Source organism: Melopsittacus undulatus, chromosome 19 (assembly GCF_012275295.1).
Source record: "Melopsittacus undulatus isolate bMelUnd1 chromosome 19, bMelUnd1.mat.Z, whole genome shotgun sequence".
In the NCBI taxonomy this organism is placed as follows: Eukaryota; Metazoa; Chordata; class Aves; order Psittaciformes; family Psittaculidae; genus Melopsittacus; species Melopsittacus undulatus.
In genome coordinates, this window is record NC_047545.1 from 1696225 (window position 1) to 1964429 (window position 268205).

The 268205-nt window shown below is 56.4% G+C and overlaps 25 protein-coding genes and 1 long non-coding RNA gene across 45 annotated transcripts; 14 read left to right on the forward strand and 12 right to left on the reverse strand.

The window, feature by feature from the left end:
- Nucleotides 1-1585: 1585 nt before the first annotated feature.
- CRLF1 (cytokine receptor like factor 1) lies at nt 1586-9024 on the forward strand. 4 transcript variants are annotated; one of them, XM_034070786.1, is made up of 8 exons: nt 1586-1736; nt 5799-6077; nt 6470-6599; nt 6964-7133; nt 7323-7480; nt 7781-7949; nt 8146-8324; nt 8443-9024. In XM_034070786.1, exons 1-8 carry the CDS (start codon nt 1664-1666, stop codon nt 8464-8466), a joined length of 1182 nt encoding a protein of 393 aa, XP_033926677.1. In that variant the 5' UTR covers nt 1586-1663; the 3' UTR covers nt 8467-9024. The 4 variants fall into 4 exon arrangements, with proteins under 4 accessions (XP_033926677.1, XP_033926678.1, XP_033926676.1 ...); XM_034070787.1 differs by lacking the exon at nt 1586-1736 and adding an exon at nt 2263-4638; XM_034070785.1 differs by lacking the exon at nt 1586-1736 and having other exon boundaries at nt 5506-6077; nt 8146-8328.
- Nucleotides 9025-9176: 152 nt separating this feature from the next.
- Nucleotides 9177-11443, reverse strand: REX1BD (required for excision 1-B domain containing). Its single transcript, XM_034070788.1, has 5 exons — nt 11409-11443; nt 11003-11085; nt 10157-10361; nt 9986-10074; nt 9177-9702 (listed from the first exon to the last, which is right to left on the reverse strand). The coding sequence occupies exons 1-5, from the start codon at nt 11409-11411 to the stop codon at nt 9630-9632; spliced, it is 453 nt and encodes a 150-aa protein (XP_033926679.1). The 5' UTR covers nt 11412-11443; the 3' UTR covers nt 9177-9629.
- Nucleotides 11444-11545: 102 nt separating this feature from the next.
- On the reverse strand, nt 11546-12456 carry UBA52 (ubiquitin A-52 residue ribosomal protein fusion product 1). The gene is made up of 5 exons (XM_034070841.1): nt 12394-12456; nt 12159-12278; nt 11994-12080; nt 11790-11892; nt 11546-11707 (listed from the first exon to the last, which is right to left on the reverse strand). Exons 2-5 carry the CDS (start codon nt 12259-12261, stop codon nt 11614-11616), a joined length of 387 nt encoding a protein of 128 aa, XP_033926732.1. The 5' UTR covers nt 12262-12278; nt 12394-12456; the 3' UTR covers nt 11546-11613.
- A 178-nt stretch (nt 12457-12634) lies between these two features.
- On the reverse strand, nt 12635-14294 carry KXD1 (KxDL motif containing 1). 3 transcript variants are annotated; one of them, XM_034070833.1, is made up of 5 exons: nt 14130-14294; nt 13800-13907; nt 13568-13720; nt 13296-13342; nt 12635-13005 (listed from the first exon to the last, which is right to left on the reverse strand). In XM_034070833.1, the coding sequence occupies exons 2-5, from the start codon at nt 13892-13894 to the stop codon at nt 12770-12772; spliced, it is 531 nt and encodes a 176-aa protein (XP_033926724.1). In that variant the 5' UTR covers nt 13895-13907; nt 14130-14294; the 3' UTR covers nt 12635-12769. The 3 variants fall into 3 exon arrangements, with proteins under 3 accessions (XP_033926724.1, XP_033926726.1, XP_033926725.1); XM_034070835.1 differs by lacking the exon at nt 14130-14294 and adding an exon at nt 14044-14066; XM_034070834.1 differs by lacking the exon at nt 14130-14294 and adding an exon at nt 13995-14035.
- A 153-nt stretch (nt 14295-14447) lies between these two features.
- FKBP8 (FKBP prolyl isomerase 8) lies at nt 14448-19578 on the forward strand. Of its 2 annotated transcripts, none has more exons than XM_034070940.1 (9): nt 14448-14535; nt 14755-15042; nt 15148-15317; nt 15405-15493; nt 15752-15969; nt 16041-16213; nt 16321-16398; nt 18464-18601; nt 18803-19578. In XM_034070940.1, the coding sequence occupies exons 1-9, from the start codon at nt 14463-14465 to the stop codon at nt 18887-18889; spliced, it is 1314 nt and encodes a 437-aa protein (XP_033926831.1). In that variant the 5' UTR covers nt 14448-14462; the 3' UTR covers nt 18890-19578. The 2 variants fall into 2 exon arrangements, with proteins under 2 accessions (XP_033926831.1, XP_033926832.1); XM_034070941.1 differs by having other exon boundaries at nt 14521-14582.
- Nucleotides 19579-19999: 421 nt separating this feature from the next.
- Nucleotides 20000-66743, forward strand: ELL (elongation factor for RNA polymerase II). Its single transcript, XM_005139620.3, has 12 exons — nt 20000-20164; nt 39762-39809; nt 45054-45175; nt 45468-45631; nt 48454-48707; nt 51430-51554; nt 54300-54396; nt 57357-57852; nt 60382-60448; nt 62298-62469; nt 63313-63357; nt 64213-66743. Exons 1-12 carry the CDS (start codon nt 20030-20032, stop codon nt 64315-64317), a joined length of 1830 nt encoding a protein of 609 aa, XP_005139677.1. The 5' UTR covers nt 20000-20029; the 3' UTR covers nt 64318-66743.
- A 2-nt stretch (nt 66744-66745) lies between these two features.
- On the forward strand, nt 66746-74845 carry ISYNA1 (inositol-3-phosphate synthase 1). 2 transcript variants are annotated; one of them, XM_034070636.1, is made up of 11 exons: nt 66746-67473; nt 71722-71846; nt 72024-72185; nt 72382-72511; nt 72585-72778; nt 72867-73016; nt 73093-73308; nt 73383-73547; nt 73620-73733; nt 73840-74057; nt 74495-74845. In XM_034070636.1, the coding sequence occupies exons 2-11, from the start codon at nt 71733-71735 to the stop codon at nt 74706-74708; spliced, it is 1677 nt and encodes a 558-aa protein (XP_033926527.1). In that variant the 5' UTR covers nt 66746-67473; nt 71722-71732; the 3' UTR covers nt 74709-74845. The 2 variants fall into 2 exon arrangements, with proteins under 2 accessions (XP_033926527.1, XP_033926526.1); XM_034070635.1 differs by lacking the exon at nt 66746-67473 and adding an exon at nt 71252-71351.
- Nucleotides 74846-75715: 870 nt separating this feature from the next.
- On the reverse strand, nt 75716-84407 carry SSBP4 (single stranded DNA binding protein 4). 2 transcript variants are annotated; one of them, XM_034070811.1, is made up of 18 exons: nt 84278-84407; nt 83611-83683; nt 83401-83462; nt 82599-82683; nt 79457-79546; nt 78575-78640; nt 78394-78453; nt 78214-78283; nt 78024-78094; nt 77741-77808; nt 77619-77664; nt 77492-77527; nt 77356-77410; nt 77185-77255; nt 77001-77079; nt 76487-76515; nt 76167-76268; nt 75716-76040 (listed from the first exon to the last, which is right to left on the reverse strand). In XM_034070811.1, exons 1-18 carry the CDS (start codon nt 84331-84333, stop codon nt 76011-76013), a joined length of 1149 nt encoding a protein of 382 aa, XP_033926702.1. In that variant the 5' UTR covers nt 84334-84407; the 3' UTR covers nt 75716-76010. The 2 variants fall into 2 exon arrangements, with proteins under 2 accessions (XP_033926702.1, XP_033926703.1); XM_034070812.1 differs by lacking the exon at nt 78575-78640.
- Nucleotides 84408-86260: 1853 nt separating this feature from the next.
- Nucleotides 86261-87559, forward strand: LOC117437224 (leucine-rich repeat-containing protein 25-like). The gene is made up of 2 exons (XM_034070915.1): nt 86261-87171; nt 87439-87559. The coding sequence occupies exons 1-2, from the start codon at nt 86261-86263 to the stop codon at nt 87557-87559; spliced, it is 1032 nt and encodes a 343-aa protein (XP_033926806.1).
- On the forward strand, nt 87068-88002 carry LOC115945870 (uncharacterized). Its single transcript, XR_004080066.2, has 2 exons — nt 87068-87171; nt 87439-88002. It is a non-coding gene; the product is annotated as an uncharacterized lncRNA (long non-coding RNA).
- A 789-nt stretch (nt 88003-88791) lies between these two features.
- GDF15 (growth differentiation factor 15) lies at nt 88792-90905 on the reverse strand. Its single transcript, XM_005139911.3, has 2 exons — nt 90584-90905; nt 88792-90041 (listed from the first exon to the last, which is right to left on the reverse strand). Exons 1-2 carry the CDS (start codon nt 90903-90905, stop codon nt 89254-89256), a joined length of 1110 nt encoding a protein of 369 aa, XP_005139968.2. The 3' UTR covers nt 88792-89253.
- A 5949-nt stretch (nt 90906-96854) lies between these two features.
- Nucleotides 96855-110422, reverse strand: PGPEP1 (pyroglutamyl-peptidase I). 2 transcript variants are annotated; one of them, XM_034070814.1, is made up of 5 exons: nt 110364-110422; nt 108530-108582; nt 103780-103896; nt 103081-103313; nt 96855-102465 (listed from the first exon to the last, which is right to left on the reverse strand). In XM_034070814.1, the coding sequence occupies exons 1-5, from the start codon at nt 110395-110397 to the stop codon at nt 102273-102275; spliced, it is 630 nt and encodes a 209-aa protein (XP_033926705.1). In that variant the 5' UTR covers nt 110398-110422; the 3' UTR covers nt 96855-102272. The 2 variants fall into 2 exon arrangements, with proteins under 2 accessions (XP_033926705.1, XP_012985183.2); XM_013129729.3 differs by lacking the exon at nt 110364-110422 and having other exon boundaries at nt 108530-108760.
- A 269-nt stretch (nt 110423-110691) lies between these two features.
- LSM4 (LSM4 homolog, U6 small nuclear RNA and mRNA degradation associated) lies at nt 110692-117348 on the forward strand. Its single transcript, XM_034070902.1, has 6 exons — nt 110692-110746; nt 110919-111005; nt 111110-111151; nt 111570-111668; nt 113894-114077; nt 116003-117348. The coding sequence occupies exons 2-6, from the start codon at nt 111003-111005 to the stop codon at nt 116089-116091; spliced, it is 417 nt and encodes a 138-aa protein (XP_033926793.1). The 5' UTR covers nt 110692-110746; nt 110919-111002; the 3' UTR covers nt 116092-117348.
- Nucleotides 117349-120811: 3463 nt separating this feature from the next.
- Nucleotides 120812-122042, forward strand: JUND (JunD proto-oncogene, AP-1 transcription factor subunit). The gene has a single exon (XM_034070820.1). It carries the CDS (start codon nt 120860-120862, stop codon nt 121817-121819), a length of 960 nt encoding a protein of 319 aa, XP_033926711.1. The 5' UTR covers nt 120812-120859; the 3' UTR covers nt 121820-122042.
- Nucleotides 122043-123833: 1791 nt separating this feature from the next.
- On the forward strand, nt 123834-125398 carry CIST1 (colon, intestine and stomach enriched 1). Of its 3 annotated transcripts, XM_034070875.1 has the most exons (3): nt 123834-124746; nt 125099-125244; nt 125349-125398. In XM_034070875.1, the coding sequence occupies exons 1-3, from the start codon at nt 123876-123878 to the stop codon at nt 125379-125381; spliced, it is 1050 nt and encodes a 349-aa protein (XP_033926766.1). In that variant the 5' UTR covers nt 123834-123875; the 3' UTR covers nt 125382-125398. The 3 variants fall into 3 exon arrangements, 1 of the variants encoding a protein (XP_033926766.1); XR_004550398.1 differs by having other exon boundaries at nt 123834-125244; XR_004550399.1 differs by having other exon boundaries at nt 123834-125235; nt 125349-125373.
- A 4569-nt stretch (nt 125399-129967) lies between these two features.
- PDE4C (phosphodiesterase 4C) lies at nt 129968-134567 on the forward strand. 2 transcript variants are annotated; one of them, XM_034070664.1, is made up of 14 exons: nt 129968-130103; nt 130177-130213; nt 130316-130380; nt 130486-130529; nt 131008-131123; nt 131233-131326; nt 131404-131582; nt 131655-131753; nt 131823-131987; nt 132058-132157; nt 132253-132407; nt 132497-132619; nt 133205-133387; nt 133468-134567. In XM_034070664.1, exons 1-14 carry the CDS (start codon nt 130072-130074, stop codon nt 133990-133992), a joined length of 1917 nt encoding a protein of 638 aa, XP_033926555.1. In that variant the 5' UTR covers nt 129968-130071; the 3' UTR covers nt 133993-134567. The 2 variants fall into 2 exon arrangements, with proteins under 2 accessions (XP_033926555.1, XP_033926556.1); XM_034070665.1 differs by having other exon boundaries at nt 131011-131123.
- A 1077-nt stretch (nt 134568-135644) lies between these two features.
- RAB3A (RAB3A, member RAS oncogene family) lies at nt 135645-139051 on the forward strand. Of its 2 annotated transcripts, none has more exons than XM_034070666.1 (5): nt 135645-135688; nt 136537-136764; nt 136868-136986; nt 137104-137228; nt 137639-139051. In XM_034070666.1, the coding sequence occupies exons 2-5, from the start codon at nt 136537-136539 to the stop codon at nt 137827-137829; spliced, it is 663 nt and encodes a 220-aa protein (XP_033926557.1). In that variant the 5' UTR covers nt 135645-135688; the 3' UTR covers nt 137830-139051. The 2 variants fall into 2 exon arrangements, with proteins under 2 accessions (XP_033926557.1, XP_033926559.1); XM_034070668.1 differs by having other exon boundaries at nt 135649-135686; nt 136530-136764.
- MPV17L2 (MPV17 mitochondrial inner membrane protein like 2) lies at nt 138992-142222 on the reverse strand. 3 transcript variants are annotated; one of them, XR_004550385.1, is made up of 7 exons: nt 141995-142222; nt 141394-141561; nt 140694-140864; nt 140541-140617; nt 139818-139946; nt 139571-139743; nt 138992-139127 (listed from the first exon to the last, which is right to left on the reverse strand). XR_004550385.1 is itself a non-coding variant. In XM_034070669.1 (6 exons), the coding sequence occupies exons 1-6, from the start codon at nt 142056-142058 to the stop codon at nt 139717-139719; spliced, it is 636 nt and encodes a 211-aa protein (XP_033926560.1). In that variant the 5' UTR covers nt 142059-142222; the 3' UTR covers nt 138992-139716. The 3 variants fall into 3 exon arrangements, 1 of the variants encoding a protein (XP_033926560.1); XR_004550386.1 differs by lacking the exon at nt 141995-142222 and having other exon boundaries at nt 141394-141648; XM_034070669.1 differs by having other exon boundaries at nt 138992-139743.
- Nucleotides 142223-142267: 45 nt separating this feature from the next.
- IFI30 (IFI30 lysosomal thiol reductase) lies at nt 142268-145048 on the reverse strand. The gene is made up of 7 exons (XM_034070943.1): nt 144887-145048; nt 144300-144479; nt 144142-144216; nt 143724-143819; nt 143209-143361; nt 142560-142628; nt 142268-142418 (listed from the first exon to the last, which is right to left on the reverse strand). Exons 1-7 carry the CDS (start codon nt 145016-145018, stop codon nt 142353-142355), a joined length of 771 nt encoding a protein of 256 aa, XP_033926834.1. The 5' UTR covers nt 145019-145048; the 3' UTR covers nt 142268-142352.
- Nucleotides 145049-145372: 324 nt separating this feature from the next.
- Nucleotides 145373-163501, reverse strand: PIK3R2 (phosphoinositide-3-kinase regulatory subunit 2). Its single transcript, XM_034070942.1, has 16 exons — nt 163399-163501; nt 157755-158471; nt 153443-153535; nt 153019-153081; nt 152109-152240; nt 151220-151421; nt 150895-150980; nt 150484-150589; nt 150278-150376; nt 150003-150183; nt 149687-149812; nt 149294-149436; nt 148940-149116; nt 148700-148771; nt 148237-148407; nt 145373-148070 (listed from the first exon to the last, which is right to left on the reverse strand). Exons 2-16 carry the CDS (start codon nt 158092-158094, stop codon nt 147878-147880), a joined length of 2184 nt encoding a protein of 727 aa, XP_033926833.1. The 5' UTR covers nt 158095-158471; nt 163399-163501; the 3' UTR covers nt 145373-147877.
- A 2035-nt stretch (nt 163502-165536) lies between these two features.
- MAST3 (microtubule associated serine/threonine kinase 3) lies at nt 165537-181705 on the reverse strand. Its single transcript, XM_034070916.1, has 27 exons — nt 181620-181705; nt 177476-177564; nt 177172-177244; nt 176975-176995; nt 175947-176025; nt 174913-175070; nt 174085-174160; nt 173781-173990; nt 173600-173701; nt 172593-172725; nt 172073-172140; nt 171681-171766; nt 171357-171565; nt 171013-171151; nt 170665-170797; nt 170389-170554; nt 170039-170140; nt 169644-169766; nt 169213-169322; nt 168930-169066; nt 168371-168603; nt 168063-168263; nt 167757-167983; nt 167537-167659; nt 167257-167393; nt 166907-167088; nt 165537-166811 (listed from the first exon to the last, which is right to left on the reverse strand). The coding sequence occupies exons 1-27, from the start codon at nt 181703-181705 to the stop codon at nt 165817-165819; spliced, it is 4398 nt and encodes a 1465-aa protein (XP_033926807.1). The 3' UTR covers nt 165537-165816.
- Nucleotides 181706-188809: 7104 nt separating this feature from the next.
- Nucleotides 188810-193112, forward strand: IL12RB1 (interleukin 12 receptor subunit beta 1). The gene is made up of 15 exons (XM_005140790.3): nt 188810-188866; nt 189063-189177; nt 189293-189462; nt 189531-189682; nt 190174-190210; nt 190331-190441; nt 190514-190596; nt 190665-190890; nt 190970-191140; nt 191237-191338; nt 191422-191568; nt 191663-191806; nt 191934-192030; nt 192204-192285; nt 192376-193112. Exons 1-15 carry the CDS (start codon nt 188815-188817, stop codon nt 192748-192750), a joined length of 2064 nt encoding a protein of 687 aa, XP_005140847.2. The 5' UTR covers nt 188810-188814; the 3' UTR covers nt 192751-193112.
- An 8290-nt stretch (nt 193113-201402) lies between these two features.
- On the reverse strand, nt 201403-213002 carry ARRDC2 (arrestin domain containing 2). Of its 2 annotated transcripts, XM_013130270.3 has the most exons (11): nt 212780-213002; nt 212271-212374; nt 211645-211896; nt 209984-210705; nt 204807-204873; nt 204528-204675; nt 204117-204219; nt 203562-203818; nt 203162-203321; nt 202782-202933; nt 201403-202700 (listed from the first exon to the last, which is right to left on the reverse strand). In XM_013130270.3, exons 4-11 carry the CDS (start codon nt 210228-210230, stop codon nt 202647-202649), a joined length of 1188 nt encoding a protein of 395 aa, XP_012985724.1. In that variant the 5' UTR covers nt 210231-210705; nt 211645-211896; nt 212271-212374; nt 212780-213002; the 3' UTR covers nt 201403-202646. The 2 variants fall into 2 exon arrangements, with proteins under 2 accessions (XP_012985724.1, XP_033926586.1); XM_034070695.1 differs by lacking the exons at nt 209984-210705; nt 211645-211896; nt 212271-212374; nt 212780-213002 and adding an exon at nt 205582-205919.
- Nucleotides 213003-213035: 33 nt separating this feature from the next.
- PEX11G (peroxisomal biogenesis factor 11 gamma) lies at nt 213036-216121 on the forward strand. Of its 4 annotated transcripts, none has more exons than XM_031054605.2 (5): nt 213036-213129; nt 213746-213964; nt 214047-214225; nt 214890-214937; nt 215061-216121. In XM_031054605.2, exons 1-5 carry the CDS (start codon nt 213064-213066, stop codon nt 215284-215286), a joined length of 738 nt encoding a protein of 245 aa, XP_030910465.2. In that variant the 5' UTR covers nt 213036-213063; the 3' UTR covers nt 215287-216121. The 4 variants fall into 4 exon arrangements, with proteins under 4 accessions (XP_030910465.2, XP_005140849.2, XP_030910463.2 ...); XM_005140792.3 differs by having other exon boundaries at nt 213049-213129; nt 215058-216121; XM_031054603.2 differs by lacking the exon at nt 213036-213129 and having other exon boundaries at nt 213136-213964; nt 215058-216121.
- Nucleotides 216122-217631: 1510 nt separating this feature from the next.
- Nucleotides 217632-220713, forward strand: LOC101867949 (ectoderm-neural cortex protein 1-like). The gene has a single exon (XM_005140783.3). It carries the CDS (start codon nt 217788-217790, stop codon nt 219555-219557), a length of 1770 nt encoding a protein of 589 aa, XP_005140840.2. The 5' UTR covers nt 217632-217787; the 3' UTR covers nt 219558-220713.
- A 4631-nt stretch (nt 220714-225344) lies between these two features.
- Nucleotides 225345-247997, reverse strand: ARHGEF18 (Rho/Rac guanine nucleotide exchange factor 18). The gene is made up of 19 exons (XM_031054607.2): nt 247600-247997; nt 246711-246823; nt 246446-246586; nt 245753-246003; nt 244954-245079; nt 243203-243320; nt 242550-242798; nt 241660-241736; nt 239335-239513; nt 238842-238933; nt 238357-238545; nt 237562-237699; nt 236862-236983; nt 236382-236438; nt 235667-235714; nt 234645-235112; nt 232208-232535; nt 230368-230490; nt 225345-230278 (listed from the first exon to the last, which is right to left on the reverse strand). The coding sequence occupies exons 1-19, from the start codon at nt 247980-247982 to the stop codon at nt 230118-230120; spliced, it is 3363 nt and encodes a 1120-aa protein (XP_030910467.1). The 5' UTR covers nt 247983-247997; the 3' UTR covers nt 225345-230117.
- Between the last annotated feature and the right edge of the window lie 20208 nt (nt 247998-268205).

Consider the following 268205-nt stretch of genomic DNA (forward strand, 5'->3'; position numbering starts at 1 on the left):
CCCCATCCCACAGCTCCGGGTCCTGGTGCTGCTGTGGGACGGGGAGGGCGACGACCCCGAGTCATGTCCCAGGTGTCACCAGTGGGGACCGGTGACAACACCACTGCCCCCCATGTCCCCCCGGAGCCTCCAGCACAGCCTCAAGCCACCTCCCGATGCTCCTCCGCTGGAGCCGCCCATGTCCTCTGTGCCACCACCAGGGCGGGTGTCCCTTCTAACCCCTGGGGGGGGATCCCCCTCTCCCTGCTTCCCACGTTATCCTTGGCTCGGGCTGGAAGCGGAGGGGCTCTGGGGGGGGGGCAGCAGGAGGCCGGAGGCAGCGGTGAGGGCAGCGCAGGTGGGCAGCCCCCCCCGCAGCATCCAGGGCTCGCTCCCGTGGTCGGGACGTGCGGGCGGCCTCGGCCCCCGGGGCTGCCGTGATTCAGCCTCGCAGTTGGGTGGCTCCAGATCCGGACGTTTTTGGGAGATTTCAACAGAAAAGCTTCAGAAGCTTCCAAACAACAGGACGATGGGAAAAGCTTTGTTCGTTCTGCCTCCCCCCCCCCCCCCCCCCCCGTGCTCCGCTTCCAATCCCTGCCGTCCCAGCGGCTCCAACAACCCCCATGGCTGCGGGGCTCAGCACCCCCTGGAGCAATGGGGCAGGGGCTCAGCCACGGTGTCACCCATTGGGGTCACCCTGAGCCACTAAGGTGTCCCCTGTGTTCCCCACTCTCTGCCCCCTGCACGGAGCCGTGTCCCTGTTCTCACAGCCATGGGTGCAGGGTGCGGAGCTGGGACAGGGAAAGCCACGGGACAATGTCCCCATAGACTGCAGATGCCCTCAGAGTCCCCCACAAACCTCAGCCATGGCTGCGGTCCCACATAGGGGTTCCCATCCCTATGGGGTCAGGGCCACCACGTCCCTGCATGTCCCCTCTGTGCGCGGGGGGAGCATGACCCAGGCACCCCCCAGCATTGGGGTGCTCTCAGGGCACCCCATCCCGCACCCCAAGGCTCAGGGGACCGCGGGGACACCCAGCTGAGGACATCCCATGTATGGGGACAAGTGGGAGCCCCAGGGCTCTGCCCCTCACCGGGGGGGCTGCAGAGCTCCGGTTGCCACCGAGCCCCCGGGTGGGGGCACGGGGAGAGGCCCCGGGCTGGGGAGGGATGCCCTGGAGACAAACCCAGCCCCAAGCCTGGTGCTGGAGCCACGTGGAGCGTTTTCCCCCCTTTATGGTGGGTGGGAACCCAGAGTTGATGCTTCCCTGGGAACATCGGGATTTTGGGGCAGAAATCCCTGTTTTCACCCCTAAATAAGCAACAGGAGGGCTCTGGGCTCCTGAATGCACTTCCCATGGGAGACCCCCCGGGGGGTCCGACCCCTGGAGCACGGGAGGGTCCGTGGGGGCCCCGCGTGAGTCACCGGCCCCGGGGCTGCTCCTCCTCACCTACCGCGGGGCTCGGGGCAGCGGGCGCCGGGGGTGGGCACCGGGGCCGGTACCGGAGCAGCCCCCGGGGCCGGTGCCTTTCTGCCCCCCCGGGGGCGGGCCCGGGCCGGGCGGGGCGGGGCCAGGGCGGCAGCTGGGGCTTGGGTAACCGGGGGTTGCTCAGACTTGCTCGGGACTTCCCCGGCCGCCGGTGCGCTCCGAGCCCCGGGCACCGACGGGCACCGGAGCCGCCCATGGCGCCGTTCCCGCTGCTCCCGGCGCTGCTCCTGCTCTGCCCTCGGCTCCTCCGCTCCGAGCCGCTCGCCTGTGAGTACCGGGAGCACCGGGCGGCTCCCGCAAGGTGGGCGCGGGGGGCGGCCGAGCCCCGGGGGTCCCGTCGGGGCCGGGGCGGGCGCTGCGCGGATCCCCCCCCCCCCCCCTCCCGGGGCTCCCCGGGGCCGGTCCTTGCCCTGTGCCCCCCCCTCCAGACCGCGGGGTGCGGGGGGGGCATCGCCGGGCGCACCTCGGGGCTGCGCTTCGCCTCCCGTGACGGGTAACGGGGACCCCCCCATGGACGGCAGCCGGGACCCCTCGGGACCCCCCTGCAGGCAGCCGGGACCCCCGGCCCTGCGCGGCCCCGCAGCCCAGCCGGGACCCCCCCTCCCCGCAGAGAACAATAGAGGAGCCTTTCTTGCTCCCCCCCATCCCTGGCAGCAGCTGGGACCCCCCTGGCCCCCGGGAGCAGCCAGGACCCCTGTTCCCATGGACAACAGGGACCCTACTCCCAGGAAGGGTCTGTCCCTCCCTGTCCCCCCCCCTCGCCCTGCAGCCCCCCCCTCCCGGAGAACAATGCGGCTCCATTCCCCACCCAGGACAATGGAAACCCCCGTCCTCCTCCGTCCGGAGAACAATAGCGAGCCCCCTCCTCACCCCCTCGGGAGCCGTGATCCCCCTTTCTCCTCCCCAGAGCCTCTGAGCCCCCCCTCCTGCTGGGAACAACGGGGACCCCCTTTTCCCCCGGGACAGCCGTGCCCCCCCCGGCCCAGAGAACAATGAATTCCCTTTTCCCCTCCCAGAACAATAGGGAGCTCTCTCCCATATGGAGAACAATGAATCCCTCTACACCCCCCCCAGAATAATACCCCCCCGGGGGGGCTCCTCACTGGTGCCCATTGGGGGTCCCACCCAGCAGTGGCAGGTCCAGGAGGTGCCACCTGTGGGCAGCCTCAGCCCCACAGGAATCGGGGTCCCCCCGTTGCCATGGTGGGGGGCACAATGACCCGGGAGGGTCCCCCTGTCCCTGCAGAGCCCTAAACCCCAATTAGCCACCGTCCCACCCGTCGCCTCGTTTGCTTCCCTGCGGCCCGAGCGAGATCCCATTCCCTGCAGCAGGAAGTTTGGCTTCCTCCCTATGATGGGAATTTCTCAAGGCGATGGATGTTTGCTCCGATGCGCAAACGGGTCCCACCGAGGGAAGCCACCGCTCGGCAGCTCCGGTGGCACCGCCACCGGCCCCACAGCCCCTGCCCCCTGCGTGGCGTCCATGGGGAAGCCTCACAGAGCGTTCAGTGGGGCAGGAACGGCACAAGTGTGGGATAGGGGAGGAAAAACGCTCCAGAAATCCCTTTAGGAGCCATTATCGGCAGCTTCCAAACCCGGGCGGGTTCTGGTGCTGAGCGGTGCCCATCCCGGTGCCTTCCTGCTGGCCAGAGGGGTTGATCCCACCCAGGACAATGTGGGGCAGTGCCTGGACCCCTGCTGGGGCTGACCCCGCTCCTCTCACCTCGCCCTGGTGTGGGGTCCCTCTCACAGCCTCCCAGGACCCCCATTTTACCCCCCATCGGGGTCCGGTGCTGCCGGCCGGGTTAAGTCCTCACCCCATGGCCCCTCGACGTGCGGCACAGGGGGATGGCGAAGCCAAATCTCCTTTTAGAGAGCGAAGGCTTCCCCTCGGCTCGGCCGCGCTCATTGGAATGCTGGGGCTTTTTATAAACCCCTCCTCGAGCTGCGGGATGGGCACCACAAACAGCACTGGGAGAAGGGGAAAAGAGAGTGGGAGAGAGGGATAAAGCATTCCCAAGCGGCCGTGAGCCTCCTCGCTTGAGCTATCGAAGGGCTCTCAGTGGATGGGTATGCTCTGGATGGGTATGCTTGTCTCAATTGGCTTTCCCTGCAGGATTCGGGGCTGCCCACGTTTCCTTTTGTTCTTTAGGACAATTATCCCTGGTTTCCCCCTAACCCCCTGCACGTCTCCATAAAGCTCTTTGGAACCGCGTGAGCTCTGACACTTATCCGAGGGGGTTTTGCCTTTTTCTCTCCCAACTCCTTCAAACCCCAGTATCAAACCCAAATGAAATCCGGCCCTTAGAAGAAAGGGCATAAACGTTCCCGACACCTTGGAAATGTGGTTTTACTTTATGGCATTACTTAGCACCTGATCAGCGTTTTTGTTGGTGCAATAGGAAAGCCATAAAAGCCCCGAGCAGGTATTTTCCCTGCGACTCGCACATTCCATAGCCTGCCTGCGTCTCTCTGGCCCTTTCCTCTCGCTTGGAAAACTTCACACTTTTCCCTTTTAAAACACATGTTCGGGGAAAGAAATGCGAGGGGGGGGGGGGAAAAAGGGGGAAAAAAGGCAAAAATTGGCTCATTTGGAGGCTCCCGCTCGGAGGAGAGAAAATCAAGGGGAAAAATAGAGGAATTGGGATAAAATCGACTTCTCGGCAGGGTCCTGCTCGGAGGACGGGAAACGTGTCTGGTTTACGGCGCTCGTGGCTGTTTCTGGGGCTGTTTAGATTAAGATTTAGGAGAATTAGGGCCCGAGCAGCGGGTGTGCAATCGGCAGAGCTGGAGCAGCCCCGGCTAATGGAGGAGCTGGTGCATGGTTGGGATGCGTGTGTTGGAGGCCTCATTGGTGATCCAGGGGTTGGATCCCCCCCGGGAAGGGTTTGCTTTGCTGGGGGGGGTGGGATGGATCCGTGCCATGGCCGTGGGTTCTTGCCATCACCCATGGATGTAACCCCGGGGCTCCATCACCACCGTGTCCCAGATGCTCTCACACCCACGGCAGCAGCATTCCCGGGGCACCGGCAGGACCCGCGGGTGGATCTGCAGGGAAAGGAGGATCTGGAGCATTAATGGTGCCGAGGTGGGAGCCGGGCGGGCGCTGAAAGCCGAGCGGGGCCCCGGAGGTCGGAGGGGATGAGGAGGTCGCGGCACTTTCCGGGAGGTAATTTGGGATGTGAGCCTGGCGCGTGCGGATGGAGCCCATGAGGGTGATGGATGTGGGAGATGGGCTCGGGGGGAGCCTGCGCTTTGAAGCCTGGTGGCAAAGGGGTCCCAATGTAAAGCATTGGGGGGGGGGAACTTTGCCGTTATAGGGGTGTCCATTGGGACACAGGGATGCGTTGAGGTGCGAGGGATGGGTTTGGTGGCACGCGGATGGGGCTGGGTCGGTCCTGGCTCCATGGGGAGCTGCCGGTTGGTGCCATTGGGAAAGGGGTGGGATAAGCACCCCAAGACCTCCCTGGATTTGCTCTGGAAAACCTTTGGTCAGGAAGCATTCCCAAAGCCACAGCCCAACCCCAGGAGCCCCAACGTGGCCAAGGCCCCCCCAGCCTCGTGCTCCACATTCCCAAAGGCACTTCCCAGCCTGAATCCCTCTGGATCTGCCGAGGAGCCCTCGAGCTTGTGGCGAGAGCTTGGCTGAGCTCTGGCCCCTGCTGCAAGGGGCTGAGACGGGATAAATACGAACCTGAATGCATAGGAAAGAAGCATTTCAATAGATACAGATGTAAAATGTGTTTAAATGGAGATAAAATCGGTAGAGAATACATTTAAACCAATAGAAAATACATGGAAATTGATACAAAATATATTTAAATATATGTAAAATAAGCGGAAATGAATGTAAAATAAATATAAATGGATAGAAAATATATGTAAATGGATAGAAAATATATGTAAATGGATATAAAATGATACAAAAAGTACTTAGATATAAAATATATTAAAATACACAGAATGTATATAAAAGAATTCCAGTTTATATAAAATTTATATTAGATGTATTTAAATGGATCTAAAATAGATATAAACTGTATTTAATGGTAAAAACCGTATTTAAGTAGCTATCAAATGTATTTAAGTAGTTATGAAATGTATTTAAATAGCTAAAAATAGAGCATATATTTAAATAGTTATAAACCATATTTAAACAGATGCAAAGTAGATTCACCCTGTATTTAAACCCCCCATCCCTGGCAGTGTCCAAGGCCAGGTCAGACACAGGGGTTGGGAGCAGCCTCCCAGCCCAAGCCCTCCACTGTGGATACAACCTCCCCTCAATGCAATGTCTTCTGCCCCCATCCCTTTGTGTCTCCATTGCAGACCCCGCTGTGATCTCCCCCCAGGACCCCACACTGCTCATCGGCTCCTCACTGGTGGCCACATGCACGGTCAGCCCAGACTTCCACCTGGGAGCCGAGGACCTGTACTGGACACTCAATGGCCGGCGCCTGCCCGCAGCCTCCTATGCCACGCTCGGCCCCACCACGCTCAGCGTGGCCCTCGCCCACCTCAATGGCTCCAAGCAGCAGTCGGGGGACAACCTGGTTTGCCACAGCAGAGACGGTGGCATCTTGGCCGGCTCCTGCCTTTACGTTGGACGTACGTCCCGCGCCGGGTCCCGTCCCCGTGCCATGGGATGCGCCGATCCCACCGGGATGCGATGGCTGCGCTGCCCTCACCTCCCCGGTGCCCCATGTGCCGCAGGGAGGCTGTTTTGGCAAAGCTGCGGCAAAATTACTCTTGTCCGAATCAATAATCGTAAGATTTTATCTCGGGCTATTTTAAGGACGATGCCACGTCCTAGGAACACAGGAACTGGGAACACGGCTTGGATTGGGGCTTTGGGCTGCTGCAGGGAAACAGCTCCTAAACCCCTGCAGCAACCACATCTGCAGCCCCCCGGCTGTGGTCCGAGGGGCCCACGAGCTGCATTTACTGCTGCACCTTTTCCTCCCCTTCTGTTTCTTACTGGTTTCTTTTTTCTCTCCCAGTACCCCCAGAGAAACCAGTCAACATCTCGTGCTGGTCCAAAAACATGAAGGACCTCACCTGCAAGTGGGCGCCGGGGACTGAAGGGGAGACCTTCTTGCACACCAACTACACCCTCAAGTACAAGCTCAGGTGGGCTGCCTGCCCTATCCCTGGTGTTCCTTATAGTGGGATTGGAAAGCTGGGAGGGAATGGGGAGCCCGATGCCTTCGGGTGCTGGTGCCTGGTGTGATGGTTATGGTGAACTTGGCAGGCCTGGGTGAAAGGTTGGATTTGATCTTAAAAGGTCTTTTCCAATGTGATTGATGGTGTGAGTCTGAGTGTGCCTGGGTCTTGGCTGCTGTGAGCAGTGTGCCGGGAAGGAGGAGGGTGAGGACACATGCCCATGGTGTTGATGGGCCCCAATGGGAGCATCCCCTCTGGGGATGGGGGAGCATCCTCAGCCGGACCACGGCACCCGGTGGTGCCGGTACCAGCACTCAGCGCCTGCCCACAGGTGGTACGGCCGAGACAACACGTGCCAGGAGTACCACACAGCCGGGCCCTATTCCTGCCACATCCCCAAGGACCTGGCCCTCTTCACGCCCTATGAGATCTGGGTGGAGGCATCCAACCGGCTGGGGGTGGCCGTCTCCGACGTCGTCATGTTGGACATCCTCGACGTGGGTGAGCGATGGCAACGCTGTGGTGTCCCCACGGCACCGGCGACCTCACGGTGGGAACCGGCAGCGGGTTCATGCGCTGGGATGTGGGGGGGGCAGCAGGAAACGGGTGATGTGTGAGCAGAATTGCTCCTAATCGAGTTAAGCTGCTTCCTCCCTCCGCATCTGCGGCTCCTTAACCCTGTCCCTGCAGTCACCACCGACCCACCGCCGGACGTGCACGTCAGCCGCGTGGGGGACCTGGAGGACCAGCTCAGCGTGCGCTGGAGCTCCCCACCGGCACTCAAGGATTTCCTCTTCCAAGCCAAGTACCAGATCCAGTACCGGGTGGAGGACAGCTCGGAGTGGAAGGTGGGGTTGGCATCACCCGGTGCTGGCAGGGGAGCACGGTGCCGGATGCAGGAGCGCGGTGCCGGGTGCGGGAGCGCGGTGCCGGATGCGGGAGCACGGTGCCAGATAGGGGAGCATGGTGCCAGATGCAGGAGCGCGGTGCCGGGTGCAGGAGCGCGGTGCCGGATGCGGGAGCGTGGTGCTGGATGCGGGAGCACGGTGCTGGATGCGGGAGCGCAGTGCCGGATGCGGGAGCACGGTGCCGGATGCGGGAGCGCGGTGCCGGATGCGGGAGCACGATGCCATCTTCTCCCTCTCTAGGTGGTGGATGATGTGGGCAACCAGACCTCGTGCCGCTTGGCCGGCCTCCGTCCCGGCACCGTCTACTTCGTCCAGGTTCGCTGCAATCCCTTCGGCATCTACGGCTCCAAGAAAGCCGGAATCTGGAGCGACTGGAGCATCCCCACTGCCGCCTCCACCCCGCGCAGTGGTGAGTGCCACCACCATCCTTTGCGGGGCAGGGGATGCCGGTGGTGCCGCGCTCCCCATCCCCGGCACACACGGGATGCACAGGGGGGTCCCTTCCCTGCTCCATACCCAACACCTGCAGAAGAGCCCATTTGGAGCTCGGTTTCCCAACCCTGCTGTGTTTCCTCTCCCCCAATGACCCCCCCATGTCCCCATAGAGCGAGCGGCCGGGGGCTGCGACCCCAAAGGTGGGGAGCAGAACACGACGCTGCGCCGGGAGCTGAAGCAGTTCTTTGGCTGGGTGAAGAAGCACGCCTATGGCTGCTCCAACCTCGGCATCAAGCTCTACGACCAGTGGCGCGTGTGGCTGCAGAAATCGCACAAAGCACGCAACCAGGTAGGTAAGGAGCCTTTCACTCTTCTATCCCTGCCCTGGGGGGGGCAATGGGGGGCTGGGGGGGGGTTATGTGGGGCACGGACCCGGTGGCTACGCGGGGCTCCGTTCATCTCCGCAGGTGCTTCCCGGAGATAAGCTGTAGCCCACGGGGGCCCGAGCGCCGGCAGCACCACCCGGGGCGCCCGGTGCCCACCCGGGGCCACCCGCGGCCCCCCCGGCGCGGGGCAGGAAGGAGGCCGGGGCGAAGCGCGGCTCCGGGATGGGGGCAACGGGGGGGACCGGGCTGGGGCAGCCCCGGCAGCCCCTCCTCATGGGCTGTGGGGCCGGTGCCCCCCGTGCCCCACGGTGAGGGGAACCCACAGCCCTGCCCGGCCGGGGGGGGCACGGAGGCTCTGCTCCATAGCCACCAGCCGGAGCAGCCTCTGGGATGAAAGGGGCAGGGGGGGCTCCTGGGTGTCCCCCACCCTCGGTGCAGCCCCCCCCAGCCCTGGGAGGGGATTTGGGCTCTTTTCTCCCCAGTGACCCACGTGCGAGCGCATGGGGGGGTCCCGGCCCTGGGGAGCCCCATGGGCTGGGTTGAGGCTGCTGGGGTTTGCCCAGTGCCTGCTCCAATGTTGATTCAAACCAGCCTTATTTTGGTTCCATTTCAGTCAATTAGGAACAGATTTAAGCTTAATGCCAATAAACCTCTGAAACCCCACCAGGGTCTGCGTCAGCGGCAGCAGCGCGGGGATGGGGATGCAGCCGCAGCCAAAGGGGACCCGTGTCCGTTGTCACCCCATGCCCAGAGACCGAGACAAGCTGGAGGGGGTGGCACTGGGGGACACAGAGAAGCCTGTTAGACCACACAGCTCAGGCCAGCTCTATGGGGCAGGTTTATTTTGGATGACCATAGAAAGAGCGCTATTGGGGCACTGGACCTGTGCCGGGGCTGGGGGTGCTTTTGGGGGGCTGCTGCCCCTGGGGCTCCAGCTGGCAGTGAAGGCAGTGCCCATCTCCATGGGGATCCCAGCACTTGGCACTGCACGTTGTGGTTTTCCTTGGTGCAGCCGGGAAGCAGAACCAGCCCCACACTGGTCCCCTCTGCTGAGGGATGCTCAGGACTTAGGGGGACCCCACTCCCCCTGGATAGATGGGGGTGTTCTTCATCCCTTCCAGCCCGTGCTCAAGGAAAGGGGCTGGGGGAAGGTGCCCACCTTGCAGGGTGCTGGGGGTGCCCGTGTGGCTGCGCCGGGGGCCGGGAATGGCGCGTGGGGCCCCCATTGCACTGCCCGGCCCCTCCAGCCGTTCCCACGGGGACATCCATCACTCGGCTTCTTCCGAATCGTACTTGAGGTCCTGGAGAATTTCGCTGATTGCCTCAATGGTTTTAATTAGCCTACGAGAGCGGATGGAAACTATAAATAAAGCCCATATGGAGTGTATTATGTGGGCAGCCTCGCCTTCCCCATGCTGTTTATGAAACACTCAGCCCGGGGAGGCCGAGGGGACCGCGCAGCATCGCCAACCCCTCACCGGGGCTGCGGCCCCGAGCGCGGCTCAAGGCACCATCTGGGCCCCCCCCCGGGCCAGAGGGGGGGAAATGTGGGGAGGGGGGGCTCCTGTCCCCATAGGGGACGCTGCCATCCCGAAACAGGGGGGAGAAGGAACCCATCACCTACTTGTGCTTGAGCTCCTGCACCTCCTGCTGATGGGCATCCACGTGGGGCTGGTCCTGTGCCTGCTGCTGGGCCAGCTGGAGCTGCGCTGTCTGCACCGGGGACACAGTGGGAGCTGGGACCCCACAAAGCAGCCCTTGGATACCAGTGCCCCCCCATAGGCCCTACACTCACCAGCTGCAGCTTCTCCTGCTCCCGCTCCTGCAGCAGGACCAGGTGCTGGGCCAGGTCGGGGCGGGCGAGCTCGTCCTGTAGGCACCCGGTGATGCTCAGCACCTCACGGGAGATGCTGCTGAAGGCCACGGTGATCTCGTGCACCAGCTGCCGGTAACGGGGGAAGTCGTAGTGTGGAGCACTGCGCAGGTAAGCACTGTGACCCCTGCGCACCGGGAGGAGGCACAGTCACCGCGGGACAACAGGATGGCAACAGCCCAAGGTACCCATCCCTTTGCCATGGGCAGCGCCAGGAGGGTGTTCATGCCATAGAATCATGGAATGGGTTGGGTTGAAGGGAGCTTAAAGCTCCTCCAGCTCCAACCCCTGCCATGGGGACCCCTTCCACTGGAGCAGCTGCTCCAAGCCCCTGTGTCCAACCTGGCCTTGAGCACTGCCAGGGATGGGGCAGCCACAGCTTCTCTGGGCACCCTGTGCCAGCGCCTCAGCACCCTCACAGGGAAGAGCTTCTGCCTAAGAGCTCAGCTCAGTCTCCCCTCGGGCAGGTTCAAGCCATTCCCCTTGGCCTGTCCCTACATCCCTTGTCCCAAGCCCCTCTCCAGGTTTCCTACAGCCCCTTTATGGAGCTGCTCTCAGGTCTCTCCTGCCCAGCTCTGGCAGCTCCACCCCTCACCCAGGGCAGCTCCGTCCGCCCCTTTGTGTGTGTGTGGGACAGGATCCTCTCCCATTCCCACCCCAGACCCTGTGTCCCCTCAGTCCCCCCCATCCCGATGCTGCCATGGGACACAGGTGCCCCCCACGGGCTCAGCAGCTCCGGTTCGGTGCTGGGGCTCCCCCGGTACTCACTGCTCCAGCAGCCGGTACGCCTCGGCCCGCTCGCCCTGCAGCGCCCGCAGCCGCCGCAGCAGCGCCTGCACGGGCTCTCCCGTCTGCGGAGAGATGGGGACGGTGGCGTCGGGGGACACCGGAGCCACCGGACGGCTCCGGTGCTGAGCGTGGCCCGTCCCGTGCCCCCCGACGCCGGCCTTAGGGCGCCCAGCGGCAGCGCTCGAGCTCAGTCCGGTACCGGGGGCTCCTCCCGGCCACGTGTGCACGGCCCAAACCGGCGCCGGGACCCGGCTCCACCGCCCCTGCCCTTGCACCGGCCACGTGTGCACGGACCGGCCCCGGGACCCCCTCCAGCGCTCCGGTACCGGTACCCCCCCCCCCCGGGTCACCCGGCTGCGCCTTGCGGCCCCCGGCCCCCGCTCACCATGGCCCGGTCGGACGGCGCAGGCCCGGCGGAGGGCGGAGCGCGGCTCCGGCGCCCCCTGCAGGCAGCGACCGGTATTGCGTCTCTCGCCGGCTCCCACCCCCCCCCCCCTTCATTTTCATTACAAAACACGCAGATTTGAGCAAAAACCAGGCGGGGCTGAGCTCTTTATTATTAGCAGGGCACGGGCCGAGCGGCGTCCGCTCTACTTGACCTTCTTCTTGGGGCGCAGGTTGTTGGTGTGGCCGCACTTCTTCTTGCGGCAGTTGACGGCGCGGGGGTGCAGGCGAGCGTAGCACCTACGGAAAGGGGGGGGGGTTACCGGTCATCAGAGGCCCCATGGCGGCGGTGGGGCCGTGGTTAGGGGGCACGGGTCCGTACTTGCGGCAGATCATCTTGTCACAGTTGTACTTCTGGGCCAGCTGGCGCAGCGAGGGCTCGATGATGCCCCCCCGCAGGCGCAGCACGAGGTGCAGGGTGGACTCTGCATGGAAACGGAACGGTCACGGAGGGGACGAACGTTCCCCCCCCCCCCCGGTCCCCGGTCCCATCCGTTCCCCAAAGGCAGGGGCCGCCCGGGGGCACCTTTCTGGATGTTGTAGTCAGCGAGAGTCCGTCCGTCCTCCAGCTGCTTCCCTGCGAAGATCAAGCGCTGCTGGTCCGGGGGGATCCCTGCGGGCGGACACGGGGGGGGGGTGAGGGCGCTGCGGGCACGGAACCCCCGGTACCCCCCCCCCGGTCCTCCGGTACCTTCCTTGTCCTGGATCTTGGCCTTCACGTTCTCGATGGTGTCGTTGGGCTCCACCTCCAGGGTGATGGTTTTGCCCGTCAGGGTCTTCACGAAGATCTGCATCTTGGCACCGGCGGCTCCTGCGGCGTCAACACCGGTCACCCCCAACCCCTCCCCCTCCCCCACCGACAACCGGACCCCCCCCCCGCCCCCCCCCCCCCGGTCCCGGTCTCCCTCCCCGGTCCCCGCACGCACCCACCCGCGGCCTCGCTGCTGAGAAAAGGGACGACCGGAACCGGAATGCACGCGCGGGCCGCGTCACCGCCCCCCCCCCCCCCCCCCCCCCCCCCGCCCGGTGAGCCCCCCCTACCGGCCGCTGCGTGCAACGGCACCGGGAGCCGCCCCGCAGCCCACGGGGCCGGGGGGCACACGGGAGGATCCCCCCCCCCCGACGGAGCCCCCCCAAGCGGCTCCGGAGCGCACAGACGAGACGAGAGGCGTTTGAAAGCCACGTTTACTGCTCTGCCCCCGGTTCACCGGGGCCGGAGGACCCCGTCCGGCCCCCGCCTGCACGTCCCTATTGCCACCATGCTATGAGCACGGCACACATAGTTCCTTAGGGATCCGCTGCCTAGTCCAGGCCATCGGCTGTGTCCTCGTCTGTGAGACTCTGTCCGTTCACGGCCCGTAAATCATAGTGGCCTTGGGATAAATCCTCAAAATCCTGGCTCGTGGTGGGGGAGATGACGTCGGGGCTGGTGTCGCAGGACTCCGTGCTCTGCTCCGAGGTAGCGATGGTGGTCGTGGTGCTCTTCGGGATGGGGTCAAAGTCGTCATCGTCCTCCAGGATGGGAGACTCGTGGATGTCTGCAAGGGAAGGTGCAGGCGTTGGTTCTGCTGCCCCATCGGGACAATGGGCTCGGTTCTAAGGTGTTGTCTGCCCACGGGACCAATACATAAAGTGATGCCGCGTCAGTTCGCGGCCGTTTGGAACACCTCCTAAACGCCTCTGATATGATCAAGAAGACTTTGAGCACAAGTGGATGTCTCGGTGGCTTCTCCCGACTCCCACAAACCACCCGACGCATCCTTATGGAATGGGATTCTGGCATGGGAGGGAAACCAAAGGGAAACCTGTGCCGGGAGGATTCACTCACTGCTGAAGGCCTCCGGGTACTGCTTCGCCAGCTTCCCCTTCAGTGTCCTGGGGAGAGGAGGATGAGGTGAGGCTGCAGAGGAGCTGCTCATGGATATCCCAACCCTCCCCACCACCCCATCCCAGCACATGGGGTGCTCCAGGTGCCAGCTCCCTCCCAGTGGAGCACAGCCAGCCCCTCGCTGTTTGCACCTCCAACACCATTCCATGCTCTCCCTTCCACCCCTCCCAGCCCACCCGGACCCGCAGCACCGCTCCCATCCCTCTGCCCACCGGATCCTCCGGAAGATGCCGTCCAGATCCTTCTTCATCTCCACCAGTGTCTTGGTGTGATGGAGGAAGCGCTCGCTCATCTGCTGCATGCGGATGCTGGACAGGTTGTTGAAGTTAAGCAGCATCTCGTTGGTCTTCTCAAACCGATCCAGCCTGCGCGGGGGAACCGGTCGGAGCTCGGCACGGACCCCGGGAGGCTCCCGGTGCCGGTGCCGCTTCCCCCGGGACTCACATGTTCTTCTGGGCCAGGATGATGGCGTTGACGTCCTCGGCGTTCACCATGCCCAGCACCCGCCCGCAGAACACCTGCGAGGCCGTGGGCTCCATCGCTCCTGCGGGACTGCAGGGGGGGGGCTCAGCACCAGGAACAGGACACCCCCGTTAACCGGGCCCCCCCTGGACCCTGCCGTGCCGGTACCGGACCTACCCCCCGTTCGCTGCCGCCGTGCCCAGTCCCGGGGCAGCTCCACACTCACCCACCGACGGTACCGGGGTCCGCAGCCTGCCCCCCCCCCCCCCTCCTCCCCCGGTCACGGGGTCCCTGGGCTCCGGTGCCGCGCACCTATGGGAGCCGCTCCCGCTGCTTCACATGACGGGAACGGCGGCGGCACCGGCGGCCGCACCTCGCTTCCGGGTACCGGGTCACGTCGAGCGCAACCCCGCGGCGGCAGCGTGCCCCTGCGTCATCGGCGCCGAGCCGGAAGTAGCGGCGGTTGGCGGAGGGACAGGGCCGGGACCTCCCCCCCCTGCGCCATCCCCGGGACACCGCGGGGACCCCTCCCCCACCCCGGTACCGGGACCCCCCCTCCGTTCCCACGGAACCACCCGCAGCGGCCCCTTTAAGGCTGCCGCAAGCCCCGCCCAGCGCTCGGCTGACGAACGTCCTCTCCAGCCAATGGCGTCAGCGCGGTGGGCGGGGCGGGACCAATCGGAGCCGAGGGGCGGGGCCGGCGGGTTCGCGGGACCGGGTGGGCGCGCGGCGGCCGTTGCCAGGGGGGAGTCCCGGCACGTGACGGTGACGTAGGGAGGGGTCCCCGCGGGTGGCGGGAGGGCGCGTGGTGGTGGGGAACCCCCCCCCCCCTTTACCCGCGGTTACCGGACTCTCCCCGCCCCCCCCCCCCCCCGTCCGGTGCTGCCCGGTCCCGGTACGCGCATGCCCGAGCCCCGTCCTCCTCTCCCCGCTCCAGGTTGCTCCGCGGCGATGGCTTCGAGCGGGGAGGAACCGGGGAGCGGTGACCCGGGCCCGACGGGCAACGGCAACGGGAACGGCAGCGGCAACGGCAACGGCAACGGCCCCGACCCGGTGCTGGACACGGCGGAGGAGTTCGAGGTGCTGGAGGAGGAAGAGGAGGAGGAGGAGGAGCTGAGTGAGATGCCGCCGCTGGAGGACGTGTCCCGGCCCCCGGCCCCGCCGCCGCCGGAGCGGACGGGGATGGAAGCGGCCGAGGAGCCGCAGGAGTGGTTGGATGTGCTGGGTGAGAGCCGGGGGCTGAGCGGGGCTGTGGGGGCTGAGCGGGGCTGTGGGGGCCGGCTCCCCCCTCCCCGGTACCGGTAACGCGGCTCCGGTTGTCCCGTCGCAGGGAGCGGGCTGCTCAAGAAGAAGACGCTGGTGCCGGGCCGGGGGGGGGACACGCGGCCCCGCAAGGGGCAGGATGTGACCGTGAGGCTGAAGGCAGCGCTGCAGGACGGCAGTGTGGTGGAGGAGAACCCGGCGCTCACCTTCACACTGGGGGACTGCGACGTGGTGCAGGTCCGGGCTCCATCCGTGTGTGTGGGGCAGGAGCGGGGCAGCCCCTCTGCCTTTGTGCTCATTCCCTCCCTGTGATGTTCCCTTCAGGCTCTGGACCTGTGTGTGCAGCTCCTGGAGATGGGAGAGACGGCTTTGATCGTGTCAGATGCAAAGTACTGCTATGGAGCTCAGGGCAGGTGAGTGGGGAGGGCACCGGAGGGCAGGATGGGTCTGAAAGCTGTGCCCTGCTCTCCCAGTGCCAATCCAGCCACCACGGCACCGGTTCTGTGGGCACGGAGACCCTGCTTGTGTCCTGCCTGGGAGGAGCAACTTGCATCATGCCCCGTCCCAAGGAGCTTTCATGGCTCTGATTCCGTGTCTATGGTGCTCAATCTCCCTGGCACAGCCCCTGTGGCACTGGTGGCAGTGGTGCCATGGGTCTGTGTCCTCCACAGGAGCCCGGACATCCCCCCCAACGCAGCCCTCACCCTGGAGGTGGAGCTGCTGGAGGCTCGGGATGCCCCAGACCTGGAGCTGCTCAGTGGGAAGGAGAAGGTGGAGCTGGCCAACCGCAAGCGGGAGCGCGGCAACTTCTTCTACCAGCAGGCAGACTACGTGCTGGCCATCAACTCCTACGACATCGCCCTCAAGATCATCAGCTCCAGCTCCAAAGGTACCTGCCTCCTGCAGCAAAGGGTGTCCCGGTTCCCTTCCCACTGTAACCTGCCCCTGGGGTCGTTGCAGTGGATTTCAGCCCGGGCGAGGAGGCTGAGCTGCTGGATGTGAAGGTGAAATGTCTCAACAACCTGGCGGCTTCTCAGCTCAAACTGGACCATTACGAGGCAGCTCTCAAGTCCTGTAACCTCGTCCTGGAGCACCAGCCAGGGAACATCAAGGCTCTGTTCCGCAAGGGCAAGGTGAGGCCGGGTGCGTGGCCGGCGCTGGTGTCCTTTATGGTGTGATGGAGAGCAGGACCGAGGGACAGGCGTCACCCGTCCTGCTTAAGCCGTATCCTGCTTTCCAGGTCCTGGCTCAGCAGGGCGAGTTCAGAGAGGCCATTTCCATCTTGAAGGCAGCATTGAAGCTGGAGCCTTCAAACAAGGTAGGCTGGTGATGCTGCTGAGCTGCGTGTCTGGGATGCTCTCTTCTTGTCCATGTCCCTGCAAACCTCATTGTCCCCATGGAAAGCTGAAGCCCCCATAGCTGCTCCCAGATTCCTGCAAGAAGGGAGGCTGGAAATAGCCCCGAGCCGGGGGGTGATGCACCACATGGTGCAATGCCTGAGCTTGGCTGGGCTGGTGGCTCCCTTATCTCCATATTGCAAGCTCCTTCTTTGCTCTTTGGTCCCTGCTGGCAGGACTCCCTGCTCCAACCATCCATGTGTGCATGGTCCCGGCTGCTCCGGCTTTGCCAGGTGCTGCCATTGGCTCGTGCTGTGGCTGCGGGAGGTGGAGCAGAGCTGGGTCCCTGCAGACTGGCTCAGCAGCCCCAGGGTGATTCACTGTGTGCTGGGAGCAGCCTGGACCTCACGCCAGGCCAGGGTCAGGAATTTCCTGTGGGTTAATGATCAGCTGCAGGACAGGCTCCTTGGCACAGAGGAAAAGCCAGTGCCAGGAAACGGCCCCAGCCTGGGGCTGGTTCTACCCATGGGCTCCGATCCCAGCCCGGTCTGGTGGCTCCTCCACTTTGGAACCGGAACACTGTGGTTTGTGCCATGATCCCATGCGGGATGGGATGCTGTGAGAGCGAGTCTTGGTGGTCCCACAGACCTCATGGTCTGACAGCACCATGGGGAAGGGTGAGCAGGATGGTGAACGCTCTGCTTCCCAGCAGGGTTCGGATGAGCAGGGAGCCAAAGGACCCGGCAGCACTGGGAGCAGCATTCCCAGTGCATCCCTGCACGTCGCTGCCGGGGCGGCCGCTCTCCAGCCCATCCCAACAAAGTGCTTTAATTGGAGAGGGGTGGAAAGATCCGGATGGCCGGTAGTGACGTGACTGGAACCACAGGCACAGCAGGCAAGGGGCCTCTGCTGCCGGTCAGTGTTAAACACACACCAGTGACTCACGGCCACGGCTATGGGGTGAGAACACCCCAAAACCGCCCGGCTCCACCTGGTGCTCTGGGGCCATCAGCACCTCCTGCCTGTTGTGAACCATCACAGACTCAGCATCACCCAGGGGGAAATGACCTCCAAGCTCATCCAATCCAGCCCTAACCCATGGCACTGAGGCCTCATCCCCACGCTGTGTGCACACTCACAGGGCCGGTGCCTGCAGCCCTGCCCTGGGCAGCCTGTTCCAATGCCTGAGCACCCTGTGGGGCAGGAATTGTTCCTCAGCTCCATCTAAACCTGCCCTGGTGCAGCTTGAGGCCGGTTCCTCTTGTCCCATCCCTTGTTCCTTGGGAGCAGAGCCCAGCCCCTCCTGGCTCCATCCTCCTGCAGGCACTTGGAGGGAGCCATCAGGTCCCCCCTGAGCCTTCCCTTCTCCCTTCTCCTGTCTGCTTGGAGCAGGAGATGCCAGTGTTCGTGTCCATCTGGGCTGGAGCTGCTGTGGGGCACGGGGAGGTATCGGAGCCACCCGGAACGTGGTGTCCCCAGCAGAGGGCACAGCACAGCCGCGGTGCTGGGCACGGTGCTGCCGAGGCAGTGGCCGTTGTGCCCCCGTGGGCTCAGGGCTCAGCTCAGCACCACCTCCTGCATCATACCTATGGATGCAGCCATCACCACTGCTCGGCACGGCCGGGCAGGTACCGGCGTGTTCCGGGTCCTGCTGCAATCCTGCTGCCCACCTTCCTCAATCCCACTTTCCCAGCCTGCTTCCAGACAGAGGAGTGGGAGCACTGGGGCACATCTGTGCCCCCGAGGCAGGCGCTTCCCTGTCTCCATGGCAGGATAAAACCCTTTTCCCCATGTCTGGCATCAGCCCTGGGCTTTGCCCCCTGCTGCTGGGCAGGGAATGGCTCTGGTGGCCCAAAGAACACGGACATGCTCAGCCCCACAGGGTGTCCAACCCATCAGTGTGGGGCAGTGGGGCAGGATCAGGCCATCAGCCCCCCCTCACTGGCTGCTTCTGAGCTGTCCCACAAAGCTGGCCCTGGGGTGATGGGGCCCATTGGTGGTGGCCCTGTGGTCCCCATGCCCACAGCTCCACGCTCTCCTCACCAGACCATCCATGCCGAGCTATCGAAGCTGGTGAAGAAGCACATGGACCAGAGGAACGTGGAGACTGAGATGTACAGGAAGATGCTCGGGAATCCCAGTGCTGCCGGAGCCCCCGGGAAGTGCAAAGACAAACTGCGTTGGGTAAGGGCTGGGGCTGCACCCTGGGGTTGGCACAGGGGACATGTGTGTGCCCCAAGGTCCTTGGGGTTGCTGCGGTGCTGATGTTAATGTGGGGGCCTGCGCTCCGGGACAGTTGGATCCCAGTGATTCCAGCAGAGGGATCCCACTTGTTCCCAGTGGAAGCGCTGCCATCCCCTCACAGCATCCGTGTCTCCTCCTCAGTCCATCCCCTGGAAGTGGCTCTTTGGTGCAACAGCCATCGCGCTCGGTGGCGTGGCCTTGTCCGTGGTCATTGCAGCCAGGAACTAAGGATGGCAACGGGGTGGCCCCGCGGCACAGGACCTGCACCGGGATCTGCCTCTCCCCTGCCGGGGCCTCACCGACCCCTTCCCATGGACTCGCAGGAATACGATGCTTTCTCTGCCGGAGGTGCCGAATCCCCCTCCTGCCGTCCCCCTGCATCCCTCCCGTGGCACAGCTGTGGGGATGGAGCCGCAGGCAGGGCACAGCCCCCCTGAGCCCCTGCCTGGCAATGGGGGGCTCAGCCCCCAGCCCCGAGTGTGTTGGAGGGAGCAGGAGCTCCTGTGCACCGGTACAACCGTGGCTGTCCCCAGACAAGCGAGCCCCGGTGGGTGCCACGGTGCTGCTGGCACAGCGAGACGGGCAGGGGGAAGCACATGGGTATGAAGGGGCACAGTGGTCTCTGCAGGGTGCGGATGTGCTGTGGGGCACATGCAGTGCCATTCCCCATGTCCTGGGGGGGCACCAGCACCCGTTCTCCTGCTCAGCACTTCCCCAGTGTCCAAAGGAAGCCAAAGAAGGGGCAGGATGTGGGATGCAGGGGCAGCGCCGGATGCTCTCTGTGGCTGGTTCATGCGGGTCCAAGCTCCTTGGGGTCCTTGTGTTCCCTGCGGCTCTCTCCAGCCCCCGGGGGCTGTAGCACTTTCCTCCCACCCCAGACCCACTGTGAACATCCCAAATAAAGGACAGTTCCTTCATGCCTGTGCCTCGTCCTTGCCATCCCCAAGGATGCTCCCCTTGGCTCTCGCACACACGTGTGGCTGCGGCATGGGATGCTCGGTACCGGGGTACGGGGGGTGCATGGCTCCGGAGGGACCCGCTGAGCACCGGGGGGGGGGATCCCGGTGCCTATGGGTCCCTAAGGCTGTGACCGGGGCTGTACCGGGGGTACCCCAGCCCACCCTTCCCGCGGTGCACCGCGGGTTTCATTTGCATATCCCCACCCCTTCCTCCCATCTCCCAATCCGGTGCAACGCCCGGCGCAGCTCGACCAATCAGATCACCCGCTGCCCACCTCCTCGCCCCAGCAACAGGCTCCCCCAGTGGGCGTGGCGTCAGGCCCGGCAGCTCATGAATGATGCATGAGCGGGGCGTGGCCTCGGCGGGAGGCCCCGGCGGCCCAGGCGCGGAGGGGGAGACGGTCCCAAGATGGCGGCGCTGCAGGCGGAGTGCGGGTACGGGCTGTCCTGCGGCCGCCTCGGCCGCGGCACCCGCGTCTCCGTGTTCCACGTGAAGCTCACGGAGAGCGCCCTCCGGGCCTTCGAGAGCTACCAGGCCTGTAAGGTACGGGACGGGACGGGGCCGGCGGGCACGGGGGCCGGCGGCCGCCACGAGGCCCCGGCCGGAGCCCGGTGAGGGGAGGCCGAGGCTGTGGCTGTGGGACGGGCGGTGTGAGGCCCTCCCTGTGAGGGGCTCCCGGTGTCCCCTGTGTGAGGAACCGGGGGCGGTCCCGTTGGGGGTGTCCCCTCAGAGGGGCCTCTGTGCCCCCCCCACCCCGGTAGGTGACCGAGGAGGCGTCATGATCCTCCGGTAAGTGCTTAAGGGGAGCGGGAGGTGTCGGTAGCCCCCCCGCGGTAACCGGTGGAGGGACCACATTGTCGTCCCCCCCACCGGGGGGTGATTGAGGGACCCGGGAGCCGAGACCTCGGTGCCCCCCCCCCCCCCCCGTGGCCGGTAGCTGCCGCCGGTCCCCGGTAACTGGATTGAGGGGGGGGGGGGGATCTGTGTCCTCGGTGACCGTGACGTGGGTTCCCAGAACCGGGGGGGGGAGGCAGATGTGACCCCGGGTTCGTGTCCCCCGGTGCTGGCATCCGGCACTGGGGGGTTCCTCTCCCTGCAGCACCCGGTTCTGCCCCCCCCATCGGTCGGTGGCCTCCGTGGGGCTGCATTTGAGAGCCCCAGGTTCTCTTTTCCTCGCCATGGGCCCAAGTGCTTCCTAGCCATGGGAATAGGGGATAATGGCAGCACTCGGCCTCTGGTGCTGGGGGGGGGTATAAAAGTCCCCTTTCTGTGTCCATTCCCTATAGATTCCTCTTTCCTCCTGCTAGGAAGCACTTCTGGCCCTCACCTTGCCGGGGAGCTGGAAGCTGAACCCGTTTGCCATCGGGAGCGTCCTGCCTGCAGCTTCTGTAGGATAACCCATATGTTGTCACAACACTATTTTTAATGTCGGGTGGTGGTTACATCACATCCCCGAATTGGGCAATCTCGGTGTGAGGACGAAGGGAATTGCTGGACCAGGGTTTATCCCCATGGATTTTAATGAGTGTTTATCAGCATTAGGAGAAATCAGCAGCGAGAGGTGTCATGGAGAGACAGGGTTATTGGCTCTTTTCCCCTCTGAAGAAGGAGAAACCCAGCATCCTAAATGCCTTCCTATACGTTCGGAAGCGTTTTCCTTGGAGGGAGGGAGAATAGGAAGACTGCAGGCAGCTGCGTTCCACATTTTGGGAAGTTATTCCCGGTCTGTGTCACACATGAATAGTGTTTATTTGCTAAATGAAGCCTGCTGTGGGGATTGTTTGGTGGCCACCGGCCACTAATGAACTCTGCTTCCTTCACCGCCACCCAAAAGAGAAGTAGTCAAAGGCTACTGGTGATTAACTGGGCAGGAAGGGATAAGGGCAGAGGAGCTCACTTGTTTGTACAGTGAATAACGCAACAATTAGTGGGCTATTAAACACACATGCTCATTCTGCATTTGTTCTATAAACAGTTTCTGCAGCGTGGTGAAGGTCTCTGCTGGCTCTGGAGCCCGATGCCAAGGAGTGACTTTCCAGCTCACCTTGGGAGCGGGTGCTTGGCCAGGCTCTGGGGTAATGCTGGCCTGCAGTAGGTAAATGGAAAAACTTTGCTAAGGCTCCTGGTGCTCGCTTTGGTTCTCAGTGTGGCAGAACTGACGGCAGGGTTGTGTAATGTGTATAATGGCCTGGAATCCAATACTGCTGTTTGTGTTACCTGCAGCCCGACATGTGCAGTCTGACCTGTTCTAGGCACCCGGGCAGCACGGCGATTCCTGCGACAAGGCTCTTGGCCAGGACAGGAGGGGAATGTCTTCAGTTGCTTGAGTTTGTTCTTGGGCTCCGAATCATGTCTGGGGATTACACAATCCAACAGTGATCACCCAGCTGGGCAAGCTGCCACTTGGTTTGAGTGTCCCTGGTGCCAGGGCAGTCGTGTTCCGGGTGTGGAGCTGGGCCATGTGTGCAGCAGGACTGTGGACAACCAGATCTCTGCTGTCTTGAGTCCCTCCAGCTTGGGGCTCTGGCTAAATTGTCCATGGCCTGGTGGGGAAAACAGTCATGGGTCTGTATACTGATGCCCAGCTCTGTGTTTCAGGAAGCTGTAGCATACAGAGATCATGGAGAGGTTCAGGTCCCAGAGCTGCTGGCTCCTTGAGAGGATTTCTTTCTCCAGTAGCTCACTGGCTCCATGGAGGACACCTTAAGATGTCACCTTGCTACCCCTGGAACTGCTTCCATGCAGTTGTGAGACCGGGTGCTGAGCCCCACTGCCGAAGGCTGAGTGGGGCAGAGCGTGGCCCAGGTCAGTCTGTCCCCTGGTGAACAGGCCAGTGGTTCAGCCCACAGCAGCTCCTGCGTCTCTGAGGAATAATTTGATGTTAGCTTGGAGTTTTGTGCGTTCCCTTTGGGGGTGTGTACTGCTCTTCCCACCCCCCATAGAAAAAGCAGGGCATGGCTTTGCCCCGGGGGCAAGAGGCTTCCGGCTCTCCTGCCATCCATGTTGAGGTACAAAGGATCTCCTCGTGCCCCTGCCTTGTTTTCCTCTTTCCTTCGTTATCTTGGACCCTGGCCTCTGCTTGATGATGAGATGTTGTATCTCTCCTCCCCTAAACCACATGGATGCCCCCATCTGTGGCATTCATCCTTTGCTTTTCACACTCTGGGCAAGCAGTGACCTTACCCCAGCATGGCAGCCCTGGGTGTCACTTGGCAGTAGGTGCCTGTGCTCATGCTGTGGGTGCCAATGGCACATGAGCAGTGTTAGGGCTGTTCCTGGAGCCCTTAGCTGGGAATTTCCCAACTTCCACAGGTGTATTTGAGCTCTCTGTGGCATGAGGAGCAATGCAGTGTGGTGTGAGAACAGTGTGCCTGCACTTGCACACCTCTCTCTGGTACCTGGAGCTTACGTGTTGGCCTAAGCAGAGCTGATGGAGGCCAGGCTCAGCCCAGCAGCCCTAGTCCTGGCCTCATGGCAGCCCCATGAATTTAAGAGGATGTGAAAGGGTTGTAGCATCCTTGCTTTGGTTGGTGCATGATGAACGGGGCCTCCTGTGCCTGTTGTACCTCTCTGCCCCTGCTCCGCAGAGTGTTTTGAACTGAAGCCACTGGTTCATTCACTGGTGAACTTTGGTAGATGCACAAATATTTACTGGGGGCTAAGCTGAGATAACCGAAGCACATTGCCCCTGTGCTCTGCTACCTCACTGCATTTTGGAGCCGTGCTCTGATAGATGTGGCTTCACAAGTCACCTTCCCTGTGCTTTCTGTGCTCAAAGCGACCGTGTCAGAAGGGATTTCTCAAGGGCTGGGGTTAAAGTGGCCCCTGGTAGTCACAATGGTTGAAAGAACTTTTTCAGCCTTGGCTTTTAAAGCAGGTTCCCTTCATCTCGCTGTGTTTAAAGCACAAGACACAAAATGAAGGCTCGTGCTGTCATTGCAGGGTCTTTAGGGTCGTGTGCATTCACACTGACTTGGGAATTGAAAGCTGCTTGCAGGTGTCAGGAGGAGAAGAACAATCCGGCTTTCGAATCAGAACTCATTGAATTATCTTGAAGCTTTTTGCATCAGTCCTCCTTTCCTGTAACCTGTTTTTTCCTGTCCCATTAATTCACTGATGCTGTAGTCCGTCAAAATTGAAGCTATTACGACATCGGGAGCATGAGTCGGTGACATGACTGCATGAATCAGAGGAGGCTGCTGGAGAGGAAGCTCTTTGTACACGTACATCTCCTCCCCATCAGCAGAAATGGGACAGGATATGCAGAACACACCGAACTGCTAAACTCCTGCTAAATGGTCTTAATGTTCACCTGAATGTGGTACCTCCCCTGTGAAGGAAGGGGACAAAGAGAGGGTTTAACATTGTGCATGAGGAATGTTTTGGCCTCTGGCAGTTTCCTCTCAGCCCTGTACCATTTGGATCTGCTCAAATTATAGATTCATCTCTAGTTTTCAAATTGCACGGGCAGGAATTGTCTGTAATTTCCAGCTGAAGTGACGTACAGTTGCTATGGGACTCGGTGGCAAATTAGAAACCCATTCTGCTCTTTTCTTTTACACTGGTGGTAGCAGGCTGGAGAAGTGGTTCTAATGGGTGCTGTGCCAAGGGAGCATAGGAGGCTTCTGACAGTATCCCCGGTGCTGTTCTTCAAACCTGATCTGCTGCTTATCAGCAGACTGTAGGCAGCATGAATTGGAGGAGTTGAGTTTGGCCCTGAAGAACTGCTGTGGAGCTGTGCTGGGGCAGCGAGGCTGCACATTAACCCTTCAGGCTCTGTTTGAGGTGAGGTTGTGGTGTTTTGTTAAAGATAGGCAAGTGGGGTCTTCTGGCGCTGCTATCGGTGCCTCCAGCAGCTGGATCCCGGTGATTGTATTCCTTACCAGCAAGACTAAACCCTTGCTCCTCCTTTCTCAGCCTCTTCTAGAGCTGGTTTCTTATTCCACCGCAACAGCAGCAAAGGGAGCAAGGCAAGCTGTTACAGTGCTGGGGTTTGCTGCTGTTGGCAGCGTATCCCACCCAGCACAGGGTGCAGGCACATCCCCTTGGACCGGCTTCTCTCCCAGTGCCCTCTTCCCTGGGCAGCCTGTGCTGCCCTGGCCGTGGGGCGAGGAGCCCCTGGGTGATCCTCCAGCAGCAGGTTTCCTCCTGAGCCTGGTGAAGTGCTCTGGCCTGTTCAGTTGGGTTTTGTCATCGTGCTGCTTGGCAGAGGGATGGTGGCTGTTGAAATAGTTCCCTTGCATGGTGCCGGCTGTTGGGCCAGCAGAAGAGCCTTTATCAGCGGGCAGGGAGGGAGGGGAAGGTCTGTTTGAGAAAGCATTTGAGGTTAGGAATCCAAGGTGTTATCTCCTCGGCAATTTACACATCTCAAACGATTGGAACTCGGCTCTGCCTTCAACTTGTAAGCATGAACTTGTGCAGCGTCTCCAAATCCCTGGGGTTTGTGCATGTTGAAAACGAGAAGGGACAGACTGCCTGCGTCACTCCCGTGCTGATCTGTGCCAGCTAATCCATGGGAGAAGAATACATTTTGGCTGACTTAGTGGTTTTGCTGCTAATGCACAAGAGAATGCATTTGAATGGATGGAGTGGCTGCACGGGTTTAGGTAGGTGTTGAAGGGGCACTGTGTGTCTGAGATCCCGGACCAGATACCCTCATTTGTGAGCACAGTCCTGTAACACACTGGCTTGGTTTGGGGGACAGAGAGAAGTTGAGGGGGGGAAAGTGGTCCTCAGGTCAGCGCTGTAGTGTCAGGAAGGTTGAGATCAAGTTACCTCTGAATAATTAAGGTTAATGCTGTGTCTGGAGGAGCCATTATCTGGAGTGAGCTTCATGCTAATAATAAAGGAAAGCCTGATAACCTGAACGATGCTAATACTTTATACAGGGTGGATACGGAGGAGACAGCCCCAAAACCAGATTCTGCATTCAACGTGCCTTAGCTTGACCTAGATGCATTATCCAAGAAAGGAGCTTGGATTTGCTGATAAGAGTTTTCTATAGTAGCTCATGTGTTGCTTGGAAACATCCCATGCACATAAAGCAACTTTTGCACACCGAGGTAACCCACTCTGGCCTTTTGACTGGGGGCTATGGGTTGTTTTGTTAGGGGGTATTCCCAATAACCTATAAAGCGAGGAGCCTGCTGACCCCCTGAGCAGCTGCTTGCAGGGTGTCTGTCACTGGGAGAGCAGCTTTCTCAACTCCAGTCCTTTGCTGCAGTGAAAAGGCAGCCCAGAAAAAACACTCCAGCGAGCGCTGGGTCTCTCCTTTCTTTACCTTGGACTTGTGCCCCTTCAATTTAAAGAAACAAGCGTTTGCTCAGCTCAGGAAGAGGTCACTGCTTGTGAGCTGGGCTTGACTTTGCTGCCCACCTCCACCCGCCTTGAGGCTTCCCTGCTCTGCTACAGCCTCACAGCACTTAACCCTCTGTGCAGCAGGACTTGGCTTTGCTTATGCAGGAGGGTTTGCTTTAGCCCAAGGCTGGCATGAAAAACCAGGATCTTCTTTCTCAGTCTCTTCAGGCCAGCCACCACCACCAGTTCCTCTTCCTTCTTCCATGCAGAACCTGCAAGCATCCTGGGAGGCCCTGGGCATGGACAGTCATAGGGAGAAGGCTGGAGACAGTGTCCTGAGGGACCATCTGTGTGTAGCACTGTGAGCAGAGGCTTGAGCCCAGTCTAGACCATGGCAGACACAGACTTTCTGCTTTAGGTTGACATCCATGCATGGTGGGGTTTAGCAAGGGACGCTTCCTGAAGGCAGGGAGCTGCTAAACCTTTGTAGTATTTAGATTTCATCAGTACAAACATCCTCTTGACTACTTGGCTGGGGTATGTGGTGACCTGTGGCGTTGAGCTGATAGGCCTGGCTTTGATAAGAGCAACACCTGAGGCCCAGGCAGCTCCGTCCTGCAGCACCAGTGCTGTCAGGAGAGCTGGTGCTAATTGTCATTATTTAGCAAGAGCAAATGTGTTACTTAGAAGCCCAGCAGGATGGAAGAATCCATATCACTATGCCCAAAGGATCCATATTTTCTATAACCGAGGTTGGAAGATGCTAATTTAATCTTCTTTCTTTATTCTTACCCGCTGAGGGCCTGTTTCGTGATGGGCTGCAATCGATACATTATGTGCCAGTTGTGGTTATTTGAATCATATTTCCACATTTCAGTGTCTAGACTTGATGTTTGTGTGAGTTTTTGCTGTACCTTTCCAGCTCCAGCACTGATTTCAGTTGGTTTTGGCTCCTGGTTTCTATGAGAAAATCAAATAGGCTGTTTCTGCCTTTCCCAGTGCCTGAAAAAGAAGGGAGCAAGGGAAGGATCTGAGAGGGGTTTTAAGCTCCTTTGCCACCATTTTGCTCTCTTCTGAGAGGATCTGTGTGTGGATGAGCAGGGTTCTGCTGTTTGGTGATGAGCAAACACAAACCACTGATGGCTGGAGATAAATCTCTGCCTGGTTCTTGCAGTGAGAAGCATCTGCTGGGGAGATGCCTCGATATGGGCAGTCAAGGCCAGCAGCAATGACTAGGCACACCTTTTAGAAATGAACTGCTAATCCACAAAGTAAGAGCATTTGTTGGGTATTGACTTCACTTCAGCCAGCAGCTTTCTTGCCCTCGCCCTGTGGATGTGGCTGTATTCGCAGCGAACAGGAGGCTTGGTCTGTGTTTGTGAGGTCTGAGGTTCTCTGTGATGCTCAGAGAAGCTGATAATGACAAGCACCCAGGTGACGTTAATCTGACTGTGACCAGCAGGTAGGACAGGCTTCCGTAGCATTAACTGCCAGAGGAAGCCCTGGCTTGTGCAGAAAATAGTGCCTAAACCTGAGCTGAGGCTCTTCACTTGGTGCTGGAAACAAAGCTCCTGCTCTATGGCAAAGTGTCTTGTGGATAAATCGGTGAAAGGAAATAATGTTCCCAGCTCATCATTAACTTGCTGCCATGAAATTTAAAAGGTTTACGTGCATCAGAGTAGCAAGAAATCCTGGTGTGCACAGAGCCAGAGCTGCAGCTCAGACTTCTCCATGCGTCCCTGCCTGCGCATCAGCCCTGTGCTCCCATTCCTGCCCGGTGCTGGAGGTGATGCTGTTGCTGGAGCCGTGGTGGCTTCACCTCTGCAGGGAGCTGAGAGTAAGTTCTTCCATTCCTTTTGGATCCAGGGTTCCGAGCCAGGCATGGGCGGAGGAGGGAGGAAGCAGATTTTCCAGCCAGCCTCAGCTTGGGCAAGCAGAAATGGAGCCTTGGGAGCCATGGAAGGGAGTGGGTCGGCTCCTGCTGGGCTCACCTTCCCTGCAGCAGGCTGGGGAGGGAGCAGCCCTTGCTCACAGGGAGAGCATGAGCTCTGCTGGGCCTTTGAAGCTGCTCCCTGCACATCTCACACTGCCCGAGGTGTGTGGCCTTATTTGGTCCCAGCAACTCAGTAACTCCCTGACTCGTGGGGCTTTAACATCGGCCCAGAGCCGAGGCGTCAACTTGTGATTCACAATGAAACTGCTATAAAATGACTGGGAAGAGGTTGGGGCTGGTCAGAGAGTGGAGCAGCTTCTCTCCATGTGTATGTGATGCTGCAGCAGGCCGGGCTGAGCAGGACTTTGCTCTGAACCCAGCGTTCCTATGTCATTACAATAGGTTTTTGCACATGCTGATGGCACCTGTGGGTGCTGAAGCCCCAACTGTGACCTCTGCTGCTGCTCCTCACAGAATTAACAACTTCTGCTCCCATAAATAGTCTCCTAAGCAGCGCGTAGGAGCTCTGCTGCCCAGTTCCTGTTCAGAGGTGCTTTGAGTGCAGCTGGGTTTGATGGGAGCGTGGGGGTCCTGTCCATGGCTCTGCTTCCTCCCCTTCGTTCCAGTCACTCATTCAAAGAGCCTTTAGTGGATGTGTGCTCTCCGTGCTCAGGTAGGGAAGCTGCTGGTGCTTCTCCTCATTGCTGAGGGGGAATCCCAAGCACAGCTCTGCTAAGGACCAGCCTTTTGGTTAATGTCTAGGAACAGATGTTGGATGGGTTTGAAGTGTGCACGTTGACACAGAGCGTGGGGTGGTTCAAACCCCTGGCCACCAGCTTGCGAGAGGCCTGATTCTGAAATGGTTTATGATTTAATGCAGGGTTTTGTCCTTAATGCAGTGCAGTGGTGGTCACTGCATTACAGGCCAGGACACTTTCTGGTTGGGTTTCTTACCATGAAGGAAAACCAGATTCCTTACCTGGGAGGTTTGGTGTTGCAGTGAAAGGTGTTTCCATGGCCTTCCTGCTGGATCTCTGCAGTCTGCACTGGGGATGTAGCTAATGTATGTGTGTATTTTAGCTCCCTCTTACAATTAAGGCCATTTAACTCCATATAAAGCCCTTTTACTTGTCATTAAGACTAAATTTTATGGCCGCTGACTGCGGGAGCAGCACACTTTTATTCTAACCTCAGATGGGCTCAGTTAAGGAAGCAAAGCCTTTTGGCTAATGAGAACTTGCAGGATTGTTATATTTAGACCAAAACCTCTGGTGAGACAATTCAGAGCCAGCCCAGTGGCCACACCACTGCTTTTGCATGTAGGAGTTGGGTTAAGGCCACCACTCACCCTGTCCTGCAAGAGATTCTCTGTCTCCATGGATGGAATCTGTGGGGCCAGGGGGGTCTTTGCACAGCTCTGGGGCCAGGATCATTTCATGGCTTTGCTGTTCTTATTGGCATGTTTGGGATGTTCATCTGTGGGATTTGCTGGGGCTGGAACGTTCCCAGGGGTGTCTGCAGAGGGTATGGAACACGTGAGGTTGGAGAATGCAGTGGGCTTGTCTTGCTCCATGCCTTCAGCTGGATCTGGTTTGCACATCTGCCCTTGGGAACAGGAAAACCCTGGTGTTTGTGGTGACTTTATCCCTCACCCCCCATGATATTGATAGGAAACTTCACTGGTGTCCCTGTTGAATGAACCCCGTTGGGTTGTGTACCCCGAGTCCTGGTCTGGAGCTCCAGGCTTTGCTTGAAGGCCAAAAGAAGCCGTGTCTGAGCATCTCATTTTGGCTTTTGAGGTTGATCTGTCTGGGGGGGGGGGGGGAAGGGTTGGTTGGATTTCTGTGGGATTCCTTTAGGATCCAGGCTCTGCTCCCTTTGGTTTGTCATCACTTCGGTGTGAAGATAGTCTTCAGTAGAGCTGTGACAACCCACTAATTACCCTTCCCTGCGAGTGACAGTAGGATGGAGTTGGGCCCAAGGAGAGAACTGGTCCGGGCTTGTTTTCCTGGGCTCAGCAGTGCGTGTGCTCCGGGATGGTTGAACGGGTTCCTCAATCTCATCTCCAAATTGCTGCTCTCTATGGGATTTTCTTCCTCTTGCAAGAAAAGCAGGGAAGCCGTGTGGCAGATAAGGATCGCAGCGATGCTTCAGCAGCTCCTTTAAGCCATTTTATGAGCACATAAGCAAGTGAATCAGCCCTGGTGCCTTGATATGCCCTAAAATGAATTAGACTTTGGTAAGCACATTCGCTGGGTCACAACTGCTGTGTTTTCCTGACAGGATTGCAGTGGGGAGAATGCTCTTTCCAGTCCAGCCTCGGGGTTGTGTTGTTCATTAACTGATAGTCCCTCCTGTTTACCCTGCCTGATAAGCACGGCACTAAGAGTGGCCAACAGTGGTGATGCCGTCAGAGCTGCCCTTCACAGTGCTCCTCAGGGGCTTTATGGCTTCTTTTACTGACAGGTGGGGGTTTGGAGCTAAAATGCAAACAGGCAGAACATCCCTCTTGGAATCATGGAAACCAGCTCCCCCCCTTGTTCCTAACAGCCTGGAAACGCTGCTCTGGGTCCAAAGGGCATTTCAGAGGGACATGACAGACCAGCAACATGCTGCTGCTTAGTGAGGCTTAAAGCCAGTGCGTGGAGGGATGCTGGAGCAGCAGAGTGGAGCTCTTCTTGCTCACCTGTAATGGGGTTTGAATTCGCTGCTGTTTGACCCCATGTGCGGGTTCCTGGATGAAAATGCTTCCCAAACACATGTTTTCAGTGCTGTCTTCCTGTGCTTCACAACGTGGTTCCCCCCTCGCAGCCTTGGCCTCCATAGCCACCATTCAGTGTGATGCTGAGGAGGGCCAGCAATGCCTTTTACTTCATCACTGCCTTGCTTAAGCCCTCGCCTCCCTCCTCCCCAAGGGGTCACTTGACATTGGACTAAAGCTCTTGAACCTTCAGTTCCTTGCTCTGTTGGTTTGGATGTCTGAGGGCTTCTGCTCTCATCCTGTTCCCAGCACTTCAAGCTCCAGTACTGGAATTGCAGCACCTTCAGCCTCGCCTCGGTCTTTTCGGCTCTTTGACTGTTCTCCAGTTAAAACTAGGTCAGAAACAACTGTCAGCTTCTGATAGTTCACTATTCCTGTTTTATAAGTTGTAACCCGCTGTTGCTGGCTTGAAATGTCTCCTCTTGCTCTGCCTGAGCAGCCTGACGCAGAGCTGGGAAAACTGCTTGGAATAAGATCTTGGCTGTAAAGCACCTGGATGGGTGTGAAGAGGTGAATTGTCTCTTTGTTACACACGATGCCCAAGGTGTCAAAGGGAGAGGCTTTTCCCACAAGCTCCCAGTGTGCATTTGCAGTCAGCCTGTGCACAGGCAGGTTCTAGCTGTGATGAACCAGCTTCTTCCTCCTCCTTAACCTGATGGGTGAAGGGAAAATAGCTCAACAAAGACCTGGAAACGCTCAGATGGGTGAAGGATACAGGCAAGTGGGTGCTGGAGGTCATTGCAGACATGCTGTGTGAGTTCTGGCTGGCTGTACCCCTTCAGCATTGTGGGAAGGCTGTTATCAGAGGGGTGCTTGGTGTTTGAGCTGGGATGCTCCATGGAACCCACCTGGTGTAACTTCTGAGAAGCCTTCCTCCTTTCTTTGAGCAATAATGGAGTCCTTGGGCATCAAAGGGACTTAAACTCAGTGAAGCTTATGGAGACCACTCTGTTCAGTTGTACCCATACCCATTGAGGATGGGAAGAGTCCAGGATCGAGGTGCTGGGTAGCTGGAAGTTCCCTCTCCTTTCGGAGGAAGCACCGAAGCCTTCATCCAAGTGATCTTCTACTGGAGGAATGGCCTTTAAAGCATTCATCTGAGAACACCTGGGATTTGCAGTCTCGAGGCAGAACAGGACCTCTCTTTGGAGGAGTTTCTTGTTGCAAACAGGGCTTCCAAGCAGACCCAAGAAAACAAAGCTGAGGCTTTGCCTGCGCTTTAGAAATCCCAATCTTTACCTTCCTTTTCCCTGCCCTCTCTTTAGCTTCCAGTCTCTGCCAACAGATTTAGCACTACTAAGAAGATACCCAACATTTAACTTCCCCCCTCCAGACAATTCCTTGTAAGTAGCAAACCAACTGATTTCAAAGCTTTGTGCTGAAGTTGCCAGCACAGCATCGTCTTTGTACGAGTGCTTTGGGAACTGGGCTCTCAGCTTGGTTTAGGCTTTCCTGGATTTACCTTCCGTTGCTTTTAGTCTGAGTTCCAGAAGCAAAAATCCCTTCAGGAAAAAGGTGGTAAAACAGCTGTTTGTGTGCAATTGTGCACAGGACCAGAGCCTGAGATAAAGGTAATGGGGTCTGAGGGACAGTTGTGATTCAGGCATGCAGTGCTGACTAATGGTACTCAATAGGTGTGAGGGCTGCTGGCTCTGGAGCAGCCTTTTGGGAGCTCCAGGAACACCAACTGAAACTTCCTGTTCAGAGAGATGAGAGAATCGTGTCCAAACGCTGAGGAGGGAAGGAAACCTCCTGTGTTAGTGCACTGACAATGGGCACAGTGGTTTCTGAGCTGCTAATGCTTCCTAATTGATGAGCAGACTCCGAACAGTTGTACTGGATACTGGGAATGTGAAGGGGTTTTCTTTCTCCAAAACAATCAGCCCCTTTGGAAGTCGTGGGAGTTATTTCCTGACACAGACCCCACCGAGTAGCCCTGCCTTGGTAACAGTGAAACTGATGGGATCAAACTGCACATAATCATCCTTTAAGCGCTCGTGGCAGTCTGGTGTCAGGCACAAAGAGCTGAGCCTTTCTGGTTACTGCTTCTCTTGCTGCATTTAATGAGTGGGTCTCCCTCAGCTCCCTGGAAAAGCAGAGATGAAAACACAGCAGAAGAAAGCAGTGCTGTTCCATTGGGAAACCTGGATTCCCAAATGAGGCTTCTGCATCAGTGCTCAAGATGTGTAACTGTGGTGGATTAATTGGGAGCCGGGGGCCGTGATGCCACAGACCCCACTTTGTCTTCTGGTTCTCACCATACACGCTCCCTTTGACCCCAGCTACAAATCACCTCCCGTTGGGGTGTGGATTTGTGCTGCAGCCACCTGGTACCAATCGCATCGACCTGAGTTGGGAGTCCTGGAAATAGCAGAGATGGGATCCAGTCACCAGCAGGCCATTGGAAAAGAGAGTCCGCAGTGCCCCATCCCTGGCAGTGCTCAAGGCCAGGTTGGACACAGGGGCTTGGAGCACCCTGCTCTAGTGGAAGGTGTCCCTGCCCATGGCAGGGGGGTGGAATGGGATGAGCTTTCAGGTCCCTTCCAATGCAAACCACTCCGGATTTAGAAGTGTGTGGCACTTCAAATGAACTAGGCTATGGCTGTATCTGTCCCCAGAGCTTGTTCTCCTCTTGCAGTGTCTCTCTGCAGTAACCTGTCCCCTAACAGGTGAGCCTTTTGCTGCAGACAGGTAGAACTCTTCCATGTCCTCTGAAGTCACAGGTTTGTTGTCTGCAAAAGCAAAGGTTGTATTTTCTTTGGGGACAGACCATTGTGTCCTTGCAACATCATTTGTGAATGTGTGTGTGTGTGTTCATACTTATCACAGATCAATTCTGTACCCATCTCGGTGCTCAGGAGAGGGAGTTGCTCCATTACTGTATTTGTATTGCCATGGAAATACAGGGATTGCAGGAAGTCATTTGGTGCTTCCTGCTCTTGGGGAAGAATTGGTGCTGCTCTGCTGGAGCCAAGTTCTCCTATGGCCAAACGAGGTCTCCTGCTCTGCAGTGACCTGAGATGCTCTGTATCAAGTGGCAATACCTTAATTATTTCTCCAAGGAATTGAGCCTCCTTTTAATTCTCTTCCTGAAAGGCATCTTCGTGGCTTCCCTTCCAGTGGAAAACTACTGTGCCTCGTGCTGGCCTGATGATGGGAGCAACGTGTGGCTTGCCCAGGGAGCTTTCAGCCTATGCAGCAAGTTGGAGCTCCCTCCCCAAAGCCACCTTCATGGGACAGGTGCTGGGAAAGCCAGGATCTGCAAACTCCCATCCTTTAGTTCTGCGCTTGGGAAGCTAAAGACTCCTTTGAAGCATGGCTGGAATGTTGGACTTGATGTTAGCAAGGTGAAACAAGCAAATGTCACTGGGCTGGAGCCTGAAACTTCAGCTGCCCTTGATGGCAGATACGATGGGGGTGAGCTCTGCCTGGGTTGTTCAGTGCCGGGGAGGCTTTCAAAGGTGAGACCCATCAGGGAGCTTCAGACCTGGGACAAGGGAAGAAGGATGGGTTTGAGGAGCTGGGTGGTTTATGCCCAACCCTCAGGTCAGCCTCTGCTCCCCTGAGTGCTGGGGAGCCCATTTGTTCCCATAGGTGCTATTTCTCTCTCCCTTCCCCTAGTTCCTTACAGAAAGCTCCTTGGCCTGTGTCCCAAGTGCTGGGCAGGAAGGGTTCCTCCTTGCCTTGTGTCACTGCCTGGGGCTCGGGTCTTGCAATTTAAGTTTCCAAAAGAGTCCTACAGTGAAGAAACCGATGGACAAATGCATTGAGTTTTACTCAGGAGGCTCTTTTGAGCCTGGATTAGCCAAGCTCAGGTGGTCCAGGCATGCATGAGAGAACGGGTTCCATGGGCAGCTCAGCTTTCGGGCCCGTGGGGTGGCATCTTGATGACAGGGGACTTTAATTGCTTTCTGCTTTGCTGATACACGCTCTTGGCCATGCTGGGGCCGAGGTTCTGCTTTACATCGCAGGCACAAAGCGTTCTAAGTTGTGTTTTGGGGGGGTTTGTTTCATTTCTTTACCTTACTTGTGTGTCTCACTCTCCATTTCCTCCCAGGGTGTCTCAAGTGGGACAGCATCTTTGATGCTCGGATGCTGTTGTGATGCTGCGCTCACGCTGCTTCCTGTGAATGCTGAAATCCTGTAACTCAGCCACACTTTCAGTAATGGCAGGAAGCTTTGGCAGGTTTCAGCTGACGTTTTTAATAACACTCCTTTCCTGTTTGATCAGGAATTGCTGCGTTTTGAGCCTGGAAAGGTGAACTCCTGAGGAAGCTGCATTTGTGCTGGAGTAGGCGCTTCTTATGATGCAGTTAGCACCAGGGAAGCCAATGTGTGTTTTGCAGCTTAGCAATTAAACACTTTCAAATGCACAGCTTGGCCTTTCTGGCTGACATTAAGAGCTCTTGAGCATTTTATTGCTGCTTGCTCTGTGTTCTCCCTGGGAGTTGTAGGTGCTTTAATGCTGCAGTGACAATCTGCAGCCATTAATGTGTATTAGGAAAGCGATAAGCCAGTTCAAAGAGTCATTGGGAAGTCTCCAGCTCCTAAACCTTCATTCAAAAGCACCTTCTAAAGAATGATTTGTGCTTCTGCCCCACATAAATGCTCATTTTCAATGCTGAGGAGGGGGAATGGGGTAGAAGAGGGATGGGTCCAGAAAGAGGTGGTTTTGTTCTTTGCTCATGGAAGTCACAACCAGGGTGATGTTGACTGAGGAGCAAACGTTCCTGCTGTTGTCACTGGCTGCTGGCACCTCTCTTTGCCTTCACCAGCTGTGGATTTACGTGGCCTTTCCTAGGCTCTCTCCCTGAGAAGGTTGTGTTTGAATGGCAGAACTGTAATTGCCAGGTCCCAGCAGCCTCGCTCCATCTCAGTCTGTGTCCTCAGCATCAGATGAGCTTGTTGGGAGGCCTTCAATTGCAGATGGAAATGGTGTTGCAGGGAGATGGTTTGATTCCATAAGTAATAGATGTGACACTAAAAGGAATATTCAGGAGGCTTCTTACTGCTGTGTTTCTGGTGGGAGGCAAATGCAATAGTGGAATGTCTTGGGAGAACTCTTTTGTCTCTACCTAATGTGTGGTGCTTCTCTCCTGGGCCAGCTTTGGCTAATGACTACCAGGAAGCTTCACATACAGGCCCTGGAAGTTGTGGCTATATTCAAAGGTATTTCTTTCCCCTGGGGTTTATCTGTCTTGCTACTAATGAACTTTGGGACTCGGAGGTGTCCCTTGCGAGTCTGTCACAACGACACACTGGATGTACTTGCTTTGGGTTTGCTCTGTTGGACATTGCAGGGTGGAGGTGGTGCATTTATAGTGAACATGTAAGGGGAAATGAAACCCCGAAGCTCTGTTCAGGGCTGCTCAACCCAAGCATCCTCCCGGATTGGGATCTAGCCCTTTCTGTGTCAGCCTTTGCCCAGCTGTGTGGGGAAGCTGGAGGAAGCAGGGGAGGGAGTTTGCCTATGCTTGGACCCCACTGCGTGGGCACCAGGAACATGAACCAGTCATAACCAAAGCCTTAAAGAGGAACGTTGAGTTTGGGCAAGTCTGAGATGTCTGGATTGGAAATGAGTTCTGTTTGTCCTCAGTTTTGCATCTGGTTTCTGAGATGCAGCAGCTTTACCCAGCTGGGGACTGCACATGAGTGTCCAAAGCACCCCGCTCGTCTTGGGGCAGCAGGATTTGATGGTTTCTATGTCTATTTATTGGAGTTCTGGCTACTGATTTGAAGTGTTACATTGTGGAAATCATTCCCTTGTTCCTGCAGAAATAAGGGGAAGCTTTCATGTGCTCCACGGTTTGACTCTTGAACCATCAAGAAAACAAGCAAAGACACCGGTCAAAACCCCAGGCAAAGCCTATGTATAGACAAATATTTTCCATAGAACACTGCCTCCAGTATGAATTCCAGTAAATGCAGAACAGGGCTTCTCGAAACAACATCTTCCTGACTGCTCTGTGCTTCCCTGAAGAAATGGGGAGGTTTCCAACTGCTTACTTGACCTCAGGATTTCAAATGGCATTCCTGCTCCTCTGCAGGGAGAGCCCATCCAGCTTTTCCACTCTAGGGTTTTAAAACCTCAGGTCAGCTTTGCTTATACCCAATAATGTAAAACTAATGAAATCCTTTCAATTCTTGGGTGTTTTGGGGACACTTTCTTGTTCCTTCTCCTCTTTCCTCAAGTTTCCATGTGCCAGATGTGGAGTATTTCAGTGTGAGGAGCAGTTTGTGTTTGCCACCCTCTCTCGAAGCCCATGGTAAGGGTTACAAGCTCTCCTCTAGCATGGGAAGCTCCAGGCTGATGAGTGTAACACCATGCTTATAAAAGCCAAATGGGTTTGTGGGAGCTCTGGGGATGAGTGGCTTTCTGGTTTGATCTTATGACTTCTGCAGTAGTGTTATGTATCTGGAGCTGGGGCTGTGGGCTTGGATTGCTGTTGAGCTGTGTGCCCAAAGGATCCAGCAGGAGCTGGGGCAGGCATTGATCTGGGCACAGAAGCAGGGAAATGCTCCTTCCAGAGAGCACAGAAATGAAGTTTTCTGGAGAGGAGTCCTGGGTTATCACTGGACATAACCAGAGTCTATTCAGGCTCCTTTCTGAGGGTCAGGTAGGGATGCTTGCAGTCTGTTGCAGTGAGATGGGAGGAAGCTTTGATGCTCTTTACCCACAGCCCCACTGCAGGAGGTCCTGCATCAGGAAGTGGTAGTGAGCACCCAGCAGGGATAACCTGCATGTCTCAGGTGTGTTCAGAGCAGCTTTCCTTGCTCCTGGTGTGCACAGCATCGAGGAGTTCTTTATTCCTGCATGGCACTGGCGTGTTTCCAGTCCCACGCTGCTTGGACCTCTCCAGCATCACTGGCACTGTGATGGATGAGTGTTAAGCACAGAGGTGAACATCTGGTACCTGCTGCCCTGCCAGCAGCTCATCCAGAACACTTGAACTGTTCCCTTTGCCTTTATCCTCAGCTGCTCCCAGGATCTGCTCTCAATACAGTGAATCTTGTGGAGGAATAGAGCTGGGATGTGTTAGCTGGAGGCTGGTGGGGCTGTGCAGGAGGCCCCACTGCTCAGAACAGAGGTGAGGTTTCAGCAGCAGCCTTGAGTTACCAGAGATGCACTGAGCCCTTGTTCAGCAAATCCCCTCCTGAACTGGGTTTGGGTGTTGCGTGTTTCCTCTTCCATCAGCATTCCCAAGCAACCTTTAGCCAGGGCACTGGGCATGAGCAGGAGGGAAGTGATGCCTGTGTGCAGGTACAAGGTGGTGGTGCTGAGGAGCCAGGAGCCTTCCTCTTCTCTCCCTAAAAGTGGGAACTCAGACAGTGCAACAGCTCTTCCCTGGGATCCCTTCTGTGGAGCGTGGTGGGAGTGATGCTGTTCCTATGGAGCAGGGCACCAATCCCAGTGGTCCCCATCACTGATGGCTCGGGAGCATAGGGATATTTTGGAGGTTCAAGGAAAGAAAAGCTCAGGTTTGCCACTGAATTCCCATTGAAGTTGGAGATTGCACATTTACCCTGGACCATTCTGGCTGTGCTCAGGGAACTTGGTGGCTACAGCCTGCCCTGCTGTGTGCAGCAGTACTTGTGTGCTGTTACCACCTCGCTACTCCCCTTGCCGTGCTCCGTGTTCCCTTCTTCTTGTGCTGAAGTCATTTCCCAGCTGGAATTGCAGCACCTCCCGGATCTGTAATGAGCTGGCCAAGATCCACATGGAGTTCTGTGGAGTTTCCCTCTTCCAAATCCCCATTTTTCCCATGTTTCAAATGCCTCTTTGCTCCGGTATGTTCCTGTGGATTGCTGGCCCCGCTGCGCCCTGCACGCTGACACCGGGATGCAGTGCTGGCCAGGAACAGTGTGCTGTGGTATGCGGTGTCGTGGCACTCCAGGAATCCAGGCATCTCTGTATGGAGAGCAGGATGGTGTTTATTGTTGCTTTATAAAGGTTGGTTCGGGTCTATAAAACTCGCTGTACAACACGGAGCGGGTGCTGTCGGCTTCGAGCATATTCTTGCTTTACTCACTGCCATAAATATCTAGTAACTATTTAGGGTGTGAGGCAGAGCTGCTCAATCGCATTGGATGGGCTCTGAAGTCTGTGTCTCGCTATGAGCTTACTCATCTGGGCTCCAAGGATGCTTTCCTGCGAGGGAATGTGGTTGTTTCTTTGTTCCTGTCAGCCTGTCGTGGCTCAGATCCTTCACTCCTGGCCTGAAAGCCTTTGAAAGGGGTTTTATGAGAGATGATAAACTCAATGGGCTTGCAAGCCGTTAACTCCTGGGCTGCCAAAAGTGTTCCTGTAATCTCATGGAAGTCAGTGTGATGCTTTCTCCTGTCAGGATATACGATAGGGACAATGGACGTTGTCTCCTCAGCCCTTCGTGGTGGTTTTTCCTTATGGAAAAGTCTCCTGTAGATGTGGCAACACAGTCACTTCTCAATGGCATTTAACCTACTCATCCATTCTTGTGGCTCTTTGGAAGGCTTCCCAGTGGGATCCACGTGCAGTTTTCCCACCCTGTTTGCTGTGCTGCAGGAGGGGGTCTCTTAGCACCCCTTGGAACGCTCTGTGTGACTGTAGGAAACCAAACCAGCACAGCCACAATCCCCCTGGAATACCAGAAGTAAAAGCTTGGTGGATTGCAGGGGATTTGGGGCTTGCAGGAGTCTGTGAGGATGGAGGGTTGCAATGGGCAAGGGAACAGCAGGAGTTTGCAATGAAGCTGCAGTTTGCTTTTCCAATGGGCTGCTGGAAAAACCCATGCTGAAAGCTCCTGGGCCCTACAGCTGGAACAGATTACCCCTCAAATACCCACTGTTTAACCCCCAGCTTACACAGCTGAGCTGCTCCCTGCCGGGCAGGAGGGAGCTTGGTGTTGCCCATCAGGTGGCATCTCAGAGCTGACAGGAGGGACCATTGGGGATGTTACAGATTGATCCTTGTTTCTACATCCAAATCACTGTTTCAGCATTTTGTGGGATGTTTTTCTTGCTTGGAATATACTTCCCCAAAGCTTTTCCCATTGAAAACAGGCAAGTGAAAAGCACAGGTGACAACTGCAGCCAGTGGGTTTTGGCAGCGGAGGTTGGAGCTTTAACTTTCTCTAAGGTAACATCTTCTCTTTTTCCACTTGTTTTTATAGGATGCTGTGACATCAAAACCAGTAATCCAGTTTCAAGGAAGCCAAGGGGTAAGTTCATGTGTGAGTTGCCTTGGGAAGTTCTTCACCATTAATCCAAGTAAGGTGTGTGTTGTGTGTGTCTGTCCTGGCCCTGTTCACACAGGGATGCTCTGCTTCCTGAAAGGGAGAGGTGCGAAGTTGTTTTCTCCTTGCTCCATCCCTCGCAGCAGCAGCACTTGTGTTGCTGATGGTGGAATTCTGGGTCTATAAGGCCGTGTTGTTGGGTAAGAACAAGGAGGGTTTGCTGGTGGCAGCACTGTGGTGGGTGCAGCAATCCAGGGAAACCCCATTGTGCAGAGGAAAGGCACTAGTGCACTAGTGCAAGACTTCATGGGTGCCAGTTCCTGCCGGCAGTGCTTGGAGGCTGCTCTGAGTGAAGCCTTATGCAATACATACATCTAACCACCCATGTCATGTTGTGAGTACCACAAGTATTGTATATTGAGGAGTTTTACTTCTCTGACTTCTGTGCCAATGATTGAACTCCTCCAAGGTTATTTATACTTGAAAGTGTCATGCCAGTCAGTGACAGCACTGAGTCCTTAGTGAACTGATCCTTAGTGAACTTTAAAATGTCATTTATACACCTTTTAGCTACAAAAGGTGCATGTCTACCTTTAGTGCTCTGCATGAGAAGCCTGGAGAAGGGCTTTAGACAAGGGCCTGCAGGGCCAGGCCAAGGGGAATGGCTTGAACCTGCCTGAGGGGAGACTGAGCTGAGCTCTTAGGCACAAGCTGTTCCCTGGGAGGGTGCTGAGGCGCTGGCACAGGGTGCCCAGAGCAGCTGTGGCTGCCCCATCCCTGGCAGTGCTCAAGGCCAGGTTGGACACAGGGGCTTGGAGCAGCTGCTCCATGGAAGGGGTCCCTGCCCGTGGCAGGGGTTGGAGATGGAGGAGCTTTAAGCTCCCTTCAACCCAACCCATTCTGGGATAAAGAAGGTGATTGTTTTGTTCTAAGGAATCTGAACTCAGCTGTAAATAACTCCTGAATTTATTATAGTGGTGCAATAAACCTTTCAAAAAGGCTTGAATTAAGTAAGCACTAAAGCCTAGCACATTTGTCCTTGCCCATATTTTACCTTGGGGTATTGGTCTCACTAATAGTACTTTGCCTCCTAACAAAACCTTGCAGGAAAGACATGATTGTTATCATAGGTTAAGAAGAAAAATCCAAACTTTCTTGTCCTGGGAAATAAAACAAGGAGCAATTTCCAGGTTTCTTTTGCTTTGTTGACAATGAAACTTCCCAGAGAGCTCAGCAGGAAAGCTGAGATTAAAATCTGCAACTGCACTTGGGCAAAATGAGAAGCGAGTGACAAGGGAAACCTTTAAGGCTGTGTGATTTGTTGTTATTAGATGAGCAAACAGCTCTGCGTGTAATGAAGGAGCTGCAAAGCTGCTTCCCTTTCCCTTTGTAGAGCACCTTGAGAGGATCTGCATCCAACTCTTCCTGTCAAACTGCTTCAGTTCGAGAAATGCCTCTTCTCTTGCTTAATCTTCCTCCTGGAAGGAAATGTAAGAGAATGAATCAGAACAGCTTAAAACACTGCCGTGCCTCAGCCCCGGCGCACCCCATGCAGTGGGGCTCACACAGAGCTGAGATCCAGGGCTGTCAGGTCAACCCAAAGAAACCCTGTTGGAAATGATGCAGTTACTTCATTAAAGAAAGCTCCAAATCCAAAGCTATTGAATGCACTGAGTTGTGTTTGAGCCCTTCACTGCCAGAGGAGCGTGGTTCTGGTCACTGGTGCGGTTACATCCCATGTGCCATTTGCAGAGCATCAGGGGTGAAGGAGGATGCTGGCAGCTCAAGCTGACCTCTGCTTGCCTCATCCTCAGCTCTTTCATTAATTGCCCTGTGGAGTAAAGGGCAAAGGGAGAACATTGAGGGAAGTGAGCTCCAGCTCAGCAGGGGCTGACAGGAAGATCCATGTCCTTTTAGTGTTATTTTTACTGGCTATGACAAGAAGCTGTAGCTCAAAACCATCTGGGGTTGAAATGTGCTCGCATTGGTCAGGATTGTGCCCTGCTTTGAGGAATTAGCACTGGGGCTTTACATGCTCTCCAGTGAGCCCCCAGCTGTGGCACTGGGAAGGTAATGTCAGGGATCTAACAAGGTCTCGGATGCAGATGATGACATTAAAAGACATTTGCTGCTTGGTTTTGGAATACACTTTCTTCCACTCTACCTTACTCCCCCATTTTGTTGCCTTCCTGCTTTGTTTCCTAGGAAATTGCTATGGATATTTCCCATTAATTCTGGGGGGTGGCAGGTTTTGTGTGTGACTTCAAGCAGTGGCCAGCGATAGGAGATTTCAATAGTGGGACTGTTCTGTGCATGTACACCCCTTGCAAGAAGGGAAAGCTTCAAGTACTTGGTGATTAGGGGAGGCAGGACATAAAATAAGAGTTTAAAACAAACTCCTGCTTATTTTAATCCTCTAAAAGCCTTTAAATTACTGTGTCCATGTCTTTTTGTTACCTGTTCCCAGTGTTTGAGGAATGCTGTCGAGGATGCTCTCAGCTTCTAAGACACAGGCTAATACTCAGTTAACCAGGGAAAGGAATTGCTTGGGAATAAAGCAGCAGGTCAGGGAGTTGGCAGCTTGGCCAGAGGAGCACGTTGGTGGCTCTGCCCCCTCCAAAGAAGCTGTTTCAGTGCTTGGATCCTGCTCTCCTGCATGGATCCTGGTCTGGATGGAGGCTGGCAGGAGTTCCTCAGCTGGGGATGGTGAATGAGCTGTGCCTTGGGATCATTTCTTCACAGCACCACTGGTCTCATTCATGACTTCTGGTGAGCACAATAACCTGGGCAACAATCAGCATTTCAACAGTAGGAATGGGGTTGTCATTAGCAAAGTGTTGCTGTGCTCTGAGCCGCTCAAGTGGAGCTCTGTAGATGGGCCTGAAGAGCAGCACCTGCTTTTCTTGGATAGTTCTATTCAGTTTAATGCGGTCGGCAGCATTTGGCTCGTCTCAACGTGCATGCAAATGAGAAGGTAAGAGTTGGGGCCCCAAAGCGTTCCCACTAGTGATAGATGGTGCTTGTCACCATGCAGGAAGGGCTGGAGGTGCTTGTGTTTCAGTAGAGCACGTGCTGGGTTCGAGCTCAGGTTGGGTCAGGTTTGCAGGTGCTTGTTGGGAGAGGGGAGCTGAGATGGAGAGAGAAGAGAAAGAACTGAACTGGGGCTAAAAAACCCCTTCAGGTGCCAGATGCATGTATGTTCATGCAGCTCTTAAACAGGAGTTAGGAGCAAAATGCCTTAACGTGATGTGATTGGAAAATGTGACGTTTCCCCCCATTTCTTGGGGTGCATTTGTGCTGGTGTGGATAGAGGAAGGGGAAATGGCCATTCAGAATGAGCCTGTACACAGATGAACGTTGCTGGAAAGAAGAAAAGCAGAAGTCACATCTGTACGGAGCTATTTTTAAGTGTCTATGGTTACTGGTGTCCTCCTCAGCACCAGAATTAGGGCTCCTTCAAAGCAGTTACCATGGCTTGAGAAACCTTCTGCTTCAGCTAAAAATAATACCTAGATAAGGGCCAGTTTGCACACCAGAGGCTTTCCAGTATGGACACTGACGTGGCCACCGGATGGGAGCTGGGCATGAGCTCTTAGGCACAAGCTCTTCCCTGGGAGGGTGCTGAGGCCCTGGCAGTGCTCAAGGCCAGGTTGGACACAGGGGCTTGGAGCAGCTGCTCCAGGGGAAGGGGTCTGGGTGCTGGATGGTCCCTTTCAACCCAAACCATTCTGTGATGCTCCCACATGTGTCTTTTACATCCCTTGAAGAAGCTGCAGAAACTCTACAGAAATGCCCAAATTGGGGCTCTGGGAGCAGCTGCTTTTCACAGCAGTAAACCAGGAGCTAGAGGGAAGTTACTTTATGTGAATATAGGATTTGGTTGCATCCTCCAGGTTTTATTGGGCGAACCCACGTTGTGATCACAACTCCCTCGGAGCAGGATGAATTCATCTCAGTTAACCACTGGGTGAATGGTGCTGGTTGTGAACCCCCCCAATCTGCTCTCCACATCCCTCTGCCCTGCTGCATGTTCCCTAAAGCACAAGAGCATCTTGCTGCTTGTGGCTGGGTGGGGGCAGAGGGTGCAGGGCCAGATTAAGGGCTGTGGTGTGTGTTTGGCTGCGTTGATAACAGGGCTCCGAGTCCTTCCCTGATCACCACCAAATCTGCTCCCAGTATTTTTAGCCACGGACCTTGGGGGATAATTTGTGCTCCTGTCTCCATGGGAAGTCTGGTTTGAGGCTGGTCTGCAGGGAGGGGACATGGAAAAGGGCTCAGCTCGGCGCAGGTCACACAAGCCCTTTCTGAGAGCATCCCTGTGGTTTAGCATGGATGCTCTGGGCTTCCAGGCTGCTGCAGGCAGCTGAGGGCATAAGGAAACCACCTAGAAGCCCTTCTGCACCAGTAGGCTTCTTTTCTGGAGCCCAGTCATACAGGGATGCCACAGGTTGGTTTGCTAGGCGTAGGTATTTTGTGCATATATGTGGCCATCTGGGTAAATATAAATGTGTGTGGTAGAGCAGAGCCTAAAATAGGTTGAAGCTGATGTTCTTTCTGCCTCGCTTTCTGGAAGCCATCTTCATTCTCCAGTATTGATGTGACAGTAGAGCTCAGCTGCTGAGGTTGCTGTTGGCTCTCGAGTGCAGAGGGAAACAGCTTGCTTCCCTTTGGAGCAAGGGATGAGCAGCAGCACAGTGTCTGTGGAGCACGCTTAGTGCTGGATGAACTATTGGATGTGGCAGCAGTGGCACGCTCTGCTGGGAGCCAGGAGCTCTCGGTATGGAATTAGAGTCTCTTCCGAAAGGATGAGCATGTTAGCTGGTGACCTGGCGTGTGCTGCATCACTCACTCGAGAGAGCAAGCCTCAAGTGCTTCAAATCAGATATAAACACTGGTCCAGAGTCTGTTTTGAGCCTGAATCGATAGATTTGGGTCAGATTCTCAGAACAAGGTTACTGGGGGCTCCACTTTGAAAAGCAGCAAGCTGCCAGCTTGGATCTCTGCTCTTACAGTCTCTTTAGCCATTCTGTACATCTCTCTACCCCTTACCTTATCTATTATGGGCATAGGGCTTTACAAGATTGAATCCTTAGAGCTCCTTGCTCAGTGCAGCAGTCCCCATGCTCGTAGTGTGTGGCCAGATGGCTAAAAGCATAGTGACAGCAGGACAGTTGGATCTGGGGTAGTGTGGGCTGCCCAAGTGACCGGTATCTCTCCCTTCCCAACCAGCACATCACGATCCCGAGGCCGGATCGCCCTACAGAAGTACGGACCTTCACGTTCTATCTCTCCAATATTGGCAAGGACAGCCCGCAGGGCAGCTTTGACTGCATCCAGCAGTATGTATCCAGGTGAGTGGGACATCAGGAGAGAACCCAGCCTGGGGTTTGCCTTCTCTCCTGTAGAATCTTTTCCCCATCAGACCTGAACCAATGGGAATACCTCTTCTGTCTTTCTAGTGTCTTTTTAGTGTGTTTCTGGGTATTTTGGGAAAGGAGGGACTCGCAGAAGCATCTGTTCACTTCTCAGCTTCTTTCTGCCCTCTCCTGTATTTAGATAACGCAACCTCCCTTATTGACCAGTGGCAAAGGTGTTCCCATTTGCAGTGTTGGGAGTGTCTTTTCCATTGCCTTTCTTTTACAGCAATGGCAATATCCATTTGGATTGCCTTGGAAGCATACAGGATAAAATCACTGTGTGTGCTACTGACGATTCCTACCAGAAGGCAAGGCAAAGCATGGCACAGGCAGAAGAGGAGACTCGCAGCCGGAGTGCTATAGTCATCAAACCTGGGGGGAGATACGTAGGTAAGCAGCAGCTGGGCTTGGGGTGTCCTCACCAGCATCTGAAGTCAAATGCTGACCTTCATGTGACCATGGAAGTCTTTAGTAGTTCCTAATGGGAAGTGATTTAATAGGGTGTCCTTCTGCTGGGATTGTGGCTTCCATCTTCACCCTGGAGCGTGTGTGGCGGTGTTTGTGTGGCCTCTGAGGGCTGTCTGTGTGCATTCATGTCGTTCTCTGGTGTTGTTTCCTATCTGGTGCTGAGAACATGCTGCTGCTCCACCAGCAGCATCTGTGCTCCTAGAAGAGTCAGCTGCAATGTGCCCCTGCTGTTGTCACACATCTGGGTTGTGCCTGCACTTGAGGCTGTGGGATGCAACATTTAGGATGCAGATACAGTGCCCTTGTGTTAGGAAACAGATTAAAGCAGTGCTGCTCACTGCAGCCTTAAACAAACCATCTTTAGTGTGACAACAACAGGAGAACGTTAGGGGAGGGAATAAAACTGTGGCAAATAGCAGTGGGTTCCAGAAGGAGCCTGCACAGACCTAAGCTTGGGCTCAGATCCCTGTTTAACCTGAGTCTTCTCAAATATTTAGGGCACAAATACTAAGCAGGAAGCAGAATTTCAGGCTGGTGTGTTCTGAGGCAGCTGTTTCTCCTGCAGCCCATGGCATCTGTAGCCAGTCTCTGTGATGAGAACAGTGAGTTGCAAAATGTTAAGCTGACCCTGACTCATTGTTTTATCAGCCAAGCGCTCAAAGCTGAGAAATCAGATAGTAATCAGGAAGGAAATGCATCGATTTCCTGTAGACCAGAAGATGATTTTGGTTAGCTTTCTCTCTGAGAACATTACAGTAAGTGGATGGAGTTGTTGGGCTCACGAGGGAGAAGATTCCCAAAGCAAATTGCTTCCCGGAGAGACAGAGCAAAACTTGTGATTTAGAAATCCTCTTGCTAAGCCATCTCCTGCTCTGCAGCTGAGGCACAGCTCTGTACATGGAGACATGCTGCACAGAGCAGGTGTCAGTGTTCCAGCCAGGAGATGAGCACTGCTCCAAGAAGGAAGAGCCTGAGCAAGGGCAGTTGTCTGGTGGGATGTGCACGTACCTGGTGTGCCAGGGGCTTGGTTCCCCTGCAGGCTGGGCTCTCCCATTGCCAGGGTAGCACAGAGCTCAGCACTCGAGACCTCGGTGGGGTCATTCCAGGCAGCTCAGATGTGGAAGGGTTTATATGAAACTTGGAGACAACAGAACAGTGTAGATGGGAACTAACGTGGTGAATATATATATATGTATATATATGGAAACAGCTGATATACCTGTAGGGGATGTGTTCTGCTACACACACTAAGTGCATGTGTGTACATCTGTCTATATGCACATGTTATAAATAGGTTAGGATTTCACATTCTGCCTTAACTGAGCGTTCTCTTCTCCTCTCATTGCACATTTTGGCTCTCTCCTCGAGTGGCAATGTCCCAGTGTGTTTTTGCTGTTCAGGACCTGGCCAGAGCAAAGCTGATGAATCTTGGCCCTGTTGTGGCAGTGAAGTCCACCTGGTCTCTGAATGCAGGGGTGTTTAACATGTGAACTGTTGTTGTTCTCCCTCTGTGGTAGCTCAGCCCCACCACCGGTGGGTCCTGCTCACTTGCATCAGTGCGGTGCGTAACAGGGAGCAGGAAATGGGACTCAGTTGTGCAATCTGCACTTCAGTAAAACAAACACTGCACACAATCACCAGTATCTTCAGATGACTCAGTTGAGAACTGCTCCCGAGCAGGGAAGAGCTGCCTTGCTCCTAAACCTCCCAAATTCCAGCAGTAAATGCTGGCTGTTTGTCCCAGTGAAGGTCACTTGCTTGATCCAAAGGGGTTGTTGATTGTGTGTCCCTGGGTTAGACCTTGGAACCTACACATCTGCTTCTTTTGGTCTGCTTGTTGCACCTTTGGTAGCAGGAACTTTGGGACCTGTTTCTGTGTTCACAATAGTAAACCCCTTTCGTTTGTGTTTTCCCAAGGGGTGTGAGACTTGGGTGAAGGGCTTTAGTTTAAGCTGGTTTTCAATAGGAATGGGGCAAAATGAGTTCTTGTAGGATGCTACCAGAAACCAAGAACCACATTTGGGAGAGAGTTGAGGAAACTGCTTCTGAGGGCTCCAGATGAACTCTTTGAGACATCTTTATGTTCTCACGTGTACGTGAATGTACCAGAGGGCAAAGCAGTTGTTACTACAGTGTCGAAGGGTTTATTCTATTAGACCAGACAGCACACTAATGAATAGGCTAACGCTGAATGTATCAGTGTTAGACCCCATTCATGGGGCTGTGTTTGGCAGGGGGAAGGGAGGTGGACCCAGCCCCATAAAGTTCCTATTGTTCTAAAAGCAGAAACATCTGCTGGAGTGGCGTTTGTGCTGAGCTCAGCAGCAGGGAGCCTGCTCCATCACCGGCTCTGCTCTTTCCACTCCACATTTCCACTCGTCTACATAATAATGCAGAATTTTCTTCTCATTGGGAGGGGAAAAATGGTCAGATTAAGCATGGGGATACTTGCACTTGGGATAAATGAAAAGCTGGCAAACAAAGAGAGCTTTATATAAGCTTGTGGCCAATAATACTCAGGTTTCCAGAGCTTGGTGCTGCTGTTTGCTTGTTAGAAGCTTGTCGTGAGCCATGAAACTCAAGGGATGCTTGTTGCGGGAGCGGATGGAGTGTGCTGGTTGTGTTTGTCCTTGGTTGCCATCGTCTGGCACTGCAGGTGGTGTGATGAACTCCCCATACGTGTTGATAGACCACCGGCCTCTGCAAGGTGACTGCTGCACTTCACTGTTCTCATCTCATTTTAGGCAAAAAGGTTCAGGTGCGTAAACCTGCACCAGGAGCTTCCGATGCTGTTCCCTCCAGGAAGCGCCCAACGCCAGTCAACCTTGCCAGTGCAATAAAGAGAGGCAATAGTGCCATTTCTCAGAGACCCTTCAAAGATAGGGTTGTGCACTTACTGGCACTAAAGCCTTATAAGAAACCTGAACTTATTCTCAGATTGCAGAAGGATGGACTTTCTCAGCAGGACAAGGATTTGCTGGACAACCTTCTGCAACAGGTTTGTACTCTGATGGAGGCAACCATTTAGGTAGAGGGAAACAGTGGTACCTTCTGTGTCAGTCTGACTGTAACCTGTGTGTCTCAGAGCTGCAGGCAGGTGTTCCTCTGCAGGCTGTGACCAGCAGAAGTTCACATGAATTGTGTGTACAGTACTCGTGTGTGTACACCTTGGGTTAGGTGGCTGCAACGAAGCTGTATGATGGCAGTGCACCAGATCAGTTGTTTGAGAGGAACACTTGGGGTTGGTCACGGTGAGAATTGCCTAACAGAAGGTATACAAGCTGTTTGGGTTGTTATAACCTAGAAATCTATGTGTTTTGATTAACATGGACATAAAGGAGCAAGTTCTGTCTCAATCACGTCATGTTTCCTCTGGGAAGGAAAAACTCCATCCCTCTCCACAAAGCTTTACATGTTCTTTGGATTGTTCAGACCTTTCCTGCTTAGAAGTGCAACTGGTTAGGTGTGAAGATCATGCAGCTTCTTGCAAAGCATATTATTTGTATGTCAAGTGTGAAAGCTGTCTCCAAGCTGAATCAGTTCTTAACACTTTGAGTCATGGTGAAGGTGCCATTTTAGGAATTGCAGTAAATACCTTTAATGCTCTTGCAGTGCAAAACACATCATGGGGATTTATTGCAGTGCTGCAGCTGCCCTCTTCTGTGCTGGATGGCTTTTACCTCCTCTCCTTTCTGAAAGGCAAGCTGTTTGCCCAAGGGCACAGGGCAGCTCGTGTTGGAAACGGAGTTCTCGCTGGCACAACTTGGCACCTTCCCCCTGTTGTTCACCCAGCAGTGCTGGCGTTCTCCTGAGCACCCTTTTAAAGCTAGAAATAGCTTTGGGACTGGAGCTGCTGTTTCTGATAATGACCCTTCAGTGATGCTCTGGCACATGGCAGCGTGCTCGGCAGCACCCGCGGTCCAGCCTGTGGGGCTGAATGCTGATCTGGCTGTAAATGTGATGCTTGTAAACCTCATCTCCTTTCAGTGCTACCGGGGCTCCCATCCACCAGCAGGCCCAGATAAGCTAAAAATTACAGGCTGCATTAAAGCTGCATGTCTAAATACGTCGAGGTGTGGGTTTCGTTGTGCTCCTGCATCTCCCTCAGAGGACTCTGTGTTCCTGCTGGCCTTTTTGCCTCGTTTTGCAAGGTTTCTATTTTTGGGAAGCCTGGGGTGGAGCTTGCACAGTCCCACAGCAGCAAAACAAGGAGGTAGCAACCCTCAGCCTCTGTGCAGAGCAAATGTGAGGAGTTTCCAGCTCCAGGCCTTGCCGAGCAGCAGCAGGAAGCAGAGAGATTCCCAAAAGGCTTTAGCAAAAGATCCCGACTTTGCCTCTGTCTCTTGGGCATGTTTGGGATATCTGAACCACAGCTCCAATGCTGCCTGGATTTTGGCTCAGGGTTTTGGAAGGGTGACAGAACTGAAAGGAAAAACAAAGTGTTTGTCATGTAAACTGATAAGTGCTTTCTATTTTTCGCTTATCAGGAGGACTTTGCTGTGTGAGTTCTGGAGGTTGGATATTGGGTCCTAGCCTCCCTAAAGCAAAAGCAGAATTAACAGCATCTTTGCTTAATTCAAGGCTTTTCACTCCTTCCCTCGCTTTTCTCAGTCTTCCTGCAGCAGGGATAACAGAGATTCCTTAGCACAGCCACCTCCTGCATGGGCCCAGTGAAGGAGAGCACTGATCCTTCCCCAGCTGCACAGCACCATCCAGTTTCACGTTGCCAAGCAGGGCGGCTGAAGCAGGGAGCTTGGAATGCAGGTTTCCCAGTTGATAGCCCAGCTCCAGGCACAGCATTTGGCACCTCCCTACCCCTTCAGAAGCATCAGTGTAAGGCTGTTCCCTGCACCTGCAGTGCTCCCTTTGCTCCTGCTGGATTTATCAGCCATGGAGCCAGCAGCAAGAAGTTAAGTTCTCAGTCAAGCTGTGGAAAGACTGATCCAAGTGGGATAACTCTTAACAAGTAGTTTCCATTCTAATACCCTTCTGCTGCTTCCAGCAGTGTTTCCAATCCATGCAGGCACCACGCAGGCCTTGGTAGGGAAACTACAAGTGATAGAGCTGGAGGAAGTGTCAGGAAGCTGCTGGTGCAAGTGCCCTGAGCGAGCTGCAGCAGGGGATTTAGGGCCAGTGTAAAAACCCTGCCTTCTAAGCTGGTAATCCCAGGGTTTGCTCTTGCCCTGAAGTACCTTAGCAAGGTTCTCCTCTCTGGATCCCAGTGCACTGAACCGCACGGTGGGATCTGCAGGCTCCCAGGGCACTGTTTCTACAAGGCCTTGGCTTCACTGCTGCTTAAGAAAGTCCCTTCCTGGCCCTGTTTTGCTGCTTGCTCAGGAGAGATTATCTCTGGCAATTGTTAACTAAGCTGTTGCCGCAAGAGTTCCTGCATCAGCTAATGGACCGCTGCAGCCGGGTTATGGGGCAGGGCTGAGAAGGGAACTGCCTGTTCCCAAGAGGGGTTATTTCCATAAACTGCTGTTGGACTGTTCCAGACTATCCAAGCTGAATAATCTGTGGAGGTAGGACTTGTTTCTCAGTACACGAGGGCAATGCCAGGCACAGTTTGATAAAGTCATCTAAATAATGAGCAAATGCAGTATCAAACTTCTCCTTGTTCTCTGCCACTGCAGTGTTGCTACACCCTTGGTCTCTTTTGTTAGAACAAGTAAGAAATGAAACCCTAACAGGCTTTGGTTTTCACCTTCCTTTCCTTTCAGGTGGCAAATTTGAGTGCCAAGGACAGCACTTTCACACTGAAAGACTGTGTATACAAGGAAGTGCAGAAGGACTGGCCTGGCTACTCTGAAGGAGATCAGCAGTTGCTGAAGAGGATACTTGTTCGGTAATTATTCCATCTTCTCTGTAATGGCATCTGGAGCTTGAAAGTTCTGGGCCAGGTCAGTTGCTATAATCGGGGTGACTGAAGTCAGAGCAATGGTAAGTTGAGCGTTTGACTTGGTTTAACATCAGGTAAATCTCTCTGTCATGCAGGCAGCTGCAGAAGTTGACTAAACTCGACCCTCAAAGGGCATTCACTCCTCAGCTCATCCTAGGTTGCCTTTCAATCATGATACTAGAAACTAAGGGGAAAACATGGATGGGGAGCAAAAGAGATCGCAGTTCAAGTTAGTGGTGAATTAAGGCAAATGTGTCCAGCTCAGCTCCCCATTGAAACTCTCCATTCCTTTTTCCATATCTTCTTGCACATGGCTTCCTGTGCAGCCTGCCACAGGTGCTAGGGCAAGGAGAGAGACGTTGCAGCCACATCCCCCATCCTCAGCTGCTCTTTTCCAAGGGATGTCCATATCCCCTTTGAGCCTTTGTGTGTTGCACATGCTATTAGTGCCACAGTCAGCAGGCAAGAGTCAGCACCTGGCTGAAGGAAGGGATGCATGAGAAAGCAAGAGGTGGCTCTATAGAGATAACATCCCTAAAACACATGCTGGGTGTCCTGCTGCCCGTGCAGCCTAATCCTCTCTGTCCAAAGGATGCTTTTTCTCATGTTCCTTCCTGAAAGTCGCCTTTACCAGAGGGAGTTGATAGATTTGTCTATTAAGTGATGATTTTTTTCCTCTACATATATTTTTCCTTAGGGGAAGCCTGCAAGCTTGGAAGCTTTTGGCTGGCAGGCAGTAGGGAAAGAGAGCAGATCTCCCAGCTTTCTAAAGGAGAACTCTGCTCTGAGCGGTTCCATTGCCCTCTCTGGGGTTGTAGTGTGTTTGTACTGACTTGGTACAGATTTTAGCATGCAGATAGAGACTGGACTTGGTTTTGAGCCTCATTTCATTGCGCTTTGGGTGAAGCTGAAGTAGAGCATGCTCTGTTTGAACAGCTTCCATGATCTGAAAACACAATTGTCTTGGAGATGAGACTTTGTTAAACCAACAGAAACTCGCACTTTAAGCTCTTTGCTGTGCTAAAGAGAAATCAGACTCATTTCATGGCCTGGATGTTGAATTAGGATGAAAAAGAAGCATCTAAATGCCATGCAGTCCTTATGGCTTCCACCAGAGTGAATTCCTCCCTGTCAAAAGCCATGTTTACTGCTTCTTTTCTAGAATTGTGGCATTCAGTTATGCCCAGGTCTAAAAATAGCCCTTGGAAAGGATGTATTCAACTGTGCAAACAAAGCCCCGCTCAGGCAACGCAGGTAATGAGGCTCCAGAATGGAAAAAACATGTAGGGCTGAAGACAGGCTCAAAAACACGCAGAGGAAAGGGCACAAGCCCCAGACACAGCCTTTACGTAGCTGGTTGCCTGGATCCAGCCAATTGTTAAATGGCCTCTTGGTTTGCAGGTCCACTTGCTGCTTCAATGGCCGCAGCAATCAGCACATCTGCCAACGTTAAACCCCTCTCACAGTGCTCTTGGTAAAGTGGCTCAGTTTCTGCTGGTGCTCTCTCTTCTGGGCTGTTAGAGCTGCTGGATTGAAAGGAATGGTCTTGATTTGCTCCTCTTTAAATCCCCCATCGTTAACACACTGGGAGATGTGACAGGATTGCTCAGTGTGCTCAAACAACATCCCCAAAGCCACTTTCACTGCGGTGTTCATGGGCGATCACTGCTTCCCTTCCTGTTCTCACAGTCTCCAAGGACTTCCCTTGAGTTGATCCCTGGCTGTTGAGGTTGTTCCAAATGACATGAAACCAAGCAACCAAAGGCAGAGCAGTGGTGAAGCTGCGGCCATGAGAGCGTTGCTGCAGCACAGCCAAAGGTTCAAGGCCAAGGAAACCGTGTCAGGTGTGGGGCTCCATGGTCACAGTGACTCTCATTGTGCCTTTTTTGCTATGAGAGGTTCCTGTTGTTTGGTCAGGATTGCAAATGCAGCCCAGAGTAGTGCTGTTTTGCAGGGTGCAACTTAAGAGTGTTATTATGAAGCCCTAAATGGGAATCCCAGTGGACCAATAATACCATAACAGTTCCTGTTAGAATCCTGCTTCTCCTGGAGCCAGAGGGGCTTGCTTCTAAAAGAGGGCTGCTGTTCCTGTCAGGTGCTGGTTCAATGGTGCTAATGAGTGGAAGAACTTACTCCTCAACACCTGAACAGGACTTTTGGTCCCTTTCCACCATGCTTGCATCCCCCATGGCCTTGTGAAGTCAGTTTTAACTGGGGTTAGTGCCCGTTCTCAGTATTGTCCCTATGGATTGTTTTGCTAAGGTTGTAATTCATTTGTTCTGATCCACTCCATCACCAGCTGCAGAGCAAAGAGGTAAAACTGTCAGGAACCAAGTTCCATTCCTCGGTAAGGAATCCTCTTGTGTGTCCCATAGCTCAACCTGCCTCTTCCCTCCCTGCCACAGCACAGCCCAAGGTGCTGCCTCCATCCAGTTGCAATCCTACAGAAAGGCAAGAGGGAGACAAGCAATTCCATGTGGTGTTGATGGGCATTTCCCTGTAGTGCTTCCTCCTTCCTAGATCTTGTCCAAGATCGAAGTTGTAAGTGCCTGAATGAGCCATGTTCATGGCATCTTCAAGCAGGCAGGATGTGAGCCCACAGAAAGGCTCTTTGCTCTGGAGGAAGACTCCAATGGCATCTGTTGGCTTTGTCAAGCAGGGATGTGAAGAGCCTGGAATTGTGTTTTTCAGGAAGCTCTGTCAGCCCCAGAACAGCAGCGGTTTCCAAGGAGAAGCCCCTTCCCTGAGCCCACCCAAGGACACCGTGAACTCCAGCTCTCCTCCTCAGGTGGGTCATCCATCTACAAGGGCTGCTGGGGCTGCTTGAGCACAGAGCAAGCAACTGGCCCCATCTGCTCTCAGTGGGGCTGGCTGCTGGCCTTGGGTCCAGCCTGGCTGCACCCTGTAATCACCTGCTGCTGGGTCAAGAGGTGGCTGGGCTTTAGTTCTGGTTTAGTAAGTTAAGAGTCTAATTCTGGGTTTCCTCAGCATCTCTTTCTCCTCTGGATGTGGTTCAGCCTATGGGGAGGATCTCCCAGGGTGTCTTAGCTTCAGTTTTCAGGGCTGAGTTTTTGTCACAGCACCTACATCCCTCTTGGAGTTTCCTGGGAGCAGAAGCTTGTGTTTTCCTCATTACTAATAACTGACTGGAACGAAGCAGTAATAAGCAGCTCCTAAGTTATTAAAACCCTTGACCTTTTGCAACCTAATTGCTGTGGCCGATCAGGGGCACGTTGCTCTGCTCCTTGACTTGTGCAGATGCCAGGGCATGGAGCTGGAGAAGTGCCTTTTGAGGGCTCTTCCAGGATGATAGCCTGTGAAGGAGCTGCCTTTGCTTGGGTGTGAAGAAGGGCCTGGCCCCACTCTTCTTGCTGTCTCTTAGCACAGGCATTGCTTGCTAGCATTGTGAAACGCCAGCTTCCCTTCTCTGCTGTGGGTCAGCCCAGACAAGTTGAGTATTTATTCTCCTGCTGCCAATGGAATGTGTAATGCCTGCTTGTCTGGACAGACGCGCTGAGGATTAGTGGCAAAGAATATTAGCAGGTAAAGAAATTATGTGCTTTCTGGCAGCGAGAGGGAGGCAGTTCTCTATTGAGAACAAGAACTGTGCAACTCCTTTGCCAGGTAGCCAATTCCAAGTCTTCTCCTGCTAACTCTCCCGTTGGAGCTAGCTTGGGAAGCTGCAGTGCTCTGGTGCTTCTCTTAACCTGAGTCTGACAAAACGAGGTCAAAAAAGCCTCTGGCTTCTGGCTGGCTGTGGTTTGAAAGGCACAAAGGTCTGTAGGGGGTGTTTGTGGTCTCCTGAGATGACCCCATTGAGTGGTTGCTTGGTTTGGATCTAGCAGAGACCAATGAAACAGGGGCCCATGGAATAGAAGTGTGTCCAGCAGTGCTTTTAACATGGCTCGTGTCAGGCAGCAAACCACAGACAGCTTCTTATTGTAAGCATTCACATCCTAGAGCTAGGATACTCCACAGCTGTAGTTCCTGTTTAGGGAAGGGGGTGTCTGCTGATGGCTGCATCCCAGCAGAGGATTGGGATTTGGTAGTCTGGAATGGGAAAGCTCAGCTATGGAAGGAAGGCAAAGCAAAGATTGGGAGGGAGCAGAGCAGGGATGGGGCATGTTCCACCTCACAGCCAAGGGGCTGAGGTTGGTGAAGCTCGTGTGTGCTGCATGTAGAGACAGGAGAGTGGGAGATGGCAGCTCTTGGAGCTGCAGCCGAGGGGATGGCCCCTCCTTTGGGAGATGGACACTTGTGCTGGGGAGGATGTTGCAGAGCCGGTTGGACGCCTGTCCCTGCCCCTTGAGCCCTGTGGCAGCATGAGCAGCTCCTCTGTGTAATCACTGATGGGTGGGAAGGATTCCTGCTGCCGAGTGTGGCCTGAGACCCTGGGGAGCAAAGAGCAATAGGAATGGGGGGAAAGGAGCAGGTTGGTGGCTCCCTGGGAGAGCAGCCGTGTTCCATCCGGTTGCTCTTCCCTGTGAGGGTGCTGAGGCACAGGGTGCCCAGAGAAGCTGTGGCTGCCCCATCCCTGGCAGTGCTCAAGGCCAGGTTGGACACAGGGGCTTGGAGCAGCTGCTCCAGTGGAAGGGGTCCCTGCCCTGGCACTGGATGAGCTTTAAGGTCCCTTCCAACCCAAACCATTCCATGATCCAGCTGCACTTCTGTGACAGAACAAACTTTCCATTTGCAAACCCATCCCAGTCCTGCCTGAGACACCAAGAAAACAATACAGGAGCCAAAAGAAATAACCAAACTATCGCTTGTTTTCCTCTGGGCACTAACTAAGCTCTGCCCAGAGTTCCTGCAGCCCCGTGCAGGCACCCACCACTGCACTGATGCCTCTCCAAGGTAATTCTTGGCTGGCTCCGGCTGGCCTGAGCCCAGTATCCGTAGCTCTGGCTCTGCATTGAGCTGGTCCTGCTGACGGATGGATGGATGCGTTCTGCCACAGCGCAGCTTCCCCAGGCCAAGCCGCAGTCTGTGAGCAAAGGTATTGGCACATGGAGCTTCTCCAAGTGTGAGTGGCCAGGTGGGGCAGATGGGGACACTTGGGATCTGCTGCTCTCTCTACTTCTGCTTTAAAAAGGGGGTACTTTGGGTCACGTTGGCTTCTGAAAGTGCTGCAGATGTCCTTTTGTTGCCTTAAATTCTGAGAACATAGCAGTTGACACTGTTTCCTCTTCCTTGAGAAGAGGAAGGAGTGCTATTCCTAGGTAAAACTGAGTACAGAGCTGGTAAGATCAGCTGGGGATAAAGCAAAGAACTTGTGCATCCCTCTGCTCCAGAGGTCTGAGCACATCCTTCCTTCGCAGGGACTTGGAGAGGCTTTGAGTGTCGTGCCATGAGCAGGATGAGTGAAGGACAGGGGTCACTTCTAAGGGGGGCTGCATTTGACATCAGATGCTAGGAGAACAGGCTGGGTTGCATGGCCTGTGTATGACTGGTGCAGATCAGTAATTGCTGATGTGACTGGGGTGGTCTGAGCTCTTCCACCAAGCCCATGGGCTCCAGAGCGGCTTTTCAGGAAGGGGCTTGGGATGCATCAGCTTCTGGAGGAGCTGGTGGTGCTGGAGCCTGTGTGCAGGCCCAGTGGACACTCACTGGCAGCATTCCTGATGGCACAGCTCTTTCTCTGCGGATAATGCTCCTTGGTTCTCTGTTGTGCACTACCACCTAGTGGTAACAGCGCCCAGAGCCTTCGGTACCTCAGAATGACTTTCCTTTCCCTTTCTCCTTGCCCAGAAACGATCCCAGCCTCTGGAATTCATCGACCCCCTGGCCAACAAGAAGCCCAGGATCTCGCATTTAGCTCACAGGACTCAAGCCACGTTCAATGGGAAGCTGAGCTCCTCCAACGGGAAGGATGCCCCTGCCCCTGCGCTGCCACCGGCGCTGCCGGAGGCTGTGAGCTCCAGCTCCAGCCTCCCACTGCTGGAGCTGCCCAGACCTCACGATCCCCTTTCGGATGTCAGCAATGACCTGGCTCACAACGGCAGAGACTGTGAGAACCCGGAGCCGGCTGACAGACTCACTCACCCCCTGCCTACAGACTGTGCCCAGAGCAGCAAACACAACTGCGGCTCCTATGTAAAAACCAAGAAGAAATCCAAAAAGCACAAAGAGAAGGAGAAGGAGAGGAAGGAGAAGAAAACCGAAGAGAAGTGCAAAGAGGAGAAGCAGAACTGTGAAGTAATTAAACCTGCTGACTTAGGTAGTGTTCCCCAGGAGCAGGTCCCAGGTACGTGCACTCCATAAGGGTGGGCTTAGCTCTGGGTGGTTTGTGCTTGGGATCTAGTTGAGGAAAGAGGTTGTGTGTCCACTGGCAGAGTGGGTGAGTGAAACACCATCACTGCCCCTACCTACAGCCCGACAGACATGCTTCCTCTCTAAAGGGATATCAGGTTTTTCCTGTCTAACCTTTCGTGCTGTTTGGAAGTGCCTCTGAGCGTGTCGTGTTTCTCCTTGTTAAAGCTGTATGGATATCTGGGATGAAAGGCAGGCATCAGGATGTGGTGGTTGGAGCAGCAGCGCTGCCTGGTTCCTTACGGCTTGCCTTTGGTGCTCTGATGACTCTTGGATTGATTTTGAACTCGGTGATGAAACCTTAGTCATGGAAGCTTGGAATGTTGGATAGAGCAGAAGTGACGGCTGAGTCCTGGGATAGACGTTGTTAAAGCAGGGCACAACCAGCTCTTCCAGCCTAAAAGAGCTTCCTTGCTGTAGCCCATTATTACTCTGATCTCTTCCTTTGTGGACTACCACAACAGTGAATCTCTTGCCCATGAGATGCAGTGAAGATGTTTTCTCCCAAACCAGCCTATCTCTAAGTCAGTTCTGCAGAGTCTTAGAGCAGAGAATACACATTGGCCAATGCCAGTCCATCACCTTGCCTGCTGCTTTCGTGCTTCCTGCTGTTTCACTGGGCTTCCATAGACTCCCAGAGCAGTTCCCTGCAGTCCCCATCTGATGTTAAATGTCTTTTTGCATCCATCTTGTTTCCCCTTCCCCCATTACTGCTTTCCAAGTTCCTCTTCATGCTTGGTGCATGGAAATGGGCCCAGTTTGGCTCACAAAAGCAAGTAACTTGACATGGAAACTGATTTGTTGAATTCCTGGGAAGGGAGAGAGCTTCATGGGACATTGGGGTTAGTGTCTTCCTTTCCATGTACCTTGTGTCTGGAAGGTGCTGGAAATACACCCCCACCTTCTGCCTGTAGATGGGTATCTGTCAGTGTTCCTCTACACCACAATACCCTGAATCCTTTGGGAATTTGCTGACCCTCTACCCCCTTTTCTGCTTGACAGCCCTTTGTTCATGAGCGGCAGTTGGGGTTTGTTCCTGCTGCACCCTGATGGATGGGAGGTAACAAATCCAAGCTGGATTTGGGACCGAGCATAAACAGGATGTGGTCAGTGAGTGGCTGCTTGGACCTCGTACAGCCAGCTCGCATCTCAGCTGGGATCTCTTCCTTCTGCGCCTTACTTCATGCCGATAACGTGGGCCTAACCCTGCTCCTTTGCTCTGCAGCCAAGGGCTGACGCCTTCTCCAAGCTCCAGGGAAGTGGAGTTTCCCCAGGGAAGTTTGTTCAGGAGGCTCTGGAGGGACCTTTAGGCTCCTTGCAGCAGTCAGTAGGTGGCACTCACAGGCAAAATAAACCTTTTAAAGCTCCTTGTTCTCCCATTCTCCACGATCTTCCTTGTCCACATTCTGGCTCTTCCTTGCCCGTGTTCCGGCTCTTCCTTACCCATCTTCCTTGCCCCTATTCCGGCTCTTCCTTGCCCATCTTCCTTGCCCCCGTTCCAGCTCTTCCTTGCCCGCATTCTGGCTCTTCCTTACCCATGTCTGCATCTTTCACACTGGTCAGGTAAGGACAAAAGCAGAGTTGGCTGCAGTAGGAATTTGAGGCTTTTCTGCCATTCTTCCCTTCTCTTCAGGAAAACCCTTTCCATGGGGGAAATCAGCTTTTAAAAGGCTAGAATTAGGCTGTTGCTTTTACCTGCCTGGCTTTACTCCTTGGGTGCTTCGTGCTCCCTGCAGTTCCTCTGGGTAATGACTGTGCAGTGCAAGTGTAGGTGATGCAGGGATGGGTGAGGCGTGGGGCTCACATCTCCCTTTCCTGTGCATGTGGGGCGATGGAGCAGGCAAGGTTCTGCTTACTCTGAGTAGCAGGCTTGGAAAGGAGAAACAGCCTTCTGCAAAGCACAGTTGGTGGGAAATAGCACTTTCAAACCTGTATTCAACTGCTTTCTTCCTCCAGGCTAATAATCCAGTGTCTGCATTGTGTTGAGGGATGGGGTTGGGTTTAGGCTCACATTCAGAATCCTGTTCCTCCCGAGGTCTTTGATCCATTCACTTAAGCTTTGCTTGATTCGTGTTCCTTCTGCTTTAGAGAGCAGAGAGCGCTTGGATTTGCCTACAGGGCAGGTGAGGAAAGAGCTGCCTGCTTTAGAAACCTCTCTGTTGTACCCTATGGAAGTCTGGAGCATTAGGAGTAGGAGTCTGAACCTGTCTGTTAGTCGTAGGGATCTACACAATGTGCAATCAGTGTGGAATCCCTGCACCTTGCTCAGCTCTGTTCTGCTCATAAACCTGTGGTGCACTTCAGCACTGATGGGGTCACTTCTCCCACCCTGCACACAGGGTTTAGGAACTTGGCTTGTGCTAAACTGTGCATTGCAGCTGAGGTTCTGAATGGGAAGTTGAACTGTGCAGAGCTTTGAAGTGTAATGCTGTCTATAAACCAGTTTTCCTTCTTTCCCCCCCAGGTCTAAATGGAACATGCAATAATTCTAGTGTACCAACATCAACTTCAGAAATGCCAGATTATTTATTGTAAGTATATTTATCAGTCATTCCATCACTTTGGGGTCGTGGTTCAAGCTAAAAATCACAATACTGGGGATTTGTGTTCGACTTCATTGTTTCTTGATAGAACTCTAAGGTTCCATCAAGAGAACCTATCTATGAGGTTATGCATTTAAAGAGAACGAGTACCTGCAACTTTGCAGGTAGTTCCTTAGACTCCACTTGATCCCAGATCTGTTCTTTACCTCCTTGTGGAGCTCAGTGTTATCTTCCCATGAACTGGTTTTAAAGTACTTCAGGAAGCATCCCGTGCCTTGAAGGGGTTTGGAAGGATTAAACATCTCCATGTTCCAGGTGGGAGCTTTGGGAGGAAATGATCTGTTTTCATGTTGTGGAAGACAGGATTGTGAGAGGTTGGCTCTTTCCTCCCCTGTTCAGAGCCAAGATCATCTCCATAAAGCAATGAAATACTCGTCCCAGCGAGGTTCCAACCTGTGTGTTGGGATGGGAGTTATTTCACCTCTTGACTTCTTAATCAGATCCCCTTGAGGTTAATTAAATACACTCATCTGCTGGAGCACAAAAACCTGCATAAACCCAGCCCTGTTACAGGCAAAGCTCCGGTGGTGAGGAGGTGAAGCTGGGGCTGATACTCCCTTGGGCACCTCTCAGCCTGGGGTTTTAATGCCATCACTCAGGGAAGAGGTAGAGGAGAAGGAGGTAGAGGAGGCCTCCATCCCCTCTGCTCTGCAGGCACAGTCACTGGAGCTGACTGGAGGATAGATGGGGTTCCTGTGTGGTTGCACAACTGTTTGCTGGTCAAACAGCCGCTTGGAGGGGACATTTCCAATGCCATTCAGAAGACTGCAGATGGCTGTTGGTATTTTCTTGCAACAGACATGCAGATCCCTCCCTTAGAGGGATATTACAGCTCCTTAGTCCACCTCCAGAGGAACAGTGTGAGGTTTATGGCCTCCTGCAGGGTCTGTTGTCTCACCTTTTGGTACCATCTGCCTAGTTTGAGGGTCAGCTTCTTACATTATAAGAGCTGTCACTGCTGTCTTGGTCATGGAGGCACAGACAGAGATGGAGCTGGGCTTATTCAGCCTAAATCCCAGCTTGATACCAAGTTAGCTTGTAGGTGTTCACGCACTGAGCTGGCAGGGCTGCAGGCAGTGAGGTGGCACGTTAGAGTCATCACATAGAAGCTGAGGTTTCCCACCAGAGAGGACTGCCTGCTGGGCCTCGTGCAGCATTCCAGGTTTAATGGCTTTTTGTTGTGCTGAAGAACTTCCAAAGGGCCTCAGAGGTGCATCTGTTAAACAAGAGCTCTTGTGTTCAGTTCACGTTGGGTATCTTCAGAAGGTAGAGGAGATACAGTCAGTCTATTCAGCGTGGCTGCTTGTCGTGTCCTTGCCACATAATCTTCCTGTGAGCATTTTGCAATGATAGCTGAATGCTTTTTGTGTTCCTTTAAAGACTTAGCACTGGAAGCATCGTATTCCTGCTGTTCCAATGGCTGGCACAGATGCAGAACTCCATGTTCTGCAGGACAGCGGGAGTTAGAAAAGCTGTAGCAGTGCTATCTGAATGTCCTCCTACACCCTCAGCTGCTCCCAGGCTTTGCTGTACCTGCATATTCCACACTTATCTGGTATAGATAGGAGATTTGGGGAGCAAACACTGTCTTGTTGTGCACAGAAGTCGAGGCAATAATCCCAATGGTTACTTTCTCACTTCTGTAATGCAAGTTGCAGAGGTTGTACTTTGTGTTCCGATGCAGTCACCTGCTGGACTGCACCTGGGCTGCCCATTGCAGTGTTCACACTGTGAGAGCAGCTTTCCTAAGCCAACAACTCCCTTATTCTCCCTGCAGAAAATACGCAGCCATTTCCTCCTCGGAGCAGCGTCAGAGTTACAAGAATGACTTCAATGCAGAGTACAGTGAGTACAGAGACTTGCACGCCCGGATAGAGAGGATAACACGGCGCTTCACGCAGCTGGATGCCAAGCTGAAGCAGCTCCTGCAGGGCACTGAGGAATATAAGGTAGAAGCAGCAATGAAAAGCCACTTCTACAAGAGGCAACGCTGCCACTCGGTGCAGTCACTGTGGATGTGGGGCTCTTGGGGCTGGGTTGGTGGCTGCAGAACGTGCACGCAGCTGACAGCTCTGAGGACTGTGCTTAAAACAGCTCTGTGTTCTTTCGGTTTCAGGCTGGAGCACACATCATGGTACTTGTTGACAAGGAAAGGCCTCAGTGAGACAATTGGTGTCTTTAGCCAAAAGCTGCTGGAAGCTATTAGTGTATCCCAGCCAGAAAACTCATACTTGCACATATGGTAGCATATCGGGGCTGGAAGGGGAGTTAGCACGGGGTCATCTGTTGCTCTGGAATCTTTGATCTTAATAATGGAGCATTATTTGACTTGTCAGGCTGATTTTGAAAGAGCTTCAGCTATTCATTATCTTGAGAAAGTTAAGTCTCACTGAGTATAATAAACAGACTTTTACAGAGCACCTATTGTGCTAAACCCCTTTTCCTCCCTCCAACGTCCTTCCCCTCTCTGAGTTCAGTGACTCCTCACTGAGTTATCTTTCTGTCTTGGGGAAGAAGGAGTCTGGAGTTACTGGAGGCAATGGCAGTTATCCTGCACTCCAGGTACCTGTAACAGGTAGTTGCCATGGCTGGGGAATGGGGCTGATCCTTCCAGTACTCATGGTGTCAGCACCAGTATAGTCATGGAGTCATCGAGGTACCGGCTCTCATGGGAGGGAGTAGGTCTGAGTCATTATTGAGAGGAAACATGGACATTGAGCCATCAGGGAATGGCACCAACTGCAGCAGGGTGCAGGGCTTTGAAAAGTAATCGGTTCTCTTTTCCTTTCTAGACCATCCATGATCAAATTTTACAGGAATACCGGAAAATTAAAAAGGTAAGGAAAAACAGCCACAAAAAACCACCCCGGGCTTTTGGGTGGTGCCTCTGGTGTGACTGAAAGAGATGGGCACTTGCCAAGTGCAAATCCCAGTTCTGAAGCCATTCTAGCAGATCTTTGTTCAGCTTGAGCCTGTCCCAAAAGTGGTCTTTTCCTGGATCAGAAAGGGTCTGGGGGGAGCTGGGACTGCTCTGGGATCCTGGGAAGCATTCAGCCTTGTTAGTGGTGTGCCAGCACAAGAATGAATGTGTTAAATTAGGGCCTTTATCCCATCAAGTGAAAGAACAGCCTGTATTTCAGAATGCCCAGGCTGAGTGATAACAGCATTCAACAGGGTCCTCCAAATCCTTGGGGTCTATGGGGAATGGGCTGAGGAATCACTTGGGTTCTTAGCCCACTGTGGGGAATTTTGGTGCATGCAGAATGCTTCCCATCTCTGTATGTAAAGCATCCATACAGCAGGGGTGCTTTGTTTTCAGTCTATGGATACAGAGCCCTGTTCTCCTGAGGGATTTAGGAGCTTTTTGAAGAGATTCCCTGTGTGTTGCAAGTCCATCTTTGTTGTAAAGCTCCCAGGCTTGCACAGCTTGGGCAGGTGATGGAAGCTGAAGTGTGTCCAGGTCAGGCTGAGGCCCTTTGAGGAGGCTCCTGGAGCTGGATACTCATGAGAAGGGATTTTGTCCTTTGCCTTGTTTGGCCAGAGTGGGTTCATTTCAAATAGCATCAGCTAGAAAAGCTTCAGTCCTTGGTCAGCTGTTGATGCTCTGAGGTCTGGGGGCCTGGGGTCAGCATGGGTGTCACTGAGTTGGGAAGAACTGCCTCCCATCAGTGTGTTTTCATTTCTCTTTACAGACTAACCCCAATTACAGCCAAGAGAAGAACCGCTGCGAATACCTCCACAACAAACTGGCTCACATTAAGAAACTGATAGCAGAGTATGACCAGCAGCAGTTTTAGCTGGCACTGATCTGGACTGGGGAGGGCAAAATAAGAGTCACCCGGATGTTCCGTTCCCTTTTGTACAACTAGAGCCCTTTCAGAGCGTTAATTCCTCCTGGTTGAAGAAGTTGGGGATGACTTGTGATGATGCTGAAGCTGCCCCGGCCACGTCGGAGCTGGGTTGCAAACCCCAGTGCCTGGCATGAGCCTGTTGGGTTTTAGCCTCTCTGAATGTTGGAATGTAACAAGTGACAAAACAGAAAACACATAAACCCCCCCTCTGCTTATTGAAGCCAGCGTTTGACACTTAAGGGAAAACTGACCTAAAGTGACCGAAGCTCCCAAAGGTTAAGAATCAGTAGTTTTCATGGATTAAAGTTTGGCATGAAGTGTAATTACCCAGCTCCACTGGGTTACAGTCAATTGTCCTTCAAATGGTGAGGAACTGGAATGCTGCTAGGTGACCTCCTGCTCTGGCACCTGCGACTGTTCATATGCAAGCTGTCTGCTCCACATGGCACCGCGTTAAATACACCAAGTACCCAGAGCTCTCGTTGTTTGTTCCTGCTTTTGTCATCTCCGCTGTGTTCTCTCTTGAGGTGGTTGTGTCAGGAGGAGGGGATCCCTGCTCTGTAAATCACAGCCCCTTTCTCCTGTTCTCCGCTTGTGTGTCTGGAAGCAGCGGGTGGAAGTGTCTTGCTGCAGCCTCCCCAGCGTGCCTGCATTCACCTGCACGTCCCAGGGCTGGGAAGATCGAGACCTGGCTTTGACTTTTATAACTTTCTACCAAGGCAGCCAATTTTCTTAATTGCTGATGAGACTTTGGTCTATTTTTGTATGGAAAAACAGAAAAAAAAGACAAAAATGAGCATCTTTTTTCTAAATCTGTGCCTCCCTTTCAGGCCGAGTGTTTCAGACCCTTTTCCTCTCTTCCAAGCGCAGTATTACTGGAGCTTCCCGGATAGTGTCCCAGAGAGGTTGCCACCTGTACTGACCCATCCGAGCGGAGGAGGTGGGAGGTGGGACACACACGATGCTTTCTTCTTCTGCTTTTTGTGTCTTTCCAAAGAAGCAGCAGCAGAAACTGAGAACAGGCACCGGAGCCATGAGAGCAGTAAGGTAGCACTTTCCCATGCGGGTCACTGCCACTCTGGTGCTCTATCAGCCAGCTTCTGCTGCAGGCTTTCTTCTTGATCGTTGTGGTTTTGTTTCTGGACTTGAAGGGAACATTTTGAAGAGTATGGCCAGGGTGTGAGAAACACTCCAAAAAGCACAAAGGTGGCCTTTAACTCTGCTGTTTCTTTCTCTCCCCTCTCCCCTTTTAATCCTGCCAGCCTGCGTGATTTGACTTCTTCCCACTTCCGTTTATCTCAGAGTAAAGGATTCCTTTCCCGTGGCATCTCCTTCCCTTGGAGGTTGCACTGAAGAGTCTTTCACCCTTTGAAGGAGCGGAATGGCAGAGTTAAGGAGGGTTCTTACACAAGGAGGAGTTGATCCTTTTCCTGCTCTCCCCAAAAACTGGGTCCATCTGCTGGATTGGAAACAAGAAGAAATAATTCCTAACAATTCCATTCTGGCTGGATGGGTTTTGCTGCATCATCCAGCCAGAGCCACCGCTTTGCTTTGTCACATGCAGTGCCCTGAGTTTCTCTCCCTGTAGCATCACCTCAGCGTTGCCCAGGACTTTGCCATCCCATTCTCCAAGCAAAGCCTGCGCCTGAGCCCCTCGGGCCGTGGTCCATGGACTTGCACAGCCACTTTGTTCTGCTGCTCTGCAAAACCAAACCCACTCAGAAGCGGGGCAGTGAAGGAGAGGAGGGAAGAGATGTGATGCCCAAGGAGCACTGTGGGGTGAGCACCCCAAGAGCCTCACTTAGGGATGTCCCAGTGAGCATCTCTGGGCTCGGGGGATGCTTTGGTTCCATCTCTTCTTCTCCAGCTAAAGACAAGTGGAGGGGAGGGAGATGCTTCTCCTGCAGCTCTTCCCCATCTGTGGAGTGCTGCTGCCTCCTGTGCTGCTGCTCATCAAGGAAAACTGGAAAATGCACATGAAAGGCAAGGAGCTTTTGTCCAGAAGACTTTGTCCCCTGCTCGGTGGGGTCTTGCCATGTGCTCGGTGCACAAGTCCCTTGAGCAGTAAGTGATGGCTGGTGCCAGTGTCCAAGCTCCCATTCCAACAAGGCTCCCTGTGCACTGAGGTGGCTTTCCCTGTGCTGCAGGGATTGGGATTCACCGCACACCCCAGACCTGCGGTTCCCATGCGGTGTTCCTGCTTTTCCCAGCCTGAGCCGTGGGGCTTTGACCTCCAAGTGGTGCTTGAGGAGCTCCGGTGGCAGAAGGGGCAGCAGCTGCAGCCCCAGGATGAGTAAATCCTTCCATGGAAACACTTCTGATCCTTCATATTTTGAATGGGGTTTTCTTGTTGCTTTGGGTCGGGGGGGGGGGGGGATAGAGATGGATCCTGATCTTTATACATCTGCTATAAGATATTTTTGCAAACAGAGTTGTATACAGAGCTGTATTGTGTACATTGACATGTATATTCTGGAACTTCTAAAATTTGAATATAAAAAAGAGAAACCCTGAAACTATTTAATGAATATCCAAACTGTGAGCCCCAACTGAGCATCCACCACCTTCCTGCTTCCCTTTTCTTTGGCCTGTGTTCAAGAGCTGTAGTCAAATCTGCCTTTTCCTTTCTTTTTCTTTCTAGAGATGATGAAGCTAGGCAAATTTTGTGCTTTTTGGGTTAACTAGAAACCAGTTGTAGGTGATTTAAGTATGATCTTAACTTATTGATACTGTGTTTTCCTTTGTAATATTGTACTGTGGATAAAAACTATATTGAGCCATGGAGTTGGAGTTTACAAAAGAGCTTTTCACTTTGCCAAATGTTACAGTTTAAAGGCAGTGTAGTCTTCAGCTTTCCTAATCTTTTCTTAAGAGCTGGTGTCTTTTTTGTACACTGAGAAGCTGAATGCTGATTTTGCAACATATAATAAATTCACTGTATTGGAAAACAAGCAGACAATAAGGTTGTGTCTTTCTTTTCAGTGCTGCTTAACTGGGAGGAAACTCGACAGGGAAAGGTGATAAATGGCTGGCGTGGAGTTGGGAAGCAGGAAGCTTAAAGGAACCGAGGCAGTTGAGGGAGTTGAAGTGTCAGAGCAGGCGGTAAGAAACAAGAGGAAGGTGCTTGCTGTGGGCAAGAGCAATGGGATCTGTCCCCTTCCCACTGGGATCGGCCTCTCCATCCCATGCCAGGAGCTGGGGTGTTCTCCAGCGGAGGGGCCTGCAGGCTTTCAGAGGGGCACGGAGCCCTGGTGCCAGGGATGCACTGCTTCCCTCGGGATGGATGCTGGAGCTCCCTGGGCTATGGAGCTCTTCCTGGCAGCTCCAGACCTGGTTCTCAGGTGCCTCCCTCCGGCTCCTGGAGCCGATGGCAGCCTGCAGCCCCTATGGGCACCCTGCAGCCCTTATGGGGCTATGCAACCCCCTCGCTGCCCCTCCCTCCACGCTCTGTTGGGTGAATCACATCCATGGGGAGCTGGGATGGGAATGGGCTGGGTGAGCCTGGCACAGCCACTGCCTCCCACCTCTACCCCCGGCCCTGACTCATCCTGCTGGAGCTCAGGATGCAAACAGCAGCAGTGAGACCCTGTCCCTTCCCCTGTGGGCACAGTGGCTGCTTGCTCTGGTCCTGGCTCTGCTGCTGGCTGTGCCTGGACCATAAAACCACTGGGTACCAAAGTCACCTCTGAGCAGCTTCTGGTTTCCTTCTGCTTTAGGGCCCTCTTCTCTTAGCAGGGGGAGAGGCACAGGTTCACTGGGCTGGAGCCCACAGGTGATGGCAGAGGATCCTGCTTGATCCACCCCTATCCGCAGTGAGCCTGTGCTGTGTTCAGTGCAGGGCTCCAGGTTCTACCTGCAGACAGTAACAATCCCAGCCCGATTTGGGAGGAAAGGGGCCTTAAAGCTCCTCCAGGTGCAGCCTGAGGGATGTCTTGGCTGTGTTTGAATGGGGATGGACAGGGAGGTCTGTGCTTAGTCCTGTCCTTCCCCTTGGAGCTGCCACAGCACCAGGTGATGCTCCCTTGGGTTACAGAGCTCAGAGCTGACCTGAGCATCAGCTTCCAACTGGAGATGCTGCTGCTGAGCCCAGACCCCCTCTCCCCACCTTTAACTCCTCGCTGGGGTGTTCAGGCTGGGTCCTGGGATGGGGCCGCTCTCCCTGTCCCTTCCCATCCCAGCTCTCCTGGGGAATTCCTCAGCTCCGGTCGGGTCACGCTCGGAGCTCATTAACTCGGAGCAGCCCCAGTGGAAATTTACTGGCTGCGTTTGCTGTGCCAGAGCCAGGCACTGGGAACTGCAGCCAGGCCATGGGAGCAGCAGCTCCTGGAGCCTGTGGCCGTGTCCCACACCCCGAGCCCCGGGCTCTGATCCCGCAGCATCCTCCATCCCCGGAGCCTCCGTGGGGCTTTTCCTTGCGCACCCTTTGCTCCCGGCTTGTTTACAGGAGGAAGCTCATCGGGATCATCTGTCCCTGCCACGCTCCGATGGAGCCGGTCCCTTTGCCAAGCAGCTGCTGCACCTCCAGCGCCCAGCAGGAACACCCGCATCCCTCATCCCTCTGTCCCTGTCCATGCGTGGGTCCATCCTTGGGCACACAGGGATAGGGAGGGAAGGACATGGAGCTGCCAGAAAACAAAGGGGCACAGCCTGGGAATTGCTTTACACAAGGGGAAAAACCCAACTGTGAACCAAGAGCAGGGAATGCACAAATGTGGGGGTGCTTGGGGTGATAAGGGGGGGTTATTGGGGAGATAAGGGGGGGTCCGGCCTGTGTGCCCTCCCCCCCCCCCCCCACTGATCCCAGCGCTCAGAGCATCCCTGCCAGCAGAACCAGGCTCTGAACCTGCTTGTGATGAACCACGGGGGCTCCGGATGCCCATGGGCTGGGATGGGGCTGGGGTGGGCTGCGGGGGGGGCACCATTGCCAGGCGGTCGCTATGGTTCCGCGGCTCCCCGCCAGCCCCCGGGCTCCGGGCCCATGGACACGATGGGAGAGCGGGGAACAAGGGAGCCCTGCTCATGCGGTGCCGAGTGTGGGAGGAGTGGGAAGGGAGTGTGGGAAGGAACAATGGTGGGAGTTATGGGAGGGGGGCAAAGGGGGGGGGGGGGAAGGAAAAGCAGTGGAAAAATACCAGTTGTGGGCCCCTGGCAGCGCTGCAGACCCCCCCGCCCCGGATTATTGTACAAAGAAATGTTATTTTTGTTTCAATAATTCGCTGAGGCATTGGCATTCCAGCGCAGGGCTCGGTCTGCGCTCCAGCCCGCACCAAGGCATCATTGTTCCTCCATGGTCCCCGTGTTCCCCCCCCCCCACAACCATCACCCCGGACCCCGGCCCCACCGCGGCCGGTGGCAGGTGCCCCCCCCCCCGGGGGTTGTCCCGCTTGGGTGCATCCCAACGTGGATCCCCCATCCCCGGCCCCGAGGCGCTGGGTGGGAAGGGGCCGGGGCCGCTCGGGCGTTGCTCCTGCTCCGGGGCTTCCTTTGAAGCCCATTGAAAGGCAGCGGAGCCCCCGGGGGCCGCGGAGCGGGGCCAGGCACGGCCCCCGCTGCTGCGCTGCCCTTTACGGCCCCCCCGGGAGCACTTGTGGGGTGCAGCCTCCCCGGCAGCGCTGCGGGGCTGGGGGCGATGGAGGGGGGGGCAGCGAGGGGGTTGCATAGCCCCATAGGGGCTGCAGGGTGCCCGTAGGGGCTGCGGGGTGCCCATAGGGGCTGCAGGCTGCCATCGGCTTTGGGGCGCTCATAGCAGCTTCAGGGTGCCACTGCCTTTGGGGTGCCCATAGGGGCTGCAGGCTGCCATTGCCTTTGGGGCGCTCATAGCAGCTTCAGGGTGCCACTGCCTTTGGGGTGCCCATAGGGGCTGCAGGCTGCCATTGCCTTTGGGGTGCCCGTAGGGGCTGCAGGCTGCCATTGTCTTTGGGGTGCCCGTAGGGGCTGCAGGGTGCCATCAACTTTGTGGTGACCATAGGGACTGCAGGATGCCATTGCCTTTGGGGTGCCCGTAGGGGCTGCAGGCTGCCATTGCCTTTGGGGTGCCCGTAGGGGCTGCAGGGTGCCATCAACTTTGTGGTGACCATAGGGACTGCAGGATGCCATTGCCTTTGGGGTGCCCATAGGGGTTGCAGGCTGCCATTGCCTTTGGGGTGCCCATAGGGGCTGCAGGGTGCCATCAACTTTGTGGTGACCATAGGGACTGCAGGATGCCATTGCCTTTGGGGTGCCCATAGGGGCTGCAGGCTGCCATTGCCTTTGGGGTGCCCGTAGGGGCTGCAGGGTGCCATCAACTTTGTGGTGACCATAGGGAGTACAGGATGCCATTGCCTTTGGGGTGCCCATAGGGGTTGCAGGCTGCCATTGCCTTTGGGGTGCCCGTAGGGGCTGCAGGGTGCCATCAACTTTGTGGTGACCATAGGGACTGCAGGATGCCATTGCCTTTGGGGTGCCCATAAGGGGCTGCAGGCTGCTATTGGCTTTGGGGTGCCCATAGGAGTTTCAGGGTGCCATTGGCTTTGGGGTGCCCATAGGGGCTGCCGCTGCCGTTGCCTTTGCGCTGCCCACAGGTGCTGCCGGTGCCGGTGCCGGGGCAGCACCGTGGGAGCGGCCCCGTGCTCCGGTGCCCGTGGGAAGCCGCGGGGCTCCGGAAGCCGCCGGCCCCGGGCGCTCAATGGCCGGAAGGCGGCACCGGGACCCCCGGTCCCGGCCCGAGCCCCGGTCCCGCCGCCGCTTCCCCTTCCCGGGTCAGCGCCCGCTCCCCGCACCTCCCGTTACCCCCCCCCCCCGCACGTGCCTTGGGGCCGGGACCGGGGCAGCCCCGGGGGGGGGGGGGTTGTGGGGGGCGGGTCCGACGGGGGGGGCGGGTCCGGTGCGGGGGGGGGGGCGGGCCCTGGGAGCCGATTAAGCGGCGGGGGCCGCGGCGGCCGCAGCCGCGATCGCATCGATCCCCGCGGGGCCAGCACCGGCACCGGCTCCAGCGCCCCCCGGTGAGTGCCGGGGGGGGGTCCGGAGGGTACCGGGAGCGGCCCCGCTCCGTGCCCCCCCCATGCTCCGGTCCCCTGGTCCCCTCTCCCGTCGGGGGTGCGGGAGGGATCCGGGTCCCCTCTGCCGCTCCAGGGGCAGCTCCTGTGCCCTCGGGAGGGGGCAGCGGGGACCGGACGGGGACCGGAGCCCCCCACCCGCTCCATGGGGCTCAGGGGGGTCCTGGTGGGCGCTGGGTGATGACTCCCGTGTGCGCCCCCCCCCCCCCGTCCTCCATGTCCCGGTGGCAGCGGGACCGGGAGCTGCGGTGGCACCGGGGGGGGTGTCCCGGCGTGCCAGGCCCCCGGGGCTCACACCCGTTTCCTTCTATTCCAGCTGCAGGAACAATGGCAGAGACATTCCTTGTGGAGAGCCCCGACGTCACGTACAGCAAGGACTTCATCGAGGCCAAGTACACGTACAGCACCGTGCACGTCTGCCGCGAGAACGGCGTCACCAAGGTACGGTGGGGCCGGGGATGCATGGATGGGGGGTCTGGGGGGGGGCTTGGGGGGCTGGTTGGGGTTTGGGGGGAGCTCAGAAGGGGTTTTGGGGGGTGTTGATGGGGTCTGTCAGGGTTTGGGGGTGTCTGGAGGGGTTTGGGGGTCCCCCCATCCCCACGTGTCCCCATCCTATAGGTGCGTCCGTGCTCGACCCGGTTCACGTTCCGCACGGGGCGGCAGGTCCCACGCCTGGGGGTGATGCTGGTGGGCTGGGGGGGCAACAATGGCACCACGGTGACCGCGGCCGTGCTGGCCAACAGACTGGGGCTCTCCTGGATGACCAAGACCGGCCGCAAGGTGGGTGTCCCCTGCCAGCACCCGGGGTCCAGCATCCTGCAAGGATCGGGGTATGGAGCTGGTCCCTCTGTACCAGGGTCCTGCACCACAATCCCTGCCCCTGCAGAGGTGGTCTGAAGCCTCAGCACCCCACGCTGGGGGTGCTGGGCACCCCTTTCCCTGCACCAGCAGCTCATCCTCCCATTCTCCATCCCAGAAAGCCAACTACTACGGCTCCCTGCTCCAAGCCTCCACCGTCTGCCTGGGCTCTGGCCCCACCGGTGATGTCTATGTGCCTTTCCGGGACCTGCTGCCCATGGTGCACCCCAATGACATCGTCTTTGATGGTAGGTGGGATATGGGGGGGGCATCCCCATCCGTGGGGCACCCTGAGCGGTTAGGTCACCCCTTGTCCCCCAGGCTGGGACATCTCATCCCTGAACATGGCCGAGGCCATGCGGCGCGCGGAGGTGCTGGACTGGCTGCTGCAGGAGCAGCTCTGGCCCCACATGGAGAAGATGAAGCCTCGACCCTCCATCTACATCCCCGAGTTCATCGCAGCCAACCAAGAGGAGCGTGCGGACAATGTCCTGCATGGGTCCATGGCGGAGCAGGTCCTGGTGCTGGTGATGGGGACACAGAGATGATGGGGGGGGGGGGAGATGCCCCCATGGTGACGTATCCGGATCGGTGCTGTCCCAGGTGGAGCAGATCCGCAGGGACATCCGTGACTTCAAGGAGAGCAGTGGTGTGGACAAAGTCATCGTCCTGTGGACGGCCAACACCGAGCGGTTCTGTGACGTGGTACCAGGGCTCAATGACACCGCCGACAACCTGCTGCGTGCCATCGAGGTCAGGGCATGGTGACGGCACAGGGGGGTTGGTGCCGGCAGCACCGGCGGTGCTGAGCTGCCCCATGTCCCCCCAGCGAGGCCTGGAGGTGTCCCCGTCCACGCTCTTCGCCGTCGCCAGCATCCTGGAGGGCTGTGCCTACATCAATGGCTCCCCCCAGAACACCTTCGTACCCGGTGCCGTGGAGCTGGCGGCTCAGCACCGAGTCCTTATCTGTGGTGATGACTTCAAGTCCGGGCAGACCAAGCTCAAGTCAGTGCTCGTGGACTTCCTGGTGGGCGCCGGCCTCAAGGTACGTGGGGATGGGGCAGCACCGGGGGGGGACCTGTCTGTGATGGGGGTAACCTGTGCCCATCACCCCCCCAGACCACATCCATCGTGAGCTACAACCACCTGGGCAACAACGATGGGAAGAACCTGTCGGCCCCACAGCAGTTCCGCTCCAAGGAGATCTCCAAGAGCAACGTGGTGGATGACACGGTCCAGGCCAACCCCATCCTCTATGGCCCCCAGGACAAGCCCGACCACTGCGTGAGTTGGGGGTCAGGACCCCCATGGTGAGGACGAGGGGGATGTGGTGGTGATGGGGACATTGCTTTGCAGGTGGTGATCAAGTACGTGCCCTACGTCGGGGACAGCAAACGAGCACTGGATGAGTACACGTCGGAGATCATGATGGGTGGCACCAACACCATCGTCATCCACAACACGTGTGAGGTGCGTGCTGGGGGGGCCATAGGGGTGTCCCCACATAGGCTGTGTCCCCACACAGGCTGTGTCCCCACATAGGCTGTGTCCCCATCTCACCCCCTGCTGCCCGCAGGACTCGTTGCTGGCCAGCCCCATCATCCTGGACCTGGCCATCCTGACGGAGCTGTGCCAACGCATCAGCTTCTGCACCGAGGCTGACCCCAACTTCCAGGGCTTCCATAGCATCCTCTCCATCGTCGCCTTCCTCTGCAAGGCCCCATTGGTACCCGAGGGCACCCCCGTGGTCAACGCGCTCTTCCGCCAGCGCAGCTGCATCGAGAACATCCTGAGGTACCCGGGGGGTCCCCGTCCTCATGGGGTCCATGTCCCTCCCCTCCCGGTGCCCGTGGTGGCAGCCGAGGCTTGTGGGCACCTTGGTGCTTGATGCCTGACACCACTGCGGCCCTGTGGGTGCCCAGCAGCCATGCATGGGGTGTGCAAGGCCAGTGTGGGGCTGGGATGCCCAGTGCCACCAGTTGGTCCCATGAGCCATCCCCATGGGTGCCAGCACTGCTGTGTCCCGGTGCCCGATGCCCAAAGGCAATGATGGTCCCAGTGCTGGCAATGCCCAACCCGGCACAGATGGGTCCCTGGTTCTCAGTCTTGGGATGCCCACAGCCCCTGGTACCCAATGCCTGGGTACCCCCAGCACCCATCATCCAGGTGCCACCCATCACCCTTCCCTGTCACTGGGTACCACATCCTTGACCCCCCCCCCCGTTTCCCAGGGCCTGTGTGGGGCTGCCCCCCCAGAACCACATGCTGCTGGAGCACAAGATGCAGCGCCCCCCACCCAGCCCCAAGCGCTCCTGCCCGGGGGGGGCCGCCTGCCCCTTGGCACCCAAGAAGACCCCAGCAGCACCCACCCAGCTCAATGGGCACCCCTGTGCGCCACGGCCGGGCCCCCCCCGCGCCCCCCTGCACATCGATGGGGCCGACTAAAGCGGGGACCCCTTAAGCAGCTCCCTTGGGGGTGGATGTGGGGGTCCGGGGGGGGGAAAGGGGGTGTGTGTGTGTGTCCCCCCTCGGTGCTCCCTGACCCCAATGCCATTGACACTGTGAAGCTTTGAACCCGACAATAAACCTGGATACCCCCCCCCCCAATGGTGTTGCCTCATTCTTGGGGGAGCCCCCCCCCTTTGCTGTGCCCCCCCCCAAAGCAAAACGTTGGCACCTTCTGATAAAAAATCAAGTGACATTTATTGATGGGGGGGCTGTATTTTTTTGGGGGGTTGTATTTTTTGTGTATTTTCTTCTTTTTGTTGTTTTTTTTGGGGGGGGGGTCCCCCGTTTTGTTTTGATAAAGCAAAGGGGCTCTAATGGCAATAGAAAGGGGGGGGGTCCCTACACAGAACAACTATGCCTATGGTGGGTGCTATGGGGGCACAATGGGCCCCCCCCGGCGTGGGGCTGTACAGGGGAGGGGGCCCGGGGGTGCGGCGGCAGTTGGGGGGGGGGGGGAGGGGGGGGGTTTGAGGTCGTTTTTGTTATAAAAGAGGAAAAATCCCAACGAAAATCCCAAAAAAACACACAAAAAAAGAGAATTCCTTCATATTAAAGTGGTCCCGGGGGGGGGGGGAGGGGGGGGGCCCCGGTCTGGCGCTCGGGGGGGGGGCCGGGGATCACAGTGCTGGCTGAGTACACAGACAGGGCTGGGGGGGGGGCTGCTCTCTGCACTGGGGCCTGCCCTATAGAGCATGGGGGGTGCTCTATGGGGAGGGGGGTATGGCTTGGGCCCCCCCCACCCCCAACACAGCCTTTGGGGGGGGGGTTGCACCCGCACTGGGGGGGCCGTGCTGGTGGTGTGGACCCCCCCCCCCGGGTTTTGGCAGGGCGGGGGGGGAACAGGGAGGGGGTTATGGGGGGGGGGCTGCTGCATCACTCATGGATGGACCCCCCCATCTTCATACTCAGGGGCCACAATGGCATCAACCCCCCCCCCCCAAGCTCCCTCCCCACGTTGGGGGGGGTGACACCACCCGGGGGGGGCAAAACACCCTTATAAAGCCCCCCCCCTCTAAGCCCCCACCCTTGGGGGGGGTGGGTGGTCCCTATGCCCTGGGGGGGGGAGATGTAATAAAGTCATGTGACTTAACCTAATTCTTCTTCAATTGTCCCCATTCTCTTTAGTGTTTTCTCGCGGGGGGGGGTCGGGGGGGGGGACACACACGTGATTGATAATCATTGATCATTAATTATTAATCATTGATGAGGATTCCGGGGGGGGGTCCAGCCTCGCGGGGCTCACACGCTCATCGTCATGCTGGGCGAGTACTGCAGGGACCGGAGACACCATGGAGTTAATGGGGGGGTTTTGGGGGGGGGTTCTGGGGGGGAACCCCCCTCCCATTGTCATCAATGGGGTTCACCAAAGGGATTTAATGTTCCCCCCCCCCTTACGCTGTCGCTTTGGAAGGGGTTCAGGAAGTTGCTGCTCAGGTCCGCGTCGTCCCGGGGGGTGCCGGGGGGGTTGCTCAGGGCCCCCAGGTTACTGGGGGAGCTCTGGGGAAGGGGGAGAAGAGGCTGAGAAAGGGGGGAAATGGGGGGGGCACAGTGCATGGGGATCGTGAGGGGGCACCAGTGCATTGGGGGTTCAATACATGGAGTCCCAATACGGGGGGGGGCAATAAATGTGTCTCAGGATATGGGGGTTGTTTTCAATACATGGGGTCCCAGTCCATGGGATTGGTGTGGGGGGGTCCCCATGTCCCCGCACTCACCTTTGGCAGCCCGTCCATGTCCCCGGAGCCTGTAGGGACAAAGCAGAGCATCAGTGCCCCCCCCAGGCCATGCCCCCCCCCCCATCCCCGGTGATGCTCGGTCCATGCCCCCCCATCCCCGGTGATGCTCGGTCCATGCCCCCCCCCCATCCCCGGTGATGCTCGGTCCATGCCCCCCCCATCCCCGGTGATGCTCGGTCCATGCCCCCCCCCCATCCCCGGTGATGTTCGGTCCATGCCCCCCCATCCCCGGTGATGCTCGGTCCATGCCCCCCCATCCCCGGTGATGCTCGGTCCATGCCCCCCCCATCCCTGGTGATGCTCGGTCCATGCCCCCCCCCATCCCCGGTGATGCTCGGTCCATGCCCCCCCCATCCCCGGTGATGCTCGGTCCATGCCCCCCCCATCCCCGGTGATGTTCGGTCCCCCCCCATCGTCGCCCTGCACCGAGCGCTGCCGCCCGCAGGTGGCGCTCACGGACCGTGGGATGGGGCTGGGGGGGGGGGGCACCCACCTAAGGATCCGTTCATGTGATGCGGCTCCATCGCACTCATGCCCCCCATGGGCCCCTCGGGTCCGGGCCCCATCGGGAACTGGAAGGGAAAAGGGGGTGACATGAGGGGGGGTGAGCAATGTGGGGACCCCCCCCCCCCCCCCCCAATCCCCATCCCTGTGCCCCCCCCACTGCTCTCACTCACATTGGGCCGGGTCCCCGCGGGCCCCATGGGGTTCATCATGGTGTACATGTTCTCACTGGAGTTGGTGGAGTCTGGAGGGGGGGGACACACACATGGAGGGGGTGAGAACGGGACCCAAACCCCCCCCCCCCCCAATGTCCCCAACCCATCCCGCTCCCCATAGACACTCACCTCCGGGGCTGGGCAGGATGGGGGTGCCGGGGGGGCCACCACCCCCCGGAGGGCCCTGGGGGGGGGGGGAAAGGAAGGAGATGGGTTAAAGGGGGGCACCCCCAGCATGGCCCCCCCCAGTGCACCCCATACTCACCACATAGTTCCCAGGGGACGAGGAGGAGTAGGCAATCTGGGGGGACAAAAGGGGGGGTTTCATATGGGGGGGTCAGAGCCAGCACCCCCATGACCCCATTCCCTGCTCCCCCCCCCCCCCAACTTACGGAGTTGGTGTTGGGGTTCGGCCAAGGCCCACGGCCACCGGGACCCCTGGAAGGCAATGGGGAGAGGTGAGGGGGGTCCCAGTGATCCTGGGGGGTGGGATCTGGGGGGGGGGGTGTCTTACATGTTCATAGTGGGCATGCCAGGGCCGGCCAGCGAGCTTGGGGGGGGGCGCATCCCGGTGCCATAGGTCTGCAGGGAGAGCTGGGGGTCAGCGGGGACATCCCTGTCCCAGCCCCCCCCATCCCTGTTCCCATCCCCATCCATATCCCCAGCTCCAACCCCATCCCTGCATCCCTGTCCCATCCCCATCCCTGTTCCCATCCCCGTTCCCATCCCCATCCGTATCCCCAGCTCCAACCCCATCCCTGCCCCTATTGCCCCTATCCCCATCCCTGTGCCCTCACCTGGGGGGCCATGGCGGCCATGCCTCGGGGGGGGGTCATGCGCTGCATGGGGCCCCCCATGCCGGGATGCCCTATGCAAAGGAAAGGGGGGGGGGGGGAGGAAGAGCCGTGAGACCCCCACAGCCCCCCCCAGGTTGGGGGTGCGGGGGGGGGGGGGGGGGGGCACACACAGACCCCCCCCAAAACTCACCCTGTGACCTCACCGCCGGGTCCATGGCATTGGGCAGCAGTGGCTGTGACCCCGGGACACCCACGGGGGGCTGGGGGGGGGGGACGACAGCGCATGAGGGGCTGCGGACCCCCCCCCAGAGGGGGTTTGTGGTGGGGGGGGGTATGGAGGGGAGGGGGGTCCCATCCCTGAGCACCTCACCTGGTTCGGCATCCGCAGGGGGGGCCGGGGGCCGCCGGGGTACCGGGGGGACATGAAGGGCTGCAAGAGACAGAGCAGGGATGGGGTGAGCTGGGGCTGGGGGGGGCAGCATCACTATGGGGGGGGGGCCGGGCCGGGGGTCTCCTGCGGGGGGGGGGGGGGGGGGGGGGCCCAGCCTTACCTGGCTGTGCGGCCCCAGCAGGGGGGCCCCGGGGTTGTGGGGTGGAGGCTGAGAGCCTGTGGGTCCCTTCAAGAGAAACAGAACATGGTTATGGGCGGGGGGGGGGGGGCACCCCGGTGGGGGGCGTGGGGGGGGCATGGGGCTGGCACCGGGTGGGGGGCATAGGGGGGCATGGGGCTGGCACCGGGGGGGGGCAGCAGTGGGGCTGGGGGGGGCCCGGGGCATGTAAGTACTCCTGGCTGCACGCACACGCTAAGGGCACATGTACATGGAGGTACAGAGACACTAAGGATGTGCACATGGTAAGAGCATGCACACACTAAGTACATGTACACACTAAGCACATGTACACACTAAGGACATACACATGCTAAAGGCACGCATACACATAGGTACACAGACACTAAGGACACGCACATGGTAAGAGCATGTACACACTAAGGACATGCACACTGAGGACATGTACATGCTAAGGACATGTACACACTAAGGACATGTACATGCTATGGACATACACACTGAGGGCATGCACATGCTAAGGACATGTACACACTAAGTACATATACACACTAAGTACATGTACATGCTAAGGACATACACACTAAATACACAGTAAGGACGCATACACACCAAGTACATCTACATGCTAAGGACACGCACACACTAAGGACACACGCACGCTAAGTACATGTACATGCTAAGGACACACACACTAAGGACATGCACATGCTAAGCACATGTACATGCTAAGGACACACACACACGCTAAGGACACACACACTAAGGACACACACACTAAGGACACACAAAGTACACGCACACGCTAAGCACATGTACACACTAAGGACACTGACACACGTGCTCTCCGCTCACAGCCGGTACCTGGAAGAAGGTGGGGGGCATGGGCCCCCCCGGGATGCCGTCACCGGGGGGCAGGTTCCCCATCACCGGGCTGGGCGCTGCCGCCGCGCTCTGCAGGGAACGGGGGGGTGAGGGGGGGTCAGCCCCACTGTGCTGTGCCCACAGAGACCCCCTCCTGCCCCCCCCAGCCAAGGGGGTGTGGGCCCCACCGGAGGGAGCAGGGAAGGAATGTGCCTGTTTTCCGGCTCGGCCCCATCACAACTGGATTCAATTTGTAGGGGAGGAGAAGGGGGGGACGGAGCTGGGGCTGCCCCCTAACAGCGGGGACACGGGGGGGCATCACCCACTGGTGGGGATGGGGAGGGTGAGACCCCCCTCTGGGCACATGGGTCATGCTATGTACATGGGTCATGCTACAGACATGGGTCACAGTATGTACATGGGTCACACTATGTACACAGGTCATGCTATGTACATGGGTCACGCTACATACATGGGTCACACTATGTACATGGGTCACGCTATGTACACAGGTCATGCTATGTACATGGGTCATGCTACAGACATGGGTCACACTATGTACATGGGTCACGCTATGTAAATGGGTCACGCTATGTACATGGGTCACGCTATGTAAATGGGTCACGTTATGTATATGGGTCATGCTATGTACATGGGTCACCAGGTACATGGGTGACAGTGGGTGCCCAGGGGTCCCTGCCCCAAGGGGTCCAGAGGTGGGGGGGGGGGGGATGATGACAGACCCAGCTTCGTCTTCAGCTGCAGGATGTGGCTCCAAGGTCCCAGCCCCAGGGACCATTTACAACCAGAGCCCACAGTATCCCAGGGATTGCATCCCAGAGCCCCCACATGGTCCCACCATGGAGCCCATCCTGAACCATCACAGAGCTCCCCATGGTGCAACCACCAGGTCCATCTCTGCACCCAACACAGCCACCCGAGCACCCATCATGCTCCCACCACAGTCCCACCACAGCACCCATCATGGTCCCACCACAGCACCCATCATGGTCCCACCACAGTACCCACCATGGGGCTCATCATGGAGCCCTCACAGTGCCCACCCTAGCACAGCACAGGGGACAGGTCCCAGGACCCGGGGGTCCATCCCCATCACCCAGGGTTGCCAAGAGGGATGAAGGGTGGGATGGCAGCAGCATCACCCCCTGGATGTGTCTGTCCAGCATCACCCCATGGCTGTGTCCATGTCCAGCATCACCCCATGGCTGTATCCATGTCCAGCATCACCCCCTGCCTGTGTCCATGTCCAGCATCACCCCATGGCTGTATCTGTGTCCAGCATCACCCCATGGCTGTGTCCATGTCCAGCATCACCCCATGGCTGTGTCCCTGTCCAGCATCACCCCATGGCTGTATCCGTGTCCAGCATCACCCCATAGCCATGGGGCCAGGACAGCGCTGCCCCAGGGGGGCCGGGCAGCCTTTGCCTGGGGACAGGCACAATCCCTGTCCCCACCTTGGGGACAGAGCCAAGGCAGAGGCTGCCCCCCAGCCGCAGCCCACAGTGGGGCCACCGCTGCCCCATAGCAGCAGCCCCACAGAGGGGACAGTGCTGCCCCCCCCATGGCAGGGACTGAACTGCCCCCCCCATCACTCAGTGATGCAAAGCAGAGTTGCCATGGCAACAGGTTGGGGAGTTTTGGCTCCTCCTGCAGGCTCAAGGTCAGGAGGGAGAAAATGGGGGGGACACACACATGGGGGGGTGCAGGTTTGGGGGGGTCTCCCCACACCGATGTGCCCCAGGGTACCCATTCCCCAGTGTGGGGCTGGCTACTGCCACCATTGGTCCCCACTGCCAGCCCCCCAAGTGATGGGGTCCCCATCCCCACAGTGCTCACAAGGAGGGGGGGTCCCATGTGCCCCGGGGGTGTCGGTGAGCAGCACCCATGGGGGTGAGGTGAGGGGCTCCATGGCAGGACCCCCAGTTCCCCCCATGGGTACCAGTGTGGCTGCAGTGGGGACCCCAGGATGGGGTTCACGGTGTGGGGGTGCACTGGGGGGGGGTTTGCAGGGGGACTCCCCCCCTGGGTCCCCATTGCTGCCTGCCAGGCACCAGTGCCATGGCAACGCTGCCTGACCCACAGCATCACCGGCATCACCGGCAGCCTCATTAATTCCAGCATGGAAATCAGCGCCGGGGGCTGGGGGGGGCCCTGCAGCACCCCCCCCCCCACGCTGGTGCAGCCACACCGGTGCCCACATGCACCCACGGCCACCCCTTGTGCAGCAATGGGTGCTGCTGGGGGGGCAGCTCCAGGGGGATGAGGAGAGGGCTGGGGCAATGTGTGCCCTGTGGCATCCTGCATCCCACAGCGCCATGGGTACCATGGCATCCTGCATCCCACAGCGCCATGGGTACCATGGCATCCTGCATCCCACAGCGCCATGGGTACCATGGCATCCTGCAACCCCCAGCACCCCGTACTGCACAGCACCATGTATCCCACACAGAATGGCACTGCCTGTCCTGCAGCATCCTGCATCCCACAGCATCCTGCATCCCACGGCCTTCTTCATCCCACAGCATCCTGCATCCCATGGCCTTCTTCATCCCACAGCATCCTGCATGCCACAGCATCACGTATCCCACAGCATCCCACAGCATTCCTGCTGCAACGTGAGCCCCACAGCATCCTGCATCCCACACTGCCATGGACCCAACAGCATCCTGCATCCACACTGCCACAGACCCCACTGGTACCCTGCATCCCACAGTGCCATGGACCCCACAGCATCCTGCATCCCACAGTGCCATGGACCCCACAGCATCCTGCATCCCACAGCATCCTGCATCCCGCAGCACCATGGACCCCATGCCCCATCCCGGGTCATGGTGCCCCCTATAGCCAGTCCCCAGAACCCAGTTCTCCTCCTGCCACCCCCGGCGGGGGGGGGTCCCACTGAACCCCAGGACCACACTGGTTCTGGAGCACTGCATGAGGTGAGAGGGGGACACCCTCTGGGGTGCCTCCAGTTGGGAAGCAGGAGCCGGTTACAGGATGCAATCCATGGGATGGAGGGGGGGGGGGGGGGGGGGCTAAGCCAGGCCCCCACGGATTAACCCCCCCCCACATCCCCATACAAATAGGTCATGGGGCCGGGGGTTAACCCCCATACTCACATAGTCATGGAAGGCTTTGGCCTCACTGGAGTGCTCGCAGGTCTCCCTGCGGTCGGGAGCGGCGCAGTACAGGTCCCAGAACACACTGGAGTGAATGGGGACACACACAAGGGCTCAGAACCCCATAATGTCCCTATATGTGTCCATGTGTCCCTGTGTGTGTCCATGTGTCCCATTCCCCCCCCCACGGGTGTTGGGGCCTCCCAGCTCTGCTGCTGCTGTTTTCCCTGGATACGGTCGCTACGGACAGAGCCCAAATTCCTGGGACTTTACATCAGCTGCAGCATCCCAGGGCCGGATGGGATGGGGGGTCCTGCTGCCTGCCCCCCCCCCAGCTATAGGGCAGCATGAGATGGGGGTGTCCCCCCAGCTTTAGGGGTGCTGGCAGTGGGAGGGTTAATGGCCAGGAAGGTGCTGTGCCCCCCCCCCCATAAATCACTTCTTGGCAATGGCAGCACCGTGGCACGGCCGCATCCTGCACCCCACTGAGCCCCACAGCACGAGGGGTTCCCCCCCCCACATCCCCTATCCCTGGGGTGATCTCCTTCCCCCCCCCCCCCCCGGGTGTGGGTCCAGCCCCACACCGGGACCCCCCTCCCGCCCCATGCTTGGTGCCAAATTGGATCCATCTGGAGGGGCCGGGCGGGGGGTGGGATGCGAGGGGGGGGGGCCCCAAATCGCTGATGGGAAAAGCAGAGCGGCAGGTTTATGGGGTACGAGGTGATGTGGTGGCAGTGGGGGGGGGCGGAGCGGCCCCATAGGAAGGGAAGGGGATGTAGGGGGGGGTCCATCCCCAACTCACCACCACCAGGAGTGCAGGAAGCCGGGGGGCTCTCCCAACGTGATGTTCTTCTCCCATCGGATCTGTGGGGGGGGGATATGGGGTCAAGGCTTGGGCTCGGCAGGCCTGACACTGCGGGGATGGGCTCCGGGCCCCCGATCCCATGGGATGGGGGGGGATGGAGAAGGGTTTGTGTGTGTGTGTGATCCCCCCCCCCCCCCAATTTCTTACCTCCGACAGGAAGGTCTGGGCTGACTTCTGGGCCCCCACGTGCAGCAGGTACTCGTACACGTACAGCGCCAGCCTATGGGGATGGGGACACGGGGCTCAGGGACGGGACACCCCCAAGGAGGGGGGGGGGGACCCCGACACCCGCACACCCCAAACGGGGGGACCCCTATCCCGGGTGAGGATGGAGCAGGAGCTATGTCAGTGCCCTGCGAGGGAGGTGGGGACCGCGGCTCCCACCGGCCCCATCCCCATCCCCGTCCCCATCCCCGGTGTCCACCCCGCTTCCCATCGCCGGGAATGACTCAGGGCCGGTCCCGCATCCAACCGGACAACCGGGGGTCCCCGTGCTCCATCCCCGCCGGAACGGGGCACGTCGGGGAGCGGCTCCCGGTGCCCGGACCCATTGGGGGGGTGCTGGGAAGGGGGGGGGGGGGGAGCACCCCGGTCCCCCCCGGTCCCCCCCGGTCCCCACCGCCCCCCGGCTCCCGGTGCCCGCTCCAGCCCCGACGGCTGCCGGGGCTCCGGGGAGGGGCGGGGCCGCGGGGGGGTCCGCCCCCCCCATCCCCATCCCCATCCCATCCCCATCCCATCCCCATCCCATCCCCATCCCCATCCCGTCGGTGCCGCTCCCCCGGTAAAGTTGCGCCCCCGGCCCCACCGCACTCACTTCTCCCTGGCCTGTCCGTCCGACGGCACCGCGGAGCCTTTGCCCTTCCCGTACATAGTGCGGCGGCCGCGGCGCTCACCGGGCCCGGGCCCCCCCCTCCGCCGCCATCCCGGCCCCGGCGCCGGCCCCGGCCCCGGCGGCTCCGGCCGCCCGCCCGCGGGGGAGCTTGAAACCGCCGCGCCGCCTCCCCCCGCGCGGCTGTTCCAGCAACGACACCCCCGCCCGCCGCTCTTAAAAGGGCGATGGAGGGGATGGTGGTGGGGTCCGGGTTATGGGGGATGAGACGGGGGGGGAATGGGGGTGAGAGGTGGGGGTGGGCATGGGGGGATATGGAGGTTGGGGTGGGGAAGGGGAGGGTGGATGGGGGGGAGGTGGACACGAGTGGGGGACACGGACACCGGGAGAACGGACACGGTGCTCTCAAGGACACGGACACGACGGGGTGGATATGAGAGGGACACGGACAGCGGGGGTGGGGAGGGACGTGGTGGTAATGGAGGGACACGGACACGAGGGGGGGACATGGACACGGTGGACGCAGAAGGACGCGGATGTGAGAGGGGACTCGGGCTGGATGAGAGGGGATGGACACAGACGTGGGGGGCTTGAGGGGCACAGGACACTGAGAGGGAAACACGGGGGGATGCAGACATGGGGAGCACCGGGATGTGGACATGGACACTATGCATGGGGTCACCCAGCCCTGGGGTCCCTTCGCAAGGGGGGTCCCCTCCCCACAATGGACCCCAAACAGAGCCCCCCACGGGTGCCAGCACCCCGGGAGGGCCCGATCCTACCCGGGCCCCTACATGAGTTACCCCAACACATCACTGAGACCCTGGCATCACCCCCAAACCTGCTTCACTGAGCCCAGCGACAGTTCACGTGTGTACATCTGTACCTGCGTGTTCAGCACCCAGCACATGTGCACTGACATGTATGTGTGAGTGTGCTCAGCACCCAGCACATGAACACTGACATGTATGTGTGAGTGTGTTCAGCACCCAGCACATGAACACTGACATGTATGTGTGAGTGTGTTCAGCACCCTGCACATGAACACTGACATGTATGTGTGAGTGTGTTCAGCACCCAGCACATGTGCACTGACACGTATGTGTGAGTGTGTTCAGCACCCAGCACATGAACACTGACATGTATGTGTGAGTGTGCTCAGCACCCAGCACATGAACACTGACATGTATGTGCGAGTGTGCTCAGCACCCAGCACATGTGCACTGACATGTATGTGTGTGTTCAGCACCCAGCACATGTGCACTGACATGTATGTGTGAGTGTGTTCAGCACCCTGCACATGAACACTGACATGTATGTGTGAGTGTGCTCAGCACCCAGCACATGAACAATGACATGTATGTGCGAGTGTGTTCAGCACCCAGCACATGTGCACTGACATGTATGTGCGAGTGTGCTCAGCACCCAGCACATGAACACTGACATGTATGTGCGAGTGTGCTCAGCACCCAGCACATGTGCACTGACACATATGTGCGAGTGTGTTCAGCACCCAGCACATGTGCACTGACACATATGTGCGAGCATGCAGCAGCACATGCGTGTGTGTGTCCGTGTGTCCTCACGCGTGTGGCCGGGGAGGTGTTGGAGCCCGAGCACACGGTACTGACAGGCGGGGCCATTGGGGTGCTCAGCACCCAGTAACACCACCCCAAGCCCTGAGACAGCCCCTGGGTCCGGCTGCATCCTGTCACAGGATGGGACCCGCCTGTTCCTCTTCTGTGCCCTGCGGACGAGCGGCCGGAGCGCAGGCGAGTTGGGTGCTGGGACTGGACACACACACCCCCCACTGGGACCCCCGGGTGCTGCCCTGCCTGGGCAGATCGGGAGACGGGTGGGTGCCAAACTGGGCTGCACTGGTTTGTACTGGGAGGGGTAAGAGCTCTGCTCAGTGGCAACTGGGGTCTTGCTAACCCCTCGCTTCCCACCCAGGTACCTGGAGGGGCCATGGGGCACCCTATGGCCCCCTTTGTGCTGCTGCTGCTGCTGCTGTGCCCCACATCCCCCCTGTCCCCTGTGTCCCCAACGCCCCCCGCGTCCCCCTGCTTCACCGTACCGCCGGAAGCCCCCCTGGAGCTGAACCTGACCCGAAGCATCCCTCACTGCTCCGAGCTGGACTGGAGCCACTTCCAGCGGCAGCGGCGGCTGTGGCTGGACCACAACGGCATCGAGGCGCTGAGCCCCTCGGCCCGCGTCCAGCCGGGGCTGGAGGAGCTGGATTTGTCCCACAATGAGCTGCGGGAGCTGCCGGCCCCGTTCCTGAGCGAGGCACGGGGCTTGCGGAGGCTCCTGCTGCGGCACAACCGCCTTCGGGTCCTGCCCGACGGCTTCTTCACCAACAGCACAGCCCTGGAGAGCCTGTGGCTGGACGGGAACCCCCTGCCCGCCGTGCCCCGCTCCGCCTTCCAGCCCCGGCTGCGCTTCCTGGCCCTGCCGTGCGGCTGCGATGTGGTGGGCAGCGTCCTGGAGCCCTGCGCCTGCTCCCCCTCCGCCTGCCGCTGCCTCTGCCTGGACCCCCAGAGCCGCCGCTTCAACGTTACCGACTTCCACGGCTCCCAGTGCCGGGGCCGAGCGGTGCTGGCGGCCGGAGCGGCCGCGGCTGTCGTGGCCCTGGCGCTGGCGGTGGCCGCCGTGGTTTGGTACCGGAGGAGAGCGGCGGCCGCCGGCGTCGGGGGGGCAAAGCGGGAGGCGATGGCAGCGCACGGGCAGCCCCGGTACCTCAGCAGGGCCGATGGCACCGACGGCAGCGCCGATGGCACCGCCGATGGCACCGACCCGGAGTACGAGAACGTGTTCATGAGCTCCTGCAGAGCCACAGGCATCGGGCAGGGATGGACACCGGGATGGCAGCGGCACAGGTGAGGCTCTGGAACCGGCACCGGCTCTTCCAGGCGTGTCCCGTCCCTTCCTGTGCTGTGCCCTGTAATCCCATGCCATGACATTCCATTCCATGCTGTGCTGTGCCATCCCCATCCATCCCCTCTCATCCCATCCCATACTGCGCCATCCCATCACATCCCGAGTCATTCCATCCCAACCTGTCCCATTCTACCCTATCCCACATGTCCCATCCCCTCGGGGCCCACGCCATGCCCGGGGCAGCGGGTGCCACCTCCGTGTCCCAGCCCGCAGGTCCCGGTGCTTGACGAGTGTTCCCTACGGAGCGAGGACGTCGGGGACCAGCCCATCTATGCCAACACACAGAGCCCCGGCCAGGACAGCATCTACATCACCCCGGACCAGTGATGCTCCTCTGGTGACCCCAGCACAGAGGGGACGGGGATGGGCGCTCCCCATAGATGTGGGCTCTGTGGATCCTGCTATGGCTGGGACAGGGACACACACGTTCTCCGCTCACATCCTGCCCCAGAGCCAGGGACATGTGGGGGGCCCCCGGGGTGGCCGCTGCAATGTACTGTTCCTGTTCCCCTTTCAGCTGCAGAGGGGGTGCACGTGTGCTTGGTCACATCTGGACACTGGGACCAACCCTTCACCACCCCTTTTCCTGTTAAATCTGCTCATTTGGGGAGCAGCAAAAGCCTCTTTTTGAATAGGATTCCCTATTCCGCACCCCAAGGGGTATCCTGGGACACGGCCTTGTCTGGGTGTCCTCCCCCTCCATGGCATCCCTGAGCTCCATCCCTGGTGATGCTCCACTGGGCCCCATTAAATGGTTTAATCAGCTTAAATGATGCAGCCTGCTGGGAGCCCTGGGCAGGGATGGGGGTACCTGCCCCCGGCAGGGCTGGTGCTGTTCCCAACGGGATCCATCCCTCTGCCATCCCCCATAAGGGACGTTGGTGACAGAGGGGTGGCCCCAGAGAGGGGTGTCCCAGGGCACCAGACCCTCAAGGACAGGCCCCCATAGCCCATGTCCCCAGAGCAGAGGTCCCTCAAGTCCACCCCACACTGGATGTCCCCAACCCCGTGTCCCTCAGGTCCCACTCCCCAGACTCGAGGTCCCCGTCCTCCCTATTCCTCAAGCTCAGGATCTCTACCAAGGGACTGGGCAGCCCAGGACCCCCAGGGATGTGCTGGAAGAGGGGAAAGGACCGAGAGGAGCAGGGACCAGCACCCATCGAGGTGCAGTGAGTGCCTTGGGGATGCTGTGTGGTGGTAGAGACTGGGGGAGCCGTGGTCCCCCCCATCCCAACGTGGTCCCATGGCCGAAGGTACCTGGGAAGGGGCAGTGGCCACATCCTGACCCAATGTCCTGCCCGGGGGAGGTCAGGGCTGTGCTCAGCACCCATCTCAAGGCCACAAGTCAAAGGTCTTTGGGAGCATGGCCCAGGCATTACTCACTTGGCACAGCAGGATGGGATGAGCTCAGCTTGCCCCACTCATCCAAAGGGATCTACCAGCAAATCCATATGGAGTCAGCTCCTGGCTGGTCACTCATGGAGGGGGCAGGTGAAGAGCTGAAGGTGACCCACTGCAGTGGTGGTGGTGGGGCAGGAGAGGCAGCCAGGATCCCTGTTCCCATCTCTTTATTCATTCCCATACTTCCGGTTTATAGAAATATATAAAATAGAAAATACACCAAAAAACCCACCTTTTCCCCAGAAAGGTGCTTTGCTATAAAATACAATAAGTTAGCAATAAATAAGGAGGTTGTATAAATAAGTCTCTAAGCAGAGAAGAGATGATGCTCAGACAAGGGGTGGGCTGTGGCCACCCAGGACAGACCCACCTTGCCCTGTTTTGGGGTCTCTTGGGTGGGAAGGATCCACCTCCCTCATAAAATGTGCTTTAAATAAGGAACAAGAAGTGGGAATAACGTGGCTTGTGGAGGGGGGGTCACAACCAGGGACCCTGGGGATGAGCTGGATGCTGGAGCTGATGGCATTTCATGCCATGGGGTCTGGGTTTGGGGATGCTGGAGCTGCCGGGAGCCTCTTCCCAGCAGCAGCAGGGCACGGTGTGAGCTGGAGGCGATGCCATCAGGCACAGTGGCACTTAGTGACCAGCATGTCCTCGAAGACCGTGGAGACCAGCCTGCCCTCGCTGTTGTAGTGCATCAGCACCATGGGGTCGTATCCGGCGGGGACGCAGCAGGGCGGAGGGGTGGCTTTGGAGAGGGAGTGCATGCGGGCTTTGATCTGGGCGTGCATGCTGGCCGGCTTGTAGTTGTGGGGACAGGAGCCCTCGCAGAACCTCATGTAGTAGCTGTTGGGGGCGATGATCCAGTCGGACCAGCCGATGTCCTGGAAGGAAACTTTGAGCGACTTCAGGCAGCACTTCCCATCGCTCTTCCCACATTCCTCCTCCAGCCCTCGGGCTCTCCGGGCCCCCCGGCCCCTGCGCTCCTGGGTTACCACCTCCAGCACCAGCGCCTCCGAGGAAGAGGAGGGCAGCAAGGCCGAGACGTCGGCGCTGAAGAGCAGCTCCAGGCGCAGGGAATCCTCGGCACCCGCAGCCCAGGGCTGAACGGCCGCAGTCAGGTCCACGCTTGGAGCATCCGGGTCCAGCTCTTGGCTCTGCAGGAGCCGGGGGGTCCCCTGACCCCCCCCTATGCTGTAGACGCTGACACGGGGGGGCACCGAGGAGCGGAGCGGGGCCACCCCAGGGGATCCCGGCTTGAGGAGCTTGAGCTCCGCCTGCACCACCCGCAGCTGCCGGTGGAACGCCTCGGTGCGGGCCAGCAGGAGGTGGTAACGGTGCGGACCGACGGTGTCCCCGGCTCCCGACGGCTCCCGGTGCTCCCGGGGCAGGTCCGGTCGGCGCAGCACTGCGGGCACAGCTGATGTAAGAGCCGGCAATTCCTCCCCTGTCCGGCCGCCGAACCCCCCCCCCTCGCCGCGTTATCCCGAGGGATGCTGAGGCCACGGAGGGTCAGCCCCATCCTCATCCCCACAGCACCCGGTACCCACCATCCCCGGGGGGGTCCCGCTGAGGGATAGCGGATGGTGCCGCAGGAACCATTGGGGTGACCCACACCTCCTTGTGTCCACACGGCAGGAACGGGATATTTCCCTACATCCCCCCCAGATCCCGATGCGAGCCCAGACCCCGCTCCGAGTCCGCAAAGCTGCTGCTTTTACCCCAAAACTGCCCATGTTGTGTGCTCCAACAGTGGCTCCGCCCCCGTGCCAGGACAAGGGAAGCAGCCGGGATAAGGATGGGCACAGGCACCACTGTTCATGCCCAGTCATGTCCCGACACACACTGATGTGCCCGAGCAGGGACACATTGGGACACACACACACACGTGTGTGTGCGTGGGGTGGGAATGGGGGTCACGGATGCACACGGAGTCACAGCATCACTTACATGTGGGGGTCAGGCGATGCAGGCGCCTGGTCCTGGGCACGGCTCCTTCCTCCTCCTCCTCCTCCCGGCTCCGGTTCTGCATCAGCTCATCCACCGTGCGCTGGTAGAGCTGCTGCGCCCTCCGGATGCTCTCCTGGTCCAGCCGGTGCCGGATCACGGGGGGTGCCGGCATTCCCAACCGCTCCAGGATCCCCTTTTTGACGGCCTCCAGCTGGATCCCGTCCCCATCCCACGTGTGGGGCCTGAGCTCCACGCCGCTGATGAGCAGCAGGAGCTGGAGGCAGGTGAGGGCAGCCTCGACATCCCGCAGCGCCTTCGGCATCGCGCAATTCCCAACGGGAATGAGCCGCAAAATCCTCTTGCGCGAAGGTTTGGACGTGCAGCTCCCGACGGTGCTGCCCTGGGAATGAATGAAGGGGACCCGAACTGGCTTTATAGGAGCCGAACTTCGCCCGCCCTCCGGGTGACGCCGGAGGAAACACCCAGCAGGAATCTCTCCTTTCCGCCTGGGAGTTTGCATGGGATGCACTGGTGGTGCTGGAGCCGGGTGATGTGCGAGGCTGCAGCTGTGGGGATGAATAAGTGTCAGCCTTTCCCCTTGACACAAACAGTTCCCTTCCACCGCCTGGTTTTCCCCATGGATCACTGCGCCAGCTCATGGCTGGGGGGATCTGGCACCTCTCCTGCCCCATTGATGAGTGACAAGGATCCGTAGGCGACATCCGATGGCCCCACAGGGGTGCAGGGGGTGATGGAGAGGATGATGCGCAGGCAGGCGCCGCGTCTCCATCCCTGCATCCCAGGCTGCCTTCTCCATGCTGCTGGTCCCTGCTGGCACATGGGTCCCCATCCTGGTGCGGTGCTGAGCCCGGCACACGGCCCATTCCCTACAACCCCTCTGGAGCAGGGAAGCAGCTCCCGGCTCCTGCCGGTGCACGCATGGAGGGAGCGGATCAGTTGGACCTTGTCCTCCCAAAGTGGCTGATGACACCACAGCCTGGCTTGCAGCAGCGGCTCCTGCACGCAGAGGGATGGCTCTGCCCCACGTCCAGGCCCTCCTGAAGCAACCATGGCTGGTGTTACGTCATCCCTGGGCATGTCGGGGTGCTTGGGATGGAGCCGGGCACGCCAGGATGGCCAGGAGCCAGCGGGAAGCACACCAGGAAAGGGAGACTCAAGGTGGGAATCGCTGAGGTCGGGACCAGCCTCCTCTTCCCTGTGGATGAGGGATGCTTTGACCACAGGACACGAGAACCCCCTGGTTAGACAAGGCAAGGGGCAGGCGAGGTCATTCCCAAATATCCTGAAGCAAAGCCAAGCAAAGTCCATAGCGTGGGAGGAACATGCTTCCAGTGATCCCATGATGTGTGGCTATTGATCCCCTGCATCCCCTTGGAGCCAGCTCCAGCTTCACTCCTGCTTGGATGAGCCGCCCCCCCAAGCATCTTCCCATGAGGAGCTGGTCCAAGGGCTTTCATTCCCAACCTCAGGGCATTCCTGTGTGTCCCATAGAGTTCCCGTGTGTTAGGGAGCTCCAGCCCCTCACTGATCCCTTTTCCTGGGGTGACTGCAACGCTCCAGCTCCTCAATTCAAGGAAGGAGGGAGAAGAACCATCACTGAGGGAGGACCACATCCCCATGAACATCCCCATGTCCGGGGGGCACCAGCACCCTCCACCATCAGCGAGGTGCTAAACAGGCTCCTCCGAAGCCAAAGTGGAGCCGTGCAGCAGGAAGAGGCCCTGACCCAAACCCCATTGCCTGGTGCTTGAGCAAGACCCTTGTAGTTCTGCTTTGGCAGCAGGGTCTGGTGCTCTGGTGGTACCAGCTCCATTGTGGGGGATGCAGCTCCTTGCGCTCGGGAGCATCCGGGTGTCCCGGAGCCGGATGTTTCCTCCCCAAAGGGGCCAGGGGTGGAAGCTGGAGATTTACAGCCCAGCAAGGGCCATAAAAGCTGTGGTTTAAGAGCAGGGCTTGCGGGTGCCATTGTGAAACATCCCAACGTGTCCTCCCCATCAGCGATTGCACAGCACCGATCCCTGCGTAAGCAGCATCCCACGTTTCCTCCGGTCCTTCCTGGGCCACCGGCAGCAGCACAAGGTCAGGTTTATCCAATGCCTCTTCCCAGTGGGATGTGAGGTCCTCCCTGGTTCATGCATCCATCCCTCGGCCTCCTCACTGTGGATCTAGGGATTAACGGGAGCGTTTGGGGGTGGTCGGGGACTCCTGGCCCTTGGAGGGGCCAGCACTGGGGCTGAGGGTGAGGAGGAGCTGATGCTCTGGTGCTGTTGCCCCTTCACATGCAGCGAGCAGGGGAGCGCTGGTGATTGAATCATCAGAGAGAGGCATGGAATGGGTTGGGCTGGGCAGGACCTGCAGATCCCCCCGTTCCAAGCCCCTTCCATGGGCAGGGACACCTCACACTACACCATGGGCAGGGACACCTCACACTACACCATGGGCAGGGACACCTCACACTACACCATGGGAAGGGACACCTCACACTACACCAATGGTGGCAAAGGCTGCTTGGAAAGCGCAGGCAAAGCTCCCTGCATGCGATGCTGAGCATGGGAAGATGGGAATCATCTTCTCTCCTTCCCTCCATCTCCAGGCAAGAGGAGGTGGGACCCGGAGCCAACCCAGCTCCAGCTGAGCCAGTACTGGGGGAAGAAGCTGTGCTGGAAATGCTGACACCGAACGCCCAAAGCAAAGAGAACACCACAGACGTGAGTCACTTCCCATCAAACACAGCCCAGCCACAGCCCTGAGCTGGAACCAGCTGGGGCAGCTCCTGCCCTGAAGTGCTGCCCTCCAGGATTAGGCCTATCCATCCCTTGAGGATGCTGAGCAAACAGCTCCTGAGGAGGTGCTGAGAGCCCAGTGAGAGCCAGGAACAGGCATTCATCAGCTCTGGGACTGGCAGAGTGAGCTTACAGCATCCCAGCATCCCCAGCATCCCACTCGCAGGCACATGGCATTGGACCAGGGGCTCTCCATCACCTCCCATGATCCCTGGAAACCACCTGGATGGAGCAGGTTGGATGCTGCAGAGGGGACGTTTCCTGCTGCAAGTGAGGGGATGATGCTCCCCCATGGGGTGGTTTTGAGCTGAGGGCTAAGAGCAGCACAGCTTCCCCTCCTGCTGCCACCAAGAGGTTTGCTCTTGAGGGAAGTTGGTGGCTGGAAGCAAGTTCAGCACTTGCAGAAGCAATTCCAGGTGAGAACCCCCTGGGTTTGAAGGGCAGGAACCTCCGAGGCTCCATCAGTCACATCAGGGACAAGGTTTGTTCCATCCCATCTCACCTCAGGTCTGGGAATGGGTGCAGAGGGATGGGAGATGGAGGCATCCCATGTGTTCCAGGTGCTGGCACAATGAACCAGCTGAGTGGAAGCTGTCCTGACCTTTAGACATTTCGAAGCACAAACAGGCTGGGTCAGGTGAACAAAACACAACTTTTGCCCCAGAAAAAGCACATTTTTGTTTTCCTTGCTGCAAGTTTACGGAATCTGCCAAAAATGAGGCTTCTGCTCTACTGGGACAAGAACGTTGTGGCCTTGATGGTACCCGTGGTCCAGGATTAACCTGAATCCCCATCCCTGAGCCTGGGCACTGAGGGCATCGCTCCCATCCAGCCACCAGGAATGGAAGCGGTGCTGGAGATCCTCACCCACCACCCCAAGCCCCTTCCCCACAGTGATGCTCCATCAGGATGAAGCCTTCCATTCGCAATGAGCATCCTTCCTGGAATGGGCTCCCTGGAGAGATGGATCCACAGGGAGCAGCTAACCTCTGGCTTGGATGCTTCACAGCTTGCAATGGGATTTCCCATGGTGCAGGGCCTTGAGAGCATCACCTGCATGAGCAGCAGGCAATTGGGTTATGAAGGGCTATGGAGTAACAGCTTGAACATGAAGCTGTTCCATGGTGTGAGCCTCTTTCTGCTTGAAGAGGGATGTATCCCACCCCTCAATGTGCTGGAACAGCCCTTCCTCTCCATCCAGGACGTGCCCTCAGGAGCATCCTTCTCCCTCGGGATGAGGGTGCTGAGTCCAGGACCAAAGCACAGGGAAGCAGCAGAGCAAAAGCCATGGCTCTAAGCAGGGCCTCGGGAGGGACCCTGCTGAGCTCTAAATCCTCCCAGCAAAAAGCAGGTTGGGAAGCAGATGACGGGAATCAAACCCAACCCTGGACACATGCAAGGAAAGCCTCAGGAGATGCTGCAAGCAAAGGACAATCCCTAAAGCTCCTTAAAACTGGAGGAGTTTGAGAGTCTGGATGCTTGAGTGAGCGTCAGCAGAAAGGATGGATCTCTCTGTGATCCCGGCCTGCAGCACAGGGAAGTGCTGAATATCAGAGTATAAAGAATCATGGAATCACACAGAATCACAGCAGCTCCAGCTCCAACCCCTGCCATGGGCAGGGACCCCTTCCACTGGAGCAGCTGCTCCAAGCCCCTGTGTCCAACCTGGCCTTGAGCACTGCCAGGGATGGGGCAGCCACAGCTTCTCTGGGCACCCTGTGCCAGCGCCTCAGCACCCTCACAGGGAACAGCTTCTGCCTAAGAGCTCAGCTCAGTCTCCCCTCGGGCAGGTTCAAGCCATTCCCCTTGGCCTGTCCCTACATCCCTTGTCCCAAGCCCCTCTCCAGGGTCCCTGCAGCCCCTTTAGGCACTGGAGCTGCTCTCAGGTCTCCCCTTCAGGAGCCTTCTCTTGTCCAGGCTGCCCCAGCCCAGCTCTCTCAGCTTGGCTCCTATGGGATCTGCTCCAGCCCTCGCAGCAGCTCCATGGCCTCCTCTTGACTCCCTCCAACATCTCCATGTCCCTCCCTTGTGCTGCTGCCCCAGGGCTGCAGGGGGGGGGGCACAATCCACCGCAAGGAACCTGAGCATCCTCGGCCCCAGCATCAGCCCTGGCCCCAGGAGCTCGCAGGGCGAGAGGCAGCGAACCCGGGACCTGCCTGCACCGGGGGCTGCTCGGAGCAGGCAGGAAATTCCAGCCATTCCCATGCAGCAGCTCCATGGCTCCGCTGGAAGCTCTGGGGAACCCTCGGGCAGCAGCCGGGGGAAGGGGGGTATGGAGGGAGGAGGAGCAGGGGCACGGAGCAGGGGGGGCACAAGGAGCAATGGGGATCTATGAGCCCATCAAAGGGGTCTCCTCCCTGGCGCTCTCTGGATGTGGGATAAGTGGGATGCTCTGGGATGTGCTTCCCGGTCAGCCCTCAGGGTTCGTTCTCCCTCTGGATTGCTGCGGTTCCAAAGGACCTCGCGGCTCACCCCGCACAGGACATCCCTTTGGAAGCTCTGCGGGGAAAGCTGATCATGCTCTAAAGGGAATGCGGCTCAGGGGGATGTGTGCAGGGGTTGGCTAACCCTAACCCGTGTCCTCTCCTTCGAGGGAGACCTCGAGCCCCTTGGGTTCCCATCGCAAGCTGCCTGCAGTGAGGGTGAGGAAAGCTCCATCTCTGAAGGCAAAGCTGGAAAACCCAGCACGATCCCGACGGCAGCTCAGGGAAAACCATTCCCAGCGCTGGGATAGCAAAGAAAGGGCATTGGAAAAGCAGAGATTCAGAAAGAGCAGCAACGTTTTCCTCTCTGCTCCCCCCTCCAGCCACAAACCACCACGAACACTGGAGCGGGGGCATGTTCAGCCCTGGCACCACAGCTGTTGGTCCAGGAGCACTGTGTGACCCACCGCAGGTCCTGTCCCACCTCGGTACCCTCCGAACTTCACCAGGATCAGGCTTTAAATCTCGGTCTTAGCAAAGCCCTGCCTCTGGATCACCGCTCACATCGCAGGACCCGATGCTGTGACCCTCCCCGTCCTCCATCCCTCCAGCATCCGAGCCGAGGAGCATCAGGACCACAGGAAGGGGCCGGGATGAGGCTGAAGCTGTTCGGGTACCGCAGCTCCATCACTGCGGGGTGAAGCCGAGCACCATCCGGCTGTAGGGCAGCACCATCTGGTGGCACCGGCCCTCCCACAACCCCAGTTTGCTCCCAGTCAGGACCAGTGGCAACAGGAACAGCCTGATGGCAGCCGAGGCAGGAGCCGTGCCTGCTGTGAGCTGAAGCCAGGCTGCTTCCCATCCCAGCCCAGAGAGGGTCTGCTGCAAATCAGGCACATGGGATGGGGTCCAAGGGCTCACCTCCAACAGCAGCAGGGACCTTGGGGATGCTCCAAACCCCAACCTGGTCACACTGCGAGCACCAGTGAGGCACAAGCAGCCTACAAAAGGCATCTGGAACCGCTTGTCACAGAGCACCAGGAGTCAGAGTTGAACTCTTTATTTCCTTCAAGCCATGGGTTTCAGTCTCCAGTTACAAAGTCCAGTCTGGCCACAGCAAGCTGCACGCACGTGAAGGGTTCTTTAGGACACAGCCCTTTGCCACAGGAGATAGGTTGGGTTTTACAAGGCACTGCAAGAACACACTGAGAGAAACAGGTTCCAAACTGAGTCCTGATGAGCAAGAGCAACATCAGCCACACCTGAGGTACCAGGCACACAACTGGGATGCATGAAGAGAGGGCCCCAGCACCGGGTGATGCTGTGATGTGCACAGCACCGAACCCTACCCAAGAGACAGAACAACCTGCACAGGTTTGGCCAACCCAACCAGAGTGAGAACCGAGCAGCAAAGAGCTTGTCTGCTCCTCGGTCAGGTCTGAGGGTGCATCAGGTTCAGCACCGTTGCTGAAGAGCATCCTTGGATGAAAGGGATCCCAGTTTCTCCCAGTCTTTCCATCCACCTTGGGTGGATGTGTCCCCATCATCACCCTCTGCTCGCCATAAGCAAGCCCAGCACAGGACAAGGCACTCCCTGTTTCATCAAAGTAAACATCTGTGATTGAAGAAGCTGGTGCAATAGGAAACCTGACCGTGCACTGACGCAGCACAGTTTTAGTCAAGGGCAGTGTATAGGTTCATTTCCTAGCTTGAATTCCTACCTATGGGAGGCATTTTCTTCTCTCCTTGGTCTTCCAAGAGACTGAGCAGAAGCAGCTCACAGGCTGCAATGACTACGATGAGGAAGGAACAAGATCCTCAGCTTGGGAGGTCAGGCAGAGCATCACTTTCAGCACGTCAGACACCCATCAGACAGGAATACAAGGTGTGGCTGAAGAAAAAGTGCACTTTATACTGCAAAACATGAGAGTTTCTGGTGCAAAACCACCCAGTCCTATGTCAGGATGTGTACTTAGGGACTAGGGCTACGTTATCCAAGCCAACAGATGAAAGAAACCTGACAATCACAGTTAAACCCCCCCCAGCACCATGAGTGTCATCCCTGCATGGGAACACACTGGTTTCAGCTGGCTCTTCCAGCAGCTCCATGCCCCAGCATCCCATGGGTGGTCAGAGTCAGAAACACACTGGAAGTTCAAAGAGATGCAGGAGTTCCCAAGTTAAACCTTGACACAATCCTCTTCTTTCCATTGCTTTCCTGGTCTGCAGAAGCTCCTCCAAGCACAATTCCTTTTCCACGCTCCATAGGAAAACCCACCCATGAGGTCAATGCATCCCACACTGCATCAGATGAAGATTAGCATTGGAAACTTCAGGGATGATAACTTCTGTAGTCCTTTTTCTTACCAAATAAGAACACCACCGAGAGCCCATTTGTGACTCTGCAGGCCTGGAAGCTCCTGGGGTTTTATTCCAGGCATGGAACTGTGTGCCAGCAGCCTGGAATACCCCCTTGCAGGTGACAGAGGCACTCAAAGGCTAAGTATCACCTGCACAACAGCAGGGTTTGAATGCTACATCCAAGTGTGACAGCCTAGGAAGGTAAATGCTCCGTTTCCTACCTGACTTAGCACAGCACACATGGTACCAACCCTGTCGGGATCAAGGGGACACAGCAGAGCAGAGCCCTGGTTCCGTGGGGCTGGTTTCCTGCCGGAGACAGCACCAGGGGATGCTTTACATGCCCCTGCATGCAAACATCACCTCCCCTCCTGCAGCCAGGGAGCACTGACCTCCAACTGCCTCCTGATGCCTTTGAGTTCCCCTGTTCTGGGGGTGAAAGCAAAGCAACCTGTAAGCTCTCCTGGTCTCCAGCATTGGCCCCTCTTGGAAGCTCTTGGCCACAGTCTCATGTCACAACCACCCTCAACACCTCTCACCATCGTCCTGACCTTTGCATCCTTTCTCACTACTGTTCAGGAGGAAGCAGCTTGGGGGATGCTCCAGATACACGTGAAGGGCTCTATAAATCTCACAGGTTTGGTACCCTTTGTAAAAGCTTCTGTAAAATGGGGCTTCCCCTTCAAGCATCCCATTGAAAACCTCAGGTTGGAAGGGATCCCTATGGATGAAGTCCCCCATAAGTCTTGAAGGTAAAGAAACTTCCACACTCACTGCTTCTCTTTGCTGGGGTGAATTATCCAAAGGGAATCTCTCCCCCAGCCATCAGTCACCAAATGATGGAGTTTACGAGTATCTGGACTCCCTCAACCCCCTCCACAGCATTTAATAACTGCACCAACCACATTGGCATCACCAAACTCCACCAACACATCAGCCAGCTCCTACTCCAAGCTCCTGGCATGTCCCTCAAATGACAGCAGACCCCATACAGTGGAACCTCCCTAATTCTCTCTTGCACACAAGTCTTCTCCCTTACCCCAGAGCCAACTTTGCACTCCCAGGATCCTATAGCTTCCCCAGGCACCATAATGAAGAGCAAACCTGAGCTCCCTCCACCTCCTCCCCAGCACACAGTGTCCTGTGCTGGGCCACAGGTCCCCCAGGCAGTGCAAACACACAAGCTCTATGCACGGATGATCTGGAAGAAGAAGCAGATAAGGAAGAATCAGCCCAAACATCAGCTTTTGGAAGTGCTGCAGCAGTTTGATGGCCTGATCCCAAAGCAAACATGAACCTATGGGGAAGGTAATCTGAAGCCATGAGTTTAACACAACAAAAAGGCAAAAAATAACCCACCCCCCACCCCAAAAGTATTGAATTTAGGTCAGGTTAAATAAAATCAGTTCCATGCCATCTGGAAGAGTTTCCCTACACAATTGCTCTAGCACCCAACCCCCCTTTACAAATGCAACCTCTGCGGACTAATGCTCAAAAAAACAAGCCCAAAAGAGTATAAAATAAGTTATTTTTCCTATGAAACTGCTCCCATGGAAGCATCAGAACAGCTCCTGAGGAGACACAGCTCCAAGGGCTGCTCCAAACAACGCACGGCCCAAAAGGAGATGGATTTAACAGCACCACGTGGGTCAAGCACTGCAGTCCTCAAGGAGCAACCACAGGCACTGGCTCAGGATTTACCCTTGGGGAGCAGGGAGCACCCAATAAGGAATGTCTGAATGGGGCAGGACCCAGCTCCATAGGGTGAACACACCTCCCCATGCAGCCGCTGCCATCTCCCTTCCCCATGGATGAACCTCCTCCTCAGTCACATCCCAATGGGAATCTCCAAGGCTCCGAGGAAGCACCAACGTTGAAAAGACACAGACAGACAAGGCACATCTCACCTCGAGGCTTCCATCACCAGCACTGAGCTCCTCCAACCCCTTCTGCTCCAGGTGAGGGCTGCCTGGATGCCAGACCTTCCCATGGGCATCAGCCCTTCCTGTGCCCGCTTTGATCCCTTCCTTTTCCTCTTCTCCCCCCACTCAACTGTTCTTTCCCACTCCCATTCCATTGCCAGCTACATTCCAGGTCCATTAAACAGCATGCCTAAAAACCCCTTCAACCAGTGGCTGAACTCAGCACAACACCTCAATTCCTCCTCTTTCAAGCACTCAGCAGCTAAGATACCCCCATGCCAAAGCTTCCTATCAGAGAAAGGGACAAAGCTACATGACAAAAGGAGCTCAACTATTGGCAAAAGCCACGTCAAAGGCACCAATACCTCAACAACACATTAAATACAATAAATTACTGACCAGAAAGCCTGTGACAGCCCCACAAGTGCTACCTCGCATCTGAATGCAAAAGAGAAGCTTGGAAAGCAACCTCTTTTGTTCAGAAAAGCTCATACACTAAACCCAGTGGGAATTGCACTGGGAAAAACCCACACGTTTATCCCACCATCTCCACAAGAGCCAAGTTATTCCAACTGCAGAAGCCTTGGTCCTCTCTCCAGGGTGGCAAGAAGTGGTCTCTATTCCCTTTGTCGCTAGACTTCTCCTGGGAAACAGCAAGTTAATGGCAGCTCTCACTGAGAGATACTAGAGCAGGATCATTCCTAAGTAGAAAATGAAGGTAATGGCATTCCAAATGTTGGGGGGGTGTATATATATATATGTATGTATATATATATTTGTAAAAGTATTCGGATCGAATCACAGACCTCTTCATTTAAATGGCCCCTCAGTGGGACCAACTGGTCATCAATCACCAATGCCTGCTCCCACTGCACCATCATCCATCCTTCACTGGAGCCATGTCATCTGGCAGCAAACCTGCATCAACCAGTCCTGCTTAGCACCTGCATGTATGCTTCCCCCAGTGAACTCCTGGGAAAGTCCATGCAAGAAGCAGCAATCTGCACCCTCCCATTGGGAAGGAAACATTAAGAACCAGCCTGGAAAACTCATCCGAAGCAGAATTCCTCCTTTTCAACCAATTGCCTCTGGTTTACAAACAGCAGGCTTAGGATTTTAGCTGGATTTGGCAGCACGTCTTCCCATCGCATACTCGTGTCCCTAATAAATCAAGGTGACGATGCTGAATCAATGTTAAACATTACTCTTCTAACCTTTCCAAGGAGGAAAATGTATAACTGGGGAAGTTAGCAATTACTCAACCTTCGCCTTCAAAAGAACAGCTAGCACCAAGTGGAGGGTGAAGGTCTCCTGTGGAGCAAGTGGCCTTTAGCAAAGCTATTTCACTGCTACTGCTTTGTTTCATACACAGCTGACACAAGGTGTTTTGCACAGGAGGTATATGTTGACTTGAGGAAGAAAGGGAATAAATTGAGGAGTGAGATGGAGAAGGGAATTAAAAAGACACTTGGAAGTATTTGGCCAAGTCAGGCTCATCCTTGTGTACAAGAAACAAAGACAAAGCCAACTCCTGCTCTGCCACAGAAGGAACCCAAAGCACGTCCCTTCTATCTGCAGCTACCGGTTAACCAGTACGTGACAGAGGACCCTGTGAGCATCTGGACAACGTGGGGTAAGAAGTCAGTGCCTGAAGGGTTGTTCCATCTCTCAATTGCCAAGATTCCTCGTCTCCACCAAGCGCTGTTGTCCAACAGATAAGCCCACACTATTCCAGCTCTTTATATCATAACTGAGCATGTGGGCCAAAGAGGGGGGAAACAAAACGAAAGCAAACCTTTCGACTTAAAAACTGGTCATTAGAAGACTGGGTTATCAATTCCCTGCACCTGAACAGCAAGTCCAGATGAGAACCCTTCCATCTGCACTGGTTACACTGGTCAGGAGCTCTGCATGAAGCACAGCACGCACACTAGAATCGCTTCGCAAAGGAGGAGTTGCAGGTGTTACCAGGAAGAGATTCTGACTCCTTTGTTGCCTAGGCTGAAATGCACACATCTGACAGAGAAAAAAAGCAAAGAAAAGGTCCATTTCTAGGAGTGGAATTTGCCTTTTGGAAGTCTCCAATTCGTGGGTCTGTAGGCTTCAGGCTGGCTCCCCAGGTACTTCGGTAGCAGGGAAGGTTTTGGAAGTGCAATACTAGGATAACTTCTGCCCACGTTCAGTGTTCATGCTGACAATTGATTTTGTCTTCGGAATGCTCCAAAACATCCAGCATTTCCTCTATGATAGCCTGTAGTGCCCGACCCAGCTGTTCTGCAGTATAGGGCTTTCCCAGCGGAGGCACGTGCACAAAAGCTGACCTCCCACGACTCTGGTATAAGGATGTGTAGTAAGTGAAGTCACAGAGGTACCTGAAACACAAGGAGAGAGCTTCATTAGCACCAAGTGACAAACCCAGTGAGAGACCTGCAGGACACAATCATGGAATGGGTTGGGTTGAAGGGAGCTTAAAGCTCCTCCAGCTCCAACCCCTGCCAGGGCAGGGACCCCTTCCATGGAGCAGCTGCTCCAAGCCCCTGTGTCCAACCTGGCCTTGAGCACTGCCAGGGATGGGGCAGCCACAGCTTCTCTGGGCACCCTGTGCCAGCGCCTCAGCACCCTCACAGGGAACAGCTTCTGCCTAAGAGCTCAGCTCAGTCTCCCCTCGGGCAGGTTCAAGCCATTCCCCTTGGCCTGTCCCTACATCCCTTGTCCCAAGCCCCTCTCCAGGTTCCCTGCAGCCCCTTTAGGCACTGGAGCTGCTCTCAGGTCTCCCCTTCTCTTGTCCAGGCTGCCCCAGCCCAGCTCTCTCAGCCTGGCTCCTATGGGATCTGCTCCAGCCCTCGCAGCATCCCCATGGCCTCCTCTGGCCTCACTCCTTCAGTTCCATGTCCTTCCCGTGCTGCTGCCCCAGAGCTGGATCAGGTCTCACAAGAGCAGAAGAGGATGATCTTTACACTCTTTACCACACTCCCTGGCATCTGTACCTGCCAGCATCCTTTGATATAGTGACCGTGACGTCCAGCCCCAGTGCTGAGACCCTCTTGCAAACTGTGTCCATGTCAATAATGGAATCGATGCACTCGGGGCCTCCTTCCACGCAGCACTGAGAGCCTGGGCAGAAGCGGCAGTTGTCCAAGCCCTTATAACCCACATTGTGGCCACACTTCTCCAGAGTCACAGTCGTAGCCATACCCGAAACACCCACATGAACCACCAGCTGCAAGAGAAAAGAACCAAATCAGATCAACTGCTGGTGGAAAACCCAGAGCCTGCTATGCCCAGGTAATGACTGGGGGTTGTTGCAGGGATTCCTGCAGGAATATCATGGTAATGAGTCATTGAGCAATGAATTCATGGCTCCAGTCGCAACAACTCTCCTTGGTTCACCCCCTCCTGGCCCAAGCTGGGATTAACTCAGGGTTAAGATGAATGTGGGTACCACTGATGGCACAGCCCAACACTAGCTGCCTCCACATCCCTTTGCATCCCTTCACACCAACTGCTCCCATTAATGGACTGCTCTATTCTGAGCTGTCAAACCCCACAAATTCACATGTTCTCACAAAGGGACAGCAGCCTGAACACACGTCAGAAACAGGAGTTCCCATTCTGCTCATTGCTGTCAGCGGGACAGATCTCACCCATTTGCTGTGTCTTTTCTCCACCTCCCTCTACTCACTCACTTGTGGACTGTGCTTTTTCCATAATGCAGGAATGAGCCTTTGCACTGTCTGGTATTCAACTGGGACCTCATAGACGTGCAGATCCACATCATCTCGCAGTCCCAGCTTCTCCAGCTCCTAAAGACATGGGGAAATAAAGCCAAGATGGTCAGACCCAAGCTCAGCAGAGAACAGAGACTTGTGGGAGGTTTAACGGTGCAGTGAGCCTGCTGTGAAGGACCAACACCAGTTACAGTGTGGGCTGCATCACCTCATAAACAGCACGGTTAACAACATCAAGACAACAGGGAAACAACAAAGGCATCTCTGCACCTGCATCAACAGTCTTCACCCACAGGACCGTTTGCTTTGCTCTGATGTGTGTGTAACAAAGAGATTGGCATTGAAGTGATGATGGTTATCAGCAACAGCCACACTTCAGAGAAAGGTTTGGCTCCTCATATTCACCTACTGAAAGAACCAGGTACCTGCAGGGAGAAGCTGAACTGGGAGGATTACATCCATTGTGTAACTTGTCCTCTGTCTGATGACCTGGAGAGCAAATCCCCCTTTGCTTCCAGGCTGGGAGCTCTCAGGGTTAGGTGAAAGCAGACCCAGGCTGTGACCAGGTGTCTGTCAGGCTCTATGGAACACTTCTCTATGAGAAACTGAAACAACACTGGCACATCCTCCTCAACATACTCCTTACATTCCTTTTGGCAGGATCTGAAATAGAAGACAGTCCATTTCCACTGCTGCTGTAACCTATTTACCCAATACATTCAACTTCATTTTGCAACACGAGCTGTTAGTGAATTCTTTCTCCCCCTATAACCTTAACTAAAGCCATGGCTTGAAAACAGCCCAACTACCCAGGCAATAAACTTGGCCCATTTCCCTTTGTACCTTTTAGAACACAAAGGGTCAGTTAAATACCTTTAAAACCAGAGGGAAGAGGAAAGATCTCTTTTTCCCCCCTGTTTGATCCCAACACTGCCATGGTCCTGGATACTTCTCCCTTGTTCTTCTTTGGTCTCAGGCTCAGCACACTGCAGGAAGAGTCTGAGACGTTGCCAGTCAAGCCCACAACAGGACTTGATCAGAAATGAACCTTTTGGAGCCATCAAACCCCAACTTCCAAGGACACAAGGGAAGGATGCAGCCTCTGGGAAAACACAGGCTCTCAAACAAAGCCATAGGCTGAGCTCAACCTGAGGAGCTGGGGAGCAGGCTACAAGCTCACCCACAGCACAAGCTCCTTGTCTGGTGATGCTCTTCTCCTCCTGAACACACTCAACTGGAAACACCAGCTTCCTCATGCTGGGAACCACTCCTTGTGCTTCCATCCAAGGGGCTGCAGGCACAGCAAGGACACAACCTGCTCCTCCCACAGCCAGAGCTCCCTGTAGCTGTTCTTATGGATCTCCAGCAGAGAAGGCAGCAAACCATCAAAGGCCTCTTCAATAGGGTCTTGAATGATCAACTTACCTTTAGTGCAGGTTCGGATGCAGGGAGCAGAGCCAAGAGCAGCTCTCTCATGCAATTCCTAGGCTTTCTTTTCCTGCACATGGAGACGATGCAAACCTCAGGCTAAAGAGTGCACCACAGCCAAATGCAATGCAGCTCCCTCCCCTTCCAATCTCGTATTGCCCTAGGTTTACACTGCAGTTAAAGCCAGTTGAAATGAGACAAGCTGAGGGTTTTGGACCTCTCCATTACAATCCTACCTCCCCTATCTAACCACGAGCAGCACCTCCATATCCTTTCTGTCTGTAGTTGTCAGCACTACACTGAGTAAAGAAACCCTTTCCCACTTGTAAGGCCCACAGCCGGTGTAACAAGATCTAAGCCAACTAAACCAGCAAAGACTTCCATGGACCAGCAGATATGAGCAACAACAATGATAAATCACTTGCGCTGGCTCCGAGGGCAAGGCTGATATTAAAGGCTCGCTGTATTGATTAGTGTCTGGCATACACAGACATCCATTACCAGAGATGGATGCTAAGTGATGTTTCATCACATCTCTTTCGCACAGATCTGCCTTCAAAACGTTAGCTGGTTTATGTGGCACGTTAATAAAGTAAGTAGTTTACAAATGAGAGCATCCAAATACAAGTCAGTCTCTTTAGGAAGATCTCCAGTGTTACCAGGGGGGAATTCATCATCACTCCCCTAAAGAGCATCAAACAGCTCCTTAAGATGAGCTTCCTTGTGGAAACTTTTCCTGGCAGCACAAAGGGGACACTTGGGCTCAGCCCCACAAGTGACAGCTCCAAACCTTCTCCAAATGCCAGCTTTACAAACCCACATATTCCCTTTAACCAAGCACAGCACTGCCTGCTTCCAGTCCATAATAAAGATGTACACTGGCCCCCAGACAACTCATTCCCTTGTATACCTGACAGCCCCAGCAACCCGAAGGCGTCTGCCCGCTTCCCTGACCCCTCCACAATGGTTGCCTTTGTGAGCCTTTAATATCCTTATCAGGTCTGTCTAGACACCCTGACAGCAATTGTCCTTACTAATGTCACAGCACAGCCTGACCTCTCTCATCCTCCTCCTCCTCCTCTGGCAGCAGCACTTTGGGGGGATGAAGGCAGGAGCCCATTCACTTCCCAATCCACCTGTGTCTACACCTAAGTTACACCAAGGAGGCCAGAAAATGAACAGAAAAGCTCGTTTCAGTAACTACTTGTTGAAAGGAAGGTCCTTCCCAAGCCAAAACTGCAGCGGAGCAAATTCCTCCAAAGAAAACAGGAAAACAAGGGAAACGTGGAACAGAAAATCCACATTAACGGGGAAAACCAAAGCAGAAAGATGTTGTTATTCCCATTGAATTCATAGGGAATTAGGAGCGCAAATCTCCAAACATCTTCCTGTTATTCCACTGCAAGTGCTGCTATTGAAGGTCCCCATGTGTGAAAGTCCCTTTGCTTTCAAAGGCAGAGCAAGCAGCTCTCCTAGGGAGGGACCAGACACCCCATATCCGTGCCAAATAACCCCGCAGAGGAGCGGAAAGCAAAGCAGGGAATTGGATTCCTCGGGATGTGGGCTCATAAAAGCCATAATAAAGCAGAAGGAGCTGAGCCCCGAAGCAAGGCAGGATTTAGCAAGATTGTTTAATTGATTTTTCTGCTATTAAGATGCAGATCACAGCGGCTGGGGCTCCGGCGCAGACGTGCCTTTGTGTCCCCTCCGCTCCATGGAGTCCCCCGTCTGCAACCCGCACAATGCCCAACTCGCCTGTGCTCAAAGCCATGCTGTTCCTTTTTGTCTGGGCCTCTCGGGGCTGAGGGAAGGCAAATCCTCCCCATTGCTGCTGCCTCGGGGCTGGGGTTTAGTGAGGAGCTCAGAGACGGGCTCCAAAGCAGCACAAAGCACAGGCTCCAACTCCAGGCTGATGCTTTCCAAACAGCCCCAAGCCCCTAAAACCAATGGAAAAGGCACGTGGGCCCTTCTGCTCTCAGCTGAGCAGGCACCAGTGCCTGGAGGAGTGACATTAAACATTAGGTGTGTGTTTGCATCGCAGCAGCCACCACTCTTCCTGCTCCGCAAGCACAACACCCCTTTGTCTATCCCGCTTAGGATAAAAGTAGCTGGTTCACATGAGTAAGAACAGACCAAATCCATTTGCCTCGCTCTTCAGTCTCAGTACCAGGCCACTTTACCCCCCCCATATACTTCCATTTCCCCCCCCAAACTTAAGTGAAGCAAACACTAACTTGGATACGTTCACTTCCAAAAGGCTCTGGGAGGAAAAGGTTTCTTCCTTTACCAGCCACCCCATTAGACATCTGGACATTAGTTGACTGTAATTGATTAGAGTTTGTGATTTAATTTAAAAGCATTCTAAAGAAGATATTAATCTCCGAGCTCTGAAGGGAAGAGACATGTGCTGGGGAGAAAAACAGCTCTAATTCCCTGGACAACTGTACTAAAAGGTACCCTCGAATTCCCAGTAGCTTTGTCATAAACCACATCCAGAAGTGACAAATAAGGAAGAAGGGGGATAATGTGGCAGCACTGGCCCTAGGTAATGCTTTTAGAGCAAGTGACCTTAACTCCTTCATTCAGTCTGGTTCCTTCTCCTCACCTCTGCTGGGGCCATGGCAGCGGTACAGGATGAACGTGCTCCTGCAGATGTGCAGCTACAAGTGGCATAAAGTGATGGAGCATCCCATGCTGTTCCTCAGCAGAGAGGAGGCTGCATCCGGGGGGTTCAAACACCACTGGTCCCCCCATCCCATTCCTCCTGCTTTGCCCCCTGCAGCCCAGCACCAAAAGCAGAAGGAACAGAGGGGAGAAGCCAAGGGCAGGTCAGAGTCCTCAGCCCCACGGTGGACTTGACTCTGCAGTGCACTTGACCCCACAGGCTCTGAGGGGGAAGTCTCATTGCAGATGAGGCTTGGCTTAAAGGTTAACCAACTCCCCCATTGCAGCTGAGAGACAAGCACAACCCTTCTCCTGGGGTTGTTTATTCATGTCCAGGGCAGAGGAAGAGCTCAGCTCCCTGCCCTGTTTAACAGCTTCCAAACCTTGGGGCTTAGCCTACGGATTCCTTCCTTGCCTGAGTAGCTCTATCCCATTACATCCCACTAGCCAAGGGATTGCTTTGGGAGTAGTGAATAAGACATCCTCTGACCATCTGGAGTGAGCTGCTCACAGGTAATACAGTGGGAAGACAAGTTCCAAATGAGAGCTGGAGGGGGGATGTTATCAGCAGGGCTCTGGTTTAACTTGCCACGAACAAAGGTATGTGGAGGGTTACCTGAACTGCAATCCAGCTGGCGTTAACAGCGTGCTCTCCAAAGGGACCAAACCCTGCAAGAGAAGGAAAAACCCACAGTGGTGAAGTCATCCCAACAGGTTTGACTCAAGTGAAAGGGGCAAAGTGGCTCTGGGCTTTCCTGGTATACAGAGCCTGAAAGAAACCCCACTTCTAATGCCCAAGCCTTATTTACCTTACACCCAAGTACTAAGAGACCTGCACAGACGTGGCTGAGCTGTACACCTTCACTGTGAGCAGACACTGGGGCAAGTGGATTTCCCCCTTCCTTGACCAGCTTGGAAGAACTTGTTCTGAACAGAGACATTCCCTGATGTCCCAGCATTAGAATCCTGATGGGATTTTGTATTCCTGATTGGTTTAGGCCACAGCAGCCACTTCCACAAATGGACACAAGCCTGGTTCAAAGAGTTATTCTCTGCTCAGGTCTTCACCATGCTCTCTGCCAGCATCAGTTCTGCCTTAGGTGGAAACAGGCTCTCTGGACACTCACCTCCAGCGAGCAGGAAAGGTTATGATAACGTTATCACTGCCATTTACTCACCACATCTCGATTTCCTAATGAGTAACTCCGAGTTAACCAGTAACCTCCAGCATCTCCTCCTGAGCAAGCACACAAAGGTTGGGCAATTCATCTGGGCACAACGTCGATACGCTTTAATCTGACCTGTCAGAGCTTCCCTGGGAGCCTCATGCCATTAAGAGGCATAAATTGTGCCTAACTCCTGAAAGGCTTTGAGAGGGACCACAAATATTGTGTGACACGTTAATGGAAACGTTCTATTTGCTCTCAATGGCAAGGCTGAGGTTACGCTGCAAGCCGGGTTTGCATCCAAGCTGATGGGGCTCTTACAGTCAAACCCACGTCGCTCTCTGCCCAAAAGGAACCTGCTGAAGGTTAACACAAGATCCAAACATCCGTGTTTTCCTGGGAGCAAGCTCCAGTGTTCCCAAGACAAGCTAGGACCAGGTCCGAGCACCCAACCCCTTCTCAGCTGTTTCTGCAGCGATGTCCGGGCACAAGCAGGACCTGCAAAGGCTCCTTCCTAAGGAAACCACGAGAGCCTGAACCCGACGGAATCCAAGCACATCCAGTTCTTCCTAACAACCCAGCCACGGGAAGGCTGGAATCCTACAGGTGCCCGCACACCGCACGCAACCCTCGAACGGCTCATCTCCTGCCTGGATCCTCCTGCTATCTCCCTCTCGCAGGACACCTTCGGGAGCAGCAGGGCATGCCCAGGAGCTCCTCCACATCCACAATAGGGCTCTCCAAGGCTCAGGACAGCAGCGGAACGGATCCCGATGGGATGAGCTCCTTCCTCACCCCGTGCACGCCCAGCACCGATCCCCGCTGACGGGAACACGCCGGGACTCGCTCCGAAGAGGACGGCAGTGACAGCCCCAGGAGCTGACCCCATAGGGATCCCATAGGACCGGGGCAGGAGGGGATTCACTGCCGCCGCTTTCTGTTTAGTCACGGCGAGCGCGGCCGCTCCGGTAGAGCCGGGATCCGCCACCCGCTCCCGGCAGAGCCGCTCGCCTCCAGCGCAAGCCGCTGTGGCCCCAGGCCCCATTCAAACCCATTCAAACCCCATTCAAACCCCATTCCCCCCCTCCTGCCCCACAGATCACCCCGAGGACAGGACCTGACCATCTCCGTCCCCTCGCATTCCCCTTGCCCCGGGGGGGGGTGAGCTCGGTCCCGGCTTCCCCTCTCCCATGCTCGGGATGGGGCGGCCGGAGCGCACCAACCCCTCCCGCACCCCCGCTGCTCGGACACCCCATTGAGCCCGCATTGAACCCAACCGGTTACCGGTCACCACCACCGCCCTCCGCGGCTTCTCCATCGCGCTCCGGTCCCGTCCGGTCCCGTTCCGCCGCCGCCCCGCACTGAGCGCCCGGCCCCGCCCCTCCACCATCGAGTACGCTCCGCCCCGCGGCACAGAGCGGCCCCTTCCAGCCCCGCCCCCACCGAGGGCGCTCCGCCCCGCCGCCGCCGGCGATACCATAGAGTGTGGTCCGCCGAGCCGCCCAGAGCGGCCTCTACACACCACTTCCGCCGCCGCCGCGGAAGGCGCTTGAGGAGAGGGGCCGGGATTGGGCCCGGAGCTTCTTCACCGGGGGGGGGGGGAGGGGCTCTGAGAAGCTCCGGTTCGACCCGGGCCCGGTGGGAAAGGCAGGAACCGGGATCCGCAGGTAACGGGAAACGGGAGCCCCACCGCTTCCCACCCGGCCCCCCTCCTTCCATTTACGGCGCTGTCGTAAAGGCGCGGACCGGAACGCTCGTGGTGTTGCTTTGCGGCCGTAGCCCGTGGCTGCTTTGATTGGCTCCGCCGTGAGCGCGCCGTGCTCTGATTGGCTCCCCCAGGGCAGCGCCGCGCTCTGATTGGCCCCGAGCGGGGCCGGGGGCGGTTTGAGCGGCAGCGACCGGCGCGGCGGTGGCTCCGGCACGATGGTGAGTGGCGGTGGGGCCGGGAACCGGGACCGGTACATGGGGGAGGGGGGGCTATGACCGTCCCCGGTCCCACCGGTGCTTGAGGCCTCTCTGTTCCCCCGCAGCTGCCCCTGTCCCTGTTGAAGACGGCGCAGAACCACCCCATGGTGAGTACCGGCAGCGCGGCCCAGCCCCGGCCCCGGTGCGTGTGCCGGGGCTGCGGCCTGAGCCCGGTGCGTGTGCCGGGGCTGCGGCCTGACCCCGGTACGTGTGCCGGGGCTGCGGCCTGGCCCCGGTGCGTGTGCCGGGGCTGAGGCCTGACCCCGGTGCGTGTGCCGGGGCTGCGGCCTGACCCCGGTGCGTGTGCCGGGGCTGCGGCCTGACCCCGGTGCGTGTGCCGGGGCTGCGGCCTGAGCCCGGTGCGTGTGCCGGGGCTGCGGCCTGACCCCGGTGCGTGTGCCGGGGCTGAGGCCTGACCCCGGTGCGTGTGCCGGGGCTGCGGCCTGACCCCGGTGCGTGTGCCGGGGCTGTGGCCTGACCCCGGTGCGTGTGCCGGGGCTGCGGCCTGACCCGTGTGTCCCGCAGCTGGTGGAGCTGAAGAACGGGGAGACGTACAACGGGCACCTGGTGAGCTGCGACAACTGGATGAACATCAACCTGCGGGAGGTCATCTGCACGTCCCGGGTGAGGTCCGGCCCCCGGGGGCTCTGCCTTTACCGGGTGCTTGGGAGCAGCCATAGGGGAGGCTCGGGTGCGCCTGCAGGGCACACAGATGCTGTGTGAGCCTCTCCTAGAGCCTGGTGTGGGTGGAAGGGACCTTAAAGCTCTCCCAGTTCCAACCCCTTGCAATGGGCAGGGACACCTTCCCCGAGGCCTTTCCCCTGTGAGAGGGTCTCAGTGTGGGGCTGTGCTGAGATGGGGCTCCCAAGGATGGAGCCTCTTCCATCACATGCTGGTTGAGGAGCAAAGGCTGCTTCAAGCCCTGTGCTTGCTCCTCTTAACTCTCCCCGACACAGGAGGCCGTTGTTCACCCGCTCTGCACTCTCTGCTACTTTTGCCCTTGGCCAGAGCTGCTCCCGAAGATTGTGATCAGTGTTTTGGGTTCTGAGCTGTCAGAAGTGTCTGGTCTTGTCCCTGCCAGACGTCTGCTCGCAGAAACAGCAGCCGGTGGATGCAAGAGCCTGGCAGAGCTCCTCGTGCTCCTGAAAACCTCTCTGCAAGCCCCCAGGAGCTGGTGTTTGGAGCCTGGAGAAGAGAAGCTGCAGGGAGAGCTCAGAGCAGCTTCCAGTGTCTGAAGGGAGCTACAAGGATGCTGGAGAGAGGCTCTTCATCAGGGATTGGATTGATAGGACAAGAAGTGATGGGTTCAGACTGAAACAGGGGAAGTTCAGGTTAGATCTTAGGCAGAAGCTGTTCCCTGGGAGGGTGCTGAGGCGCTGGCACAGGGTGCCCAGAGAAGCTGTGGCTGCCCCATCCCTGGCAGTGCTCAAGGCCAGGTTGGACACAGGGGCTTGGAGCAGCTGCTCCAGTGGAAGGGGTCCCTGCCCATGGCAGGGGTTGGAGCTGGAGGAGCTTTAAGGTCCCTTCAACCCAAACCAATCTGGGATTCTCTGACAGTGCTGGGGCACAGGGACACGTTTGATGCAGTGAATTCCCCTTGAGCAAGGTTTGAGAGGAACCTTTGGGGCTAAGAGATGGAAAACGAGAGCAAACCCTTCCCTGTGCCCGCACCGTGGGTGCCGCAAGCATCCTGGCAGCCTCGAGATGCCAACGCCTCCAAAGGCCGGGGGAAAGCGGAGCTGAAGCCGCTCCGGGGCTGTTACTGGTGGCACTGGTGTGGACTGGCCGCTAGATGGCACGGAGCGGCGGCCGAGCCGGGAGGCGGTTGTTTATTGCGGGGAGGCCGGAACGAGGAAGCGGAGGAGCTGCCTCCGTCCCTTCCCTTACCCCGAGCCAAGGAGCAGCCGGGCGGGTCCCTCTTGGAAGGGAGCTCTTTCTGCCTTGTCTTGTGTGCAAAGGACTTGCCCAGGCAGGCAGAGCGCCCCAAATAACTGCTGGGGTGTGTGTGTGGAACCGTTTCATCCCAGGAGAGCAGGAACGAGGCGTTCCTGCCCCTCTGGGACACCGCAGATGCCTCTTCCCCAGGCTGCTGCTTGAGGCTGGGCTGGGGCCATCCCATCTGCAGCCAGCCCTGGCTGGAGCTGCGGGACGAGGCGGGTCCCTGTCCCTCCTCCCACTGACATCATGGGCAGCCGAGTTGTTGTTCAGCTCCGTTCCTATTCCCAGAGCCGCTCCCGGGATGCAGGAGCTGAAACCCTCATAGGTTGTGTGCTGGGAAAGCCCTGGAGCTGGTGCCCAACCAGTGTGGAGATCCCAGCTCCAGAACGGGGCACCTGAAGAGGTTCTATATCAGGACCCCATCAGCTCCTTATTGCCACAGCTGCAGTTGCCCTGCTCTGGTGGCACAGAGCCCACAGCTCCATCCACACCCAGAGGAGAGCAGCAGGGAGGTGACTCCCAGCTGGGGCTGCTGGAGGACAAAGGCAGCTCTGCTTCTCTTACCCGAGCTTCTGGAGCTGCCCACGTTGGCCTCTTCAGCCCCACTTTTGATTCCCTTCTTAGAAGGGAAGGTGCTCATTCCTCAGCCTCCTTCCGCTTGCAGCAAGGCTCAGAGGCAGTGAACTGAAAGTGCAGTGGCTGGTGGCTCAGTGCCCTCCCCAGCCTGCAGGGCTCCGTGTTCTGGAGGGGAAAACCCACCCTTTTGTGCTCCTGCTTTCAGATAATGCTCTCCAAAAAGGTCTCGGGAGCTCTCATGTGCTCCAGATGTGATGGAAACCCTCAAAATGCCCCAGAAGGTGATAGAAAAGCCCCAGTTTTTGTTTGTAACCCAATGTGTTGCTCCCCGATAGGATGGAGACAAGTTCTGGAGGATGCCAGAGTGCTACATTCGTGGCAGCACCATTAAATACCTGCGGATCCCCGATGAGATCATTGACATGGTGAAAGAAGAGGTGGTGTCCAAGGGCAGAGGCCGTGGTGGGATGCAACAGCAGAAGCAGCAGAAGGGCCGTGGCATTGGAGGTGCTGGACGAGGTAATGCTCCTCTTTGGTTTTCAGGGCAAGGAATGGCTCCTGCTTCCCTGCTTGAACCCTGGCTGCGTGGCTGGGTGAAGCTGGAGCCGCTCCAGTGCAGGATCTGGTCCAGTTCATGTGTGTTGCCTCGCCTGTGAGGCAGCTTCTGCCAAAGAATAGGAAGCATTCGTGCCAGGGATGTGCCTCCCTCGTTCCTGGGGTTGGGCAGGAGCTTTAGAGAGTCTGAACTTGACTGTTCCTACCCCTCCTGGCTAGTGGCTCAATGAACCTGGTCCCTCTTCACTTAGAGAGGCAGGGAGGGGAACAAATGGCTGCTGTGTTTGGAAACGGACTGAGCTCTGCTAAAACCCCATCGTCTTCCATTGGAATGGGGCTTTGGATCTCCTGCCATGTTGGTTGATTCATTGTCTATGCAGGGCTTGTGCTTCTCCTGCTCCACCTGAAGAATTCCTGCTTCTGATCAAAGGGGAGGTCGATGCTTGGAAAGAAATAGGTCACAACAGCAACTGTTCCTTCCCTGTCCCACTTCCTGGGCTGAGCTGAGCTCGGGGTGCTTCCCCTCGGGGATGGGTGGTTCCTTCCTTCCCAAAGGGCCTTGCTGGAAGCCTGAGAGCTGTTCCTCTCCTTGTCTGCATCCTTCCTCCCCTCCTGCCGCATCCTTGCCGTTCACTCTGTGGTCACGGTGCTCAGCCCTGGGGTCACTCTTAGGCTGCAGTAGGAGCTTCACATCCTGAGTGTGCTCCCTTGCTCCAACACCAGGGTTTGGAAGGAGCCCTGAGGCCTGAGCTGTGACTGAGCTCTCTGCAGAGCACCCTTCAGAAGCCACCTCTGCACGGAATCCCAATGGGAAGCTGGGCTCTACCTGGCACCATCCCAGGACCTTGGGGAGGGGAAAACCCTGGAGCCTTGTGCTGCTTTGGGACCTCCTGGCAGCTCCCAACCCATAGGAGTGACCTTTCCAAAGCTGAAGGCGCCTTTCTTTTCCCCTCCTTCCCTTTCTGCTTTGGCAGAGCAGCTTTTTGGATGTGGTCACTTGGACCAAGAGCTTTGCTGCTCTGTTTCCTCTGCTGTGGAAATACCCACCTTGGGAGAGGGAGCAGAGCCTGGCTCTGGCGGAGGTGGAGTTCCCTGCTGCTCGGATGTGCAGCCTCAATGTGCTGATGGAATATGTTAAAGGGAAGCTTTGGTATTTGCTAATTAGCTCCAAGCTTTGGCTCCCATTAGTGAGACATGAAAGGAGGAGGAGGGGAAGGGGGGGGGGGGAAGAAAGGCAGGACACGTTGGTTGGGAGGCCAGAAGCTGGAATTGAGCACGCACTTGAAAGGAGATTATTGTTCCTGACACTGGGAATCCTCCTGTCTTTTACTGCTCAGCTTGCCAAACACAGGAGTGGGGCAGCTTTAGCTCAGCCTCACTGGGAGCATCCCCAGCACTGCAGGGTTAGGAGTCATCCTCTGCCTCTGGTTGAGGCACGTCCCCTCCATGCAGCCCTTGTGCCTGGTGCCTGCCCTGGGTCTCTGCCTCATGGGCTGGGGTGGATCCAGGGCCCCTTGATCACTGAGGTCAGCATCAGTGCCTGGCATTGCTGTGGGGCTGGGGTGACTCTGCAGGGAGGGGGGGCCCAGCACAGCTCCTGCAGCCAAACCAAATCCCCCCCCTTTCCCTGTTTCAGCTTGCAGGGGACATAGAACCTGCTCATCCCACTGCTCTTAGAACAGTGCTGCTTCCATGGATCCATTTTTCAGGAGCTGATTCAATGGAGGGTGCATTGATGCACCTTACAAAGGAATGGAGAAGGGAGAAATGCAAACATCTTGTTTCCAAGGCTGGAAAAGAGGGGAGCGGGTGGATAACTACAGCTCTGGGCAGCTGGGAGATGTCACAGTGATGCTCTTACACCCCTGCTCTTTCTTTCTGCCCCATAGGTGTCTTTGGTGGCCGTGGCCGAGGGATCCCAGGCAGCGGAAGAGGCCAGCAGGAGAAGAAGCCAGGCAGACAAGCAGCAAAGCAGTGAGCTGCCCGGGGCTGCGATGCCCATAGGGTTTCCACCTCAGGATTGCCATGTGTTCAAATGTGTCCCCTTCCTCCTCCTCCTCCGCCCATTGAGCCAGGTCCAAATCATGTCCTTTGGAAGCCCCTCTCTCAACTCCACGTGGTTAAAAAGTGGAGTTATTTACTCCTTGTTGTAGGCAAATCATTGGATTTATTTAAACTGCCCCATTCCCAGTTCGGGAGCTTTGGTTCTGCTGCTCCTGGGAGTGCAAATACTTTAGTTTTCCAGGTTTCATTGGAAGGATGATCCTGGGTCCCTGGTACCGGATCAAAGGCAAACAAAGGCCTTCTGGATGGTTTGGAATCTTTCTTTTTGTATTGAGGCTTGTTGCGTTTGTACCAGATGCAAGTGCTTTGGGTTGAAAACACCCAACTCCAGGACCTTGTATCTTTATGTGAGTAGTCTGAAGGGTTTGGGGTGGTTTAGAAACAACCAACCTGGAAGCTACTGATTGCTTGTCTTCCTGGCCAGTCCCTTCTGTCTTTCTCCTATGGCTTAAGGCAGGACTTGGGACAAAGGTTCCTTTGGCCTTCAAGGGTTGTTCCTAAGAGAACTTAGTGATAAATGAGCATCTCCCAGTGAGTGTGTGGCTGAGTTGACTTCAGAGGGAAGTTCCCTTGGAAGGAAAAGGCTTTTCTGGGATGTTTGTGTCCTCCCAACTCTTATTTCCCTCTTACTTCCCTTATCCCCACACACACAGTCCCGAGCACTGAGATGTCTCCAGCTCATTCCCAACACCTGATGATTCCATTCCCTCCAGCTCCTTTTCCAGTCCCTGTGGACACAGAGCAGGTTGTGAGTGTGTCCCAGCCACAGGTTTGGAAAGCTCCTGGGAATTCCCAGCTCAGGTTGTTCCTGTCTTCCAGCCCACGGGTCACAGGGTCCCATGAGGAAAACACACCCACAGAGCATCCTGGCTGATGGGAATGGAATGTGGGGAAGGGTCACAGGAGGGGAGGAGAAAGAGGCTCTGGCCTTGCCTCTGCCCCTTGAATGGGTGAAAAAGCTTCATTTTAGGGGAAAAGCTGATCTTGTGACTTGCTCTGAGGAGGTTTTGGGGTGGGTTTTGTTGCTTTGGGGGGGTTGCACACCTGATCCCCCCCATTGGAGCCTGTTCTCTGCCACTGCTCCGAGGAGGAACATGCTTTTAGAGACTTATTTTTTTACTGTTTCTAGAACTCGGTGCTGAGCAGGAATAAACCAACCTCTGCAATCGGTTCCCTCTCTGTCTGTACCGGTGCTGAGCCCCCCCGGACCCCGGCCTCACCTCAACCCTTGGTGTAAGCAGCTCAGACCTTTGGTTTCCAGCAGCAGGTTTCTGCCCAGCGCCGCTTCCAGGCGTTGGGAATGGGGCACACGTGTCCTCCTCCCTGCTGGAAAGTCACCATCAACGCCCGGGTGGCATTTGAACAAAGCCCAGCCCGAGCCCTGTGTCAGACTTTCCCTTCCCAACCTGCTCCCTCCCTCTCGAGTCCCTCCAGCCATGGAACCTCCCCATGTTCCCGGTGCATGAGGAAGCAGTGGTGGTGCTGCCTGGATAAATCCCTGCAACAATGGGGCCTTTGGCTTGGGAGCAGGGCAGAGTCCTCCAGGGCTTCCTTATCTCCTGCTTGGAGCTCTGGGAGCTGCTGAGGTCCTGCTGATGCTTAATGACAAGCCCAGGCTCCTGCAGCCTTTCCCAAAGCCTCCCCTTTTCCCACCCCTGGAAGGCCAGCAGGATGATGCTCCCTGTGCAGCAATGGGATGGGTGGACGATGGCTCTCTCCCAGCCATCCGTTGCCTGTGCTTTTAGGGCTTTCTGCCCCAAAACGGAGTGTTTGGGGCTGCTGTTTGCTGGAAAACCCCAGCAAGCCAAGAACAAGGCAGGGAGGAGCGAGATGAGAGCCGCAAGCAGAGAGGAGGAGGAAGGGCTGAGGTTGGGTTGAGCCTGGCAGGACCCGGCTGGGTAGGACCCACCGGAGCCAGCGCGGCCCCATCCCTGCTGCCGGTGCCACCGTGGCCGTGCCGGTGGCTCCATGACTCATGGCTCCGGTGCCTCAGCACAGGAATAGTTCCCCAGCCTGCGACGCGGAGGGAGTGGCTGCCCAAATACTTGAGGGCTGCGCTAAGCAACTAAAAATACACGTCAAAGCCTCCTCCTCCTCCTCCTCCTCCCCCTCCCGTCGTGTTTTCCTCCTTTCTTTATGGGGTTTTTTTATCCCGATGATGTTTTCCATGCCTGGGTTCACTGTCCGAGGCCCCCGGGGCCATCGCAGCCCCTTGGAACCAGTGTGGGGTTGGCTTTTGGGGGCAGGCGCTGGTGGTTGCTGGCTTCTTGTGTTCCCTGCTCTGTTCCTCTCTCCCTAAGGCAGTGACTTAAGAGGCAGCTTCCCCTGTGAGCCCCGAGCCCACGGAGCACATCCCAGGACAGCGCTCCCCCTTGTTCCCTTTATCCGGGAGCAAAGGAATGCGAGTGCGTCCATGGTAGCTCATGGGCATCTCCCGTTGGGTCTATGAGTGTCCAGCAGTGCTGTGACACCTTGTGTGGTCAAAGCAGGCTCAGGCAGCACCGGCATCAAGGAGCTGGGAATGATCCCATGGGAAGAGCAGGAGCTGATCGGGGTCCTGCCATAAGGATGCTCTAGTGACCGTGCCCGAGGTCCGGTGGTGGCAGCGGTGACACAGGCTCATCCCAAACCCTCACCGCCTGCTCCAGGGTAAATATATCCCGGCTGGCAGGTGGGAAGCACAGCGTGACTCAGGGTGCTCGGTGCTGCCGGGAATAGCTCCATCCCCAAGCCGAGGTGACGGTGGCACTGCCACCAGCCCCATGGGCAGCGACAGCCCCGCTCCTGCTCCCCACACCTGTGCCCTCCCGGGGGGCAGAAGGGGCTGAATCATGGCCCTCATTAAATACTCATTAAGCAAATGAAGCTGCTGCCTCGCTGCGGGCATGGAGCTGCCACCGGTGGTGACACCGGTTTGGGGACAAGGGACACGCGGGGTGAGCACCAGTGGCGATGGGGGGGATGCAGCAGGATGAGGACAGGGTGCTGGGACCCTCATGGAGGTGGGGGTCTGCTGGTGGGTGCTGGTGGCTGGGCCCAGCCAGAACATGGATCGTGGCTCATGGATTGTGGTTCATGGATCGTGGATCATGGATTGTGGCCCATGGATCATGGCTCACATCCCTGGCCACCATCCAGCCGCTCTTCCAGGGAGGCCCTGGGGCCGGTTCGTTCCTCCTGCAACTGATTAAAGCACCTTCAGCTGAAGCTGGTTCTCATTTCATCCGGCTGCAGCCCCATTGCGGTGGGGGTGCAGGCAGGAGCACGTACCCGGACACCGGGAACACATCCATGGGGTGCAGGCAGCCCTGTCCACGGCTGCATCCCCACCGGATGGGGACGGATGCCCTGGGGCAGGAGGAGCTGCTCCGCAGGTCCCCATCCATCCCAGTGCCAGGACGGGTCACCAGAACCTGCCGGTCCGGCTGCACTGCTCCCTAATGATGGGCTTGCACTGGAAACAGGGACACGGATCCCGGGCCCAACCCCCCGGGGCACCGGGGCTGGGACAGCCCCAGGGACAGGCGCTGATTTGGGCTTTAACCAAGGCTTTGGTCGGGGCTCCATTGGCTCCCCTTGTCCCGGCTGTCACCGGTACCACCGGTGTCCTGAGCCCCATCCTCGCCGCCCCTCACCGGTGCCACCATCACCTCCCTCCCGGCCCCGGGGGCCGCATCCTGCCGGTGCCGGGGGGGGGTTATCGGCGGCCATCGGCCCTGACGTCAGCCGCTGACGCCGATCCGCCCCCTCAGCCGCCCGCGGGCCCGGCCGGCCGTGACGTGCGGTGGCACCGCCGCTTAACCCGTTCGGTCCCGTCCCGTGTGCGGCGGCACCGCCGCTTAACCTGTTCGGTCCCGTTCCGTGTGCGGAGGCACCGGTGCCACCGGCGCACAGCAGGGGGGGGGATCACGGCCCGGGAGCTCCCGGTGGGTTTGGATCCGTGACCTCCGGTGCCTTTTACCGGCGCCTGTTGCCCGGTGTCAGATCCCGGTGCCCCTTTTGCCAGCTCCCGTTGTCAGATCCCGGTGCCCTGTTCCCAGTGCCCATTGCCTGGTGTCAGATCCCGGTGCCCAGCCCCAGTGCCCTGTTCCCAGTGCCCTGTTCCCAGTGCCCATTGTCCGGTATCAGATCCCGATCCCGGTCCCGGTTCCGCTCCTCCCCTCCCCGCCCCTCCCTTTTGTGCCCATCATCCCCGGCGGGGCGCGCGCGCGCGCGCCTTCCCGGGCCCACGTGACCGCCCCCTCCCCCGCCTTGACGTCAGCCCAGGGGCCCTCGCGCTGTTGTCCCGTTTACCCTCCGGTTGCCCCGGTAACGGCGGGGGGAGGGGGAGGTGCGGGAGTGGGCGTGGCCACGCCCCCCTCCCCCCCCCCCCCGCGGGTCCCGCCCTCTCCGTGTGTGGACACAAAAAGTAGGCGGGGCGAGGACGTCATCTGCAGCCAATGGGGGCTCGGCGCGGTGACGTCACCACGGCGGCGCCGCCAATAAAAGCTGGCGAGCGGCGGCGCGGCGGCGGCAGACGCGTGCGTGCGCGCGGGAGCGGGGACGCGCGCGGGAGCGGGGACGCGCCCGGTGCTACCGGTACCTCCGGTTCCCCCTTCCCCCCCTCCCCTCTCCCTCCGTGCTCCGTTCCCCCCCCCCCCCCAGCCCGGCCCCGTTCCCCCGCAGCCGGGCGGGGGAGGAGGATGGAAACACCCTTCTACCATGATGATGTGTTGAGCGGGCTCGGCACCGGCTTCGCCCCGTCCTCCGGTAGCACCGGGCTCCTCCTGCCTTTCCCCGGCGGCACCATGATGAAGAAGGACGCTCTCGCTATGGCTTTACCGGAACAAGTCGCGGCCGCTCTGAAAGCCCCGGGTGCGTCCAGCGGCGAGGCGGCGGCGTCGGGGCTGCTGGGCTCGGCCGAGCTGGGGCTGCTCAAGCTGGCGTCCCCCGAGCTGGAGCGGCTCATCATCCAGTCCAACGGGCTGGTGACCACCACACCGACCGCCGGTCAGTTCCTGTACCCCAAAGCGGCCGCTTCCGAGGAGCAGGAGTTCGCCGAGGGCTTCGTTAAGGCGCTGGAGGACTTGCACAAGCAGAACCAGTTGGGCGGCGGCGGAGCGGCCGGTAGCGCCGGGGCAGCGGCGGCGGCCGGCGGAGGAACCGGCGGAGCGGGCGGCAGCGGCGGGGGGGAGCTGCCGGCCGCGGGGCTGGCCCCGGAGCCTCCGGTGTACGCCAACCTCAGCACTTACCCTGCCGTCAGCTACGCCGCCGATCCCGGCCCCTTCGCGGCGCCCCCTCCGCGGCTGCCGCCGCCGCCGCCGCCGTTAAAGGACGAGCCGCAGATCGTACCGGAGGTGCCGAGCTTCGGGGAGAGCCCTCCGCTGTCCCCCATCGACATGGACACGCAGGAGCGGATCAAGGCGGAGAGGAAGCGGCTGAGGAATCGCATCGCCGCTTCCAAGTGCCGCAAGAGGAAGCTGGAGCGGATCTCTCGCCTGGAGGAGAAGGTGAAGAGCCTCAAGAGCCAGAACACGGAGCTCGCCTCCACCGCCAGCCTGCTCCGGGAGCAGGTCGCCCAGCTGAAGCAGAAGGTCCTCAGCCACGTCAACAGCGGCTGCCAGCTCCTGCCGCAGCACCAGCACCAGGTCCCCGCGTACTGACCCTCGACGGACGGGGGACGGACGCCCCTTGCACCCCTCTTTGCTCCCCGGGCACGGACTGAAGGGGCCCGGGCGTGGACTCGAGGGGACTCGACGGGGGGGGATGGACACAGCGCTCCGGGGGTGCGGGGGCCGCCCCGTGGACGGACTGAGGGGGCGCCCGGTCCCCCCCGCGCCCCACACATTCCAGTGATGAGGCCCCAGTAAAACCCCAGGACACGGAGCTCGGTTCCTGCCTCTCTGCTGCGACGGGGGGGGAACGGATGGGGCGGTGCGGGCAGGAAGCGGCGCGGCCGGCTGCCATCTTGGGGCGGGGGGGGGGGGGGGAATAGGGACTGGGGCAGGGGGGTTCGGGGTGCCTCTGGGGGGAGTGGGGCTGCCCTCGGGGCTGGGAAGGGAGGTTCTGAGAGTCCTTTAGGGGGGATAAGGAAGTGTGGGGAAGAAGGGGTCTCGTCAGGTTATTGGGGAGGGTTTGGGTGTTGGGGGGAACATTGGGTTGGGGGGGGAATGGGACTCACTTGGGGGTAAGAGGGGGCTCACTTGGGGGGTCTGGGGTTGTTTGGGCTCAGTTGGGGGTGTTCTGGGGTGGTCCCCATGGAAGCGGACGTGAGGGGAGCCCGGTGGCTGCTGCCTGTGGCTCTGTCCCAGCTGAGGGACCCCTTGGGGTGCTGGTGCCTCCATGGGGGCGTCTGACCCCCCTGCCCTGGCACCCGGGGGTCACCCCACAGCATCCGCCTGGGCCCCGCTGGGGTTGAGCCTCTGCGGCTCCTCCCTGGGCTTTGGCAACTGCCTTCGCTTCCTGGCACCTCCGTCGCTCCTCCTCCTCGTCCCCCACCTGCGGAGCCTGCTCCCGGCTCCATCCCATGGGCCAGCACCTAGGGATGTGGGGTCCTTGGCCCTGCCGTGTCCCAGCCGGGCCGTGCCCGCACCGGGATCGCTCCGGGGCACCGGGGCCCTGCTCGGGGTGGTGGCTGCCGGAGGAAGCTGCTTCCCCTCCACGCGGAACATGGCTGCGCTGCGCCCCGGATGTGCCGCTCGGTGCGGGGATGGACGGCGCGGCCGGAGCCGGTGCAGCCCCACGGCTGCCTCCAGCACCGGCTCTGGGGTCCGCGCAGCCCCACACGGCCGCGATCCCAGGGTCCCGCATCACCGCATCCCTGTGTCCTCACACCCCTGCGTGCCCGAGGCTCCGTGTCCCCACATGTCCCTGCACTCCGCGTCCCCACATCTCTTTGTCCCCATGTGCCCGGGTCCCTTTGTCCCCACATCTCCCATATCCCCCCCATCCCGGACGCTCTCCCCTGGCTCCCGGTGCTCGGGATGCGCTCCCGGTCCAGGGCACGGGGGGGTCCGTGCGCTGCGGTGCCAGCAGGAGGCGCTGCGGGCGGGGCGGCCCCCGCCTCCCCCGGGGCGGATAAAGGCCGCGGTGCCGGTGCCGGTGCCGGTGAGGGGCATGGCCCGGTGCGCGCTGCGCCTGCTGCTCTGCTGCTGCGCTGCCCTGCTCGCAGGTACCGGGGATGGGGGTGCCGGTGGGGGCTGTGGGTACCGGTGGCACCGGCGGGGGGGGGGGGGGTCCGTGGGCTTCCCCCCTGCCCTGCAGCACTGGGGAGGGACAAGAATGGGGTTACTGAGGGGTCCTGCCCTGCTCAGTGGGGCCGCATCCAGCCCTGCTGGGGTGTCCGGAGCCCCATGGTACTGGGGGGGGTTAGGGTTAGGGTTTGGGGGTCCCTGGGGTCCTTTTTGGGGGCTGTTCACCTGCGGATGCGGCTCCGGTGGTGCCAAACGGGCTCACGGGGGTCGGGGTGCTCAGGTACCACCCTGGGGACAAAGGGCCCCCTGTTACCAGCCTGGACCTCCAGCATCCACCCCTGCCCCCGAGGTGCCTCTCTGCACTCATCCCAGCACTTCTGTGGCCCCCAATGCTGAGCGCTTGGCGATGGCGCTTGCTGCCATTCCAGCCCATGGGAATGGGGTGGGAATGGCGCATCTTGGGGGGTCTGGTGGCTGTGGGGACCCCCAGCACCAGATACACAGGGTGCTGGGTGTTGGCTGTGCCATGGGGCCAGGCTGGCCCTGCTCCTCCCCTTGTGCAAACAGGGTAAGGCAGATAAAGGCACTGCCCAGCAAACGTTGCCATGTCACATGTGGCCATGGCTCCGGTGTGTGCCATAGGGGCCCGGCTGGCACATGGCCCCTGTGCCGTGGCACGTGCCTACCACTGCCACATGCTTCTGGGATCTGCTGTTGGCCAAATCCCGGTGTTCTGGTCCTCTCTGTGTCTTTGCTGACCAGGTCTCTCCTCCATGCTCTAGATACCGGCCATGGCCAGGATACAGGCTCAGGGACAGAAGTGCCACTGTCCCCATCCACTTCAGTCACAGCCACCACCATGGGGACACCCACTGTGTCTGCATCTGGCTCTGACACGGGCACGGCCAATGTGTCTACAACCAGCACAACAGCAGCGTCTACAACACCTCCCATCCCAGGCACCACAGTGTCCCCATCCAGCACTCTGGGCTCAACAGTGCTTAAGACAGCTTCTGAGGATCCAGCTACAACAGCAGATCCAGCAACACCTACACCTTCATCCCCCCCAGCCACAGCATCGTCTCCCTCTGGGATAACGGGATCACCTCTGACAAACCCACCCAACACAACCGTGGCGCCATCCCCATCCAGGACACCGACCTCGCTGGAAACAACACCTCCATCCGGCACAACCACAGCACCGTCCCCATCCCACCCGGCCGTGCCCAGCTCTGCAGCCCCAGGACACCCCCCCAGCTCCACAGTGGCACCGGCCCCATCCTCACCCGGGTCCTCCAAGCCCCCTCCTGCTCCCAGCTCACCCACACTGAGCCCCAGTCCCACCAGCGCTGGAACAGCACCAGCCATGGGCACCAGTGCCGTGGTTGGCAGCTCCGGTGAGAGCCAGGCCGGGGGGCACCGTGCAGGCAGGGAGCATCCAGATGTGTGCCCATGGGCACAGCAGCAGCCCTGGGAGCCCCTAAACTCCCTGCTCACAGGATGGGGCAGAGGGGCTCAGGGGTGCCGGTCCAGAGCCCCCTGTGCTGCCCCATCCTCCTTGGACCCTATCCCTAACCCTGGAGGTGATGTGGGAGCAGGGTGCTGGATCTGTGAAGGGTGGGACCAGTGCTGGTAGTGGGAGCTGGAGCCAGATCTGAGCTCCTCTTGCCCCAAGAGCCCCTGTGGTGCTTGGGCACAAGGCTTGGCAATGCTATGGGGGGTAACGGGATGCCCATTTCCACCCCACAGCGCAGCCCCCCACCAAACCCAGCCCTGCCGTGGTCGCCGTCATCTGCCTCTTCATCTGCCTGCTGGTGGGGGGAGCAGCGGTGCTGCTGGTGCGGCTGTCCCGGCACAGGACCCCCCGTTTCCAACACTTGGATGAGGTGCCCATGGTGCGGGAGGGACCGGGGGGGCGGCGGGGGGGAAGCGGCAGTGACCGGGGGGGCAGTAGGGGCCGTGTTACGGGCACTCACCCTGTTCTTTGTCTCTTTCCTAGAGCAACCCAGGTGACCCCCCCGCTGCTCAATAAAGAAGCTGCTGCCTTGGCTCTGGTTTCCCGTCTGCTCCGCTCCATCCCCAGGGACAAATCCCGGTCCCGGGGGGAGCCCTCGACCGCTTTTGGGGTCCCCCCCCTCGGAGGGGATGGGTGCTGAGTGCGGTGCTGCGCTGGGGGCCACGCAGCCCCCCCCCCGGCGCGGTGGGATGGGATGGGAGGGAGCGCGCAGCCAGGCACGCACAGCGCCTTCCTTCTGCTCCGCTGCACTCGGCCGGGACCGCGGCGAGGACCGGGTGCCGGTAAGGGGCTGGGGACCGGCGGAGGGGGGGACACGAGCACCGGGACCCGGCATCCGCTGGGCTTGGGCTGGGGGTGCCTCCGGTGCTGGTCAGGGCTTGGGGGGGGGTCAGTACTGAGGGGGGGGTGTCCGTAAGTCACCCCCGGTGCGCCCCGGTTCCCCGCAGACAGCGGGTATCGGGTGCCCGTGGCTGATCGTTAACGGGGCACCAGCGTGTCCATGGCTCCGGTGGGGCCGCAGAACGGAGGCCACCCCCTGGCGACGGCCCCGACGGCCCCCGAAACCCGAAGCGAGGCCCGAGCTCGGGCAGCGGCCGAGTCCCGGTGCCCATAAATCACCCGCGTGTCCCGGTCCCGGGGGGGTCCCGCAGCCGAACCCCCCCCCCCCCATCCCACCGGCGGCCGCGGCTCCCTGAGCTCCCCCCCCCCCCCCGCAGGGACCGCGATGCGACGGAGCCGGACGGCGCTGCCCTTCCTCGGTGCGGAGGTGAGGCCGGGACCGAAACCGGGACCGGGGGGGGAAGGGGGGTCCCCGGTACGAGCGTCCCAGCGCCGGCCCCAGGGCAGCAATAACCGGGACGGCGGCAGTTAATTATCCCCTTAATGGGCGGTTAATTATTATTCACCTCCGTAACTGAGCTCCGGCTCCGGGGGGGTTCCAGGGGGGGGTCCCGGGGGGGGGTCCCCTCCGGTGGCGGTGGTGGGGGGGGGATGTCTCGGCGGCTCCGTGCACTGCGGGCATCGCTCCCGGTGCCCCGGTCGTGCTCCCTCCCCTCCCTCCCCCGGTACCCCCCGGTGCAGGGCGGCACCGTGCCCGGCAGGGGGCACCCCCGTGCTACCGGCGCCCGGTAACGGCGGCGTGGAGGGGGACCCTGAGGGGGGGGACACACGGACACCGGCGAGCGCTCCGGGAGCCGCTCCCCGGTACCGGGACCAGCGCCCATCACCGCTGCCCTGCTCCTCCACAGCGCGGCCGCGACGCCGCCGATGCCGCCCCGTCGGGAACGGGAGCGGCGCTGGGCGCCGTCCGCCGCCGGTTCTCCGGGAGCCCGTTGCTGCCGCCGTTGGGCTGCCGGTTGGCGGAGGCGGCCCGAGGCCCCCAGCCCGAGGGCTCCAGGGTGGTTTTCACCATCGAGGAGAGCGGCCCCAGCAGCGGCGACGAGGCCGAACCCTCCCGGTAAGAGCGGAACCGGGGGGGGGGGGAAGGTGTTTGTTCCCCCCGGTGGCACCGGGATGGGGTTACCGGACAGGGCGCTACCGTCGGTGCCGCTCCCGGTTTCAGCACCGGCGGGCGGACAGCGGCACCGGGGCACCGGCACCGGCAGAGAGCCCGGTGCCAGCGGCCGGCGTGGGACAGGCTCTGCCATTGCCGTCCCTGCTGCTCTGGCTCCGGTTTGTCCCGATCGCCTCCATCCCTGTCCCCATTCCCATCCCCTCCGTCTTCATCTGCCCCATCCCCTTTACCCCATCACCGAGCTCTACCCTCATCCCTTGTCGCTCTTCTTTCCATCCCTGTCACTATTCCAGTCCCCTCCATCCCCATCCCCTCCTTCTCCATCTGCCCCAACCCTACCCTCACCCCTGTCCCCGTTCTTTCCGTCCCTGTCACTGTTCCAGTATCTCCCATCCCCAGCCCGGCTGTCCCCATCACCCATCCCTGTCCTCAACCCCTCTGTCCCTGTTCCCATCCCGTGTCCCAGCCGGCTGCCAGCCTGCCCGGGGGTGACCTCGGTCCCTCCCCTCTCACCGTCACTCCGTCCCCATCGGCTGCAGGGTTATTTTTGGGCCATTCCCCTCCTCCGTGCCCGTCCCAGTCCGGCTGATGGGGACAGAACGGGGCTGGCACAGCCGGGGACGGGGCTCCGGTGTCACCCGCCGCAGACACGTGTGCGATGGGGACAGCCGAGCCCGGAGGGGACAGGGACTGGGTGTCCTGGGGACGGGCACTGGGTGTCCTGATGTCCCAGGGGCTGCGAGGGCAGCTCTGCCCCCGGCCGCTGTCCCCTCATGTCCCCTCGTATCTCTGGGGACCCCTCTGCCCTTATCCCGTGTTTTTTGGGGTCCCTCTCGTGCTGTTATCGGGGGAGGAAGGGGGGGAAGGGGGGGAGGCCGTTGCCGTCCCCTCTGACTCCCTGCCAGCTGCTGGATATTTTAGTGTCCGTCGGGAACAGCCGGGATCCATCCCTCTGTGCCGCCCTCATCCCACTGCTCCCTGCCTCAGCCCGGGGCTCAGCGGGCATCGGGGCTCAGCGGGCATCGGGGCTCAGCGGGCATCGGGGCTCAGCAGACATCGGGGCGCTCCCGGCTCCCACAGCCCCACCGCGTGTCCGGATGCTGCGGGCTCAGCCCCATCGCTGGGCTCCGCTGTCCCCTGTGCGCGTCCACGGCACCCCCGGCCTGTCGGGACCACGTGCAGGGGAGGGGGGGGGGGGGGGGAACGCGCTGCGCGCTCCCGAGCCAGGCACTTGTTTGATTTCCCAGGCGGGGGGGGGGGGGGGGGATGGAAACTTTCCCGAGGCCGGGACTGGGGCGGCCGCGCGCTTCCTGCTCCGCACCGGAGGGGGGGTCCCGGTACGGGCCATGCTGCCCGCACCCCCCCGCTCACCGGGGGCATCGCCCGCAGCCTCCCCCCCCCGCGGCTCCCCCCGCAACTCCCCCGTCCTGCTGAGGAAGCCCCGCACGAACCAGAGCATCCGGCTGCAGCGGCGCTTCACGCTGGCGCATCCCCTCTGGTAAGGGATGGGGGGTCCCCGGCGAAGGGAGGGAGGAGGCACCAGGTTTGTACATTGCCGGGATGGGGTCAATGTTAACCCCCCCCCCCAAAAGCCTTTGGGAAGGCCCCAAGGTTGTGGAGCCGCAGGGATGTGGGGGACAAGCAGGGGACAGCGGGGGGGGCCCGGGGGTTGAGCCGGGCAGGGGGAGCGCAGTTGGTGGCTGAGCACAGGCACGCTCATTGCAGTGATGGGCACGCAGGGACCCTGCGGGTGACAGGCGCCTGCTCCATGGCACGGGGGGGACGTAGTGGGGAGAGAAAGGAGGTTTTTCCTGCACAGCAAAGCACCAAAGCAGCCACCACAGCACAAGCAGGCACCTCACTGCCCCCCCCCCCCCCACCATGGAGATACATAGGGTTGGTTTTGGGGTACCCCCCTGCCCGCACCCTGTGGTGCTGGTGGGTGCCAGCCCCCCTTGTGTGGGCACTATGGGGATCAACAGATCCCTCCTCAGCAGCAACAGCATCTATTTATAGCACCCCCGTGACCCCCCAGCACCGCACGGCCGGGATTCATCCTAGCACCAAAACAAGGGGGTTCCACTCGGTGCGGGGGCTCGTGTCCCCCCCTGCCCACCCCGGGGGCTCGGGGCTGTCACTGCGCTAGGCACAGACACAGACATCACCCATCGGAGCCACAATGCAGCTTTGTGTCCCCGGTACCATCGGGGACGTGAGGCCGAGGCACAAAACAAGGGGCTGCGGGGGGGGCACAGCCGGTGCCTGCCCGGTGCTGCCAGTACCGGGGACGGCTGCGCCGAGGGCACCGGGGCGATGCAGCCGGGCAGCCGGTGCCCGTCCCGCAGGCACTCCTGCATCGGGTAGGTGCTGGGCACCCGGCGGTGTGGGGTGGACGGGGTGGCCCCATGAGCTCCCCCAGTTCACCTGGGGTCCCTTGTCCCTGTCCTCATGGTGGTGATGGGGCTCTGGCCGCATCCCTCCCGCAGCCTTTCCCATGACCCCAGTGCTGATGGAGCAGGAGGAGGGGGTGAAGCAGCCACAGGCACCGTCCCTGTCCCCGTGTCCCTTGTGCCCTGTCCAGACCTGCATGGCTGCCTGGTGGCTCCGGTTGGGGTGTCCCCAAGGCCCAGGGCTGGCGTTTGACATCCTCTGGCTCCTTGCCGTGGCTTGGACTCTGTCCTCCGCATGGGACACAGCGCCCGGAGCCAGGCAGAATGGAGGCTCTGGGGCTTGTGAGGGCTTGGGACAAGCGGGACGCGTGGTGCTGGGGACAGGCAGGATGCTGGCTCTTCCTGGGCTCTCTGGACCTGGATGCCATGGGACAACCCTGCCTGTGCTAACCCCACACTGGGGATGAGGGGCTCCACATGCACTGAGCTGTGCCCATGCTCAGCATTGGGGGGAAGGAGCCGCAGGGCCAGGCTGGGCAGTGACCGGTGTCCTGGGGACCTGGTGGCATCTGCAGAGCTGTGCCCATGGGCTCAGGTCCCTGAGCCCCTCATCCCACTCCAGCCTCGTCCCCTCTCCCCTTGCAGCTTTGACCTGGACCATGGCCCCCCTGGCCGGGCCGTGCTGGACCCCCAGGCCAGCCCTGGTGCGGGGCTGGTCCTCCAAGGCACCTTCTCCCATGGCCAGCGCCGTGAGTCCTTCCTGTACCGCTCCGACAGCGACTATGACCTGTCCCCAAAAGCTATGTCCCGAAACTCCTCCATCGCCAGCGACCTGTGAGTGTCCCCCCCCCGGTCCCCGGGACCCCCGGTGCCCTCCCTGTGGTTCACTCTCCCTTTGCTCCCATAGGCATGGAGAAGACATGATCGTCACTCCCTTCGCACAGGTAGGGGCTGTCCCCATGCCCTGCTGAGGAGGGGATGGGGCCCTTGTGGGGTTGGGGTCCCGGGGGGTCTGCCCGGCCCCAGCTCCCTCTCACCCCCCCCAGGTCCTGGCCAGTCTCCGCACGGTCCGGAGCAACCTGACCCATCTCCAGGACCGCACTGGCATCAAGTGAGTTGGCCACAGGATGGGGCCTGGGGGGGGACTCTGACCCATGGCAAGGGGGGAACCGCCATGGGGGTCCCGTCTGCTGAGCCCCCCCCCCATGTTCCACAGGCGGGGATCGAGCCTCCCCTCCGGGAGCAAGGCCAGCCTCACCGGTGAGTGCTGGCAGGGAAAGGGGGGGATGCTGCTCCTGTATCCCTGTATCCCTGCGGATGGGTCCTGCTGGGCCCTCGGGGGTGCAGAAGGCTCCTCCTGCGCTGTGGCTTTGTCCTTTGGGATCCATGTCTGGTTTTCGGCAGCTCCTCCCGTGGTGGGAAGGCTCCGGTTGACGTCAAACCTTCCATTAATAAAACCCAGCATGAGCAGGGCCCCGCGGGAGCCCCGGGCTTGGCTGTCACCCCATGGGGCCAGTGGGGCACACAGTGTGTGATGGGGATGGTGTGATGTGGCTGAGCCCCATACCCAGGGATGCTTGAGCCCGGCCCCTGGTCCTGGCTGCTTCCCTGCATCCCCCCTGTGCTCCCATCCACCGGCTTGGCAAGGGACATGCTGCGGCCAGGACCCCATGTGTGTGCCCGTGCCGGGTCCCGGTGCCATCAGCACACCCGGTACCAGGCCGATGGGTGTCCCCAGCAGAAGATGCCAACCAGAAGCTCTCCCGGGAGACCCTGGAGGAGCTGGATTGGTGCCTGGACCAGCTGGAGACGCTGCAGACACGGCACTCGGTGGGCGAGATGGCCTCCAACAAGGTGAGCATCCCCTATGGCACCGAGGGGGCAGCAGGACCCTGCCTGCCCACTGAGCCTTGCCTGCCCACTGAGCCCTGCCTGCCCACTGAGCCCTGCCTGCTGCCTGCAGTTCAAGAGGATGCTGAGCCGGGAGCTGACGCAGCTCTCAGAGACCAGCCGCTCCGGGAACCAGGTCTCTGAGTACATCTCCAGCACCTTCCTGGGTGAGTGTCCCCCCATCAGTGCCACATGTGCCTGGCATTGAGCCCCATCCTGCTCACGGTCCCCTGTGCTGGCCCAGACAAGCAGCACGAGGTGGAGATTCCATCGGCGCCGGCCAAGGACAAGGAGAAGGAGCGTCGGAATCGCCCCATGTCCCAGATCAGTGGGGTCAGGAAGCTGACCCATGGCTCCAGCCTGGCTGCTGCTGGCATCCCTCGCTTTGGGGTGCGCACGGAGCACGAGGCGCTGCTGGCCAAGGTGGGTGACCTGGGTGGCTATGGGGTCCCCGGTGCTGGCCCCACACATGGACCGTGTCCCTCTGGTCCTCAGGAGCTGGAGGACACCAACAAGTGGGGGCTCAACGTGTTCAAAGTGGCCGAGTACTCAGGCAACCACCCGCTGACGGTCATCATGTACAGCATCTTCCAGGTGAGCATCCATGGGCTGGCCCCGTCCCCATGCCCGGATGGGGATGCACCAACCCCTGCCCCCCCGCAGGAGCGGGACCTGATGAAGACCTTCCGCATCCCCGTTGACACCTTCATCACCTACATGCTGACGCTGGAGGACCACTACCACGCTGACGTGGCCTATCACAACAGCATCCACGCTGCTGATGTGGCTCAGTCCACCCATGTCCTCCTGTCCACGCCTGCTCTGGAGGTGAGCCCTGGTCACCCGGTGTCCGGCAGGACCACAGCACATCCGCAACACCTTTTCCCACTGTCCCTAGGCTGTCTTTACGGACCTGGAGATCATGGCTGCTATCTTCGCCAGCGCCATCCATGATGTTGACCACCCTGGTGTCTCCAACCAGTTCCTCATCAACACCAGTGAGCTGGGGTGCAGGGATGGAGATGGTGGTGATAGGGGAACGGGGTACCCTGGCTTCCAGCAGCCACCCGGGGTGACCGGTGCCATCCTGCAGACTCGGAGCTGGCGCTGATGTACAACGATACCTCGGTGCTGGAGAACCATCACTTGGCCGTGGGCTTCAAGCTTCTCCAGGAGGAAAACTGCGACATCTTCCAGAACCTGAGCAAGAAGCAGAGGCAGTCGCTGCGCAAAATGGTCATCGACATGGTATGGGGAGGCCTGACCCCCCCCCCCGGGATGGGGGCTTTGTGGGGGGGTCAGGCTGAGCCCCATTCCCAACGTGTCCCATCATCCAGGTGCTGGCCACGGACATGTCCAAGCACATGAATCTGCTGGCGGATCTGAAAACAATGGTGGAGACCAAGAAGGTGACGAGTCTGGGGGTGCTGCTGCTGGACAACTACTCTGACCGCATCCAGGTGAGCACAGGGATGCAGGGAAACCTTCCTGGTTCCCAGGCATTGGTCCTGGCTCTGGGCAGGACTGCTGGGATGTCCTGGTTGGTGCCGCTCCATCTGCCAACACCATTGGGGTTCCTGGCATAGGGGTTGGCCCTGGGGGACAAAGGACACTGAAGTGATGCTGTGGCTGTGTCATAGGATCAGGGAATGGGTTGGGTTGGAAGGGACCTTGAAGCTCCTCCAGCTCCAACCCCTGCCATGGGCAGGGACCCCTTCCACTGGAGCAGCTGCTCCAAGCCCCTGTGTCCAACCTGGCCTTGAGCACTGCCAGGGATGGGGCAGCCACAGCTTCTCTGGGCACCCTGTGCCAGCGCCTCAGCACCCTCCCAGGGAACAGCTTCTGCCTTAGATCCAACCTGAACTTCCCCTGGGTCTGAACCCATCACCCCTTGTCCTATCACTGCAGTCCCTGATGGAGAGTCCATCCCCAGCATCCCCATATCCCCCTTCAGACACTGGAAGCTGCTCTGAGCTCTCCCTGCATCTCCTCCTCTCCATGCTGAGCAGCCCCAATGTTCTCAGGTGTGTGCCCTGTTTCCCCAGGTCCTGCAGAACATGGTGCATTGTGCTGACCTCAGCAACCCCACCAAGCCCCTGGAGCTGTACCGGCAATGGACCGACCGCATCATGGGGGAGTTCTTCCGCCAGGGTGACCAGGAACGGGAGAAGGGGATGGAGATCAGCCCCATGTGTGACAAGCACACGGCCTCGGTGGAGAAGTCCCAGGTAAGGGCAGTGGCATTGGGGGGGGGACCGGGGTGGGTTCCATAGGGCCAGGCTGGGGGCTCAGCTTTGCCTTCTTCCAGGTGGGCTTCATCGACTTCATTGCCCACCCGCTGTGGGAGACGTGGGCAGACCTGGTGCATCCCGATGCGCAGGAGCTCCTGGACACGCTGGAGGACAACCGGGAATGGTACCACAGCATGATCCCACGCAGCCCGTCCCCCCCACCACCCGCAGGGCATGGAGCATCCCCTGCCGGCACTGACAGGTTCCAGTTCGAGCTGACGCTGGAGGAGGAGGAGGAGGAGGAAGAGGAAGGGGAGCTGGACACGGAGCCGGAGGGCGCAGAGAGCCCCTTGGATGAGGATAACAGCGGCTCCAAGACACCGGCCACAGATGACTCGGGGTCGGCTGACATCAAGTGCCTGTCACCCGGCCCTGGGGACCGGGACTCGCCTGTCCCCTGCCCCCGGGATGTGGACAACCGGCAGGCACTGGAGGGGACAATGCCAAAGGACAGTGATGGCAATGGGTGCTCAGGGACAGGGCCCGAGGGGCTGTGCCTGGACACGGAGGGCAACGTCACATTCCTGCCCCTGGGCACGTAGTGGCACCGGTCATGGGTCCCCCTCTCTGCCACAGGGATGTGGGCACTGCCCCGGTGAGAGCATCAGCACCGCACGGACACGGAGGGACCCAAAGTGTGTCCCATGCAGGGGTCCTGATGGGCACATGGATTCTGCTCCCCCTCTCCCAGTCCCCTGCTCCCACCCAGCCTGTGGGAGGGCTGGAAAGGAGCCTGTGCTCTTCAGACAGGGCTTGGGAACACTGTGCCCCAGCCCCATCCCACCGTGGGGATGTGGAGCCCCACAGGGCTCCCGAGAAGAGGTCCTCCATGGGGCCAAAGGCGTTTTGACATCCCTCTAGGTGGCCCCTGGCCCAACACAGCCCCATGGAGGGCCGGCAAAGGGGGTGAAGGATGCTGGTGCCAGCATCCTCAGTGCACCCGAGCACTGGCATCCGTGGTTTATGTATTGAGGTTCAGCGTTTCAGGCCTTTCATAGCTCACGTTTCCATACGAGCCCCCCCGGGGGCACACACGTCAGACGGACACGATCCTGCTCTGCCATCAGCACTCCAAACGCTGCCTTTGGACTTTGCACTCGGGGCCCCAGCGGGTGCTGTGCCCCCCCCCCCCCCCGGGGCATCTCCTGAGGTTCCTTTTGCTCTTCCTTCACTTCCCAAGGATTAAACCCAGTTTGTTCCCCTCCGAGCACGAGCCTTGGATGTGCCAATGCCCGTGTCCTGCCAGGCACCGGGGCAGGGGTTTGGGGGGGCCCCTTGCTCCGTGTTTGAACAAGCGCTTGCTCCTCCCTGCCAAACGCAACCGGTTAAGGTCAATATTGACCTCGCTCTTCCGCATGGCTCCCAACGGTGATTTACGGCTGCAAACACGTCCCCACCCGAGGCACTGTGTGCTCGGCTCCCATCCCTGCTGGATCCCAGCGCTGGATGCCGCAGGAGCCGCCGGGGGTGCTCCCCCCCCTCCTCCTGTGTCCGGATGCAGCGGAGCTGGAGGTTGATGGGATCCAGGCTCCCAGAGCTCCAGCCCCAGGGGCAGGGAGATGATGGAAAAACCCTTTTCACCCCTTGCTTGGCTGAGGGGCAGCATCATCCAGGCACCAAGGAGGCGGTGGAGCCCATGCCCGGGGCAGGTCCAATGGGGCTGGATCCATCCCTGCCTCCCGGTGATGCTGCGGAGGCTCAGGGGTGTCCGGCTCCATCCTGTGGCATCCCTAAGGCGTCCCTGCGGAGCAGCCATATGCTGCCTCCCCCTAATCCCTCAGGGTTCGGGCAGGACATGGCGTACGGCCAGGTACCCCCGTCTGCGGATGGGGTGAAGCTGCAGGCCTCAAGAGGGGCTGTCGCGATAGGCACCATATCGTGCCAGGGGAGGCTGCGAACGCTCGCACCCTCCCGAGCGGCAATGGCTCCGCCCTGCACCCCCGCTCGGGCACCGCATGGTTCGCCCCGCGGCCCAGCGGAGGCGCCTCCGGACCGCACCACTGCGCACTGCAGGGGGAGCGCGGCGGCACCCACCGACCGCGCCGGGAGGGGCGTCTCCTCTTACCCCCCCCATCCCCCCCACCCCGCCCGGCTCCTGTCCATCACAGAGCGCTGCCGACCAATCAGCGCTTCCCTTTGGGGCCCGAACGATGACGTTGCGCCCTCATTTACATACGCCACGCCCCCCAGCGAGACGTCACCCGGGCTCTGCAGTTGCTGCAGGAGGAGGCGGTGGAGGTGAGCGCGCGACATCCCCCCCCCCCCCCCCCCACTTTCTTGCCCCCTTCCCCCCCCAACCGGGTACCCCCCACACCCCCCCCACCCCCCCTCCCCCGTTACCTGCTGTCGCCGGTACCGGAACGGGGGTACCCGGTTGAGGTGGGGGGGAGCAGCTGGAAACTGCAGCGGTGATGGGGGGGGAAGGATGCATGGGGGGGGGGCTGCATCCCCGCATCCATCCATTGCCTGCATCCCAGCATCGCCTGCATCCCAGCATCACCTCCCAGCGCAGCGCCCGCAGCACCGAGCACGGCGTGTGCGGCCACTGCTGCAGGTGCCATCTTGCAGGGGAGATGCGGGAGAGGCTGCAGCGCCCTCAGTACAGCTGCAATCCCGTTGCTGGGGTCGGGGTACCCCCCCCATAGCCGGGGTCGTGGCCATCCCTTTGCCAGGGTCGTGTCTACCCCTTTTGCCAGGGTTATGGTGTCCCCCCCCCCCTTTGCCAGGGTCGTGTGTACCCCCTTTTGCCACGGTTGTGTTCCTTTGCAGGGGTCATGGTCCCCCTTTTGCCAGGGTTATGTTCCCCCCCCTTTGCCGGGGTCGTGATCCCCCCTTTACTGGGTTCTCTGCACCCCATCTTTGATGCAGGCACCTTATTGGTGTGGCTGCATTGGGGGTGATGGGTCCTGGCCCTGCAGAGTCCTTTGGGGCCAATCACCCGCGTTGGTAGCAGCTCGCCCATCCCAATCCAAATAGGATCAAACCACACCTGCCCCGGTGGCAAACCGGTAGCACCGGGGCCTGGCATCGGGTGTGTTTCCCACCACCGCCGTCCCCATCACAGCCTCTTTGTGCCTGCCTTGCAGATGGCGTCTGCTACCGACTCCCGCTATGGGCAGAAGGAATCCTCGGACCAGAACTTCGATTACATGTTCAAGATCCTCATCATCGGCAACAGCAGCGTGGGGAAAACCTCCTTCCTGTTCCGGTACGCTGACGACTCCTTCACACCCGCCTTCGTCAGCACCGTGGGCATCGACTTCAAGGTCAAGACCATCTACCGGAACGACAAGCGCATCAAGCTGCAGATCTGGGTGAGCCCCCGGTGGTCGGTGTGGGGCTGTTCCGCTTGGGGGGGGGGTGATGCTGTTGTCACCGGATGGGTGACACGGTGCTGAGGTGCTGCTGTCACCCCAGGACACAGCCGGCCAGGAGCGGTACCGCACCATCACCACCGCCTACTACCGCGGTGCCATGGGCTTCATCCTGATGTACGACATCACCAACGAGGAGTCCTTCAATGCTGTGCAGGACTGGTGAGCACCCACACAGGGTCCTGGGGGGTCTGTTACCCCCACAAACACCTTTCCCATACACCCCCATCACCCTCCTCTGCCCCCCCCCCTCCATCATCCTTTTTCCCTTCCCTAAAGGTCCACCCAGATCAAAACCTATTCCTGGGACAACGCTCAGGTCCTGCTGGTGGGGAATAAGTGTGACATGGAGGATGAGCGCGTTGTCTCCTCGGAGAAGGGTCGCCAGCTCGCTGAGCACTTGGGTGAGCCGGGGGGGGGGGAACCCATCTGCCCCCCCCCCCCATCATGTCAATGGATTCCCTCCCTGTCATTCTGCTTTGGGAGCAGTGGTGACTTGTCCCTTAGTGCATAAGAAATATGCATTAGTGTATAAGAAATAAGTCCCTTAGTGCATAAGAAATAAGTCCCTTAGTGCATAAGAAATAAGTCCCTTAGTGCATAAGAAATAAGGCATCACCGAGCTGGGGGTGGGTGATGCTGCTTCCTATTGCAGCACCAGGAACCTCCCGAAGGGATGAAGCAGGGGCAAGGATGGAGCCGGGCGGTCCAGGCACACGCATCCCTTCACTAGTTAATGATGGGAGGAGGAGCCTGATCCGTGTCCATGTCCCTGTATCCCCCCCCATTGGCTTCCTTTGCCTGCATCCTCCAGGCTTCGAGTTCTTCGAGGCCAGCGCCAAGGACAACATCAACGTGAAGCAGACGTTCGAGCGCCTGGTGGACATCATCTGTGAGAAGATGTCTGAGTCTCTGGACACGGCCGACCCTGCGGTCACCGGTGCCAAGCAGGGTCCCCAGCTCACGGACCAGCAGGCCCCCCCGCACCAGGACTGTGCCTGCTAGGACCAGCCTCCCCCCCCCCCCCCCATACACCCCTCAATGTTGGTCAGTGAACCCCATCTCCTCCCCCTGAGCCCCTCTTCTTGGGGGGGGCCCATGGGGGCTTTTGCTGCTGATACCTCCGAAAGGGCTGCAGCCCCTCTAGGAGCCCCCCCCCCCCTTCAGTTTGGCTCTGCCCCCTCCATCCCCTTAATTTATTTTGAAGCCTGGGCTGGTAGGACCCCCCCCTGTTCTGCTTTTAATCACTCCAAAACCCCCTTTTCCCTAAGGAATACTATGTTCTCTGCTCACCCCCCCCATCCCATCCCTCCCTTGGGAGCAGGGATGCACCCCCTGCCCATGTGGGATGCTCCAGTGGGACCCCCCCCCCCCAAACCCAGCTGGGCCTCCCCATGTCCCCATCCCCAGCCTGGCCTGCCCAAAGAGCTCCTTGCAGTGGGGGGGGGGGGTCTCTTTGTGCCCGGCTCCCCCCCCCCCCAAGATGAATGGATATTTCCTATCTCTTGTTTATTTGTATAAATAGATGCTAATTTATGCTCCCACCGTCTTCCTCCTTGTACATAAAGAAGAACCCCTTGTAAATAGGTGTAGAAGTGACGCTGTGCGTGACCTGCTGTGCTGTGGCCGTGTTGGTGCATCCAGGTTTCCTTTCTCTCTGTGGTAACCTTGCTTGTGAATATCTTTGCGAGACAAATCCTATTTAAAGGTACCCCCAAACCCCCCCCCCCCCCAATCCCAATGCATCCCAAGAGCTCGGCCGAGCAGCCTGCAGCAGATGGGTTGGGGATGGGGACCTGGGTACCACCTCCATGGGGACCACTGCGTTGCGGATGTGCTGCGGGGCGTTCGGCTCCTCCTGTGTTCCTGTAGTACTGTGCTTCTGTGGAGACTGTGCCCAAGTGGATGTTCCTGTAGCAAACCTGCACCTGGAGGTTTTGCTGCCCTCTTATTTATTTCTTTGGAGTTCTGTGGGTTTATTTTCCAGGTTTTTTCCCCCTTTTCCCCCATCTTCTCCTCGTTCCCTGACTGCAGATCCCCCTTTCCCTGCCCCTTTCCTACTTTTTGTGAAGTTTACTTATGGAAGAGTGAACTCTGTACTGTACAAATGTCAAAAGTGTCAAAAAAAAACCAAAACGAGGAAAAAAAGACAAAAAAAAAGGACAAATTTCCTAAAAGTCACTGTATTCCAGAGCTGGTGTGAATAAATCACTGCTGATCACTCGCCTCTGGGGGTCACTGGGTCGTCTCCGAAGAGGAGCACAAACTGATGTGGTTCTTGGTGAGCATCCTCCCAATGGCTCCTGTGCAGGGGGGATGAAGACAGAGCTCCAAGGCACTGGGTTAAGCTTTAGGAGCGTCAGCATCCCTGCAGTTCCCATTGGAAACAAGGGGAGATCCCGGTGAGGGGCCAGACCCTGCCCAACCATTGCCTTAGAAGCACCCACTGCCTCCGCATGGGTTCTGCTATGGGGTGAGCAGGCGGCTGCGCTCACACCACTGTTATTTATAGGCACCGGGTGGCTGCAGGAGCCCACACATGGGGCTGGGAGAGGGGAGGATGCAGGAGGAGCTGAGATTCCTGCTTTGAGGACACAGCAGGAGCAGGGCTGAGGGACCAAAGGGGCACTGTCCCTTTGCCAAGCAGCCACAACAAGGAGTGGAGCAAGGGACCAGGAAGGGGCAGCTCCTCCCCACACCAGGGGCTCTGTGGATGGAGACAGAGAGAAATCCCTTTAAAGCCTACCCAGGAGCATCGATGGGTTCCGAACACAGCCCCAACCCAGTGCTGCAGCCAATAGATGGGTTAAGCAGCAAGAACTGAGGTGGTGCTGATGGTCTCCAGGAAACACCATGGGGTTGAGAGCAGCTCCTTCACATCCTGACCCTGTGCTAGTCTGTGCTCGGGGGGGTGCCGGGCTGGAAAACAGGATTGGTGCTGCTGTGTGTGGTGTGACAGCGGCTGGGGATGCACCCCCGGCCCTGGGGCTCACCCTGTGTTTGAGGTAGGACAGGTACGTGTCCCAGCCCAGCGTGATCACATTGACGTAAACCACCCGGTACTTGGGGGGCAGGAAGAGGAAGTTGATGAGCTGAGCCCAGGGCCAGATGCACCAGTCAGCCTGTGGGGAGCAAGGAGACACAGTCACAGACTGGCTTGATTCAAGGGACCCTAAAGCTCCTCCAGCTCCAACCCCTGCCATGGGCAGGGACCCCTTCCACTGCAGCAGCTGCTCCAAGCCCCTGTGTCCAACCTGGCCTTGAGCACTGCCAGGGATGGGGCAGCCACAGCTGCTCTGGGCACCCTGTGCCAGCGCCTCAGCACCCTCACAGGGTGCCTTAGATCTGACCTGTTTCAGTCTGAACCCATCATACCTTGTCTTATCCCTACTGCCCCTGATGAACAGTCCATCCCCAGCATCCTTGTAGCCCCCTCCAGACACTGGAAGCTGCTCTGAGGTCTCCATGCAGCTTCTCTTCTCCAGGCTGAACAGCCCCAGTGTTCTCAGCCTGGCTCCATTCAGGAGCTGCTCCAGCCCCTGCTCATCCTCGTGGTCTCCTCTGGACTCTCCAACAGCTCCAAGTCCTTCCGCTGAGGCCCCAGCACCGCACACAGCCCCACAGGGGAGGTCTCACAGAGCAGAGGGGCCCCCATGGAGCTGAGCAAACCCAAGGGCAGGAAGGAACCTTCAGGGATGGGATGGGGATGGATTTACCTTGTAGAACTCCCAGAATTTGTCCTTGAGCTCCCCCCAGCTCTCCTGCGGATCCTGCCCCTCCAGTGCACCCATGCCTGGGGACACAGCATCAGTGCATGGCCATGCCCCAGAGCTCAGCACCACGGGCACAAGGAGGATGCTGGTACCTACCCAGGAAGTACCAGGCGCCCAGGGCAGGCGATGCCACCACCTGGTCCACGAGGACCTTCTTGAGGATGGTCCTGAGCCCCCTCATGCCCCGTGCTGGGAAGGCAGCATCGAGCCACAGGTACCAGTAATGCACGAGGGGGCCCATGCTGCAGCCCACGGCGAACATCCGCCCTGCAACACAACACCAGGAACCTGCATTATCCATGGGGCTGCCCCATGGCCACGGTTCCGGCCCTGGATGCGGTGCTGGGGGAAGCACAAAGGCTTCGTGTGGTGCCGCGGAGCTGGAGCCTGATTCCTGCTCCATTGGGATGAGTTTAGAGGCATAAACCACAGACTTTAGAATGGGTTGGGTTGAAGGGACCTTAAAGCTCCTCCAGCTCCAACCCCAACCCCTTCCATGGAGCAGCTGCTCCAAGCCCCTGTGTCCAACCTGGCCTTGAGCACTGCCAGGGATGGGGCAGCCACAGCTTCTGGGCACCCTGTGCCAGCGCCTCAGCACCCTCACAGGGAACAGCTTCTGCCTAAGATCCAACCTGAACTTCATCCACCAACACCCCCAGACCCTTCTCCTCCCAACCTGCAGCTGTGCCTGGGATCACCCGGACCCACATGCAGGACCTCTCCCTTGCTGAGCTCCATGAGCTTTGCCTTGGCCCCGTCTCCAGGTGCCCCACATGTCCCTGCCCCACAGCATCACCTGTGCGTGCCGGCTGCAGGTCGGTGCCCGGGTGCCGCCGGCAGTGCCAGGCCTGCTGCAGCAGGTCGCCGGTGGCCAGCATGGCTCCGCAGCTCGCCGTGTTGGTCAGCAGCAACAGCCGCCCGGTGAACAGCCGTCGCCAGCCCCGCACCGGCATCCTGCGGGTCCCTGCTGGGGAGACAGCCCCATAGCACCCGGTACCCACGGATGGAACACCCCCGAGACACCGTTACCTGTGCCGTGCCCCTGGTAGCTGTGCAGTAAAACCAGCACCCGTGCCATGGTACCGGTACCGTGCCGTGCTGCGGTACCCGTGAACCCCCGTATCAGTGCCTTGTCCCCGGTACCTGTGCCATGGTACCGGTACCCGTGCTCCCCAGTACCACTGCCTTGTCCCCAGTACCCATGCTATGCTCCCGGTACCCGTGCCATGGTACCGGTACCGTGCCATGCTCCAGGACCAGTGCACCCCAGTATCAGAGCCGTGTCCCCAGTACCGATGCCATGGTACCGGTACCCGTGTCCCCAGTACCCATGCTATGCTCCAGGTCCCCGTGCCGTCCTCCGGTACCGTACCCCCCCCGCACCTGCCCCCGCTCACCACCATAGCCACGTGGAAGAGGGCGCAGCCTGTGACGCACACTTCCGCTTCCGGCGGCCGCCATGACACCTCCGAGCCACAGGCAGCCGCCATGACACGTACAGAGGCAGCCGCCATAGCATCTACACGCGCATGGCGGCCGCCATGACACCTACAGAGGCGGCCGCCATGACACCTACAGAGGCGGCCGCCATGACACCTACGGAGGCCGCCGCCATGACACGTACGGAGGCGGTTCCGGTAGCGGCGGCCCCGGTCCCGCCCCCCCCCCCCCCCCCGCAGCAACCGGAGCCTCTTGTTTACAACCGGACCCGTCCATTTTATTGCTCTGTGCCTCCTGCTCCCGGGGCCCTTCCCCTCAGCGCCGGCACCGGAGCGGGGCCTCCGGTGTCCCTGAGCTCCCGCAGGCTTCGGGCTTCTTCCCCTGCCAGAGAGTGACCGGTAGAGCCCCGGTGGGGACAGGGCCGGGCCCCGGTGGGGACAGGGCCGAGCCCCGATGGGGACAGGGCCAGGCCCCGGTGGGGACAGGGCCGGGCCCCGCTCCCCGTTCCCACCGGGAACCCACCTGGTAGAGGCTGCAGATGAGCCCCAGCAGTGAGGCCTCGGCCTGGGCCTGCAGCTCGTCCGTGTGCTTCTGTGTGTGCCGAGACGGGGCCGGTCAGGGGCACTGCCCCCCCCGTACCCCGTTAACCACAGCTCCCCCCCGTACCCCGTTAACCACGGCCCCCCCCTGGGCCGTACCCGTTAACCACGGTTCCCCCCCCCGTACCGCGTTAACCACAGCTGCCCCCCCCCCCCGTACCCCGTTAACCACGGCCCCCCCCAAGGCCGTACCCGTTAACCACGGCTCCCCCCCCCCCCCGTACCCCATTAACCACAGCTGCCCCCCCCCCCTCCCCCCGCGCCGTACCCCGTTAACCACAGCTCCCCCCCCGTACCCCGTTAACCACAGCTGCCCCCCCCCCGTACCCCGTTAACCACGGCCCCCCCCGGCTGTACCCCGTTAACCACAGCTTCCCCCCCCCGGCCGTACCCCGTTAACCACGGCTCCCCCCCTCCCCCTCCCGGCCGTACCCAGTTAACCACGGCTCCCCCCCTCCCCCTCCCGGCCGTACCCAGTTAACCACGGCCCCCCCCCGTACCCCGTTAACCACGGCTCCCCCCCTCCCCCCCCCGGGCCGTACCCCGTTAACCACGGCCCCCCCCCCCCGTACCCCGTTAACCACGACCCAGGGCACGTATTGGTGCGGGGGGTCCAGCGCCTCCGTGAGCTGCGCGTTGCGGTGCATGAGGGCGGCCCCGGTGTCCCCCCCCACGCAGGCGGCGATGCGGGACCCGTCCAACTGCGGGGCATAGACCTGCAGGCACTGCGGGGGGGGCGGGACGTCAGCGGGGAGCTGGGGGGGGGACGGGGATGGGGACACGGACGGGGATGGGGGTATGGACGGGGGAACGGATGGGGGGGGAACGGACGGGGATGGGGGCACGGACGGGGGGGGAATGGACGGGGGGGGAATGGACGGGGATGGGGGCACTGACGGGGGGGGAACGGATGGGGGGGGAACGGACGGGGATGGGGGCACTGACGGGGGGGGAATGGACGGGGGGGGAATGGACGGGGATGGGGGCACGGACGGGGGGGGAATGGACGGGGGGGGAATGGACGGGGATGGGGGCACTGACGGGGGGGAACGGACGGGGGGGAACGGATGGGGGGGGGGACACTTACGGCTGCCAGGTTCTTGGTGACGGAGCTGCCTGACTCCAGGCAGAAGATGACCGGGAAGTAGGTGCTGAAGTTCTTGGCTTCGTGCATGAGGCAGGTCTGTGGGCACAGGAGAGGGATGTGGGATGGGACAATGGGAATGGCTTGAACCTGCCCGAGGGGAGACTGAGCTGAGCTCTGGGGCAGAAGCTGTTCCCTGTGAGGGTGCTGAGGCGCTGGCACAGGGTGCCCAGAGAAGCTGTGGCTGCCCCATCCCTGGCAGTGCTCAAGGCCAGGTTGGACACAGGGGCTTGGAGCAGCTGCTCCAGTGGAAGGGGTCCCTGCCCTGGCACTGGATGAGCTTTAAGGTCCCTTCCAACCCAAACCAGGTTGGGATTCTGGGCTTCATTCACCCCCACGGGGACAGAGCCCCCCCCCTCACCTCGATCATGTTGCCCAAGCACTCCTCGGGGCCGTGCTGGCACCGGAATTCCCACTTGCCGCTCTCGTTCCTCTCCTGCAGGACCAAACGCAATGAACGGGGCCGGCAGCACCGGGACCGAGCCCCCAGGGTACCAAGGTCACCGCACCGGCTCCTACCTGAGCGTTGCCATAGGGCACCAGGGTGATGCTGAGGACGTCGGGGGGCAGCAGCAGCCAGGCGGTGAAGAGCTGCCGCACCAGGAACATGCGGCACGCTGGGCACAGGCTCTCGTAGAACAGGCTCAGCTCCACGGGGGCAGCCGGGGGGGGCGAGCGGTGGGCGCAGGGGCTCGGAGCCTGTGTGTGGGAAGGGGTCGGGGTACGCGAGGAGGGGGGGGGGGGTTCGGCTGCGGTTCCTTGCTCCCCCCATTCACACGGATGGGGGAAAGGGGCTGGGAGGGGGGGATGAGGGTGCGGGAAGGGAAGTGAAAGTCCTACAGCGCTGGGGCTTTCCACGGTAACTTCCCGGTGATTGGAGCCCAGCACCCAGGGCCGAGGAGCGGCTGCAGCCCCGTGGGCACCCACCATGGCACCGGTGCCACCGGCCGGGACCCAGCCCCACAAGTGCCCAGGGAAGGGTCGGGGCCAGCGTTGCCGCAGGGATGCTCAGGGATGCCCCGCAGCGGTACCAGCGCGGTCCCCACTCCCCCAGCCCCATAGGAGCCCTTGTCCCGTGCGCTGCGGGCGGCCCCGGTGCCTCTGACCTTGCCGGCGGCGATGTCCGGTGAGCGGCACCAGAGCCAGGCAGGGTCCCGGTCGCAGACGGGAGGAGCCGCTCCGAGCCCCGGGACCAGCACCGGCAGCAGCGGCAGCAGCAGCAGCACCGAGGGGGCCATGGGCTCGACGGGGCGGACCGGACGCGGCGGCAGCGCCCGCCCCTCCTGCCCCCTCCGGTGACGCCGGCGCTGACTCAGCCGGGCCGCCCGGCCCCGGCCCCGGTGCTCCCGCAGCGCTGGGGGCCGGAGGGGTCGGGGTTGGGGTTCCCCAGCCGGGGGCTCCCCCACCGGCTTCTCTGCCCTGGAGTCGTTCCTAGCGCTGGGAATGGAGGAACTTTGGGCTTCCCCCTTTGAGCTCTGCTGCCACCTGGCACAGGACGGGGCACAACCTGCGCCCGGTTGGGTCCCAATCCCTTCCTTGTTGCACAGAATTCCTCGCAGCAATTCCATGAATTCTGTTGACTTCCTTTTTTAAATTATTTTATTTTCTTGGGTGTTTTGTGGGGTTTTTTTTGGAAGTACCGTACAAAAATCCTCTTACAGTAACAAATAATGGGGCTGACATTAGTAAACATCGACAGAAAGAGCATAGAGAGCTACTGCTGGTAACAGTGGCGAGGGATTATTGCATATACCTACAACTAAAACCTCAGCTGTGCTCATGCAGCCACCACATCCTCCCCGAGCACAACCCCTGAGCCCTCAGTGGGGTGATGGGGGAGTGTGGAGCATCCCAAGCTGGGATACAGAGGGACAAGACCGGAGCTGTGCCCCGGGGAGCAGGAATGGCCACGTTGCACCCATGGACAACCCCATGGGTTTGGGGGGACAACAGGGAGGGTTTGGGGGGCTCACAAGCAGCAAAGCACAGCCCAGGGTTTGGGAACACAACGCGAGCAGTGGTATCAGCAGCACCAACGGCACCAGCAAAGCAGCGCAGCACAAATCACAACCAGCTTCATTATGGGGGAGCTCAGGGCTTGGGGAAGGGCTGAGCTGCAGGGATCCAAGTCAAGCACCATTAGGGAAAGGCAGCCCTAGGGAAGGGCTTTGTCCTCCTCCTTGTACACAGCGAGCGGAGCCCTGGGGGGTGATGGGTGCTGCAGGGGTGCTGTGACCCCCCCATGATCACAGGGAGCTGCCCAAGCTCAGGGGAGGAAAAGGCTCCGGTGAGAAGGGGACTGCATGGGGAGAAGAGCAGGAATTGAGGCAGGAGGAGCAAAGAGTGTTGAGAGAAGGGAATACCCTGCTGGGAATGGGGTGGGAGCCTGGCAGGAAGCTGAAAGGGCCACGAGCACCAAGGCCTCCCTGCCCCATTCACACGTGTTCTCATCTCCCATGTGCCCAAGCACAAACTATTCCCTTCATTATCCCTGGCAGCTTTTCCCGAGTGATGCCTGAAGCCACATGTGGCCTCTGCACCCCACAGCTCCCCGGAGCTGGCGCCTGCCCCATGGCACTGCGATGGGTCAGGGCTGGCACTGCTGCACCGTGGCCTCAGAGCACCAAACAGTGAGGAACCAGCCCCAAAACCACAGCCCAGGGCCTCCGGAGGGCATATAGGGGATGGGGCTGTAGAGCCGAGCACAGAAGCTGCCACAAGCAACAGGGATGGAATGTTTGCTCCAGCAACCCCAGATCCAAAAGGATCAGGGCCCAACATAAAGCAAGGCAGAGCTGGGGGAGGAGGGACATTGTGGTACCCGACGCAGATGGCACATCAAGGGTGGGATGCAGAGCACGAGCACGCAGCACCTCACAGGTCCAACAGCAACAGAAGCAGTGAAGCCCACAGCATCCATCCCGAGGATGCAGCTCCGGAAGGGAAAGAGCCTCTCTGGCAAATCAAGAGGACATTAATGCTTTCAAGGCAGGCAGACAGGCTGAGCCAGTGAAGCCAATGCCACCATGGCCTCAACTCTCAGCCCAGGTCCTGCAGAGCCACCTCCGTGGCCCTTGAGCCCTTTGAGCTCAGCCACAACAAATCCCTGCCTGCACCAACCAGCTTCGAGGGGCAGCACGACAGCAACACCCGGCTCCTTCACCCCATACAGTACTCATGATTCTAAGTGCTTTGCATACAGAGTTCCACATCATGCATATACGTTTCTACGTGCCAAGGCCCTCGGCCCAGCAGACCCCATCCTCCTGCAGCAGAGAGCTCCTTCATTTCGTACAGGGCTCGTAGTGTGCGTCGGCACCAGCACTAGGAAAGCAGCTGATTACAAAAGGAACCATATTTACAGAGGGGAAGGTTGACCCAAGCCAGCCAGAAACAGGAGCTGTGCATCCAGAGGCAAACACACGGCACCCACAAGGAGTTCACAGCTTCACTGGCACAACTGAGGTGAGAGATTCCTCACTAACCGGATCCTCCCTTCCCGGACAGCAACACTGCAGAGGTGATTATGGGATTAGGGAACAAGACGGGCAGGTGGGGCATGGTGTGGAGGGGAAAAGTGGGGCCCCCCAGGAGACAGGGTTTCTCCTTTCTAAATGAGTCTCTGCATGGAAGAGCAGCACCTCTCGTACCAGACAGTGCCACAGCCTGCAAGTCACCAAGGGAAGGGAGAGTGGAGGATGCATCCTCCAGCATCCCAGCAGGGAGCCCCTTGGAACTGGGAATCTACCTCTACGGTGATGCATAGTGGGGTGACCTGCCAGCAAGAGGGGATCTGACCTGCTTATTGGGAAAGGAGAGAGGACTGTGCTCACCCCAGCAGTTCAATCACGACTGGATCCTGCTTCCTAAAGGCTGGAGTCCACTGGGAATCAACAGCCCAGCCGTTTTGTCCCACCAGCCAACACTGGTTTCAGCTACTGACCAAAGGGGACATCAGGAACGGTCACAGACATCTCAGAGGCTCTGGAGGGGCAGGAGCACAGAGACTCAACTATACAGGGTGCAAAGAGTCCAGAGCCAGAAAGCAGCGCCCTGGGGAGAAGCTGAAGGCAGCTGTTAGGTTGTGCACGGGCTGCTCATCTGGCTGGTGGCTGGGAAAGGACAGGGTGAGCCAGCGTGACATTCAGGGAGTCATTGTGCTGCACCAGGGACGTGTGCTTGTAGTGCAAGACCAGGTCCTTGAGGGAGGCGTAGAGGTTGTAGGGTTCAGCGAACCCGTAGCCTGTGGCTGTTTTGTAGATCACACAGTGCTTGGTGTCACCGTCCACCCTGCCAGGGACATAAAGGACACAGGTCACAGTGGGACAGGGACAGCGGAGCACAAGCAGGCATCACCAGAGCAGAGCCGATGCTTCCATCACCTCCAGCATCTGCTGAGCTGGAATGCGGGAGCAGAGCCCACACCAGCCCCATCCCAGCACATGGAGATACTCACACCACGGAGCAGGCATAGCATCCCTTCTGGCTGCTCTCGCGGATCAGGAAGGTGCCGTCCCGCTTGCCACAGAGCATCTCTTCTGCCTGCAAGCGGTTGATCTTCCCCACGTACCACGTTCGCTCCTCGTGGTGGGGCAGCTCCTCCTCATCATCCATCATGGAGTACTGGCTGCAATTGAGCACAGGGAGGGTCAGACCCACACAGGCCCCCACAGCTCCCCTCCTACTCCTAGATGCCAGCGCCCCTTCCAGCAGGGAAGATGCTCTCAGCTCCCAGGCAGGGAGATGGGATCAGCCCCTGGCACAGGATCAACCAGGCTGGAAAAGACCTTCAAGATCATCAAGTCCTCCCTTTAGCCCAGCACTGCCAAACCCGCCACTGAACCCTGCCACTGAGGGCCTCATGTACACGTCCCCTGAACACCTCCCAGGCTGCTGATCCCAGCACAGGGGACACTCACTCCTCTGTCTCGTTCTTGATACCCAACCACTCGTTGATCTTCTTCTGCCGAGCACCCTTCTGTGTCAGCCACCTAGGGAAGGAGAGGCAGAGCTCAGCGTGGCCAGGCCATCACCAGAGGGCAGCAGCCGTGCCCGAGGCCGCAGGGTGCAGCCCATGAGCTGGTCTGACAAGCCCCAAAGCCCTTAAAGAGGCAGCAGGGCCCCATTCCCAGCCCTGCACGGGGGCAGGAGCTACGTACACCAAATACTGGTCCCGCAGTTTGCGCAGCTGCATGAGGTCTGGCTTGAGGCTGTTCATGCGCTTGTCGATCTCCCTGTTCTCCGAGGCTTGTTTCTTCAGGTCCTGCTCCAGCTTCATCTTGCTGTCATGGATTTCAGTGATGCGGGACTTGAGCTTCTCCGAGTTCATGAGGATCCTGGAGAAAGAGGGGGGGAATGAGGCTGGGAGGCAAGGGGGGAGGCGGAGGAGGCAGCCTGCAGCTCCAGCACACAGAATGGTGTGTGCCTCAGCTCTGTGCTGGCCCATGAGGAGCTTCCAGCCCTGCAGAGCCCTTGCCCAGGCAGGGCAGGGCAGCAGCAGCCCCTGTCCTCACCGTTGCACCTCCTTCTCGTTGCCCTCCCTCCGGAAGCGCTCGATGTACTCCTTGCTGCATTTCTCCTGCGTCTGACACTGCTCCTCAAAGATCTTGATGGTCTCGTTGAAGGCCTCAATTGCAGTCCTCTTCATCTGCAGCTCCTGAGGAGCAGGGAGGGCAGAGCTGAGGACAGGGGAGCACTGGGGCAGGTGCTGCACATTCGCATCCTCTCTTTCCCCCTCCCCAAAGAAGCACTGTCCTCGCTGCAGCCAAAGTATCTCCCTGCTCAAAGCCCATTCTCAAGTGCAGCAGCGAAGAGAGGCAGTGAATGCCCAACCTCTGCTCCCCTCCATGCACAGCAGTGGCCATCAGATGTCAGGGCAGCCCAGGGGGAAGGCAGTGCCTGTGTACCTGGGACGTGCGTGTGTACTCCTCATACAGCAGGTCGTACTCCCAGCTCTTGTCCTGGTACTGCTGGTGATAGACCTTGAGCTGCTCCCCGACGGCTTCCACGCTGTCCTCCTTCACCACTTGGTCCTGCCGCACACAGAGCCTCCATCAGGGCCTGCTCCTGCCCTACAGCAGCCCCTCTGGGAGGCAGCTGGGCCCACAGAAGTCACCCCACACAGGAACATCCCAGCATGGGGAAGAGATGGGACATCGACCTTTACCAATGGACTTGGGATGGATGAACAAATGCCCCTGGCCAGCCCTGCCCAGGCCTCACCTGCTGGTACTTGGAGATGGGGTAGAGCAGCCTGGTGTCCAGCTTGGCGTTGTACTGGGCGAGTGACTCGTGCCGGTAATGGGTGATGAGCTCCACCACCGAGCTGAAGGTCAGGGGCTCCGAGAAGCCATACTTCCCTTCCCGATGGAAGATCTTGATCAGCTTGTTGTTGCCTCCCTTCCTGTGGTGATGGGAGAGGAGAGGACACGACACTCACCATCACCTTCCAGCCTGGCACCCAGGCTGCTGCCAGCACAGGGACCCCAACACCCTACCTGAGCGTGAGGGTGTATTCCCCCTGGATCTTGCTGGAGGCATCCCGCACCAAGAAGGTACCATCCGGTGTGTCCCGTAGCTTCTCGTTCACCTCCTCCCTGCAAGGAACGTGGTTGTTACAGCCTGTGAGATGCAACCAGAGCTCCCCTAGAGAACTCCATGACCAGGGCACCCAGGATGTGTGGGCTGTCAGCCGTCCCCTTACCGTGAGATGTCACCCCAGTACCACTCAGCATCCTGCAAGGACACACTGTTCCCATTGGCCAAACTGGCTGCGCTGGGCTTTGGCTTGGGGGGTTTTGGAGGCAAGGCTGGAAGAGGAGGAGGAGGAGGGAAGTGGGGTGAGCCCAAGTTCCAGCTGCCCCCAGGCAATCCCTTGGAGCACTGAGTCCACCTCCCTGCTGTGACTACCCTGGGAAGCCCCCTTGGCCACCACACTGCTGCTGGGAGCTGCTCCAGGCACATCCACAGCAGCAGATGAATGCCTTGAGGCAGGCTCCAGGCACAGCTGGGCTCCAGAAATGCCCTCAGCAACTTGCTCATGGGGGCAGAGACTCCACATCCCCAGAGCACAAACCCCAGCGCCTTAGGCCCCGAGGAAGGGGCATCCCAGTACCTGGAGGCAACTGCTCCGGCTCCGACTCCTTCGTCTGCAGAAGCATCTCCAGAAACAGGATGGAGAAGTCAGGGCTCAGCTCTGGGCTGCAGGGAGAGAGAAGCCAAGTGAGAACAGCAGTTCTGGAGCGGGGGGGGGGGAAACCTGGCACTGCTCCTGTGCTCCTGGGCTAAGGGGCAGCCGGTTCATCCCAGAAGCAAGGCCCTGGCTTTGGGTCCCAGCTCAGTGTGCTGCCAGCAGTGTGAGCCCATGTGCAGTGAGGCAGGGGCTGGAAGGCACAGGGGCTGATGCCTGGGACAGGCCTGGAATCCAAGACCTCACGTACCTGGCACCAGGCAGCCGGAGGAGAAGGGGGCCGAAGATCTCTGCCAGGGCCCGCGGGTGGAGGCCGTTGCTCTCTGCCTGCTGTGATACCTTCCCCAGATGCCGGAGCAGGAACTGCAGGGTGAGCGTGTTCTGCAGTGGGACCACAGGCGGCTCCAGCGCCAGCAGCAGCTGCTTCCGGCAGCTCTCGGGTTGGGGTGTCTCTGGGGAGGAGAACCAGAGCCATGGAACAGGAGACGGGCAGCACCGGTGCCAGCTCCAGCTGCGGCGCTGGGGGAGCACCGTCAGTGTCACACAGGGACAGGACTTGCTTTAATACCCCAGATGCATCCATCCCACACAGGCACCCATTCCCAAGTGATCCATCCCACACAGCCACCCATTCCCAAGGGATCCATCCCACACAGCCACCCATTCCCAAGGGATCCATCCCACACAGCCACCCATTCCCAAGGGATCCATCCCACACAGTCAACCATTCCCGAGGGATCCATCCCACACAGCCACCCATTCCCAAGGGATCCATCCCACACAGCCACCCATTCCCAAGGGATCCATCCCACACAGGCACCCACTCCCAAGGGATCCATCCCACACAACCACCCATTCCCAAGTGATCCATCCCACACAGGCACCCATTCCCAAGTGATCCATCCCACACAGGCACCCATTCCCAAGGGATCCATCCCACACAGCCACCCATTCCCAAGGGATCCATCCCACACAGGCACCCATTCCCGAGGGATCCATCCCACACAGCCACCCATTCCCGAGGGATCCATCCCACACAGCCACCCATTCCCAAGGGATCCATCCCACACAGGCACCCATTCCCGAGGGATCTATCCCACACAGCCACCCATTCCCATTCCCATTCCCATGGCCCTTACCCTGCAGGATCCGCAGGATGTCTCCATGCACAGCCACTGGCACCACGGGGGAGGGCAGGTCCTGCAGGTACCCCCGCAGTGCCTCGCACAGGGAGTGCACATCAAAGGGCTCCAGCTCTGCCAGGCTCCAATCTGCAGGGCACACAAGTGGTGAAGGGGGCAGCTCATCCCCTACCCCGGAGCCCATTGCTGCCCATCCATGCGGCTGTCCCAGGACACGGCAGCCAAGCAGGATGAGGATGCCTGGGAGCGATACCTGCACCCCAAGGCAGGTTCCCCCCCATCTCCAGCTCAGGATGAGCCCATTCTCAGTGCCCACCCTCTTTGCCCTCAGCCCTGCCATGAAGAACCCGGATAGGAGCTTTGCTCCCTGTTGCTGGTCGAGACAAGCAGAGCCTGAGCAGCCCCGCACTGAAGCCAGTGGGGAAACCATCTCCCTCCAACCGAGCCATCCCATGAACACAAGGCTGTGGGGATGGCGACAAAGCCTGTCCCCAAAGCAGCGCAGCCAGCACCACGCAGTTGGGGTTTGCAAGCACGTCTGTGCAAGGGGACGAGCCAGCACAGTGCTGGATGAGGCCCAAACCCAGCCAAGCACAGACAGCTCCAGAGCCTCCCCAGTGCAGACATCAGCTCCAGGCACCAAACTGAGCTCGGTGATGCTCCCCTGCTTGTGAGTGATGCAGCAGAGACAGGGAACCCCTGAGCAGGGCACAACCCAGGGCTTCACCAGCACCGCATCCCTCTGCTCCAGGCAGGCATCACCCCCTCCTCCCCTCGGAGCTGGGATGTGTGGGGCCGCCCCACGGCAGCGTGCTGGGAGTCAGGAACTGCCTGGCCTGGCTTGCATTACTGCTGGCGCTGGCTCAGGCACTAATCTCCTCCATCTGAGCACCGAGCTGGTTCTTACCGGTTCTCAGCGCCTGCCGCAGTTCGGAGCCAGATGTCCTGTACAGCATCTCGCTGTCTACCCCTGTGGGAGCAGGGACATGGTGCTCAGCTGCCAGCACCGCCTAAAGCAGGGCTGGAGGGGGTCCAGGCCAACCTCCTGCAGCCCCTTGCCCCCCCCTGTCAGTGTCCTCGTTTCTCCCCCGTGGCACAGACACAGGCTGGAAGTGATTCCCACATCCCAGCACCCATCCAGCACACAGAGCCAGCATCCACACCACAGGCCCTGTGCAGGATGGTGCAGCAGGGTCAAGCCTGGCTCTAGGGAACTTCCCCTTCTGCAGGCAGCTGAGTCCTGCACGTTCCATGGGGCTTTTAAAGACAACTGCCCTCCCTGGGGGGGTTCAGGGGGTACCAGCCCCACAGTGCTCAACATCCCCCCTTACCTTTCTTCTCAATAGCCTCCACCAGCTTCACCAGCAGCGGGGGGGCCGGCTCGGGAGGGCTGAACTGGTCCTGCAACTCCAGGAGAGGAGACCCTGTGGAAGAGGGAGGGAGAGAGGGGTCCAACCTCAGCTCAGCCCCCAGCAGAGCCAGGCCAGGGCACAACCAACCCACTCTTAACAGCAGGATCCAAGCGTGAGGGATGCTCTGGCCCCTGCTGCAGGATGCAGCCCATGCAAACACTGCACAGGGGCTGGGGGAGCTGGCTCAGGACAAACCCCAATGGGGTGTGCACAGGGGATCCCTGCTGCTCCTGCAGGGCACAGGGGGTAGCCAGGTTGGGGTCGGTGCTTGCCCAGCACAGGGCTGGCAGAGGAGCAGGGCCATGGAGCTGGCTCCTGGGGCTGAGCTGTGCTTCATCCAGCGATGCAGACACAACTCCATGTCAGCAAATTCCTGCTCTTGATTGCTCCTTTAACGTGGAAAGCAGCCCTCTGCCTCCTGCTCCCCGTGGCCTCCCATAACACAGCACTGGGCTTCCTGTGCTCCCAAAGGGGGGATCCACAGCCCTGCATTGGGGGGCACTGTGCTCCAGGAGAGCTGCAGGTCCCTGCTTTGGGCTCCCCAGTGCTGGAGGGTGATGTATGCTGGGGCAAGAGCATACAGGGACCTGCCAGTGGGATCCCTGCCTAAGGATGAACAGCACCAGGCCCTGTCTGGCATCCAGCTGAGCAGCAGCCGGTGCGGGAGGCTCCTCCAGGACCCTGTGCAGACACAGGACACGTCCATTCGGGGCATGCAGAGCCAAAAGGCTGCTCCCCATTGTGAAACCCTGCTCTGTTGTCATGGATCTGACCCCAGCTCGACCGCTGTGGTCTTACCATGAGGCACAAGCAGCTGAAACTCCACACTGGCCTGAGCCTCCTGCACCCACAGCCTCACAGGGAGACAAAGCAGGCACAGAAAGGGCAGCACCCAGCTCTGTATGAGCCTGTGTTGTTGGGGCTGGGGGAGCAGTTCCCAACGGGAAGGAGCCCCTGGCCATGGGAAGGGGCCCAGGGTGGTGCTGGAGATGCAGGCAAGCTTCCAGGCTGGCAGCTCCAAGCCTGACCCTTGGGAAGGGCTGAAGGGAGAGTAAACAGTGGGGCTGCCCACGTGGCCCGGCCGGGAATGTGCTGCTTCAGCAGGCAGCAGCTTGCCTGCTCCTGCTCTGCTCCTGCTCTGCTCTGCTCCTGCTCTGCTCCTGCTCCTGCTCTGCTCCTGCTCTGCTCCTGCTCTGCTCTGCTCCTGCTCTGCTGCTCCTGCTCTACTCCTGCTCCTGCTCTGCTCCTGCTCCTGCTCTGCTCCTGCTCTGCTCCTGCTCCTGCTCTGCTCCTGCTCTGCTCCTGTTCCTGCTCCTGCTCTGCTCCTGCTCTGCTCTGCTCCTGCTCTGCTCCTGCTCTGCTCTGCTCCTGCTCTGCTCCTGCTCTGCTCCTGTTCCTGCTCCTGCTCTGCTCCTGCTCTGCTTCTGTTCCTGCTCCTGCTCTGCTCTGCTCCTGCTCTGCTGCTCCTGCTCTGCTCCTGCTCTGCTCCTGCTCCTGCTCTGCTCCTGCTCCTGCTCTGCTCCTGCTCTGCTCTGCTCCTGCTCCTGCTCTGCTCCTGCTCTTGCTCCTGCTCTGCTGCTCCTGCTCTGCTCTGCTCCTGCTTCTGCTCTGCTCCTGCTCTGCTCCTGCTCTTGCTCCTGCTCTTGCTCCTGCTCTGCTGCTCCTGCTCTGCTCTGCTCCTGCTCTGCTCTGCTCCTGCTCTGCTGCTCCTGCTCTGCTCTGCTCCTGCTTCTGCTCTGCTCCTGCTCCTGCTCTGCTCCTGCTCTGCTCTGCTCCTGCTCCTGCTCTGCTCCTGCTCCTGCTCTGCTCCTGCTCTGCTCCACTCCTGCTCCTGCTCTGCTCCTGCTCTGCTCCTGCTCCACAGCCTGCACGGAGCCAGCAGCAGCTCCCAAGCCCGGGGCTGTGCTGCCTGCACAAGGCTGCTCACAGCAGGGCCAGGGCAGCTGCGGAAATAGCAGCGAGCCGCATGTTCCGCTCGGCTCCTCCTTATGGAAGCAAACAGCAGCAGCTCATAAATCCCCTGCTGGAACCCACTGGGGCTCCTTGCTCCGTGCCCAGGCAGGGGACAGAGGTGGTGCTGGCCCTGCTCCATGGGTGACACTGGGAATGGGGGGATAAGGGATTCCTACCAGCCAGGATGAGGGAAACAGGGCAGAAACACCATCAGCTCTGAGCTGTGTGGGGCAGCCAGAAGACATCTCTGCACCTCCCAAAGCAGGAGGTAACACGGGTTTGGCTCCAATGCAGTGTCTCAGTTGCAAAACCACCTCTCCCCATCAGCATCACAGCAGCCTGCACTGCAAAACAGCCCTTGGGGGTTTGAATTGCCACTCTGCAGGTCCCTGCTGTGCCCTGAATGGAGGCTGGTTGGGGGGGGGATGCACCCTCCTTGTGTGCCCTCATACCTGACCCTCACTCTGCTCCATCCCCAGGCAGGATGCAGACTGGCTGACTTTGGGGTTCTTTCCTAACTGCATCTTTTCTGTGCGTCAGGAGCTTTGGAATGCACCTTCTCCCACACCCCTCTATGGGGCAGCAGCTCTGACCACTCAGACACACCTCTGCCAAGCCCTGCTTGAGGAGGAGGAGGAGGAGAGTGAGTCCACAAAGGCTTAAATCCAGCCCCCGAGGGAGCCCAGGGCTGGATGCAGACAAGGCCAAGGCATCCTCTGCAGAGCATGTCCCAGGCTCCCAAGAGGAGCAGCTTTCTGTAGGGTGACTCAGGTGCCAACCCAAAGGCACAGCCTGACCACATTCCCACCCCTCTGGCATGGGAGGCAGCTGTGGGAGCTGCACCAGCCCCACCACCCTGGTTTATGGGATGGGGGCTTCATTCCTTAAGAGCCCGGAGGTGTTTCCCACAACCAGAAGCAGCTGATGGGATAACTTTTGGGACGGGATGGCTTTTGGACAGAGGATGGGGAGGACAAGGGGCTGCTCTGATGCCCACCAGCTCCTGCTGTCCCTACTCCTCCTGAGTGCATCAGCACAAGGCCTTCTGCAATGCAATGCATGGGGATGCCACCTCAGAGCCCCTGCACAGGGTTTAGCTTCAAAGCAATAGGCAGCGGGCAGGCAGCTGCCGGAGCTCCACAGGCAGTGCCGGGGCATGGCAGCATTCCCAGCTCCCAGACCAGATCCATGCCAAGCCCAGTGCCGCTGGGAAGCAGCTGTGGGACGGCCCATGTCCTGCCCGGCCCCAGGGAGAGCTCTGCATCCTCCGGCAGGGCTGGGTGCCAGGCAGACAAACCATGAGCTCCAGTTCTTGGAAGGACTCTTTCAGATCCTGACTTCTCTCCTCTTGCCCAGAGACAAGTAATTGTGTGTCTCAGCAGGGCTGAGCGGCTCTTGGCAGGGAGCGATGGTGCTCCAGAGGCTAAGAGGTGGTTGGGAGAGGTCAGGGCTTATTCCTAAAGAGAGGGACCAAGGAGCACAGGGATCCTGGTTAAGCTGCACCTAGAGAAGGATCTTGGAGAGGGGGGCGTGGGGCAAGGCTCAACCCAAGAAGTTGTGCTGAGCAGATTGATAAGCTGGAGGAACAATGTGCTCTTCTCTTGGCCAGGTCTGAATGGGAGCCCTGTGCTGGCTTCATCTGGGGTAGAGTCTGTTTTCCTCCTAGTAGCTGGTGCAGTGCTGTGCTTTGGCTTGTACAACAGTGGTAACACGCTGGTATTTTAGTTGTTAAGTAGTGCTTATCCCAAGCCAAGGGCTTTTCAGTCACTAGTGAGGAGGGACTCTGCTAGTGAGGAGGGGCACAAGAAGCTGGGAGGAAGCACAGCCAGGACAGCTGACCTGAACTAGCCAAAGGGATGTTCCATAACCAGTATGCCCAGTATAGAAACTGGGGGAAGTTGGTTGGAAGGGGCTAATCACTGCCTAGGGACAAGCTGGCCATCTGTCAGTGGAGCAGTGAGCATCCACTGTGCATCACTTAAGTTATTCCTCTCGTTTTGTTATCTCCCTTTCTATATATGACTTGATTTCAATGATTAAACTGTTCTTATCCCAACCCATGGATTTTACCAGTTTCCCCCCTCAAATCCCCCTCCCCATCCCACTGGGATCAGGGCAGGAGCGAGTGGCTCTGTGGCACAGTTGCTGGTTGGGGTTAAACCACAACCGCAGCCACCACGATGATGGATGGGACACAATCATCACAGAGCCTCTCACAGCCCCATAGCCACCATGTGCCGGTAGCAGAGGAGGGTGTGAGCACACAGCAGGGCTTTACCTTGCTCCAGAGCTTCTGGGAGGCGGCAGCCACCGGCACCCGGTGTGGCAGGGAGAGGTCTCTGCACCCGGGGCCGGTGCGAGGGCACCGCGATCTTCACCGGCCCCACGTACTCCACATATGTGCCTGGGAAGTCTCCCTTCTGCTTGGTCCGCTCGTTGACCCCCAGGATCCATCCGATCTGGTTGGGAGTCTGCTCATCCCCGTCCTTGAAGCCCAAGGCTTGCAGGGCCCCCTTGCTCACCACCAGGATGTCCCCAGGCTGCAGGTCAATGTCCTCCTCGCGCTCCTTGCGGTAGGGGTAGAGCGCACGGTACTGGAAGCCGTCGGTGCTGCCCATTCTGCTGTGGGGAGGAGGGCTCTGGATGGTGAGGCAGCACGTTTAGGGTGGCACAGGAGGGACTTCAAAGGCAGCTTTCCCCCATCAGCACTCTGAATGTCTTCGCATGAACCAGCACCCCAGGAGCGTGGTCCGGGTGTGTGCTTAAGTGCAGCCCCTTTTCCTTAGCTTGAAACCACGATTCAACCAAATGATGGAGCAAAGGGAGAAGGAGACAAACATAATCCAGCACTCGCGAGCGGGCATGCAGCAAAGAAACAGGAGAGCAGGGTCTGCTTCACCAAGAAAGAAGCACGTTTCTTGGAGTCCCGGGGCCAAAAGCACAGTGGGCTTCCAGCCCAGAACAGTGCACGGTGCTCTGTCTGCCTTCCCAGGGCCTGCAAAGAGAAGAGGACTTGTTAATGCAAAGCCAGACACCTCTCACCTTCCTGAGACACCATCATTTCAATGAGGGGTTCATCTGAGCACCTGAGAGAGGCAGGACTCGTTTCTTTCTAGCTGATGCTGAGCCCTGGATCCAACCAGGACGTGCTAATACCAGTTTAGACTCCCAAAAGCAGGAGAGGAGCCAGCGGCTGCAAGCAGGAATGCCACCTCCTCTGCTACAGTCAGGCACCAGCTCTGCATCTTAAGGAGGTTCACTCCTGCTTCTGCAGCTTACCCTCCTCACAGCACTTATGCAAACATGAAGGCAGCAAGTGGGACAAACCAGCCTTTATGCAGGAGCTTACATGCAGAAGTCACCCTGCAAGCCCCAGGTTGGGAGGCTCTGAACAGCAGCCAAGCAAACAGATTCAGCCTTTCCTGGTTCAATCGATTCCATTTCACAGCTCACCTTTCCCTCTCCCCATGCAATCCCCCCCAGGGCAGTCTGCTGAAGGGAGCTGCCCACAGATGCAGCTTAACCAAGCCTTCAGTGGAAGGCTTTGCCATTCCCACAGAGCAGCACTTCAAAGCTTTGCTCTGAGCAAAGCAGCAGCATCAAGTGCAGGCATGGGTTCCTTCCACAGAGATGGCCTTAAAACCATCTTGAGAAGCCTTTGAGCCTGCTTAGAGCTGCTCCTCTGCCTTTCAGCTATGCAGGAATGGAAGAATCTGCTGCCTGCCCTGGCCAGAAATGCTCCAAAAGGCAGGAACCTGGGTCTGAACATGTTGTGGAAGAGAGGGCTGAGCTGGGGCATTCCCAGCAGCCAGGCATGTCCTCTTTATCCCATCCCCTCCCGGCCACACAGGCCAGTTTTCCACCTCCCCCAGGCAAATCCCAGCATTCCAGTTCCCATAGGATGGCGCAGCCCAGGACAGGACCTACAAGGAGCTGGGGCAGCCAGGGACCAGCCTGCTCAGGGGCACCCTGAAACACTGCAGTCCTGCTAATGGCTTGGAGCCTCTGTGGAGGGAGGTGAGGAGCAAAGGGAGCCGGGACACTCTTCCCAGCAGGATCAATGCACAACCAAGCAGGGCACAGAGCCAGGGCCACCATTGGCTGGACTCTGTGTGATGCACCCACACTGGTGACCTGCAGTCCTCCAAAACAGCCCTTCTTAGACCCACATGTCCCAGCTCACATCAGCTACAAACCCCTCTCCTGCATGGGTCTGGAACCAGTGCGAGCCCCTGAGAGCAGCCAGCTCCATGTCTCCACAGCCAAATCCTTCCCTTGACAAAGGAAGGCACAAGGAGGCTGTGGCACATGGAGCCTGTGCCAGGACCTGCAGCTGGGCTGGCTGTGCCATGAAGGAGCAGGCGCTGCCCCCGGTTAGGCCAGGCTCCGGCAGATGGGAACAGGACTGAGCCTGATCCCGGTTGCTCGAGAGCTTCCCTGGAGCAACAGCAGCACATCCCTGCACCAGGCCAGCTCCCACCGTTCCCGGCTGCAGAGCCCACATTCCCCCAATCCCATGTTCCCAGCCAGGAAAATATTACTTCATGATCCAGAGCATAAAGAGAGATTTATGGCCAGGCTGCTGTCAAGGTCCCACAGAGCCGAGCCTGCAGTGCCATGGGCACTGCTGACTGCCAAGGCCCCAGTGCCTGCTGCCTGCTCTGCTCCTCCCGGACCCCGTAATGCACCCAGACGCAGCAGAACCCAAAGGCTGTGGGGTCAGGGCTCCCTGACAGGCTCCTCCCCACATCCCATCCGGTGCCGGCTCCAGGCGCCTCAGACAAGCCAGTGCAGCTGAAGAGGCTGGAAGGACAAAACGTTCAGCCCTGGCAAACTTGTTGAGTGGCTTTTCAAAGCAGATCTGTGTGGAGGGGTGGGAAGCTGCTCTGGAGCACCCCAAAGAGCAGGTTCCTGCCCCTACTGCCTCACCATGTGGCCCCAACCACTCCTAGAATGGGGAATGGTTTGGGTTGGAAAGGACCTTAAAGCTCCTCCAGGTCCATAGGCAGCATGGTCCATGCTCCAAGCCCCTGTGTCCAACCTGGCCTTGAGCACTGCCAGGGATGGGGCAGCCACAGCTTCTCCGGGCACCCTCTACCCTAAACCCTTCCAACCTTCTCCGTGCTGGGAAGGCAGAGATGCAGCTCCGTGCCACCCTGCTCTTCACATCCCAGTGGGTCACTGGGCACAGGGAACTTGGAGCCAGCCTGGGGGGACCAAGTGCCTGTGAATGCAGGTGAGGAACCCCCCAGGAACCCCAAACCCACACGGTTCCTGCTGGCCCCGGCCTCCACAGGGATGCTCTGGGACACGCACGAGCCTGTCGGCTGGAAGCACATCTCGGAGCCTGCCAAGAGATTCCAGCAGGGCCCAGCTCCAGGCTGGCTCTGTGTCCGGTGCTGGTGAGCACTTGCTTCGGCTGCGCTGGCAATCCCATGGCCCAGACAAGCACATACCTTTGGTAAATCTCTGTCAGCGCCCAGAAACAAGCCCTCGATTCATTCCCTGCTGTCAATACTGTCTTTGTTGAATGCATGGGCTTGAAACAAAAAACACATTACGAGTCTTTTTGTGTGTGCCCAGCGCAGAAAGAAAAGCATCTTAACGTTTTAAATGTGGTTCCTGGGCTTTTAGACCCAGTTCCAAATGCAGTTCAAAGTGCAGCTCGACTCAAAGTGATGCTGAGCGTTCCTTTCCCTCCAGTGAGGCCAAAGAATGCATACAAATATTTAAAGGGAAATTCTGCTTACAACAATCTATCCAGCTCAAACCTCCCCAAGCTCCAGCACGTCCTTTGTGAGCACAACCCCCCCCCCAAAGTAAGCCTTGAACTGCAACCCCCTCCATGTTAATGGGTTGCAAACAGTGAGAACAAAGCTTTCCTTTAAGAAAAGCCAGAAAAGAGGATGGATGCAATGAGGGATGGGAATAGAAATGGACACGGGGCCTGCCTGCCATGTGCTGCCCTATGGTGACAACTGCTGCTGCACCTTCTGACCCACACACAAGGCAGCTCCGCTGGCCTCATGCCCTGCTCACGCTGCACCCACATGCACCCGAAGCAGGGAGCAGGAGCCTGGTTTATACCATGGCACAAGGAGCACAGCAATCCCTGCTCTGGCCCTGGCAAGGGCAGGGAAGAGCTGGGGCCGTGCTGGGAGCGCTGGTGGTGGCCATGGCACGGCCGTCCAGATCCTAAATGGGGACCAGTGGCAGGGAAAGTGAGTTCCATGGGGAGCTGTGCTTCAGTTGAAGCTTGTCCTGTGCTCCCCATCTCAAACCTTCTCCTCCCTGCAAGAGCCTTTTCCATGCTGGCACTGACGGGAGAAGGATCAAACACCAACCCCAGCCCTTCACTCCAGGCTCCCTTCCCACCAGCACCCAAGCAGCCAGAACACACGACTCCCATTTTAAGGCCAGTCCCAGGGTTGGGTTTAGGGCCTTTGGACAGGAATAAACCCAGAAGCCACATTTTGGCCACTTCCTTCCAAAATCACAGCTCTAAACCAGTGGAGGACATGTTAAAAACCAACCCCCCAGTGCTCTCACTGCATTATCTGCTCACAATCACCCTCCCCAGGCGATTGGGAATCCCAATGCTGATTTAGGAGCAGCTCTGCACAAAGCAGCAATCCCATGAAGGAAGCTATAAGGTGAGGGGCACCCACGTTAGCAGGTCAGCATCATTCGGGTCCTAGTTGAGAGCGGAGACCTTGAACTTGAGATCAAGCCTCTGCCTTTTCCCTTCCATCCCTCAGTTCCTTTAGCTCCAAGCTGCGGCTCCAGCTATTCCCAGAGGGATTAAAGGAGCCCTGGATATCATAAATACCCTTTTGGACTGTAAACACAGCGCTGGGAGCGAACCGCTGGCTTCCGACACGGCTCCAAACCCATTCCAGAACCCACTCTGCTCCTCGCCACATTCCAGCGCTTCCCATTCCAAGCCAGAGCTTTAGTCCAGCCAACCCAAGTGCGGGCAGGAAGGGATTTCTATGTGCTTCAAACCGTGTTAACCCCGAGGGGTTTGGGGAACCAAAGCAGCACCAAAGCCTCGCTGCGAACCGCACAGCCTGAGCTGCCCACGTCAAAGACGGTCACCAAAGGAACCAAACCATGGCTCGGACCTTCCCACACCATGGAAGAGCCGATGACTCCGGCAGAGGCCAACCCAGCCTCGGGGACACACGGGGCAGGGCGGGGGAATGGGCAGGAAAGCAGTGATTGAGGCTATATTTACTCAGCTGCCTCCATTCTCTGCTCTCCCAGTCCCAGGGCCAGTTCCCCAGTGGCTCCCAGAGCTGCTCAGGAAATAAAGGCCGTGCATGAATGGGGAGGAGACGCGGCCATTCCTGCGCCGCGCTGGGCTTGGGTGCCCAAAGGCACAATGCTGGGGCCGCTGAGCTCTTGTAGGGCTCATTCCAGACAGGTTCCAACCCCTTCCCATTGGAAATACCTCAGTTTGGGAAGTACAGGAACCTTCCTCTTCGAGGGGCTCACAACCATCCACAGCATCCCAAGAAACAGGGCGCACAAACCGCACTGGATAAAGGTGGGCTGGCCACCATCCTACAGCCAGGCATTGGGGTAACTGTGCCCACAGCCACCCCAATGGATTCCAGCCGATGGGAGCATCCCTGCACCATCCCACCATGGTGGGATCGAGCCACATCCGAGCCCCCAGCCCAGGCTGCATCCCTGCAATGGGGAATGGCACCGAGGTCCCAGCGCTGCGGATGGAGACGGCCGGGGGGGGACACACACAAGGAGGGCACAGGCCCTCGGGGAGGGGTGTGCAGGGCCCGGGGGGTGGCAGTGCCCTGGCAGCGGGCACCCAGCGCTGGCACGGCCGGGGGGGCTCGGGGCTCGCTCCGGTTCCCTTCACGCCTTCCCCCCCTCCTCCGGTCCCGGTGCCCCCGGCCCACCTCTCTGCCGGCCCCATCCGCCGCCGCCGCCCGGCTCCAGCCCCGCTCCTGCCTCACAGCCCAGCGGCAGCCTGGGAAAGGGCCCGAGCGGAGCCGGAGCTGCCCGAACCCGCCCCGGAAACAGCCGAGCGGAGCCGGAGGGAGCCGAGCCCGGCCCGAGCCGCGGCGGCCCCGCCCCTTCCCCCGGCGGCCGAACGCGATCGGAACCACGCCCCCCGCCCGAGCGCCTCCGGAAGGAGCCGAGGGGAGCCGGAGCCAACCGGCTGACGGGAGAGCGCGGCGGCGACCCCTAGCGGACGGGGGGGAGCACGGACCGGGCACGGCACCGGGCACCGGGCATGGGGAACAGTACCGGGAATGGGGCACAGCACCGGGAATGGGGAACAGCACCGGGAATGGGGCACAGCACAGGGCACCGGGACTGCACCGGGAATGGGGCACAGCACCGGGAATGGGGCACAGCACCGGGCACCGGGACTGCACCGGGAATACGGCACAGTACCGGGAATGGGGAACAGCACCGGGAATGGGGCACAGCACCGGGCACCGGGACTGCACCGGGAATGGGGCACAGCACCGGGACTGCACCGGGCATGGGGCACGGCACCGGGACTGCACCGGGAATGGGGGACAGCACCGGGAATGGGGCACAGCACCGGGACTGCACCGGGCATGGGGCACGGCACCGGGCATGGGGCACTGGGCATGAGGCAGGGCACTGGGACTGCACCGGGCATAGCACTGGGCATAGAGCATGGCACTGTGCATCACCGGGCATGGGGCACGGCACCGGGCACCGGGCCTGCACGAGCAGTGCAGTGGGCATCAGGACTGCTCCGGGCATGGGGCACACTGGGCAGTGTTGCCATGGACACAGGGCACCGCGTTTGGCTCACTGGGCACCATACCCAGCACTGGTACCGGTAACACCAACACCCCCAGCCACCCCCGGCTGCAGACACCACATCATGGCTCATTGCAAGAAACAGTTTTAATACAACATAAACCTCGTTGAAGGTAAGAGCAGAGCTGGGCACTGTGCAGGAGGACACGGGCCCCTCGGCTTTCGAGACAGTTCCTTTTCCCACCATATCCATGCCACTGGTGCACGGCCAAGCCCCCTCCCCACAGTGCTGGTGTGCAGGGGGTGCCTGATGTCTCCTCATGTCCCCACTGCCTTCCCAAACCTTTGTACAGACAATAGAGGGAGAAGCAAAGGAAAGACTGAGCCGCTCCGGCTGCTCTGTTGTTGGGATTAAACGGGAGAAGCAGGAGACGGGACATGGCACCAACCACAGGCACACAAAGTAATCCAACGCGCTGCTCCAGGGTAGGGAATGTGCCCGTTGGTGGTGGCACAGGGATACCCGATGGCAGTGGGGGACGGTCCCCCCATCACTGGCACCAGGGGGAAAGCTGGAACATGCACTATCAAATGGGAACATTTATACCATAGAAAACAGTAGGAATGGGAGGGAAATGCCGGGTTGAGCTGTAGTTTTGTTGGATAAAAAGCAACAGGAGGGAAGGGGGGGGGGGAATTCCAGATGCCAAATGAAGCAGCAGCACAGGCGCTGCCAGGAATACTGGCTTTGTATGGATACCTGTATGCACTGAGTGATGGCCACCACGGAATGGGGTGGTGGAAGAGATGCAAAGAGCAAAGCCAACCCTAAAAACCCCATTTGCACCCAATTCCTGCCCTGGCCTGGGGAGGTCTCTGCTTTTCCCACCTAGAAGGGCTGATGGAGCTGGGACGGGCTCCAAAAGGCTCAGAATAAACCAGTTAAAACCTTTCCATCCACTACACACTGATAAATAAACCATCTGCATCATTGCATGATGAACCCTATGCAGATAGAATCACCCCTCTGCATCCCAGCTGGGACTGCCAGTACTGGGGAATGTCGCTATGGGGTTGGTTTGGGCTTTTCCCTTTAAACTCCTACAATTCCCCCCCCCTCCAACGGGGGTTTCTCGGGAGATTTGGGGTCTTTCCAGCTGAAACTGAAGGTAAAAAGTGAGGAAAAGCGAGTGGGTTAGAAAACAGCACATGGTCAGGCTGGGAACTGCATGGAAAAGCCTGGGACAAACCCCCCCCCCCCCCCAAGGGCCGTGTGGGACCCTGCGCCGGTCCTGCACTGCCCGTTTAGCTTATAAAAAGTAATAAATTAATAGAGGATTATTTGCATCGAATCTTTGCTGTACACAAAGGTCGGGGCCAGCAAAGCTCCCCCGTCTCTAGAAAAATAAGAGCATCTCTCGAGGGGTACAAAAAGCCTTCGGGGCAGCCCAAGTGCCAGGGCACAGCCACAGCCTGGCTCCAGGGATGTTCGCCATGGATACACCACAGGGGATGGGGATATTCGGGAGGCGGTGGGATGCTGCGAGGAGCCGGAACCATCCTGCTGTGAAGGCTCAAGGGTGCTTGGTCCCGCTCCATGCGCTGCTCCGGGGTGCTGGGTGCTGAGCACCCAATGGCCCCTGGCCCCGCAGGGGTTGCCGGTGGCCGGGTGCTCCCTCTCTGCAGTTCCAGTGCTGCTGGGAGCCATGGTCCTGATGCTCACATCCATCCCTCCACCACAAGGAGATGCTGCTGTTGGGCTCCTCAGCACCGTGGATGGGGTAGGAGCCCTGGCATTCCCATTCGGCCCCCGCCAGCTCCTGCTCGTCGCTCTCGGAGCCCTGCACCGCGATCTGTGGCACCGAGCTGGGCTTTGGCTTCTCGGTGCCACCCCCGTGCCCGGCTTCGCCTTTGCCACCGTCTTCACTTGCCGACGCCGCATCCGGCTCATCAAAACTCACTTCTTGAACCGCTTCTTGCTTCTTGAAGGAGTCCCGGCGCTCCGAGAGGTTCAAGCGGCGCATCACCACCACCTCCTGGTCCCGGTCGTGCCTGTCTGCCAGCCGGGAGCTGGCAGCGGGGTGATAACCGTGCTCCCCTGGGTACCCGGGTGCTTCACCCTCCGCAGTGACCTCCCCATCCATCGTGGGCATCTCCAGCCCCAGCTTACGGGCACTGCTGCTCTTCTTCTCCACCAGGATGGTGACGATCTCAGCCGATTGAACCCGTTTGAGGAGCGGGGATCGGGGGCAATCGGCACTGCGGGGCCGTGAGCTCTGCCGGACGATGGTGGGGGGGGACAGGGTCTTTCCTTGGAAGGAATGAGGGGTTTTGGGGTACCCAGGGAGCGGAGATGGGGAGCGCTGGGGAGAAGGTGGGCGCTGGGCGGAAGAAGGGGTACAGGCGAGGGGCGAGGGGGGGATGCTGCTGGTGGACTTGCGACGTCCCACTTTGTAGCGTTGCCCCCCCAGTTTGGGTGCCAGCCCATGCAGGGAGCTGGGGCGCACGTGGCCGGCGGGTGACGTTGGGGTGCTGGAGGAGGGAGAGGTGCTCTGTGGGGACACAGCATCTGCAAGGACAAAGAGGAACGGGTCAGTGTGAGGGATGGGGATGAGGGGCACATGTCCCAGAGCAGGCATCCTGCCTTGGATCCGGTTGGGATACCTGTGGGCAGGTCGGGAGCGGGGCTGCGGCAGGGTGTTGTAGGACCGGGGGACACGCTGTGTGTGGGGGACTCCGGGAGGCTCTCGCTGGAGGACAGTGAGTGATGGAGCCCTGAGGAGTAGCTGCGGCTGGTGTGCAGCACCGACGACTGCTTGGAGATCTTCTTGAACAGGGATTTTCTCCTGGGGGGGGGACACACATAAAGGTGGTGGGGAAAGGAAGAGCCATGAAAGCCGATGGCTCTGAGTGTGCCAAGCTGGACACCGCAGTGTGGCAGAGCCAGGGATAACCCCCTTGGTGCGGCACACACCGGGACAGACGCTGCTTTACCCCATCCCAATCCCACACACCTCTCCTGTCCATCCCTTTTCCTGCTCTTCTTACTCCTCCTTGCCATCCTGGTCTTGGAGCTGTTCTTCCGCGCGGGGCCGATCTTGATGGAGGTGTTCTCCAGGGCCGTGGTCCTCAGGGCCACTTTATTCCCACTCTGAGGGATGGGAAACAGATCACTGCAGTGCACTGGATCCAAGCACCCGATCCAAACCAGCTCCTGCCTTGGCTGCTGGTGGAGCCGATGCTGCTGGATGGATGCACTGGTCCTGGGCAAGCAGCGTGGCTCTGGTCACCTACCTTCAGCAGCAGCTCCACGACGTCCCGATGGACTAAACCCAGCACTGACTCCCCATTCACATGTGTGATGAGGTCGCCTGCTCTCAGCCCTGCTTCCTGCGCCGGGCTCCCCTCTTCCACACTCTGCAAGCCAAAGAGCAAGGTCTCATTCGGATGCAAAGCCTGAGTTTCCTCCCAGGATTTTCCCATTGGGAAACTGGCATCTGGCACCACCACATACCCAGACCATATGGTGCACGGTGTAGACGTCGCTGTCACCCATGTAGACGCGGATGGCGCGCAGGGTGAAGCCGTACTTCTTGCCCGAGCTGTGGATGATGATGGGAGGCCGCAGGCTGGCAATGGCCAGGGATGAATCTCGGCTTGGGGAGGAATCCCGGGAAGAAGGGTTGGACGAGAGGGAATGGGGGGAGATGGGGCTCATCAGGGCACCTCCACCGAAGTCATCTGCAAGCAGAAGCCGGCTCAGCCTGGGAAAACCACACGGCAATGGGCACCCAATGGGATAACCACACAGGGCACGGACCTGATGTGATGATGAGGGACAGGGCTGAGACAGAGGCGGATTTGGGGACGCGGCTGCCCGGTGAGGTTCTCTGTCTGTCCGGCACATCCTTCTGGCTGCTCAGCCGACGGCTGCCGCCCGGCTCCAGCCCCCGTGGAGCTGCGGTTTTGGTGCCGGTGCTGTTGCTTCGGAGGCGGATGTGGTTCAGGCTGACGAGATCGGCTGCGGAGAAGGGAGGAGGGACAATGTGGGGGGTGATAAGCTACCCCAAGCCACAGTGGGGACCTCAGTAGGTCCTGGAGCATCCCACACTGGCATCCCACACACACCGGATAACACCGACGGCTTCACCGCACCACCAGCCCCTGCGTCAGGGTCTCCCAGTACAAACTTGGGTCTCTCCGGCTTGGAGGATGCTACACAAGGACTTTCATCCTCCGAGGAGAAGGCAAACTTGGGCATGGTGTCCAGGCTGACGGTGCTGGGCAGTGCGGTGGGGCTGCGGCTCCGCTCGTGCCGAGCTGTGTATGGTGTGGAGCTGCAGGATGTCCAGGAGCGGAGCCTGCATGGGGACAGCAGGAGGGCTTAGGACAACCAGAGATGGGTGAGGGGGCCGGCAGCAAGGGTTAGGGTTAGGGATGGTGAACGGGTACCTCTGCAAGCCCTTGGTGCCGGCACAAACCCTTGGTGCCGGCACAAACCCTTGGTGCCGGCACAAACCCTTGGTGCCGACACAAACCCTTGGTGCTGGCACAACCCCTTGGTGCCGGCACAAACCCTTGGTGCCGGCACAAACCCTTGGTGCCGGCACAAACCCTTGGTGCCGGCACAAACCCTTGGCACAATACAAACCCATATCCATGCCGCATCCCCCATCTCACCACGCACCGGGGTTCAGGGCCAGCCATCCGGCTCTTGTCCTCATCTCCCGAGTGCCTGTCCTCCTTGTCCTCATTGTGGCTCCGGTCGGAGGAGGAGACGCTGAGGCTGGAGTTAACAGCCAGGAATTCCGAGCTGCTGTACACCTGAGGAGCAGAGGAGCCGTCAGCAAGGGGCAGATGTGGGAATCCAGGCTCTCCGGCATCAGCCAAGACACTGATGCTCAGCACAACGGTGCCGGCTGCAGTGCCAAAGCCTCTCATTGCGGATGCTGGAGGAGGATCTGGAGCACCTTGCTGAAGCGATGGGAGCAGGAGGAGAACTGCCCGATCTCCACGGATGATTCCTCATCGTTGGTTTCTTCATCCTCTGAATCCAAGTGTTGGTACCGCTCCGAGCGAGCTGAAAGCAAGAGCCAGGGCAGGCAGAGCTGGCACCCTGCCTGCACCACATGGTGTCCTGCCTGACCCGGCTGGGACCTGCACCCATAGGGAGCTGTATTGGGGCTGACAGCCCAGTGCCAGGGCTCTGGGGAGTTATGGGGTGAGAAGGTCTTTGGCAAGACCGAGCAGCCTGCAAACAGGATTGCATCTGGTTTGTGGCTTTGGCTGTCAAGCAACCGGCTTCACCCAGGAGTTTTCCATCTCCTCCATCCCACAGGAGCATCTGAACTGGGATAACGGATTGACAGAGCAGGGGAAAAGGGGATGGATTTGGCCTCACTGTCAAAGTAGCTGGTGTCATCCTCCGACTCCAGCTGGGGGATGAACTCGGCCTTCTGGCGCAGCAGCCCGTTCCAGTCCAGGTGGAGGAAGAAGGAATGGTGCTTCACCTCATGTGCACCCCCTGCCAGGCAGAGAACCCACATCAGGGGGAGTGGGCAGGGTCTGGGATGCTCCCACTCCCATCCCAAATGGCACCATCTCTCCTCCATACACAGCAAATGGCTTAAGCCAGGATGGTCCGGAGTGCTCTGCTACCTTCTTGGGGTGAACCCCAAGCAGGAGACCTCCTCTGAGCATCCTCACCATGGCTTTGGTTTCAGCACAACCCCAGCTTGATCTAAACTGGGGTGCCCGCTCACCCGTCAAGCACTACCCAGGCATTGCTGTGCGTACCAGTGCCCAAGCGTTCAAGGGGACACTGTCTCAGCAAGCGGGTGATCAGGTCCTGGGCATCTGCAGGAAGAGCCTCATCCCCTTCTGGCCACATGATTTCATCTGCAAGGATAAAAGGAAAAGGAGTTTGGAAGAGTGTGGGGATTGTGATGTGAGGTTGCAGAGAAGCTGCTTCCAGGCAAGGGGAATGTCCCCCAGGAGCTGCAGCACATGAAACCATGCTCCCAAAGCAGGGAATCAAAGCTCGAGGAGTCTCTTTGCCATTCAGCTGAGTATGGGTGAAGGAATGAAGCTCTCTATGAGCTAAGGATGAGCCATGGCTGTGGGAAGTGGGAATCACCAACACTCACCACTGATCACCTGCCCAAAGAGCTCCTCGGGGGTGTCTCCAAAGAAGGGGACGCAGCCCACCAGGAACTCATAGAGGATGATGCCCATGGCCCACCAGTCAACGGGCTTCCCATAGCCCTGGATGAGGATGACTTCTGGGGCAATGTACTCCGGAGTGCCACACACCTGCATGGGAAGCAGAGGCTGGCACCTCTACAATGACCTCTCCAGCAGGTCTCAAGGCTATCCCAGTCCTTAGTGACAGCAGACTGGCCAAGTGGGGCAGGACCTCGTACCTGCTTGTCCATGAACTCCCGAGTGTCCTTCTCCATGTGTCCTTCATAGAGGTTTGTGGTCATGTTCATCAAGCCGATCTTCGACAGACCAAAGTCTGTCAGCTTTATGTGGCCCATAGAGGTGATGAGCAAACTGCAAGAGAAGACGGATGCTCCACAATGATGCTGTTTGCTCCTGGGACTGGAACAGAACCAGCCAGACCCCAGGACTTGTGATCCTGGGGCAACAGCACAGACTTTGGGCACCACAACCTCATTCTGCCTTATCCCCTTGGCTTGGATCAGTGCCTTTCCCTTCCCCATCCAAACCCAACCCCGTCCTTGCTCAGACCCGACACACGTCCTCACTTGTCAGGTTTGAGGTCCCGGTGGACGATGCCATAGTTGTGCAGATACTCCAGAGCAAGAACCGTCTCGGCAAAGTACATCTTCGCCATGTCAACAGGCAGGGGACCCATGTTCTTCAGCAACGTGGCGCAATCCCCCCCTGTGGGGACACACACAGGGGCTCAGAGGAGGCAGGGGGATCATAGGCAGGGCTATGATGCCTCTCCTGCCATGCAGACCCTCCTTGGAGCAAGGCTGTGATTCAGCATCACAAAAGCATCTCATGCTTTCCGATCTGCTCCCTAGAGCAAAGCCCAAGTGGTGTCCTCGATGCTCAGCCCCCGATGCCCTAATCCCCTCCTCACCTTCCACGTACTCCATCACCATGCAGAGGTGTCTCTTCGTCTCGAAGGAGCAGAACATGCTGACCACAAAGGGGTTCTCTGCGAAGGTCAGGATGTCCCTTTCCACAAACACCTGCTGGATCTGGTTCCTCAGGATGAGGTTCTGCTTGTTGATCTTCTTCAAGGCAAAGCGCTGCCGCGTCTCCCTGTGCCTCACCAGGTACACGGCCCTAGGAGACAGCAGAACACCTGCCCCTCAACATGTGCTCTCCATAGGTTCACCACAGGGCATAGACAGGGAGAGGTTTACAGATGGAGACAAGCGTTAGGAGCTTCCCAACTCACCCATAAGCACCGTTGCTGATGAGTTTGATGGTCTCAAAGTCACCCTCACAGGGCTTCCTCCGAGGAGCGGTGGCTGAAGGCTGGCTCTGAAGGAGACATGGGAGGTTTCTATCATACCCCAGCATCCTGGCACTCATCTGAGCACCATCAGCTCCTTGCTTGCCTCCCTGAGCCCTCTCCAGCTATAACCCCCAAGCCAGAAGACAGAGATGCTCTGTATCTCCACTCAAGAAGGCAGAGACTGAGATGTTCCACCTGAACACAGCAGCCACCCTTAGGGACAGCCCAAACGAGCATCTCCCAGCATAACATAGCAAAGGAGCCTTGGTGTGGGGTGAGGAAGGATGAAGCTGAGGGCAGCACGTGGGCCATGCAGGTAGGACCAGGCTCACCTCACAGGCATCATCATTCTCTGGTGTGATGGTGTTGCCGCTGTCGAAGTGATCCAGCTGGACCATCTCTGTGGAAGACAGGGATGGTTTTCACCTCCTCCATGCTCAACCCTTGCCAAAACAACCCCCCACCAACCACTCGCCCTCCAAGCTGGGAGATCCAGCAGGGATTTAGCCACATGCTTTGCCAGAGGGGCAGGAATTCAGGGGATGGTGTTAAGAGCTTGGATATGAGGTTAAACATTGAGAGAATTCGTCGTGTTCCTCAGGGATTATGGTTCTCCCCACGAGGTTGTGGTTTCCTATGGATTAAGTGCTCTTGAGCTTAATCTGCTTTGCTGAATGTGCTGGGAGCAATAATGAGGGATGTGGGGCTGGTCCTGGTCCTGCTGGGACCCATCCTATGACACCAGTGCCCCTCTGCCACCTCCCAGTGCTGATTCACGCTCACCAGTGGCCCAAACTGGGAGTCCCCATCCCACTGCAGACCTTGGGGCCACCAACCTAAGTGCTTCCATACCCTCCAGTGGGTCCTTGACGAGCCCAAGTTGGCTGATGATGTATCGGGGGATATCAGTCTTTATTCCCTGGCCAACCTTGGCATGTCCTTCTGCAGCTTCCAGGAGGTGGTAAAACTCCTCCGGATCAAACTCCTGCATAGGGAAAACCACACATGGTTTAGGAGAGGCTTTGCAAAGTTAAACCTATCCCTGAAGCCTTGCGGATGCCACCTGTAAGTGGGGCCAGGCTCTGGATGTGTGCAGGAGAAAGCTGAGCACTGCTCCTGTTTCCAGCATCCTTCCCCCATCGTTCCCCATGGAAAGAGTTGATGGCAAAATAGCCCCATGAGTTGGCCTTGGAGGGGAACCCAAGGAGATGACACCAGGAGCACTCTTTGACATGGCTCCTTCTTCCAGCTGCAGGAGCCACAGCTCAAATCTCTGGGATGCTAAGGCTGGTCCCAGCTCCTTGCTCCAGCCTGGCCAGGATGGTGAGGAGCAGTGGTTCCCATTGTGGACCAGACAAGGTGGTGAGAAGATGCCTTGTGTTTCATGGCAAGGCTCCTCTCTGGGTGAAGGATGCTCAGGGGCTGGAGCAGCTCCTGTATGGAGCCAGGCTGAGAACATTGGGGCTGTTCAGCCTGGAGAAGCTGGGGGGAGACCTCAGAGCAGCTTCCAGTGTCTGAAGGGGGCTATAGAGATACTGGGGATGGACTCTTCATTAGGGACTGTAGTGACAGGACAAGGGGTAATGGGTTCAAACTGAAACAGGGGAAGTTTAGATTGGATCTAAGGAAGAAATTCTTTCCTGTGAGGGTGCTGAGGCACTGGAATGGGTTGCCCAGGGAGGTTGTGAATGCTCCATCCCTGGCAGTGTTCAAGGCCAGGTTGGATGAAGCCTTGGGTGCCATGGTTTAGTGTGAGGTGTCCCTGCCCACGGCAGGGGGTTGGAGCTGGATGATCTTAAGGTCCTTCCCAACCCAACCCATTGTAAGACTCCATGACACCAGGAGCTGCCATGTCTTACCAGGCACTCCAGGAGACGAGCAGGACGGGAGATAATGATCAGCAGCTTCCTCACCAGTTGGTCAATGAACTTCACCTCCTCACTCTCCGAACGCTCCTGAGCCTGCCACGGAGGAGACCCAAGTCAGGCATCACTCGGTGGCCTCAGGAGGACATGGGACATGGAACTGCCCCATACTCACATCCCGCAGCATCTTCTCGAGCTTCTCCTGCAGCTCCATGAAGTAACGGGAGGTGATGAGAGCTCCCTGGGACTTTGCCAGGCAGTCCCTGGCCAGCTCGATGATCTGGTGATGGATGAAGCCCAGCACCCCATCTGCCAGCGGCAGCGTGCTGCTAGGGGAGAAGTTGGTGATGGTGTCCTGCAGACGCTCTTCCATCTGAGCCGTGGCCTGCGAGGCAGGAGCATGGAACACAGGGTTGGAATGGAGCTCAAGGATCATCTGGATGGTGATGCCTGGGAACACGCGTCCCCATGCGCGTTACCTTGGGGAACCTCTCCTTATAGACATGGTTCATCATCACAACCTCATTGTCAAACATTCCACTCGTCCGGCCAGGGCTGCAGAGGGAGGAAACCAGTTGTGTTATGAGGTCCAAATCATTTACATCTATGCAAATAGCTGCTACCCCTAAAGAGCAGTTTGTTCCTTCCTTCTAACACCTATCCCAAGTGGTTAAAGCTCATCTGAGTGCAGCCACCACTTCCAGCAGCATCCCTCCCATCCTGCATGGATCTGGTCCAGGGAAGGTTAACCTCCCACAAACCCAGGTCTCCAAACTCAAGTCACTTGCAAATCCAGAGCAAAACTGGTTCATCATTACTTGGCTTTGAAGAAGCTCATCCTTCCCTTCCTCTGGATCCCACTGTTTCTTGCCACTGTTGCCCTTTCTGCAGCTCACCAGCAGAATAAACCCCAACCAACCCGTGGTGGATGCAGGGACCTCCATTAAACACAGCTTCTCTCTTACCCTCACCCAACATTGCTCTCTTATCCTCACCTCTCCCAGGCTCCATAGACGCTCATGGGATGGTTTGGCTTGGAAGGGACCTTTGAAGGCCACCTCGGCCAAACCCCATGCAATAAGCAGGGATATCCTCAACTGCATCAGGCTGCTCAGAACCCCATGAACACACCCAGGGATGGGGCATCTACACCCTCAAGCCATAAACTCCTCACTACCCTGGCAAGGCAAAAACCTTGGGATGGGTTTAGCAGGATGGGGACATATCAGGAGCAGCTCACGAGAGGATGCTCTGGCTGTGCCATCCCCTGGCATCACTGTGGGTGCTCCTCACGGTGGGTGCTGTACCTCAGGCTCCTGGACCGAGGGCGCAGGCAAGGCGAGTGCCTCCCGTCCTCATCCATGACACTCTCGGTGCTGCGGAAGTGCTTGGAGAGGAAATGCAGCTCGTCGGGGGTGGGCTGGAACGGCAGCTGGTGCAGGCGCTCCTGCGAGGATGAGGAGGACTGGGAAGAGGGAAGAGATGGTGGGATCAGGAGACGCAGCTTTGCTTCCTGTAGTGGGTGGAAACCAGCAAGCCCGGCAGGAAAACACCCTCTGGAGCCTCTTTAGAGCCTGGAAATGCTGTCAGGCAGCAAGCTCCGTGCTTGGCAACGTGAAATACAGATGGCAAGGCCAGCCCAGGGAGAGCTGCACTTCCCACTCCCACCCCAAACCCCCCAGCTCTCCCAGTCTGGCTCCACTGAGCCCCATCCCTTGTATCTGTAGCATCCCGGGTAGCTCCTGCCCTGCCATATCCCTGTGCACTTGGAGTGTGCCCTGTGTGCACTTGACCTGTGCTCCATAGGGATGCTGTAACACCCAGAGGTGCTGCAATGTCCAGGGATGCTGTAATGACCAGGGATCCTGCAATGCCCAGGGATGCTCTAGTGCTCAGGGATGCTGCAATGCCCAAGGATGCTCTAGTGCTCAAGGATGCTGCAATGCCCAGTGATGCTGTAATGACCAGGGATCCTGCAATGCCCAGGGATGCTGTAATGACCAGGGATGCTGCAATGCCCAGGGATGCTCTAGTGCTCAAGGATGCTGCAATGCCCAGTGATGCTGTAGCATCCAGCGATGCTGCAATGCCCAGGGATGCTGCTATGCCCAGGGATGCTGTAACGCCCAGGGATGCTCTAGTGCTTAGGGATGCTGTAAGCTGTTAGCCAAGCTCTATAGCTCCCTTAAAAGCCCATTTGGGAAGCATGCTGCAGCTAAAGCACATGGTCCTGTAGAAAACAGAGGGGCTGCCTAGGAACCAACAGACTTGAGAGGCATTTCACCAAAAATCAAGAGTTTTGGGTTCTTCTTGCCTGCTACCATGAGAAAGCAAATGTTACCGAGACAGTGGAGCTGGGGGTGTTGGTCCCATAGCCAGAGGAGGGTAGCGAAGCCAGTGACCACCTTCTGCCATCAGCCCTGTGAGTGCAAACGTGCTGGTCACATACAGGAAAACCCAACATCTAAATGCAAATAACTAACCTCAGAGCAATAGGGATGGGGAAGAGGGTGCAGGGTTGGCTTGAATAACAAAGCCCTGAAACCTCTTTTTGCAATGGCCTGAAATAGGGTGAAATAAGAGGGGTTTGGAGGTGAGGGGGACGTTCTGCAACCCCATCAGTGAGGGCGAGCAGGGTCCTCATGGGGGGACAGTGCTGGGGTGGCTGATTCAGATGGAGAAAAAGACCCCAACAACCATCAGGAATCTGATTTAGAGCAAAATCCACCCTGTGGGACACTGTTCTATGGGACAGCAGCATTCCTCAGGAGCCATCCTCAGACAACAGGCACCGTGGAGCGGAGCCTGCTTATAAACAGGAAGGGAACTGCTCCTACGCAGGCCAATGCTTCCTCTTGGAGAGGTTTCTAATGGATGGGGTAACATCCAGGTCAAGATGAGGCCCTTCACCTCCTGCTGCTTCCCATGCGAGGCCAAGGACAGCAGGAGCAGGCAGGGTGCTGGATCCAGCATTGGCACCACTGTGTATGTGGTGTGAAACCATCTGTGAGCCTCCAGGTTTATTCCACGTGAGGATCGATGGGTTAAATCAGCTGTTCCCTCCCATGTATGCAATTAATCCATTAGTTAAACAGGATTGTGGGATCTGCCTCTGCAGCAGCACAGGGTGGGGAGGGGATGCAGGAAGATTTGCCTCTGAGCATCCATGGGAGCATGGATGAGCATCCCTCAGGAGTGCTCAAAGCAGCCTGAGCTCATGGCTGGGGTCACTATGGTGGGAACAGGGAGATTCTGCTCCCAGAGCTGCAGGGAGCCTGGTCTCAAAGCAAAACATCCTGCCCAGGGATGCACACAATGAATGTGGGGCAGATACATCCCCGGAACGCAGCTCCAGCCTATCCCTGGTACCTGTCAGTCCGAGGAGCATGGCTGGAGTGGTCGGAGGCACCGGTCACAGCAGAGAGAAGAGCAGCAGCCCCAGAAACCAGGGAGGAAAAAGGGGACAGACAATGAGAACAAATCACTTGTGATGAGCAGAGCAGCCTCAGCTGGGGGGTATCATTACCAGTGAATAGCAGAGGGCTGGGAGTGGGGCAGGACCTCACCTGCGAGCGAAGGGGAAGTTGATGGAGGTACTGGCAGAGAAGTTGCGTGGACTGTCCAAGGGGCTGCTCCCAGCTATGGGGAGAAAGGGGGAAAGTCAGCCCGGTACCCACCCCGGTGTGATGCCCCACATGCCATGGGTGCCCCTCAGAGGAATGAGGGGGTAAATCCTTCCCCATGTTATTCCCTCCTGGAAAAGGCAGCCATGGCCAGGAGCTGGTGACTCCTGCTGCTGCTCACAAGTGTTATCCTCCAAACCAGGTAAGTTTAGGAGATGCTCAACCCATCACCTGGGACATCCCTTACCTGTTGGCACAGAGAGCGGCGAGAGAGGCCGTGAGAGGGTCGGAGAGGGGGTGCCCACCACTAAGCTCTTCCTATTGCTGCTTCGGCAACTAGGGAAGAAACAGGGAATTAACCTGGGGAAGCAATGGATGGGCAGGATTGGATGGGCTCGGGCATGCAGGAGCCTGTACGTGATGCTTGTGCCAAGGGACACGGCTGCCATCACCCTGTCGATTATGGATCTCCTGCCGCAGGGAAGATCCATGCCCAGGGATGGGCCAAGGGGTTAACACTGAAGTGTGTTGTGGAGGTGCCATGTGTGCCTTTGGCTTGCTGGGGAGGTTCAGGGGCTGGCAGCACCGTGTGTGGGAACAGAAAAGGGATGTAAAAGGAGGAAGTGATGGAAATGCCAAGCGGCCACAACCTGACCTGCTCCATCATGTGGAAAATCCCCCCCCCCCAGTTCCTATACCCGTTTAACCCCTTTACACTTGGTGGTCCCCATGTCACAGTCTCCCATCCCCATGAGGCTGCAAAGGCAGTGCTGAATTTCCTCCCCAGGCTGTTAATGTGAACACACATGGATGCTGCTCATTAAAGCACATGGTTTAACTTCACACCACAACCAGACATACCCACAAAATCAAGGGGATGAACCCGGAGTAAAGGGATTCTCCTCGTATCCCAAACCCAGATGTGAGTAGCAGATGTGGTATCTGGGGTGCAAAGGGCAGTGCTTTGCAACCCATTGTCCCTGAGATGGATGCACACAGAATGGATGCACAGCCACACATGACACCCACCAGCCCTTCACCTCCCTCTTGTCCCATCCCTTGTTCCTTGGGAGCAGAGCCCAGCCCGTCCTGGCTCCATCCTCCTGCAGGCACTTGTAGGAAGCCATCAGGTCCCCCCTGAGCCTTCTCTTCTCCATCTGAACCCCCCTCAGCCCTTCCCCATCCCTTGTACTCCAGGCCCTGCTCCAGCTCCATTGCCCTTCTCTGGCCCCATCCAGCCCCTCAAGGTCTCTCTTGCAGTGAGGGGCCCAGAGCTGAACACAGGATTCCAGGTGCAGCCTCCCCAGTGCCCAGTGCAGGGGCACAATCCCTGCCCTGGCCCTGCTGCCGCACTGGTGCTGATCCAGGCCAGGATGCTGGGGGCTTCCTGCCTGCCTGGGCACAGACTGGAGGACCCCTTCCTCCCCCCGTCCATCCATCCACCCCATCCCAGCCCTGCCGGGCCCCTCCGTTTGCTTTCCTTGCTTCAACCCAGCTGCAAACCCACAGCCCAGCACAGAACGAGAGCAAACCACAGCCTGTGCTGTGCTGGGTGGTAAACTGAGGCACGGCCCCAGCAGAGCTCTGTGCACCAAGAGCACCCAGCTTTGGCACTGCTTCAGCATCCCCGCTCTGCAGGGAGCAGGGGGTACCCGTATCTGTGTGGGAGCATCCCGAGGGATGAGGGGCTTGCTCCTCCTCGCTTGGTTTCATTATGGAAGTGAGAAGCAAACCTCGCACGGAGCAAGTTCCAGTAATGGTGACACGGAGCGAGGCGACGTTTCCTGTTTCCGTGCGCTCCACCCTCGGCTCCACAAGCAGCTTGCGCCACTTTAACCCCCCCTTCGCCCGAGGCATCAGCTACAGCTGGTTCCCATCCCTTAGCACGCAGCAGCCTCGGGCTAGAAACGAGCCTCGGGGGCAGAGAGGTGCAGAGCCCTGGATGCAGGAGCCAGGGCTGCTGCCCTCTGCCTCCATCACCTACTTGTGTGCTTGGTACCAAACATGGAGTGGAAAATCGCTGTCAGCATCTCCTGCTCAGCGCTGAGGCTGCCTCGGCGCTGCCGTTGCCATCCTGCACTGATGTCAAAGGATGTGGAAAGTGTGTGGCAGCCGCACAGCCCCAAAGCCTGGAGGAGAACTGTGCGAGGAGCAACCGGCATCTCCCACCACCCTGCCAGCACCCACACCAGCACCCACACCAGCACCCAGCCTCGGCACGTGGCTCTCACTGGTAAATGGCTCTGCCAGGATCCAGGCGAGCGGTGCTGGGAGTCAGCTGTGGGAAATGCATGGAGGGGATGCAGCATCCCGCAGGATCCGACCCCTCCAACCTCCCAGAGCACCGTGTGTTTGATGGGTGAATCCCAGACTGTGTTTGGGGTGAAGCTGGTGCACGGTGGTGGGAGCAGCACGGGCAGGGTCAGGCTGATAAGGGAGCAGGCACAGTCTCAAAGGGCATCCACTCCCGGCTGCGTGATCAAGAGCATTCCCAGCTCCCTCTGTACATGGCTGCAGACAACATCTCCCCCTAAAACTGGCTGCCTGGCGCTCACATGCTGGGAGATGTGGGGAAGTGCCATGGAAAAATCGGTTCCTACTGGGACAAGTTGAACATTGAAACCCATTGAACCAAGCGCCTACAGCCTAAGTTTCTCCATGACATTTCTGCTCTGTGGCTTGTGACATGGCCATGAACTCTCTGCCTCCAGGGATGGAGGCTGGGATGGGGGATGCTGGGTTGACAGCAGGGAATTGCGGGATGAGAAGCTGGGAAGAGCCTTTATTTCTTTGCACTGCAAGAAAACAACCTAAAGAAACTGCTCTGCAGCCCTGGGTGCATCCCTGCACGTCCCCGTGCCACAGGTTAGTGGATGGGAAATGGTCCCTGTGACTTCTCCTGGCATGGTTTTCTATGGTGGGGGCAGCATCCATGCAGAAGAGCCCCACCAGCCATTGAAGCGCTGTCTGTCCTGTCCCACATTGGCCATCCCTGCATCCCTCCGTGGGGAAATTAGGATCCCTCAGACCCCTTAATCCCACTAAATCACATCATATGTTTCCTGCCCTCTGTAAAATAGGCCAGGCTGCTTCTCGCTGTGGATTCTAGGAATACCAAAGACAAGCAAATCCTCTGCCCTTTATGAGAATTACAACCTCATCATGCTCAGCTGGACACAGACGACTGCCTAGATCATCTCTCCCATTACACATCCCTCCCAGCCCCCCTCAAGCTTGGAAAGCCTCATCCAAAGCCATTAAGGATCCCCTGACCCATCCTCTCCCGTTGGCAGCAGCAGTTCCTAGAGCTCAGGTGAAGCTGGGCTGGGAGCGGCGCTGCCTGGATCCATTTGCTAAGCAACCACGGTGCTTTGTGCAGCCCACAGTCATATTAAAAGACATTCACAATGGGAACCTCTCCCCTCTGCCTCCGCACTGTCTTCAACACCTGATTCCTGTAGAGCTGGGAAGGGTTCTATGCCTGGGCTGCCTCCTGCACCCCAAACCTGCTGCATGGAGGGGCCAGCTTCCCAGCCTGCACCCCTGGGGGTGCTCCTTGCACCTCTGCCAGGGCTGGCACTGCTGCCTGTCCCCCATACACAAATCCCATCTATGTGCTTAGGTCAAGCCTTGTGTTACAGCTGGAGACCTGGGCTAGCCCCTCAAGCACCCTATTTAGCAGCAGCCCCCAACACTATCCCAGCCCCACTGATGAAGGGTATGTGAGCCCTCTGCCCCCCCCCAGCCCTGCCCATGGCTGACTGCAAAGGGACTGGCCTATTCCCACCCAGCTCACAATGGGGGCTCACAGAGGTATTTCCCCCCTTGTGCATACAGTGCTCTCCCCACACATGCACCCTACTGCAAAGAGCCCCAATCCACCCCCTGCAGCCTTAGGTGTGGCACATAGCACCCCAAAACGTGTGCCACCCATTGCCCGGGGACCCTCAACTCTGCACCCTCATAGCACTGGGCTCCCAACCAAAGCACTCTCTGATACATGCACAGCACACTGCACACCCCTCAAAAAGGGTGCACAGTCCCCCCCAAACCACACACCTTAATGTGCACCCCACAGTGCAAAGACCCCCCCAAACCACACACACCAGCGCACAGCCCCCAAACCACACACACCAGTGCACAGCCCCCCCACCACACACCTTAATGTGCACCCCACAGTGCAAAGACCCCCCCAAACCACGCACCAGCACACAGTCCCCCCCACACCTTAATGTGCACCCCACAGTGCAGAGACCCCCCCAAACCACACACACCAGCACACACCCCCCCCAGTTCACTCCTGTACCCACCCCCCCATTCACGGTGTCGCCCCCCCCACCCCAAGCACCCCGGTGCACACCCGGTGTGTGGTGTCCGTTCCCCCCCGGTACCTCTTGGAGCGCTGGAGCAGGGCCCCTGCCGCCCGTTGGCTCCGGTAACCGGCCCGCACCGCTCCCCAGTAGCTCGGGTCCGACATACCGGCTGCCTCGGGGCCGCAGCCACCGGCAACGGCCGAGCGGCGCCGCCGGGAGCGCGCAGGGCCGGGAGCGCGCCCGGAGCCGTGCGCTGCCGCCCGCCCCTTCCCGTTACCATGGAGACGGGCAGCGCCCCCAAACGGGGCCGGGGTTTCCATGGAGACGGGGGTAGCACCCCCAAAAGGAGGGGAAATGGAAGGGGGGGTTTCCATGGAAACCAGTATGGGGTCGGGGTTAGTGCAGAGATGTGGCTGCACCCCGAAATGGCGTCGGGGTTACCATGGAGATGGAGTATCACCCCACGAATGGGCTGAGGGTTGCCACAGGTGTGGGGCATCACCCCAAAATGAGCTCAGGGTTGCTACATAGGAGGGGCAGCACCCCAAAATGGGCGCAGGGTTAACATGGAGACAAGGCATCGCCCCGAAAAGGGTTCAGAGTTGCCACAGAGATGGGGCAGCACCCCAAAATAAGGTCAGAATTACTACGGAGATGGGGCATCACCCCAAAATGAGGCTTGAAGTTACCATAGAGACAGGGCAGCATCCCCAAATGGGTCAGGTTACCATGGAGACACCGCATCCGCTGCTGGTGCATTAAGGGGCATGAATCCCCCCTCCAAGTCAGCAGGGGTGGCCCAAAGCCTGGGGCTCCCTCAGCAGGGGGGAGCACCCCCCTACCAGCACCTGCCACCCATGGGACACCATGACCAGCCCCAGCAGCATCCCACAATCATTGTCCCAACCCTAACACTAACCCAGTGCCATCCATCCTTGGCATGGTGGCACCGTCCCTGTCCCAAGCCACATAGGGTGGCACTGCCATGCTCACCGGCCCATGCCAGAGCCAGGGATCCCAATGCTCATGGGGTTGGGCAGGGTTTCAGCACTGTAAAAGGGCAGTGCCAACCATGGCAGCATTGCCTCGTGCCAGGCAACCCCAAGATGCCAGCACGTGGAGGCAGGCAGGGATGCTGCCAGTCTGTCTGCCATTATCCTCATCCGCATCCTCGTTCCCAGCTTGTCCCCACCCCAAGCATCCCAAAACCATTCCCCCCCTAAGGCCTCAGCTGAGCAACCACATGTGTTTCCCCACATGCCACAGTCACTGTGGGCAAGGGGTGGCCAGCCAGGGCTAGCGGTGGCAGGGATGGACCCCCATGTGCAGGCAGGGTGCAGGCAGCACCCTGCCTCTTGCCTGCCCGCAACCAATGGCTCTGCCTGTTGCCGAGCAGCAGCAGAGCTCCCTGATGGTGCCCCATCACCCAGCAGATGGATGGAGGCACCCAGCAGCACCCATGGGTGCTGGGCAGGCCGCAGCTCTGCCCCACAGGTGCCATGGGGCACAGGGCCAGGGTGTGACTGCAGGGTGCCAGCACACCCACTGCACCTTGTCCCCAAGGCATAGCACAGGCAGCAGGGTCCAGCCACCTGCCTCACTGACAGCAGCACCCATCAGGGCACTGCAAGGGGCTGGTGGCATTTGGGGTGGGGGACACCCATCCCCCAAAACAGGCCCCCCCTTTTCCCCCATGGTGGAGCAGAAAAGGTGGTAATGGAGGTTTCCCAGTGGGGTGAAGGTACAATCCCCCCCTCTCACCCTGCTCCCATCACGGTGCCCATCCCTGTTCCTATTCCGAGGTGATCCCCCCTCAAAACAAGGATGCTCAGTGCTGAAGCTTGGGGTCCCAGTCGGGGTCCCCAAAGTGGGATCAGGCCCATCAGTATGGCCAGGGCACTTTTGGGGAGCACAGGGCTGGGGACAGACCCGGGGGGCGATGGGGCCAGGGGCATAGAGCAGAGGGGACAGAGGCTGAAGGGGGGCCCAGGGCTGGGGGGCCCAGGCAGGGTGGGGAGCACAGGGGACTGTGCAGACACTGGGGGGTCTAAGGCTGCTGGAGAGATGAGGGGGGGTCTGGTGCTGCCGGGGGAGGGAGGATGCTCCCGGGGGGGGTCCGGGGCTGTGGATGCAGGTGGAAGAGCTGGGACCAGTGGCATGGGGGTGTGGGTACAGCGGGATGGAGCGGGATGGGGATGGAGTGGGATAGGGATGATCGGGGATGGGGATGCTCCGGGACCGGGATGCTCCGGGATCGGGATGGAGTGGGATAGGGATGGAGTGGGATGGGGATGCTCCGGGATGGGGATGGAGTGGGATGGGGATGCTCCGGGACGGGGATGGAGTGGGATAGGGATGCTCTGGGACGGGGATGGAGTGGGATGGGGATGCTCAGGGACGGGGATGCTCCAGGACCGGGATGTTCCAGGATGGGGATGGAGTGGGATAGGGATGCTCCAGGACTGGGATGCTCCGGGATGGGGATGGAGCGGGATAGGGATGCTCCGGGACGGGGATGGAGTGGGATAGGGATGCTCTGGGCTGGGGATGCTCCAGGACCGGGATGTTCCAGGATGGGGATGGAGTGGGATAGGGATGCTCCAGGACTGGGATGCTCCGGGATGGGGATGGAGCGCCCGGGGTGCGCGGCTGGAGCGGAGACAGCGCGGCCACAGCACAGCTTCCAGTGCAGCCCACAGAGCCCCAGTACAGCTCCAGTGCACACCTAATGCAACCCCAGCACAGTTTCCAGTATAGCCCAGTCAATCCCACAGAGCCCCAGTATGGCTCCAGTAAACCACTAAAGCAGCCCCATTATGTTCCTACCATCTCTCTGTTGCCCTCCCAAGCAGCCCTGTGACCCCTGACAGCCCCAGCCCAGTGCCAAGAACCCCTCCACAACACCCCAAAACCACCCTGGAACAGCCCCAGTACACCCAAACACACACCAACACACCATCCCAGTACAGCTTCACAGCTGCCTCCTACCACAGCCCAGCACACCTGCAGCAGAGCACCAGTACCTCCCAGTGCTCCCCAGCACACACACAGCTGGGCCCATCAGAGAACACAGTGATGCCACCCCAGATTTGGGCACAAGAAGCAGGTGACACCCTCTGCCCCCCAAGTTGCTGGTGCCTTGTTCCCTATCCCTCCCAGTGACCCCATCCCAGCAGCTGAGCTCAGGGACTTACGCTCTTCCTCGGCGCGGGAGGCTCAGCTCCTTCTGCAACGAGAACAGGGAGAAGCAGGATGAGATCATGGCCCCAGGCTCTGTGGGGCACTCACATGTGGGACCCCCACCTCCTGCAGCATCCCCATTGCCTGGCACTGCAGGATCGGGCCCCATTCATTGTGCCCCATCTCTGCTGTGCCGGGTGAGGGTTACAAACACAACACAAGGGGATTCTGCTTCCAAAGCCCCCACTGGGGCTGGTAGTCCTATAGGCAGGCCTGGGACTGAGGGCACAAGGATGATGGAGAGGGTGCAGCACCCCAGCTGCATTGTGGTATCGGTGTGATGGCTGTGCCCTGTCCCATACCCTGTCCCCCCAACCCCGGGTGTGGGGAGCAGCCGGATGTCCCCACGCTGTTTATTGTTCCAGCCACTGGGAATATTCCTTGCAAGGGCTGTTTGCACAGGGCAAAGGGCAGCTGTGCAAGCAGGAATTCCATCCCACATCACCCTCTCGGTGTGGCAGACACTGGCTGGCTGTGGCACAGACCCATCCCACCTGTGTGCCATACAGAGTGGCACAGACCCATCCCACCTGTGTGCCATACAGAGTGGCACAGACCCCACGGGCACAGTGTGAGGGGCCCGTTGTGCCCTGCCATGCTGCTGGACACTGGCACATGTGGTGGGTGCATGTGCTGGTTAATACCCCATCATCACCCTGATCGTGCACCCACCTGCCCAGCACCCCTAAGCAGCATAGACACATTCCTGACACGGGCAAGAGCTGCTCATATGGGGCCAGACGGCAGCACCCATACACCCACACTGCCCCACAGCACCCATACCCCTTCCCACTGCCCACATCACACAGCCCCTGCGGAAATCCCGGGATTGGGGCGCGCTGCATCGCAGTGATGCAGCAGCATCGCCATGGCAACCGGTGACATCATGCCTGGGTGCACAGGGACTCCGCATTCCCCGAGCCCACGGGTGTCTGTGTGCCCCGGGGTGGGTGCTGGGGTGGGTGCTGGGGTGGGTGCTGGGGTGGGTGCTAGGGTGGGTGCTGGGGTGGGTGCTGGGGTGGGTGCTGGAGGCAGGGGTGAGTGCCTGCATCCCAGTGCACCCGCAGCACTGGGGGACCCCAGAGCTGGGCTGGGGAAGGGGGTGCAGGGTTCCTGCATGGAGCAGGACCCCCCCAGCACCCTCACCCATCCTGATCCTCACCCACACCCACCAGACCCGAAGCAGAGAAGGGTCACACTGAGGGTGTCACTATTCAGCCGTGTGCGGATGGGACAGTGGGAATGAGGACAGGCACCCTTGTCCCCCACACAACACAGCCTCCCCATTCATCTATGGGTGCAGGAGGGCAGAGTGCTCCTGTGGCACCCAACACCCATCACTGCATGGGCTCTCTGGCCACGCTGCACCCCAGGAACAGGCAGAGCAGCACCTGAGAGCCCTGAGAAGGATCCTCGAGGGGCAGCACCACAGGGCCAGCACCTGTGGTGTGCCTGATGTGCTCCTCCAGCACAGCACATCTCCCATCAGCGCATCCCGGAGGGAGCCAGGATTAAGCATCAGCTGATCCCTGCAGGGATGGCACTGGGGCCGGTGTCACTGCTCAGTGCTTTGGGATCAGCTCCCTGGTGGGAGCCCCTTTCACCCCTCCTGCCATGGGGATGTGGGCACGCAGCTGAGCCCCACGGCTCTGTTCTCCATGGGGAATGCCAGGAACGACACCCACAGCCAAGAGCCCCGGAGCCCATGGCCATGGCTGCATCCACAGCTCCCACGCAGCTCCTTCCCAGGCTGAGCCCGTGGAGCTGCCAGCTTGGATGAAGGCAGCACCGAGCATCCCCCAACCGCCCAGACAGCTCAGGCCAGGCCCCCGTTACTGCGGCTCCGCTCCGCAGATGGGGCTGGAGGCGTGAGGGTACCCAGAACACTGGGTTCTGTGTGCTGGGGGGGCTGTGGTTGTCACCCCTCCAAGCACAGGGTAGGCAAAGACCCTTGGCCTGCCAGAACACAGGGTGATGGAAGGGGCAGCTCTTCGGAGGGGTAAACCAGTGCTGGCACAGCAAGTTAGCACAGCCCAGCACCGTGCACTGGGCTGGAGGGACCACAGCGCACCCATAGGAACCCCACACAAGTGGGTGCAGCCACCCCAGCACCCCCACAGCGTGCGGCTGGAGCTCATACCCTGCTGGGTGCCCCCAGCACACGCTGCTCACACACGGCACCCACCTCTCCCAGTCACCCAACCCAGAGCACCCAACTCCTCCACACAGCACCCAATTGAGCACCCAACTCCCACTCCATCACCCGCTTCACACACTGGCAGAGCCCCCATCCCTCACCTCCAGCACCCGCAGCACCGCAGCCCCCGTGCCCGGTACCGGTGCTCACCTGGAGGCCCCGGCGCCGCAGGATGCTGGGCTCGTCCATCCCGCAGCCGCCGCCGCCGCCGCCTCCCGTTGCGCCCGCTCCGCCCGGGGCGCCGCCCAGCGGCCCCGCAGCGTCACCGGACGCGCATCAGCACCGAGCACAGCGCACACGGGGCTGGCACGGCACGGAACGGGATAGCCCAGGGCTGGCACGGAACGGGATAGCCCAGGGTTGGCACGGAACGGGATAGCCCAGGGCTGGCACGGGACGGGATAGCCCAGGGCTGGCACGGAACGGAACGGGATAGGCCAGGGCTGGCACGGCACGGAACGGGATAGCCCAGGGCTGGCACGGAACGGGATAGCCCAGGGCTGGCATGGCACGGAATGGGATAGCCCAGGGCTGGCACGGAACGGGATAGCCCAGGGCTGGCACGGAACGGGATAGCCCAGGGTTGGCATGGAACGGGATAGCCCAGGGCTGGCACGGCACGGAACGGGATAGCCCAGGGTTGGCACGGCACGGAACGGGATAGCCCAGGGCTGGCACGGAACGGGATAGCCCAGGGTTGGCACGGCACGGAACGGGATAGCCCAGGGTTGGCACAGCACGGAACGGGATAGCCCAGGGTTGGCACAGCACAGAACGGGATAGCCCAGGGCTGGCACAGAACAGAACAGGATAGCCCAGGGTTGGCACGGCCCCATTGGATGGGTCCCCCGCAGGGGTTGGCACTTATAGCCTAGCACTGCCCAGCACAGCCCAGCCTGGCATGGCATAGTCCTGCATGGCCCAGCATGGCACGGCATGGGACATACAGCACGGCATGGCCCACCCAGCCCAGCCCAGCCCAGCCCAGTCCTGCTGTGTGCTGCAGCATGGCACAGGCTGGCATGGCTTGGTTTGGTATGGCACAGCTTGGTGTGTACCCCCACTTGGGCACACAGTGAGGTGCCAGGGGACATCCTGCACCCTCACCCCGGCCATGCAGTGCTATGGAGGGGTTCCAGTAGCACTGGTCCAGTGCAGGGATGCTCCAGCCATGGAAAGCCACACAAGGGGACACTCTGTGGGAACAAGGGGACTCTGTGCACAGCCCTTGGTGCCACCCGGCTCCAGCATCGGGGGGTCACCCATCCCATCACGCGGCTGCCAACACTGTCCCAGTGACACCACGTTCCTCACTGGGGCTTTGTTTGTGCCCGCAGGGGACAACTTGTGCCGGGGATGGGCACAGGAGCTGGCCTGGGTGCACACTCACACTGTGCAAACCCAACAACCCAACCTTGGAGCAGGGGAGACCCACTCAGGGCAGGGGATCAAAACCACAGCACAGAATGAAGCAAACCCCCCCCCAAACCCCATCTTTGCTTACCTTGCCGTTCTCACCGGCTGCGGCACATGGCGTGGCCGGGGCACGCGGTGCAGCCGGGGCAGGCTTGAGCTGGGTCCTGCCGGTAGAAAAGGGGGGTATTTCGGGTGCTTTCTCTTTCGCTTTTGGTCAGAGTCAGACCTGAGCCATGCCTTGTGCCCTGCCCTGCCTGCCAACGGCCGCCCTTTGGCAAGGCTGCTACCAGAAGAGGAAACACCGGCTGTGTGCCGAGAGCTGGGGCTGCTGCTGAGCCGTGGGGAGCATCCATTGGGTGCCAGGGGAGCCAGGAAGGGCTTCAGAGCCCTGGATCCGGCGTGGGACAGCCCTGGAGGCCGATGCTGGGGCAGCCGATGCTGGGATGGCTGCTGGTGGCACTGGTGGCGGGCGGTGAGTGGTGATGTGGGAGATGGGAGATAACTGCAGAAGACTTTCAGTGGGTGATAAGGGCTGCGGGAGGGTGGAAATGGGGTTTTCTGGGTGAGAATCCTCCCTGGTGAGCAACATGGTGGTCAGGCAATGGCCACTCTGCTGCTCCATCCCAGCCTTGCATCTGGGAGCCTCCAGCTCCTGCCCTCTCCCACAGGCACCACTGCAGTTCCCGACCTCTCCTGCTGGAAGCGATGTGGCTTCCGCTGGTTCCTCTGCTCCTGGCCACCCCTCGGCCCTGCCGGCAACACCTCCTATGTCCTGACCCTCTGGTGAGCGGCATCATGGGGAGCCGGCAGGATGTGTCCTGGCAGTGACACATGGGGCCGTGTGCCCTTCACATCCCAAACCCATCCACACTCACCCTTGTGCCCACTCCATCCCCAGCTACACAATGCCCAGGCGGTGCCAGCAGTTCCAGGCTGGCACAAAGACAACCTACACCCTGAAGCATCACCAAGTCTATGTCCTCACCAACACCACAGCCTGGGTGGAGGCACACTGGGGGGACCACATCCACAGGACCCCCAACCGCACACTGTACTTCAATGAGGCTGGTAAGCACCCGTGGGGCTGGGCTGGTGGTGCCGGTGCCAGTGCCCACGAGCCCACCTCATCTTTGCAGTCAAACCAGATCCACCCTCCACTGGGATGCCCTTCACCAAAACCAGCAACCGGCTCCGGCTGCGGGTGCCGAGGCCACTGTGCTACAGTGGGAGCCGGTCACCGCAGCGTGAGGCTCGATTCCGGAAGATGGGAACCCATGGCTGGATGCAGGTAAAACTCAGAGCTGGTGGTGATGGATGGGACCATCAGAGCATTGCTGCAGTTCAGGCAGCCCTGGGGGGCTTGGTCATGCCGCTGTTGTGTGTGTCCCCCCCCCCAAACCTGGCCATGTCCCATCTGTTTCACTGTGTTATCAGCTCTGCCCCATCCTCCTGGCCACAGGATCCTGCTGCTGTAACAGGATCAGGCTGCGATCCGTGGGGGATTACACAGCAAAACCCCAGATTATACCAATGATGACGACAGATGAAATCTGGACACTTGTCCCCAGTGAACCCCCTCTGAGCATCCCCTGCCCTTGCTGTTTGTAAGGATGAAGGCCTGGTGCCCTGGCCAAGGGGACCCTCCTTGATCACCACATCCTCTGCATCCTGTTTGGCTCTCCTAGCTGTACTGTTTAGGGGTCACAGGGCAGCACTGGTTTCACATCCCAGAACCACACTGGTTTTACTGGGTGCCTCCATTCCTGGTTCTCTCTGCAGGTGACGTGCGAGACAGTGACAGACGAGGATGACTCAGGTCTGTTTGGTAGGGACAAGCACCTGCCCTGTGCTCTCCCTGCAACCCCCCACAATGGGGGGGAGAGGGAGGAAGGAGAAGGGGGTCACCCCCCACTTTGACCCTGTTACCCCACTCCAGTGACCTGCACCCTGGGGGGGGACGGTGCCCTTGAGGTCCAGCTCCGGCACAAGCTCCCCCACTGGAGCAGCTACTGGAGCGACTGGAGCAGCTCCATCTTCATCCCTGCAGGTGAGGAAGGGGAGAGGAGGCAGGTGGGATCCCAATGGCTCCCAAACCCAACCAGGCTGGTTCCTCTTGCAGAAATCCTGGAGAGCCCAGTACTGAGCTACCAGCTTGGCAAACTGGGAAGAGATGGGCAGCGGGTGCTGAGGCTGAGCTGGCAGGTATGGGGACATCCCCTGCGGTCCCTCCTGGCTGTCCCTGCACCATTGCATCCCTCTCCTTCCTGCAGCGAGCCCCGGAGGAGCAAGGGGACGTCACCTACACCCTGCGTGCCCACATGCTGGCATGTGGCTGTGCCAGGCTGTCCGAGGAGGATGCTGTGGTCCTAGGGAGGGATGTGACAATGCACAACCTCACCCTGTGCGGGGCTGAGTACGAGATCCTGCTGACAGCAGCCAATGCGGCCGGTCCGGGGCCGGCACGGCAGCTCCGTGTGCCCGCAGAGCAGCGGCCAGGTACCGGCCGTGCACAGGGACCCAGCTCCCTGCACCATCCAGGGAGGGATTTCCCCTCACTCCCTGCATTGCATCCCAGATCTCGGCTTCAAGGATGTCAGTGTGACCGGTGGCACCATGGCTGTGTGGTGGGAAGCACCGAGCCCTGGATCTCTCTATTGCTTCGAGCAGCAGCCACTGCCAGGAACCCCAAAACCAGGCACCTGCATCAAACGGGATTATCCTGCCAAAAGCATCCACGTGGAGAGAGGCAATGGAACACCCGAGACCCCCCCCCCCCCCATCCTCACTGCCTGGGGCTGGATCCCGGTAAGGGTTTAACCGGCATTCCCGATTCCTGCCCCAGGAGCACTGGAAGTGCAGGCCTGTCACCGCCTTGCCGTGCATGGCTGGGCCCCAGCACGGGGCTGGGCCACCTTCGCCCTGCAGCATCACTATGCCAGCAACAGTATGTATGGGAACAGAGAGCATCACAACAAGGGGGGTCCCAAAGTGCTCCCCCATTTATTTGCACACCCCCATTGTGTGCAGCCTCGCTGGCCGTGCCCATCCGCATCAATGCCAGCGCCGAGGATGCTGCCATCACCCTCCAGTGGAGCCCGTCCCCCCGTGCCACATGTCCTGGGGTATTGGCCAAGTACCTCATCTGCCATGCAGCTGAGGGGGACAACGTGACCTGTGAGTGGGGATCCCCCCCCAGCCCCATGGGGCGGGAGGAGGCTCTGCCTGTAACCTGCACACACTTACACCCTGCTCACCATCACTCACCCAGACAGTGAAGCAGATGTCACAGCATCACACTACACCCTCCGGCACCTACAGCCCGACACAGCCTACAGGGTGAGCGTTCAGGAGGTGACAGCAGGGAGCAAAGGGACCTGTGGTGTTTGGTGGCACTTCCAGACCAAGGCACTGGGTAATGACTGGAGGCCCTGTCCCCTCCCCAGTCCCCATGGGGTGCTCACCCTCATCCCAAAACAGCTCCCGTGTCCCATGCAGGGTGCTGGGGACAGAAATGCCACCACCCCTGTCCTCACCTCCAGGTGCCCAAGGAGCAGCATGGAAATCCAACCTCAAGTACTTGGGCATCTCACTCGGGGTCCCTGCTGTGGCTGCCATCTACCAGCTGAACAAGAAGAGGTGACAGTGGTACCCTCACCCCCACCCCGCTCAGGTCACCAGCCTGCCCATCACCCCCCCCATCACCCATCCCATCACCTACCCCATCACCCATCCCGTCACCCATCCCATCACCCCCATCACCCACCCCATCACCCACCCCATCACCCCCATCACCCACCACCCCTCCCCAGGGTTCGGCGCCTCCTCTTCCCACCCCTTCCCAAGCCCACGAGCAGCAAAGCCATCCAGCTGTGCACCAGTGAAAGGAGCCAGGTGAGAGGCAAGGTGCAGGAGAGGCTGGAGCCTCCATCCCAGCAGGCTCCTGTATCCGATGTTCCCATTCCAAACATATCCCACCCTTAGGGCCAGCCCTGGCCAGGCTTTGTGGAGCCCTCGGAGAGGTTCAGCCCTGCTGAGCTGCTGCTGACGGAGCTGAACCCCAGCAAGGAGGTCCCTGATGGCAGCACAGAGCCCAGTGAGCCACAGCCTGGCCCCATGGCTGAGGAACCGGTGGTCGTGGGCCCACTGGGCTGGGAGAAGGAGCTGCACTTTGCCTACCGCAGGCAGGAGGTGCTGAGCCCGGCAGGATTCCCAGTGCCAGGCCACCCATCCGAGGAGGAGGAGAAGGAAGAGGAGGGAAGTGGGGAGCTCAGCCAGGCTCTGGTCCCCATTGCCCTGCTCATCTCCGACAAACCCATCATCATCAGGGACCCATCGCTGGAGAAGGTGGTGCCATAACCATCACCAGGGATGGATGGCAGAGGGGTTTCCCATGGGATGCTGAGCACCCACCCCATGGGTTCATGGTCACAGCATCACTCTGGGGGGGGTGTCTGGTTTTCAGGACATGAAGGTGATGCTTCCAGATGCAGCACTGCATGAGGCCAGGGGCTGGCCATGTACCTCCCATTGCTGATAAAGAAGGAGGGAAGTGGATGGAAAGTCCAGTCTGGGATGAGGATATTCCTTTGGCAGGATCAGGATAAGAGGCAGAGCTTGCTCCTGCCCTCCTGCCCCAGCCAGGCCCAGCATCACCCGGCAGGATGGGGCTCAAACACTGAACACCATCCACTTGCAAAACCTAAAACCTGTAAGGAAGAAATGGGGAAATAACATAAATAAAAGACATGCAGGAAGCAGCAGAGCTCCTGTGGCTCCCCTGGCCTGACCCACACAGTTCACAGCATGCATTTAGTCAAGAGCAACCCACAGAGCTGCAAGGATGCAGCCAAGATGAGACCGGGAGTGACTGGGGACAGGCAGGACCTCTTCTACCCCCATATGGGGCCACGCTGCTGCCGTGGGCCTCATGTGGAACCCAACAGGAGATGCTGCTGAAGGTGAAGAGCGGTTTGTGGTTGTATCTGCCCTGCCACGAGGGCTGGAGGCGTCTCTTTACCTGCTGAGAGTGCAGAAACCCGACGGCAAGAACACAATGGGGTTAGCAGGGGGAAGTCCGGGACCAGGCAGCGCCGGTGCCTGCCGCAGCCCCACTGCTGCAGGTGGGTTTGGTGAGGGGTTCCCATCCATCACCCTCCCAGCCCCAGCACAAAGAGGGAGCAGGGGCAAGGGGCATCCGGCTGCGTTCCGGCCTGTTCCTGGGCTGGGGTGGGATTTATGGCATCGTTCCTATGGCTGCGGGGCTGAGCCGGGCAGGATTCCCACCGGGCACCCAGGGGCTCTCAGCTGCCGGTGGAGCCACGAGGTGGCACCAGCCCCGCATCCCGGCAGAGCAAATCCATCCTTCCCTTCGCACCCCATGGACCCCATGGCTGACAGCTCCTATCCCTGTTCCACAGCGCTCCAAATCCCTGGGAACTGGGGGGCAGGGATCCAGCATCCTTCTCCCCCCACCCTGCTCCCCCCAAAACCCAATGGGATTGATCTTGGGGATTTTACAGGGACTGGGGCAATGCCAGGGCAGCCACGTGGAGGAAGCATTCAGGTGCCAGCTTGGTCTGAGCACGTACTTGGGTTTCAGCTGCTGCCCCTGTTTACAGCCCGTTATGGGGAGGCAAAGAGGTGAAGGAAGTGGCACCGAGGTCACAGCTGGGTGGCAGCAGTAAATACATTGCCCAGCTCTGGGCCAGCGCCACCATCAGTTAATCATTGCTGGGATGGAATGAACCCATGCCAGGACAGCCAGTCCCGACTGCTGCATTGAAAACACCCGGGGGGGGGGGGGAGGGGGGGATGGAGAACCCCCCCATTCCCTCCATGGGGTCACCCTCCGGGGATCCATCCCACCCATGGTGCCACTCTCATCCCCCTCGATGCCTTCAGTACAGCCCCATCCCCACCCACAGCTCCATGCATCCCACACGTGTCCCGAGTTGGCCAGTGCTGGGGAAGCCGAATTAAGGCAGCCCTGGCAATTAGTGCCAAGGAGTGGCTCAGGACTCTCTCGTTAGGTTAAATGAGTCCCCGGGAGCTGCTTTGAGTCCAATGATCAGAGGACAGCCACTGGGCCAGCTTTCACAGCCAGGATGTGACCTTCCCTGCTCCTCCATCCGGATCCGACCCTGCAGGGCATTGGTTATGCCTGGCGAGAGCTGCTACCACCCAGAGCCTGAGAATGGGCAACTCATTACACCCAATGGGCGACTCCTAGGACAGTTCTGGTGTAAGCAGCAAAAAGCCATTGCAATGAGGAAAATAAAGCTCAACCCAGCATGGGGGGGATGGCAGGGACGCAGCTGGATCAGCATCAATCCCAAAAGGACCCCGAGCTATGGGGTCCCCCCAAGCTTGGGGCTCTTCCTGGGTGAGCAGAGCTGAGCAGCCCCAACCATCCCCACCCCAACACCTTTACAAGCAGCTGATTTAATACCCGCTGCCCTTTATTTTTAGAGGAGGACATCAACACCTCTTGATATTTGCCTGATACCCCGACTGTTTGTGTGGCTGTTTACACCTGCCTGTGCCAGCGCTGCCTGAACAGCACAGGGGAAGGTGCTGCTTGCCAGGAAGGAAGTGTGCTGAGCATCCCTGCCCTAAAGGGGAAAAACCTCCCCCTAGTCCTTCCCTGTTCCCACAGGGTCCCAGCGACACTTCCCCAAAGGCAAAGGGCACTGCGGACACACACGGATGGGTTTAAAGCACATGGGGCAGGCAGGAAGATGCTGGGAGCCTGGGGATCTGCCTGGGGCTCCCTGGTTTTGGGGGATGTGAGCTTGGAGAGCACCAGAAGTAAAGCATAAAACAGCCCAGAGGGGTTTGCTCCAGCCCCAGAAACCTCAGCTCCTTTGGGCCCCAAGCCCCCATGGAAGGTGAGCTCCGTCCATGCAGGTCTGGGCCGATATTTGCTCCCAGATGGAGGAGTTGAACCTGTTTCCCAGCCTGGGGAACCAGCCCCGCAGAGCAGGAGCCTGGTTTGGGCATGGGCAGTGACAGAGATTGCAACCTCACAACCCCTTCCTTCATGCATCCATCCTTATCACAGCCCCTTCCCTGCACCCAGCAGCCTTCCTCCTTCAAGCCGCATCCCAGAGGAGAGCTAATGCCAAGGAGGTGTTTGAACCTCCATCCATGGCAGGGAACAGGGCAAAAAGCCACCACTGCCACCATCCACACAATGCCATTCACTCCCTGGGGGTGGGGGGACGATTCAGGAGCTGCTTTGACTTGATCTCTAAGCAAATAAGCCTCAAACCCCTAAGATAGCAAAATATCCCTAGGAGATATATATATATGTGCACACACATTAAATTCTGTAAGCGGAATTCAAGGTCTGCATCTCAGGCAGGGGTAGATCCTCACGGTAAAACCCATTGTGCACATGGGGAAGCTTCGCTTTTCCCCCCTAAGAACAGCTTTTTGGGGTGCTTCCCCCTCCAAAAGGCCCCCGAGCATCACCAGCCCCAGCACCCATGCGGTGGGGAAGGGGCTGCAGGGACCATGTGTGGCCAGGCGGCCACCGGCCACCGCTGGCTTCGTCTCGTGTGAGTCACGGGTGTTTCAGCGCCGGTTGTGCAACCCTGCGGTGTGACAACAACAACAACAACCGCGGTTCAGCTTCACAAACAGCCCTCGGCCGCCCCTCACCCCGGCTCGTTCCTGCTGCTGTCGGCTGCTTGCAACAGCTCCAAAGCCGGGTATGGAAAATGACTGCGAGCAGCGTCAGCACTGAGGCTGTCATGGGCTTTCTGCCCGCATTGAGAGGGACTCGGAGCTCCCCATCCCCTGCAGAGCAGCACTGGAGGCAGAATCCCACTGAATGGGAAGCCCCTTCTCCTTTGGCACGCAAGAAACACCCGTGTGACAGCAGGAAACGTTTCCTTCCCGCAGCTTCAGTGCTGGGGTGGCTGCCGTCGGGGCCGCGCAGCCCCTGGCACGGATGGTGCTTTCCAGGCTTTGGCAGCAGAGCTACAGCCATCCATGGGGTTGGTTTCCAAGCGAAGCTTAACAACAGCCACAGTAAATTCACCATCATCCGAACAACAATATCGCGATAATAACAACAATAACAGCAATCCCAAGCGCTGGGGCCGGGCTCCACCTCCCTGCGCTCCCCCGGCTATCGGGTGATGGGGACGGGAAGGACGCAGCGCCCTTATCGGCACACACTTGGCAGCGGAGCCAGCCAGAGGTTTGCAGCGTAAACATATTTTGCTCAAGCTCCGAGTTGAGCTGAGGATAACGCCAGAGAACCCCCCACAGCTCCCAGTGTTCCCAGCAAAGCCGCATCTGTGCGTGCAGGGAAAGGGCTGAGCCTGGAGCAAGCGCTGGGCTGAGCTTTGGAGCAGGGAATGCAGGAGCATGAGCTCCCAGCTCCGCTCTTACCGTGTTTACCAGCCGTTTGCAGGCAGATTGACTGTTCCCTTACAGGCAAAAGGGTTGGGAAGTGGAACAAACCAGCTCAGGCTCCCCCGGACCATCCGGCTGCACCGCAGCCACCTCCAACCAGCTGAGCTATCGCTGCCTCCATCGCTGGGCCGGGATGTGGTGGCATTTACACAGCTGCTCGGCAGGAAAAGCCTTCTCCCTGCTCCATATAAACCTTTGCGTTTAAAAGTAATCGGGTGCAGGTGGGCTAATGGGGATGGTAAAGGGGATAGGAGAGGGGATAATCGCCGTTCAGAGCCACCTTCTGCCCCAAACTGCCCTGAGGGGTTTTGGTTGAAACCAGCTCAAACGTTCTGCTCCTTCCAGTACAGGGTGTGGGGAAGGGGAAGGAAGAGAGTGGGGAATGGGAGCAGGGATCAGAGCCATGGGGTTCACCCCATCACAGGAGCTGTGCAATGGGATGGGGAGCAGTGAGGTGATGCCTCTGCTGCTGTGTCCCCACCAGCACCTGGAGCAGCAGGGAGATGTGGGGCCAGGACATGGGATGCATCCCAATACAGGAGACCCTGCCCCATTGTGAAGCAGGGAGTGACGGCAAACACAGCCTGGGTGGGGAATGGCTATGGGAACAAAGTCCGGTGGTGCCATGTCCCAGGCACGGCCGTGTCACCAGCACATCCCAGCCTGTTGCTGGACCAGCACCATCCATGCCATGGGCTGTTTGTGCCAACACATCACGTGCTGTGGTGCTGACTCTTAGGGGGTGTTTTCCTTTTAGTGTTGTTGTTCTTGTACAAAGCCCAAATATTTGTGTCCCAAGGATGGCTCCAGGATATGGCATTGGGGTCCCGGCACCCAGTTCCATGGGGAGGGTCACTGCTGGCACCCGGCGCCAGTGGGGCCATCCCCACCCCATATGCTGCTTATACATAGACATGTTTGTGCTGCGGCATCGGGCCCCTTCCTTGCTCACAAACAGGGTCAGAAAGCCATGAAAACTTTCCATTGCCATAGGGAGCAGTGATGGTGTAATGGGAATGGGGACATCAGCCCCAGGAAAACAGGGGTTGGGTTTGGGTCAGGGAATCACAGAATCCCAAACTGGTTTGGGTTGGAAAGGACCTTAAAGCTCATCCAGTCCCAACCCCCTTGCACTGGAGCAGCTGCTCCAAGCCCTGTGTCCAACCTGGCCTTGAGCACTGCAGGGATGGGGCATTTGCCACTTCTTTGGTGAATGAAGGATAAGGAATAAAGGGGGTGGTTTGCTCCCGGCAGCCTGCAGCAAACCAGTGTCACCAGTGGGGCTTGTGGGGCACCTTGGTGAGCACCATGATCCCGCTGGCACTGACATGATGCTTTCCAGGTATGGGACATGGGGCCCGTGCGGTGTCCATCCGGCTGCTCCGGACCTTGCTTTGCCATAAACCCACGGGGGTTTCTCTGTGGGTTCCCTGCATCCGGATGGGCTCTGGTCCTGGCTGATGCTCTGGGGAGAGCCGTGATCCCTGGCACAGGGATGCAGGACTTTGCCTGCGGTGTCCATGGATGGATGCTGTGGTGCTGCCCTGGCACAGCTCTGCTGCTGCCACGTGAAGAGCGACCCCGGAGATGCTGCCAGTGCCAGGATGTGCTTTGAAGGCTGCACCAAACCCGAAGGGAGGCCTGGTGCTGCCGGGGTCTGTGTGTGTCCTTATAGTGCTCAAAGACCCATAATGAGGGGATGAGGAGGTCTCCATGCTCCTGAGCACCCACCTGCTGCTCCCTGGGGTGGGAGCAGTGTGACCCCAGTGTCCCACTGGCTCTAAAGGTGATGCATTTGGGCAGTGCATTGAGCACATCCCCAGCACCAGAGCATCTCCTTGTGCCAAAATCCAATGGGATTCATCCCCATTCACCCCCGCTGTGAACAGACCGACCCCTGCTGTTCCCGAGGCAGGTTCTGGTGTGTGCTGCACCCTGCAGAGCTCATCCCAGCAGGGACGGGGAAGGCAGAGCCTGTTTTGGGCGCTGGATGGGTGCCTGGGCCGGGAGGCAGCAGCCTCACACCTAATCCCGGTCCTAGCAAGGCTGAGCTGGCGCCGGCACATTCTGTCCCTGTCGGGATGGCCACGAGCTTCACATGTCACCCCCCCCACTGCTGGTCCCCTGCCCTGACCCCACAATGGGGGACAACGGCCTCGAGCAGGGGATCCAGGAGCAGCATCCTCCGGGATGGGGAGAGCTGTGGGGTGAAGGTCTCAGCACCCTGAGGAGCCAGGAGCTGTGGGGTGAAGGTCCCAGCATCCTGCAGAGCCAGGAGCTGTGGGGTGAAGGTCCCAGCACCCTGAGGAGCCAGGAGCTGTGGGGTGAAGGTCCCAGCACCCTGCAGAGCCAGGAGCTGTGGGGTGAAGGTCCCAGCACCCTGAGGAGCCAGGAGCTGTGGGGTGAAGGTCCCAGCACCCTGCAGAGCCGGGAGCTGTGGGGTGAAGGTCCCAGCACCCTGAGGAGCTGGGAGCTGTGGGGTGAAGGTCCCAGCATCCTGCAGAGCTGGGAGCTGTGGGGTGAAGGTCCCAGAACCCTGAGGAGCCAGGAGCTGTGGGGTGAAGGTCCCAGCACCCTGCAGAGCTGGGAGCTGTGGGGTGAAGGTCCCAGAACCCTGAGGAGCCAGGAGCTGTGGGGTGAAGGTCCCAGCACCCTGAGGAGCTGGGAGCTGTGGGGTGAAGGTCCCAGCACCCTGCAGAGCCAGGAGCTGTGGGGTGAAGGTCCCAGCACCCTGCAGAGCCAGGAGCTATGGGGTGAAGGTCCCAGCACCCTGAGGAGCCAGGAGCTGTGGGGTGAAGGTCCCAGCACCCTGAGGAGCCAGGAGCTGTGGGGTGAAGGTCCCAGCACCCTGAGGAGCCAGGAGCTGTGGGGTGAAGGTCCCAGCACCCTGCAGAGCCAGGAGCTATGGGGTGAAGGTCCCAGCACCCTGAGGAGCCAGGAGCTGTGGGGTGAAGGTCCCAGCACCCTGAGGAGCCAGGAGCTGTGGGGTGAAGGTCCCAGCACCCTGAGGAGCCAGGAGCTGTGGAGTGAAGGTCCCAGCACCCTGAGGAGCTGGGAGCTGTGGGGTGAAGGTCCCAGCACCCTGCAGAGCCGGGAGCTGTGGGGTGAAGGTCCCAGCACCCTGAGGAGCTGGGAGCTGTGGGGTGAAGGTCCCAGCACCCTGCAGAGCTGGGAGCTGTGGGGTGGAGGTCCCAGCACCCTGCAGAGCCAGGAGCTGTGGGGTGAAGGTCCCAGCACCCTGCAGAGCCATAGGTGCAGTAAGAGGTGTCCCAGCACCCCAGTCCCCACAGCAGAGGGGTCCCACAACTTCGGTACCCAAGGGCAAAGAGGAAACGAGGAGGAGCAGGGCAGGGGGATGATGTTTCCATGCCCCTTGCGAGGAGCAGGTTTGTGCTGGGTGGTCTGGGAAGCATTTTCCGATGCTGGAGGCCAAGAGCTATAAATACTCCTGCACTGTACTTAATGCAGCTCCTGCCCATGGCACGAGGCCGTCCCCGCTCAGCAAACCCTGTGCCAATGAACACCAATAAAACCAGCTCTGATCAATAAGGACTTTGGAGCCAGGGAACACAAACAGCAGAGGTTGGAGGGAGCTCCGGTTGGGAAAGCATCACCCGGAGGGGGGTTTGTCCCATCCCACCTCCAGCATCCAGACGAGGTATTTTTAGCCCTTCTGGGATTCAGGAACATGGCCCTTTGCTGGCAGAGGACCCAGACGCTCTGTCCCCCCCCCCCCCCCGCTGACCAGAAATCCCTGGAAGCATTTGTTCCTACTGGGAAGATTCCACTCCCCTGGGGCCGGGATCGGTGCCCATTGGCATTGGGTTCCCTGGGCAGGATGTGCTTATCCCAGAGAGGTGCTGCCACTCCAGCCCTTGGCATTCAGCATCCCCATGTGAGGCTGGGGGTGAGCAGGGTCTGACAGGGGTGGAAGTGAATCCATCTGCTCCCGAGGAAGATTCCTTGCTGTGGAGCTGGGAATGCCAAGGACCAGGTTTGAATGAAGGTTCATCAGGCTCCTGAAGGCAAACCCAGGCTGAGGACCTGGCCCACGGTGGGAGCTCACACTCAAGCAAACAGCAGCAACAGGAAAGAAGGATCAAGGGAAGGGAAACCACATCCCAGTGGGAATAGTTTGAAGCAGCACAGGCTGTGGAGGAGCAAAGCCTTGAGTCAAGCCTGGCTCTTCATGGACCAGGAGCTGCTGTGCTCAGAGGTGTGAGCACAGAAATGCTGTTAAAAACCAAATCCCAACTCCATGATGCCTCCCTGCATGGCACAACATGGGGCTGATCCCAACCCTCCTTGGGAATGGCTGAGACACTGCAGCCGTGTCCCATCTGGACCCAATGGGTCAGTGGGATGGAGGAAAGTGTGTGTGGCCTCTGCTATCCAGACAGAGCAGGAGGGCTCTGAGCACCAAGGGACCAACCCTGCTGGGGAGCAGCACTGGTCAAACAACCCAGTTAATTCCAGTGCAGAGTGGGACTCACAGGGTGGAGCTGGATGATGAAGTCCAGGGAGCAGGAGCGCTCCCAGCAGCCCAGGCAATGGGATGCATGGAGAGAGCAAGAGACAAAGTCCTCGGGGCCCCATTGGGGTGGGAAGGATTTATTGTTTCAGACAAAAAGTGGTACAAAAAGAACAGAGATGGGATCACTTGTTACTAAAGTGTCCACAGGTAGAAAAGAGCTGAGCAATCCTGGGGTGCAGAACACGGCCCCGTGGGCAGGATTGGCTCAGTGAGGGAATGCAAAGGTCCTCAGCACCCAAACTCTGCTCCGGTGCTGCTGTTACAGCACCCAGCTCCCTGGTTCCCACACCAGTGAGCACTGGTTGCTGCTGTGGCCTCACCGCACTGGGGCCACTGACCCCTCTCTGGGTGCAGGATCAGGCCCGTCCGGAGAAGAACTTCTGGTCCTGAAGGGTTCATTTCAACTCCACATCTCCATCAGCATCGGTGGCTGCACCAGCCTCAGCCCTGGTTTCCTTCCCTTTGGCCACCATGGAGATGCCACCCCCATGCTGGTACTGCCATTTGGGGCTTGCTTGGTTCAGCCCCATCACGGAGCAGGCCCCAGCACACTGTGCAGGTTTGGTGCTGACACACAGGAACCAGCTTTCCTGCTCTTGGCAAACAGAACCAAAACGCTGCCATAGGTCATAAATGTGTTCCCCAAGTCCTCTGCACTGGTAACAGCCCATGGAAGCCTTTACAATTGCAGGGGGTTATCCAGAACCATTTCCCCTGCAGGCACCACCAGGCTCATGGCAAAGAGCAGCAGCAGCAGCAGATGATGCTTCATTGGGCCAGAAAAAGGCCTTCTACTTCCTTAGGGAACTGCAGTCCTGGTGAGCTCCTGCAGGAGCAGGGCCTCACCTGCACCAGCACAGGATGAGCCCAAGCCCCAGCAAAGCATCCTCTGGTGATCCTGAGGAATCCCTCCTGTGCTCCATGACAGAGCACGGCCACTGCAGGCAAGGGGAGAGCAATCCTGGCTCATGCGGAACATCCCATTTTAGCCCTGGATCCTGGGGCAGTCATTATCCCTCCGTGTCCTGCCCAATCACACATGCCCCTGCTCCACACCGGAGTCTCCCATGTTCTCCTACCATGCCCAAGCCCAGGCCACCATGCTTGGTGCTGGTCTGGAGGACAGGCACAACCAGAGAGCTGAGGGCAGCAGTGGAGCTGGGGTCTCACTGGCACTGCAGGAGCTCTGGGCTCACAGCCACCGTGTCTCCATCTCCAGACCCAAGCGTTGTGAGGGTGAAAGCTTTCATCCCAAGGGATCACTGCACTGGCAACTGCATCCCATGTGCTTCCCTCAACAGGTCATGCAGCGCGGGCGGATGTTGTCTGCAGGGGGGTTTGGGTCAATCTGCAAAGCCAAGTGTGGAGTCAGAGACCTCAGCAGTGGGCACACTGCAGCTGTCTCCATCAGCCCATAGGGATTCCTTACCTCTGAATACAGTGGAGGAGGTCGGAAGCGGAACTCCTGGATGTAGGCAAAGAAGGGACCTTCCAGGATGCCACCGAGCTCACTGCGGCACGGGGGAGCCAGGCTCTGCTCGGCCTCGGGGCTGGACACCACTGCTGAGTATTCAGGAGGAGCTGCAGAGAGGAAAGGACATCAGGGAACAGGAAACACACAGGTAAAAGGCCATCAAATCCCCTGCTTCCCAAACCCTCCCAGTTCCCTGCTGAAGGAACCCAGAAGATGCAGCAGCACAACCAAAACCGGTCCTGAAGCAAGAGCCACGCTGAGAACTGGCTCTGATCCCACCATCCAGAGCCGTTTGGCAGCACCCAGGCAGATCCTGGGCACAGGGAGATGCTCACCCTCCGGCTGCTCCGGGATGGTGCTCAGCCAGTCCAGGTTGACGCTGTACTGGCTGCTGACACTGGAAGTGCGGCTCCCAAATGGATGCAGTGGGATGGTTCCGATGACAAGCGGCAGCTCAAGGAGCAGCTTGGATGTCCCAGGAATATCCACACACACCTGCAGAGACAGGAGGCAGCAGGGAAGCTTTAGCTGGGGTTCTCCCAGAGCACTGGCTAGGAGGGATGCAGTGGGATGCAAAGGGAGATGCAATTGCTCCTACAGGAGCCCTTGTGCTGTGCATGAAGGCCAACAGGGAGAACCCAAGACCTCACCCAAATCCCCAGCCCCAAAACCTCTCCATCAGCCCACACTGGACACCGTGAGCCCAGTTCTGGCGAGAAGGAGAACACTCCTCACCTTCAGGGAGTATTCCACCTGGATGATGCGGCACTGGAGGATGGACGGCCCCACTGGTGGGATCTTCAGTGCTCTCCCATGCCAGACATCCCTCTTCCCTGCTGCGATGGAGTCACCAACGATGCTGGTCACCACTGACTTCTTCTGCTTCTTGGTGCCCCGGGCGATGAAGGTCTGAGTCTGGATGATGGCCGCCTTGGGCACCACCACTCGGTTTGTGCAGTTGTCAATCTCAGCAAAGATAGGGATGACCTCACCTACCAAACCAGACACCCATGTTGGAAGAGGGGAGACAGAGCCCGGTCCTGCCTCCAGGGATTCCTGTATGGGATCACCGAGGGCTGGACACGCAACCCAGCACTGCGGGCACAAGGTTTAATCCAGCAGGAGGATGGATTAAACCTTGTGCTTGATGGTGGGCATCCTGAGGACGATGCCCACATCAGGAGCACACACTAAAGCTCTCTCACCAGTTCCATGCCCAGCTCACACTGCCCCCAAAGCCCCTCCCAGCAGACCCCGCAGAGGTTCAAAGGCACCAGCACATCCTCTTACCTGGGGTGTAGCCTTTGCGGTCAATCTTGGCAGTCACAGAAACCTGGCCACGATTGCAGTACCAGGCACGAGCAAGTTTCTCCTTAGCACCTGCCTGGGGAGCCTGGAGGAATGGGGGTTATGGAAGATATTTAGTAAGGAAGGATGAAACTCAAAGCAAGCACCTCCCTGAGAACCTCAGCAGCCTCTTTGGTCTCTGATGCAAGATGCTACTGCAACCCATTAAAGTGTCCCAAACCTGAGACACAGCCCAGGTAACACTGGAGGGCACAAGTTACAGGGGGGAAACACAATTCCCTTTGGAAATCAAGCCTGGATTGTACTTTTGGAGGGGAAGAAGCCACTTTCCCCATGGGCTTCCCAGAGCAGCTGTGGATGCTGCTGCCCCGAAGGGATGCAGGGGGAGCTCACCAGCAGCACAGGAGTGTTGATGTCGATGGGTTCAATCACAGTGAACTCCTTCTTCACCTTCTTCACTGTTGCCCAGGGTCTGTGCAGCTTGGCTTTCACCCAGTAGCGCACGCTGCCGTGCTTGCCCTCGAAGGAGGTGGCCAGGGTCCTGTGGACAAGCAAGGAGCCTTTGAGAAGGGTGAATCTCATTTCTGAGGTGCCCTGTGCCCCCTTCCCAGGACCTGTGTCCTGCATCAAGTGACTTTTCCCCCCTCTGCAACAGAACCCAAGTGGACTTACTCGGGGAGCTGGAAGGTGAAGGGAAACTCGTGTCTTCCTGCCTGCAGGACGGTGGCTTCACCATTGTCTGTGGGCAAAACAGATTGGAGATGATTATCTCCCCCCTACAGAACTTCCTCCTTGGCCAACGCGGAGCAGGGATGTGCAGGACACAGCAGAGGAGCAGCACGATGGCACAGGGCTCAAGTGCAGCAGGGGTGACACCAGAGCAGGGCACGTCCCATGGGTGGGTTCTGCTCCATCCTGCACCCACCCTGCTCCGTGCCTTGAGACTGAGAGCCCAGAGGTACCCAGCCAAGCCAGAAGCAGCTCTGGGATGGGGGTCAGCCACCCCCCCGTGCCCCCCAGGGGTGGCAGCCCTGTCCTGCCTGCACTGCACAGGGAAGGTGGCAATGGAGGGGACCTCTTGGGATCATCCAGTCCAATCCCCTGCTCAAAGCAAGCTCCTGAACCTCCGCAGGAGTTTTCCAGCACCGCTTCCCTACCAAGGAGCACCTACAGCAAAGGGGAAGCCTTGTGTGGGGCCAGCTCCTAACCGGGGTCCAACAGCAGGGTCCAAGCACACACCTCAGCATCCCAGGGTGCTCTCAGCATTTGAGGTGTCATCAGGGGACCTAGGCACCCAGTCCCCAAAGCACCAAGACCCTATCGCACCCCATGCACCCATTGGAGTGCCTGCAGCACCGGGGGCATCTCAGGCTCCCCCATGCACCCATTCTTTGGGCCCCTGGGGTCCCCGGTGCCCCCCGGCGGGGTCGGGCGGTGGGTGCCGTACCTGGGGGTGCCAGGAGCGTGTCGCGGTGGTTCAGGAACTCCACCTGATCGCTGTAGCTCTGCGTGTAGGCGGTGCTGGAGCCGGCGCTGCGGGACTCGGTCCAGTGCACTCGGGCAGCGCCCATCGCCCGCAGCCGCAGGGCACCGACCCGCACGGCCGCCGCCAGCTCCAGCACCACGCGGCCCGACACCGCCTGCCCGGGGCTGAACGCGATCGCGGTGTCCCCTTCGGTGCCCTCCAGCACCAGCGAGAAGCGCTTGAGGCGATCGAAGAGCATGGCGAGAACCGGGCCCAAGGCTCCGCGCAGCGCGGCCCCGACGCCGCCTCCGCCGCCTTAAGAGCCCGGCGCGGCCCGGGGGCGGCCCCGGTGGGGCGGGACGGGGCGGCCGCACCGAGCCCTGCAAAACAAGGCAGGGAGCATGTGCGGGGCTGGCCCCGCTGCTGCTGGGAGCTATGGGGTTCCTATGGGGTTCCTATGGGGCCGGGGGAGCCGGTCCGGAGCGTCCTGCATCGGACCGGGACATCGAACGTGTCCCGTGGTTCACGGGGATGAACGCTGCCTGGGAGCTGAACCTGATGGGAGCTATGGGGTTCCTATGGGGCCGGGTGAGCAGTGCCGGAGCGTCCTGCATCGGACCGGGACATCGAACGTGTCCCGTGGTTCACGGGGATGAACGCTGCCTGGGATAACGTCCTGTGTGCCCCACAAGCCTCCGTCCAGCTCCCACCCCACATTCCCACTTCATCCTCATCCTTGCCTCCACCAGGCAGAGTCTGCGTCCCCAGGCAGTAGCCCCTTTCCACTTCCCACCAGCGAGAGGCTCTGCCACGCACAGATCCACATCCTTCCTTTCCCAAGAACCATTCCCAGGGGTCAGAACAGGCTGCAACTGGATCTGGGCTCCTTCTGGCCAACTGGCGATGAAGGGAAAACTGCTCTGGGATATGGCTTTGTTTTTTCTAAGAACTGAAGAACTGGCTGGGGTTCAGCTTGTGCAATTGCAGTGAGCGCCTGTTAACCAGGCGAGTGCTGCTTTCCTACCGGCTCCTGCTGGGCTTTGGGTGGTGCTGCTCCAAAACCCAGTGGCAAAACACACCTGCATGGCCAGGCACGGCATGGGGACTCGCTCTAGCAACAGCACTTACTGCTGCCGGGGCTCAAAGTGGTCATTCTCAGGGCGACATCACCATTGGCAGCACCCTGAGATGCTGTAAAAGAAAGGAGAAAGGGGTCTGTGCCTTCCCCAAGGGGTTAATGCAGCTTTAGGAACTGCTTTAACCGTGATTGTCACATACGCAGAGTGCCAGAGCTTCCCCACCCCGGGCACAGGCTGGGGCTAAGACAAAACAAGCATTAAAAATGGGCTTTTGGCCACCAAAGTTGGGAGGATTTTTGAGCTGGGCAGGACCTGCTGTGCTGAACACACTGAAAATGAGCGGGGCTCAAGCCTTGCAAAGCTTTAACTGTCTCCAAAGCCTGCCTGGAATGTCTGCCTCCCTCCCCAGGGGAAGAGACCGTGTTTTGTGTTACGTTCACAACCGGTTGCTGCCACGAGCGAACACGAATCATAGCAAACCCAGTAAAGGGACAGAAGGAAGGAAGGCACAACTGGTGACAGCAGCTCTGGGAAGGCTCCTGGTGTCCCCGCTGGGATGCACGGTGACATTCGAGGTGATGGGGCTCCATCCTGCACTTGGCACCGTCCTCCTCTCCCTGCTGACACACACCCCGCAGCCGGTGACTCAGCCCTGCAAGCATCCTCGCTGCACGACATGTCCACAGCCCCCCTCGCTGCCCCATGGGTGGTGGGAAGCCCCTCTCTGACCCCTTCGGCACCCCAGTGCTGGTGTCTCCATAGGGATCACCAGTTGCAGGGGCTGTGGGAGCACAGCCGTGGCATTTCCATTCCACAATGCTCCAGGGTGCCCAAACCCAACTGAAACCCAGGCCAGGATCCGTGCAGGAAAGATCGCAAACTCGTGAGCCCCATCTAGAGTCTGGCCAGGCTTAAGCTGGTCCAAACAGGAGCTCTGAAGAGGCTTCTCCTTCCCCGACCGGCTGCTAGGACCTGGTGGCTTCTCCCCATTGACCCTGGAGCCACACAAGGGAGCCTGGGGAGCCACAGACTGAGGAATGCAGCAGGTAAAGAGTCGAGTCAGCAGCTCTGCCCTGAGCCAGCATGGGGACAAGCCAGGGCAATGCAGAGCCTTGCACAAACTCCCACTCCCAGCTTGAGGAATGAGCTCCTGCTCCGGCTGTTGCAAGGATTAAGGTGCTGATCAAGGCCACCCCACAACAGCACAAAAGCCCTGATGTGCTCTTAGCTCTAACTGTCCCAGATGGCTCCATGGAAAGAAAATGGCTTCTGGATGTTTGCCTCTCACCGGAGCAGGAGTTCACCTCTGGGAAGTGCTGTGGGGTGGTCAGATAGCAAAGATCAGGGCATGAGTACCACTGGTGTTTCCTTGGGCTCCCTCACATCACCTCGTGCAGAAGGGTCCAGGGCTTTCCTTGTGTTGCCTTTTGCCCATTAAACCCCTCGGTTTTCCTCTCTTCCTGTTCCCTAAGCTGATTACACAATAGACATTTCATGGCCCTGCCCACAGCCTGAACATCTTTCTTCCACCCTTTTTCTTGTCTCCATGTCCCAGCACCCCAGTGCCAGCGCTCACCCCTCTGCCAGGAACCTGCAGATAAACCCCGAGCTCTGGGGAGAGCAGAAGGGAGGGCTCTTATCTCCACCTGGCTTCCCTCCTCTGCACTGCCTTGTTACCATGACAAAACTGCGTTTTGAACCACCACGCAGACCCAGTTGATCTCATGGAGAAGCAAGAAGGAGCAGTCACAGGGACTTGTGGAGCAGGGCACGTTTTCAGCAGCTCTGTGCCAGCTGACATCAGGAAGGTGCTCACGCTGCTACTGGGCAGCTGGGAGAACCCAGCAGGAGCCAAAGGAAGTGATTTTGGCTGTAGAATGACACCTCTAAAGCCCACAGCCTTGGCTGCCTTCAACCACTCCTGTGATCGCACACCCGTGTCCCTCTCACAAAGCAGAGAAGGAATCTGGGGGTGGACAGAGACAATAAAATCCTCGCCCTCAATGGTGGCGAGGCTCTCTGCTCCCCACACAGCCCAGTTCAGCTCTCCCCAGGCAGGAGGCAAGGGCCAGAAACCATCAGCTCCAAGCTGCGGGAGTGCAGAGTGCTGGTGAGGCAGAGCAGCTCATGCAGCTCCTCCAGCCCCTGGCCAAGGGCCCTTCTCTGCATGGCTCCAGGGGCTTCTACCACACACAAACCCAGCAGCATAAATCTAAGCGTGCTCGCAGCAGCTTGTGGCTTCCCTACAGACATTCATTGCAGGGAGAACAGGGAATGAAACTTACCCTGTAACCCTACAGCTAAAGCAGACACTATCCAAGCACTGCAGCAACCAAATGCTCAGACCTTTCCTGCTGGAGGTCAGGACAAGGGCCTTAAATTGCAATTGGAACACTTAGCAAAGGGGCCATCCTTAGGCACAGCATGGAAGAGCCACTGCCAAAAGGCAGAAACTCCAGAGTAATGCAGGTATTGGAGCAGATGGCAAGGTACAGTCATCCAGAAATAGAGAATATGACCCCCCAGGGCAGTTCAGAGACACGTACAGCTCCAGGAAGACAGCTCATGTCCTCCTTCCATCACTCCAGTCTCTTCCTGCAACTCCACATTTGCCAGCTAGAGCTGGCACTGCTTTCTGGCTTGTACTGTGGCCACACAATTAAATGCCTTCAGCGTGAGTTAAGTCCTACAGCACACAGCACCATGCCACAGGCAATCAGGAAGGCAGCAGAAGCAGGAAAAAGGGGAGAAAAAGCCACAGAGCCATGACTAACACTGTCATTGGGCCACAGAGCCATGACTAACACTATCATTGGAGGGGAGGATGAAAGACATGCACTTCCCTAAGAAAAGACAGAGTTAATGAGTGTATGGCCAGCCGAGATGTCCCATATCCCTCAGTTCTGGATCATTTCATCCCAACCACACAAAGAATTCAAGCTGCAGTACATCTAAGCAACGTGCCAGCTGGGCATCCAGCCCCAGCATCAGCAAACTGCAAACAAGTATTTATTGAACTACTAAGTGCTCTTTCCACACTTGTGAACAGACCCTTCTATTTGCACTTCCCTGAGCAAACAGAACAAAAGCCACAGCTCTTTGGTGCTCCCCAGCCCCGAGTTTGCAGGCAGCCTCCTAGAAACCAGCAGCAGAGAAAAACCCCTTGGCAAAGGTGAGAAGAGGGTGTCCAAGAGGGGCAACCCTGCTCGGGTTGGGAAGCACCTGGCAGGAATGACACCTGCAGCCTGAGCGGGTCCTAACCCAACACCCCGGTGCAGAGAAGCACCCTGGCAGTGCAGCCTTACCGGGGATGAGCTGGCAGCGCCGGTGCAGGAAGGTCTGGCAGGCCGTGTAGTCGCGGTAGACAACGTTGAGCCCCACACTGCGGCTCTCCAGCCAGTGTGTTAAGGCTCGGCCACGGGCGAGCACCTCGAGTGCCCGCAGCCGCAGTGCGTGGCGGAGCTGCAGCTGCACCCGTCCGTGCAGCAGATCCCCACTGCTGTGGGCTCCCCATGCTGGTCCATCTTCCAGCTCCAGCACCAGGAGCTGCATTGCTGCTGGCCACCCTTAGCCAGCAGCTCCAGGAGGCTGGGCCCTGCCTGGGACAGGCAGCTGTGCTAGGGAAGGCAGGAAAGAGCAAAGTCTGCACCGAGACCCCCTAATTTATCCTGCCCCTAACTGGCCTCAGCCTGCAGGCCTAATCTTCACCAGGGTGGGACTGAGACCCTGTTTTGCTGTGATGCTTTAGCGGTGACCTCATGTGCGTTGAGGCTGGTGCTGTGCTGAGGATGGGACTGCGGAAACAAGTGATGTGGTTTTAAACTGATGGAGAAATGACGTGACTTCATCTTATCTCTGAGGCACAGACACTGTCGACGTGCAACTGGGACGTGCTGGTGGCTCCATCAGCAGGGAGGAGGGTCACGCACCACCAGCCGTGCTGGCAGGTTTCACACAGCTGGAGGAATCAAAGACTGGAGATCAGGAAACGTTTGGCCCTCCCAGTTCAGGCATTCCTGGGAAGTTGCTGGAAAGAGTGGGAGAGGTGTTTAGAAAGGAAATGGTCCTTCACCCCAAAAAAGCCACTTTTACTTCCTGTGTCTGAAGTTCTATCAGATCAGTGTGAATGAGGAAGTGAACAACCACAGGGCCCTCCCAGACAGCAGGTTCCACCAAGGGGTGGTGTTCACTCTCTATGCCCCATGAACCGTGGCTGTTTCTGCAATAGCACAGGTGGCAACAATATCTCAGGGTCACATAGAAGTAACAGGGAGGACTTGTAGCAGATGCCAGTTCCTGGTACTACACCAAACATACAATCAAGCAAGGAGTGTGCAATGTATGGGGTCAAGATCCTGAGCCAGGTGCCTGTGTGTGTTTGCAAGATTTGAGTATGTGGAGCAAAGCCTTTCATGAGAGACCGAGTCAAACCCCAAGAGGAAAGGACACAGGCTGTTGGGCCCAGCCACTGCTCACACACAAACTGCAGCAACTGGAAATGGTTTGTACACCAGTGCTCAAAGGCTTTGGTGCTGGCTCACAGCATGTGTGAATCAACCCAACCTGCACTAAAAAGCTGAGGAGAACTTGAGAAGTGGCAGCTGTGACAAGGCAGAAGCTGACCCTGCTCCTTGACCCCCCAAAGGATGGGGCTGGCCACCACACACACAAGTCTCTTTTTATAATAGCATGTCCCAAACAGACTTAGTGCAAGCTCAGCATTCAAGAAACCTCCATGAGTTAGTAACTCATCAAAAATACATGGCTCGCCTGCAGAAAAACAGCTCATCATAAGCTGGGAGAGCTGTCTCTGCCCTGCTGTTCACTGACCTTTGGTTTCAGCCTTGACACCAAAATCCAAACAGCTCCTAAGGGAATATTCCAGCACACACACAGCCCTGACAGTGCCTCTTACTCTGCTGCTCATCTCTTGCCTTTTCTCTGAGCTTCCCATCACCCCACCTACCTAGAGGCATTTGGTGGGTCTTGCAATGCAGAGAGATGTCACGCACGCCTTTGGGCTAATCTCCCAGTGTTTATTCTTGCTGTCACAACACCTTCTTGTGTCCTCATTCAGTCAGAGAAATAAATGCTCCCTGTAATAACACACAGATGGGCCAAGAGAGGAGCACCAGGATGGCGAAGAGGTTACTCCATGTGTAGGCAGTCTACAGAGCATCATGTTCTGCAGGAGACAGCGTGTTCCTTGTCATAGGCTCTGAAAGAGATCAGATAGGAGATGCTTAAACAGCAGTGTCTATCAGAAGGACCAGTTCCTGAGGATGCCCACTAGGTTCTCCATCTGATACCTGTGTGGCCTTTTGTCTGGGGCACCGTAGGCATGTTTCTGCTCACTCACAGATCCACTGATTCTGGGATCCCCAAATTTAATAGAAGTGTGCTGAAGGGAAGCCAACAGAGATACAGAACCTTGCACTTGGCCTTGTTGAACTTCCCCTTCCCCTTCCTTCCTGTCTTTCCACCCATCTGGTTTCCACATGCACAGATCCCACCCCTTTCAGGACAGAATTCAACATGAGAACTTGCTGTCCTTTAGCTGCGTCTTGGTCTGCCCCAAAATCACGTTGTTACCTTTTCACTTGGCTTTGCGGGTGGACTCCATTCACCCATAAACCGTGCTTGATAAGAAGTGTGGTAATAGGACTGTCCATCCCCTTTAGTAGTGGAATCACATCCTGCCAAACAGACAGAAGGGGAAATGGTGTTATCTTATATAGGAAGTATTAATGCTATTGAAACTGCAGCCTTGAGGCAGCTGCTTTCGCAGCATTTTAGTCCTACTGAATTTACTTCTTCCAATGAAACAGCAAAGTAAGTGACATCAGGCTGCAATAAGGTGAGCCACAGCACATGGATGTGGCACCTTCAGAAGTGATGCAGCTCTGGTGAGCATCCCACAGCATCTGAGCGTGCAGCAAGCACAGAATAAAGCTCTGCAGTGGCCGGTGAGTGGCTCTAGTGAGTGCTGCCACCCTATTCTATGAGCATTACATTGATTTACTCAGCTATTGAAGGCAAACCAGCCCACTATGGTGTAGAGCTGAGACCCCAGGGAGCAGCACCGGGGTACAGCAGCTTACCCGTGTGGGTGCCGCGGCCCGGCTGCAGGCCGGACCTCGTGCCTGGGTACGAGCAGCTGCAGACGGACGGCAGGAGCCGGGTTTCCCAGCGGGGCCGGAGGGCTCCTGTGTGTGGGGAACCGGCTTCCAGGCCGGGCACGGGTCCCGTTCAGGGGCTCGGGGATCCCCGGTACCGTGCAGGCCGCCATGGCCACACCGCCTCGGCCCGCAGCCAGGCCGCGTCTCCATAGCGACGGCTTCCCGGCGAGCCCCGCGCCGTGACGTCACGTCCCGGAAGCGTTGCCATGGCGGCGAGCACCCTCAGCGGCCTGGTGGCTGCGTTGGAGACGCACCGGGGCCGGGACCGGGCGGTGAGTGAGGGGGACCGGTTATAAACGTGTTGGTCTGGTCCAATTAATGTCATTTACATTGATTAATATCGAGAGGGAATAAGCGAGGGGCGCTGGGGAGGCTCCGCTGCACCGAGGCCGCACACCGGGATCATAGGGGTATAGGCTCTTGTACTTCTCAGTCTTGGGTTTTAGCCAATCCCGTTGTCTTCTGTACCCCAATGTCGCCGTGGCCCCTTCCGTTTGTTCTGTGCTTGTTTTTTGGGTCTTTCTCCGGTGAAGACGTTGCTGAACTTTCTTGGTAAGGTATTAACACAAAAACGCTTACAAGCTTAACGTGGTCTTAACGTTTTGTTCTATATCTTATATGGTTATATGCTTGGTAGCCAAGTTTGCAGCATCCTGTGACAAGATGTATCTCTGAGTATCTAACCTCCTTAAACCAAACAGTTAAACGGAAGCATCCTTTGAAAAACAAAGGATTAGGAGAGATTATCCCCTTTGTTTCTCCTTCCCTTCCATCATTGTATTGACAGGAGCCCTTATGGTCACACAGGAGGGCTGGTTTCACACTAAGTACATGGCGATAAGGACCCCTAAGTTCACCATTCCTGTCTCTGTCCCACCCTGGCCGCAGGTCCGTGCGCTCTGCTATGGCTGCCAGCTGGCCGGTGGGGCTCTGGCCGGTGGGGCTGTGGCCGGGGGGGCTCTGGCCGGGCCGCAGGCCGCCCCGTCGGGGCTGCCCCGGAGCCTGCTGGCTGTGTCCGCGGAGCTGAGCGCCTGCCGCACAGCCCTGCGCCTCTTCGATGACCTGGCCATGCTCAGCTCCAGCTGCGGCTATGGGCTGGGGCCCAAGGTGAGTGCAGGATGGGACCGGCCGCCCCCCTTTACCCCCCGGGTCCCACCGCAGGAACCAGTGCGTGTTCCCCCCCCCACAGGACGAGGATGGGCTGGTGCGGGTGCTGTCGGTGCTCTGCAATGTGGCCAACCAGCTGTACTACCCCTGCGAGCACATGGCGTGGGCTGCTGATGCTGGCATCATCCGTGCCCGCGCTCAGAAGTGGTGGACCCTGAGCATGGGGCTCTGGGCATCGTCCCTGCTCCTGGGTATCCTGCGGTAAGGTGGGATGTGGGTAGGGAATGGAGTGAGTCCGCGCGTGGCAGGCTCCTCCTGGAATCCTGGGCTTAGGTTTGGGTCTTGCTATAGCAAAGGAAGATGTGGATGGGCTGGAACAGGGCCACAACGATGATCCAAGGACAGGGCAGCCGTGTGCTGAAAGGCTGAGAGAGGTGAGTCTGTTTAGCCCTGGGAAAAGAAGGATCAGGGAAGACCTTATCACCATGTTCCTGGAGTTAGAGTGGCTACAAGGACAATGGAGACTCCCTTTTCCCAAGGTGTGGCTTGGAAAGGATGAGGGGTAATGGGGAGGAGTTACTCTTAGGGAGACCCTGGCTGGACACAAGAGGAAAGATGTTCATCATGAGAACAATCAGCCATTGGAGTGATCTCCCCAGAGAAGTGGGGGACTCCCCAGTGTCGGTCACTGTTAGGATGTGGCTTTGGTGATGGGCCATCTAGTCAGGGTCATGCTTTGCCTAGAAAGGTTGGAGCAGATGATCCTTGAATTCCCTTCCAAGCTGCTGTTCCATGATTCTGGGTTTAATCTGGATTAAATGAATGGCCCTCCAGGCAGCAGCTTTTCCTCACAGATGCAGTTCATGTTGAGAAAACCACCCATCCCTTTGCTATAGGGGAGATAACTCTGTTGTCTTGTTTTCAGATCCCTCAGAATCTTGGGGCAGTTAAGAAAGCTGAAGCAGCACAAGGGGTATGATTGCCCTCCTTGGACATCCAGCTCGTTTAACACAGCTCTACCTGTTCTCATTTGTGAGCTGTCACTAATTGTTAATACATGATGGGTTATCACTCACGTTTCTTTTGCTTCCAGCAGGACATCTTCACCTCGGAGGCAGAAGGAAGTGAAAGCCCAAGTGAAGGCTGAAGTCCTGAGCATCCTTGCACAAGTGGCAGATCTCTCCAACGCAATCCATTGGCTGCCTCCAGGATTCCTGTGGGCTGGAAGGTTTCCTCCATGGTTAGTTGGTCTCCTGGGGACTGTATCTTCCCTGATAGGTATCTACCAAGCCTCTAGAGGAGGGCATTCTGAAGCTGCCTAAACCATCATTAAGCTTCGGGAGCTCAGTTTTTACCTGGTGAAGATGCTTTTAGTGAGGCAGGGTGAACTTTAACTCTGCTGGGAGGCAATGATAGTGATTTCACCCAGCCTGTAATTGGGACTGTAATCACGATGTCTATTACAGAGAGGGTTGTTTGCAGCTAATGATTGTTATCACTCCATTGAGAAATCTTTCAGGTGAATCCTCTGACAAATCAAAAAACCTAGGCTTGGTAAAATAGGGAAAACCACTTCCAGGCTTCCATCCTCCATCCCAAAACACAAACACAACCCTCCAGTCTTCGCTGTCACTTCAAAGCGCACAAAGTCAGCATTAGATGGGAAACCAGCCATGGTTCTGCCACACAAAACTTCCGAGACCTGGATCCTGTGAGCCCGAGTGTGGTGCCTTGGGAGGTGACCTGGATCATGGCAGTTTCTCCATCGGGTATTCCAGTGTTTGAGCCCAGAACTGCTGCCCCCAGGAGCCAGCGGTTATTTTGTGTTGGTTGTGTTTCTCTGGAGGCGAGAAAGGAAGGAAAGAACCACTGGGAGCCGTGTTTCTTCGCGTCCGTGTTGCTCATTAAGGAGATATACTGAAGCTGGGACACTGGGGGTGAAGGAGAAGCTGCCCCGAGGCTCCAGCCGTGCCTTGCTGGACTGCCGCCGGGTGGAGCTCTTGTACCAGGCTCCGGCATCAGCCACCGGACTCGATCCTTGAAGAAGCAGCGAATGTGTTAATCCCCGTTCAGAGAACCAATCAAACCCGTGCCAAGATGAGGTTTACAGTTATATTTCTAGGTGGTGCCAATAATAAACGAGATGAATGCTTCTAAGTCGGCCTTGAGTGAGCCTTCCTTCCTGATAACTGGGCAAACTGCTTTGAGCTGGCTCTAGAAAGCTCCAAGGGGTGCCTGGGCAACAGGAAACGTTTGCGCTGTGGGAGCTTGCAGGTTACCAGCCTTTGTTGTACCAGAAGAATTGGGAGCACCTAAGGAAGCAGCAGGAAAATGCACCCTTGGAAAGGAGTTGTGCTTTAGCGTGTGTGGAGCTCGTGCTCCTGTAGCTGGGAGCTCCCACCTCCTCTTTGGTGGTGTTGCTTTTGGAACGGACACGTGAAGCTATCTCCTGCCTGTGTCCAAAGGGCAGAGTGAGGACTCGATACTCCTTATCCTTTGCCCTGTCCTTGCTCTTTATCTGCAGTGCACCCCCGAGGACACCTTCCTGACTGCACTCCCGGTTTGCTGTCAGAGCTCCAGCTTTGGGGGCAGAGGAGGCAGAACAAACCCGAAGGAACTTGGGTTTGCTTTTCCCTACAGAGCCTGTGCCTGGGTCCTGCTCAGGGACGGCTGCAGCTGCTGCCTGCTCCTGTCACCCTGCAGTGGCTCCTGCTGTGTTTTGTGGGGTTAATAAGAAACCAGATTCTCTCTTTTCAGATCCTTAACCTCATGAAGTCAGTCCTGGATACCCCATCCCACTCAGTGTGGCACCTACAGAGATCTAAAAGAACCCGAATACATCTCTGATACCAAAATGATAAAACTCTATACCACACTTTCAGTTTTAACATAGACAAGGGCCCCTCTCAGCTGCTCCAAGTGCATTTGCTTCCATGTTGAGCCATTGGGAAGTGCAGGGGAAAGCAAAGATAAAGCAAACTATGGTCATTCCGAAAGCTGTGCGTTTCTGTGGGGCAGTGGCACTGGCACAGAGCACTCGAGCCCCTGTGGTGGCTGCAGCCACCTCCATAGGGCAGCACTGGCAACCCTTGCACACACAGCCCCCATCCTCCACAAAACTGCCTTTTTGGGGTGATTTTTCCTCTTTTCTGCTGTGGCCATCAGCCCAACCCGGCTCCTGCTTTGCTCCACTCAGGAAAACACTTCCTAAATGTGGATGGATGGATGATGGATGAATGGATGATGGATGATGGAAGGATGGATGGATGATGGATGGATGGATGGATGATGGATGATGGATGATGGGAGGATGGATGGATGGATGATGGATGGATGGATGATGGATGATGGAAGGATGGATGGGGTCCGGCAGTGACCATACAAGCAGCCGAGCTCTAAGGGTTAGGGTTAGGGGAACCCAGCCTGGATCTCCCGTCCCTTCGGTAGAGTGACGGCATCACCGGGGCTGCAGACGGCTTCAGACCGGGGCGGACAACGGGGCTCGGGGGGGGGGGGGGCACAACCGGACACGCAGGGGTTAATGGGCGGCGCATGCGCACGTCCTGCCCCGTCTCTCATTCACAAAAAAAGAGCGGCCGCTGATTGGCTGTTCCGGCGGCCGGGGGCGGGGCCGGGGCGGCCGGGGGCGGGGCCGGGGCGGCCACGCGGCGGGGTGCGGTGCGGGCAGCACCGGGAGCGGTCACCGGCACCGGGCGCTGCTCGGATCCCGTTGGTGCCGTGTGTCCCCCCCCCCTCCGGTCTCCTCTTACCGCAGTCCCGGTGCTTCCTGCGCTGTCTCCGGTGTTCCCTTGGCCCCAGCACCATGTCCGTGAGCAGCCACGAGAACCGGAAATCCCGTTCGAGCTCCGGCTCCATGAACATCCACCTGTTCCACAAACCGGCCCACGCCGACAGCCTCCTGACCCACCTCAACCTGCTCCGCCAGCGGCGCCTCTTCACCGACGTGGTGCTGCGAGCGGGGAACCGGAGCTTCCCCTGCCACCGGGCGGTCCTGGCCGCCTGCAGCCGCTACTTCGATGCCATGTTCAGCGGGGGGCTGAAGGAGAGCAGGGACACCGAAGTCAACTTCCACGACTCCCTGCACCCCGAGGTGCTGGAGCTGCTGCTGGACTATGCGTACTCTGCACGGGTGCTGATCAACGAGGAGAACGCAGAGTCCCTGCTGGAGGCTGGGGACATGCTGCAGTTCCAGGATATCCGCGATGCTTCCGCTGACTTCCTGGAGAAGAACCTGTCCCCCGGTAACTGCCTGAACATGCTGCTGCTGTCCGATGCCCACTGCTGCGAGCGGCTGCTGGAGCTGTCCTGGAGGATGGCGTTGGCCCATTTCACCTCCCTCTGCAAGACCGAAGACTTCCTGCGGCTGCCCAAGGACAAGCTGCTGGAGCTGGTGGAGAGCGAGGAGCTGGAGGTGGAGGATGAGACGTTGGTCTATGAGGCTGTTATGGGTTGGATCCGGTATGATTTGCCCCGGCGCCATGAAGTGCTGCCCGAGCTGCTGCGCTCGGTGCGCCTGGCCCTGCTGCCCGAGTCCTACCTGCGCCATCAAGTGGCCTGCGAGAAACTGGTGACCAGCCACAAACTGGGCGAGGAGATCGTGGCTGATGCCGTCCGGTGCAAGATGAAGCTCCTGCAGAACGACGGCCTGGTGACCGGCTGCTGTGCCCGACCCCGCAAGCTCAGCCAGGCCCTGCTGCTGCTGGGGGGCCAGACCTTCATGTGTGACAAGATTTACATGCTGGATCCTACAACCAGCGAGATCATCCCCCGTGCTGACATCCCAAGCCCTCGCAAGGAGTGCAGCGCCTGTGCCATCGGCTGCAAGGTGTACATCACCGGTGGCAAAGGCTCCGAGAACGGCACATCCAAAGACGTGTGGGTTTATGACACCCTCCACGATGAATGGGCAAAAGCTGCTCCCATGTTGGTGGCACGGTTTGGCCACGGCTCTGCCGAGCTGGACCACTGCCTGTACGTGGTGGGGGGGCACACGGCAGGGAGCGCTGCCTTCCCAGCCTCTCCTTCCGTCTCCCTCAAGCAAGTGGAACACTATGACCCACAGCTGGACAAGTGGTCCTTGGTGGCTCCTCTCCGTGAAGGCGTCAGCAATGCTGCCGTGGTTGGGGCCAAGATGAAGCTGTTCGTCTTCGGTGGCACCAGTGCCAACCAGGACAAGCTGCCCAAGGTGCAGTGCTTTGACCCGTGCCAGAACCGCTGGACGGTGCCCACATGCTGCCCGCAGCCCTGGCGGTACACGGCTGCTGCTGTGGTTGGCATCCACATCATCGTCATCGGTGGGGACACCGAGTTCTCGGCCAGCTCCGCTTACCGCTTCCATAGCGACACCTTCCAGTGGTCCAAGTTTGGGGATGTCACCGGGAAACGCATCAGCTGCCGCGCTGTGACCTCGGGGAACAGACTGTATGTGGTTGGGGGGTACTGTGGGGCTCAGCGCTGCAAGACACTGGATTGTTATGACCCAGCATCCGACACGTGGAGCAGCATCACCACTGTGCCTTACTCCCTCATCCCCACCGCCTTCATCAGCACCTGGAAGTACCTGTCTGCCTGAGGCACAAGGACATGGGAGGTAATAGGTGTGGGTCAACCCAGAGCTCCTCTCTGTGCTGCGCAAGGGGTGAACCCGGAGGGGCAGAGGGATATGGAAGCAGATTGGGACTGGAGTTGTAGGGAACAGAGCATCCCAAACGTGCTCCCAGGCTGGTGGTTTGATGTAAAGCTCTGCGGGAGGGAGAACAAACGTCTCTTTAGGTGCTGAAAAGCTGCGGGGAGAAGATTAGTATTAATAACAGCCACTTAAGCTGGCATCCCAGCCCTTCCACTGCTGCTTGGCCTATGCAAAGACTCTGGGGAATGCTGTCTGTGGGGAGGATTGGGTGTCAGCCCTGGTGCAGAAGGCTCCTCAGTCGCTGGTTGAGACCCAGCGGTGCCATGGGAGGCTGCTTTTAGCACAGCCTCCTCCTCCTCCCGGTGCCATGGTTAATCTGGTGGCACCCAGATGTCTTGCGGGAGCTGGTGCCAGGGCAAGATTAGAGCTGGGATTTAGTCCCAGAATGGTTGGTAATGGCGTTTGCAAGACAAGCCCTGTCTGCATATAAACACAGGGTTTCTCTGCTTCTAATTATTCCCTGGTGTCCCTTTCATGCCATTTCCTGCCTGTAACACAGCCATTAACTCGTTGGAAGTTTGCAGCTGGAATGGAGCCTTTCTAAAGGCAGGAAAAGTGCCAGAACATCACAGATCCCTGCAGGGTTTTTCTTCTTTCCCCCTTGCAAGAGATGAATTACCCAAAGGAGCTTCCTTAAGGTGATGGAGCATCCATGCTGCCTATAGGAAACCCCTGGGTGCAGAGGGCAATGGGCAGCTTCACACCTCATTGTGCCAGTGCCTCTCCCAAGGCTCCAGGCAGAAGACAGGGGCAGCAGGAGCCTCCTGGTACCCAGCAAGTCTGACCTGGATGCATGGATCTCCTTGGCATCAGAGGGGGAACCAGAGGAAGGTTCTGGGTTAAGCCTTACTGGGATGGACTCAGGAAGCTCCCAAGTCACTGGCAGCAGGCTCTGGACTGTGCTGCTGCCTGCAGATGTCTTCACACGTGACAGTGCTTTGCCCATGGGCTGGTTCTGTGCTTTCTATGTTAATATAGAGCAGTTGTGTGTGTTTATTACTCAGCCTGGAGCTGCTTCAATAAACCCCAATAAAACCCACTGTGTCCCTTGTCTTTATACTGGTTTTCCCAGCCACACTTGAGGCAAATAGTGAAGAGCATTCCCTGCTTGAGTCCAAACCTCCATCAGCCATCAAAGGCTCCCATCTTCCTCTTATCAGCCATACGGGACTCGGGAAAGCTCTGGTACTGCCTTCAGGCTCTGAAGGGCACATAGATCTGTTCCAAGCTCCATAGATTGAGCTGTTCTCTGCCCTTACCTGGCAGCATCCTCTGCAGAGCTGGGATTCCTCACTGCCAAAAGGAATGCAGGGAAGCTCTGCTGCTTCTGCCCCAAGGGCTGTGTGCTCCAGGCCATGGCAGCAGGGCTGGGAAGGGAAGGCTCTGTTATGGGTGGGAGGTAGGAGACAAGAATCAGCATGGTCAGAGGGAAGGTGCAACTGTCTCACCGCAGCAGCAGGGTTTGGGTGCGATCCATTATTCACTTCCAGAGCTCAATAAATCAATGGCACAGCCCTTCCTAGCTACTGGTACAGGCAGGAACTGGCAAGACTGGGAGGAAGAGCTGCCCTGCTGCGGGTGGCTGCAGTGGATGAGCTGACTTCATCTCCCTTCTGGGTCCTGATGCCCCTGTCGCTCTCAGCCGCTGGCTTCATATGCCCTCACCTTGCCATCAGTGCAGAGGCCAATGGGAGGCTGCAGGGGACAGCAGCCCAGAGCCTGCCCTGCAAACCCAGAATGGAATCATTTAGGTTGGAAAAGACCTCTTAGATCTGGAGAGGGGCTTGGGACAAGGGCCTGTAGGGACAGGCCAAGGGGAATGGCTTGAACCTGCCCAAGAGAGGGGAGACTGAGCTGAGCTCTTAGGCAGAAGCTGTTCCCTGTGAGGGTGCTGAGGCGCTGGCACAGGGTGCCCAGAGAAGCTGTGGCTGCCCCATCCCTGGCAGTGCTCAAGGCCAGGTTGGACACAGGGGCTTGGAGCAGCTGCTCCAGTGGAAGGGGTCCCCATGGCAGGGGTTGGAGCTGGAGGAGCTTTAAGGTCCCTTCCAACCCAAACCATGCTGGGATTCTCTGACCCAGCAGCTGGAGCATGGGGCAGCTCCCAGCCTGGCCATGCCTCGTACACAAGCAAGCCTGCAGCCCATAGGAAAGTCACAGCACAGCACTAGAAGCAGCAGGGAATCATCCCCATCCCTGTTAGAGAGCCTGGAGCTGCTTCACCTTTGCCATCCCTACAGCTACTCCCGAGCACTGGACAAAGTCCAGCTTTGCTCAGGCAGGCAGTGGAGCAGAGGTTTCATCCACAGCCATTTGAGCAGCAGCTGGTTCCATTGTGCTGCCAGGCAGTGAACGCTGGCTCCCAACCACATCCACCTTTGGCACCAGGGACAAAGTCACTTCTAGGTCCATCAGCCTCCTGTGCCACCCTCGTGGCATCTGCAGCCCTGTGAGCCCTTTGTGAGCCTCTCTCATTCATTTCCTCCCTTCAAGCTGTACTCACAGCCCAGCAGCTCTCCGGGAAACCAGCACTTCAAGCACACCTGGGCTTGGCAACGAAGCCAGAGCTGCTTTCCATGGCTTTCATCCTCCTCCATCTGGCAGAGAGCCCCATGGTGTCCCTCCAGCCCCACCTCCTGGGGCAGGAACCGGCTCTGGGTACAGCAGGGAGCACCCCTGGGGCGATCTCGGCACCTTCTGCATGCCTGAAGTCATCCCAACAGACCTGTTTTCCCAGTCTGGGGTTTCCATGCATTGATCTGGGCCGGAGGGTTTCAGTGAGTTTGGTGCAGGGGCTTCATTTGGTTACTGGGACACAAACCCATGACTGAACAGAGTTCATTCAGAACCTCAACATAGGCCTCTCCTCCTAGCCCAGAACCCACTTTGTGGCCTCACCCCTCCAGCTGCAGGAGACCCCAACCCACAACCACATCTGGAAGAGGCAACGCACATGGGCACGGGGAGGCTCCAAGCCCCAGCCTGTGACATCCCTGTCCCATGGATATTCCTCTTCTCACACAGACCCTACAAGCCACCAAAGGCAGGGAAATAGATCCTCAGGCTCAGCCACCTCCCTCCCGGCCACAACATACTCATGGATGCATTGATTTGAACACAACTACACTGCTTCTTGCCTTGGATGCTCTCTGCTGAGCATCCCCTGCTGCCGGAGTGCCAGAGCATCACAGAGCCTTTCCCCTTCCCCACTGCGGATACACAGGGATGTTAACCTCAGAAACCAGCATAGGAATAACTGAGAAATTCCCTTTTCTGGCTCAGACTGGCTATGGGTCATGCCAGAGTTCTGCAGTACACCCCCATGCACCTAGCAAGGCACTGGGGTATGTGCTGCTGCTACAATGACAACTCATGGCAGCCCAGGAAAAGCAAAGCACAAACTCCACACATGGATTTCATCCATTACTTTTGTGCTGTGGAAGGGGGAGAAAAGGACAACACTGCCTGAAATCCCCTGCAAGATCTGCATGTGACATGGGATAGCTCCAGGCTGAGCACCATACTGTGCCCCATGCAGCAAAGAGGCACCAGCCACTGCCCGGACATGGGAAGGGGCATATCCATGTTGTACATGGGGCCCCAGAACAAAGCAATCCCTGTCCCGTTTGAGCCTCCCCTGTGTGCAGCAGTGTCCCATGTATCACACACTCTGAGAGGGTTTGGCTTTTATCCTCTGCCAGATCCCATGGGCCGAGAAGCAGCAAACAGTGAAGGCACCACACAAAGACAGGTCCCACATCCCTCATCTATTGAGCCTTGGGCTGGCCCCATCGCTGGGATGAGAAATCAAACCGGATTTGAATCACAGGGATGAGGAAAGGGAAAGGCAGAAACCAGCACATTCCCAGTGTCAGAGCACACTATGGAGCCAACATCCTTTGTGCATGGTTGTCCTCAAGCATCTGCTTGCCAATGAATCTCAGCTGCACATATGGGAACCATCAGCCTCGTCTCAGCCACATGAAAGAGGGAGGTTTAGCATAAAGCCGGTCCTTGCCTATGGCCTCACAATGACTCATCCCCATAGAAAGTGGTTTGGGTTTCAGGTTCATTAGCTCCAGATCGTAAAGCCAGACAAGGCAGGGCGGAGCTGCCGGGATACCGGTAGGAGCAAGTTACAGGCTCTGAAGGCACCGTCCTGGAATCACACCCTGCTTGTGAACACCGGGGAATGCATCTCCCAGCCAGCAACAGCGTTATCAGTGACAGGGGAGGCTAACACAGAAACACCCCCAGGCCTTTGAACACCCGGGGCTGCAGCAGCACCTAAGAGATGCAAATCCTGCCCCTGCTGAGCTCTGGGCAGCTCCCATTGGGAACCAGTGCTGCAGGGATGCCCTGTGGCCACGTTAACCCTGGATCTCCCTCATCCTGATTCCTATGGCTTCCACACAGTGCAGTTGGAATACTGAACTCACTGCTATGGAAGAAGTTCAGTCCCGGCCTGTCCCTCTCTGCTGTCCCAAAGGAAATCACTCGGATTCCATTGCTGCTGCTGACAAGCGTTTAGATGTGGACACGAAACTGCTCACCCCACAGATCATAGACCCATAGAGTAGTTAGGGTTGGAAAGGACCTTAAGATCATCAAGTTCCAACCCCCCTCTGCCAAGGCACAGAGATAGGGACCTCCAGGGGCTGCTCCGTTCCCAGCGAATGGAGAAGGGCAGAACCAGATAGAAGCTGACACGAACACATCCAAACTGCACCCGCATCAGCCTGTTCCTTCCCATCATTACACTGTATTTTCAACATTGGTGTGCCTGAAGTTTGGGATTATTTACAAATGCTGGGAAAACTTGTGTGTTCCCAAGTGAGCTCCAGTTGATGCTGCACCCAGATGTCACCCATACTCTGGAGACTAAGAACGCAGGCTTGCATCTGACTGCCTCCGGTACCCAAAGAACACAGGGCCTCCAAAGATGCTTTGCTCAACACAAGGATGCATCACTGTGCCAAGTGCCTGGCACACTGCACCATAGGCACCAAAACCAGCTCAGTGCCATGGAGCAGGATTCCACTGCTCAGCATCACACCTCTTCCTTGGAGAGCACTGCTCCAAGTCGCAGCTCTCCCCTTCTCCCCTCAGTTGTGCCTCTGTTGTAGCTCTAGGATGAGGTTCCTGCCTTTGGGCACAAGTGGGGATCTGCCCAGGAAGCAGAACGTGCTGACTGTGGAGCTGGGAAGCACCACGCCAGCCGGAGGCACTGGGATGGGGCTGGGAGCCAGCGCTGCCAAACTGGCACCAGCACCAGGGAGAAGGTTTCTATTTATGTTTGCCTTGTTCCAAATGGGAGCCGATAGCGGCTGGGACAGAGCCAGGCACGTCTGAGCCTGGCACCATGCAAAGTACCCACATGCTAATGTAAGCAGCCTGTTGGGTTCCTTCACTCTTGTGCTGAGTTCAGACACTCTGGGAGCAGCTGAGTCTTTCCCAAGGTGAGCTTACCTGGCTGGCATTGCCACAGCTATTCATATCCTCCACTTGGCACCTCCTGTGCTCCCTCCTCTCCTCTGGACACCCATCAGGAGCTTCATTCATCTGGCCCCTTCTTTCTGTGCAGGGTAGAAAATGAGAAGCACATGAGAAGTGGTTGCTGCTCTGCTCTTTGGTCCTAATAGTACAACAAGCAATATACACAGAGAGAGGCAGTCGGTTTTCAATGGTCTTTTTTATTGCTAGAAGTTGGTTTCAGTCCTATTGCAGCTCTGAAATCCTTCAGGGGAGAAACATTGCGATCGTCATAATAAAAACCCTCATTTGGTGTGCTAAGATCAAGTGTACAATTCATCATGAGTGCACAATTCAACAGAACAGGAACACTGAACCAGACCTTACAAATGAAGTCAAGCCTACAAAGATGTGGCTGCTGCAGTATCAACAGGAATTATTTACACTGTTTACACCCTACCAAAGAAAACAACCCAAAAACCAAACACTTCCCCAACAAAATGGTCAATTTAACCACGGACCAAGATTAGTTATTAAATCTTTACAGTGCAAGGTGGGCCTAGAAACCAGACCTAAGACGAAAGAGCATCAAGAGTTCACAGCTCCGAGTGAGATGCAGTTAATGCCGACATGAGAGATTCCAGGTACAGAGAGAAAGGGGATTTGAACTGAACTTTCCTAAAGTGCTCCAATTGCTTTCAGTACAAAACTATACAAAAACTGATTTATAAACATGGCACCAATGTTCTGAACCAGAGCATCATTTGATGAACCGATGGGTGATGACCAATGGAGCCACCAGTGGGTACAGATGTTGGGTCTGGCCTCGAGAGCAGGGAAAAGGCTTTGCTTTCGCCTCTTCAGCAAGGGTAGCACATGTGTAACCTGTTTGCTTTTCCTTGTACATGCAAGAAGTGCTGGGGAAGACAACAAAATGCTCCAAGTTTCCTTGCACAGGGGCACAACACACAAGGGACTCCACTGAGCAGCACCATGGAGCCTCAGCTCCTATTCTGCAGAGTACAAAGTAAAAGGGAAAGGAAACATGGATTTTAACCCTTTCCTAGCATAAGTTTCGACTCTCATTGTAAATGCAAATGACAAACACCAAGTTGCATGGATGCAGGATCACCTACTACTCAGAACGACAAAACTGCCTGCAAATCATATGGAAGGACTCCTATCTGCAGGAATGCTACTACCTTGTGAGCAAGCATCGTGTGAAATACCACTGCTTCTGCCTCACACTGGGACATGGTAAGTGATGGCAAGCTGTGGGACATGCCACGACGACAATCCACAGGGAAAAACTAGGAAAGCATTTACAATGCACACAGGGTGAGCATGGAGGCATCCTCAGCCTCAAATACTCAATGCCCATATTCCAGATGGGGAGGGAAAGAGGAAGCCTCCTTTACAGCAGAGTGAAAGTCAGACCCACAGGAACAGCCTCTACATTGCAACACTACCACATTAAATGACAAACGTGACCAGAGGTTTAAGGCTGTGACACAAAGCAGTTCAAAGCTCACTGTCATTTCCTCCACACCCCAGCTCAGCAGGAGCCAAAAGGCACCTGGGAGGCACAGAATCTGTCTCATCCTCAGATAGTGCTTGAAAGGAACCTTGTATCTGAAGTAATCAAGAAGTCAGATGGGAAGGCTACGACTTGGGAGCAGCAGCAGGTTACTTAGCTCAGGACACAGCAGGATTCTGCAAACTCATTGGCTTCAAGAGTTCTTTTCCTAGGAATGAGATTTGAAGACAAGAGCCCAAGACTGGTTCACTCATCTGCAGTGATGCAGGAACTTCACCAACTCAGTTCTGCAGAAGAGATGACCCATTATTCATTTAAAGATTAAACTTCCATGTGTTTCCATCAGCTTTAGAGAAACCATTTTACCACACTCTGCTATGGTAAGCTCTGCACTAGCAATCTGATATCACAGCATCAATGACATGATCTCAGCATTTGCTAATTCTAAAGCCTTCTCCAGGCTGGGTATGGTACCAAAGGGGAAGCCACGTGCATACCTCCTATGGCACTTCACTGACTTTGACCCAGCTGCAGCCAGCCATGTGTGTTGAGGACAGATGACTTTTCAGGTAACTTCTCAGTTACACACTGAAGACCCATATTCCAAGGAGCTTCTGGGGTGCTGAAGCAACAGCCCAGCCTGTAACAGCCCTGGGTCCATAACTCTGACAGTGAGCACTGAAAGAGTTACGTTTATGGCAAAGCATTAAGAGGAATGAGCCCTCACTGCAGACATCACTTCCTAGATATCACTGTTCAGCAGCTGACCACCCACTGCACAGAAGGAAGCAGCCAAACAACCCCTTCAGTCCACAGAACACTCACTCCCAAACTTTAGGGCAGGCAGGACTAACATTAAATCAGTTTCAAATACCCAATCAGTGACATCCCTCTTTGGTGGAGCTGGTTTATTCCACTGCTGCAACTCAGCTTTAGGCGAAAACTCCTGAAAACCTGGTCATTTAAGGCAATGGAGGCATTGAGCTTTCACTAGGAGTGGCCCAAACCACAGCACAGAGGGAACAATCTGTGCATTCTTTGCTGCATGCTTACAGGAGAAATGAGGTGGGATCAGAGATGCCTGGAGCCAGTCCTATATATAGACTATATAGAGCTGCTGGAGCTCACACACTGGCTTGACAAGAAGTTAACATTAATTTTAAGAAGAATTTCCCTCCATTCCAGCTTAGATTTTAGGAATGGACTTTTACTGCTTGGCCTTGATGATCTTCAAGGTCTTTTTCCAACCCAGTTGATTCTATGATTCTAGAAATGAATATAGGGTAGAACTATGTTCTAACCATCATCAACATCGTATCACAGCAATGCAAAGATCACAACACTCCCCATACTGTTGGCTGCAAATCCAGGCAGATAGTCAGTGTACATTGTACAATGCTGAGGATTTCCCTTTGGTATCACAGTGAAGTGTGTCCAGTTTCAGAGCTGGGCAGTATCACCAGCCTGGTAACAAGTCAGAGGGTTTGGAGTTTCCTCCCACTGAACTCAGTGGCACTGCTTCATATGTATACCAGTATCACTCAGCGAAGGAGAAGACCCTTAAGCCCAAGAAGAGTTACAGCAGGGAGTGCTTGTTCCCTAAGACTGATTGAAGATCTCGTTGCTTCTCTTTCTCCTCTCATGCCGACCACTACATTTGGATTTTTCAGTTTCTTTCCTGAAGACAATAACTGAAATGATCATCACTTGAAGGTAAACTCCATTTTCTGCTGACAATGTACAGTGTTATTGCCCTGTAACTACTGAGATCATTTTTCAACTCTCAAACAAAACGAAGTTACAGCCTTAAAGAACATTTTTAACATCACAACCGAGACATCATCAATGATTTGAGGAGACTGACCCATTGCCATTCCACAGGATGGAGAACTGACCAGCATTCCCTCCACTGCTGCTGAAAACCACTTTAAACCAACATTCAGCATAGGACAAAACCCATTATCAATCACGTTCTAAAAAGCATTAACCCCAGATTTAAGCTCTGAGCTACCATTTCTTTAATTCTGTAATCATACCCCCCTAAAGAATCTCTCCCATGCACAATGTATCTGACCAGTCACATCCAACGTACACTGGCATACACATCCTTAGGTGATGCACGTAATGAAGAACTGAGATACAGAGTGAAGTAATACAACAAAATGACTGTGCAAATTACTACAAAGGTAAATGAAATGCCTTCTGAGCAGAACAGAATGTCCTCACCATTCATTCCACGATTAAGAACTGACCCACTTAACAAGAGGTATCAAAGCTGGTTTAGCTGGAAGCAGCTAAACCAACACAGGTTTAGCTGAGAGTTGGTTTCTTTGTTTTTATTTTTTTTCTCTTTTTAATTTTGATTTTTTATGTTTTTAACCCAAACCATTGTCATTCCCTTCACTCCTGACACAGGGCTGCAGAGAAGTCTCTGCAGTAACAGCAGCTTTGATATCTTCTAGTACTTGGAGTAAAGTCCCAACAAGTTAACAGACAAAAGATGCAGAAACCTCAGGATTAAACAAGACAATAAATTACTGCATTCGACCACTTCTTGTCCATGTCTTCAGCAAAGAACAAAATCCAAGTCTCTAAGTTCATTCTGAATCAGCTCAGGACTTCTGCTTGGGAGCCTGTGCTGCTCTCTCCCAGTGTCTCCAAGGAGACAGGTGCCCCAGTGCAAGCTCATGGCCAGTGAAATGTGCATTTAGTCCAACTCTTCATTACTGTTGTACATTCTCACACATCCAACCCTTCTCATCCACAAGCAGGTGGAGCTCCTGACCCTTGAAGACTCTGTTTAGAAGCTTACCTTCTCTCTTCCACTGTACCTGGCCACTGAGCACATGCTCCATTGAATACACTAAAGGAACAGACACACCAGTCTCACTCCTCTGAGTGGGATCACCATGTGGGTCATGCCTGGCTGTAAGGAGGCTGGCTTGGTTAGTCAACTAGTTACCAACACACCATTACCATAACCCATTACTGACCATGAACCTGTGGAAAACACATTTAAACATCTGCAGCCATTTTGGGGCCAACAGTTAAAACTTTTTACATAAAATCTGGGTGGTTCAACATCAACTCTTAACAATTTACAAGATGGTGCCCACAAAGAGTGTACATTCTCCAAAAAGAGCATGCTACAATACATGTCAGTGTTTTAATAGGCTCTGAAATTTATACACCCATGCCATGTGTCAATACATTTCCATGTTTGGAGAATTTAAAAGCCAATTATTACTACTGTGCCCTCTTTCTGAGCTGCTGGCAGAGAAGCCAACAAAGTAGAACAGTAATCCTGGTCTGGTCCTCGCTAGTAGTAACGGGGTAGGGATGAAAAGACATCCATGTCAGGTCTCTGTCACGGTGCACGCTGGGGCCTGAGTTCTTGAAACAGTTATGTCAGAAGATCAATCTTTAAATGGAAAGTATTAGAAGAAAATTACATCTTCTTTGCTGGTATCATCTTGCACGTTTAACAGACTTGGCTGAGAGGTCACCAGGGTCTGAACAGGAACGTTATTGGGCTTGAAGAGGTTTGCTGAGGCAGATGAAAGTGCTTCTGGCTGAGCATCTGTAGGGCCATAAAATTCTGTAGGAAAAAGTGGAAGAAGACACAGTCATGACACTGCCCAGAGAGCCCAATGCACTTCATGGACATGGAAGTTGGTCAGGGCATACCTGGCTGCAATGCAGTGGCCTGGCTGCTCGGGAGGACTGGACTTGCTGACCGTCTGCCTCTCAGGACACCCTCATCTCGTCCAACAAGCCTGGGGGGAAGCAGCTGCTTCTGATCAGTGGATGCTACAGAAAACATTTTACAAGTTAGCATTTGAGGCTAGCAGCACTTCACAAGTCCCACTAGTCCATGCTAGGGCCCACTGGAGTGATACCTTCATGTATCCAAGGAAGCTGCTCTATCATAAAGAGTTGGTGCTCCTGTTACAAGTTACTTACATTTTCTCTTTCGCTGGATAGACAACAAGCATTTTTGCTCTCCTCTTCCTTGAGGACTTGTAATTCAGTTACTAGCAACCCCAGATTTAAAACTTAGTATTATAAAGCCCAGCAGAGGAAAAAAGGCCCTTTGTCCCTAGCATGCAAATTACAATGGCTATTTGTGCTACTTTCAACATGCAGAAGTGTGATGAACTGTTGTCGCTGCTCCCCATCTGTCTCACAGCTGCTCAGCAGCAGAGTACATTGATGCTGGCATTACGGCCTCTCAGTTTCTTCATTTCAACAATAAAAGCCATTTATGAAACAGTTCCTCTGGATCCAAAGAACCCCTCTTCTCACTACACATTCCTCACAAGTCACAAAACCCAAATTCAATACCCAGTATTTTGCCTCTGGTACAGAAAGTCTTGTTCCATTTTATTCTAAGATCTACATACAGGCATAACAAGCATGCATCCCACTAATGCTCAGGAGAGAACAGAGACCAATGTATTTGTGTTTTATACCTTTCATATAAATTACAGAAAAACACCATTAAGTGCATTTCCACTGCAGAGATCATTAGGTAAGAGCTATTAAAAATAAACTCGGGGAGATGTGGTATTAGAGCTTTATTTTCCCATTTACCAGCATTTGGTATTCAAGGTAAGAGGTTATTAGGCTTCATTTATGTGCAAAAACATGAGCAAGTTTGCAATTGTACTAAACTTGAGGCAGGACAGACACAGATGTGCAATGTGCAAATGACTTTTCCCCCTCCCCTCCCTGGACAAGCTTGGAACTGAGTCACTTTAGCAGTGTAGGCCCAAGTGTAAGCCTGCCAAGGCTGAACCCTACACAAAACTAAAAAGACAAGTTTGTAACTTAAAATTCCAGGTCATTCTCCTATGCTGCCAGTAAGGTTATTTAAAGTGGTACAGAAAAAGTGGTTTTTACTGGGTCTGTCATTGGCAAAGATCACTGCTTTAGTACCTAGTGGTTAGCTGCAGAAAATTCATTACGACCTGGTAACTGGATTTTTGCTTGCTTCTATTTGTGACAAAATTAGCCCCTTTCAACTCTACAACATGCACAGGACCTCAGTTCTGGCCTGGACATATGTATTTAATGGCTGACAGGCACTAAGAAAGGCACTGCATTCAGTGTCATTACAACTCCGGACAGAGAGTGAGAAAGGTTAGAACATTTCACTCATGCACAACAAGCTTTCTCTTTTTGTTTTGCTCTTTTAACACTACAGTTAAGCAAGGAAAGTTTGCATCTGGGTTTATAACTGCTCACCATCATTCTGTCCTGCTGGATTACAGGAACTCCATTTTCAGCATTACACCACTGGGCTGTATTTCCAATTTCAATAGCATACACATGTAACTCCTAAGGATTTACACATGCAACTCCTTACTCTTAAGGATTTTAAGAGCCTACTTACTGCAGTAAGGACATTAACAATGTGTAGTACATTCATGTTTGGGTGCCACATGAGTAGCCAGAGGTTTACACTGCAGTGCTCCATCTCCCTGGGATGCTGGCAGAGATCAGACGCGTGCTCAAATACACTTACCTGAACTGTCTGTCCTATGAGATGCTTTGTTCTTCCCACCTTTCTCCTTGCTTCCTTTGGTAAAAGTGGCCAGCTTGGTAGGAATCTGCTGCTGGACTGCAGCTGGTTTCTGGATCTGGTTAGTTGCACTCAGGAGATGTATTGGCACTTCATTCTTCAGTGCAAGAACAGGGCGATTCTCCAGCGTGGTGCTGTCCCTGCGAACCAAGTCCGGCCGTTCCAGGTAATCCATCCCAGAGACGCTCACTCTCACAGAGGTTTTGAAGGCGGGTGCAGATGCTTCCACCCCTTCTCCATTGAAGCTAACGGAATGACTTAGCAACTGGTTCTACATGAGAAAAAAGACATTCTAAGTCAAACAGGTATTTTCACCCTCTCAGATTCGACAATGAGGGACAGCCCTCAGTCCTGAGAGCATTAAGTGCTTTCTAGTGAACAATACAACAGGTTAGACAAAGCCTATAACCTGCTGGCAAACAGAAGGAAGAGCATGACTGTAAGTCCTTGAACACTGAAAAGAACCCCAGCAGCTCCAGACTGCTTAAATATTGCACAAAGGAATGCAAGAGCAGCCTGCACTAGGTGGTGACGGAATGGAGAGAAAGCAGGACTTTCAAACAGTAACAAATGAACCAATTTCAGACAAGTCCAAAATCCACATTTTGAAAGCCAAGAAATGGTTTTAGAAAGTAACTGTACAAAATGCTATCAGTGGAGCAGACCTTCTGCAATCACTTGCCTGCAATAGAGTGGTTCCCATGTCTAAAAGAAAATCTTTGGTCAGCCACGTTCTAAACTGACTTCTTTTCTGTTTCTGTCTTTAAAAAAACCCAACATAATCCCATTACCAGATGTCTGGGTGGAATTTCACAGACACTGGGGAGCTGCCAAGTTCCGAGCCCCCTGGCAGAAGCCATCACCAGCTGTTTCAGATGATGGTTCAAGAAGCCCAACTGCTGGAGCTGGTCTGGCAAGGAAAGGGAAGAGCTGCTTTGGTAGGAAAGTTGCCATGGTGGTTAAAGCAGCTTTAAACTAGATGTTTTGGGGAGAGGGGCATCAATCCATCCCAATGCTCCCAGTCAGTTGCCAGCATAAGTGCTTGGAGCAATGCAGAGCTATTTCAGTTGCTCCAGCTAATGAGCCACCTTTATTTGGAGGTCAGCTCAGATGCCTCTATACAAATACCAATAGTATGGGGAATAAACAAGAGGAATTAGAGATGTGTGCATGGCTACAGGGATATGATATCACTGGCATCACAGAAACATGGTGGGATGGCTCTTATGATTGGAGTGTTGGAATGGAAGGTTATAGGCTCTTTAGGAAAGACAGGCCAGGCAGACGGGGAGGCGGAGTTGCTGTTTATGTCAGTGACAGGCTAGAAAGTATGGAACTCTGTCCCTCAGGGGTCAGTGTTGGGACTGATCTTGTTCAACATCTTTGCCAGTGCCATGGACAGTGGGATTGAGTGTGCCCTCATCAAGTTTGCTGATGACACCAAGCTGTGTGGTTCGGTTGATACGCTGGAGGGAAGGGATGGGATCCAGAGGGACACACTTGAGAGGTGGCCAATGCCAGCCTTACGGAGTTTAACCAAGCCAAGTGCAAGGTCTTGGACCTGGGTCAGGGCAATCCCAGGCACAACTACAGGTTGGGCAGAGAAGAGACTCAGAGCAGACTAAGAAGAAGGACTTGGGGGTGTTGAAACTGAACATAAACATGTTGAAACTTGGGTTGATGAGAAACTGAACATGAGCTGGCTTCAGTGTGCACGCAGCACAGAAACCAACCGTGTGTTGGGCTGCACCAAAAGAAGCATGATCAACAAGTTGAAGGAGGTGATCCTGCCCCTCTGCTCTTGTGAGACCCCATTTGCAGCACTGTGTGGAGCTCTGGTATCCTCAACGTAAGAAGGACATGGAGCTGTTGGAGCAAGTCCACAAGAGACCACGAGGATGGAAGCTTCTCTTCTGGAGAAGAGAAACTGCATGGAGACCTCAGAGGAACTTCTAGTATCTGAAGAGGGCCTATAAGGATGCTGGAGAGTGACTCTTGATTAAGGACTGCAGTGATAGGACAAGGGGTGATGGGTTCAAACTGAAACAGGAGAAGTTCAGGTTCGATATAAGGAAGAAGTTCCTTATGGTGAGGGTGGTGAGGTGTTGCAACAGGTTGCCCAAGGAAGTTGTGAATGTTCCATACCTGCCAGTGTTCAAGGCCAGGTTGGACAGAGCCTTGGGTGACATGGTTTAGTGTGTGGTCTCCCTGCCAATGGCAGGGGTGTTGAAGCTATATGATCTTAAGGTCCTTTCCAACCCTAACTATTCTACGATTCTATTTAAAAGCAAACATGGCTTAGTGCTGCAAGAAGGGACAAACTTCATTCAGAAGTAAGCAGGTTACCAGGAACAAAACTCCAAGAAAACCAACTCCTCACCTGTCCCATGTCTGGGGAGAACGTGCCTGACACCGTGTTCTGCTTCTTCAGCTTCCTTTGCTGATCTAGACGCTCCTTCTCCTTCTCAACTGCCCTCTGAGCTTCCCGCAGTCTCTCGAGGTCATGCTGATAAGCCTCTCGCAGCCTCTCGAGCTCTTCCCTCTCCTGATTCACCTTCTCCCTCAGCTGCCGAGTCCCCTCTTCACTTTCCTGCAGCCGAGCTTCTTTGCTTTCAAACTCCCTCTGCTGCCGACTCCTCTCCCGTTCCAGGCGCTGCTGCTCCAGCTTCAGCTGGCTCTGAAGCTTCTGTACATTCATCAGCTCTTCCCTCTGCTTTTCAAAGTTCCGCTGCTTCTCCTGCTCTAGCAGGAGGTTGCCTCGTGTAGACTGCAGCCGATACTGCTTCTCCCTGTCTACCATGGTGGCTCGCTGCATCTCAATGTAGCTGTCCTGCTGAGATATCACTGCCTGAAGGGGAGATGAGTTCAGTGTAAGGTACATGGGTTCAGAACACATGCACAGCTGAACAAAAGGCAACACCTTCTACCAGATTCAATCACAGAGACTTTTGTTTTTAGGAGCAGATCTAACTTCCAACTTGCACAGCCCACTGGGATCGACATGATGTCAAAGAGGCTAAGCAAATAAGTTATGCTTATGTCAAAATTAACATCTCTGCACTGAGAATTAGTACTTTGAATCTAATCAGTCAAAATACTGCTGATTACAGTAAAAACAAGACATACATACGTGTGTGTATTCAAAAAAGAGGAAAAGAGCAGGTGGAGCTCAGAGTAGCAAAAGAATTGCCTTTAAGTGAGCAAGAAGAAGGAAACAATTACCTAAGACAACAGAGCTTACACTTCCTTCAAGACACCAGACACAGAGTGTGTTTTCTTGATTAAATTCTGCACCTCACTTTAGCTTTAGGGGATATTTTTAAGGTAGTTCCTCTCCACACCTGCATAAATTTGATGACAATAATATCTAACAAACCTCTTGGATAGTAAATAGTGATTTACCTGAAGACTGAAGAGCAGCTGTAACAGTGTTTGTATCCTTTGGACAAGCTGAAGAAAAGGAGAAGCAGGGGAAGGAAAAAGGACATCAGACACTTGAACAGAGCTCTGGTTTGATGCATAAGACTTCTTTTTACAGTGATCATAATCAACAGTATCTGTACAAAACCCCACACAATTGGAAGCATGGCTCCAAGAGTTCTCTAACACAGTAACAGCCAAGAGAGCAATATGCCAGCACAATGAATTGCAGCATATCAGTCCTTACACAGGTGTGAATCAGCACCCTACAGATCTCCCTGACATTCCAGGGAGCAATCTTCATCACCAGTTGTCTTCACATGAGCTATTTAATGATCACTTCCTCTCATACTCCAGCATTGAATCACTACACAGGTACAGCACTCGTGGGAGATTCAGGGGCATGTTTTGTCAGTGAGCTGAGATTATGCAATCTCTCCAAGGATGCAGGAAAAGTAGTTGGCCAGCTCTTAGAAACGCCTGGCTACATACCCAGAACCCATCCTTGTTTTCTAACAGGAGTTTTATCTCTGCATTCATAATGCGTTAGAGTCATAAGGTACAGGCTGTTAATGCACTTGTGGTTCCACAGACACTAAAAATACTGAGCTGTTTGGTGGTGTTTGGTTGGTTTGGTTTTGCATGCCATTATTATACTACAGCTATTTGCCATTTCCTCATAGTAGAAGTAACGTACCTGAGACTCTATGGTGGGCTGAAAGCCACTGCTGTCATCCAGCCTTGTTACATCACTCTAAAAAAGACAAAAACAGTATCTGAGGCACTTGTTGGGCTTTGGTAGCACTGCCAGAACAAGTTGGAAGGGTTCACCTCATGAGGGAACAGGTTTACTGCTAAGCAGAAGTTGCCTCCATGCACTGAAGGACATGTAACAAGAACACTTAAATCAGAGGCCAGGCTGGAACCGACGCATGGTGATTAAAGCATTAATGGTACAGCACTAAATGAACAAATATAAAACCAAATTATCATGCCTCTCAAGTGCTAAGCTGTCAACTAGCCCCACAAAACACCCTTAATAGTAATCTGACTCTGTTACAGGCCAGCCCTACCAGCTTAGCATCACTTTTAACTTTGATAAAAGATTTGGTTTGCACCACTATTATGAAGAACATCATAAGGAAACACAATTAAATCATGCGTAAGCCCAACGTACAGTTTGAGATGCTTCTTCTGCATCAGAAGGGAGGTCATGGAGTTGCACATCTGAGCTTACTGCAGGGCCTCTCCAGTCCCACTGCCTCTGGTCACCGCCACTGTTCTTCCTAAAATTACCACCTGAAAGGAGAGTGAAATAGAAGTAACCTACACCAGCACAATGCCTCTGAAAACTCACTGCAGACCAAAGCAAGCAGAAAACAAAGGTGACTTTGATGTTATAAACAATACACAACTGCATGGCTGCTCCATGCTCAAAGGGGAAGAGCAAACAATAGTCACACACATTTCCACCCAAAGTATCACTTTAGTGACGGCACAGATACAAAAGGAAGTGGAAAAACTCTCCTGATTCAACAATAAAAGCAGGCAGCTGAATTCACACTTCCCAGTTGTTTTGGGGTGTTTTTAAACAAAACTAAAATTTGTGTGGAACTGTGGTATTTGGGGAGCATGGATGAAGGTAATGACCTGGGCACACACTGAGAGCCCTACTCTGCTCCCTGGTGTTGGTATTAGAAGTAAAAGACATAACATGCTAATGCCACATGCTGGAAATGTACTCTTTTCTTTTAGAGCCTGCTGAAGCTTCCTTATATCAGGGTCTCACTTAATTCATTGTTCTTATCTCATTTTCTGTACAGAATAACCCAGGAAAGGCTAAGAAACAGCAGAATGCCAAATGGTCCCTTTCTTACTTTTAGTTGAGATTGAGGGACTACTGTCATATCCTCCAAAGGTCTCTGCTCTCCTGGGGAGTCCTGACCCAGAGCCATCCTCAGGCTGACAGGATCCACTGCCTAAGTGAGTGAAGATAAGGTTCTGGAGATTTTCAGCTGGAAAAGAGGAGAACACCTCATGTAAATAGCCATGTCTACACAGTCAGGCAAGTGCATCATGCTAACAGGTTAAAACACATTTAATCCATCAAGTACATGAAAAGATCAGGCAGTTTGAGAGTTTTCTTGCAGTACAGATGAATTTTCCTTTGTGACTAGGTCTTTACGACAGGCTCTTTGTATTGCCTATATAAAGATGACCTCTTCCTTAATTGCAAGTTGGGATTATCAAGTCTTGAGTGTTTGGGTTTTCTTTTCTTTCTTTTAAATTTTTGTTTTGGTTTGTTTTCCACAATAAAAGTTATATTTGTGCTTATTTTTTGTCTAAAGATACTACCTTTAGATAGGCTGGTTTAATATCTAACTGTCATATAATATTTCAGAACTGCTGTATTATTAGAGCACTCAGTTACCCATCTGAACAGACTCCACTGGCTGATCCCTACAAATACCCAAACGGTGGAGAACATCCTCTACCTAAACACACAGGTGCATTTTACCTAGTGCACATTGGTTCTGTGAATAAGGAACTCTGAAGAGTGTTATATAGAAGTATTATGTTCATACAGGGTGATTTTCAGGACTTGGACCCTATGTGCTTATCCCCACCTCTGCACCCGAGTGAATACATGCTCATTCCCACATTGCATTTACCTTCTGTCACAGCTGACTTCAAAATTGCCTCTCCTTGCAGATTTTCTGGGCTATCCCCCCGAAGCAGTAACCTAGCTCGAGATCCTTGGGAATGGTCTTCAAACCCAATCATTTCAGACATTTCGAGATATATCTGTTGCTTCTCAGTTAGACTTTGCATAATCAGGTCATCTTTCATGTTCAAACGCTCTGAAGGAAGAAACAAACTCAGTTCCTAATCACTGTGAGAACACAGCGTTCAGTTGGGGACATTATTATTTATTTTATGGTCAAGGCATCAAATGCTGAGATATAATTAAAAGTTAAGGTGAAATCTCATGGAGCATACAAAGCCTGATTTATTTAACTGTTTCTATAATCTTGCGCTGCCTTGAAAGACTTCTGAAGGAGAAACTTGATCACACCGTGTGATAAAGGAGTGAGATGGTCATCAATCACAAATGATGCTGAGAAGCAGTTTAGAGAATATATAACTAAGTCATTACCTTGAAAATCTTTTAACTTGGCAGCTCTTGCTTCAGCCAGCCTCCTCTCTGCTTCAGGTTCATTAAACGTTCCTCCTTCTTCATCAGGACAGCTGTACAAGGGAGGAAACAGGGAGATGTTTGATTTGCACATGAGATAACCTAAAACCATTTCAGGATTCACCTTCAAGGTTCTGCCTAGGGTGTAATTTATCTTGCATGTCAAACCTAACTCCCTTATCCAAAGCCCTGTTACATTTGGCATCAGTGACATTTTGTGTTTATTTTTCAGGAAAAGCAGAATAAAGACTGTGGCTGGTTCTTTGCATCTTTATGACTGGCTTCTGCCCAGGGAACACAAAAGCAAATTGCATGTTTCAGTCTTACAGAGGAAGCTGAGGGGCAGTCAGATGGATTCCTGCAATCAATTTACATCTATGAGAGCTGTGAAGACAAACAAGCCAGAACTCCAACCCTCCTGCTCTCTTATCCTCTCATGAAATGATGATCTTACCTTTCGACAGCTCTGCGGATGTGTGCCATCCAGGAATTCCTCTCCTCTTTTGAGCTTGTGTGGATTTCATACATTTCTGGTCCTTTTAAGGAAGCACTGATTAAGAACATGGCCTTCTCCTCATTGGCTACCTCTCTTACAATTAACTTTTGCAACGAGATAACCGGCGGTTTAGAGTCCTGTGAAACAAAAGAGAGTTTACTGCAACTGTATATGCATATATATGTATATATGTAAATGTATATGCAACAAGTATATGCTCTTTAGGGTTTGTGCTTCCCAGCTCCCCGATCTTCCTGCTTCTACAGGGCCACCAGAGCCACACATCACAACACTGCAATGTCACTGTTGTGACACTTCTGACGTTGTCATTTTTTTCTCATCAATCATAGATGAAAACATGAAATGAAGAAAGACCATTTCCATACTCAGTCTTGGCACCTGACTGAATATCAAAGCGGGTATCAGTTTAAACACCTGAGGGTTCCCTGGGTCCCATAAGTCAAGAACAGGCTCAACAAAGTTGCTCAAAAGGAGACAAACCCAACATTTGAAAAAGGAAACAAAAATGACGTGTGTGAGGGGAAGGAAGAGAACATGAGGAAGTGACAGAAGTTCTGAGTTAGCTACAAAGGAAATAAAATCATAACACAGGGGTGTTACAGCTTGCTGTCAGGCCCTGTGGATAATAAAACAAGGTGACAGATAGCATGCTGTATAGCTAAGGATTAACTGGATTAGCTGTCTTCTGCAATGAAAACAGATTTACAGGAGGGATATTAGTCACTGAAAACCTACCTATGCTTCATAGAGCCAATATATGAAGCCTAGAAAGATCCTCCCCAGAAGAAACTAGCTCTTTGTAACTGCTGCACCATTGCAGCATAAAATAGTGACGGGAAGAAAACCGAGCTGTGGCACAGACATCAGGAAGGGTCGGTTTTGCCAACGCCTCTGAGCAGCTGTACTGCAATTCAAGCCATCAACAGAGGTCAATGGAAAAACAGAATCACTGAGCAGATCCACGTGCTCCCCTCGTTTGATTTATCTACAGAGAAGTGGTATCTACATTTCAAATGAACTCTGTATATACGAAGATGCAAAAACCTGATCAGTCTATAACTGTACAGCATGTTACTGGAGGGGAAAAAACCCCACCAGCAGCAGAGATCAGCTTTTGGGGACTGTCATAAGCAGCTGAATGATATATATAAGCCAGGGCACGACCCTGCAGTCAAGCACCTACCCTGCCTAAGAACATGTATGTGTGCTCTTATTTCTTAGGAACAATGCTTTAGCCTCAGTGTAAGCTATAACAGCCATGATGGTGAAGACACTACATTAACAACATGTTTCTTCTCCTCTGTGAACTTGCTCTTCTGCTCATACCTCAGGTGAATTTGGAAAACAGAATTAGTCTATCAGACTCAATGCCATAAAGAGAACTACTGGTCAAAGATTCACCTAATGCTGCTCAAGAGGAAACGACTTCCAGCCATCCTGATCTGTGAAAGTATCCCCATTCTGTGCATTAGAAGAAGGGTAATTTGAAAAGCAGTTGCTTTTACAGCCCTGGGGCCACCAAAGTAGCTTTTGCCATTAGAATTCAGCTCTAATGCTGATGTCTTGGAAAAAAAACATATATCCAAGAAAACAATTACATAAAATAGTTTCTCTGTTACTGGTTCTATTACAGCCATAACCGAAGCAGATCAGGACAAAACGTACACCATTTACTGCTCTGAGGATACCTGTGGAAATGCCCTAGAAAAGCAAGTGAATCCACTGAGTGGTCTCGAGTGCTGCAGTAATTACATCTGCATTTAGTGCTGACTCCATCTACTTCAGGAAAGTTCTTTGCCCCCAGTAAATCTTAGCCTGCTGTGACCTTACCACATCCCTCACTGAAATGGAAGATTCTTTCCCTGCACATTAGCAAACAGAAGCAGACCTCATTTGCAGGTGCCTTTCAAAGCACAGATCTAGTATGTTTAACATACATGACACAGTTCAGTAAAAGGGAAAGTCACAGCACAAGAGGAGAAGCAGTGAACCTCAAAACAGGCTCAGGGCACCAGAAAACCACAGGAGATGTGGAGGCTGGAGCTGGCTGATGGAATAGCACTAAGAGACAGTGTGAGGGATTCAACAAGTACCAGAAATGCTTCCCAAAAAGTGATTCTATAAGAGCTGGCTGGTTTAATACTTAATTTTCCTTCTGAACGCCCCCATAACAAGCATCTAATATCTCTGTTTCCTGCACGATTACAGTCACTTTCATAAATACTCTAAGTGAATGTATTAAATAAGGAGAACAATACCTACCACTGATGCAAATGTGTATTTTTGGTCCTTTTCTTGTAAGAGCAACAATACATCAGTTAACAGGACTGCCAGAATATCTACAGTAACAACAGAGAGGGGAAAAAAAGGCAGATTTTAAATCAGAAACATAGGTCCAGACTCAAAAACTACCTAACTTCGAGTGCCTGTGGGTCAGGGAAGAGCACATCAGCATCTGCAAGAGTGGGTCTGCTACTTCCTCTCAGGTGGGTTGTCCACAGACAGGCTGCAGTCATGCAGAACCAGCACAATACAAATAGCTTGATTTAAAGCTTGAGAACACCTACAGAGGCATCCTACACATTGATAGGAACACTCACAAGGGAACGTGTCTCCCTTAACTGCAGATTCTTCTAGAACTGCAGCCCTCCGCAGCATCACCTACTCTTGGCTGCATTTTATGTGCCACTGAAGCTTCTTCTTGAACACCTGAGCAATGAAGCTGTTAGAATATGCACTGGTGGACACTGGTTTGATTTTCTGGCAAAACAGACATTATGCAGAATGAAGGTGTCATGGGGCTGTGAAGCAGAGCTAATAATGCCTTTCCACAGGAGACCAAGTCAGTATGACTCAAAGCTTTGTCATCTATCTAAAGACCTCCCTCTTGAATTGGAAAGCAGATCAGACAGATAATAAGGAAACAGCATAAGGAACTTATCATGCACCATTATAGAGATGCTTATTGGACAAGCCAAGAATAGAACAAGTGCTATTTCCTCCAATATCCTATTAAACGAGCAGGTTATTGTCATTTTATACTCCATCGATCAGTAATAAACAGTTACTAAAAAAAATATATATACATAAAAGAAACCCATAGATAAAAAGCTTGTTTCTCTGTTGTGTTTTCCCCCTTCCTGGCCCTTTACCTTTGAGTCTCCCTGATGCAGCTTTCCAGTACAGCATCCCATCCAGCAGCAGCCGCCTCTGTCCCATGTCATCCTTCCGGAAGAAAAGCCCATTCTTGCATTTCCCTGACGATTTTAGCTCCATTTTATGCATAATCTCTTTAAGTCGCTGCCCCTTCTCACACTCATTTACTGTGGCATCTACATGAGTGATTGTGTCCTTAATTAAACTAAGGGCCTGGGTCAGCTCTTCGTAATCTCTAGTTCCAGCTAAGAGAAAGGAGTAGCAGTCAGTGGGTCACATTTTTAACTCTAGAATGTACAATACGAGCAGCTAAACATATTTTAATGTGAAGGTTCCATACTGAGCATCTAACAGTTATTTCCTAACAGCTTGTTTAAAAATGAAGTAAAAGACAAAATATCCTAAAGCTCTACATCTGTAATGAACTGACAGACTTAAGCTGCTATGGTTTTGTGGTTTCAGACTTAAAATCAGCGCTTGATGAGGCGACACTGATCTGGATCTGCATCTAGAACAGCATCTTCAGTGTGAGAAAGCAGGAATAGGCAGTACCATCCTGTCCCTCCTTGTCTGAGGAAAGAACATGTGAAACACAGGAGAAGGAGGATCAGCAGACAGCTGTGAGGCTTCCAGGAAAGATTACACCTACCTTCTGTATTCTGAATAATGCGTTCCACCAAGACAGGGTATTTGGTGAGGCGCTGGGTTACCAGAAGGATACACTCCTGAACACCAAGTCTCCTCACAATGGAAGAGTTCCCAATTTTCTAGGAAACAAGACAGACTCATCACATCCATTGCATATATTGCTCTTCTAACTCCCTCGCCTCACCATTCCCATGTTTTCTGTCTCAGAACACTTTGGTATGACGAGGCAGAGCATCACCAAATCAGCTGCACTCTTTTACTAAAGCAAAACTCCTGATAATGTTAAAAAACATTTGCTTTTATTACTGGAAAATATTTTGGGTGTTATTTTCAACTACTGTTAACTAAATCTGGAGCCAAGCAGAGAAAGTTCCAGATCTGAACTATTTTCTGATTGCCTTTTATAATAGCATCAGTTCTTAAATACATAGGAAAGTACTAGAGCTTTGAAACTAGACCAAACACACCTAACAGCCAAATGAGGTCAATAATGACCATGCCCATGACCTGCCCATGTCAGGGGGGTTGGAACTCTATGATCTTAAGGCCCTTTCCAACCCTAACTGTTCTGTGATTCTATGACTAAATTAAGTGCTTCTTTGACCCCATGTTCACCAGTAGGCTCCTCTACAGTACCACAGCTCTGTTTAGAAAGGGAAGACTGTAAGGCATCAGGATGCTGCTAGTCAGTCTGGCTCCAGGTCCAGCACAATCCTGGCAGTAGAATACAATACTAAGATCTCTCTTTACAAGGACTGTGGCTATATATTTTAAGACTCTGGTTACTTACTTAGTTCCTTGAAAGTAAAGGGTTCTCCCTTTTAATGACTCCTAGTTAAGAGCTGTAAGTATAGTGCTACATTGGAACGTTCACATGGTGTCACTTACTGAGGGCTGGAAAATGTGAATACTTAAGACTGTGCAATGACATCTGCAGCTCAGGTTACAGGCTTCTACTTTGGCTGTGTCTCTTCAGCCCTTCCTATTAATTGCACATTCCTATTAATTACACTGTACAGCACACAAACAAACCACCCTGGAGCCAATTTTCTGGGTTTGGAAAGATGATGTAGTGGGCAAAACTTGACTCAGAGTACCTGGTTTTTCCATTGGTCATTAACAGCATTTATCATTGACTGAATTTATTATCAAGCCAATTTACAAAGATGGCCACACAGCAGGGCAGTCAGTGACAGAGCCACAGATACCTGAAGGTGGCCTACAAGAAACCTGGAGAGGGACTTTCTGACAAGGGCCTGTAGGGACAGGCCAAGGGGAATGGCTTGAACCTGCCCAAGAGAGGGGAGACTGAGATGAGCTCTTAGGCAGAAGCTCTTCCCTGTGAGGGTGCTGAGGCGCTGGCACAGGGTGCCCAGAGAAGCTGTGGCTGCCCCATCCCTGGCAGTGCTCAAGGCCAGGTTGGACACAGGGGCTTGGACCAACCTGCTCTAGTGGAAGGTGTCCCTGCCCATGGCAGGGGTAGGAACTGGATGAGCTTTAAGGTCTACATACATACTCTGTTCCCAAGCTCTGTGTGCTCCTGAGAGCCTGCCTCAAAGGTCACACCTGCTAATGGTGGTGTTGAATCCAAACAGCTCAAAAGATCTAAAATACAGGAAGCTACCAACTAATGAGAATCTGCCTCTAAAAAGGTGCATTCAAACTGGAGGGATCTTCAAGTACAAAATAAGATCTAAAATGGTCAGGTATATTTTGCACAGTCAGAATGGGAGACTTCTGGTTGTTATTTACCTTTATTAAGGTTTGGAACTTCTTATTGCTCTGAAGCAGGTCTTTATAGTGACTAACAGCTTCATTGTGTCCAGAACAGAACACACCGTATTTTTCCTTCATTCTCTCCCCATTTTCACCTGAAAACTAATCGGAAAGAATAAAAGACATGAATCCTTAAGAGTAAACCTACCTCCACTGCAAGATTAAGGTTGAACACTGGTTTATGGCAAGTGATTTTTAAGGTGTTTATTCAGTATTTCAATTTCTTCTGTACCAGAAATGGGAGATTTATGCAGTGTGACATCTGAGAGCTTGGAATACCACAAGATAACCAAATATGACAGGTGTCATTACAAGAGTTTATAAGGATTTCTGGGCCTCTGCACTTAAAAAGACTGAGGAATAAATGGTGAAGGGGAAACAATGGTCACGATACAGGAAGGAAGTTGCATCCACTCTGTACCAGAATGGGTACTAAAGCTGTAATGAGTTCAAAGGATCTTCACTGCATTTTCAAAATGTCAGAACCTAGAAGTTTGGCATTAAATGCAGGAGAGCCATGTTTGGGATGGACACCAGGAACATGTCATGTTCCTTTTGGAACAGACTTAAAACCAGCTGCATATCCCACAACATGCATATGCACATGAACAAAGAACATTTAATGATCATTTCATATTATTTGTGACCAGAAATGCTCCTGGGAATCATGCTTACACATTACACTGGGAAGATAACGTCAAACAAATTATTAAATCAATCCTTACATAACTTTAGTCTAGTTAGAAGTTTAATATTGGTAGAATTTAATCCACACCTGTTTTACCAAGAGGTCTCCAATGTTCTGGATTAGATAATTTCGGTCACTGCCTTCTTCCAAGGATTCCTTCCGTCTCTCCTTCAACTGGAGCAGAAACTGTCCATGCATCTCCAGGAGCTCATCCACACAGGGGAAGAGCTTGTTGATAACTGCATTTGGGAACTGCAGCTCCTCTCTCATGGCTCTGGAGTATACCTTCAGCATTATTTTCAGTGTCCTAACATGGTGCATTTCAGTCTGCATTAGTTCTGAGCAAGGAGAAATACACAAATCAAAAGTCATTTATATGCTGTGCAGTGACAAGTGAGACAGAACAGAGCAGGCTCTGAAAGCCATCACCTTTTGTACCTCCTTCTTTACCAGTCTTTGCATTACTGATGTGAAGCTCTCAAATTGGCTCTGATCATCTCCCCTCCAAACAGGGAATGACCCTACTTATTTAACGGCATCCCCCAGTTGCAGGTGAGCTCTTCCCTAGTTGTGTAGCTGGGGTTAGCTGCTTACATAGGCATGCTGACAACTAAAATCATTAATAGGAGGACTCATGTACACTGAGACAGGTAACAGACTTGAAAATCTTCACTCTAGTTTTCAATCACAAGTCAAAATGGGAGCCAATACAAAGGATGTCTGCTTTGTTTCAAAACAGTGGCACTATGAAAAAGTCACAATAATAACAAATAGTCTTACCATAAATGACATCTTGCCTGTTCTTAACGTCTGGCCTTTGCCTTTTTGCATAAGACTGTTCCACTGCAACACTCCAAGACTCTGCCTCAAACTCATGAGCATCTGTTTCTATTTCACTTCGGAGGGATACAGAATAGGCATCTAGACCAAAAGCACATTCAGTTTCAGTTATTATTAAATTGCTTCCCACCACATCCCTCATTACCATCATTCACAAAAGCATCTCAGTGCTGTTTTCAGACTGAAAAGCACAGAAATCCCATACCTTCCAGAAAAATGGTGTCTGCTGTTGAAGGTGCAAGCGAGACAACGTCATCTGAAGTCTGCTTAAATTTTATAAAGCCTGAATCCCCTTCATCCATGTCTCCTGAAATCAGTCTAAATGGCCAAAGAAATTAGACCAAGGGATCAAACCAGAATATGAACATTTAAGTTGCTTGGCAAAGAAAAACAAAAAACCCCAAATTCAACCACTTTAACATCTTTCCTAAACTCCAGTGCAATTAACTTAAAGAGATACAAAGTTAGCATTGCACTCCAACTTAAACAGTCAAATCCATGTAGCAAGTCCATCACTGAAGTATTGCAGTTTTAATCGAAGCAGCATGAGCAAGTATGCAACTTCAGGTATGACATTTTGAGAAGCTATCACCTGGTGACAAGCCACAGCCACTTCAGAGTACAAAGGGCTTTTGCACTGAGCTTAACTGTGGCACATAAAGAGTAAACAACTATTTAAACCAGCAGAGAGCTACTATTTTAATCAAGGTATCCTGCAATTGCAGCCACTGCTGTCTCCTACACTAGTCAGGACTAGTACAACCTAGAATAACTGACCTCAGATTACTGAAATGCATCAAGTCTGAAGACAAATATACCCATGAAAGCCCTAATCGAGGCAGAGACACCCCAATTGTGCCCCATTTTACACGGCCTCTTTTGTGATATAGTACAGGGGGACTAAAGACAAGGTGATTTAAATAACAATGCTTACCGTTAAGGGCAATGAATTAAAATCTCAATAAATCTCTTTTGAGCTAAAAAACCAACATGAATTCCTGCTTTAGCTCCGCAATTGGTTTTCTTTTTACACTGGGGCTGGGGACACGACAACAGCAGACGCTGATGAATTCAAAGAGAAGCAGTTTACTCACCCAAACCTATTGACAGCTCCAGCAGTATTCAGTGAAGAGTGAGAATTCCCTCTTTGGGCGATAGTCATGCCGAGATTCCGCGATAGGACCGGGGTGCCATCAGGTCCCAGGAGAAGGCTCCGGGGCTGCTCCTTCAAAGAAGTGGCTAAAGAGGCAAAAATGGAATTGGTACTCAGGAAATGAGGCGTACACTGCAGCTCTCCTGCTCTCAAACCCCGCTCCGAGTGCGGCCGGAGCACAGACAGGATCTTGGATGTCAAGAGCTCGTTGTCCAGGAAAACATTCTCATTCCATTTTCTTGAAAAGGAACCACAGAAAGAGAGCTCGGGATGAGCTGGGATCGGATTGCTCCTGCCGCTGCTTTTTGAATTTGTATTCCCCATGCTCACTCCTGGCTGCCCTCAGACTTGGCACACTAAAGTGGCCCCAGAGATGCACTGGTTTTATACTACCTGTGATCCTTCTAGAAATGTAAAGCTGCCACTTAACTTACTGTATTGGCTAAATCAGCAGGTCTGAAGTGCAGGAAATTGGTCCCTACTGTGCCCATTTAGTGTGGAAATTGCAAAGTATCTTCTCCTTTAGTAAAACACCAGAACCTACACACAATTATTCACACCCTACCGTATAAGGGCACAGAATATTTCATGGCAAACAAGAAAAACCTGAGCTCACATCAAAACCACAAGTCCCTTGCAATGCTTACTGCCTGACAGTGATTTCTATCTGCAGGCACACACACGCTGCACATAACAGATACCAGAGCTCAATTTAATTGTAATACTGCAGCTTTTTAATGCTTTTTAAAACCTAGACAGACTGTGAACTGGAAAGGTATTTGAAATTTTAATCACTCTTACACAATACATGGAAGCTTGTAATAGACTTCTAAAAAATGGATACAATTACTTAGCACTAATGTCTGCAATGAATGATAAGGAACAGGAGACAAAATACATCCTTTTAAGAAGGGAACTTCAGGGAAGTCAAAGATGAAGAATCAGCCAATCTTTGAAACTTATCACTGACGAGGTCTGCAGCTGCCCTTATTCCAAAGTGCTTTTAAGGACATGGGAGGAGAAGAGATCTCATGGATCCTTGCACCCAGGGCTGTGCCACTGCAGCCTCTGCCTTACCCCCAGACCCAACTCCTCATGCAGTCCTATGCCTGGAAGGCTCCTTCAGGACCATGCAGCCATTCCAGAGGGTCTCCAGTTCCCAGCCAAGGTCTATACATCACCAATTTACATCTTTTCTTGTAAAAACCTATCCCCAAAAGTTCCCCTTTCTCACTCTCATTCCTCCACCAACAATTCTCTCTCCTTCCACTTCTGCCTTGCTCAACAGAACATAGCTAAATCAAGGTATTCATGCTTCATCTCATGAAACAGGTTTTTCCACATTTCTTGATATCCCATACTTTACATCTCCTTGTCTTTCATTTCATCTTTGAAACAGTTGAACAGAATCGTATTAGGGCTGCAAGGGAGATTTCATGAATGATATTTAATATCAGGAATTATCACTGCAGCTTTTCCTGCTGGAAAAGCTGTTTGGGTTTGAAATCTCCTGGCTACAGACACAGCACAACACAACAAGTAGGTAAACTGAGTCCTCTTCCATCATCTCCAAGTGATGAGCTCCAACTGAGAGAGGACACTAATAGATTTGTAAAGGGGGGTTTCTTAAACAAAGACTTAATAATGAATGTCCTCCCATTTCTATCTGGGGAAGTACTGAAACCTTCAGCCTCATGTTCTCTTTCTGTGCATTACAAGCCAAGAACATAAAGATGTGTTTCACAATGAAAGGCCAACTCTAAAAACCCCCACAGGCAAAACATGTGGAGAGGGATGGGGGACACACACAAACACCACAGTTTAGAACTTCCTTATATTGTACTTATCTTTTACATGGACACAATACCTATGGCTTTTTCTGCTGGACACTGCACTCTGCAGTGTTACCTGTGGGTAAAGACAATGCTCAAGCTCTCTACTGCTCTTTTACCTCCCCATTTCTGGTTTTGAGCATGGAAAACAAGTACTGGCTGCCAAGCAGAGTGTGCACCAGCAAAAAGCCATTTTCTGAGTTCAATTAGCACTGTCTGCACACTGCTGAGAGTCCCCATCGATCGCTGTTAAGCTGTCACACCAGACCAGACTGTATACCACAGAGCTGTTTCAACGACAAGCCCTACAGCCAACTTTTCCCATTTTCATTAATCCTCACTGTTTCCTACTGTCCCTGCACTTTCCCCCTCAATGCACAAAACCATTCTTGGTTAAGGCAAACAGCCATTTGTCTTCTTGTAACAGTAACTCTTTGTCCTCTTACCCTGGTTTCATAAAGGACACCTTGCAATGCAAGTCAGATGATACCTAACAAAACCATGTGAAACACATACAGTAATACTTAGACATTTGTGTCAGCTGTGGTTCTTACAGCCATCAAAGCAACCAAATGGACCGACTGCAAGGCAGAAAGTAATTCTGCTCTGGTTACAATCAATCACCCGAGAGCCAAAAAGCCTCTTCTGTTAATGCAGACCTCATCCCATCTAAAAATTAGAATGCTATTGGAATGGTACACCTGTGACCATGATGGTCTTTTCCAGCAGCAAAAAGCTATTTCAAAGCCTATGCTGCAATAAAGCTGTTCATTCCTCTTTTTTTTCCTCCCAGATCCCTTTTCCCACTTTGCTTCACCAAAGATTTCTCTTCAGACCATTAGTGCTAGCTTGGCTTAGAGATTTCTAGCAACCACTAGCTGCAGGCAAGTTTTAAATAGACAATTATGGAAATCTGATGTAAAACAAAGTTCACAGTTCTAGTCTTTTCAGAGGCCAGAGAATAGACAATCAATGAAAAACGAGCTTATCGATCCCTTTTCACCGCGATATTCTGAGGTTACACAGCAAGAAGGTAGAAAGAGAAATAAAAGGATAAAAAGATAAAAACACACAGGAGATTGCCAGGAGCCTCTGAGCCATTCCCAATAGGAAAAAAAATGAAGCCATCTTATTAAAAGAGACCTTTTCTATACTTCAATAACACACTGTGTATAGCCTTTAAAACGTATTAAAGGGAAAAAAGACAATTGAAGAGAGAAGCCTTGAGCACAGAAATCATTCTTTAGTACAAACCTGGGGAAATGCACTGGGGCGAACTTTGTGGAGATCCAGAAGGTCTGTGCTGCAAATCTTTCTGCTATAGGAGACAAAGACAATATTACACATCCACAGCAAACTTTCAGTCCAAAATGAATCCTTTTCCTTCTACCATACAGCACTAACTGTGAGTGAAGCTGTGTACTGAAAGGAGAAAAGCTTTGACATAGGGACAGCTTTGATTTTCTCACATTCCAGACAAATGACCCATAGACATTAACACTTTGTATAAAAATCCCATCAAATAGAGATCAGCTGAAACAGAACAAAGAGTGAAGTTCCAGCTGAATGCAAGCTGTAATAATAAATAACTTAGGAGCTAAAAGCAAACCCTTTAGATACACAGTCTTCGCCTCTGCTATGTTGCCATTTAGTTCACAGCAACACTAATGAAACTAACCCAGCTAGTTTCAACCAAAATTGAGACTGCCCATTTAAAATTGCATCTTTGGGAACCTGTACAACTTTCCCATTCTTACAACACAACAAGAAGATATTGCAATTCATTGAGGTACAGTTTATCAAAGATGCCAAGGAATTAAGTAAATTCTATGGTCTGTAATGAAGGGCTTTTGGGGAGGCTTGTTTCACTTCAAGGGTCTCATTCCTGACTTCAGTCCCCATCATTTGTGCTACCACAGCCTCTTTGCTTTCTTCAGGAGCCGTCTGTCAGGGCTGATTACACCACTACAGTTTGTGAGATGGGAAGGAGTGGAAATGGAAGCAGAGCAAGTGAATTTTTCAGTTTAAAAGCAAAAAGCACAATGCATAGAGCACTTTAAAGATATATATCAACACCCCCACAAGAACATTTCTGCCCTCCAAAGAGTTACATTCTGTGTCACCAGTGACTGAAAGCACTTCCTCTAACCTCTAATTGCCCAGGTTTGAGCTGCTCTGCTCTCTCTTCCCCCCGCTCACAGTACTCCCTAATCTGCTATTAGTCACTGAAATCATCAACACTTGCAGGTTAAACCAAACTCCAACTCCCTCAGGTATAATTAGTTATAAGGAGAGGAAATGATTTTTGAAACCAATACCAGGATAATAATAAGAAAAAAAGGCAGCTCGGCAGCTATCTGAGCCCAACCTGTGACCTGACTGCAATCACAGGCACCAGGGTGACACAGATAACAGCTTAGCAAGATACAAAGTTAGCCAGAGTTCAAAACCGAAATCACTTCTTCATTGCCTAACTTATAAATAACAGGCAACTGTTACAAATTCCCCTCCACCCCTCACTTCTTCACTCAGCTTTAACCTATTAAAATACAGGCATAGAAAATCCAGAGGTACCATAGAATTTCATTATGCTCTCAGAAAAAGTGAGGGGTTTGAGCATTCTTGCGTTAGTCGTGGTTCTGACAGGCACGAGCATTGCTAAGTGATATTCAGTACAGCAACAAAGCATTTCACTTTAGTTTCCCTACATACATCGTCATAAATTACTATAATGACAAGTTAACAGCTCTTTGATGTCTTGAAGACGTAGGGCAAGATTCTGTAGTGCTGTAAAGTAAACCACACTAAATTGTGAAGCACTGTTATTATAAAAGAAGAACAAACTCTAAACCCCACCTTGGGTCTGGTGTTGCTGCATTCAGCCAGTAAACTCTTGCAGTTCTTATGGACATTCACTGCACAATCTGAAACACATACAAAACTGGAATTATTCTTGTCCTTCCCAGCTAGGGAAAGGAAAAATGACACAGGAAGGATGGGATTTTGGAAGAGATGCAGAGAAAGCTCAGGTGTTTCAGTGAGCATCCTTGTTGTGTATGTCCTGCTCTTGATCTTACACCAAATGTTCAAGCTTTTTCAATATGGCTCAGAACAACTGATAATACAATCCACACATGCAAACCCAAAGAGATGCTATTGAATGCACTAATAGTATTCTGCCTAACCTCTACCCAAACATAGCACTGCTTTCCTCTTATTTTAAAAGGCTATTTCCAAGTCTCTCAAATCAAAACTGATATTGTTCAAGAGTTCCATTTATTTGGCTCCAGAGGAATAGCTGCCTTTCTGCATAGAATATTAGCAGGACCTGAAGTAACTACAGTAAACTAAAGATCAAAACGCACCACAGAATCCTCAGAGCATTGCCATCATCAGTGCATCACCACTTCTCTAGCTTCACAAAGGAATTGTTTCCAGATGAGCTAAAGCAGCCCTCTCTCACCCCAAAAGCATAATCCCACTAATAGTATAGTGAAATCTAATCTTGTTTTTCCCCTCATAATAACTACTGCTTGAGAAAACAGGATGACAACTGCTAGTGGCAAATGTTTGCTGCAGTCTTCCTGCCCATCTATAAAATAAGATCCTTCATCAGAAGCAAAACCAGGACACCAGCAACTCAGTCTGTAAAGGAGATCAGGATTTGTTTCTTCCTGTGTATGTAAACATGCTCCTTAAAAGAGAAATAAAGCAAAACTGGGAAGATGAATATGGCATCTGCTAGAGAAATACATATTTATGTTTAAAGCACAGACCTATTTCAGGTCTCTTCACCCAAACACAACCATCATCCGCGCCTGGCGCCAAGACTGGTGATCTGCTTTGAAGCTCCTGCCTAACATAGAGAAATGCTCACTTGTGTTTTCCATAATTACACTAAAACACTGAGAACAGCAGCACAACACTCACTAGGCCTTAAACACAAATACATTAATAAAGATGTAGAAACAAGACAAAGACTGAGTGTGCAGACCCCATATTCCGCCACTTCCACAAGGGTGGGAATAAGAGCAGAATATGGCACTTTAAACGCCTGCCACACAAAATACGTCCCCAAACCCAATCATTTCCCATTACTTCTCTCTTACTTGTACTATTTCTACCAATACCACACCCCATGCAACAAAACAAAAGGCACTGGATCTAATTCAAATGCACGTGCCTCTGCAAACGTGTGATAGAAATGTATCAAAATCACTCACTTGCTAAAACTATGTAAAGAATAACAAGCATACATTTGCTATTTCAGCATTGATGAGGCCTCCACCTATCACCAAAAAATGAAAGCTTGTTAACAGACCAAACAACTCATTGACAATGGAAACCCCTTTTCTCCCGAGACAAAGGAGCAAACTGTAGGACAAAAATCATCCCACAACAGGAAAAAGGAAAGGCTCTGTGACATCAGGCTGGGCTGGATTCATGTCGAGCTCACGACCAAGTTCCTTTCAGGATAGACCAGGTGGGACCAGTCATTCATATTCCCTGACACTTACCTACCTTCAGTGATGACACCTGGTAATTCTTTTCCCATTCATGATCAGTAGGACCAATTCTACTCCAAAAGCTTGGGTACCTTGTTAAGCTGACTGCAAAAAGGCTATCAACTCAAAAATGGATTTCAATCTTAAAATCAGATGCTCTGTTAAATGTAACAGCTTATATCCCTCTTGGTAGGCATTTTTCACTTACTCAGCTGACATACTTAATAGTTTCCTATGCTGCTGAAAGATTCTTGACACAACGGGAGAGAACATACTAGAAAACAGGAAGATGCTACAGAAAAGCATCATAAAACTGCAGCTGAACCCAAGGACTTGATTCTCAAAGACACTGTTTGAAATGCAATGAGCTGAATGGTTTCCAGGGGCATTTTTTTTGCCCATGTAAGAAGAGAATTCTGAAAACCGACAGAAGAATCAGCCTGTTTTACAAGCATACTTCCTTTGATAAAATACACTGGTTTCCCTATTCAACCACTGTGGCAGACAGCGCTGAACCAAGTACACTCTGATTAAGGATGAGAACAAGCTTTGAATACCTGTGAGCTTAATTTCCCTTCTTTTTTTGGCTTGTAAGATCTCTTTACCCTTCTGACCAACATCTCTGAACTGAGCATTAGAGAACTGCAGGGGTCAAGAAAACAGCAAATAGAAGCATGAAGGGCAGAGGACAGTGAAAAAGCAAAGGGAATCTGCACACATTGAGACTGATATTTAAGAGCAGAGATTCATATGAAGGGTTGTGAGAGGGGTATAGAAATAATAAATATCTAACCTTAGAAAAGCATCCAAAGAAACAAAGTAAAGTATTTTTGCATGTACCATCAGTCACTGGTAGCATTTGGTCTTATTCTGATCAGGAATTTAGGATGGTATGACAGTGAAGTGGGCAGTTATGTTGGCAAGCTCTTCTCAAACTGGAGAGGCACAGTCTGAGAAAAATACCTTTCCAGGTATTTTATTATTATTATATTATTATTATGAGCTTTATTTTTTTATATTACATATGTATTTGTTATTGTATTATTTATATATTATATATATTTATTATTACATTATTACTAGGAGCTACCAAGGCTCTTCCTTTTCTCCTCCTCAAGCACTGACTGGAATGGCAATAAGAGTAATTTGGCAGGGAAAAACAGATCCTCCTAAGGATTTCATTCTAGCAATGAGAACATCAGTTAAACTGCCTCCACACCTTGAAGGTCCAAGGATTTGGGTTACCTTGACTGGATGAGGACAGGACCAGCACTATCAGAGCTAAAGGTACAAAAGCAATCACATGAAAATTAAGCAAACCCACCTTGGTTGTTTCTGGGCTTAAATATCCCACATCTGCTTATTACAGACCATCACTGCCTCTGAAGGGTTCTGCGTGGGCTAGTGCCAGCGATGGCCCATTGCTCATTGATAGACTAATTGAAACATGGGCCTCATCCAGCAAAGAAGTACTTAAGAGGCTCATAAACATCATAAAAGATCCTGCTCACCATTGAGGGCAATAAAATTAATATCTGGTAGAATAAAACCCCCTTTCCTTATTAATGAGATGCTTTCCCAAAGGCTCACAGAGACTAATTTACAACTTCAGAGCATTATTGGACAACACATGATGATGCCCAAGAGCATAATCCTGATCCACAGTATGCAAGAGGGCAATGAACCTGGAAAAGGGCAGGCAAATACATTTTCTTCTGCAGCTGGAATACCTTCTTGTGCATCAGACATTGGCAATGCCTAACAAATGTCTTCCAGAACTGGATTCCAGGACAGATCTCTGAGTCACCAGATATTGTGAGCATTATGACCCTGACCTTTGGTCTGGAACAGTACTGCCCAATAAAATAACTCTTAAAAGGCCATTTGCAAACAACTACAAAGACAGATATGATTAATCTAAAATGGGACTAATGTTCCTCCCCCACCCCTCAAATATATGGGGGGGTATGCGTGTTTTCAGACAACAGAGCTAAGTTCAGGCAGGGACACCTTTTAATAGCGATTCTAATGATACAAGGGATTCAAGCACTGTTTTAATGCTAAGGATATATTCACAACCTGTTAAATCCAACCAACAGAAAAGCACCAGGGTCTAAATAGTTTCCTTGTGAAATGAATAATTCTCCTGTTTTTCAAACACCTGATGCTTCAGGGATGAAAGAGAACCTCTTCCCTCTTTCCTCACCCTTACACCACTGTAGGTAATTCCTCCGTCTGCCTGACAAAGGAAACAAATTGCATATGAATAATAGAGAATACAAAACCTGAATGTATACAGATACACGCAACACAACAGCTGAGGAACACTTCCAACTGCTACAGCATTCCAGAAAAAGCAGAGTGACTTTGTGATCAACCTCCTCAGGAAAGAGGAGGAGCTTCAGTGGAACATGGAGCTTCCGTGTACTGGGTAAATCCAGGTCAGGTATCTCCAGAATCTCGGAGCAGATTTAACTTTGTCCTAGTGGCTTTGGGGACCGGTGGTTAGTTGTTTTGCTAACTTGCCTCATTACACAGAGGCAGAAACCCCACACTGGAAGGGTGCAGGGTGATGGGATGCTTCACATTCTGAAACAGAGACAGGCCACGCAAGAGAGCAACACCACTAAATTATCAAGTTTCAGCTCCCTGTTAAAGCATTCCTCTGTCTCCAAAACAACCTATAATTACTTTCTCCCTGTATCTGGTTTTATTGTCAAACTATCAGCTGGCTGGGGTTGTAGCATTCCCAGCACTGCAGGTTCTGGTGGCCCTTTAAGCACAGAAACCCAAACCGAACAACTGATGCTTTTGGGTTTCAAACAACACAGTGTAAAATTCACATGGTATCCGATAAGCAATCCCAGTGCCATTTCAGTTCTTCCCTGCTGAACCCTTCCCCCATTCTCCAGGAACGCTACAGAACTGAAGCAGCAACTATGAGCATCATAAAAGGTATGCAAAATATTTCATAGGTAAACATTAGGTGGAACTACAACACACAGTGTCTGAGGCTGCTGTTTGAGAGCCCTGCTTCATGGGTTTGGGTTCTTGTTTTACCATACCAAACAGAAACTATTACCTTAGCACTTGATAAATAGATAAAGCAAGCAAGGCAAATGGAAAGATCTCTGTTAGAAGGGGAGTGAGAACAGAGCTGAGAAGCGACTTGCTTTGACTGAGATGCTACAGGAATGAAACCACAGCATAAAACCTCCAAACAGGATTCAGAAACGTTGCTTCTTGGGTGCCATGGTTTAGTGTGAGGTGTCCCTGCCCATGGCAGGGGGGTTGGAACTGGATGAGCGTAAGGTCCTTTCCAAGCCTAACTCTTCTATGGTTCTATGATTCTTTATGGAAGCAGCAAACCCACACACAGCACCAGGGATGTCTCACCAAGCTTTCTGTTTGAATCGCTCCCTCTTTCCCCTCCCTTCCTCCAAAATCCATCACCATTCCTAGCTCCTACCAGGCTTCCCTTTCCAGCACACACGAGCTAAACTTCCAGTCTTACACCATCTCCCACTGCTCTCCCTAATATGCCAGCGCTGTGGAATACTTAAAACGGGTCAATCATCACAAGTGTGGGTAAGAAGAAGTTTTCACCTTTTCCTCTTTTATTTTCCTTAATACATTTAAGGACTTTCCCCCCACTTCCCAGACCTCCCCCTGCTGCAGCCCTGGTGCTGTGCATATACCCACCAAGCAGACGAGGCACAGGATTCCATGCCCATTTCCCTAAGGATGCTCAGACTCAAGCTGTGGCATGAAGCCAACCAGTTTCACCACCTTGCCCCCCTCATGCTCCCAGCGTTATTCCAGCTCCTTCCTTCACCCCTCCAAAGGGATTTCTCCGACGAGGACCTCATCTCCACAACCCCGTTCCCCTGCTTGAACCTCGAGCTGCTCACACCGGGACACCCACGAACCCCACGGGCTCGGTCACGGACGGGAGAACAACACCCGGTGGGTTCACCCCTCAGCACAGGCCTAGCGCTGCCCCTCCGGAGGCACCGGTCACCGGGGAGGGGACCCCGCAGTGCCGGAGGACACAGCGCAGGGGCAGCCGGGCCCGAGGCACTGACACCGGGTGTCTTACCGGAGACCCGGGGAGCCGCCGGTTGCACTCCCGGTGCCCGGAGCCGCCGCCACAGCAACAGGAAACGCCTCCGTGTCCCGGAAGCAGAAGGGGAAAGAGGGTGTGCGCCTGCGCGCTGCCCGGCTCGCTGCTGGGATAGGGGAGCAGCCAGCCCCCTCCCCTGCTCCGGGCGATACCAACTCCCAGCTCGGGGGGGGGGGGGGGGCTGGAGCATCCCATGTGGCGGCTTTAGAGGGGTTCGTGGGGCTGACGGTAAATGTGTGAGGTTCCGTCTTGGTCCGCGGTTGTACAGCTCTAACAGTGGGTCTGGGTTATATCATAGAACCATAGAACAGTTCGGGTTGGAAAGGGCCTTAAGATCATCCAGTTCCAACCCCCTGCCATGGGCAGGGACACCTCACACTAAACCATGGCACCCAAGGCTTCATCCAGCCTGGCCTTGAACACTGCCAGGGATGGAGCATTCACAACCTCCCTGGGCAACCCATTCCAGTGCCTCAACACCCTCACAGGAAAGAATTTCTTCCTTAGATCCAATCTAAACTTCTGCTGTTTCAGTTTGAACCCATTACCCCTTGTCCTGTCCCTGCAGTCCCTAATGAAGAGTCCATCCCCAGCATCCCTATAGCCCCCTTCAGACACTGGAAGCTGCTCTGAGGTCTCCCCCCAGCTTCTCGAGGCTGAACAGCCCCAGTGTTCTCAGCCTGTCTTCCAGCTTGAAAACACAGCATAGAACACAGCTATAAACCAACACTGCCCTTCCCAAACCCACCTCCCAGCTTTCCTGTGCTGCTTCGAAAGAACCTGCCACCATTTGGGCTGGAAACAGGCTCAAATCCTAGGCTACCCTGGGGCAAATCTCGTCTCTGGCTTCCACACTGGGACCTGTGCAGGTGATTCCTTTCTCCTCTTTGGCTGCTGGGAAATGAGCCCTTTTGTGCTGCTTCTGCACAGAGCCAAGGCCAATTCGGTCCCAGTTTACTCTTGCAGCACTACAGGGAAATACTCCTTCAAGCAAGTGGTTTGGGGGTAACAGTGGTCACCTGGGGATGGGTTAAACCCCAGGCACTTCAAGCTTTGTGCTTTGCTATGATAGAAAAGCAAAGCAGATTGCCCAACTCCAGCTGTCATGGAGAGAACACTGTGCTCCTGCTGCTGCCCCCAGGGCATCTCCACAGGATCAGTGCAAAGCCTGGCACAGGAACCAGCAGGAAGGCTCTAGCTTAGAGCTGGGTTTGCATTGAGCACCGACCTAATCCTGTGTCATTCTGCAGTGACAACGGTTCTGACTGAACGGCTTGCAGGTACATTACTGGAAGGGATGCTGAGGTTCCGCAAGGGCATGCGAGGAGATGTACATTGGAGATGCTCCAGGTGAAGGCAGTACTGCCCAGACACACACAGAAACAGGGAAGCAGAAAGGAGAAGCACTGAGAATAGTGTATTCCTCAGTTTGCCTCTTCTAAAGCCTCTTCCAAGTGGGACTCCCAGTCCATTTATCACTGTCATCATGTTACAGCAACCGAACTGCCTTTCACACCCCCCCAAACACAGAAGCCTTTTGGCAGCTGTCTCTCTGCATGAATACAAAGTTCCTGGTTCCCTGCTGCTTTCCAGATCCATCAGGACTCTGGGTGGGCTATGAGCAGCAATCTTCAGGATAAAATTCCTGCTTATTATAAAGCCCAAACTCTCCTTCCCATATGAGCCTATTGGTGCTGCTCTGGGAATACGAAAAGCAAAAGCATTGGGGCACAAGTGCCAAGGGAGAGGTGAATTCCATGCTGAAGTCCAAACCAAAAGGCGTTCTGGCCTCCCTTCCATACAGAACAAGCAGCGTGGTGGAGGATGGTTGCCTTGCAGAGAGCTGTGTCCTCCATTTACCCACAGAACTGCTGTTTGAATGGAAATGGTTCTCCATATCCCTTTCACAACATGCCTCATATGGGTCCTGGAGATTGGTCTTTACAGCAACTGGTTATAAATCACACTGTCTACTGATGCAGCCAGCAAGGGTCAGCCTAGGACAAGCGGACAATCCGGTGTCTGGGATAACCTGTATCAAACTGAGCACCTTCTCTTGAAGAAGAAGAACTTGAAGCCTACCAAACACTTTCATTGTGGCTACAGGCTTCCTTTACAAGAGTCTGCTCCATCTGATCCTGTTTTCCTCATAGGGTAATAGAGATCCAACTCTCAAGTACCAAAAGATGTAGAAGACCCATCTCTACCCTAGTGCTCAAGCCCAAGTCTCTAGGAGGGAAGCAATCCTCCTGCCATCTGTATTCCAACAACAGATCCTTGGCTCACCTCCATGGCCCAGCCTGCTTGGAGAGCTCTCCTCCTGTCAGGGCTGTGCTGGGACTCATCTAGCTCCCGTTGCATAAACTCTAGAAGCATGTTTATAAGAGAGGATTAATTTAGACACAAAACCTTCTCCACACTTGACAGCAGAGGCTCAAAAGGAGCTTTCTCCATTTCCAGGTGAACAATAAACCTCGGGGCTCACAGCTCCAAGTTTACACAACAGTGATGCTTGGGTGGCCACTGCTGTCGAGATCCCAGTGCCTGCAATCATTCTGCTCTGGTTTTCATCCCTGTTGGGCTCCAGACATCACATCTGCATGCATCATCATGCTCTCCTGCATCCGTACTCTGGACCCACAGCACAGCCTCCTTCCCTGCCTGCCTGCGCAGTGTGGGGTGAGGATGGATGGGGTGGGAGAGGGAAACGAGATGCCACATACAGAGCCGTTTGGGCTGCTCACCTTCTTCACAGCACCCTGCACATCTGTGGCAGGACAATGATTCCTGGTTCTGAGCTAAAAGCAGAATTCCTCCTGCTGTTACTTTATGAAGAGCTCTCTCTTCTCTGCTTCATCGCAGCCATGGGAGGTACCAGACCCACTGACAGGGAAAAGACCTCAGGTTTCCCATCATTTCCCCATCCTTCCTCCCCCTCATCCCTGTCTTTAACCACCTTTTCTTGCCGTTCTCTTGCCGAGTCTGGTTTGGTTTGTACCGCGTGGTGGTGCTGCAGTAAAAAACACCACGGAGATCAAACCACCGGCACCAGACCGGGGGATGGCACCGGAACCGGCACCGAAACCGGCACCGAAGGGTCCGGGCGCTGAAATGCGAGTCCGTGATGAGAAAACAAGGGGAGCAGCCCCAGATCCTGGCATCAGTGCCAATGAGAGCATCACACAGCAGAGAAGTGAACGGGCCCCTATGGCTGCGCGGTGGCCCTGGAGCCACACACGGCTCCTAACGGCACTAATGCTGCCCAGAAGCACAGGGAATGGAGCAGCTCCTGTATGGAGCCAGGCTGAGAACATTGGGGCTGTTCAGCCTGGAGAAGAGAAGCTGCATGGAGACCTCAGAGCAGCTTCCAGTGGCTGAAGGGGGCTACAAGGATGCTGGAGAGGGGCTATTCATTAGGGACTGTAGTGATAGGACAAGGGGGAACGGGTTCAAACTGAAACAGGGGAAGTTTAGATTGGATCTAAGGAAGAAATTCTTTCCTGTGAGGGTGCTGAGGCACTGGAATGGGTTGCCCAGGGAGGTTGTGAATGCTCCATCCCTGGCAGTGTTCAAGGCCAGGTTGGGTGAAGCCTTGGGTGCCATGGTTTAGTGTGAGGTGTCCCTGCCCATGGCAGGGGGGTTGGAACTGGATGATCTTAAGGCCCTTTCCAACCCTAACTATTCTATGATTCTATGGTTCTAAGCAGCTCGCAAAGGTTTCATCCCAACATAATCCATATACAGGCACCCTCAGGCTAACGGCTGCCACTCAAATCCCGGTCTGGATCTAACCACAGACACAACATTGATTTTAATGAACATCTCAGTACCCTGCCCAATTGTTGGGCCTCAGTTCATGACACTGCAAAGGGAACATGCAAGAAGGAGCTCCCACGTTAGCCTGGACAGCACATCCCCAAGCAGCCCAGAAAGCCAAAGGAGGTGTCACAGAGCCAGAAACACACACCAGCTCCTCAGCCTCCTGGATGTTAGCAAGAGTCAAGAGCACAGATGCCTCACAGAAGGGCTGAGAAGCAAGGGCAGAGTCACAATAACCCATGTCCAATCCCCATGCAATTAGTATTAACGGCATGTGAGCCATACTCCTGTTGTGACAGTGAGCTCCAGCCCCTCACACTCCACAGATCCCCACAGCAGCTGCCCAGAGAAGAACCACTCACACCAGCAATAACCTCAGAGGACCACACTGAGCTCTGGGCATCAAGATCTGTATCCTCCCATGTTCAGATGCACAGGACCGCAAACAGAGCCTCTGCTCAGGCAGGATTGACAAGGCATAACTGCCTCCTCCTGTAGTATCTGGGGTGTCTCTAAACATCCACACAGCACTTGCCCTTATTCAGCTCCCTGCCTCCTACTTTTTGCTGTGACACCTGGAAAACGTTCACTAACAGCCCAGGGCTATTAGCTGTGGCCCTTTCTGATATAGGCTTTTCACAGCACATGTCCATGGGCAGCCAGTTCTATGTCCCAAGAAGGTTTTACTGACCTGAAGAGCTTCTGAGACCCTCTTACTGGAGAGTGAGCATTGCTTGAGGATGCAGGGGAAAGAGCTCATTTCTAGATTTTCTCTGCCCAAAGACAACCCTTTGAGAATCAAAATGTTCTTCAGTGCTCTGAGTACCTGCCCCAAAGAGGAGGGACAGGCTTTGTCCGTCAGCCAAAGCCATGCAGCAAAGCCACAGTGAACGTGGTAGGAGGACAGAGCCCCATGCGCAGCGGCAAAGGAGCAGCTTACATCTGGCAAGCACCAGTCTCACCCATGCAGGTGCTGGGAGGCTTTGTGTTAGTTAATAAAGGTTTGGATGCTCTAGAGATCCCTGTGTCCGTGCATAGGCTGGATGCTGAGCTGACTTATCACTGCAGCTGTGAAAAGCAGCCTAAAGGATCCAGCTTCCCTCAGGCAGCAGGGGTATTTGCTTGGGCAAAGCAGAGCTTTGTGGAGGAGAAATGAAAGGTGTTAAAGGAAAGGTTGACCTGGACTCCTCCTTGGGGGAAAGGGATGGGAAATGGTTCAGTGGCCAAAGAAAAGGAGGGGAAACTGTTGCCAGGCAGGATTCCAAGCTCATTTGGAGCCTGGAGAAAGAGCCAGGCCAAGCAAGGGGCTGGGTAGAGCCAAAGCAGCCGGAAAGTGAAGCAACCCAAGAGGCTGCTTTGGGCAGGGGAATGGCAGGGCCAGAGGGGAGGCTGCAGCCAGGCTGGGCCAGAGCCATACTCACTCAGGCACTGCAGAGCACTTTTATTCACAAGGGGTTTGGCACACAGAGAGCAGCTGGTGCAGCTGGAGAAAACCCCCGGCACGAGCTGGTGCCTACTCATCTCTTTCCACCTTTCTTTCGGCTCCTTTGGCTCTTTCTCCTTCTCTCTGTCTTTTGGCTGCTCTTTGTTCTTACCCTGGAAGGAGACAAAAGAAAACCCCACTGCTGTGTCACAGCCCTTGCACTGCACACACATTCCTTGCGGGTACAGTGGGCACCTTTGTGCCTGAGCCTTTGGGATGGTGATGCTTGTCCCAGATGCCTTCCTAAGGCTTGGGCCAGTGTCTCTGATCCATGTCTGATGACAAGCAGGACACGCACTGCAGCCCATGGTGCTCTGCAGACTCCCCTCCTTGCCACCCAGGCAAAGGGCTCATCTCTTGGTCTGCACAACCTGTGCTAAGGCAGCAGGAGAGCAGCCAGAACGTGCCCTGGAGCGAGGTGGGCTGAGAGTCAGGGATCACCCTGTCCAATGCATCACAGCACATCTGCTCAGGCAAAGCCTGGGGCAGATCCCCTTTGTTACTTGAAGAACTCAACCATTCCTTCCCCAAATCCAGCATCTCTCGCTCACCTTCTCCTTTTGCCAGGACCCAGTGACCCGGCTCCGCAGGGAACTCAGGCGCCGCATCACCTTGGTGCCTTTCTCTGCCTTATCGCTCTTTCCACTGTCCTCATTCCTGAAACAAGAGCAGAACCCTCTTAATGAAGGGGAAGTTAAGTGGCCAAGCACAGCTCAGGGATGAAGTTCACCTGGAGCTTTACTTTAGGACTCCATCTCTGAGGCTTTTATCTCCTGGAGGAGCTGGTTTAGCATCAGTTCTGCCATTGCAGACTTGCAAATAAGGAGCTGAAATGTCCAATTACGTGTGTAATTTGAGGCTGTCTCTTTTTGCTCAGTGTCGTGCACAACAAGGCCCCAGTTCTGGCTGCACCACTGCAGATACCAGCATCACTGCAGCCTTGCAGTATCTGAAGGGGGCTATAGGGATGCTGGGGATGGACTCTTCATTAGGGACTGTAGTGATAGGACAAGGGGTAATGGGTTCAAACTGAAACAGGGGAAGGTTAAATTGGATCTAAGGAAGAAATTCTTGACTGTGAGGGTGCTGAGGCACTGGAATGGGTTGCCCAGGGAGGTTGTGAATGCTCCATCCCTGGCAGTGTTCAAGGCCAGGTTGGATGAAGCCTTGGGTGATATGGTTTAGTGTGAGGTGTCCCTGCCCATGGCAGGGGGTTGGAACTGGATGATCTTAAGGTCCTTTCCAACCCGAACTCTTCTGTGATTCTATGTTCCTATCCTGCACACAATATTAGCAGGGCAGTGGAGCCTTATGGAAGCAGGCTCCAAAACCAGTCTGCTTTGAGCATAAAAGGTGCATGGGTTACCCTCCGTCTCACTTACTCATTAGACAAGAACTCAAACCAGGTGATGTTCTGCTGGGAGGAATCGCTGCCTTCTCGCACGTGCGCTCTCTGCTTCACCCTGTGTGGGGTAAAGACATCAGACCCTCAGCAAAGGACACGAGAGCAGAACTGGGTGTGCAGAAAGACTCATCTTGGGAGGTGGGGCAGGAACACGCTCAGAGTCACAGGAGAGGCACATCAGATGCTGCCTCTCCTCATGCTTCTGAGCTAGTTTCACTGGAAGGATGCAGTGATTCCGGTGCCCTGGGGTTTGCCCCTCAGGGGATGATGTGGTGGGTACCAGGTGGAGCCTAGGTAGACCTGTGACCTCCCCATGCACATCCCTCTCCCAGCCACACTTACCCATGGTAATATTTCAGCTCCTGAAGTACCTGCTGGACAATTAGCCTACCAGGGATGGGGCAGAAGAAAAGCAAGGGGTTAGAAGATGTCCTTGCAAAGACATGCTGCACTCCACAGATCATTGGTGCTGGTTTGTGACCAGCTCCTCAGCTGTGCCCCAGCATGGAGTGGGATCTCCTCTGCTATTGCATCTCCAGTAGCTCAGATATACTCAAGAATCTCCACCACCTGCAAACAGTCAGGACTAACGATACCTACACATGGTCTGGGGACACGTGGTCCTTCTCCAGCATCTCCAGAGCAGGGGGTTCAACAGCTGCAACACAAAACACTCTCATCAGGGATCCTGGGTTGCCTTTGTTTGCACCCATTAATCTTGCTGGGCTCCCACTCTGCCTTTAATGGGGAGGGAGAAGGGATGGGAGCAGTTAGGGAGGAAAAGGCTGCACTGCACATCTGTGAGGGTGGCAAAGGCTGCATCACTTTCCTGTGTTACCCCTCCCTTCTCCAGTCTGTATTGCATAGAATTCCAAGGATCCTGCTTGCTGCTAGAGGGTAGGAGCTGGTACCATCCCATGACAGCTTCCCCATCCACTTCCCAGGCTCTTCACAAGTCTCTGCACTTTGCTCTGCAGCTCCTCATGGGTGAACGGATTCCAGCAGCACAGAGAAGGCCAAAATCAAGGTAACAAGAGCAAAGGAGCCTCTCTTTTCCTAAGGCTTTTCAGCTTCCAGTGCAGAAGGCAGAAGCCAACAGCCTTGTCCCAAAGCCTGTCCCTGCCAGCTGTGCACAGTGGGTTAGTTAAGGGCTCTGCTGTAAGAAGGTGCCTTGTACAGAGACCATGTTTGCCCCATTCTTGGGGTACAGAAGAAAGGGCACATTTAACCCTAGGCAGATGAAGCCTTTTGTGCCTAGGAAAGCATCTTTGCCTTGTGCGAGTCGGGAGTGACCAAGACAGCAGCCAGAGAGAGGTTGCAGGGCAATGTGTCACTGGGGACATGCATGTCTAAGCTTGGGCTGTCCTGTAAGCCAGGATCAGATTCCAAGTCAGCTCGGCTTTATTTCAGGAGCTCCGTGTGGAAGGGGAGGGTGGAGGATGTGCAGCCTTGCAGAGGCTCCATCTCCAGCTTTCAATCTTCATCACAAGCCCCTTGAACTCATTGAATGCTGTACCTATAGCCTATACCCACCTGCCAGGGCTGGGAGGGGAGGGTTGAGACTGCGAGGTGCCTCACAGCCTGATGGGACAGACTTTGACCTCAGTCTCTTCCTGCTGCTACCACATTCCTGGAGAAGGAGAAAGTCAAGGATACCTTTGGTGCTTTGTGCCCCATAGGAACCTCCATTGGGGCTCAGCACGGCTGGCAAGGCGCAAGGCTGGGGATGCAGCGCACACTTACCACCTCCTCCAAGGCAGGGCTCACCATGGGGCTCAGGTGCAGTGGCTCTATCTCCACTGTGATCACTGTGCTACCCCTGCTGCTGCTCCAGGCTTCCCGTTCCCCTTTGGGCAGCTGAGGGGACACACGAGGCCGTGGGCAGGATGAGGTCCCCTTCTCCATGTCCTCCTGCTCTGGGTCACTGCCCATCTCTGTGGCACCCAGGCTGAACCTAATTCAGGAGACAGGAACAAGCTGCTTTAGCAGAGCAAATCCATTGCTTTGGGCATGGCAGGGCCCTTGCAATGTCCTGGCCTTGGCTGGACACTGAGGAGCTCATGCAGCTGGGACAAGGAGCATCACCACAGCAGGCACACGAAAGAGGAAACCCCAGGAAGCATCTGGACACCAAGACCTGAACCTGCTCCAAACAGCTTCTCTGCTGCCAGAGACAGGCTTCAGGAAGCATTTGCTTAGGGGATAGTGGGGAGTATTCCCCTTCCCTGGCCCCGTGCTCCTGTTTAAGCACCCGGTGAGGGGACTGAACCCCCTGACTGGGTTCAGCTGCTCTGTGCTTGTGACACAGCATAAACTGTGAGTGAACTGTGGCACGAGAGGTGTGAGAACCAAGGCCTGGGCTTGATAAAGAACTGCCAGGAGCTCAGCCTGAGATGATTTTAGGGTACTCTATAAGGAGGAGAGAGGAAAATAGTCCTTGCTGGCTTGCACCTGCCTCCAGCCACTGGCACTGACCCTCTTCCTCCCCATCCCACCCGACATGAGCAGCAGATGTATAGCTGCTCTAGCAGATGCTGACAGTGATGGAGACTAGGGCAATGCAATCCCTCCAGCCTCCCACAGCATCATTGGACCCCACATCTCCAGTCCTGCTCACGGTGCTGCTGTACCTGCGCTTGCAGTCCACGGGTGACAAAGGGCTCTCCCAGCTGTGCCTCCGAGAGGTAGACATAGACCTCACCAGCGTGGGGAAGGATTCCTCAGCCTCCTGCAGCTCCAGCTCCTTGCCTGGCTCTGCAGGACCCTCGGAAGTGCTGGTACCATCATCTGCACAGGAGCAGGGGTGGCCTTGGCTGAGGAAGCCGCAGTCATCCTCACCGTAACGCACGGAGCAGGAAATGGGGTTGGAATAAGCAACATCCACGGACATCGTGCCCAGAGCCCCTGCTCTGTCTCCAAGGGCAGACACAGCCTGAGCTGCTTGTTCAGGCTGTGCTGCTGCCGCTGGTGCTGTGCTGGCCATCGGCAGGCTCAGCAATCCCAGGTCTCTGTAATACTCTGTGCCATGGAGCGCCGAGTCCGAGAGCAGATCCTCAGTGCTGCTGTGCACGTCCCCTGCTGGGACATCCAGCTCCGTGGATGAGGAATCCTCCTGCAATGGCAGTGCCAGCTTAGCCTGAGCGCTCGGATCCCAGCTCAGAGCCTTGGGATGCAGGAGAAGGCGAAGGGGACTCGAAGCTAGAGCTGCTTCTCTTTCCCTTCTCATGGCAAGCAGTGCTTAGAGCAGCAGGGCCAGGCCTGCAGCTGGGTTTTCCAGCCAGGCTTTCCAATAGCAAGCACTTCCCTACTGCACCTCGCAGCCAGACCTGGCCCAGCCCCACCAGCTCTGTTTGCTACAGGAGCTTGTGGAGTTTGCCTCC

Excerpts from the sequence above, each read along its gene's own strand:
- LOC117437224 (XM_034070915.1), top strand. The coding sequence starts at position 86,261 with ATGGGGCACCCTATGGCCCCCTTTGTGCTGCTGCTGCTGCTGCTGTGC. Across the intron at positions 87,172-87,438 it reads CCGGGATGGCAGCGGCACAG|CCCGCAGGTCCCGGTGCTTG; the intron begins GTGAGGCTCTGG and ends TCCGTGTCCCAG.
- IFI30 (XM_034070943.1), bottom strand. The coding sequence starts at position 145,018 with ATGGCCCCCTCGGTGCTGCTGCTGCTGCCGCTGCTGCCGGTGCTGGTC. Across the intron at positions 144,480-144,886 it reads CGGACATCGCCGCCGGCAAG|GCTCCGAGCCCCTGCGCCCA; the intron begins GTCAGAGGCACC and ends TCCCACACACAG. Across the intron at positions 143,362-143,723 it reads TCACCAAGAACCTGGCAGCC|TGCCTGCAGGTCTATGCCCC; the intron begins GTAAGTGTCCCC and ends CCCCCCCCGCAG.
- REX1BD (XM_034070788.1), bottom strand. Across the intron at positions 10,362-11,002 it reads GCGTACCGGCTGCTGGAGCA|GGGTCACAGTGCTTACCTGC; the intron begins GTGAGTACCGGG and ends CCCGGTGCGCAG. Across the intron at positions 9,703-9,985 it reads GTGCAGGAGCTCAAGCACAA|GCTAATTAAAACCATTGAGG; the intron begins GTAGGTGATGGG and ends CCGCTCTCGTAG.
- CIST1 (XM_034070875.1), top strand. The coding sequence starts at position 123,876 with ATGGGGCCAGGCTGGCCCTGCTCCTCCCCTTGTGCAAACAGGGTAAGG. Across the intron at positions 124,747-125,098 it reads TGCCGTGGTTGGCAGCTCCG|CGCAGCCCCCCACCAAACCC; the intron begins GTGAGAGCCAGG and ends TCCACCCCACAG. Across the intron at positions 125,245-125,348 it reads ACTTGGATGAGGTGCCCATG|AGCAACCCAGGTGACCCCCC; the intron begins GTGCGGGAGGGA and ends TCTCTTTCCTAG.
- PEX11G (XM_031054603.2), top strand. The coding sequence starts at position 213,653 with ATGGTCACACAGGAGGGCTGGTTTCACACTAAGTACATGGCGATAAGG. Across the intron at positions 213,965-214,046 it reads GCTATGGGCTGGGGCCCAAG|GACGAGGATGGGCTGGTGCG; the intron begins GTGAGTGCAGGA and ends CCCCCCCCACAG. Across the intron at positions 214,226-214,889 it reads CTGCTCCTGGGTATCCTGCG|ATCCCTCAGAATCTTGGGGC; the intron begins GTAAGGTGGGAT and ends TCTTGTTTTCAG.
- LOC101867949 (XM_005140783.3), top strand. The coding sequence starts at position 217,788 with ATGTCCGTGAGCAGCCACGAGAACCGGAAATCCCGTTCGAGCTCCGGC.
- MAST3 (XM_034070916.1), bottom strand. The coding sequence starts at position 181,705 with ATGTCGGACCCGAGCTACTGGGGAGCGGTGCGGGCCGGTTACCGGAGC. Across the intron at positions 172,726-173,599 it reads CTCGTCTCCTGGAGTGCCTG|GAGTTTGATCCGGAGGAGTT; the intron begins GTAAGACATGGC and ends TTCCCTATGCAG. Across the intron at positions 172,141-172,592 it reads CGTCAAGGACCCACTGGAGG|AGATGGTCCAGCTGGATCAC; the intron begins GTATGGAAGCAC and ends TGTCTTCCACAG.
- ISYNA1 (XM_034070636.1), top strand. The coding sequence starts at position 71,733 with ATGGCAGAGACATTCCTTGTGGAGAGCCCCGACGTCACGTACAGCAAG. Across the intron at positions 72,186-72,381 it reads TGACCAAGACCGGCCGCAAG|AAAGCCAACTACTACGGCTC; the intron begins GTGGGTGTCCCC and ends TCTCCATCCCAG. Across the intron at positions 72,512-72,584 it reads CAATGACATCGTCTTTGATG|GCTGGGACATCTCATCCCTG; the intron begins GTAGGTGGGATA and ends CTTGTCCCCCAG.
- ARRDC2 (XM_034070695.1), bottom strand. The coding sequence starts at position 205,858 with ATGCTCTTCGATCGCCTCAAGCGCTTCTCGCTGGTGCTGGAGGGCACC. Across the intron at positions 204,676-204,806 it reads TTCACCTTCCAGCTCCCCGA|GACCCTGGCCACCTCCTTCG; the intron begins GTAAGTCCACTT and ends GCTTGTCCACAG. Across the intron at positions 203,322-203,561 it reads AGGTGGAATACTCCCTGAAG|GTGTGTGTGGATATTCCTGG; the intron begins GTGAGGAGTGTT and ends CTGTCTCTGCAG.
- PDE4C (XM_034070664.1), top strand. The coding sequence starts at position 130,072 with ATGTCCCGAAACTCCTCCATCGCCAGCGACCT. Across the intron at positions 130,530-131,007 it reads GAGCAAGGCCAGCCTCACCG|CAGAAGATGCCAACCAGAAG; the intron begins GTGAGTGCTGGC and ends GGGTGTCCCCAG. Across the intron at positions 131,583-131,654 it reads ACGAGGCGCTGCTGGCCAAG|GAGCTGGAGGACACCAACAA; the intron begins GTGGGTGACCTG and ends TCTGGTCCTCAG.
- JUND (XM_034070820.1), top strand. The coding sequence starts at position 120,860 with ATGGAAACACCCTTCTACCATGATGATGTGTTGAGCGGGCTCGGCACC.
- FKBP8 (XM_034070940.1), top strand. The coding sequence starts at position 14,463 with ATGGCGTCAGCGCGGTGGGCGGGGCGGGACCAATCGGAGCCGAGGGGC. Across the intron at positions 15,043-15,147 it reads GGAGTGGTTGGATGTGCTGG|GGAGCGGGCTGCTCAAGAAG; the intron begins GTGAGAGCCGGG and ends GTCCCGTCGCAG. Across the intron at positions 15,970-16,040 it reads CATCAGCTCCAGCTCCAAAG|TGGATTTCAGCCCGGGCGAG; the intron begins GTACCTGCCTCC and ends GGGTCGTTGCAG.
- CRLF1 (XM_034070784.1), top strand. The coding sequence starts at position 5,630 with ATGCAAAGTAGATTCACCCTGTATTTAAACCCCCCATCCCTGGCAGTG. Across the intron at positions 7,134-7,322 it reads GTTGGACATCCTCGACGTGG|TCACCACCGACCCACCGCCG; the intron begins GTGAGCGATGGC and ends CTGTCCCTGCAG. Across the intron at positions 7,950-8,145 it reads CGCCTCCACCCCGCGCAGTG|AGCGAGCGGCCGGGGGCTGC; the intron begins GTGAGTGCCACC and ends ATGTCCCCATAG.
- PGPEP1 (XM_013129729.3), bottom strand. The coding sequence starts at position 108,619 with ATGACTTCACCACTGTGGGTTTTTCCTTCTCTTGCAGGGTTTGGTCCC. Across the intron at positions 103,314-103,779 it reads GGAAAAAGCACAGTCCACAA|CTGGTGGTTCATGTGGGTGT; the intron begins GTGAGTGAGTAG and ends TTTCTCTTGCAG. Across the intron at positions 102,466-103,080 it reads ATATCAAAGGATGCTGGCAG|GTACCTCTGTGACTTCACTT; the intron begins GTACAGATGCCA and ends CTTGTGTTTCAG.
- IL12RB1 (XM_005140790.3), top strand. The coding sequence starts at position 188,815 with ATGCTGGGGCAGCCGATGCTGGGATGGCTGCTGGTGGCACTGGTGGCG. Across the intron at positions 190,442-190,513 it reads CTCCATCTTCATCCCTGCAG|AAATCCTGGAGAGCCCAGTA; the intron begins GTGAGGAAGGGG and ends TTCCTCTTGCAG. Across the intron at positions 190,891-190,969 it reads GCCCGCAGAGCAGCGGCCAG|ATCTCGGCTTCAAGGATGTC; the intron begins GTACCGGCCGTG and ends ATTGCATCCCAG.
- ELL (XM_005139620.3), top strand. The coding sequence starts at position 20,030 with ATGGCGGCGCTGCAGGCGGAGTGCGGGTACGGGCTGTCCTGCGGCCGC. Across the intron at positions 20,165-39,761 it reads AGAGCTACCAGGCCTGTAAG|GATGCTGTGACATCAAAACC; the intron begins GTACGGGACGGG and ends TTGTTTTTATAG. Across the intron at positions 54,397-57,356 it reads ACTCCAGCTCTCCTCCTCAG|AAACGATCCCAGCCTCTGGA; the intron begins GTGGGTCATCCA and ends CTCCTTGCCCAG.
- SSBP4 (XM_034070811.1), bottom strand. The coding sequence starts at position 84,333 with ATGTACGGGAAGGGCAAAGGCTCCGCGGTGCCGTCGGACGGACAGGCC. Across the intron at positions 77,528-77,618 it reads CGAACCCCAACACCAACTCC|ATTGCCTACTCCTCCTCGTC; the intron begins GTAAGTTGGGGG and ends TTGTCCCCCCAG. Across the intron at positions 77,256-77,355 it reads CATCCTGCCCAGCCCCGGAG|ACTCCACCAACTCCAGTGAG; the intron begins GTGAGTGTCTAT and ends CCCCCCCTCCAG.
- GDF15 (XM_005139911.3), bottom strand. The coding sequence starts at position 90,905 with ATGCCGAAGGCGCTGCGGGATGTCGAGGCTGCCCTCACCTGCCTCCAG. Across the intron at positions 90,042-90,583 it reads GCATCGCCTGACCCCCACAT|TGCTGCGCCGACCGGACCTG; the intron begins GTAAGTGATGCT and ends CTGTGCCCGCAG.
- LSM4 (XM_034070902.1), top strand. Across the intron at positions 111,152-111,569 it reads CGGCGCAGAACCACCCCATG|CTGGTGGAGCTGAAGAACGG; the intron begins GTGAGTACCGGC and ends TGTGTCCCGCAG. Across the intron at positions 111,669-113,893 it reads AGGTCATCTGCACGTCCCGG|GATGGAGACAAGTTCTGGAG; the intron begins GTGAGGTCCGGC and ends GCTCCCCGATAG.
- RAB3A (XM_034070666.1), top strand. The coding sequence starts at position 136,537 with ATGGCGTCTGCTACCGACTCCCGCTATGGGCAGAAGGAATCCTCGGAC. Across the intron at positions 136,765-136,867 it reads GCATCAAGCTGCAGATCTGG|GACACAGCCGGCCAGGAGCG; the intron begins GTGAGCCCCCGG and ends CTGTCACCCCAG. Across the intron at positions 137,229-137,638 it reads CCAGCTCGCTGAGCACTTGG|GCTTCGAGTTCTTCGAGGCC; the intron begins GTGAGCCGGGGG and ends TGCATCCTCCAG.
- MPV17L2 (XM_034070669.1), bottom strand. The coding sequence starts at position 142,058 with ATGGCGGCCGCCGGAAGCGGAAGTGTGCGTCACAGGCTGCGCCCTCTT. Across the intron at positions 140,865-141,393 it reads CCTGCAGCCGGCACGCACAG|GGCGGATGTTCGCCGTGGGC; the intron begins GTGATGCTGTGG and ends GTTGTGTTGCAG. Across the intron at positions 140,618-140,693 it reads GGGCGCCTGGTACTTCCTGG|GCATGGGTGCACTGGAGGGG; the intron begins GTAGGTACCAGC and ends CTGTGTCCCCAG.
- ARHGEF18 (XM_031054607.2), bottom strand. The coding sequence starts at position 247,982 with ATGGGGAATACAAATTCAAAAAGCAGCGGCAGGAGCAATCCGATCCCA. Across the intron at positions 246,004-246,445 it reads CAGGCAAGATGTCATTTATG|AACTAATGCAGACTGAAATG; the intron begins GTAAGACTATTT and ends CTCCTTGCTCAG. Across the intron at positions 232,536-234,644 it reads TCTCCCCAGACATGGGACAG|AACCAGTTGCTAAGTCATTC; the intron begins GTGAGGAGTTGG and ends TTTCTCATGTAG.
- UBA52 (XM_034070841.1), bottom strand. The coding sequence starts at position 12,261 with ATGCAGATCTTCGTGAAGACCCTGACGGGCAAAACCATCACCCTGGAG. Across the intron at positions 12,081-12,158 it reads CAAGATCCAGGACAAGGAAG|GGATCCCCCCGGACCAGCAG; the intron begins GTACCGGAGGAC and ends GTCCGCCCGCAG. Across the intron at positions 11,708-11,789 it reads GACAAGATGATCTGCCGCAA|GTGCTACGCTCGCCTGCACC; the intron begins GTACGGACCCGT and ends CCCTTTCCGTAG.
- PIK3R2 (XM_034070942.1), bottom strand. The coding sequence starts at position 158,094 with ATGGGCAGCACCGACGGCTTCCAGTACCGTGCGCTCTACCCCTACCGC. Across the intron at positions 152,241-153,018 it reads GCGGCAGGCGCTGAGAACCG|ATTGGAGCCTGGCAGAGCTG; the intron begins GTAAGAACCAGC and ends TGTGCCCTGCAG. Across the intron at positions 148,772-148,939 it reads CTGCGGGACCAGTATTTGGT|GTGGCTGACACAGAAGGGTG; the intron begins GTACGTAGCTCC and ends CTCCTTCCCTAG.
- KXD1 (XM_034070833.1), bottom strand. The coding sequence starts at position 13,894 with ATGGAGCCCACGGCCTCGCAGGTGTTCTGCGGGCGGGTGCTGGGCATG. Across the intron at positions 13,721-13,799 it reads ATCCTGGCCCAGAAGAACAT|GCTGGATCGGTTTGAGAAGA; the intron begins GTGAGTCCCGGG and ends TCCCCCGCGCAG. Across the intron at positions 13,343-13,567 it reads GGCATCTTCCGGAGGATCCG|GACACTGAAGGGGAAGCTGG; the intron begins GTGGGCAGAGGG and ends TCCTCTCCCCAG.